At 39.8% G+C, this 268,482-nt stretch overlaps 6 protein-coding genes and 1 long non-coding RNA gene across 13 annotated transcripts; 4 read left to right on the top strand and 3 right to left on the bottom strand.

Annotated features, from left to right (window-relative positions):
- Positions 1-11,893: 11,893 nt before the first annotated feature.
- On the top strand, positions 11,894-30,589 carry LOC129444358 (von Willebrand factor A domain-containing protein 7). Of its 2 annotated transcripts, XM_055204982.2 has the most exons (17): positions 11,894-12,130; positions 13,390-13,489; positions 15,258-15,490; positions 16,345-16,623; positions 19,898-19,991; positions 20,131-20,259; positions 20,334-20,520; positions 22,847-23,016; positions 23,172-23,284; positions 26,228-26,344; positions 26,434-26,643; positions 27,186-27,318; positions 28,666-28,818; positions 28,997-29,083; positions 29,223-29,488; positions 29,640-29,933; positions 30,097-30,589. In XM_055204982.2, the coding sequence occupies exons 3-17, from the start codon at positions 15,296-15,298 to the stop codon at positions 30,514-30,516; spliced, it is 2,847 nt and encodes a 948-aa protein (XP_055060957.2). In that variant the 5' UTR covers positions 11,894-12,130; positions 13,390-13,489; positions 15,258-15,295; the 3' UTR covers positions 30,517-30,589. The 2 variants fall into 2 exon arrangements, with proteins under 2 accessions (XP_055060957.2, XP_073718597.1); XM_073862496.1 differs by lacking the exons at positions 11,894-12,130; positions 13,390-13,489; positions 15,258-15,490; positions 16,345-16,623 and adding an exon at positions 16,639-16,768 and having other exon boundaries at positions 19,792-19,991.
- Positions 30,590-34,629: 4,040 nt separating this feature from the next.
- maml3 (mastermind-like transcriptional coactivator 3) lies at positions 34,630-148,760 on the bottom strand. Its single transcript, XM_055204981.2, has 5 exons — positions 147,729-148,760; positions 83,179-84,750; positions 40,933-41,205; positions 38,033-38,108; positions 34,630-37,818 (listed from the first exon to the last, which is right to left on the bottom strand). The coding sequence occupies exons 1-5, from the start codon at positions 148,113-148,115 to the stop codon at positions 36,833-36,835; spliced, it is 3,294 nt and encodes a 1,097-aa protein (XP_055060956.2). The 5' UTR covers positions 148,116-148,760; the 3' UTR covers positions 34,630-36,832.
- Positions 148,761-181,776: 33,016 nt separating this feature from the next.
- On the top strand, positions 181,777-189,382 carry scoca (short coiled-coil protein a). Of its 6 annotated transcripts, none has more exons than XM_073862465.1 (4): positions 181,777-182,012; positions 186,351-186,425; positions 186,510-186,584; positions 186,783-189,382. In XM_073862465.1, exons 1-4 carry the CDS (start codon positions 181,949-181,951, stop codon positions 186,923-186,925), a joined length of 357 nt encoding a protein of 118 aa, XP_073718566.1. In that variant the 5' UTR covers positions 181,777-181,948; the 3' UTR covers positions 186,926-189,382. The 6 variants fall into 6 exon arrangements, with proteins under 6 accessions (XP_073718566.1, XP_055060950.2, XP_073718567.1 ...); XM_055204975.2 differs by having other exon boundaries at positions 181,778-182,012; positions 186,351-186,422; positions 186,504-186,584; XM_073862466.1 differs by lacking the exon at positions 181,777-182,012 and adding an exon at positions 185,520-185,682.
- A 39-nt stretch (positions 189,383-189,421) lies between these two features.
- On the bottom strand, positions 189,422-199,476 carry clgn (calmegin). Its single transcript, XM_055204973.2, has 15 exons — positions 199,314-199,476; positions 198,576-198,752; positions 198,377-198,450; positions 197,610-197,668; positions 197,320-197,461; positions 197,114-197,195; positions 196,622-196,814; positions 196,092-196,281; positions 194,490-194,603; positions 192,749-192,905; positions 192,329-192,544; positions 192,119-192,235; positions 191,013-191,160; positions 190,813-190,931; positions 189,422-190,363 (listed from the first exon to the last, which is right to left on the bottom strand). Exons 2-15 carry the CDS (start codon positions 198,750-198,752, stop codon positions 190,283-190,285), a joined length of 1,869 nt encoding a protein of 622 aa, XP_055060948.2. The 5' UTR covers positions 199,314-199,476; the 3' UTR covers positions 189,422-190,282.
- Positions 199,477-200,536: 1,060 nt separating this feature from the next.
- naa15b (N-alpha-acetyltransferase 15, NatA auxiliary subunit b) lies at positions 200,537-224,143 on the top strand. Its single transcript, XM_073862464.1, has 20 exons — positions 200,537-200,813; positions 202,819-202,903; positions 205,514-205,618; positions 206,033-206,190; positions 206,495-206,629; positions 212,946-213,099; positions 213,664-213,783; positions 213,875-213,970; positions 214,171-214,277; positions 215,895-215,967; positions 216,106-216,275; positions 216,630-216,788; positions 216,889-217,011; positions 217,131-217,349; positions 217,457-217,645; positions 220,034-220,142; positions 220,245-220,343; positions 220,481-220,624; positions 220,716-220,813; positions 223,156-224,143. Exons 1-20 carry the CDS (start codon positions 200,760-200,762, stop codon positions 223,354-223,356), a joined length of 2,598 nt encoding a protein of 865 aa, XP_073718565.1. The 5' UTR covers positions 200,537-200,759; the 3' UTR covers positions 223,357-224,143.
- Positions 224,144-224,447: 304 nt separating this feature from the next.
- On the top strand, positions 224,448-228,513 carry rab33bb (RAB33B, member RAS oncogene family b). Its single transcript, XM_055204972.2, has 2 exons — positions 224,448-224,840; positions 228,003-228,513. The coding sequence occupies exons 1-2, from the start codon at positions 224,628-224,630 to the stop codon at positions 228,477-228,479; spliced, it is 690 nt and encodes a 229-aa protein (XP_055060947.1). The 5' UTR covers positions 224,448-224,627; the 3' UTR covers positions 228,480-228,513.
- LOC129444354 (uncharacterized) lies at positions 228,277-235,146 on the bottom strand. The gene is made up of 3 exons (XR_012367368.1): positions 235,119-235,146; positions 231,867-232,056; positions 228,277-228,393 (listed from the first exon to the last, which is right to left on the bottom strand). It is a non-coding gene; the product is annotated as an uncharacterized lncRNA (long non-coding RNA).
- Between the last annotated feature and the right edge of the window lie 33,336 nt (positions 235,147-268,482).

The raw sequence follows: 268,482 nt of genomic DNA, 5'->3' as shown, positions 1-268,482 counted from the left end.
ATACATATATCTGTTCATGCAGGTTAATGGTATTTTACATACTGTACATTATTGTTGTTCCGCTATGCCCTGCCTTTCTAAAAACACGTTGATTACTAAAAAGCTCATTGTTCTGACAAGCGTGTTGTGCTCCAGCAATCCAGTGCGTTGGCCGAATACCTCAAGCGTGCGAAGATCGGTTCCAAACAGGAGATTGTGAAGGTTTGGAGGACAAATGAACCCAAGAGCAGACGGTGTCGGGGAAAAAACAGAAAACACTTTTATTTTTACAAAAACGAAAACCCACGAGGGGGTACACAACATTAAGACATGAAACTGACAGATAACTCTACAACTTGACTGGGTAACTAGACTCTGAATAACGTCGACCACGAGAACACGACACAACACAATGATCCTGCACAGAACGTCTCGGTTACGGATGTAACCCTCGTTCCCTGAAGGAGGGAATGGAGACGTCACGTCGTGACCGACGAATTGGGAACTCGCTTAGAGAGACCAATCTGCTTCGTATACTACTAAAACGCCAATGAACTTGGCATTGAGATATTTGCATAATGCTGGCGCCGCCCCGCCAGGTGCGTATATAAGGAGCACGTGCAAATAGGGAAATCAGCTTCTGTTCGCTGAGAAAGCCGGAAGGTGACCGGCCTAAACAGCAGGTGGCAGCACCTGTGGCGACGGGACGTGACGTCTCCGTTCCCTCTTTCAGGGAACGAGGGTTACATCCGTAACCGAGACGTTCCCTTTCAGTCGGTCACTACGACGTCACGTCGTGACCGACGAATTGGGAATCCCTACCAAAACGCCACTAGGGGCTGACCTCTTCCAGTGTCTGCAAAAAACTCTCCAAATCCCCCTTAAGGGAATGGAGAAATAAGGCAGAAGGCCGGGCACTAGATGTTCCTTTAACCCCACAGTAGTGCCAGCGTCTGGGAAGCGCCCTACCAGAGCGGGATAGGAACGCTGCGGAAGCCACCGCCCCTTTTAAGGGCTAATGGTGGGCGAAAGTCAACCGTAGTTGAGGAAAATGACAGCCGTGGCTGTGTAAGCAAAGCAGTGCTCTGCTAAGGGAAACGTGGGCTAGTAGGATTAACCCCACGGAATAATACTCACAAAGGAACCCGTTGGGACGCAATGTGGGGCCCAAGCCAAACACGTAGGTTCGTAAGAATACAGCTAGTGAAAGGCTGACAGCCAATGCTCCGCAACAAAGGCTGTCAAGGCAGTGGAGAGAGCAAATCAAACCATTACGCATTTTTGCTTTGTTAGCCTTCCATACTGAAACTCAATTTGGAGCCTCAGTCGGAGGCTGCAAGCCGACTTGCGAGTCTGCTCTCCGTGCCCTCCCTGGTGAGGAAAGAACACGAGAGGATACAGGCTCGATACGAACATTGTAAAATCTAATGAACGTATTAGGTGTCGCCCAACCAGCAGCTCTACAGATGTCTGTCAGCGAGGAACCACGAGCTAATGCCCAAGATGAGGCAACACTCCGTGTGGAATGCGCTCTCAAATTAAAGGGGCAAGGAATGCCCTGCAAATTGTAAGCTAGGGCGATAGTATCAACTATCCAATGAGACATCATCTGCTTAGTGACAGCTTTCCTTTTCTGCTGGCCACCATAACAAGGCTTTGCGTGCGGACCACGTAGAATCGCAGAGCGCGTACGGGGCACAACAAAGCCTCGGTTGGGTTTGCCTGCTCCAAAGGCAACGCTTGCAAGCTCACCACCTTATCTCTGAAGGGAGTGGTGGGAACTTTGGGCACGTAGCCTGGTCTGGGTCTCAATGTTACACTCGAGACAGCAGGGCCAAACTAAAAGCACGAATCGTCAACAGAGAATGCATGTAAATCCCCTACTCTCTTCATGGAGGCCAATGCTAGCAGGGTCAGAGTTTTCATTGATAAAAAACTTCAGACTCGCAGACTGCAAAGGCTAAAATATGAGACCAGAAGGCTTCAGCACCATGGACAGGTCTCAGGAGTAAAGAGGGAGGGCCCGAGGGGTTTAGCCTGCGAGCGCCTCTTTAAATGTAATAATTAAATCATGCTGGCCAACTGATCTGCCGTAGATAAGTGAGTGATGAGCAGAAATAGCGGCGATATCAACTTTAATGGCGGAGGGACAGCCTACCATCTAACCTATGTTAAAGATATAAAGCATAATGTTAAAGGGCATTCTCTGGGGTCCTCGCGTTGCGAAGAACACCGGGTGACGAAAAGGTTTCATTAAGCGCGTAAGCCCGTCTTGTGGACGATGCTCGAACCGCGTCGATGGTGTTAGATACCCTTGCGATAAATCACCTAAACCTTGCACGCGCTCAACGACCATACATGGAGATCCACAGGTCGGGGCGCGAGTGCCAAATGTGCCCCTTCCTTGAGAAAGAAAGTCCTTCCTCAGGGGAATCCGCCAGGGAGGGCTGTCGCGAGGAGCATTAACTATGAAACCAATTCTTGGTCGTCCAGTACGGACGATTAATAAAAGGTTCTCCTCGTCCTGCCTGACTTTGCACAGAGTCTGCGCAATAAAGCTCACTGGAAGAAATGCGTATTTACGCACCCCCCGCGGCCAGCTGTGTGCCAACGCATCCACGCCGAGGCTGCCCTCGGTTAGTGAATAAAATAGGCGACAGTGGGTATCGTCCGGCGACGCAAACAGATCTATTTACGCACAACCGAACTTCTTCCAAATTGGCCGGACCGTCTGGGGGTGGAGTCGCCATTCGCCGGGGGCGCAGCTCGGGAAGCGCGTCTGCCGCTGTATTGAGCGATCCCGGAATGTAAATGGCACGAAGGGACCTCAGATGCTTCTGACTCCAAAGGAGGAGATGACGAGCGAGAAGCGACAGGTGACGAGAGCGCAAAACCGCCTTAACGGTAAATAACGCAACAGTCGCAATGTTATCGGTGTCTACTAATACATCCTTCCCTCGCATCTCCATAGCGGAGCGTACAAGTCCCAGATATACAGCGCACCGCTCGCGGCAGTTGGGGTGCTATGCACACCCCAGAGACTGCAAGCCCGTCATAGGTGGCTGATCATCCCGTGCTTAGGGCATCGCATGCTACAGAATTCCAGGAGACCCCTCAGAGGCATATCTTGCTATCAGAAATGCTGGGTCTACTACGGGGAAATTTAAATGACACGCAGGTGTAGTGTTTACACAATGTATGCCGGTGCGCCACGCTCTCCTCGAGACTCGATCGTAAAGCCAACGCTGAAGCGGTCTCATATGACGCAGCTCGAGCAGTGTCACAGCTGCAGCATGCTGTCATATGTCCAGGAGCTTCTGAAATTGTTTCAGAGGGACCGCCTACTTCCCTCGAATTAAACCGAGGCAAGTCAGAACTGACTGGTTGCGCGCTCTTGTAAAACACGCCAATTAGTCGATCGAGTTTAATTCCATACTGAGAAAAAGGATCCTCTGCACGGGGCAAAGTTGCTCTTTCCCAGTCGACCTGATGACTTAAACGAGCGAGATGCCGAAGCATTAACTCTATGTGTTCGCGCACGTCTGCCAAGAACGGGCTATTATAAGTCAACATAAATAAAAGCAGAACGCGAACAACGCTCTCTCTCTGATATTTTACTGCCGTGACTAGCACTTTCATGGAGACACGGAGAGAGAGCCACAGCTCGAATGGTGTACTTAATATTAATATGCCCACCCCACGACGCAGAGCGAAAAAACGGTCTAAGGCGAGGGGAGATGGACACATACAGTACACGTCTACAGGTTTAAGGCTGCAAACCGATCTGAATATTGAAATACGAGCCTCGGCGTTATCATCCAAAAAAGACCACCTTTGTAGAGCCGGTGCGTAAATCAAATCGATCGTAACCCACCGCGTATCTTGGGTACTATGAGATAAAGGCTGGAAAAACCCTATCATCATATCATCATCTCGGGAAGAGGGACCGGCTCGATACATCCTTCGCCAGCAGGATATCGACTTATGCACGCAGTACATGTGCATCGGACACTTTCACTATAGTGAAACGAAAGCCCGAGAATTTTGGGGTTGTGCCGGTAATTGTATTTCGTAACCGAGGCGGATCGTGCGTAAAACCCAACGAAAGGGCTGGGAACTGAAGCCAAGCACCCAGGCACCGTACGAGGAGAATTAACGACACTACCGAAGTACCCGCGGTGGGGCAGCGAAGCGAGACAGGTGAGACTGCCGGTGCGTCTGCTTTGACAGCATAAGCATCTACAGTATGTGTGTGAGACACTGACCTGAGCCCGCTGAAGGTGACGGTCGTCTGGTCTCCTCTGCGGAGAGCACAGACTCCGATGAGGGTGCTGGTGGTCCGGTCTCCTCAGTGGAGGGCTCGGACTCCTCAGAACACCCGCTGGCGATAGAGGAGAGGTAGGGTGAGCTGGTGTGTGCCCGCTCACGGCTCTCTCGATCCTCTGGAGACCTGGAGAGGGAAGAGGAATGCACTCTATGTGTGGTTAAGTGGGTACCGGCTAAACAGCCGGTGGAACACATGCAAACCAAGAATTTTCCACCCGACCCTCTATCGGGGGAAGGAGCGAATCACCGTCTCCTGAAGAGTGATCCTCTGCCAATCCGGGTCGCCCGCTTACTGGCCACTTAAACTCCCGATTTCACGGGAAGCGGCTAAGCGGGCGGAGCGAGCTGCTGACGACCGGTTCCCCCGCGCTGCCGAGATGGGGTCCGAGGAGGGGAACGGAGGTGGTCGCCGCAGGACGCCGACGGCGAGAGGCCGACTGAGGAGCCGGCGTGGTGGTTTTTACCAAGGGCAGCTCTCCTTCGCCGGGGCATGACCTAAGAGATCGCCTCAGTCTGCGCAGCGGAGCTGTACGACTCCACGGCCTCGCCGAAGAGGCCGGTCTGTGAGACAGGAGCATTCAAGAAGTTGTTCTTGCCTGCGTCCGTCAGCCAGACACAGCCAAAGGTGGCGATCTTGAACCACTGTGGTGGACATCGCACGAGTGAAGGTCGCGGCCTCCCTCGTAAATCCTTGGTGAAGCTGTAGCAACGTTATTGCGTGCAGGGCTGAAGCCGCCTCTCCGCATGCCTGACGGACAGCGCCCGTAACCGGACGACTGTCTACAAACACGGAGGGAAGGGTTGGGTGGTCCCTCCAGGAACGCAGCTGCATCGCAATCCCCGCTCCACTGAAGGGGTCCCTGCCCTTAGCGGCTCCATTGGTGAGGGAGGTGAGGGGTGAAAGCTGAAGCTGAACGGCCGGATGGCCGCAAATCACGTCAGCTCTTCGTGCCGTCGGGAAGAAAGGCACAGGAGAAGAGGACCGAGAGGTCCGAGCAGCTCCGAAATACCAATCACGTGGGCGGTACGGTTCGGGCGGAGAGGGGTTAACCTCTCCAACTCTACCGTTTCCGCCGCTCGAGCGGGCACGGCCGCCATCTCCGGAATGACTCCACTTCGGTGGAAAATTGGACACCCCTCTGATGCTGCAGAAGTGAACGGGACCAGAAGGAGGTCCAATGGATTCGGCAGAAATCGTAGAACACGACTCTGCAGTCTCCACCGGAGCCTCAACCGGCTGAGGATGAAAGGCCGGTAGGTGGAGGACGCATCCTCCGTCCTACTCAGCGTAGTGATGCGAAGAGCGTCCTGCGAGCGCTTGACAGCCGCACCATGGCGGTGTCAGCACTGCAAAGGCGCGGACAGCATTCCCGTAGAAACGTCAGTCGTCTCCGCAATCCAAGAGGGTTATGCTCTCACAGAGAGAACAAAAACTCTCCACGAACGCAGCCTCAGAGTGCTTGATGCCCAAGCATGAAGACAGCGCTCGTGACCGTAACTGGAACCCTTATACCTCTCACATCCAAGATCGCACGGACGAAAAGCAATCCTGAAAAGAACGCTGATCTCCGAATATACGAGAGAGTGGCTGTCTTTAAAAAGACACAGAGCTCTCACGTATCACTCTTTAGGGAAATCACTCTTTTGGTGCTCAGCTGATGATGCGCACAGGGAAAGGCAACGCACACACTAAACTCAAAACAAAAAATATGCAGAGCAGTGGAATACTGCGAGCGTCCGCTGTTTTAGTACTGCTTGTCAATCAACTTCAGCAACCGTTCCCAGAAGAGCAGATAGTAGCTTCTCAGTCAGATAAAGCCGGCTTTCGAAGCGAAAAAGCTGATTTCCCTATTTGCACGTGCTCCTTATATACGCACCTGGCGGGGCGGCGCCAGCATTATGCAAATATCTCAATGCCAAGTTCATTGGCGTTTTAGTAGTATACGAAGCAGATTGGTCTCTCTAAGCGAGTTCCCAATTCGTCGATCACGACGTGACGTCGTAGTGACCGACTGAAAGGGAACTAAAGATACACTGACATTAAATAGAATGAACCAAGCAAGATAACGAGCGGGGAACAGGTGATGGGAATAAGTAATAATTAACAATAAGCAGGAGGACGAGGGGGCGGAGACAAATGACAAGACACCGGAGGCAAATGCCAAACACAAAGACAAGGCATGAACCTCCACACAAGGCCAGGGGCCTGTTCTTCGTACTTCGCTTAATACATCCGAGATCAAATGAGACATCTGAGATGTTTAGATCTCACTAATTATGATCTCGCTTATCTGGTTCTTTGAACACCACTGCTGTTGATGATTATTATGGCAGGATTGAATTATGCGCGTTCGTGCACTGCAAGAAAAGGCAATACATATCGATAGTAGAAACACTGATCAGCAACGCTGTGATTGGCCAGTTGTTACAATGGCCAAGAACACGCCCTTTTTTTAACCCCTGCAGTCTGAGAGCTATTGATGAAAGGTTGTGAAATTTTATTATGACACTGAATTTAAAAACCCAGTTAAAGCTACTTTTGTACATAAATCACCATAAATAATGTAAAATTTTCTGTAAAAATATAATCTTGATATCTTTACTATGCTTGTCAAAGATTGAAATTAATGATTGTAATTAAAATTTGATGCTCCTAAAGTACTTTAAATCTCTTTTAAAAACAGTTAAATGCTGTTTTATCTGTTTGAAACAGCAACATAAAAAGCAGAATAAAAACAAGTGGTGGTCCTCCATCTTCATGTGATGTGTTGGCAGGAGTGATGTCTCTAAACTGGCTGATTGTACAGATCATCTCTGGAGGCAGTTGCTCTTTCTTAAACCCAAAGCCAATGCAACAATTTCATTTCTGATAAATAAAATTCGAATTGTAGTTTATTATACGATTGTGTTTTCCTCTCTTTTGTGCAGTTGTAGATAATACACCAACACTTTTAGCAGTTCCCAAGAATGTGGTAAATAAAGTATGATGTGCAGTAAGGGAATGGTAATGTTATTCTACATTAAAAGATTATAAAATGCAACCGTTTCTGATAGCAATGCACATGACAGTAAAGAAATCCTCTCAGATGAAAGTCCTTTAGAGAAACTATATGCAAGTGGTTAAATAAGTTTACTTCAATTGCATTATTCTTAACTTATTTCTGACTATATTAGCAGTATTCCACGTTAACTGAAAGTCCTGCATCTGCTGAGTCTGCACAGAAAAGTGTAGTTAAGAAGATAAAGATATGTGAAAATATGTGCAAAAAACTTATTTGGTTATTTTGGTCATTTTTGTCACAGAACAGGGACAGGGGGTAACATATTTGTAGACAACGTTTTAAATATAGAACAGATAGAAATTACTAAACGAAAACCCTTTCATGCATGACATTGTAAGCTACTTGACAATCTAAAGACAAAACTAAAATAGGAGATTAGTTTATTCAAATGAAAATGATTTCACACTGAGTAATAGTCTTTATTGTACATAACATTTATTAGTTCTGGGTATGATTGATTGCTGTTTTTATTAAGGAAAATTCAAACAAATTTAAAATGAATGTGATCAGCATGTTTGTCTTCTCATTCGTTTAAGAATAATAATCAAACACCTGTTATACAAAAACAAGTCGCACAAGTACAGAAAAAATATATTTGTTATGTTATATATTTTTTAAATTACATCGCTAAAAGATTTAATTAATCTATCCTTTTTTATTACGTGTTGAATTTGAAAGCTCTATATATTAATCATGCATCTTACGCAGATATAATGGAGAATATGCGACTGGGTCAGACTTTCCGTATCACATCCACTTAAAAAGGTACAAACTAATCTTCTTTATGTCACAAGCCGGGGGTGGCCACTAATGTAACTAGGCCACGCCCCTGTTAACTTCCACCTCGAGGAGGTCCCCAAAGCCAACCCAATGACCAGACAACACAAGTGCAGATAAGTATAAAAAAATAATCTTTTATTTAATTTAATTAAAATGGCTTTAAGAAGGGGCAGGGAAAGGGGAAAGTTTAAAACTAAATTTCTCGCTCTGTTCTCCAGGTGGATCGTGGTCCAGAGCAATGGGAAAGGGGAGGGGCGTGTACCTCAGGCTTCCTCAGCCTGGCTCGTAGTTCCCGTGGCGCCCTCCTCTTCTTCCTGGAGGCAAAACAGAAAGAAAGTGAGTGTTGGGACAGCGGGACGTGGGCGTGTGCGGACCGTACTCCTAATCACGGGTATAGCTCTCTTCCTGCACAGGGGCTGGTCAACGCACAGCGGGGTGGTGTCACACAGCTGAGGGTCTCTCTCTCTCACCTCTCCAGCAGACACAACACGCGATAACTATGGTAGGTACGATCTCTCTTTCTCTCCTTTCTTCACAGGCTGCTGACGGGGACACACAGAATAGTTCACAGTTCAGAAGATGACGGCGGGGGTCTGGCAAATAATATACACACACACAGCAGAGACAGGACACTGCACCACTTCAAGTGAAAAGTTCCACACAATATAGACTCACCACACCACACTATAAGTGAACACTGGGGAACCCCGTCTTCTCCTTCTTCCCCGGAATTCGGTATGGCGTTGTTCAATGCGACTCGGTCAACGTTAGTGAAGGCTATAGTCACCCGAGCTGGCTTTCCTCCGGCACTCCCACCACACTGCTCCGTGGTAGGGCCGTCTTTCTTCCCACTAAACAGTTTGTCATACAACAGGTTAACAGCCAATATCGAAAGGTAGTTGTTTATACTCACTAGCACCGTTGGCAGTCTTTTCTCTCCCACCAGTACACATCCACAGCCGCAGACGAGTTAGCGTGTACACACGCAGCACAATGTTCATACCAATAAGGTCAGTAACTCGTGTTTCCTTCAAAATGGTTTGTTGCTCACTCTAATGCCGATCTCTCTCTCTATTTCGTTACAGGTTTCCAGCAATATGCTTTTCCCTCGTCCCAATACAGCCACGCCAGCACAGCCTGAAGAGAATACACAATGCATCAGCAGCACAAACACACGACAGCAAAAGCCCCAACAATCGACCCCTAACTGTGTTTTCAAATGTCTCTTTATACTCCCCGGATCCGTTGTCTCCTCCAATCAGCAACCGCTGTGGTAAATCAGCCGCACCTATGGCGGATTTGCTGATTTCGCGCTTGCGGGGTTTACCGGAAGTTCCGGTGTTCTTGATCTTCCGTCTAAACAGAAACACTTCCGGGCGGAACAAAACTCTCCAACTTTCAGTTCCGCCCCTAACAATCGTCACCCTGTGACATTTACATGAAATAAGCCTGCTCCCGAGCAGGTTTGAGCTTACGGACCTGTTGCTATGACAGCAAGTTTAGAATGAGCTTCGAAGAACCAAATAATCCAAGATCATGCCAAATCATCAACAATCAAATCCAGCTAACTGAGTTAGCAACGTACGAAGAACGGGCCCCAGGGACTGCCAGAACTCTGCCACCATGACAAAATACAAATATAACAAGACTTCAAGGCAGAGTCCTGACAGTAGCCCTCCCTCAAAGGACGCCAAAAAGGGAACACACAAGACAAGAGAACATGACATAATTAACATGACAAGACTAGAACACATCAGACTAAAACTTAACAAGAGGTGCCAAAAACAAGATGAAACAAAACTAAATCAAACACACATAAGTCCACAAGATACTAAAACAGGACAGTCCACGGGGGTTTGGGGCGAGGACGCAGCTGGGACTGCGCGGGCTGAATCGACCGCGCGGGATGCGCGGGACGGGTCGGCGGCACGGGCTCTGTCGGCAGCTCCGGCAGTGGCTGCGCGGAATGCGCGGGCTCCGGCTCTGGCTGCGCGGGCTCCGGCTCTGGCTGCGCGGACTGTGCGGGCTCCGGCTCTGGCTGCGCGGACTGCGCGGGCTCCGGCTCTGGCTGCGCGGACTGCGCGGGCTCCGGCCTGGCAATGGCTCTCCAAAGCGCACTGAGGAATACTGCGCGTTTGCCCTCCGTCAACCAGCAAGAAGCTGGACGAACTGCAGTGGGCTGCAGGACCTTGACTGGAGGCGACATGACGGACCCCGACACCGTCGCTGGGTTCAGTGTTGGCAGGATCATTCTGTGAAGGTTTGGAGGACAAATGAACCCAAGAGCAGACGGTGTCGGGGAAAAAACTGAAAAAACTTTTATTTTTACAAAAACAAAAACCCACGAGGGGGTACACAACATTAAGACATGAAACTGACAGATTACTCTACAACTTGACTGGGTAACTAGACTCTGAATGACGTGGAACACGAGAACACGACACAATACAATGATCCTGCACAGAACTAAAGATACACTGACATTAAATAGAATGAACCAAACAAGATAACGAGCGGGGAACAGGTGATGGGAATAAGTAATAATTAACAATAAGCAGGAGGACGAGGGGGTGGAGACAAATGACAAGACACCGGAGGCACATGCCAAACACAAAAACAAGGCATGAACCTCCACTCAAGGCCAGGGACTGCCAGAACTCTGCCACCATGACAAAATACAAATATAACAAGACTTCAAGGCAGAGTCTTGACAGGAGATAGTATCGTCTTTACCACCTTATTAATACAAGCTCGAATCCGATCCAAAAAAAATGCAGATGACCAAGCTAATCGATCAACTTTGCCAGCGTGGCTTGAGCAGAAAGTAACAGATTGGTAAGGTAAGGATAGTAAAACATTTACATCATGTCTGCATTTGTGATTGTAAAACGACAAACAACAAGCATTACCCCTCGTTCAGACAGCCAGCGACGTTATCGCTGTGTGTCGCTTGTCTCTTTCAATGAGGCGTTTCTAAATCTGCTTGTCATAAACAAATGAGTACCTTCCACGCCAGTAAGATGAGAGAAGGATGACGTAAACTCCACTGCTTTGTTCTCATTGGTAGTCGCTCCCAAAAGTCGCTCGACATTTGCATAAAGTTAAACTTTTCTTAACTTTCTCGCGTCGCTGGACACGCCCATACGGTCGCCAACGGTCACTTTCGCTTGTGTCGCCGGAAGTCGCCCGGTTTCCATTGAAATGAATGAGATCGCGTCGCTCTGCTACTGCTTGTCGTTGGATGTCTGAATGTGGCGTTAAGCAAAATTATTACCAAAACAGCCACCTGATAACAGAGAAGACCGCTATTTTGGATAGTTTTAACGAACATTTCATCAGGTTCCTTATTTGTCTCAACTACCTTCCTGCTCTTTGTCTAATCTGCTCACTGCATCCTTAACTGATACTCCATGTAATTTAACACAAAAATTTGATTTCATTCAGTTTTCGATGTTCATAAAGCTCTTACCCAGTTGGATTAAATAAACATGCAGGGCCTGATGAGCTGAAACCTTTTTATCAAAGGTACAGTAGGTTCCTGTACCATGTACTGTAGCACTGTTTACAACTTTTACCTTTGTCAAAACATCAATGTCACTACACCTATGCAGCTCAACATCCACTTCGGGATGGTTTCAAAAACACCTGAACAAATATTCCTTGGGGGTCATGCATCGTCACTCATTTGTAAAGGAATGCGGCTGCGGGTTACTGTATTTAACATTGTTAAAGGTCACAAGGCTTGCACAGTGAGTTTTTTAATCATACCACTGGACAGTAATGGTTTCATTGGTTGTAGCGGCTGTGTTTATTTCTGTTGGAGACCCTCTTTGAACCTCCCCAGGCAACATCATTCAAACCACTCCTTTCTGCTGGCTCCTTTACTCAAAGAGAAATCACTCAGATGGCCATACCATACTCCACAAGACACAGAAGTGTGCCGTGAAATAGCCACTGCTCAGGGACAAGAATTTACACTGGCTGTAAGGACAAATTTAACTTTGATTTATTAGAGTAAACATGATGGGTATGACCAGATTTAGATAACAGACATTTCTTTTGTCGGTAAAACGTGTATTGGTTCAGTTAATTAACTTCAGTTAATGCATTAGCTGAGCTAACCATAAGCTATGTTTTTACAGCATTTTTGAATGTTTTAAAAAATGTTGGTGTAAATGTTGAAATTAACATGACCTTAGATTAATAATTGCTGTTTTGTCCATTGTCAGTTTATGTTAATTAAACTACTTAACGTATCTGCAGTAACCTCGGTTCTCTGAGAGATGGGAATGAGACATTGCGTCAGTAGTTGACTTTATGGGAAGTCCTCTTCCTTCTAGGAAATCGCTTTCCTACACTCTCAGAAAAAAGGTACAAAAGTTATACCTAGAAATTAAGAAATTAAAGCCCCCCTCCCCGTTATGCCATCCTGGCGCTGGGCCTGCTTGGAAGGCAAGACTCTGTATTTGAAGGCTGCAGACTCTTAAGTCGACAAAGCAAACTGAAATGAGATGGTCCATCCTATGGGGGGAGATGCGCCACTTGCTGTTCCCGCCCATCGAGAAATATGACACATTGATGTGGATTAAACTGTGAATGTCTTTTATATATTTTTCATTTTAGTGAAATTACAGAATGTCAAATAGTAAAAAGAGTACAATATTTTGTATTTAGTCTGTAAATTGTAAAAAAGGTATTACACTTCTATTGCTTTTCTAGGTATTACAGCACAATTCTTAACACCTGTTCTCAGACTTCATTAAGTTTTAAACCCTGGTATATGTTTATTATATTTACTGTATGTATTCATAATCTGTTCAACTGTACAAACTGTTCTCTCATTTAAGTAGACATCTCTGGTTTTATATGTGTTGATTGATGACGTACGTTTTTCTTCAAATGAAGATATAAGAAAATATGAAACATTTGGTATTTATATTACACAGCTGTTTTTTAGAGGTGCCAATATTTTTAGGCTATACTATTGCTTTAAAGATTGTAAAACTTTGATTGCTTTAAAAATATTAATTACTGACAAGCTGCAAGTTCTACACTGGATTTATTAAATGTAATTCATTGGACAGCAACTTTATTTCATATATTATAAATATTGACTCAACTCAATGTTCCATAATAGTGTAATGTGGTTAATAAGGAAAATGACACAATTTCCTGACTCCTCTCAGTCAATCACATGTACTTTTGTAATGTTGACAGTCCTTTTTAACCTGTCCAAAAACAGGATTTGTGACATTCATCGCATGTGAGGAGTTGTTTAAATACTATCTAGAAGCAGATACTGCGGTCAGGTTAGGAATTCTACAAACAACATCTAGTGGAAGGTAATGTAATCATTTCTGTCTGATAGATGGATTTATGTGATTGTTACATTCATGATGTACATATTGTTCACATATCATTTTTGGCATATTTGGCCATATAAAGTTTAAACCGTGAAAAAATAATAATACTGTATTAGCAAGCAGTCTGCCTCTTAGCCAAAAGATTGCTGTAATTCTTCTTATTGCATAAGCCCTTAATGTACATTCTACTGTATTGTACTTACAATATTTATTTGTAAAATTTTGTTAAACAATGATTTCCAAATGAAGGTACAGTACAATAATAATGGTGCTAAACAACAGTTAGTAGAAACAAAATATTTATTGTATTTTTGTAGGGTAAATTGAACCCATATATATATATATATATATATATATATATATATATATATATATATATATATATATATATATATATATATAAATATATATATATATATATATATATATATATATATATATATATATATATATATATATATATATACACTTATAAACTTTTAGGTGACTATAAACAGTATACAAATGCACATACAGTACATAGTACATGGTTGTGGTTTTGTAACACCAAGAATATAAATTCCTAAAGTTGTGTAAGATTGTTCTTTTTACTCTAGGTTATGATTTAAGGTGGCTAAAATGTTGTTGGTCCAGTTTTGTTATTGGTTCAGAGTGATTTGACAAAGGCTACATAGAAGACCTTTGTAGTTAAAAGAGTTAGGGTGTGTGCGAAGGGTGTTGTTTCATATATGTTTAATCTGGAAAATGTGTAAACCTCAGATGAATATGAATCATTAGTTAAACTAAACAGCTCCAACAGAGGGGGATTTTGACTCACAGTAAAACATAAGGTCAATAAAACCCAGTTTGAAGTCAAGTTCGGCTGCTTTAGGGATATATACATACTTTATGCTATGTACACACCAAACGCGCGGCACTGCTGCTACCCAGTCTCACAAAGCTTTGTGATATAGTCATGTATTTTTTTTGATTCGCATTTTTTCGTGATCGTAAAATGAATTCCTGTTTTCGTGTGGTTGTCGGGTATTGGTTGCTCGACTGCTTTTTCCTGTTTTTGAACCATTGTCGCTTCGGTTTAGGGTTAGATTTGGTGCTTGCATTAGAATGTCACTTTATATATTGGTATACTATTTTTTCGGATTAATTTTTTTATATGTCGCCTGGCGTTAGGGTAAGAGTTGGTTTTGGTTAGGGATGTCATTTTATGTAAATCTAACCCTAAACCGAAGCGACAATGGTAAGAAAATAGGACAAAACATTTGAGTAACCAATACGTGATAATCACACGAAAACAGGAATTCGTTATACGATCACGAAAAAATGCAAAAATTTGTGATAATAGCACGAAAAAAGAATTTAAAAAATATGTGACTATATGGCAGGATTTCGTGAGACTGGGCTGGGCATCGCGTTACTTGCTCTAGATTACTTGCGGGATTTAACTTCGTATCATGCAAATTTTTTTCGCTCGAGTTGAATATTTTCGCAAATCCCTGAGGTGAATAGCGTGTGTTTTCACGGCATCGCCCCACGCGAGGACGCGTCTGATCGCGTCTTTGCCTTGACTTTGTATGTAATCTACTCGCGCAAATCGTTGTAATCGCATCTGGTGTGAACCCACAGTTAGACCATTGTATTTGTGCTTTTTTTAAGTTAACCTTGTTTATTCAACTGTTAATAAAACATTTTTGCAATTGAAACAAATGTTGTTCTTCAAATAAAATAAAATAAATGTTGTTTTTTATAGTGTGAAATTGCAGGTAGGACCAGAAATTGTCGACAGTCATGGTTTCTTTAATTGTAGTGGGTGTAATTCTGTTCTGGGGGGCTTTTCCACTCCCCTGGACAACAGCCTTCACACCCCTCTCATCTACGGGCTCTCTCACCCATCGAGAAATCACTCAAATGGCCATTCTTCGCAAGACTGCAGAAGTATGCCGTGACATAGCCATTGCTGACGGACAACACTTCACACTGGTTGTAAGGACAAATTGAACTTATAATATAACTTTACAAGAATACATATATTTTGTGTGGTGAGACCTAACAAAATAAAACATTTTTGTTATTTTGTATTAAAGGAAAAGACCACTGTTTTTCAATATTTAAAAATGTTCTTACCTCATCTTAGACAAATTAATACATCCCTATTTCTTTTCAATGTGTGCACTTAATCTTTGTACAGCGCGTCGTGAATGTGTTAGCATTTAGCCTAGCCCCATTCATTCCTTAGGATCAAAACAGGGATAAATTTAGAAGCCACCAAACACTTCCATGTTTTCCCTATTTAAAGACCATTACATGAGTAGTTACACGAGTATGGTGGCACACAATTTTGCAGTTTGCAGCACTTTGACCTCGGCACCAGTAACATCCATCACTCCAGACATCATCACTCGAAGTGCCGCAAACCAAGTGCTCTTCCGCCATACAATATAGTTCTCATTTTTTACTCACTTAAAAAAATTCCCACGTTTTATTTTGTGCCACCATACTTACTCATGTAACTGATCATGTGGCGGGCTTTGAGTGGGGAGAATATGAAAGTGTTTGGTGGCTTCTTGATTCGTCCCTGTTTGGATCCTAAGGAATGAATGGGGCTAGGCTTAATGCTAACACATTCACAACGCGCTGTACAAAGATTGAGTGTACGCATTGAAAAAAGATATGTATGTATTAATTTGTCTAAGTTGAGGTAAATCCATAGTAAAATATTGAAAATGGTGGTGCTTTCCTTTAACCAAACACTGTATAAGTGGGGTGGCAAATTATACAGAATTTTAAGAAGTGACACACAAAAGGTGTCACATTTACATTTTGTTTCTCACCTCCAGATAGACAACAGACTGACTGTATCTGCTGTCCGAAAAGCTTGTTCATCCTCTGTCCTGTCTGAACTAAGGTTTTATGGAGCTATTTTGGGAATTTATTTAAGCAATGCCGCCATAGATGCAGTGTTCGTGCTGAGTGCAAAGCATCATGTAGATAATGAGGCTTTCAGAGAGGGGCGGAGCCTCATCACTCAGGGCGTGGCTTCAGTTAAATTCAGCATGCAGCAGGGCAGCTATATCTCTGCCCGGGTCACACTGGGGGGTGTATGTCACACTCTACAGGTATGTAATAATAGGGTGACTTTGAAAATATAACTGTATGTATACATTTTTATTTTTATTTTAAGTTGTTTATTTTCAGTTCTGTTTTATTAACACAACTGTGTAGATTAACTTATCATTCAGGACAAGTTAAAGACCTTCCCTGGTGAAAAACAAATATACTTTATTGTATTTCAAGTATATTTAACTTTGCAATAGTACATTACAAATATACTTACAAAGTAATGTACTTTCTTTAAACATATTTAAAGTATGCTTACAACATATTTGCGCGTATTTTTTACAATTAAACTTTTAACATACTTCAAAATAATTATACTTTAGTATATTTTCTAAAAGTATACTTTAGAAAAATATACTTAAATTTAAAGTTTTGTGCAATTTTTAAAGTATACTAAATTTAAACTTATTTTAAAATGTATTTTAGGTATACTTTATCGGTATGCTTAAAGTTATCATTATAATAATGCACTGACAGTATACTTCTAAAATACATTATTTAGTATTCTTTAGAAACAGTATATTTTAAGCACATTTTGAAAGTATATGGGGTGTACAAATGTAAATTATTTTATGGAGAAATAACGTGGGCTTAAAATTACGAGAGAGCATGTTCTGTTACATTTTATATTGTAGATGTATACATTTGTAATATACTATTAACATAATAAGGTACACTTTAACTTCACTATAATCAAGCATTGGATAAACCAATGAACTGTGTTTTACCACAAAATAACCATGGTTTTGCTAATAATAATCAATACACCAAAAAAAAAACATGGTTACTAAACTTTTACCACAAAAAAAAACATTCATTTTCGTAAGGGGAATATGTGTTTGTTTTTTTGTAGTTTTTGAGTCAATTGCATACCGCTTTTAGCTGTACACATTAATTAACTTAAACAGTTTTTGTAAATGCATTTCAGAGAAAAGTGAATTCTGAGATTTGAATAATGCATCTGACGTGTGGGATGACGTCACGACGCACGTATTTTGATTTTAACCAGTCGTTCAAGACAGACGGATTCAGTCCCAAGGTACGTTAAAATATCTTAAAATTAATATATTTGATTATCGTTTGACCATTCTGAAGTTTATCAGTAGACTATCATATTTCGAATGCGAAATGTTGTCAATAACGCGGTGTCTAACTCGCTATTAGTGATAAGCTGCTGTGTAGCTTAGCTTAGCTTATAGCTAATGTTTAAGGTTTGAAAGATAGCACTGTTAGCCAGTTATATCGAATTAGTACACCCGATTGTTTTGTTAAATATATGTATTGGTGTGTATGTATATGTTAATGAAAAAAGGTAGCGTCAGAACATCTGTTTTTTAATGTAGCGTGAAAGTTAACCATTTGTTGACTGTTTAGAGGTTGTAAGGCTTTTACCTAACTGTATTTAGTATTAATGATGCTGCATTCTTTCCTCAGAAGCTAAAGTTTTTCAAAGACATTTGTAGGGAGGACTTTGCAGCTAATGGTAAGTCATTTTAAACTCTTAAGATATAATAATTCATTCGTAGTAGTAAATCAAGCTTCAGTTTAGATAACGTTATATACATATTGAGGCGGTTTCCCGGACAGGGATTAGACTAGTCCTAGACTAAAATAAATGTAAGAGCTGTCCAAACTGAAAACAACTTGCACTGACATATCTTAAAATACACCAGTGTCCTTTGTTTTGCCTCAAAATGCACACAGGTAATGTTTTTATTAAGGCATGTTTTTTTAAACTAGTTATATTTCTTAATTAAACTAAGGCCTAGTCCTGTTTTAAACTAATCCCTTTACAGGAAACCACCCAATTGTCTGCTTGTTGCATTTTCTTTCTGACAAGTTTTACATTTAAATTTAATACAATAAAATCTTTCTTTAGGAGCTGAAGTATTTTATGTAAGGAGGATTTTGCAGCCCATATAGGCAAGTCATTATAATGAAAACTCTTAGGGGTGGTTTCCCGGACAGGGATTAGCTTTATCCAGGACTAGACCTTAGTTTAATTAGGATAGTTTTAACAAACATGCCTTACTAAAAACATTACTTATGTGCATTACGATGTAAAACAAAGGGAACTGATGTATTTTAAGATATGTCAGAGCAAGTTGTTTTCAGTTTGGACAGCTCTTACATTTATTTTAGTCTAGGACTAGTCTAATTCCTGTCTGGGAAACCGCCCCTTAATATATATGATGACATTTTAGTCAAGCTCTAGTTTAGGTAAAAATATATCTGCTATACAATCTCTGCCAGTAAACTATAGATTTAATACGGTAAGTCTTAAATAAATGTAATGTTTTATAATTAAACACTTTTTAATTGAGCTTATTGTCTATTTTCAGATTTCCTAAGGCTGAACCAAAATCTGCCAGACTAAAGTTAACTTGGGAGAGAAAGACGTTGTAAACTTAATCGTCTTGACATTCTTCAATGAGTAATTGTTCAATTTTTAGGCAAATACTGTACACTTTGAATGCTGTGAATAAAACTATATTTTAAATATATTTAAAATGAATTGTTTTTGACTGTTTTAATCAGCTTTTATTTATTTGGAAAAAATTATTTTGGTTATGTTACCAGCAAGTAATCTATTCCCAAAATAGCACTCTTTAAGTTAACTAATTATTAACGCACTTGAAGTATACTCATTACTAATCTAGCTGCAGGTATGTAAAAGTATACAAAATGTAATGTACTTGGCATATTCATTTTTCACCAGGGCAGTTTTTAGAATTTTGGATTGGCCAAAAATATATAGAATGTATGCAAACAGTCTATTTAAGGTATACTGATTGTATGTTTGCAAGACACTCATAATACATTTGTAATGTACTCCTAACATAAATAAAACACACTCTAAATTCACTTATCAAGCATGAATTTAGCACAAAAACAGTCATGTACTTAAATTGTACTAAATACACTTAAAGTTGTTCCACTTTAGCACACAAAAGTACACTAAATACACTTAAAGTTGTACTTTGTTACAATTAATATACAACTAAAATATATTAAGTACAAAATTAATTGTTCCAAAATAGCACTCTTTAAATACACTAACCAATAGCACACTTTAAGTATACTGGTCATTAGTGTGACTGCAAGTATACTTAAGTATATCAAAATTAAATATATTTAGCATACTATTTTTTCACCAGGGTTCCCAGATAAAAAGGCTGATTCGATTTTAAATATCCTATACTTTTTTACCAAGTGGACACTCCGTTGTTGGATCCTATGCGCCATTGTGAATATGTATGTGTTTGTGTGCAGGATTTCTATAGCCACAGTAACTGGGTGGAAATGGGAAACACTGTTCCTTTAAGCAACCTAACCAGACCCGATTTACCTCTCAACAACCTTGCAGGTATTGTGAAACAAGCATTCATTTAAATTCCTCAGTGAACTATAACAAACATTTTTAATTTATATGTTTACAGAACTTAGTTTGCCAGTGTGAATTCTGTGTAAACTCTTACACTGGTTTCTTATATCTACATGTCCAGGTCCTGATACACAGACATGCAGAAACTGCATTGGGCAAAACTGTAGTGAAAACATTCTCCCCGAAATATTGCTCCAGAAAAAACTAACCTCAGGATATTTCAGCCTTTTCTCTTCCGCAAAACCTGCAGGTATTAAAACTGTCATAGCATGCACAACACTCATCTTTAACGTTATACATTGATTGATCTCAACTTCTTCTCAGGCAAGTGCAGTCATGGGGGTAGTTCTGACAGGACGAGTACGAGAGAACCTGTTGGGGGTATCAATAAAGATCAGATAAGCTCAAGTCATGGTTCCTATCACTACCGTGCTGCTGATCTGGCGATAAACGCTACCATGGAACTGTTGGAGGACATCAGACTGGCTGCAGGCAACCAGGCCTTTCTTGGGTATGAGAACACAGATATTTTACATAAAGATTTAGAAAGATATTGGCTTTAATCCTCTTTGGAATTCATTAAATAGTGAAATAGAATGGTATAAAGTATATTTCAAGATGTTGAAAATACCATTGAAAGTTTTTGTTTAAAGGAAAACACCACCGTTTTTCTATATTTTACTTATGTCCTTACCTCAACTTAGGTGAATGAATACATATTTTTCCAATGCGTGCACTTTTAATCTTTGTACAGCGCTTTGTAAATGTGTTAGCATTTAGCCTAGCCCTATTCATTCCTATTGCTCCAAACAAAAGTTTTATTTTGTGCCACCATACTTACTCGTGTAACTACTCATTTAAGAGTCTTTAAATAGGAAAACATGGAAGTGTTTGGTGGCTTCTGGATTCATCCCTGTTTGGGGCCGTGGGAATGAATGGGGCTAGGCTAAATGCTATGTTTATTTCTTTCTTTGTTCAGTCGAAAATAAATTACGTTTTTGAGAAAATCATTCCAGGATTTTTCTCCATATAGACCTTTTGCGTGTTTGCAAAACAGAGATGACTTTTTTTGTGGGCGGAGCCCAACTGGTGGCAGAAAGTGACAGCTCTGCAATAATGGTGTAAAGTGATTTAGCGTTAAACTGTGATTTTTATGGATCCAGTGTTCTGTAGAAGTCTGTTTCCCCTATATTTCCCTTAAGTGTAATGTTTCTTATAATGTTTTCACCAAGTTACGTTTATTTAAAAAAAAAAAAAAGTTTAAATGGCTTGGCTAGTAATATGTGCATGTATGTAATGTGTATGGATTGTTCTTTATTGGTAAATTCTTCCTTATATTTATAGCCTACGTGTTTGTTCTAAAACGATTATGTTTACATATAATGAATTTGTATAGGCCTGTTTATATATTATTAACACTTTACATCGTGTGTGCTATGTTTATATATTTATTAGTAAACATCATAATTTAGAACAAACAGGAAGAAGACATAGGCTAAGATAGAAGGTAAAAAGAAGTAATAGAAAACAAAAAAAAATGAAAACTTTAATAAATGGTAATATTACTGATATTATGAACTCATTCAAATCTTTAATCTTTCTAAATAAATTATAAACGTAACGTAATAAACGCTATAAGAGACACATAGAGGGGACAGACTTCGAACTGAAGTCTTCTCTAATTCTTCTCTAATTATTTTCTATTCTAATTATTAAAAGATTTACAATTGATTTCATCATTCCAGTCTGTCCGGTTGAGGGCTTATTGCAACCATAAACACATACATTTATCTTCAAATGGTGTCTTCGACGACGGTATACTATAAAAATGAAGGTAATCTATTTTGGCATTCCTATTCTGACACTCAACAGCACAACAAGCCATTTTCTAGTGAGTTATATTGTTTGTTTCACTCGTGTCTAATTCATTTCCACTGTTTTTCTGCCACCACATTGCGCGCGTGATGTAACTGTTACGTCGACTCGCAAAAGGTTTATAGCGGACTTTAGTGGACCTCAACAGTTTACAGTTTCAATGCAGCTTCAAAGGGCTATAAACAATCCTAACCGAGGCTTAAGGGTCTTATCTAGGGAAACGATCTGCATTTTAGCAAAAAAGTTAAAAGTACTTTTTAACCACAACTTCTCGTCTTGCCCTAGCCTTGTGATGCGCAACATATGCAAAACTACCGCTACAGTGTTTACAAGTGTGGAGAAGGAGGACCGTTCCAACGTTGTTGTATTGTGGAATGATTCTTATTAATGTCTTTGTGTCAGTTTATTGTTTAAAATGGTCCGCAAGTGTGCGTTTCACATATGTAATGTGTGACCTTTCAACGTGATTACGTTATATGTAAGGTCGTGCTGACGCGTCACATGACTAGTGCAAGACGAGAAGTTGTGGTTTAAAAGTACTTTTTTCTGGTGAAAATGACGATCGTTTCGCTAGATAAGATCCTTGTGCCTCTGTTGGGATGGTTTGGAGCCCTTTGGAGCTGCGTTGAAGCTGCAAACCGTTGAGGTCCACTAAAGTCCACTATATGGAGAAAAGTCCTGGAATGTTTTCCTTAAAGGAGTTAGTTTCTTTTCGACTGAACAAAGGGGTGAGTAAATTATCAAGATTTTTTATGAAAGTGGAATAATCCTTTAACCTGGACAGTGGAATGATAGCTATTGCTTACTGGGCACCATTTTGTGTCTAGGCCATTTGGTTAAAAAGCTGCTGTACCATACACACCCAGCCAAGATTCTAAGAATACTAAAAACTATTTTTTCCCCTAATGTCCTGAATGAAATTAGGGGCTATCAACTATTTCTTGTCTATCTGTCCATGTCAGATTAATGGGTCTCAGTCGGACCTCATTGCTGGCTTTTGTGATTGACACCACAGGCAGTATGTCTAATGACATCGAAGTGGCCAAGAGAGCGTCCTTCAATATCATAGACAGCAGGAGAGGAACACCAGATGAACCTTCAGAATATATTCTAGTCCCATTTCATGACCCAGGTAGACCTTTTGTTCTTTTAGTCCTTTATATTTCTGGGTCTTTACTGTATATTTATGTGTGCTCGTGCGTGTGTGTGTGTGTGTGTGTGTGTGTGTGTGTGTGTGTGTGTGTGTGTGTGTGTGTGTGTGTGTGTGTGTGTGTGTGTCTTGTACAGGTTTTGGACCTCTCATAAGGACTGAGAGTGCTGATATTTTCAAAAAGCGAATCGGGTCTCTTTCAGCATCTAGTGGGGGTGACTTCCCAGAGATGTGCTTCTCAGGACTGCTGGTATGTGTTTGACAGTGTTAATGCTTTACCTAATTTGTTTTTATCAAACCTAAACCCATACCAAAACCCAACCCTAACTCAAGCCTACAATTAGAGGGAAATGATGCGTGAAACACACAACCTGATCTCACAAATTTCTGTGGTATAGTCATAGAATATTTTGCTCATTTATTCGTGTCATTGTCCGAACCACAGACATTCTTTTTCCGTGTCAGTTTCACGTGTTGGTTACTCAATTGTTTTTCCTATTTTTAAATCATTATCGCTTGGGTTTGGGGTTAGATTTTTAAACAAAATTGTCGCCTGACGTAAGGTTAGAGTTGGATTTGGGTTAGGATGTCATTTTATGTAACAGAAAGTCATTCTAACCCCAAACCCAAGCAACAATGGTAAGAAAATAGGAAAAACAATTAAATAACCAATACGTGAAACTGACACAGAAAAGAAAGTCTGTGGTACGGACACGGAAAAATGTGGTGATCTGTGACAATGACACGGATAAATGAGCAAAATATTCTGTGACTATAACAAGGAAATTTGTGAGATTAGGCTGGAAAAACAATGGTCTAGAAACAGCTAATCCAGGTTGTAAGCTTAAACTTGAAACAAACTGTAAACTGTTTTCTGAAATCTGATTGGTTGATGATGTCTCATGATGTCTCAGGGTCAACATAATGGGAAATGATGTCCCAGGGTCAACAATCAACCACTTGGCAAAACCAGGAGAGCCTAGTGGCTCTGTGTAGGATATAGTTATGTGTAATTGTAAGCTAAATGTTTTTTACACGTATTCAGCACTACTGGGGCCTCATTTATAAAGCGTTTTTACGCACAGACTTGATCTTAGACCGTGCGTACGCTCAAATCCACTCAAACGCTCAGATTTATAAAACTTGTCTTTGACGTGGAAAAGTACTTACCTCCACGTCAGGTTCCGACTTGACGTACGCACGTTTCCTTGTGGCAATATTGCAGTATTGCAGGTAGGCATATTCGAAACTTTTTGTTTTGTACCTTTTGTGGTCAACATACAGAAACATTTTTTCATTTGTTTTGGAGTTGTCCTTATTCAAAAAAATAAAAATAAAAAATGGTTAGATTTGCCCTCTTTTGTTAGAATTCATATATTTCATATATTTTGCTTAAGACTTTGTTTGGAAAATATTTAATTAGTTTTTTTCTCTTATGATATCTTATTACATAAGAAATATTATTTGATTAATGTGTCACTTTTGTTTGCAACGTTTATTATAAATAAATGTAAATATGGTGATTATAAACCATTATTCCGTATTTTTTTATTAGAAGTTAGCAATAAGCTACCTAAAATCTATTAATAATCTGATAAACAAGAAAGCTGCTAAATGTATTGATGTATGTCAGCATTTCCATGTTTTTATTTAATTATTTTTCTCTTTCATCCCATGGCTAATGTAAAAAAAGGGTTGAATATGTTTGATAAAAAATAAATAAATATTCGAAACTTTTACAGCGTCAACATCATCTGTATAAGAGCTTAGACCGGGCACAAAAAAACATAACCGAAGCTTCTGCACGTTGTGTCCGAGCCCGGCCCGACCGACACATTACCGACAATGTTTTAATAGTGCGCCGTGACGTTCTCAACTACAATTAAGAGTTGTTTGAATTACAGAAATCTGTTTAGAATTATCTTAATGAACTAATGCAACAAGGACGAAGCGTGTAAACTGCGCTGTTTGTTTATTCGGAATAGAAACATAAAAACATGCAACAATGATGCACACAGAAAATGAACAAGAATGAACTGTGGAGAAGGCCTACTAGGCTGCTCCAAAATAATTTAACCAGGTTTTAGAATATATTTTAAAACAAAATATATTGGCCTATTTTGATATTTTAAAATGTAGGCCTATTCTAATGCAAAAAGATGGCGCCCAAGCTATATGTTCAGGAAACGATTTTGTAGTTCGTCATCTTTTCAAAAAATATTTAAAAATATACCAAAATTGTTTCGCGGTGTTTAACGCACACGTAAATGTTACAGAACATGTGCTTTATTGAATAAAAGTAAAACCGATCGAATTTAATGATTAAAACGTCGTGAAAGGAACTAAATTGTGAAACCTCAATGTATCAATAAGGGACATGCGACATTTAAGAGTGATGGGTATTTCAAAAATTTATATAAATTATTCCCATGCATCGATTTTAATGTTAAACATCTGTAAATCCAGATAAATCCATATGGAATATATTCCGACAGTTTAAGATACGATCTTTGAATTTTAAAGTCGAAAATATCTTATTTTAACACCGCCGCGCAGGAGGCATGGCAAACTGAAACAAAACTTTAAAGACACAAATATTACGTTTAGCCTACGTGTAAAACTATATTTAAATGAAACCCGTGAATTGAAAGATCCACTAATAATCGCCTTAACTTGAGTGATGTCAATAAAGTTTCCATGTTAGAATTTAGAAATATTAAAAACTTAAGCAAACCACAACAAATATGTTTTCTTACCACTCGCCATTGTAGCAGTCAGAGAATTTGGCCTTTGAAATTTAATATTTATATGCTAATGAATTAAATTAGGGGCGTTTACAAGGCGGAGCTCTAAGAGCATTTAGCTGCGAACAATTTCAAGATCATTTGTTATAAACCGCACATCTGGAAAAAGGGGCGTACAAACGTTTTTTGTGTGTACGCTCCTTTTCTCTGAATCAGACATACGATCATTTCAGAAATGGTCTTAGATTAAATGTAGGATAGTTCCCACGCCGCACTTTTATAAATGAGGCCCCTGGACTTCATGAAACAATCTACTCACACTACTAACTAAAGTAATCTCTTCACCAAAGTTTAGAAGACATTAATATGCATCTCTCAGCTGGCTATTGCACCAAACTATTTGACAGTGTTATAATGCTAAAACTTCCTGTGTATTTTTTGGATCTTAGTTGGCACTTGCAGGAGCTCCTCCATCTTCAGACATTTTTGTTTTCACTGATGCTTCAGCAAAGGACTCAGAACTACAGGGCACAATTGAGGCCATGATTGAAAGCACCAGATCAAGAGTGAGTGCCTGCTGAACAACCAATAACACTTTGTCCATGTTCCACAGCTGGAAATGTTGTAATTACTCTGATCTCTCCTTATCAACCAGGTCACTTTCATGTTGACTAACCGCTTCTCATCCCGTAGAAAAAGGGGCGTCCTGGAATCTCAGCGTACTTTATCAAGAGCAATGTCTCAGCCAGAAGTACAGCTGTACAGAGACCTGGCCCATGTTTCTGGTGGACAGGCCATAGAGGTCACTAAGAGTACACTGTCTCTGGCCACTACAGTCATTACAGATGCATCTACCTCAGCCATGGTATGTTCTTACAATGACTAACAGGAATGCTTCACTAAAAAAATATTTAAAATAATTTTGTATCCCCATCAAACCCGCACTCTAGACCCATACATTTTTGGTATGTATGAAAAGCATTACTTAGCAATTTTTTCTTGTAAACACAACAAATAATTGAGAGTTTTATTCATTATTCGACAACTGCCAGGGCTAGGGGTTAAAAGTGATAAGTTGCAGCTACACTGTAAAAAATTATTGCTTCAACTTAAAAAAACACTAAGCTACCTGGTTTAAATTGATTTCACTTAAAGATATTAGTTAACTAAAAAAAATTATGTCAACCAATATTTTTAAGTTGAATTGACCATTTTTTAAGTTGAACCAATTTTTTTATACAGCTATACAGTTAAAAAATAGAGTTTCACTCTCATTAATTCCACCTTCATTTGCACATGAATCTGGCGCTCACCCGGCCATATCTTGTGAATTTTTTTAGATTAAATATAAGCCCTTTTTGGTGTGAAGAATTGCAGCATATTGAACAATTGATGTGTTTCATAAAGGCGACAGTTCTTCAGGTGATGAGAAGCCCGGCCAAGGCAGAAAACTTTTCTTTTGTGCTGGATTCATCTCTGTCCAATGTGACTTTGTACATCACTGGGGTTTCACCAGTTTTTACTCTCTACAGTCCCACAGGTGAGGCGAGATGAAGAGAATGTTCAGCCCCATAATTTTAAAGGACAAGTTCGGTATTTTACACTTAAAGCCCTGTTTTCAGATTGTTTATGATGAAATAGAACGGTTTTGGCTGAAATTTGGACATATGATGCTGGTCCGAGAATGTTCAGTTCTCGGTTCTCTACAATGGCTGCATTGGTGCACTGGAACAATCCTTCCTAAAATGCATTAAACTTTTGTTTACAAAGACGTGAAACTCACCGAGTGGTCAGTGGTGTTCACTGATATGCTCACACAAAAATCGTTGCAAAAGATGCTTTCCAACAGGCTTTATCGTAGTTTTTGTCCAACTCCATTGACTTGTATTAGATGTGCTGTGAGGTACTGTATAACTCCGCGCCGGGAACGTTGTTTGTATTCCTGCAATTGGCAAAGGTGGATTATCGCCACCAACTGGGCTGGAGTGTCTATTCAACGGAAAAATGTACGGGTGTGAGGCGTTTGGAAAAATAGGTCCACAAGTTTACAACGAATGCTAAAACACCTGTTGGAAAGCATCTTTTGCAGTGATTTTTGTGTGAGCACTTGGTTAGTTTCACGTCTTTGTAAACGAAAGTTTAATGCATTTTTGGAAGGATTGTTCCAGTGCACCTTTGCAGCCATTGTAAAGGTGGGGGTGCTACAACAGAAACCGAAAATTCTCGGGCCACGATCATATGTCCAAATTTCAGTCAAAACCGAAAACAGGCCTTTAACTGTAAAATACCGAAATTGTCCTTTAACTGTTTACACCTCTGTTTACACCGGTCAGTGTTTAACTGGATTAAACACTGACCGGTGAGGTAGAAAATTCAGAAATGTCAGTAAAACACAAACAAATAATATTATATTAAAATGCTGTCACATTACATGTATCTTCTTATATGGAACTCAAAATATTCCAAAACTCAAATCCATTCATCATTAAAATAATCCACATGACTCCAGTGGATTAATATATGTCTACAGTACTACAGTGAACTGATGTGTTTGTGAGAGAAAACAATATTTTGAGCTTATTTAGCAATCGAAAAGTTGCATATCAATGTAAAAAACAGGTCAACACTATCTCAAAAAATGAAATTTGAACTTCAACTGTATTATATAGGGAAAATTTGTATTATTTAGATAGTTTCTAAAAACTCTGCTTGTCACATAAACATTCTATTGACTTTAAATGGCTTGTGAAGTGCCATCTCGTATTCCCAAAGTATCAGGAAAGGCTGCAATGTTTGTTTAAAGTATGATTTGGGTAAAAGCATATCAAATAACTCACATTGCAGACAGTTGTTGTCAAAATTGATCTGAGTTTCATCTGTTATTCAGGTGTGTCACAGTCTGGTTCAGAGACAGATGGCCCTCTGGGTAGCATCCAGACAGTGGGAAATCTGTGGAGAGTAAAACTCAACTCTGATATTCCTACTGGGGATTGGAGCATTAGCATTAATGCTACAAGCTACTACAGCATAAAAGTCATTGGTAAGAGAGTATGCCATTGACTCACTATTGTCATTGTGTCATGCTGATTATTTGTTTCTTAAAACAAATAGTACTGCACAATGTGTGCATAAACCCAATTTTGAAGAAGGCTGCAAAAAAAAAGGTTGTCTGTTGCAACAGTAACTAAATGTGTTAGTGTTTGTGTCTTTTAATTTAGGTCAGAGTTCTGTGGACTTTCTTTTTCACTTTCTGGAGCAGTCTGAGCGAGGTGACCTTACACCCAAAGACAACCGTCCTCTCACTGGTACACTATTGTGTTTCTTGATCATTATTAGCCACATGTAAAGCAAATTAATGATATTTTTTATGTTTTAATATCATCAATGTGGACACTAGATAAAGACATAAATAAACAAAGAGGGTGTTGTGTTTCTTGTAATTAGGTGAGAATTCCACTTTGTTTCTGTCTGTGACCGGAGAAGACTCAGTGACATTGACCGACGTGTTTCTAGCCGAAGTTTCGGGATCAGACACTGTTAATGGTACCATCACAGCAGTGGGTGGGTTGACCTTTCTGGTTCACTTACAAAGAATCCCAGAGGGTGCATTTGTGGTCCAAATGAAAGGACTGTTGAGTAACTCATCCTCACCTGGCCGATTCCAGAGGCAGTCACCCACCCAATTAAGAGGCTCAATAGTTGCCATAAAGGTAAACTCGAAATATAACTTGCAGATTTTTCATCTGAGCTCTTCAAATGTACTTTTAAATTAGAGATTATGTCTAGTATTGAATAGCCAAACCCTCTTTAAAACTGTATGAGATACAAAATACTTCCATATTTTTAATATCCCTTTTTCAGGCTCAATCAATTGGCATTGTAGAACCTGGAAACCCTTTCAGTCTGAGTTTTACACTGGCAACTAATGCAGCAGGGGGCAACTACACTATCCAAGCCAGGACTGACCGCAACTTCAACGTATCTGTCCCCGGGTCCTTAAGCCTTGAGGAAGGGGGCAGCGCTCAGGGGACCCTAACACTGATCGCCCCCTCTGACACAGAATCAGGCTCTGATGTCACACTCACTATTACGGCAGTAGGTCCAGGGTCCACTGACTCGAATTACGTGACACTGAGACTGGCTGTTATGGCTAAGGTACTTGTAATATCAGTAATAAACAGCATTAATAACCAAACTTTAACTTAAACATTTTCTCTAATTTGATCATTAACCTGAATTATTAGAGACCAAGCACCATGATGCCATGAGCCTCTTGGAATTGTGCCGTTTATTATTTTCTTGTTATTTTTGTGTCCAGGTAACTGATTTCACGAGACCTGTGTGTCAGGTAGTGCGCATTAAAGCTGACTGCCCTGTGGAGTGCAGCAGTGCATCATGGGAACTCTCTGCCTATTTGACGGATGGTAATGGTACAGGCATAGCCAGAGTGTTCATAAACATCGGTAACGGCTCTCTCAGTACAAGTCAGGTGATGAGTGAGAACGGCACCAATGTGACCGTAGCTTTCTACAATGCTTCCTGCTGTTCTCCGGAGGTGCAGGTAGTGGCTGTGGATAAAGTGGGAAACGTGGGGACATGTTTCACTTCTATAAAAAGTATATTTGCAAATAACACAATAGAAATACCTAACACGGACACCATATTTAGCAGATGCTACTTTGTGTCATATTCTATGTATCTGTTGCTTTGCAACTTAATTGTTTACTTTGTGTGGTAAAAGGAAACTAATATTGCATTTTTTTTTTAAGATGATACTAACATACTATACTACACTGCAAAAAAATGACTTTCTTAGTATTTTTGTCTTGTTTTCAGTAGAAATATCTAAAAATTCCTAAATCAAGATGTATTTTCTTGATGAGCAAAATGACCTTAGAAAATAATACTAGTTTTTAGACAAAAAATATACAATTTAAGTGAATTTGTGCTTAAAACAGGCACAAATAACTGCCAATGGGGTGAGAAATTTTTACTTGAATTAAGTGTTTAAGAAAAAAGAAATCTTATTTCACAATTTTTTTCTCACCCCATTGGCAGATAATTTTGCTTGTTTTGGGGACAGTTTCACTTGAATTGTATGTTGTTTGTCTTGAGGCTAGACTTATTTGCTTGGGTCATTTTGCTCATCAAGAAAAAGCATCTTGATTTAAGAATTTTTAGATATTTCTGCTGAAAACAAGACAGGGGTGCTGGGTGAGAGGGTCATTTTTTGCAGTGTAGATTTCGCTATCGCTGAAAAAACGTGACTCCAAAGCAGTAAGACTTTCACCTATATTACACTTTCCCTTTAAAAATCACACCTTACACCTGCTATACAAATATTTAATGTAAAAACAGCCGATTCTTTTCATTGGTTTCACCGAATTAAACTATGTACCTATGTAAAACATCAGAGGAACTGATACAGGTATTAATACACATCATGGTCATGCATTGTTTAATTTGTTATTCATTAAATAACTGTGTAAATTCATAACTCCTAAAGTTTTCCACATTGTTGATAAGCATTCTCACATTCTCAGTTTGTGTGTATTGACTCTTGATTTAGTTTTGCTATATAATTTAGAAAACTATTATTGAAAATAATATGCAATGTTGTAAGCTCTGCCAATGAAATAAAACATCTCCCTAAACAGGTTGTGTCTTTAAAGAATGCTGAAACTAACTCTTTACCATAAGAGTTCTTTGTTAATCATTTGTAAAGATTAATGAGTAATAACTCTTTACAAATGCATTATAAATCATTGATAGGCAGTCATACTGCATGAAAAAAAATGGTGACTCATGTAATAGCCGCAAAACTATGATGAACAACATAAAATATTAAGAACACAAATCTGTAAGACAATTTTTGATATTCTTATGATAAAAGATTTAGCACCCACACCTACTATGAGGGACTGTGCAGTGATTTATCATTGAAGAGGTCATGGTGCTTTATTGTGAATACCAATACCATAACTCTCCCTTTTATTAATGCCGAGTAATACAAAGAACTCACTCAGGTCCTCAAAAGAAAAGTGTTTGGGTATATTATGAATTATGTATTTATGCATTTTTTGGTATGGGAATGTTTGGAAAATCTCATATTTGTGTAAGACCCTTGCTGCCATCTAGTGGTCACTACAGGAAAGTTGAGCAAAGTTTTTCATTGACTGATTTTAATTCCTCCCTAAAAAAGTGCACAAAATACACTTTATTTACTTAAAGTACACTCAGAAAATGTAGTAATTTCACACACTGATTTTGCATTTTATATACTTAATAATTAGTCTGTAGTACCTAAGAGTAACTTAAATGGGCGGTTTCCCAGACAGGGTTTATATTAATCCTGGGGCCTCATTTATAAAGTGCACTGTCAAAAATAAAGGTACAAAGCTGTCACTGGGGCAGTACCCTTTAAAAAAGGTCCTAATATGTACCATTTAGGTACAAATATGTACCTTTAAAGGTACATATTAGCCATTCTTGCTGCTGGAAATTGGGTTTACACATTGCAAGCGCTCTTTTATATGTCTATGACATTAATTAGGCATCATTAAAGGCGGAGATCTGAAACTGCTCAGCTGCGCACAAGTTCAAGATCATTTGCGATTTATACATTTGAAAGAAAAGGGTAAGTTCGGTTTATGAATCACACATACGCATTTTTGATAAATGATTGTATCAATTGTAGGATGGTTTCTACAAAGGATTTTATAAATGAGGCCCCCAGGACTAGGCCTTAAATATTAGGGGGTGGTTTCCTGGACAGGGATTAGACTAGCACTGACATATCTTAAAATACATCAGTGCCCTTTGTTTTGCTTCAAAATGCGCACAAGTAATGTTTTAAGGCATGTTTGTTAAAACTAGTTATTTTCCTAATACATTTCCTAAGGCCTGGTCCTGGCTTAAGGTAAGTTATTACAAACAAACCTTAAAAACCTTAAAACCCTGGTGTGCCTCTTGAGACAAAACAATGGCACTGATATGTGTTAAAGGGGTCATATTATGAGATTTTTTAAGATGTTAAATAAATCTCTGGTGTCCCCAGAGTGCTTATGTGAAGTTTTATCTCAAAATACTCCACAGATAATAAATTACAGCATGTTAAAATTGCCACTTTGTAGGTCTGAGCAATAGTGTGCCGTTTTTGGGCGTGTCATTTAAAATGCAAATGAGCTGATGAAATGCAAACACTGATCACAGTGATGGTGGTTTGTTGTAATTGGAACTCAATTGTGCTGTCAATTCCTTCCTTTCTCCTTCTTTCTCTCTGCACTAAATGGCAGTGTTGTGGTTGGATAGTGCAGATTAAGGGGGCGGTATTATTTTAATTCGCCTTGCTACCTACCACACAAAACAGGCGAATTCTAAACGACCTAATTTTTCACATGCTTGCAGTAAATACCAAAACTAAGTTACTGGGTTGATCTTTTTCACATTTTCTAGGTTGATAGAAGCACTGGGGACCCAATTATAGCACTTAAACATGGAAAAAGTCAGATTTTCACGCTATGACCCCTTTAAGATATGTCAGTACAAGATGCGTTTAAATTAAGGAAGCTCAAACATGCATTTTAGTCTGGGACTAGGATAAACCCTGTCCCGGAAACCACCCAAATAACAGTGTACTCTATTGTGCTATTTTGAGACACCATTTATTTCAATACACTAAAAATCTGTTTAAGTGTTACTGGTATTTAGTATATGTTTTCTCAAGTGCACTAAGGTACTACTAAAGCAGAACTATACTATGAATTAGTATGTGTGTAGTATTATTTAGCACAAAATAACAATGTTACTTGCTGTTTTTAAGTATATTTAGTATAATTATTTATAGGTTGAACTGTTGGGTACGAATTTGCAGGAAACTAACAACCATCTGAAACTTAAATGACAAGCGAAAAATAAAAGTATTTAAAGGATTTTTTAACATTTACATTACAAGGCACATTGCTTACTTCATCCTGAGGACTATCCAAAAATAATGCATATTTATAGATTTATGATTAGATAAATGTACAGCTTGATTGGATCTTATGTGAACTCAGATTATTTGTGTATTTGCTCAATTACTGTTTATTTTGAGCAAAAAATAAGGACTGCATTTCTGATTTGAACTACTGTATCTATGAACCTTACATGGATGTGAATTGTAAGAACATCAACTAATAACTGAAGCATGTCTATACTTATTACTATTCACTTATTATTAAAATGTGTATAGATTGCTTGTGCTTAGACCTGTACTAAATAAAACATGATCTCACGAAAAGTCGTGTTATAGTCAATAAACATTTTTATTAATTTATTTGTGTCCGTGGCACGGAATTCAGCTTTTGTCTTTTTCGTGTCACCTGCATGAATTTCTATAGTTTTTCGTGTCGGTGGCACGACTTTCTTTTTCGTGTCATTTTATGTATTGTTTTCTCTTTTTTTATCATTCTTGCCTGGGGTCGGGGTTAGGATGTCAAAAAATGTAACAGAAAGTGATAATAACCCCATCCCCAAGCAACAATGGTAAGAAAATAGGAAAAAAGTAATGAGAAAACAATACATAACATGAAACGGAAAAAAAAGTCGTGCAATGGACACGAAAAACTATTTATAGAAATTTGTGCGAGTGAAACGAAAAAGACACGAAAAAGCTGAATTTCGTGTCATGGACACAAATAAATTAATAAAATTTTGCATGACTATAACACAACTTTCCGTGAGATCAGTTTGAAATAAAAACAAAGATGGTGCAGAGGCTTGTTTTAATATATGATCAGTGAGAACCATTATTTAATGATCAATCTCTTTAATGTATTTTTTCTGAAAAACAAATTCTTTGTAACTCTGGCATTACCATTTACATAATTCTGTACATGGAAAAAGAAAAAAGCACTGCTTTAGATACAGAGTAAAATCTTCAAACTAGAAAAAAACCTTCAAAATAAAAATAAGAGGAGGTTTACATTACAAATTAGTAGTAAGACATTGTCTGAAGTGCAATGGTATAGCTCAGATGAGTTTAAAAGTGGAAAAAAGATGAAATAAAAATACTTCTCTATCTTCGACAAACAGCAATATCTTTACAGCGAGTAGAGACGTATCCTCTGATGTATTTAAAATTGTAAAAACATATTTACAAATAACTGTATCTGATATATACCTTTTTCCATCACATATATGTCAGCACCAGTACGAAAGAAAAAGGAGAAAAAGATCGATGACTTCAACATAAAGCAAACATGTTCTTAAACTTGGTCCCAGATTGTTGATATTTGGTGAGCCAGCAGGGCCTCACCTCCTCCCTTTGCAATCCTCTTGACAGAGCAACAACATAACATTATTGTAAAAAACACTATTGGTGAATTTATCCCATTAAGACAAAAAAATGAAACCGTTTTGTGTCACGAACAAAGAAAAATGTAACCAGGGGCAAAAGTCAGTCACAATGTTACATTCCTGTTACATTCCCAAGAGCGCTGAAACTATCAGACTAGACTTTAAATAGAGTTTGATTACAGAGACACCATAACTATGACATCATACAGCAACACAAAACAGGAGAAAAACTGATATTCATATTTAGGTGGCATTTAGACAGACAAACAAAGTCAGTCAAACTAGCTGAGAACTTCATCAGGTCAAAACTTGGAAATCACTCAACACTTTAAATGTTTTAAACAATAAATGCAATTTGGTGAACATGCCTGACATGGTTTGTACATAAAAATAAAAGCTTTCAAATATACGGAGAACCAGACGCTAACATGTAAAAATAAAGCAAACTGTATGATCAAATTTTGAGAGAAAAAAAATGATAGTGAATGTTATCTGGACAATAAACTGCTTAATGTGGTTGTCTCTTTTCGGTTTCAGGATTTGTAATAGCACGTATCGGAGTGTCACCGTCTTGAAGGAGCTTAAAGTGGCACAATAACTGAAAAGAAAGGAATTTTCTGTGTTCTAGAAAGCAACTAATAAATATTTGTTTGGTGAAATGAAAGGATAAAAGTGGTATGACCCATCAGCAGAAAGTCTTTTTTCCCCTTAGTCTTTTAAAACATATTTCTAACCAGTGTTCACAGGTCATTACGTTTTTATAGCAATAAACAAGAATGTTGCGAAGCATTTAAAGGTCCTAAATGATGTTTCAGACACTAAATTTGTCCCAGATTATTTGACAACCTTTGCATTTGTCTGTGGGGTGTTACATTAGACTGCAATCTATCCAATATTGTCATAGTTGTATTTCTTTCTAGCTGCCATTGTGACTAAAGAAACATCCCTGTCTCACAGTTTTACAGAGGGGAGAGAGAAGTTTGTAGCTGCCAAATTTCTTTGAGTAATATTCACACAGACAAACACACACACATGCACGCACGCACGCACACACCGGTCGCATAGCAACAGCAGAGCATCCATCTCACATGCAAACAGAGCAAACAGTCTGATGTGTTTGCTGTGATGCTCATAGTGCAAACACACACACGCACGCACACACACACATCAGGCATTCAATACAGAGCAAATGTAGAGGATCACAACACATCAAGAGAAAGATGAGAAACAATATGTAATACAGACGGATGAGGGGACGTGTGAATTGGTTGGTTTGGAAACAAGGGATTGGTAGTTGACAGGCCCACCTGAAATTTTCCACATATACTTCATGAACGAGTAAAGGTTAAGATAGATGAACTAAAAACCGTACAAAGTTTGTCTATAAAATCTTCCCAAGTATCATTTTGCAAGTTTCAGTGCCTCTTGCCCTTCGTACAGTGTCAAGGACATAGCCCAAAACAAAAGTTGACAAAATCATGTGTGGAACGGCTAAAATGTGTATTTGTTTAAAAGTAAAATAAATGAACTACAACACAGAAGACTGGATTCTTACTCGAAAAGCGACCACCCAAACAGAGAGGAGTTGGTTTAAATATTGTGACAGCACACACATGTAATACACAACATGTAATATATTGTTTAGAATTGTCGACCAATTAAAAAAAAGGAAAAAAATCACATTTTAAATTGTTCTACTAAAAAAAATATTTAGGCTATTGGTTGGGGAAAAACTCTTCCATCCAACCTTCCGTTGTGTCCAAATCTGTCCCATCTGATAAGCCGAACGAAACTCCTCCCCCAGCCCCTGATTGGCTGCCGTAACCGTATGCCAGGTCCTGATTAGACGTCCTTTGGTAGCCCTGAGGCTGACCGCCCGGCATGTACGGCCCTCCCCCACCCGACGACCCCGGCATGCCCTGGGCCGAGCCCTGTCCGAAAGCAGCCATGTTAGGCACGCCCTGGTTCATGCCTGCCATCACCATACCCCTCGGCTGATTGGTCCTTGGCTGCCCTGCCATGTGTGGCATCATGGGCCCGCCCATTGCTGCTGGATTTAAAGATCGTGGGTCCACCATAGTCTGCCCACCCATTGTTTGCGCGAAATGCTGCTTGGCCATCCTAGGAGGCTGCCCGCCTTGCATGGCGTACGCGGGATTACTGTTAAACGCCACCATGTCGTTTGAAGTCCTGCCACCCATGGCCTGCATATTTTGCTGCTGCTGTTGCGGCGGCCATGACTGGCCACCACCTCCCATCATGCTTTGCAGTCTCTGAACCTGGGCAGCTTTGGCCATCGGCTGCCCGCCAGGGGCAACGCTGCCGGGTTTCATTTGCTGGGGGTTCATGAGCATGCCCTGCCCGTAAACACCTCCCGGCCCTCCGCCGACCATCCCCTGTCCGGCGCCGCCCGCTTGTCTCTGTGCCATCGCCATGCCGGCCTGGTTGGGATGGTGTTGCTGTTGCTGCTGGAGCATTTGGCCCATGGCCGGGTTCATACCCTGGTACATGCCTGATTGTGCACCCGTCTGGCCTCCGTACGCCATGCTTATGTCTCCTTGCGAAGGCATGGCGGCAGAATTTTGTACGGGCGTCATTTGCAGGATCCCTGGGTTCTGTTGCTGCTGCTGTTGCTGCATGAGTCGACTGTTCCGAATGTTCTGTAGCGTCTGGTTCCTCGCCACCATATCTTGGGAGGTACCTAAAATAAAATCAAACAAGGTTACATCTACACATAAATTAGATCTTATGACATCATCATCAAGTTAACCATCCGCTGCAGGTTTGTACAGTACCTGTATAACACCCTAAGCTCTATTGCAACATGAAGTAAAATGGTCATTACATCATATCTAGTGGAAATGTGTTGTTTAGTTAAAACTAGTTGGGTGGGGATGTGAGTGTGTGTGTCTTGCCTTGAAACTGCTGGAGTGGGTATGGATTCCTCTGCACCTGACTCATCTGTCTCGGGAGATGCTGCTGTTGTTGTAACTGGAAAAAGAAGGAAAGCCAAGCAGAAAACAACAGATCAATATCAGCATTTCTTATCAGCAATAATAACACCTGAAGAGAAAGCACAGATTTTTGTAGATTTTTTGGTTCACAAATTATTATTCATAATGTCATTTAAAGCCACATACACACGGAATGTTTTTTTTTTTTGCATTCTTTTCATTTTGCTTGTCAGACTGTATAATACAATTTTGCTAAGGCACAATCGTGGCATGCTGTGCATAGGCAGAGGTTGCGGGGTGGGGGGGCAGTCCCCCCTTTGGCTAAAGGGTTTTTTATAACTTCAACAACATAGTAATTTAGGTTCTTTTAAATTTTTAAATGTTACTTTGTAAGATGTTTTGTAAAAAAAAGTTAATCTGGTAATAATATTTGTATTTATCAAAATGTTGCACTTGGTATAGCCGCTTTGTTCCAGCCGCCCAATCACAATGGAGGAGACAAACAGTACATTGACCAATCTGGACTTTCTTCTACAACCTAAAAAACATAAGGCAATGTAGCGTGTGGGGCATTGATTTAACAACTTATCTGCAAAATCTGATACTTATAAGCAGTGTTCGAATTATGTCAACGATTATGGGGGTCCCCTAGCTAAGCCCCCCTCTGACATTATAGGGTCGCCAGGATTTCCCAAAATAAGATGTGATCCTGGATTTAAAAAAAAATCCATGTCCTGGATTAACGTTTAATCAAAGAAACCCCAAATTACCCTCAACTCAAACCCTGACCATTTTTACCCCTCAAATTTGTGTAAATAATAGTTTAGGATTTTTGTAAAAGCCCCTAACCCAATCCTAAATTTAACAATCTGTCAATTCCTCCAGAAAACAGTGTGAGGCGCACTTGAGAGTTTACATTTATTTCAGACAGAAATCTTTTTAATTAGTGTATTGTGAAATTTTGTGGCAGCGCAGAATGAGTATTTTATTTTGAATAAAAACAGGGAACCCCCCAAAACTATATTTTTGTGCTTTATATGGGGTCCCTCAATGCTTATAGGAGGTCCGGGACCCCCCAACCACCCTCAATTCAAACACTGCATATAAGACAGTACTTCCACAAAGTTTTTTAAACTATAAACCAAAGCACATAAGTGCTTCCAAAGCGCCCTCAAGTGGTTATTTGTAGAACAACACCTGGCATGTTCAACATTCAGTGGAGTTTATCCATCGTCAAAATTTTTTATAAATTAATGACCTAATGTAGTGTTTACTGCATATGAGTTTTCAGTTTCTTAATGCCTAACTGTATAGGCATTAAACTGTGTTGTGTTTTAGAAGTAAAGAAAATGTCCTAAAGTCAACTAACATGTTTTGTTTTCTTCCAGGGTAGGCCTATATAGTGGGGAGGTTTTCTTAACTTTAATATAATTGTTGTTTATAAACTGTAATTCATTATGATTTAGGATGCTTCAATATTTGATCACGTTTATAATAAAAAAATTAGTTTTTAAATATAGTGGGAGTAAGTTCACTGAATAAAGTATTAATTGTATTAATAAAAAAATTTAAATATAGTGGAAGTAATTTCACTGATTAAAGTATTAATATTATTGAATAAAGATAATTAAATATAGTGGGAGTAATTTCAATGATTAAAGTATTAATATTATTATTAATACAAAATAAATATAGTGGGATTAAAGTATTAATATTATTAACTATATATATATATATATATATAGTGGGAGTAATTTCACTGATTAAGTATTAACATTATTAATAAAAAAATTAATATAGTCGGAGTAATTTCACTGATTAAAGTATTAATAATAATAATAATAATATATTATAATATATAATAATATATATATATAGGGGGAGTTATTTTACTGTTTAAAGTATTAATATTATTAATAAAAACATACAAATGACTGTCCTCATTCTTTACTTTTAACTGTGTATTACAGTTAAAACAAAAATGAAATCGATTATTACCTAAGAAAAGGCAATATTTCTAATTGAATTTTTTTATTATTCCTACACATTTTTACATTAATTTTTGACCATTATTTAGACCAAAATTCTATTCTGCATTTTGTTTGTTTCTCTCTTCTTTTAATAACAATAAGTGCTCATACAAGATGATTTACATTTTAAAAAAAATAATGCAGAATCTTTAAGTTTATCTTAAAGTGGACTTTTTCATCTTATATATTATCCTTACTGCTTATCAAAAAAGCTACTTTAACCAGATGTACCACACACGCGTCCTGAAAAGTGAACCCAAAACATTTTGTTCGCCCCCTGGTGGCTGGCTGCAGTATATGTCGGTCATTAACCTATAGAGATGTGAGCTTAACTTAAAAAATCAAAATACACTTCAAATATTTTTTCCCCAACAATGGTTTCTGATATTTAATGATTTCTTATTATGTTGATGTACGTTTGAATGATTTATTTTCTAATAAATTTGTTTTTAGTTTGTTATAAGATGCTATTAAAAATGGAGTGACGACTTGATTTGTGGTCTGTGATTGAGTCAAACAAGAAAATGGGCGGGGCCTTGATACCGCGACTCCACCTCATAGTCCACTCTGGCACCAAACGACGCAATCGGCGCAAGATTTTAACAGCCATATTGTGGCTTTATTTTTTTATACAGTGACAGTTTATGGAGATGCCTCATCCATCGTTTTACAGTCTATGGTAATGGTTACAACCAGTTAGTTAATGTCTATCATTGCAACACTGCAAAATCTGTCACTGAAAATCTTACTCACCGCAGACTGCCTCACCTGTTGATTTCACATATGCAAAAGAAAGTCAATCACTGTCGTGTGGTGTAAATGATCCTTCACCTGTTCTGCCAGCATGTGCTGCTGCTGCTGTTGTTGTCTCTGTTCTCTCATCAGCTGGGCTTTTTGCTGCTCCATGAGATGCAATTGGACTCTCTTCTCCTGCTCCAAAGCCATCATCTGCTTCATCATGGCCGCCTGCTGTTGCTGCTGTGGATTGCCCAGATAACCGCCAGGCCCTGCGCTGTTAGGCCCCGCTGAGGCAACGCCCCCTGGTGCTCCATGAGGTGGCTGAACTCCACCCGCCTGCCGCGGCATCCCGACCACACCTTGATCCTTAAAAGCACAATAAAGGAAACGCTCTAAGACAAGTTCTGTACATCTGCCATTTCTTATCAATGAACAAATGATTTCAATCTCTTGAACAATTCAGTCATTACATTATTGACAAAACTATAATTACACAATATGTTTCTAATTATGTACTTGTAGCCTGTAATGAGAGATTATTCAGGGTGCACCGACACTTGATCTTAAGCCAATAGGGACCAGCTTCATTGATACTAAATTACAGTATCTACTACAGCAGTAATAACAATGCTGAAACATCAATACCGTGAATTCAAGGCACTTGATCCAGACTGCAGACAAAAACATACGTTTCTTTTAAACGAATAATACAGAGACCAATACAAGACCAAGACCAGATGGTGTCGACTAGAGACCAAGACTAAAGACAGTTGAGATTTTACATTGTACATTCAAGCTACTGTATAGATTTTTAGCATTGTGTGTAGCGTTGTAGTACTTGAGACCAGTCTTGGTCTCGAGACCGGTCTCAATACCATTTTTTGATGATCTTGGTCTCATCACAGCATCAACTGTCTTTGGCCCAGGATTTTATTTCAAGATCGGACAAGACCACAACTGCAGGAATTACACTAAATTACACCAATCTCAACACTATTTTTTGATGCTCTGTGTCATGTCTCAGTCTCTCAACTCTCTTTGGTCTAGTCTTGGTCTCGACACCATCTGGTCTTGGTCTTGTATCTGTCTCGGTGGTAGGGTTAGACTAGTACTTCAAATTACTTGAACTACACTAGAAACCAAACCAAGACTCTGATTTAGACCAAAGACTTGGATTTCAAGACCAAGGGACACCAAAATAGACTCTTTCACAAACTTTGTAACCGGTAAAGATAACTTTGGGCATGTCCAGAGAGATCAATTGATTTGAACCACCTTTTGGCACAAATTACAAACACGCAGGCGCCACGGGAGACTGTCGGGAAAAATCTAGACCAAACCGGTCAATAAGCAAAAATCTGTCTGTGCACAGCTGCATGTCTCCAGTTAACAAGTCATGCCGATCTGTGGCGCACAGCACGTACGTCTATCTGTGCAGCACAGAGGGTCCAAAAGGGGGCAGTGTTGATCTGTTTTCCCTCATCTTAGGCTCTTTTTCTCCCTCGCTCTGTCTTTCTCAGAAGTCATCTATCTCTATTTCTTCCACCTCTGTGCTCATGTCTCCATTCCATTCTCTCAGTTGTTCCCTCTTTCCTGCACATTTCCCTTCACCTCCTCTCGTCGTCTTCTCTTTCAATCTCGCTGCTTTACTTACTCTTTCTCATTACGACCCCCCCACCCCCTTTAGCTCTCTCTGCAGATGGCTTAATCATGTACGGTGTAAGAGATGTATCTCCTTTTCCTGCCGGATAATGCGTGCGAGCCAAAGACTCCTCAGCCGTGCGGAGAGACAGAGATGAGGGGTGAGAGAAAAGGACTCGGATGACAGAAAAAAAACATTAAAGAGAGAGAGGCAGAGAAAAAACAGGAAACAGGGAGAGAGAGAGAGCAGGTAGCCAGGCAACAGTGGCTGTAATGTTGAGCAGATGGTGCTCATAGGAGCCATGATGGACGACAGCGGGCAGCAGCCGAGAGAGCGAGAGAGAAAGAAAGAGAGAGAGATTGAGTCTCTCTCTTTTATCCTCTCTTGCTCCTTTTCATCTTCATCTTTTCTCTTCATTTACATTTCTCGTGTAAACCGCTCTTGATTCTACCATTGTTCGTTGGCATCTTCCTCCTAAACTACACCAGATCATTGAATCCAGCAAGATAAATGGAAATACTGAGTATTTGGTGGAAGATCAAATAATAAAAAATACTCTGGTCTGTTTCTAATTCATTGCAGCGACAAAAAATATAAATTTTTGCCATCATCAGCCAGTCCCTACACAATCTGGGTTGTTTAAAACCCATGGTTGGGTAAAATATAGACTCAGCAGCCAAATTAACCTGGAAAATGTTCTGACCATACCATGGTTTAAAACAACCCAGCATGTCTTTTCAGATTTACTGCAGCTTTGTTGGAACACTCAAACAGTGCCACAGAGTCATTTTCAGCAAAATCAACATGCCACTGACAGCCTTGCAGTAGCCAGTGCACATGAGCACATTTAATACTAAAACAATTACACGCTGCACCTCTAATCGTTTAGTTATTTGAGAGCATGAAGTGAGTGGATTTACTAAAGCCAACAAACATAGAAACATGCAAGATTATCCTACAGTGACTGACTTTTAAAGTTCAGCATCTGTAGAATCTTCACTTATTATCAAAGAGTCAGGGGTCTAAAATAAATAAACTAGCGTGCACAGAACATAATAAGTAGGATTTAATTCATTGATCTAAAACATACACAAATGCACATTGATTTCAAGTACCGAGCCTTAGCCAGATCAGACTCTAATCTGAAGGGCATGCTCACAACATCCCCTTTAATAACACGACACATGCCGAAATCAAGCACTTATGGACAGTCATGTGTGTGGTTGGTGGTACAGGGCTATAGTGACTGAACAATATTACGCACTGCCTGAAAATAGTCCCCTTACAGTAACTTTCAATAGCAGGGGACTATTTTCGAGCAGCGCGTAATATCATTGCTCCTCCTGCAGCCATGTTACGGCAGCAAAGTCCTTGATTATTACGCCAGAATAAGAGTATAGTTCCTAGCCATATCTGCATAGAAAATCGCAACTTTTAATTTTCCGTCTGTCCAAGTACACTATGTGACTACAGAAGAGTCAAATTTTAAATAGGAAAAATATCGAAACTCTTTGGTTATTTTTTTAGCGCGACGCTAATGGTCTAATCAGATTCAATAGATTATGCTAAGCTATGCTAAAAGTGGTACCGCCAGACCCGGATATCAGCTGAATGGATTCCAAAATGGTAAAAAAATCTAATGTTTAACTCTAGAGGAGCTGGAAAATGGGTATATTTGTGTCCAAGTTGGATAACAAATGGATTCATGTAGCTTCAGAAACAGTGCTGTTCATTTGCAGGTTGGAATTTCAAAACAATTTATGAACTGCTCTTAATTAACTGGTCCACTAATATTGTTGTTTTTAATGGCCCATGTCGATATTGATATCTAGAGAGCAGGGTGGCAGATGGCCAATATAATGACAATATACTGTATATGCAAAAATATTTGGCAGATTTTGGAACCAAAACTTGGCAGAATGTCCACTGTTAATCTACTTGCTGGGCACAGTTAACAGCTAATATCAGCTAATAACAGATCATTTTCAAAACGGCCCGGCCGATATATCAGTGCATCACATTAGCTCCTATTGTTAACATGATGAGGATTCTTAAAAAAGTCTCCATAAAATATTAAATGGAATTAGTTTTAGCCCATAAGGTCAACCTATATGCTACTGTCCTCCTAAATATTTAGGCATTTGGCAAACCAAACGTAAAAGTTCAAAATAAACAATTTGCAGATGAATTTCCAGTGTTTCTAATTTGGAAAAAACACACTAAAAATACTAATGACTCAACCTGCACAACATTTATTTGTCCAATCACAATGTTCCGACCCCACATATCACAAAACCTTTTTAAGATGTAAAATAAATCTTTGGTGTCCCCAGACTGTGAAGTTCTAGCTCAAAATACCATATAGATAATTTATTATAGCATGTTTTTATAGCATTATCCTCTTCTGACATCACAAGGGGAGCCAAATTTCAATTACCTATTTTTTCACATGCTTGCAGAGTATTGCTTGCTTGCTCTTTTTAAAAGTTAGAGTTTCATGATATGTCCCCTTTAAATAGTGCCTGGCTGCAACTGAGAGAAAACCAGCAAATGCACACACATGAAATGTGCAATAAAAAGATAATATTGGCTATATTTAAAAAGATAAAAGAGAAGATGCATGTCTAGTTTCACCCTAACATAATCAAAAATGCAGTCTTTAAGTGATTTTGCAGGGTCCTAAATGTCTCAGATCATGGCAGCGTAGGCATTGATGTAACTGCTCTTTAACAGCATGAATGTTTAAACCGACTGATAAATGGAAAAACACTACCGGAAAAATATGGAGAGGGCGCTGTCTGTCACAACTACCAGGACCTGCTGCCCCATTTATCAGATTATTTGGTAGCATATCAATCACGCCAAATCTACTGAGAGCGTTCACATAAACAAATGAGAGCCCAGCAGGCAGAGACGCAGCGATGGAAGAGAGGCAAATGAACCTGGAGGCCAAACCAAAAAAATCTACATTCCAAATTTACCACAATCATTTAACGCCTTTACAGACAATGAAAATGTGTTATGTTTTTTGATGTCTAACTCTTTCTTACACTTACAAAGAAATCACTGTTTTAAACAAAGAAACCCTAAAATATGTGTTTCTTTAAGCATGTCAAGGTCTTCATAACACACCTGTTACAAGACAGTACTGGCAGTCATCTTGCACCCAACTGTAGCCCCCACCCCCCTTTTCCTACTCTTCCGCCTCCCTCCTGTTTTCCGCAAACTCTCCACCTTTCTCAATCTCAAACCCTCTGCCCTCCCTTCCTCCCCGTGTCGCGTTATCTCTCCTGGCTTCTATATTTCTCCTCTCCCTCCCTCTATTTCTCTCTGCACATAAGCCATTAGTGGTGGCCGTAAAGCCATATTTCTGTCTACAGCTCAATTACACACGCGCACACACGCGCACGCATGCACAGGTTCAGCACCAGTTCATCAAGCATTACGGATAGAAATCCATCCGCAGCCGCGCGCACTGATTTTTCTTTACATTAATACTTAATAAACTTGGCAGTAAACTGATTGAAACATCTCAACGTATAATGACTGTTAACCCACAGACTCCAGTTCACGTCATTTCAACATCCACGGTCACACGGTAGAGGTTGCACTGAAATCAATCGCGCTATGCTTGGCAACAAAGGGCGGAAGATTCCCGTCCACAAACTGCATCCCAGTTTAGATCTATGATATTAGATTTGTAATGGACCTCTCATCCAGTCAAGTTCTAAAACGGAATGCTTGATGTATGATTGGAATTACGTGAAAGTGAAACCTAGGGAAAATAAAGTGAAGCGCTCTGCAGACACCTGAGATGGTCTGAATTCAATTTTAGCATTGGCATTCGGGCCAAAACTCGAGCGTAAATCTGAGAATGGAAATGCACCTGCTTTGGCTTCTCACACGCATCGGATGCACCGAACCCGCAAGAGTGCGGTGCGAATCATTTGCATAAGTTAAGCACTGACCAGACGACCTGTCGGATGTTCATTCAGCATGTACATTCAATCAGATCCGTCATATTAAGCAACAGGAAACCGGCTCTTTAGGACAAACGTGCGCTAACACGCAACAGATCAAGAGTCTGAATGAGGCTACCAGCTTCCTTTGTTTGGACAAGCCCGTAGCCGTGAAATTGTTCATTGTTCACTGGCTGCGCCTCAGACTTCTAGAAATAAAGCACACAGAGACAGCCAAACAGACACGGGGCTCAATTAAACACATATTCTCTCTATGTGGATGTGCAGGTAAAGTAGGAAAAGTGATGAAATCTGATGTAAGGATAAGAAAGGAAAGATAACAGAAGCGCAGAGGCAGTTGTCTCCCTTGCACTCTCCCTTCACCATTAAAACTCACTCTGATGCCGCTGCAGCTCTCCCGGTTTTCCTTCGTGAGTATATAATACAGCATTTAGACCCATAAGATAACAGATTCACTTCTGCTTTTTTACAAAAAAAGTCAAGGAATGCTGCGAATGCGAGCTCGAATGCTAATGATTTTCCCAGAAAACCCACAATAAAATCGCGACTGAATGTCACAACAGGTGCTTGTGCGTGTCTGTTTCAAAATCTTCCCTCATTCTTTCGCTCCTCTTATCTAGTCTTTGTTTCATGCAGCTGTGCCTTGTTGAAAGCGATCATGACTAATTATTCAAGGCTCAACAGAAGCAGAAATTAAGATGAACTTTATTATCCGAGCAGGCGAGAGAGAGGGAGCGCGAGCGAGCTAAGGTGTGCGAGTGAGAGCGAGAGAGGAGCAGAGGGAAATGTTTAAAGCTGTGTTTGATTGGTGAAGGGTTTTTGAGAGCGCCTGTGACAGATTAATTGTCATCTTTTACGGTCTTGCTTCCTGAGATGAGGGAGCCAATCATGGCGCCTCTCTCAAGAGAAAAGATGAAACGACCAATCACGACCTCAGATCTCCTTTATTTACCGTCCAACGTTCCAACACAGAGAGACAAACACAGGCTAAATTGAGTGTTTGTGTCTGTATGTGTGTAATGAGGAATGTAAAGTGTGCCAATACAACATATAAACTGCTTACCTAGACAGTAATTCAAGGCATTACATGTATGCTCCTAATGTGAAAGATGTTTCAAGGCGTAGGGAGCTACTTTTATTTCCATTTTAGTATACTTTGTTATGGCCAAATTGTAAAGTAGCATTGGACATATTCTTTGCAGAGAGGGCAATCCCATAATCCCTCAGTGGCTATACAGTATCCCTATACAGAATCGCATACTTTGACAGGAGGTATTGAATTAGTACGTAAGCATCGACCGTTAAAACAGTAGGTACTATATATAGTATGAACATGGATAGTAAAAATGTATTTGGACGTACTAAATCCGCCATATTGATACATCACGTTGTCATATTAACAGGTAAAGGGCTCATTATAGCTGTGCATGGATCCTATGGCATAGGTTAGGCGACGGTTTTCGTATATATACTTCTGCGCCGTTGTCCACGTCGACATGCAAACACACATCCAGACCGCTGGTAGGCAGTATCCACGTGTGTAACCGGGTGATTCTCGTGAAATTAAGACTTATGAGGGGTCATGAAACATTTTGATAAAAACGTAAAATGCTATCAAATAAGAAGTATAGAGTTACAAACCTATCGTTATATACTATTTTGCACATGATTTCAAATGACATCATACAAACCAATTTTGTTGTTTTTTCCACATTTAACGGAAATTTTTCACTACCGCAACATGTCCATGACTGGATTTGGGTTCTTTGATATGGAAATATTTATAATTAAAAAATCTAAAACAGTAAAGAAACATGTGGTATTGGTGATCATTGGTAAATAAAGAGACAATAATAAGGAATATAAATGTGCTCAAGAAAAATGTTCTCATCCTCTAATTTTCAATCATTGTTTAAGCCCTCAAGAAACTAAGATTTAAAAATTGTTGAATGGACATTATTGACGGTGACACTCAAAATGGTTACCAGGTAAGCAGTTCTTATTTTTTCTCTCCAGATAAAAGTTGCAATTTTGTTTGTCATAGTACAGACAACTTTTAAATTCTCATTACCGAAACATGAGTTTGTAAATGCATATATTTAATGTAATGTTGCGGTAATGATAATTTTTGATAATCTAAAAAATGTAAATAATTATATAGGAAAATGTTTAAATCCTCTAAAAATAATGGTTATAGTAAGTTCAGACCGTAATCTTATATGTACAAAAAAAATGTGGCTTCAAGGGCTTTTTAAAAATTCTGATGCTGAACACCTTCTAAATCTGGATTTCGTGAAAATCACCCAACCACAGTAGCAGCGCGGGCGTCAATGGAGAAGCAGCTTGGCAAGTATAACCCACAAACGAAGAAGAAACAGCAGCTTGTTGTGTATGATTTGAGAATACCAGCAGTGATGGAAGTAAATAATCAACGACTAATGTCGCAAACAAAAATACTCATGACCTTTTTTTACCTGACAGGAGGGGTCTAGTGGACTAATCACAGCACTTGTGGTCTGCGTAGAACTGACACATCATAAAAAATTTGGCGAGGTGCTCGTCAGGCTACGCAGAGCTATGCTCAAGGCTAAGGATATCCGCTGGCATAGACCTTACGCACGACTATAACACGGGATTAAGTCGTTTAACCGCCAATTTAACCACAGTTTTTTATATTATGACATTCTACTTAGTTGGATAGCTCCTCTCCTGGGGGCTCTGGGGATTGTAAAGTATCCATCGAATGAACACTTCCGGATCTTGCTGAAAGTAGTAGGTCGTGTAGTAGCCTGGTACTTTTTGCCTACTGTTTTATGTACTATACTGCTTCCCTTACTAACTAGTATTTGCCTACTATATAGTACGGAAGTATAAGGTTTCGGACTTGGCTAGGAGTGCACCGATATATCGGCTGATGATGCTTGCTATGCTTCTCAATGAATTACAGTTAAATGCAGCTACATCCAAAAGCCAGGGGGCGCTCTTGTGCAGAAACTCAATGTGCGGTGCAGACGAGTAACTATACACACGCAGCTATGACACGCAGGAAATGGCTTAAGGATATATTTGAAGAGTTTCGTTGCAAAACGTTTTTTTTTGCTTTTTCAGAAATTTGTTTTGATTTAAACCTTCATAACTTAAAAAATACAGCCAAGTAGCACCATAAAACAATGATAATATGATAACGTAATTTATATTGCTTTTCTATAAACCTTTTCAGGGATTTTCATGATAATAAAAAATATGTATAATGATTACGTTTGACGAGTGTTGCTTTTTCAAATGCATGTTATAAACGAGTCAAACTAACAGTAATTTCAGATCGATGAGGACTTACTGATCAAAAGCCATAGTACATGAAAAAGCTGTGAATATTATCGGCTGTGCGATTAAGAATAGTTATTGGCCACGTATTATTAGTGTATATCGGCATTTATTCGTGCACCCCTAGACTTGCCGTGTTTATCTTGTTGGTTATAATCCAAGTATTTGAATGTTTATGTATTGCTAGCTTAGCACAAATTCCATTGGAATCAGCTGGGAGATATTTAGTTTGCTCCAGAAAACCTCAAGATGCCACTAATCATTCAAACTTTGGGAAATACAGTTATTAACAATTGATAAGTGTACCTTAGTTTCAAATGCATGCTACCCTACGTGTACAATCGTATAGCATACGATTCATGATCTAGCTAGGGGGGTTGACGCATGAAACAGAGGGTTGACGCCTATGCACATTGCACAGATTATTCGTACAAGGACACAAATGAAAAATCAAGGTGGTTGCATGCCCTGCTGATGACGAAATCCATGCAGAGCATCCTACGCACATGCTAGTGTATTCATAATGCCTGAAAGGTAGCTAGGTAGTTCACTTGGTTTCGTAACAAAGCCATATTGTTTATAAATGCCTTCAGAATATGACAGTACTTTACATGTATGTGTGTGTTCGTGTGCGAGTGTGTTAGTGCATCTTTAGTGTTCAGTTTCACAACCTCCCTCTCCCAAGCACTTTTTCTCCTGAGCAGCAATTACCAGGGCCTTGATTTATGTGTCCAGTCAAAAACGGCCTCCTCCCCCCTCTCTTTTTCTCTCAGTACTTTTATCAGCAAGTCACTCTCAACAGCACCACAGCCACCCCTGAGACAGACCTCATCAGATAACACACACACACACACCCGGTAAAATCTTTAAGAAAAAGCCTTGTCCTCTCGGGACAGGATGCAATCATTTAGATATCCAAGAGTGCAGAATCTGCGCGTGCACGTACGTGTGTGAGCACGTACGCTGCTGCTTGTATGTTAATGCGGAGGGCACCACACACACGTGCATGCACGCTCTCTCTATCTGTTCGCATGTTCTGTCTATAGTGAGGGATGGGGTGGGGGAGGGACTGAAGAATGCACAGCCTCGGGGGACTTCCGATCCTAGAGAGAGAGGGAGGGTGAGAGAGAGAAAGAGAGAGGTGGGGAAAAAGAGGGAGGTAAACAATCCGGCACACTTAGAAAGCGCAGAGGGGAAATAGAAAAGATGGGAAACTGTGTTTAAGAACACACAACGCAACCCAACACAGCCTCAAATGAGCTGTTCGTGGGTGATACACACTTGTTCAACAAGAAGTGGGAAAGATGCGGTGTCTTTTTTACACAACGTGACAGTGTTGAGTGTTGACGGCTGGGAGTGTCATTGTGGGCAATGAGAGGGAATTACCAGACATGAAGCAAACTAATTACTGGCTGATTCACTAATTACCTACAGTGAACGAGACAGACAGAGAGTTGCTAAGTGAGCATCTCCCCTCCTGTCATGAAATAATAGGTGGGAAAAAAGAACAACGGCTTGACATAGTGTGCTTTATGTAAGGGATTATGTATAGGCAGCCGGTTGTTATCACAGAAATATGCCCAGACGGTGTGGTCAGGACCCAGCGCGAAGCTGTGGGGTTTGATTTGCGATAACAACCAGCTGCCCGTTAGTGCTGTGTTCAAAATATCGATACGGCGATACATCGTCATGAACACTTGATGATGTGCGCATTGATATAGCATCTTCCGTATCGATTCTGACGCACTTTTGAATGTAGCATGACAGATTGCAGTTGATGTGACCCACGGAGAACAATGAGTGAAATTTAAGGGGAATACTTTCGTGCGTGCATGCATTTCACAAACATGTGCTTTCTTTCTTTATTCGCCGATATGTTACCTTAAACTGCGGCAAAGGGCTAGTCACGAAGTAACGTTGTCCAAAAAAAGACTGCACTTTCTTTAAAGGGATGGTTCAAAGGTATTTCATGCATTCTGATTTATTAACACAGTTATAGAGTTGTTTCCTCATGCTAAACGTAGGCAAAGTGTCAAAAAAGCAGTTGGGCGTGTTACAGAGTATTTCTGTGCCGAATGCACTTCGCCAGGGTTCGTACAAGTTTCGGAAAGTTTTTTCGATTACAGGTCCAACTGACGTTTCAGGGATTTCTACACGTATCACTTCTTTTTCTGGGCACTTCCCCTGGAAAACCCCACCCACCCGTCAATCAGCGGGAGACGCTAGAACTTATCACATCACGTGACAGCTTTAATTTCAAAACTCAACAATGGCACAAGAGAAGTGTGTTTTTGGATGTAAGGAGAAGAAAGCCAGCCCTATGGAAACAATGGATATAGTTTATTATCCAGGGTAGCAGCGGAGTTTTGCGTGTGTGTTTGTTTAACGCTGGATTTCATTGAAAAGTCCCAACCGGGTCATGAGTTACATGAGGTGAGTAAGACTTCTGTCTTATGTTGTAAATAGGCGCGTGCATATTATATAAATGACACAAACATGTAGTGAATCATAAGTTAAACAGTGTTGTATAGTGTTGCATGACTCCACCCGCGGTAGTAACTCCTCCTTCTTCATTTTTTCGTACGTTATTGGAAAGATTCGGTAAAGCTCATCTTTCTTTTTTAAATCTGATTAAACCAAAGATTCTTCTGAGATATAAAGGATGAAATCTATAGGTACTCCAGATTAACATCAGAAATGCAGAAATGGCGTACGTATGCGAGCTTTAATAATACACATTTGGGCGGAAAGACGACAAAGAGCAGCAGGTGTGAAACGTGTGTCTAGGTTAAAAGAGATAAGGTAGTTCAAACTATAGCGGTCACATCAATAATCTGATTTCAACAACATGTTTATTTATAGACCGTTTCATTGGACGTACGTGCGGTGACGCGACTACGCGTCTGGTCGGAACTTTACTTCCGGCTTCTGTTTGTTTAATGGTCTGACTTCGCCTGGTTAAAACCAGACCATTCTCAGTAGTAAATGAGTTATGTTCTGGCAAAGCTTCATAGACAAATAATTTCCAAAGGGGCGTCACCAACGGATGTCTCTCAAATGCCTGTGTCCAATTGGATAGACCACAGTGACATAGGAGATGACGTATGCAGAGCTGTAACAGACTTGTGCCGAATCCAGTCGGTAAGACAGCGATAACATCTTTTATAGCTATGAAGACTTCGAGTGTTGTTCTTTGCTCGGGTTTTAACGAAAAAATTTAAATCGCTTAAAACAGACGTGATAGCGAATTTGAACGAGTGATGTGTCATGGTGGCATCCATCTTTTTAATGTACAAAATCTGTTTCATCGTCACTGCGCTGTTGTCATCGTGTAAGGACCACCACAACGTTTCTGATTGGTGCCGCGATTTCTTGGCATTAGAAATGGGCTTGAATGACCTCTTTGCCAGACTACTCTCAGAGCAAATCTAAACTTGCCGAAAGTTGTCTGGGTTTTCCCAGGCTAGGTCTGACTAGTTGCTAAACTGAACTCTTGAACAAATGGCTCGTCGAAAATAACACATTTTGGGTTCCTAAGTAATCAACGTATTGTTTATTTGCTTGTTATATAAATAAACTACTTTATAAGTACTTTTGTTGTTATTTATTCTTAACTAAGTTTACTAAAGTTACGCATTTTCCACGAAAGCCGCTTGTTTATGTTGTTACTGCTGAAACTGTCTATATATATATTTATAAATATAGAAGAATTATATGAAATAAGCACAGTAAGGCACTATCTTTATAAAACTACTTTGAAAGAACTTGAAATGGGTTAAGTAGTGTAGCTCTGTGTAGAGAAGTTCCCCAAAATAATAAATGAATGGCAAAAACACACATTTTACAACACTGGTTATTCAATGTACGACAGATAAAATGTTACTAAATTCTAAACAAAAACGTAATTCAAAATTCTTCTGCATCGTCATACGCATCACATCCTGGGATATGTATCATATCGGGACACTGTTGGCGATACACAGCCCTACTGCACTTACATTATCCCGCTTATTACACGACTATTTACCTCATAAGTAAGGTAAGAAACATTAAATATTGATTTAAAATATTGTATTTGCTCATTTTTAACGAATGCAAACCTTCCATGAGGAAACCCCGTTTACTTTCGGTCATGAACATGCTATTTGGTTGAATCATTTGTAAATATAATGTTATTAAAAAGACATCTCTATTTAATTTCTGTGTAATATTAAACTGTACCTGTCAAAATGATTTGCAGCATCCGGGTTACTGTGTGTTATCAGTTTTGAGCGATTGTAATCTGGGAATAACAAACCTGGAAATGTCACGACTGGCCAATCAGAATCGAGCATTCCAACGAGCCATGTAATGAGAAATGAACATGTCACTTTTTTACTTTGCTGTACAAACCTGCTGAAACACTAAAAATACTTGAACACAATGGAAAAATAAACGTTATATTTTGCGACATCAGGATTTACACCTGTGGACCCTGCTAGGATTGCTTGCTGTACTTTTGGGCAGGCCAACAGAGCTCAGGAAAAACATCTGTTATTCAACACATCCTCTTATTTGCATGTTTATTAAATATTTTGACATTCAATTTCATTTCATTTAATTATGCGTTCAGCTATCTATAAGAGCGTAGTACTCTCAAGCTCAACAGTTTGGATAAGCCATGTTAGGCTAAATCTATTCCTCCCCAAAGGCTAGATCACACTAATCTGACGGATGCCAACAAACAATGCTTTCCTTGGTTATACTGAACAAGGATCAATGTGAATTATGCTCAAAAACTCCATCTGGTTCTAGGTTACTAGGGGTTACCAGGTTGTGATGCGCTAAGATGTTACCATGGCAATGACTGGTTCCACTGAAAAGGATTATCGAGGGTCCTAACGGCGCGTCTGCAATCCCGACAGCCACCACACCCAAAGGTGATATTGTGGATCCTGAGAGGGTCATGTCTATATTGATTTCCTTTCTAACGGCTAAGGAGCAAGAAGCACTGCAGGAGAGAGAGACAGACGGAAAGAGAGAGACAAGAAAGAGAAAGAATATGACAGCGGCAGAGATGTCGGAGGGAGTGGTAATTACTTAGATAAAGAGGCAGAGCAAAGGGAGAACGAAACAGAATGTGTGTGTGTGTGAGAGAGGGAGAAAGCGAGTGAGAGAAAGAAAGAAAGAAAGAGAGAGAGGAATGCTGACACTAGCGGAGAGGCAAAGATCGAGATTGAGGAGAGAAAGACAGCGGCTCATTTGCAGTCTGTCTTGGTGGAGAGGGTCATGAGCTTTTGCACACGCTCAAGAGCGTGCCTGTCTGCATTAGCTAGCACAACGCGTAGCGAAGGGGGCTAACGCTAGATCTCGCACACGCTCCGCAATGGAGGGATGAAAGGCACAGGTTAAGACCCTTAAATATCACTGGGATTTAGGAGTAACAGAGAGACAAAGAAAGAGTGAGTAAAAGAGAGAGGGGATTGGGGGTACAAAAAAAGGTGGTGTGAGTTTAGCAGCACAAGCAAGCATATTATTTTCACTACAGTAAATACAGTGCAACCCACACACACACAGTCACAATCAAATACACACATTATGCCACCTGCAGTGAAATGAAGCTTTTAGTGCGAGTTGTACACTGACTCAGACTTTTTCAGTTAGCTAATGATCATGAAAAAGACCCACTGCTTCCAATAAACACTTGCATGTGTGTTAGCCAATTTGCGCACCCGCCTGAGGAGTCTAAACCTCTTCATTTTGAATCGTCACTTTCTCCCGGCGATGTGAGCTGAGGTGGGTGGGAGTTTAGAGAGCTCACCATTTACTGGATGGCAACTTTTTCTACTGAATAAAGTCAAAGTTTCGCACTTATAAAAGGGTCACATTACATGTGATACGTTTAAGACTTCACGCTGAATAGAATAAGAAATGATAAATGATGCTGCTGTATGTAACATGAGAATAAGGTTGCCACCAGATTTTTGCTCTCTAAAAGCTGAAAAGCTGTACGAGTTTGGTTCAAACTCAGGTTAATGCATGTTTCAAGTCTGAACTTGTCAAGCCAAAGAAAAACTCATGTGATGGTGGGTGTACTCGCTAATGAAATATCCAGCTTAAGCTGGTAGCTCTGTTTTGAAACACTGGTGCAAGGTGATTCACAGCTGGTTGACAAGTCAACATGTTCAAAAAATAAGCTTAGTTAAGCACCTTAAGCTTGTATGACCAGTTAATGGTTTGTTTTCTTCTGGCTCAAAATGGTCTGCCACCTAATTATTGTTAGCTAGAAATTTGTTTCAAAACAATGCTACTGTAGTCTCACGCAGCTAAACCTTCAAACTGACACAGGAGGTTTGAACTCCATTGCAGCATTCATTGGTCATGGACCGTCTGAATAATATGCAAAGCACCAATCACAGTTTAGCTTGTTCAGCATCATGTTTGGAGTCGATGTCTCTACATCTTTCAGAAAACCCGTACACTTAAAATTCCTTGTTGCACTTTAATGTATAAGTTTAAAGAGCACCTATTGTCCGATTCACGTTTTTTATTTTCCTTTGATGTGTAAGTGTGTATTAGTACATGTTAACGATATGCAAAAGGTACAAACCCCAAAGTAAACTATGACGTGAGTAATCATCCAATGTCAATCTCTTTTCTTGGATTACAACAAACACACGGATTGTAGGCAACAGTTTACTTTCTGGGATTGGTGATGTAGACAAGACCAACATTATCAAAGTTAACTCCTGTTAGCATTACATTGTGAGCGAATCTTTCAAACATGGTAAGGAGCGTCACATTTCCGGCTGACGTCAGAGGTATTCAGACCAATCACAATGTTCAGATTAGCTGGCCAATCAGTGACACAGCGCTTTTCACATCTGTGCGTTTCAGGAAGAGAGTAAAATCTGGAGCTACAAAAACGTACGGTGTGTGGAAAAAATGTGTTTTTTTAAGCATAAACCATGCAAACACATTGCATTATACTAAATACACAAAATAAAAATGTTTAGCAATAAAATAGGTGCTCTTTAAACAAGTTGAATAAATGGGTAATTTCAACTTTGACTAGTTAGAAGTTGCTATAAATAATAAAAATAAAGTTTTAATAACTTAAGCCCATTCAACTTTATTTATTTAATTTATGCCAACTTCTCACTATAGTAAAGAAAGTTAAAAATGACTTCATTCAAGTTATTTACACGTAAGAATTTAAGTGCAACATGGACTTTTTTACAGTGTAGGACTCAACCATCCAGATGACAACATCCAAACTCCTGAAGTGTTTTTAGTTTATGTGTCTTACCCATCAGACGTTCGGTCAATGGTTCATCTGAGGCCGAGACTAAAAAGCTAACCAGCTTACATTGGCAAATCTACTATTTACTACAATCAGGTAAACTAAAAACAGAGAACGAAAGCAGGTAACAAGCTAAATGTAATTAGTAAAAGCTGATAGATACACACAAACATACAAAGTGGTCTATATCATGAATTCCTACAGTAGGTGAGTCTGAAGACATGGCTATTTTTGTCCCATCTGAAAAAAGAGAGAAAAGAAACGGAAAAGGAGGAACGGAAACAAGACTCTAAATATAGCCCAATGCGACATTCCAGGAGAGAATAATACTCTTTCCTGCAGTTTGACCACAGATTGAAAGAGCAGAGAGAGAAAGAAAGAGAGAATTTGCTAAATTAGCTTTCAAAAGTTGTGGCCTTAGAAATCTCGAAGAAAAAAAACATTTTTGGCTGTATTGGTAACTTTATGCATTTTAAGTAACTTCGTTTCTCATCACATCAACAATGTGCATTGAGAAAGGCAAAATATTTTACTCATGAGCCAACAAAGCATTACTGCCAAATGAAAAACAATAATCGTACTATTTACAAGCCTGACAGCTTAAAGAAACATGAGAATAAAGAAAACTAAACAATGACACTAAGGAAAACCAGCTTAATGCCTATTCACAACCATGCCCGTTACAAACAAGACAGATTGCCTATTATTGAGGCAATCTAGCATTGTCACTTTTGGCCAATTTTTGGTATACGTTTCTTTTTATTAGTTTTAAAGAGACACTCCACTTTGTTATAAATATGCTCATTTTCCAGCTCCCCTAGAGTTGAACATTTGATTTTAACCATTTTGGAATCCATTCAATTCAGCTGATCTCTGGGTCTGGTGCTGCCACTTTTAGCATAGCTTAGCACAATCCATTGAATCTGATTAGACCATTAGCATCGCACTCAAAAATAACCAAAGAGTTTAGATGTTTTTCCTACTTGACTCTTCTGTAGTTACATCATGTACTAAGACAGACGGAAAATTAAAAGTTGTGATTTTCTAGGCAGATATGGCAAGGAACTATACTCTCATTCTGGCGTAATAATCAAGGACTTGCTGCCGTAACATGGCTGCAGGAGACGCAATGATATTACGCAGTGCCCAAAAATACTCCCCTGCTATTGAAAGTTATCAAGGGGACTACTTTCAGGCGCTGTGTAATATCATTGCACCTGCTGCAGCCATGGTACGCCAGTAAAGTCCTTGATTAATACGCCAGAACGAGAGTATAGTTCCTAGTCATATGGGCCTACAAATGGTCTGAGGACTGGTGATGTTAGCCCCAAATTAAGTTTAAGAAGTTTTTTTTATCTCTTTGATATAGTATCAGAACATTTCTGTGATATTCATTAGTGCAACATTAATTTATGCTGTATAGCCTCAGGTTATATGCACCTCAATAGGTAGTTTACTTACAGCTGGTACAGAGCAAACAGCCCACCATTTAACTTGAGAGAAATGGAAGGGGGGGGGGGCAAGATAAAGGAAGAGCTTTTCTGCCAGTTCAGCAGGAACTGTTTGTGCTATTCCAATCCAAGGGTGACATGTGGAGGGGGGGCAGACATAATCAAATGCTCAAGAGCAGAAAAGCACAGAGAGATGAGATGAAGATCGGCCATTCAAACCAATCACACCCTGTGACTGACGAACAAATCCATCTAGCTTAATGGCAGACATCAGGAAGAAAGACAGGAAGTGATGCGCAGAACATGGGAGAGAAAGAGAGAGGGGGAGAGAGAGAGAGAGAGAGAGAAGGATGAGAACACAGGTCAGCAGGAAAACAGAAGGTCTGCTGACTCGTCAGGTTTAGCACAACCCCCCCTTCTTCATTAGGACCGAATGTACTGCACTTTCCGAACAAGAAAAAGAACAGAAGACTCTCATTCTGTTCCAATCAAAGCAAGAGATTTGTAATTACTGGTGTAAACATTATAATTTGATGTTTGTAAAAAAACATTTCAATGTATTCTGTCATTAAAGTAGAGAGTCCTCAACTACATCGGTGACTGACTTGGATGGCAAGGTTAGACGTTTCAAAGCTGTAAAAGAACAGACATGAATATCTAAATTAGTTACACACAAAGAATAACAGCTCCTTCCATGTTTTGACAGATTTATTTCCATTTATACTGGATGACATCTTATAAAATAAAGCCTCAATTGTCAACTAGAATTAAGTGGTTGTCTACAAATCGGAAGGTTGGTGGTTCAATCCCTGGCTCCACCTGACCAAGTGCCGAGGTGTCCTTGAGCAAGACACCTAACCCCAGCTGCTCCCGACGAGCTGGATGGCGCCATGCATGGCTGACACCGCCGTCAGTGTATGAATGAGTGAGTGAATGTGAGGCAAATTGTAAAGTGCTTTGGATGACCATTGGTCTATGAAAAGTCCATTTACCCTTTACCATATCTGTGCTAACAACTTGCTTTGTCTTACTTCTATCTGAGAAGGTGTACCTGAAAATTCATCCCTTTTAATAATCTGAACAACAGCTATACAAAGACTGACTGTCGTCTTTGGCTGTTGGATTACGTTCAACACACTCATTTGTACACGTTTCTATGATCTGCTTTTGCCTGAGTGATGTTTGTGTTTGTGAGTGGGGTTATGTGTGGGACCTAAAAAAAAAACGCTATTTTTTTTACTGTAAAGTTGGATTAACTTAATTTACTTCAATTGGTAACACAGAAAATTTTGTTTTGTCAACTTAAAATTTTCCCTTTAAGGGAAAACATTTCAGTTAAATAAAGTAATTTTTTTAGGTGTTACCAATTGAAGAAATTTTTAAGTTAAGCGTTTACAGTGAAAACACTTATTTGGCAAACATCCAATCAAAACAAGACTTCCTTAGGACTGATTGGTCAACCAGTCAGCTACTGCCCTGAACCATTTTAAAAATAGGTAGGCCTAGTATTGCACATTCCTAGTATAAAGCCCCCAGTATCTAAAATAAACACTTGATGAACAATATAATTAACACAATACTGGTTAAGCTGTAGAAACAACAATTTGCCACTTGCTGATGTTAGCGATATGAGCTATTTAAATAAAAATACTGTATACTACAAAAGAGAAAAAACCTTTCAGGATTCATCCAGGATTCCTACATACTTTACCGTTTAAGAAATACATATCAGCACATAAAAAAATCTTTAGGCTACATTATATGAAAAATCAACACAACAAAATGTGTTTTGATGTAGTTCCACATAGAATATTAAGAGATTCACTCATCTTGCGCGTTTGCCACTATTTTACAGATACAGGTGTAAAGTAAAATTACAAATAATCCCCCTTTCATAGACAAAATCACTGCAAATAAATGTTCCCATTTCAGCTGGTGTCCTGTATATGTTCTCTGTAAAGCCCGAAGTCAGTTTTTTACGTGTACGTGAACGTATGCGCATGGTCGAATGCACAGCCTTCGCAAAGCATAGTTTATTTGACTCACACACACGTGTACAAAGACATTTGACACATGCGCATTGCAACAAAATGCAATGCATCTCCTGTAGGGATGTGCATTGATGCATCGCTCCCATTAAAAAGACCGGTCTAAAATCGATTCTGAATCAAAAGGCTCCGATTCAGTGTTTCATGCACAGCTTGTGCGTGTACTATGGCTCCGTGATCAGTAGGAAGTCCTTATTCAAAATCACTACGAGTTTGACTCGTTTAACGTGCATTTAAAGGAATAGTCTACCCTTTTGCCATATTAAACTATGTTATTACCTCAACCTAGACGAATTAATACATACCTATCTTTTTTCAATGCGTGCACTGTACAGTGCGTTGTGAATGTGTTAGCATTTAGCCTAGCCCCATTCATTCCTATGGTACCAAAAAACGTTTTATTTTGTGGCACCATACTTACTGGTATAACTCCTCATGTAACAGTCTTTAAATAGGGAAAACACGGAAGTGTTTGGTGGCTTCCCTATTTGGTACCATAGGAATGATTGGGTCTAGGCTAAATGCTAACACATTCACGACGCGCTGTACAGTGCACGCATTGAAAAAAGATAGATATGTATTAATTTGTTTAAGTTGAGGTAATAACAGTTTAATATGGCCAAAGGGTAGACTGTTCCTTTAAAAAAGCAACACTCGTCAAACACAATCATTTAAAATATTCTCTATTATCATGAAAATACCTGAAACAATCTGAAGAACAGCGATATAAATATGCCTCTAGATATTTCCTGGAATAATGTTTGTAATGATACTTCTTCTGTGGCACAAATACGGTTTCTGCACGAAAGCGCCCTCTGGCTTTTGAATGTGGCGGCATTTCACCATAATTCATTCAAATTCATTCATTGAGAAAACGCGCATTTGCCCGATTAATTGTCACAACCCTAATCTCCTGGGTCACATACTACATTCTCACACATGGCATGAGTGACATACGCATACAAAGTATGCGCAGTTACAAAAATCTGGCGATGCGCGCACAGTGCGTGCATACTATTCTAATGACAAAATTTGCATCACACACAATGTCTGCAGAACCTAGTGTATGCATAAAAACCTATACTATATATATAACTAACTATACTTCTAGCTTAAAGGGGCCACGGCATGAAAATCTGACTTTTTTCATGTTTAAGTGCTATAATTGGGTCCCCAGTGCTCCTATCAACATAGAAAATGTGAAAAAGATCAACCTAGTAACTTAGTTTTGGTAAACCATTCTGTACAAGCACATACAAAAATAGGTCGTTGAAATTTGGCTCTCCTTATGATGTCATAAGGAGCTCTTATTAGAATAATACCACCCCTTGATCTGCACTAACAAGACCACCATCATTGTGATCAGTGTTTGCACTTCATCAGCTCATTTGCATTTTAAAGGACACCCAAAACGGCACATTATTGCACACACATACAAAGTCTCAATTTTAACATGTTATAATAAATTATCTATATGTTATTTTGAGCTAAAACTTCACATATTTGCTCTGGGGACACCAAAGATTTATTTGACTTAAAGTCTTGTGCCATGGCCCCTTTAACTGCCAGCGAAATTGAAGTCTGTGTGAAGTTTAGCAACAGAATATGAAACTTTTGATGGGTGGGTCTGGTATTACCCCAAGATCATCAGAACAACACAGGAATTTAATGACCCAGATCTGTTAATGAGGACCACAATTACAATAAATATTCTAAGCCAAAAGGCTTAAAGATGGTGCAATAAAAAACAAGCAACAAAACACAACAGAAATTTCGAAGAAAACAGTGAAGGAGAGAGAGAAACAAAGAGATTGAGTCTTTCTTTACTGCGAGATTAGGGACTGACGTAACATTATCACACAGTTGATAGAAGCGAAAGCTGGAAAGACAAACCATTAGGGAGGACGAGAAGGAGTAAGGGAGGGAAAAGAGAGGGGGAAGAATGTAAGACTGGAACAAAACAGACCTTTAACCACCACACACTGAAAAAAGAGTGAGAACTGGCACAAAGAAGGAATGATAAACAACTGATAAAGTATTGTGATGCTAGGGGAAAGTAAACAAGTGAGAGAAGTAGAGGCTGAAAAAAATTATTATGTAGAGAAAAGACTAAAAGTTTACATGCTAAAAAAGTTCCTAAAAGAATCTTTGATATGCTCTGTGGTTCCAAAAAGAACCTTTAAGAACCTTTTTGCTGCCCAAAAGTCTCTCTGATGTGGAAACTACATCTATGACATCACATTCTAGCACCTACACTTTCAAAAGTTGTAAAGAGTAGAGGATAAAAGTTTTTTAATGCAATGGAGAGGCTGAAAGTATACAAGAAGCGAATGAAAGAAGCTAAAAGTTTACAAGAAGAGCACAGGTTGAAGGTTCACAAAGAAAGAGGCTAAAGTTTACAATCGAAGCAGAGTTGCAGACCTTAAAACATTTTCCCTAATGGATGTTCGCTCCTCAGCATAAACAAGACATCAGATGGTTTGAGAGGATGCCAGGCATTCCTGAGGTAGAGCCAACACAAGGAATGAGTTTTGAGGGAGGATTGAGTCTCAAGCTTCACACCTCCTTCTCACTGCTGGAATGCAACTCCTTAACCTCTTGCGTACATTCAGAGGGGAAAAAACAAGAGAAACCCATAGAAGGAATGATTATCTACTTGAGTCTGTGGTATGGGACGCACCATGCCCAGCTTGGTTTGATAAGATCAGGTCAAAACTCATCATGCATGTGAAAAAGTCACAGGGTTCAAGTGGCTTAGGTGAAGATGCCTTTCACATCAAATATGGAGATGACTGATTTGGGTTGTGGTGAAAAATTGGAGATATGTAGAGGGTTTTGAGACAATAACAGCAGCTCTTTGTGAACTGGATACTAAAAAATAACAGGTGCCAAACATCTGTATGCAAACTGCATTTAAAACATGTAATAGCTGAAGTGAATTATTTATGCATCACTACCGTATCAAAAAAAGGCATCCATATAGGTTTCCTGAACACTTCCATGCCTGCTATTGCATGACAGTACTGCACCAAACTCAGGCCACTGGTTAAGCAATGGTTGGGATACTCAAAAAACAGCAATGTTTTGAAAGCATCACGTTTATACATTGAGGAATTTTCCTTACAAATGACTAGGTTAACTCTGCATCTTAAACTAGAATGGGACAAAAAATTTAAAAGTTGATAAAAATGAAACATTTAGCTTGAAATAACACTTCAAGTTAGCGTTATACATTACAGAAGGTCTAGGTTACCTCACTCCTCATCTCTCTCTTTATATGCCTGTGGGATATTTTGAGGAGTGCTGAGAACCGCTCAATGCCACTGGGTCAAGGTCTCCACTTGAGTTTATCCTAAGCCAAGTGGAGTAGATAAGGCCTTGAATCTCATATAAAATGGGTCAAAATAATTTGTTTGGGACTGTTAAGGCTTAACTTATTTTTTTATAAAAATTTTTTTTTTATTAATTCTACATAGCTAAAATGACCACAATGGAAAGTAGGATTACATGATTGCAAAATGATGCCATTTAATCAGCTCACAAGAAACCATCATGCCTCAGCTATTGTGTTTCTATTTTTCAGGTCTAAAGCCGTCTGATGTCTTCATAACCAACCTTAACCCTAATGGTGTCAATGAAGCAATACCGTCTCCTTTCCTTTCATCCACTCTGATTTATGACAAGAGCATCCAAGATTGCCTTTTACAGCCCTGACAATGCAAGGTCTCGCCTCACAAAGACCCGTGCAAACACACACCTTCATGCATTCTTCCTCACCAAGGTTAAAGCGAACAAAAACAAATAAATGATCGCATCACAACCGACGTCTCTTCCAAGCCCGGACTATAAAATAACAGGTGACGCTATTGAGGCTCTGGAGGTGAAGGTGTTTAAGGCTGAAACAAATGAAACGGTGGAGGAAGGCGGCCAGGACCTCAATCACGCGCCACAGCCTCGGCCAGCGGCAGGTAGGTTCGCTAACAGCGGTAGCAAATTCCCTTCCCCCTGACAGTGAAACTGAAGCTGGTCGCACCGGTGATAAATGGCCCTCTTCGCAGCAGGGGCGTCCTCACGGGAACGCCGGGTTTTTGTCTTTTGACTCCTCCCAGGGTCCGCAGGCCATAACGTTCCCAAATGAGATCCGGTTTAGAATTTCTGCATGCCGCCTATTTCGGAATTGTTTCCCGCCGCAGCGGGCACGAAGACGGCATTTTTCATGGCAAGCTGCAAACCCCGAAAGAGTGATTGAGAAAAATGGGGGGTTAAAAATGGTGTCTTGTTAAAATGGTGAGGATAGGAAAATCAGCACTGACAGAACATGACAGGTGACATATGAGCAGCGAAAAATAAATAAAAGAACCTCGAGAGAACAGGCTAAAATGGGCATTCAACATTCTTACTATAAATCTGACTTTGAATAGGTCAGCAAAATACAATATAGTACTTACAGCACAGAACTTGCATCACATCAAGGTCAAATGCTCAGGAATACTTGATTCTGATTGGTCTATTCTATCTATTACTAAACTGTATAATTGGCATTTTTTCTATTGCTTTGCTAGTTTCATATAACTGTGTGGTCAAACAAATAAATGTCAAAAATCTATACAATGGTCAAGAAATGGTCCCTCAGCAGTCACTGGGGTGATACCCTTTTGAAAAGTACACATTTGCACCTGTTAGTACCCCAAAGGTGCTCAATGGTACCAAAAAGTGCATATTAGTACATATTGCTACCGAATTTATAAATATCCGTCCATAAATGGTACACATTACTTAGGACCTTTTTAAAGGGTACCTGCCCCAGTGACAGCTTGGGACCATTATTTTTAACCATTATTTTCTATTTATTTATTATTCTTATTCCTTTAATATTATATATCGCACGCTTATATCATGAGCATTATAAACAAACTCTAAAGTATTTTGGGACAAATACATTTTTGTGTTCTAAGGACATTTTTGTTCATTTTGTACAGCAAGCATTTTTGGAACATAACATCAAATGTTTAGGTTATCTCTTAAGCCCAATCCTATTTCTACCCCTTACCCCTAAACTTTCCCCTACCTCTCCATTTAACAGGTCCACGTGAAGTGCTAGGAATGTCTTAATTCTCTTTTAGTTGGAGGGGTAGGGGAAGAGCCAGATAGTCCTTCAAACTAATATTTTTCGGGACCTCACTTTAAACGAAGGGGTAAGAAATTTTCCAACGTGGCTGCTCATGCGAGTACAAGTATTTTTTCGCATTATTAAGGATTTTAAATTACAAAAAAGTCATGTAATTTAAATAAACGTTTGCAAAAAATTGCTAGTTTGCTAACATACCGCGTAAAATGTAATACAGTAGCAAGTGGACATGCCACCCAAAGCACTGGGAGTTTTACCCGGTTTGCCACCTCCGGACTGCAATCACATCTTTTGGCAAAAACATCCAGGGCCTCTTTTTAGGCGTTAACCAACTAAACTTATGACAGCAGCATGATAAACATTAAATCATCTTTGGCGTAGGACATGTGATGACGTATGACGGTGTAGTGGTGTCCCATTTCTTAGGGGAATACTTTTGAACCCTTCCGCTTTCCACTCTGTTTCAAAAGGGAAAGGGTAGTAGGCGTAGGGGTATAAAATAGAATTGTGTTTGGGTCTTGTTGTCTAAAAATCTGGGATCTGCAGCAAAACCAGTGTACAATCTAAAATAAACTAGGTTGAAAACACCTACTGAACACAATTAAGATTCACAACAAGAGGCTTTTTACCATTGGCTCTCTGTTGCATTCAGCACATCTCTCTCTAGGACGTGTGCCTTCACTTCGGTGTGCTTCGTATCCATCCCCTGACGGTCTTGATTTAGCCCTCCCACCAGTTTGCAAGGACACACACATGCACAAATACACACATCACAGTTCATAGGTAGAGCTTAGCGGCGTGGAGGGACAATTTCAAGCCTAGTCACTCCGCAGTGACCCCAAACCAGAGACTGCCACTGGATTAGACATTTGCTCACTCACTTTCTCTCTTTCTCTCTCTAATACACACGTTTTACAATCTGTAGCACTGTTCATCTCTTATTTTCTCACTTACTCTGTAATTCTTTTTAGATCTCTTCCCAACACTGTGCTTTTCTTTCTCTCTTTAGAGAAGATACTGCTTGAATACTGCTCACAAAACAGCAGCCTGAAGCTAAAGTATTACTGTTCATTTCTTACATTACTTAAATTAAGTACTAAATTGAGATATATATATATATATATATATATAATTATTTATTTTTTACAATAAAAATCATACAAGATTCATGGCTGTTGTTTCGTTTGGAGTTTACATCCCGAAAACTAGATAGCTGAATCTCTGATTTTAAACAGTGACAGGAAGTACTAGCACAGGGAAGCTCCACAATTATTTTTGTCAAGGTTTGCATGTGGTGGTGTGTTATAATGACAGCTTTCCTAAAATGATATCCTATTATATTCCTAAAATAGGAAATATCCCATTATATCGCCTCAGGTTACAGTACCGCAATGTATTGACATGCTGCCGATACATAGCCCTAATTCACACCAACCAAACAGAATAGTCTAGCAATATTGATTAGCTTTAATTTAGCATATGTAATATTATTCAATAGTAAAAAAATATTTTCTTTATTTTTGCAGCAGTGAAAGTTATTTTTTGCCATTTACTACAGAAATTAGCTTGCATAATGTGAACATTCTGTGAAAATATAACCTTGATATATTTAATACTGAATGAGTAAGGTCATATCAAAGATTGAAATTAATGTGACACATTCATAATCAGGCAATTATGTAATAAACACAACCAAGGCCAGTACCGAATAGGTTGTGTATGCGAATGGTCCTATAGGGTGTATGTGAATTCATCACATTGTTCAAACTTAAGGAACAGTAAACACTGCGTAACTATACTTTAAAGGAGGGCAGACTCCAGACCTGGATTTTTTCTGCAATTTCCCCCTTCATCTTTTATTATTTCCCTCCCTCTTACCCTTCATTCTAGTGTGTAACAAACCCATACGGAGCATGTCCAGCATCTTGACTTTCCCCCAGCGTGCGACTTACTCGTTGCACAACAGCGCCGTCCCATCTTTTCCATTCAGTCTCTAGCCTCACTTTCTTCACCTCTCTGTGTTATCGTTCCCCTTTGGAAACTATCTTTCTCCCCTTTGCCTCTCTTATCGGTCTGCTCCAGCCAACCACACACACAGGCAAACAAAGAGCTCCGTCGGCCCTGGGAAGAAGTGTCGAGAGGGGGCAGCGTAGCCAGGGGCTGGGTTGCTGGAGGGGTAGGGGGAATTGGGAAGTGGGGGGGTAGCAATTGTTATAATGGGTTAAAGAGGCAGATGTACCTAATTACGGATATTGAGAAAGTGGCTCTGGAAGACGGTGGACAGACAGAGGTATATATAGAGAGAAAAAATAAAGTAAATTGCTATGATTTCCTTGTTTATGAGTGCTGTTAAAACGATAGCACTCACCGGTTTTTGATAGACGGCTATCAGATCTGGTATTTGGTGACACTGAATGCAATGTATAGTGCAACATAATTCGGTTCTTAATTCATAATAGTGACAATATCAATGTTTTACACTGTCTAAATTTGTGTTTTTTACAGGATGTCTAATTTGTATGAATTCAATGTGAATTGTACAAAAACAGTAATGAAACCCCACCACTAAGTCCCAGGTCATTGAGGCGAAATCAGACGACACTAAAATATACAAATTCATATGAATTAGCCACCTTGAAACATAGTTACGGATTGCTTTTATAATGATGCAAGTTTAATGGGGGGCTTTAAAGCTATTACATGCATTCTGACTTATTAGCACTTTTTACGAGTTGGATTTCTTATACAGAAGTTACAATCTTGCTTTATTTCTTTTATGGGCAATTTAAGTGCAGAAAGTACAGTGGAAGTCCTTATATGGGCAAATTAACCGGAATAGCACAAGCACCCACCAACCAAGAACCAACAGAAAAATCAACGTCATCATAGAAGTGTGTTGTTGTTTGTAGTGATGAGGATGAGACCGCCTATGTCGAGTCCGAGTCAAGACAAAGTCTTTGAAGGGTCGAGACCGAGTCAGTTGGTTTTAATTGGGAATTGTTTAAAGGAGCAGTCTTAATATCTTAATATGGACTATGCTTTTACCATCATTAAAAAATCCCTACGACATGCATAATTTTCTGCCTATTTATCTAGAGATAAATAAACGGCTCTGATGGCAGTATCTTTGCATTGCACCATGGGATGTCATTTTCAAATAATGCTCGTCAACATTGCATTTTATTATTATTGTTATGTGTTGTGTGTTTTTTATATGAACATAAAAATGCATTGGTCTCGAGGACTGGGTCTGAAATTACGAGTCCTTCTCCTCATACTGTGGTCTGAGACCGAGTCAAGAAGAGTCTTTGAAGGAACAAGTCCGAGACGAGTCTGAGAAAGCAGAAATCGGTCTCGAGACCGGACTCGAGTACTACATCACTAGTTGTTTGTGAGGAAAATTTAAGCTTGATCTGTTTCCCAAAACACCCATCCTTATGGAAACAATGAATACAGTTTATCACGGGTAGCAGTTGAGTTGTGCGTGTGTTTTTTTTATAACGCTGAATTTTGTTTAAATTGGGCGGTCGCAACCAGGTCATGAGTCACAGACGTTAAGTAAAACTGCATCAAATGTCTGTTCTTTGTTGGCAAAAATTTGCTACAGAAAAAAAGCATCTCCCACAAACACCCATTCTGTGCAATGTACTGTACCTGCAATATCCTCTTCTCCATCCCACTCCTCTCATCTACCTCTGTTTCAATGGAAACGGGCAGAAACGATCCATTACCACTAATGAATTGATTCAATTGGGCATAATAGAGTCATTTATCTATCAAAGAAAAAACAATTCGTGTTGAGAGAAAGAACAGTAAGGGGGGTGGGAAGAAAAAGTGAAATGTGGCCGGTGGGAGGGTGAGCTTGAGGATGGCGCTCATCTTTGGTAACTAGGGCAGGGTGCTGAAGCTTTACCATAACGTGCCATGATGTCGAGCGGCGCATACACACGCAATATGTGAATGACTCAATTCTGCCTCGAAGCAGCAGGGTCTGTGATAGGCAGGGAAGAGCGTTTCACGGGAGAGAGCAGGGACCAAATTGAAAGTTAGTGTGCAAAGTGAATTATCTTTGGCTTTGTTGAGCTCCACTGGCTAGGAGGTGAGAGGGTGTGTGTGCGTGCAGGTTAAAGACAGGAGATTTGGGAGAAAAATATTATGGGACTGCAAAGCCTTGCACACATATATACATAATAATATACATAGGAATTCAACCCATAAAATATGGACAAACCCAATCGTTGGTGTTAAATTAACCTAGAAAATATCTATGTGTGACCGACAAGGAGCCCAGCATTTTGGATAAAACTTCCATTAGGGCAAACCTAAATGCTTTAATCGAACCAAAACTGTGAAAAATTATCTTCTCAACCTGCTAGAAAACAGACAGACGCTCTGTAATGTACCTACATAAAACAATAAGATCCAAACGCCCACACCTGCTGGAGCTGAAAGCTCACGCTGTGTATATAACCTCATGCTGTCAGTCGAACCCTTTGCCTCCATTACGTCTCACTGGTTTATACAAACACAGTGCAGCCAACAGATAAAGCCCCGAACTCCACATCGTCGGCCTGAGGAATTCTTATCACTGCCTGGGGGACAATGGATCTCCCCTGATAGGTGACTGCTGCAGTGCCTGATAGGAAAGCTGGCTTCCATCAAACTGTCCATAAACGTGATAAAACGCACTAACAATAGTGACGCCAGCACTGTTCGTCTCACGTAACCCATGGTAACGAGAGAGAACGGGTGGCGGGACAAACAAATGTGGGTCTGAGAAACTAGTTGGCCCCACTTTATGTGTTTATCATTAATTTCTTCGATATGGAAACACATCAAGACCGCAGAACATAACAAAGAGAAGGTTTTTAGAGAAGAAGAGTACAAGATGTACTCCTGAAGAGCGCCAGACATTCGTGTAGGAGTACAAAGGTATTTGTTTCATGTTTAAACAGCGAGCGAAAGGGCTGGTGGATTCGACGAGAAATAAATAGTGTGGTCGCCGCTGAATTCCCAGTGTCCATGGATGAGAGAGCTGAAAGCCACTCCTCCATAATAACACACACAGCTCTCTCTCTCTCTTTCTCTTTCTCACGAAGAGTCCACAGGCAGTGGAGAGTGGGTGGCCAAAACAGTGTGCACTGTTCTTCAGGTTGCAAACAAAAAGAAAGCAAGATACAAAAAACAAAGGAAAAGGCATATACTAGAGGCCAGTAGAGGACACTCATATAGTCTCATTCCGTATCCTGCTGGGAAAAATACGGATATATTACCAAATCTCGATTTTCCGCCCAGCCCCAAATTTAAGAAGGTTTTCAAACAGGTGTATCATATAAAACTACTAGCACAGTAAATCGCAGTTTTATGTAATTGGATTTTTAACTAAAAACCTTATAGATTTTATGTTACCATATAGTTCATCCTTTATGTAAAGGTGCTTTGAAACAATGCCACATTATAAAAAAGAACTATATAGATAAATTTGACTTGACTAGTTATATAGATACAGCCTTAAAGGGATAGTTCACCCAAAAATGAAAATTCTGTCATCATTTACTTTCTCTCATGTTGTTACAAACCTGCATACAGTTTTTTTGTTCTGATGAAAACAAAGGGAGATATTTTGAGAAATGTTTGTAACCAAACAATTCATGGACCTGAACCCCATTCACTTCTATAGTAGGAAAACAGAATACAATGGAAGTGAATGGGGTCCACAAACGGTTTGGTTACAAACATTTCTCAAAATATCTTCCTTTGTGTTAAAGGTGCAGTGTGTAATTTTAGCGGCATCTAGTGGTGAGGTTGCGAATTACAACCAACATCTCAGTCCACTGCTCACCCCTCGCTTTTGAAACGCATAGAGAAGCTACGGTAGCTGCCACCGGACAAACATGTCATCGTCGGAGACAACTTAGTAAAACAAATTGTCCGTTAAGGGCTTCTGTAGAAAAATTGTGACTTCCATGTAAGGGGACCCTCTGTCTACGTAGATAAAAGGTCTCGTTCTAAGGTAATAAACACATAACGGTTCATTATGAAAGGTCTTTATACACCCCTGATAATATAGTTTTGTATATTATCTTGCATTTTTGTCAAGAGATCCTTCTAAAAATTACACACTGCACCTTTAAATAAAACAAAGAAATTTATGCAGATTTGTAACAATATGAGAGTCACTAAATGTTGACTCAATTTTCATTTTTGGGTGAACTATCCCTTTAATTTGGAGCATTTCCCAATGTCACAACCAGCCATGGTTTTTCCCATGGACACAATTATCTTATTAGATAAACTTGCTCATCCCCTTTTAGTAGCTAAGAACACTAGCACATACAGACTTTAAACAACTGTCCATCAAAACACACAGACATGTTTATGTGCGCACAGACAGTTAATCTTAAACAAACTAACTTTAAGCATCATTGAGTTTTGGTGTTGACAGATTTTATCTATGTACTCTCCCGCTACGCTGCTGATAGAGTTCGCCGTTTTAAATCACAGATGTACATAAATGTCACATCATGCACATGCTTTGCTCTCGACACTGGAATATTCCCGATCTGTCTGTCAACAAGGGTAACCCAGACTTTGTCTGAAACCAAAAGTCTGCCGCCCTGCAGCCCAGCCAGTCAATGACTTCACAGGCAACGATTTTTGTATGAAGGCACCACTTAAGGAAATTTCAGACTTTAAAAGGCACCATAGTGTCACGTCTAACAATTCAGAACAAAATCAATAAAGGTTTGGACAAAACGAAGCAAGAAATGAATAGCAAATTTGACAACTATTTTTAACAGCTCCTTCAGACATCTTCATTTTCCAACCAAACACCAAACCACACCCACAGGATTTGTGGGATATCATGGACACAGTGAAGAATCCAAACTGACCAAATAAAAGCACTTTTGTAGACAATACTCTATGCAGAAACTAAAGTTGGATATGCCTTGATGCTTTTTTACCTTTATATACAGAGATGGCAGTTTTCTAGTTACACACAGAGCCATAATAAGAAGCAAAGCAGCAAATTAACTAAATCTCTAAATAAAGCAGATGTGGAAAGGTGAAATAAAGTGCTAAAACACAGTTTACTCTAAATGGTTCGTTGACAAACAATAGGCACATTTTGTTTTATTTCAAAGCAAAAATATTTATAAATGTTTATAGTTTTTACCACTTTTAATCAAGCATATTTGCGTGTGGTGTGACATGATTATTTTAAAAGCACAAATGTGACCTTGAACCACAAAACCAGTCAAAGGGTCAATTATTTGAAATTGAGATTTATGTATTTGTTAGGATATGACAATATTTGGCTGAGATACAGCTATTTGAAATTCTGAAATCTGAGGGTGCAAAAAATCTAAATATTGAGAAAATCATATTTAAAGTTGTCCAAATGAACCGCATCCACTTACAAAATAGTTTTGATATATTTATGTTAGGAAATGTACAAAACATCTTTATTGAACATGATTTTTATGACTTTTTGGGACTTTAGCCCATTCACCGTATCCCCCAGAGTTAGACAAGTCCACACACATCCCCTCATCCCCATGCATGCCGTAACCCCGTCCGAAGCACCCACGCTACCCTAGCCTAGCACAAAGACCGGAAGCAATGGCTCCAGCTAGCATACTGCTCACAATAGGTGACAAAATAATGCCAACATTTTCCTATTTATACATTGTGATTTGTATAGTCACAGCGTGTACAAATAACAAGGTCATAAGAGACACAACCATCTTTTTTATCCGTATACATACTGGGAACTGTATTCTTAGAAGGCAAAGCACTGTTACTTGGGCAGAGTGATTTGCTAGCAGCACCTGAGAAGCCCCTTGGTGAGGAGCAGAGAGTTTGTGCAAGTGTTGCGCTAATCACTCCGCCCAAGTAGCAGTGCTTCGCCTTCTGAGAATATAGTTCCTGTATACGGTTAAAATATGGCTGTGTCTCATATGACCTTGTTATTTGTACACACTGTGACTAAACAAATCACACATATAAATAGGAAATGTTGGCGTTATTTTGTCACTTATTGGGAGCAGTATGCTGGAGCCATTTACTTCCAGTCTTCATGCTAAGCTAGGCTAGCGGTGGGTTCGTCAGACAGAGGTTCAGCAAGCATGTAGATGAAATGGGTATGTATGGACTTATCTAACTCTGGGGGATACGTTAAATAAACTAAAGTCCTAAAAAGTCAGGGCGTTCCTTTAATAACCTAATTTTTGGCATAAAAAAAATATAATTTTGAACCATACTATGTTTTGTGCATTCTCCATGCACTTTATTCATATAGGATCTATTAAAGGATTAATCCATTTTTTTTATTCAGATAATTTACTCACCACCATGTCATCCAAAATGTTGATGTCTTTCTTTGTACAGTTGAGAAGAAATTATGTTTTTTTTTTAGGAAAACATTCCAGGATTTTTCTCATTTTAATGGACTTTAATGGACCCCAACACTTAACAGTTTTAATGCAGTTTAAAATTGCAGTTTTAAAGGACTTTAAACGATCCCAAACGAAGCATAAGGGTCTTATCTAGCGAAACAATTGTCATTTTTGGCAAGAAAAATTAAAAATACGCACTTTTAAACCACAACTTCTCTGGTCTTCCTCTGGTCCTGTGATGCGCCAGCGCGACCCTACGTAATTGTGTAATGACGTCGAAAGGTCACGTGTAACATATATAAAACGCACATTTGCGGACCATTTTAAACAATAAACTGACACAAAGACATTAATAAGTATCATTCGGCAAAAAACAACGTCGGAAAGGTCCTCTTTCCCTACACTTGTAAACACTGGGGCGTAGTTTCGCATGCCTATGCATCGCAATGGACTAATCCTTTAATATAGGATCATAAAACTGAATGCATAAGATATACGAAAAATAGTCAAAAGTAGGGATATGGAAACTTATATGAAACCGATATGGAAACTTTGGCCGATATCGATAACTCTTCATATTTGGGGGGTGATAACCTATATATAACCTATATATACATCTTGTCTTTGCGCTAGACTAGCATACTTTTCTCAAGCCCGCAACACGTGTCATCTTCGTGCTATGTCACAAAAAGCACCAATCAAAACTCCACATGGCCAGCAATGAGCAAGTGAAGTGGTTCAACAACCAAAATAATCCATTTATCGGCTTTCATTTATCGGCCTAATTTTGCTATCAGACGATAACCGATAATATTAAAAATAAGCCGTTATCGGCCAATAACGATATGTCGGCCGATATATCGTGCATCCCTAGTAAAAAGTATTGTTAAAATTACTGCATTTATGAATGTATTTCTTAACTGCATCTATGGCTATATTCACTGTGAGAACCGGTTAATGTAGACAAGTCGATCTAAACACAAACTGATCTAGATGCAAGGGTAGCGAAAGAGACTCGAACCCGAGGCCTTCTTGGTGTGAGGCAACAGTTCTACCCACTGAGCCACTGTGCACAGATGAAAAATAGCAACACACAGTGGTTCCTGGCTGCAAAATTCCACTGCAATCTTCCTCTCTAATCCAATATTTCAAATCACCTCTGAAAAACCGAATCAGCTTTGCACACTTATATTATAAGTGCAATTAATAGTATGTATACAATGACGTCAAACACAAGCGAAACTCTCTGTGTTGAGTTTCTGAATGAGTGTTTACATTCATGGCAAATGCCCTCTCTAGTGTGTTTCTGAAGCGTGTGCGTTCGATCAGGTAGAGTAGAGCACCATAGCTCTCAGTCTCTCTGCAATGTGGATCAGGTAGCAGGGTTGCTTGGATTATGCTCTTTTAAGAAGGGATTAACCATGTTTCAGCGTTCAAGGCAAATTGCTCTGAGAAGGCATCTCTGGCTACAAAAAAGTTAAATTCTGCGCCTAATCCTTTTCAAAGCTCCTTAACTCATTCTCTCTTCCCTTCCCTTCTCACTCTCCCGACCTGTCAGCGAGCGTTTCCAGAGCTGCCGCCTTTTTAAGACAATTCGCCCACCCTCCATCCGACTTTCTTTCGGGATGTGACGGCTTGGAGTCTCTTTTGGAAAGATAAGACAGCTCGCGTCGGCGCGGGTGACGCGTCGCTATTACACTAAATTTAAAATAATAACACGGCCGCTCGACTGGCAGATGTATAATGTCACAATGCTTTTTCCGACATGGAGGGAGAGGAAGCTGACACAACATTCTGACAAAAGTTCGCTTTTAATGCTTTGCTATTAAAATGAAGTGTCACTGCAGGGCAAAGAATGTGTCTGCCGTACCGCCGTTCGCTTTAGTTCAAGGTGTGAAACGGTGAAGGTCTTTCAGGAGAGAGCGGAGCAGCTTGTGTTGATACTGCGTGTGCGCGATTCGGGTGTCATATCTATGACTTTGCCATATGGAAAGAGGCAGCTGTCGTTCTTTTTTCGTGTATGTGGGGGTGTGCGACCCAGGTGTTCCTCGCTCTTTATCTTCCTGTTTCTCTCCTTAGGATTTACTGCTTGTTACCTCGCACATCCAAAGGAATGAGGATAGGGATTGAGGTCTTTGACATGAGCAGTTTGCATGTGTGCCTAAAACAATTTACATTTACGCATTTAGCATATGATTTTATCCAAGGTATACATTTTATCAGAATGTGTTCTCTAGGTTTGAACTCACGACCTTTATTGGAAACACGATGGAGCTATAAAGGAAGACTTAAACATATATATGTTATATACATGTATACATAAGTAAGTGATCTTTGTTTGTTTTAAAGGGCCACACCTGCTTTATTTACACAACTATTGCATTTGAAGGGTATGCAATATAGAATAAAATAGGCTTTTGGGTGTCTATATGTTTTGGGATGGGGTTCAAAGGCATAGCCACAAACTACTAACACGCAAAAAGACAAACACACATGTGCAAGCTCATGCGCATGCTACTCCCACCTTTCCCATCTCGAAACATTGCCATCGATTTCGGAAGTAAAGCGCTATGAGCCATGGTATCTATGGCAACACAGTGGCTGAGGCAGCCAAAGTCTCTCTCTCTCTCACTGGTGAGGTATCCTCACTGGAGGAGGTGAGATGTGAGCTATGGAAGGAGAGAGAGAGGAAAATCATTCTTATTCTGTGCTACAGGCCATCGTTGGCTTCATAGCAGACTGGCAGCGTCGGCATCCTGGTCCCTGCATACTAAACAGAGCTCCGTCGTCCATGCGTGCACGGATACACACGCTCGTGCGACGTGAATGCCATTTTTATTTCCAGGCAATTGCACGCCCCACATTCGTACAGTGAGAACACGCAACACACCAGTGTCCACATGAGACCAGGTATGTCTCAGCAGGCACTATCCACAAGGCAAGCAGACATCCACTGCAGCCCGCTCTTTTCCTGGGCACCATATGCCCCGACACACACACACATACGCACGCACACCTCCTCCTGGCCTATGCACTTACCGCCCCCCATCCTCTTCCCATCTCTCCTGCTCTCTCTCACTCTCTCTCTGTTTCCATGATACATGTGGTCTCTCCATCTGTTAGTGTAAGCGTGTGGACAAAGAGAAGAGTGCAGCAAGACCGGTCGCACCATTGGATGATACACCGCACAGTGCGCACCTGCAGCTTAAGACTCAATGCTATCCATGTTATTACAGGCTAGCACACTAACTTAATATATAACGGTCCAGTTGGGAAATGAATAAGGAACATATTTCTTAATAGCTTCTTGATACCTATGTGTGATATTTCTAATGACTCATACAGTTCAATTGAACGTAATCATGGCAAGCCAAAAAGCCAGCCATGCCAACAAAAGCTATCAGTTAAACTTGACACGTATCTGTTTCGGATTTCAACACAAACCACTATAGATTTTGAAATCTTAATGTTTTAAAATCTTTGGTGTGCTGTTTTTTAGGACACTATCATTTTTAACATGAACAAACTCGATAGCGTTAGTCACTTTACTCTCTACACTGACACTGTTTCTCTAAGCTCAGTCACGGCTGTGTCAATAAAGTTCAGCGTAGAGATGTTGACTAGAGCCCTCCTGTGAATATGCAATGGATAAACATACATCATTACGGGACGCCAAGTGGAGAAAATATTGTTACAACTGGGAATTGTGTGTGTATTTACAAACTCCCTATACAACTACTCGCTACAACGATACACCGATCACTGTATCTACCGTCTTTCCTTGTTGACACACACAAGCGCACACAAATGCCTTTGTTTAGGCGGCACAGTCGGTCGGTGGTGGTTTTGTCTGGTGTCTCGGTGTTGTCAAGGATACAACGAGTGCGGTGTGCTTCAGCCCCCACCTCTCCCCTCCTGTCTTCACTCCTGCAGGATCTGAGAGCAGTTCGCCTCTCAATCCCTGATCTCTCGGTGTGTGTGTGTGTGTGTGTGTGTGTATCTGATGGGGATAGGGGGAGTTTGAAGGAAAGCAATACCTCTCTTTTCTGTGAATAAAGAGAGGTGGGGGAAGGGGCAGTCTGTGAGCAGTGGGGTGGTCTTTTTCTGTGTTTGAGGTTAATTTCACAAAACCTGGCACTTCCGTTGCACATTAAAGAATACAGGGATTATAATACTGGGAAAACTGGAGGTATGTATCAGCATATGGCTGCCATTATAATCCTATAAGGCAAGAGATAAGAAAGATGTATATTATCATAATGCCATGGGTCTACATCATAATGCCAAATCATAACCACACACTGATGCCTTCTCAGACTAGTACCCAACTTATACATATACATAGGGTACGTAACCGCAAGTGCCAAAATCTGGTGCCTAATGGCGCTTTTTCATTGCATAGTACCCCATGGTTTGGTTTAGGTCGGGTCGGGTCAGCTTACTTTTGGGGGCTTTTCCACTGGGTGGAGTACGTAGTACCCGATATCTTTTTAGTACCAAGTGACCCGAGCTGATACCGAAACGTGACGTGAAAACATTGTAGATCACTGATTGGTCTGAGAGAATCGTCACTACCAGCGTCACCACTATAATGTAAAAGATTAGCTTTACCTTTATGCTAGCTTGCGCTGTATCGAGTAAACCTGTTGTCATCTGTGCTTTGCAATAAGTTCCCAAACTCCCTTTTAGTGATGAAAAACATCCACAGGTTGTGAATCAGGAACACCATAACAGTTTTTTTCCAGACTTGCAGTTTGTGGCGGCACATTCGACTGACGCCATGGGTGTTTGTAGTACAGAAACTGTCATGTGAGACAAAGGTAGTGATAAACGCGATGTGCAAACATCTATTTGTGGTGATCAATTTTAATTTTGAGGTGGACTGAGAAATAAATTAATGTATGGGAATGTAAAACGACGCTCTCACTTGTATGATGTCACAGTAGTAGACAGAGCAAATATAACGACACGCCTATAATCCCTCCCACTCCGAAGTGTTATTAAACTCGATGGAAAAGCTAGCCAAGCTAGCCAAGCCAAAGTGAGGTGAGCCGACCCGACACAAACCAAACCGTGGGATACAATGCAATGGAAAAGCGCCATAAGTAGTTTGTTGCACCTATCGTGCAACAAACATGATACTTGTTGGTAAGTACTATTATTTTTGTGAATCTTCCAGTGTATCTTCCACAAGAGCAGTGGCTCTCAAACTGGGAATCAGGCAACCCCCTTGGTTGAGACGGTGCCAAAGGGGCCAGATAGAACGGGTGAAACAAATCCTTGTAGGAGGGACCTACATATCTAAGTAAAATCTCTAATGGGAGTGAGCACTTCTCATTAGGTATGATAAACGAAAAACTTTAAAAACGGTGTCCAATGTTGTCCGGACACAACAAACGGCAAAGGCAAGATAGCATGTCTGTTCTGCACCTGCACCTTTAAGTACCAGCAGGTGACAGTAGTTGGTATTCAATACTCAAAATGGAAAACCGAAAGAGCTAGTGGCTGCTGGGATACAAAACATAAATCAATGTTCCCTTACCAGAAAATTCAGAAAAATCAGACGCAAACCTTCCCAACCGCCGACCGTCGGCTTGGTGTGTACCTACATTAGTGTTAAGCTGCACATCAACACTAAAGAAATAGTTCACTCGCCTTTGAAAATTTTCTTAGAATTTACTCAACCTTATGGCATAACAGATGATGACTTCCTTACTTTAGTTGAACATGAACAAATTATTTTATATTAAAATGTTGTCATCTTAATCTAATGTAATGTTATCTTCTTTAAAAGAATCCAAAATGTTGAAGGGTGCACTCACACTATCCAAACCCCCAAAGCCTGATTCATTTGACTAGTGTGATCACTCTGTACCGGTTTGGTAAATCGCACCCTGGCCGGCTTGCAGAGGTGTGCTTAAGCGCGGTTCACTTGGGCTTCGCAACAATTCACAAAATTCGCAGTTAATAATATTCAAAGTTATCGCCATATTTGATAGAAGCATGCTGATTGGATTGTTTACATGGATATACAACATATTCATCTGTATATAAGCCCAAGCGTATTTCACCAAGAAGCTCTGCAAAATCGCAAAATCATGAATCGTGAAATACAGCTCTGTGTAGTAAATGCCGCTCCATTTGAAAGCAGGTGATGGCGATTTACTGATGAGATGCGCACGAGAATCGTAGGCGATTTATCGACCACCCCTAGGGTGCGCTGATGGATGAATGTGCGTTTTGGAGCTTCGCCATGTTGAGCCCCCATAGGAGGCTGGCTAACATGATGCTTTTAAATACAGAATTATTTGTTTGTGTTCAACCTAAGAAACAAAGTCATATACATCTAGGATTGCATGTGCAGATGAGTAGATTAACAAAATGTTCATATATGATGTGTGAAATACTACTTTACTATCTGAAGCCCATCCCTAAAATCCATTAGTTCGCACACTTGCTCGGCAATGACATTAGCACTAAGCACTCATACGCACACAAACACAGCCCACCACACCGTTCCCCCTCCCTGTGATCGCTCGCAAATAAATTACAGCCGTCACAGAGATATGCAAAATGGCATGGAGTGACAATCAAAGCCTGACTAACAAGCTTTTAAGGACCGTGCTAAAGTTTCATAATCACACTAATAAGATTATGCAAACTTGCCCATTCTGCCACCTGCGTATGAAGAAAAAGAAAGAAAACAGTAGATAGGCACTGATCTATGACTGTGTGTTCATGGAGGCCATTGTGAGAAAGCTTTTACTGAATGTCTTTACCTTCATAAGCAACCATAAATATCACTAATTGCAATTCCACCCCCATTGCAAGACTTGACAGCATCCACCACTCTTTAATCAATAACCAGGCGGCTATTGTCTACCTGAAACATCCAATAGGATGCTGACTTCAAAGTGGATCATCCAATCAAAACTTGCCATCGCTCAACTCCAAATGAGGGTCTACACACCTACAGTATCAAAAGAGACAATTACGAAAATGTTATGTCGCATATAATTTCACACACAATATAGCGAAAACTACAAAATAGTTTGCATACAAAAACGTTACAACTATTTTGCTTAATTTGATTTTAAATACATTTGCACGGGTTACTTATTGATTTTCACCACAAATAACTACATGATGAACCTTGTGGACAAGAGAAACATTTTGTGAAAAGCTAAATTGGCTGTACTTTATTTACGTAGCCTCTGAGCTAAGTTATCACCAGAGGCTAGCTTTTGGTTTGTCAACACAAATCTTCCTGCTAGCTCATTGCGGTCTTAATATCCGTTTAACGGCATTTGGCTCTAAAACCCAAACATGTTGTAAGCATGCAATGTAACGGTTCTCATATGCAGACCTCAGGCTAAACAAAAACTAGGATTAGCAATGAAGACACCGGTTGGGTTGGTCTTATGTGGATAAGGAAACATGAATTACCACACGTCTGGTTTAATCACATCTCCTACATTTAAAGCTATAGAAGCAACATTTTTATCAGTAAAAATATATCGAGCATTGATGAAATTGGCGAGTGAATTGCATATGAAAAACAGCTACAGCAACATTCATAGGCTAGCATGTCATTTAAACAGAGGAATATAGCAGGACTGCAGTATTTTAACATCGATAAGGTGGTTAAAGGAGGCGGCGAAATCACGAATGAGCCGAAATTCCATCCACCCTATTTTATAAACCTTTTCTTTCATGAATCTCCTGTTACACATTTTCCATTATTCATACCATCTTTTACTTAACGCTCTATCTTCATTTTGGTTTCCCTTTATTCTCCTCCTTTCTGTCTACCTCACTCGGCTTCTCTGCTGCATTTTCCTCAGGCTGAAAAAGAACCAGCCGTCATAAATCTGCCCCTTTATTGCTTCTGAGAAGAGAAAACGAGGAAAAGGGGGCAGGGAGGGGGAACACAAGCGATGCAGGGAGGGAAAAAAATACAAGAAAAAGGGGTGGAGGAATATCTAATCTCAGAGTCTTGCTACAGAACCCAATGAACAGATGGATAAAATGAAAGGAGGAGAGAGAGGGTGTCTGGGAGGGGCTGAGGATGTCACCATTAATGAGAATAATTTACAGTTCAGAAGCTAACAGACTCAAGACCTCTCGATAACAGAGACCATCACAATCACCCATCCAATAACAAAGGCAGACTAACACTCTTTGCGATGTGAAAGTCAAATTTTGACACAAATGGAACTGTGTTAAATAACAATGTTCATGCATCAGATAGCATTGAAAGCCATTGGTTTTAACCATTATTAGCAACTAGCTGTGCTATATGAGTGAACCGTCATAGTAAATTCAAAACCCTGTCATCCTTAAAACCGATGAGACGAGGTATCCTTATTTCCATAAGAAATATGTAAATTTTTGGCGGCCACATGGACATTGGAAAATGGCGCGTAGGCATAATATATTAGAGAGTGTCGATTTCCAATTCCAGAAGATCTAGATGTTGCTCAGGGCAACGGCCACCATCACTGTCCCACTGCACAACGCGAACATAAAATCTAGAATTACAGCTACAACTCTTAGCATGTCTCAGGACAAACCACCCAATGTGTTATCTTGCCTCAGTCCTTCTGGATCTAAATTTTTAAAGGTAAAAACAAAATGAAACACACAATCTGAAATGTTTGGTTTCTGAAGCGGCCATCAGGTTTTGTCTGCAAAGATTTTATGTCGGTGACATGGATCCAGTGAGACTGACACCGCCTTCAAAAGGGCAGAAACAGGTTAAACTACATTTGCCATCAATAACCCAAAACCAAAAGAAACTTGGTAAGTGCCTTGACATTATGAGATTTAATTGTGCTTGTACTCACAGCATCACAAAAATCAATACTAACACAGACATATAGTAACACACTAACCATTGTTGGCATAGCATACTGTGTATTAACTAGCAAACTGTAAATTTCATGAACATTAATGCTTAACCACCCAATTCAATTTTCCAGCCCTGGTGCACTAAATAATCCATCAATATACTGACGAAACTTCATAGGTTGCACTAATTCTTTGCTCGATGCAATACCGCAAAAATAAGGTGCAAGCATCTTACCTGTACATGTTGCTGCATAGAGCCATATTGCAAGCCTTGACTCAGCACTTTTTGCTTAAGAATCATCATCCTCTTCTGTTCTTCACTTAGATGGCTTGTCTGGCTGGGCATTGGACCAGGAGCTTGTGGCGGCCCACCCCCCTGCCCTGCGGCGCCCTGCATGTAGGGCATCATTGGGTTTTTGGCTTGATTGGCCATGGGCGGTGTCATCCGCTGACTCATGTGGTCCACTCCACTGAAGTGAGTCAGCGGCTTGGTGTTGCTATAAGAGAGCTGCTTATTGAGGTTGTTTTGGGCAACCATGTTATTAGGTTGCTGCTGTTGTTGTTGCTGGTTAAGCATATTTATGTGGTTCTGTGGGAGGTAGTTGTTCATGCTTGGCGTTTTTGGCCCCATTGTGTTGCCAGTGTTAAAAGCCTGCGGATACATCATGGGGCTATTTGGTTTATCTGGGTTAAAGGGTCCACTGTATGGGCTTGTTGGTGCTCCTGCAGGTGACCAGTTGGCTGCCTGGGACTGCTGTTGGTGCTTCTGTTGAATCAATTTGGCACGTTGTTGCTGTTGAGCAGCCATTTGCTTCAGCTGCTCGGCAGGTGAAAGTTCAGAGGTGGGTGGGACTGGTACACCTCCACCTGTGCCCCCTCCACCATTAGCGCCTGCTGTTACCGGAGTTGATCCCACAGGGCCAACACCAGGACCTGCATTCATCATAAATCCATTCCCAGGCCTTGAGGTCTGGGTCTGAGCTTGGGTGGGCGTTTGTGGAGAACGAGCCACACAGTTAAGGGGTGATCCCGACGGCATTCCAACTGCTGGTGACTGCTGCAAGGGTTGCTGGGGCGGTGTGCCACTGGCGGCAGTTGCGAATTGGGGACCAGATGATGACGGTCGCACCTGAGGTGACCCCATGGGTATCTGTCCACTCTGTGGTTGCGGTGTACTGCTGGGAGCTACAGGGTTAGGTGCTGGGTCTTGTGTATTCTGCGTTTGTTCCGTTGGGGCCCGTGTGAAGTCGCTCACCTCCTTCTTCTCCTCAAAGTCCTCATTAAAGAGGTCGTGCATGTCATCCTCTGGAACCGTATTAGCAAGCTCATCAATCAACTCCTGCCATTCCTGGTCATTCAGATTAATGTCAGAAAATAGCTTTTGATTTGAAAGTGAAGTGTCTGAGGATTCAATTCCACCACCATCGTCCAAAGGCTCCTGTTTCATGTCCTTCAATAGGCTAAAGCCATCATCCAAATCCAATGAACCGTTTAGTTTAATATCTGGCATTCCACCATTCTTGCCTAAATCCTCAGGTCGACCAGTAATGTGATTCGTGCCAGCAGTGCCATTGCCAGTTCCGTTGTTTGAGGAGGCACTATTGTTGCCCGAGGGCAAGGTGGGCTTAATGTCCATTTGATGAAGTGGGGAAATGGGTGGGAGACTACCAAGTGAGTCCATTCCAGTGCATCCTTCCTTACGGAGTCTTTTTGTGGTGGGGGAGTAGCTCCCATCACTGAGGCCATTTTGGTCACCATTTAATGGAGACCGGGCACTCTCCAATTTCCTCTTCACTGTCTCCTGAAGCTAAAAGAGAATGTAAAAGAGAAAGAATTACAGTTAGGTTCATTTTTTAAGATTATATGAGAACCTATAAGGAACAACACATTTTTTCTTGCAATGGTACCTACATATAAAGGTACCTACATTTTTCACATATCATAAGAGTTTTTTCATGTAGCTCACAAAAATCTTCATAGTTTATATATTTTTGCTATGAAAACACTTGACTTCACAACAACAAACACGAAAAAAAGACATTTCTTACAGAGATCTCCTTGTTAAATATTTTTCTGATTCCAAGTATTTTATATCAGATCATTCAGGTATTCACTTGATGTCACTGAGGGCAAGTATTTTGATCTACACAAACTGCCTACACTTCCACAATTCCAATGTTGGTTTTCCTTAACATGTGCAGGTGCTTGGGTTTAACCAGGGGTCTCATGAGAGGCGCTTACAGGCTAATTTGAAACAGAAGCATGGTGCCTAAAAGGAGGTCCCTTTTAACATACCACTCTGTAAAGCCAATCTCAACAGCTATATGCAGGCCAACCCAAGTCTAATTCCATTGTTAAGATGGATCAAGATGGTTGACCATTCCAACCATGCAAACCAACTCATCGATTGGTGAGGTTGGCTAATAGGTTGTAATAAATTTTGGCAACACATTATTTAAGAAACACATCTGGGTTTGGTGGAACTAAACTAAATCAATCCAACAGGTTTCCTTGAAGCAGACTAACAAACTGGTCAATTTTACGATCTATTACATCTATATCAAAACAAAGGCATTTGAATAACTACACACTAAACATAGATAATGACATCTGGCATCACAAACACTATCGCTTCACTGAGAATAACTAATACAGAACTAAAAAATGTAAGTTAACACCTCATCATCCGAGGATGAGCGAGGAAAAGAGCGAACATGGAGATGAGGGAATTAGTTGCGAAAGGAACTGACAGTTGACAAAGTTTCATTGTTCACACATGGGTACACTTTCATCCCACAATGCTCTCCCGCATAATTTGTCCCAGCTATTAGGATGTGTATATGCATGCTCATTAGAAGCTTTCCAGACACTAACACACATGTACATGACAACATAGGTTGGGGATGGTGTACAAGGCAAGCCTTAAAAAACAATATCCAATATTTTATACAACAATACACATTAGTACAATAAATCACAAATAAGCATGAGGGTAACTAATTGCAATGAATTAGAAATGTGTATTTCTAGAAATACTTTGTTGTTATGCCACTTTGCACACAATGCCCATCTTGCAGCTATCGCAGGGCAGCGTGGCGTAGAATAAAGAAGAGTAGATATTGATGCGGAAAGAGTGATAGATGCCTTCTCAGAGGTGAGGATTGAAAATAAGGTGAAAAGCTTTTCTCATCATCGCCCCTCATCTTTCCATTTGTGCTAATGACTCTCTCAGTGAACACATTTAACGGTGTGTTAATTACAGAGGTGAAGTGTGTGCCAGTTACTTTATGTGTGCGTGTGTTGAACGCAGAACGTGGATCAGGCGAAGAATATTAGTGACAAACATTCCCCATGATACCCAACAGCAGGATCCCACCCACCATCTTTGCTTATCCCAGTGGACCTCGGAGTGTGCATGTGTAAGAAATCTCACTCCAGCGAAACGTGCCAAATGAGATTCTGAAAACAACAAGATTCATGGTACTTTCTCCTAGCTCTCATCTGAAGCAATAGATCTACTGCCCCTCCCTCCCTCTCTTTGCATTCCATCTCTTGCTCGCTCTCTCGCTCGACATGAACAGCAAGATCACGATGGCAAACAAGAAAGGCAAATGTTAGCTGGCTAGCTTTATGCAAAAGAAGGAGATAAGCACGATAAAGCGGATTGCACACAAAACTCCTTTTTAGTTGACATCCATCTTTTTGAGTTTTACACCACCAGTCTGTTCTTTACAAACAGGTTAGATGTGCTGAATAAAAGTGGTGCAATTTTAAATATTTGTGCTTGACTGTCTCGGTTTTCATTGTTACACCTCTGCCATGTGCAACAGCTTTGGGGGTTGCCAAGGCAACTGATGTCACGATTCTTGTCAATATTCGTGCCGTTCATCATGCTATAAAGATGATTAGGCTGACTGTCACTCACGCATGGAAAAAAAAGAGAGAGAGATAAGTGTAGAAAGAGAGAGAGATGGAGAGACAACAATGGGGCTGAGACAAAACACTTATTCCGTGTTCTTCTGAGAGCAGTATTTTAAGGAATCATAGATGCGCTGCCGACGCAAAGGCTGTTTAACTTAATCAGTTACAAAGTTTTTGCCTGCCAAATGTTGGACGGCTTTTGTGAATAAATAGAAAGGTCGCATCTAAGGGGCTGTTTACATCTAGTATTAAGATGTGATTCGATCGACGAAAACACAAGTGGACAACGCTAAAGACAGGTGTAAACAGTGTCCAAAACATTTTGAGCTAGTCTACTTTCGACCACATTTCAGAGGTAGTCGAAAACACTTTCGACCAGATTGCTTTTGGGCACACTCACACTATTCATACCGAACTGCGCCAGAGCGCATTTGACCTCCAATGCCCAGTTTGTTTGACTAGTGTTATCTCTGGTCAATGGCACCCTGGACTGGTTGCAGAGATGGGCTCGGGCGCATTACAGACATTGACCACGTTAACATGCACCCTCATAACGTGATTACAATAGAATTTCGGTAATATTGCGATTAGACTTAAACTCATGTAAATACAATACGTTAATAAAAATAATTTGCTCATAATCGCAGCAAGTATAATCATATTAAAACAGGTGGCATACACCATTTATAAATTGCAGTATGCAGCCATGTAAACAACATAACTGCATCTATACCACACTAACTGGAGCATGCACACGTTTTTGTCATGCACCTTAAGCACGAATTCATTTTAAACTTGACATAAGGAAGTTTTTCCCTGAACTCTGTCAACACGGCTTGCTGTCAGCACTCTGTCTTTATTCAGAAACAGCTCAAATAACGCGACAGCAGCTTATAAAACCGTTTCAAGCAGTGTCATAATATTTCTGTCTTCATCACATCACTGAATTATGAAATACGTCCATTAGAATGTGTTTTTCATTTAACGAAAGTAAATTAAAACAGGGGATAGTAATGCAAGTTCATAATTTGTGCTCGGCATTGGGCTATGGGTGAATAATAAGCACAATTATTAGCGAATAATCAGAAAATAAAACCTGCATGTAAACAGGAGTGAAGAGGTTAGCTCATGTCATGTAAACAAATTACTGCGCTCAAGTCCTTACTCTATAAGGGTGTCACAATTTCGATTTTAAATTGAAATCAATCGAAATTAACGAACAAGATCCGTTTAAGTTTCACAACAACTTATTTCAGTTGCTTAAGAGTTATAAAAACAGCATTTAAACATGACTTATATAGTCTAACAATCTTGCCTGATGGCAATATAAGCACGATTTTAAGGTGCAAAGTACTGACAGGAATGTTCATCTGACAGGAAGTTTCATTTTATCAGGTATGTGCGTGTACCATATTTTTCCAGTGGCAGCACAACTAACATGGCAGGGCATCTCCGGGTTCAAGGTCAGATATTATATTTCATAAAAGTGTAGTCTAAAAATGGCATAGCAACCTGTTCTAAAAAATGAAGTAAAAATCGAGAATCGAATCGAATCAAATCGTGACCTTAGAATCGAAAATGTAATTGAATCGAGGATTTGGAGAATCGTGACACCCCTAATAAGAACGTATTTGTCATTTGACGCAAGTAAATAAAAACAGTGGACAGTATATGGGAGTTCATCATTTGTGCATTGGGCTGTGTGTGAAATTGAATAATACGCAAAATTATTAGCGAATAATTAGAAAATAAAACCTGCATGTAAACAGGATTGAAGTGGTTAGTTCCTGTCATGTAAACATCATGTAAACAAATTATTGTGATTAAGTCCTTACTCTGATTACTGAAAATAATTGCATTATTGGGGTACATGTAAACAGTTAATGTGAGCGCAAATCGCGCCAGAGTACGGTTTAAAGGGAAACCAGGCAAGTCTCCGTAATATTTCTCTACGAGCTCCCCCTAGTGTCTGAAAGTAAATGCTTTCAAACACACTGTCGTAAAAACAAACTGTTGTCCCTCCCCCCTCGGAACCAAGTTTATCAACTTATTCCCAATCCAGTTATGTTTCCCTTCCGTCAAGGGTTTTCGATGCTTCTTCCCCGGCTCTGCCATTTGCAACAATCGCTAGCCGTGTTTAGCTCGCCTGCCTCTGTGTTGTTTGCTGTAAAGTGATACTGCTTCTCGCGATATCTGAGACTTTGCGAGACTGAAGGACACCGGGTCGGATACAGCGAAGTTGCAAGTGGGGTATTCTTCCTACAGATGGTAGGGGCAGGCGAGAGAGACTTCATTCATCCGGTAATGACTCATTTAACCATATACCGACTTACAAAGATGATTTATTAACATAAAAATGCTGCCTTGTTTCCCTTTAAAAAGGCAAGACGTTAATTGCGTGACAGTCTTTAAACATCTTTCGTAAAAACCTGTGCACAACACAGTTATGTGAACATCTAAGCAGCATAGGGAATAGATCAACTAAGCAATATGATGATGCTTGTGTGTCATTGCATCCCAAACGACTCAAAATAGAAGTCACAAACATACTGCATGATGAAAGCGGGCACGGATCGATATAAGTACAGTGGGAGAGAGGGGACAATCACGCTTGGGCACAGTTGCCTATTGCGAGTGTGCCATTATTCGCCATAGATATGTACACTAGATGTCGTCTTGGCTACGGCAGTTTATTGGACCGAATGTGTCAAATAGAGCCCCCATCTTGAAACAGGGGAACCATGCATCACCGTCATTGTAGGTAATGGTGTAACGGAAATAAAACACATGAATCGTCATAAACGCAATTTTCTTGGTTTTCTTTTGGTTCGTTTTAAACAGACATGTTTTTAGCATTGAGTGCTAGTAGGCCTAACATCCATACGCAGCACAAAAGTCCGGCATCGTCCATGATTTCGAAGTACAGGCGGAGATAGCAGTTTTACCTAGATACTCCCTATGACAAGACCCCTGTTCCAAGATGGCGGCGGTTTTGACGCATGCTTAGAACCCCAAGGCGACATCTAGTGTATATATATCTATGCTTAGTCACAAGCTCTTTTAAATCATTTTCATTGGTCACATATTTACAAACCCCGCAGAAAAGACCGAAATAGTGACAAATAGCAGAAAACTAAAAACCTGACATCAATATTATGTTGCATACTCTTAGTTAGATCAAATGCTAAGCAGCAAATGCTAAAGCAGTTATCTTGCATGGATGTGGGTCCAGCAGGCAGCTACCTGTGCAGGCTGAAGTTACCACTATAGGTTTGAAACAAAGCCTTATTGTCCTCTGAATGCCTCATAAATTCGTCAATGCACATTCCCTCTGCTCCTTATAGAGTGGTGGCACATGATTGATATCAATAACGATCATGTTCCTGAAAAGACTCCGCATGCTAAGCGAGTCCTAATTAGATATGTTTAGCACCAACCCCCTCGCGCAGACATCTTTACCGACGTCTGGGTCGGGCATGTCCGCGGTACAAACCCCGTGTAAACCGCAGGCAGACAGACAGACAGGTTAGCTTGCAGCATTCGCCGTAATAGGATAAGAAAAGCGAAAAACCTCCCCCAGCCTTAACTAGCATGGGTTAAGAAAATACACAGCAGATATATAGAAAAAGCGAGGGAGAGGAACGAGAGAGAAAGTGTATGTGTGTGTGTGTGTGTAGAGGGGGAGGCTGATGTTTGTTTTTCTCCATTTCACTGCCTATTAAAGTGCTCAGTAGCTCACACAAACACACTCCCTCTCTCCTGCTCTCTTCACAGTCACCATGTGGGAGAGCACACGGATAAAGAGAGGGAGAGAAATACAAGAGGGAGGGAGGGAAAGACAGAAGAGCTCTTCAGACAGACGGTAATGCTTTCATGTGACTGGAGAGAGAGAGAGAGAGAGAGAGAGAGAGAGAGAGAGAGAGCTCACATTGGGGGGGAGAAAACCACCAAGGTGCAGTTGTTATAGCAACCTCCTGATCCTAAAGCCCCTCCCCCCTGGGCTCCTGGGCTGAGTGCAGTGGACACTTCTGCCAATAATCTCTCTCTCTCTCTAGCCGTCTCCCTCCCTAATGCTTTCTTTCCTCTTGTTCTTCAGTACGGACGCTGTACTTTTCCCTCATCTTTATTCTCATTTTTCTTTATCTTTAAACACCGTTTTATCAGTATTTGCATACTGATCAATCTCCTCCTCTATTTACATCAAATTAAAAAATATATGTAAGGTGGTCAAGTGTCCATAAAAGCATTTAAAAAATATTTTGTGAACGAAGTAAATATGTTGAATAATTGTTTAGATGTATGCATCTGGCAGGTGCTTTTATACAAAGTGCATTCAATCTATACATTTATTAATATGTGTGTACCCTGGGATCGAACTCACAATCTTTGCATACATCGTTATACCAACTGTACACCTAATTATCATTATTTAGCATACATGTAATTTTCAAGCAGCCACTATGTTCCTCATATATCACTGCTAAAACAGGCCATACAAAAACCCATAAGAAGAGTTAACAAGGAAGATTGATTGTTAAATGTTCAGTTCAGAGAGATCTCCATTAAATCTGCTATTAACTGAAAGTTGTTCAGGTACAAAGTAAAGATACCTGCAATCAAACAACAACAGGACCTCAAAACCTAAGCTTCAGGCTCAAGTAAGGCTCGTGTGGAGAATGTGTTGGAGGCTAAACCAAATAAGTGCTCGTATGTCTTTAATCCACATCATTAAACTGAGCTCTTGAATAAGTATAGTACAATAAAGGCAGACTGACCTTTGACATACAACAGATAACACAGCTAAACACACACACTTACACACACATACACTCCACAGTAAATTCCAAGTCCGATATGTGGGTTGTGGATAAGTGTGTTCTTCATCTAAACCCCTAAGACTGTGTAATAACGGATCAAATGTGAAAAAGGGTGAAAATAAAACCAATGACAGTCACCTCAGGTATGAGATATAACAACAAATGTCTAATGCGGCTTTCACATAGGAAGCGGTGTGCGCTGCATTCGCCGCTGGGTTCAGCGCAGCCAAGCGATTTGTGCTCTGCTGGCCAGACTAAAGTAAGCGGGGTTTTCAATAAATGACTAAGTGTTTATATTTGGGTTAAATAGTGGATGAGGAATACAGAGACTGCTGTTGCCCCTCTCCATTTCACGTAACTGTAAGCTGCTTACCTACAACAAAATACTTGACTTAAAACACACCTGACATGCCAACTTGAATTGCTACGTGTTTCCATGACACGGCTTTCCTTCCGATGTCTCTATTTTGAACTTTGACCGCGGCGTGAGGGTAAGCTGCACTCGCACTTTGCTCGACGCAACAAACCGCCCTTGGTCGGCGCAATCCATTGAAATTAATAGGTTTCATAGCGCAGCGCAACGCGTCCTATGTGAAAGCTGCATAATGCTGCGTACACACCAAATGCAGAGCATTGCTTTACTCGCTCTAGATTACTCGCGGGATTTAACTTCATGTCATGCGAATTTTTCGCTCAAGTTGAATATTTTCAACTTGGACGAAGACGTGTTTGAGGCGAATAGCGCGTGTTTTCGTGCCAAACGCGACGGTCATATGTCGTCATTCACATCGCCCCACGCGAGGACGCATCTGATCGCGTCTTTTCACTGATTTTGTATGTAATCTACACCCGCAAATTGTTGAACTTGCGTCTGGTGTGAACCCACAGTTAGGCATGTGCCAGGTCTTTGTAATGTTTTAGCGATCTATACATTGAGGGACAATTTTTGAGGTGTTGTGGTTGAGGTTTTTTAAAATGAGGTGCATTTTTAAATAAAAATTATGTCATCATTTACTCGTCCTCATGTTGTTCTAAACCTGTATGAATTTCTTTTTTCTGATGAACACAAAAGAAGATATTTTAAGAAATGATGGTAAACACACAGAAGTAAGTGACCATAGACTTCCATAGTAGGAAAGAAAATATTTTGGAAGTATTGTGATAAATGACTAAGAAAATATTTTGCTAAATGATGGTAAGCACACAGTTGACGGTACCCATTAAATTCCATCATATTTTTTTATTCCTACTATGGAAGTCTATGGTCACTGACTGCTGTGTGTTTACCATCATTTCTCGAAATTATCTTCTTTTGTGTTCATCAGAAAAAATAAATTCATACAGGTTTAGAACAACATGGGGATGACCAAATGATGACAGGGTTTTCATATTAAAGTGAACTGTCCCTTTAACCCCTCTCTCTTCCCTCATAAGTTCCTCTCTGTGGGATCCAGAGGTTTATAAATAACTCTCAGCCTAGTACACTTGTTTGTGGTGCAAGTGTTAGGATGGAAGAAGTGCACACCGGCTAACGCTAATAAGATAAGATATTAATAAGGACGAAGAAAGAGTGAAAGAATACAGAAGGGGAGGACAGTAGAAAGAGGCAGCAGAAGAAAAGAGGGTGGAGAACGAGGGGGCACGGAGAGTCAGTGTATGAGGCTTCCGCTCGTTGAGCAACACCGCCTCCTCCTAAACGCTGCTAAATACTTGCTCGCTCGCGCTCTCCCTCCCTCCCTCGCCGTTAATGGCAGCCTGTTTAAACACGGGCTGAGTGAATGTGTGTGTGTGTGCACTGTAGCGCCTGGGTGCATGTTAAACACAGTCCCTGAAATCCTACTCCAATCCAATAAAGCCTTCAGCAGCCCTGCCAGCAGAGACAATTACTGCACCTCACTCAGAGTGAAACAGAGAGAGAGAGACCTAAGACATACACAGAGAGAGAGAGAGAGAGAGAGAGAGAGAGAGCAGGAAGCATGGAGAAGGAAAGAGGAAACACAAAAGAGCAGTGAACTCTCATCACAATAACAAACTACTCATAATCATCTGTACATTAGTCACATCATTTCGATAAGGGCTCAACAATAAGGATTTTGTTTGGAGCTTGGATTTTCACTTGCCCCACCAATATTTTTACAAACCCACCCCGAAAAAATTAAGGGCTGTCAAACTCCCCCTAATAACGAAACAACAACAACCACCAACAGTATACTGCTCAACACACAATTAAATAAGTCAATGTATTCGTATATCAAGCCAGGCATCAAAATTAACAATGATGTAAACAGTCAATATAAAAGACTAAGAAATATATACATAGTCGTGAGTGTTTTACTTCTCATTATTTCTGTTGGATTAATTTTAATAACATAATAGCAGCAGTTTATTAGGCTGCACCTACACTGCAAGTCCTAATGAAATAACAATTAATCTGTCAAAACATCATCTACTGTATGTAACCCAGCTAGACAATGCTAACATGGTGACTAATCTAAAAGAGCAGATTTCACAAGAACAATGTCCAACCACTTGTTTAAGTTTACAAGGCATGAATGGGTGATTCTCACGAAACCATTGAAACACCACGGCACTAATGATTTTTGCTTTAAAATGTGTAATATAGTAACATTAAAAAGCATCAGAATTAACACAATACTGTGTTCTACCTTGCACAATGTGTGATTTCAACATAAGAATATATAATTGGAAATGTTATCTCATTTTCTGCTGAAATTCTCATTACCGCAATGTGTCAGGCTGTGTTTGAACATGCGTTATGTTGTAATTTCATCAAATTAACACAAAAATATTAAGAAAAAAAATAAATGGATGTTTTGCTAGACTACTTTAGATGACAGAAAAAATATTTACTGAATATTCATGTATAATAATAATGAAGAAAAATTAGGAAAATGATGTGTCCATGCCTGATGTTCTCATCCTCCGCAACACTTTTTGAGAACAGTTTAAGCACACATACAGAATTTTAATAAAGTTTGATTTTGAGTGACCAAGCACATGGACCAATTACTTCAAGATGGCTACCAGGTAAGATAATTTTTTTACAGTTAATTTGAAATATTGTCTTGTCAGAATGCTTACACGACATTTTGATTCTCATTACCGCAACAGATGCTTATTAAATGTTAATTTAATTAATAGAAGCATAATACTTTGATTTTAAATGCATGTGCAGAATTTTCAAATTATGTTCTTTCAGGTTTGTCATGTCATTTTGAAAATATGTCAGTGTTGATGTTTTCTGACTGTTGCGGTAATGAGATTTTTTAGGACTAATTTTTTAAATTATGTTACAAAAAGTGTTAAATGATAAGTAAAAGTTTTTAAATTAATGTTCCCATTTACTCCAGATTTTGTTTTTCAATGTCTGGTGGGAAAAAAGTAAATTTAAGCACTTTTTACATTTTCATGCTTGACATTTTTAAAACCAAGTTTTCGTGAGAATCACCCGAATACACAGGTTCATGTTATGCATGACATTTCGAGTTGTACAGTTATCACTCTTTATTACACGGCTCGTTGGAATGCTTGGTTCTGATTGGCCAGTCCTGACATTTTTAAATAATGTATTTTATGACATTATGATTATGATTAAACCAAATAGTGTGTTCTTGACATTTAAACGTCCTGTCTTATCTAGACTCTTTTCCCTCCATTGACAAGTTAACTCGTCAATCTAAAAAAAACGCTTTCCTGCAAATTACAAGTTTTTCCGGCAATCCGTAATTCCGTTATTATTCACTAGGTGGTGCTCTTACCCAACCCAGAAGTATTCCCTTAGGGCAGTGTTACTCATTGCACGGCTCACAGTGAATAATATGGTGATATGATCATGCAGGCATACGCTTTTTCTGTCTTTTCTTCTTTGGACACTAACTTTAAAAAACCAAACACATATCAAGATGCACGTCGATAAGCGTGTTTAATCGTATACTGCGCTTGTTATGCTTTCGAATTGCTCTCACGGAAGAGTAATGTCACTCGCCAATTGTTCTGTGCATCGGCACATGAAATTAACAGAAAGGTGGCCCCCTAGTGGTTCGGGGGGCACTGTATACACATATTATGCTTACCATTAAAATCCTGTTTTTGTCAGTAAGAGAAATCAACTTGTCTCAGTTACATATTTGATTGTTAAATGATAAAGAATGATTCGCCCTCGTATTTATTGCATTGTAACTGATTGACCGATTGATAAGCAGACATGCTATTTATGATTAGATGTAACTTTTGATACGTTTCAGTAAAGGCGGCTCTCTTATTGACTCTGACCTATCAGTGTGGCTCTCATGAAAAAATAGTGAAGACCACTGCCTTCAGGGCAAACAGTTTGTGTATGTTTTGATGATTGCTCTGAATCTGAAGTTTGATATATTGTATGTTTATATATTTAAAGAAGAACATTTTCTGAAAGGCATTAAACTTTTGTGAAAATCATAAAAAAAAATTTAATCGCTGGCGGGAAAGAGTTAAAACCGAAATTAAACCTTTTTTCTGGTGGAAGGTCTGCATTTGTTAAAAAATAAAAAATAAATATTTAAATGTTCCTTACCTTACTTATGAGGTAACGCCTCTTATGCTTATTAACCATGTAATAAGCGGGATAATGCCTATTATCCCTTACGAAATATGAGTCAGTTTGTGCAGAATGTTTTGAAGGCAATTACACAGACAGTCACAGACACACAAACCACAGTCAGGTTTTAAAGATTATGGACAATTAAAGGCTATTAGACATTAGTCAGGGTAGATGCCATATTTCATTTGACATTAATGGAAATTAGGCTGTGAGGGACAGACATTAGACATTGTGACCCTGATTATAGACTATTCACTACAAGAAACAAGAGTGCATGAATTGGAATAGAAAACTGAACAAAGTATAGTTTTACTCCAGTACTACAGGTGGCGCTAGAGGAACAAAATGAGCATATTTAGTGTATATTCAGTGAGACCAGTGGCTGCATTGCTGTCCATTAACAGCAATGTAGAAAATATGAATATGAGTTTTCTCTGAGAAAGTAATTGAGTTCGAATTCAAATCTGACATTTTCACACCTTAAAAAATAAATACCTCACATTATGTCAATTAGGTTTACACTAGGGCTGTGACGATTAATCGTGTTTCCCATTGAAAAATATCTGTCTGAAATCGATTCTGAATCGCAAGGCTGTTTTGATCAGAAGGAAGTCTTATCATCCTAAAATCATCCGAGTCGTTAATAACTTGCATTTAAAAAGCAACACTTGTTAAAAAATAATATAAATTATTCTTCATTATTATTAAAACAACTGAAACAATTTGGACAGAGATATAAATATCCTTATAGACATTTCCTGGATTAGTACCATTATTTGTAATGGTACTTCTTCTATGGCACAAATAGAGTTTCTGCACAAGAGCGCCCTCTGGCTTTGGATGTACCAGCATTTCCCCATAATTCATTAAAATTAATTCATTGAGAAAACACGCAATTGCGCAATTAATCGTCCCAGCACTAGTTTAAACACTGCAGGGCTCGAAATTGTGACTATTTTGTCTACAAAATTTAATCTTTAAAATATATTTGGGAGCATTTGTGCGACTATGTGCCTATTTTGTTGTGGTGCGACTTGATTTAGATTGCGATGCTGCGTGCTGCTGTCCCAGGTACAGTGTTCTCTCCAACGTTCCATAACCAATCAAATTTCACCATTAAGTTCTTGCGTTTAATGAAGACCGCAGATTGGCTAATATGAGCGTCAGTCATTCCTTGTTGCCGTGCTACGTTGGTACTTGAAGCGCGAAAATGTGAAAAGACGAACCGCGAGCATGACGAGAACGAGCCGATTACATCCAATGTTAATACTGTAATTACTGACGACGATCCGGATTCAAATGCGACTCCACCACCGGAAAATAAGACTTGACGTTAAACCTTTCGGAGAGAGTGGCTTAAAGATTTCGAGTGTCTCCGCTATGAAAATGGTACGATAACTTGTTGTGTTTACTGTAAATCCTGTAAAACGGCGTTGGTGGCGGAATCAAAACATTTTAAGTGCCAGACCTTGCTTAAACATGGCGAAAGTGCAAAAAACACAAGAAGAGTCGTGACAAATGTTTTCATTATTGATGGAGACACTGACCTGTCTGTCAAAGAGTGTTTGATAGTGTACGTGCGCATGCGCTGGTGAATGGACATCTGACCAGGCATCCAACAAACATCTTTGTGGTCCATGTTGATGTGGAACACGACAATGCTGATGGTATGTTTTTTTCAAAACATTGCCTATTTAGTAGTAACAGCATCCTGGTAATGCATTTATCAATGCCAATATATATTAACCTTCTACCGGTATATTAAGGTCACTTTTGTAATGTCACAATTAATCAGTGTTTTAGGTGTTTGCTAGATTTTCTATTGTAATCTTAATCATGTTACCTGTAATTGTTAAATTATTATTGCTGCTGTATTATTTCAACAGCATTTGGGTATTAATTTAGGAATCTATGCAGTAAAAAAAAAAATAATAATAATAAAATTTTAAAATTTTAAATGCTGGCCATAGGATGTGTAAAGCCCGGTAGTGGTGTTTTATTTTTAATAAATCAAATCAATTAACAAAAACATTGTAGTTGTGGTGCTTTTTAATTTTTGGATGGATGTGCCTAAATTTTTGCTGGTGCTCCTAACTCTTTAAAGTTGGGAGCACCAGTGCTACCAAATAAAAAAGTTAATTTTGAGCCCTGCCTGCCTCCGAAACTTTCGTCCATTATAAAAAATGTGAATCCATTTCAAATTTTGCTTTCGAGTGAAAATCCAGAATGACGCCTGACAAGTTGATCCACTTCGTCTCGCAGCACAAAGCACTGTATGACAAACAAAATGCGAAATACAAAGAGGCGAAATATAAAGAGAGATGAATGCGAAATAGCTTGTAAAACAGGATGGTAGGTACTGATTTCAAAACAAAGAGTGTACGAAAAATTTATACTGTGTGCAGTTAGCTAAACAATAGCATGTTGCTAATCTCATTCATCCATTCGTGCTTAATACTGGTAATGTTACCTAGACTCCATTTATTGTTTTGCACATTTTTACTCAACTGAATAATGAATATGCATCAGACACAACTGGATGTTTTTAGGATGATGAATACACTAAAGATGGGTTGTTAAAGTTAATTAAACCAGTTAGAGAGGCGTTTTTATTGGTTTTGTGGGTTTAACAACTCAATTCCTAAATATAAAGAATAAACTACTGACTCAACACGTCATGTTAGATCTATGACAAGCCTCTACAGAAACTTAGGGAATGTGTGATTGGGTCTAAATGGCTTGTGTGTTTTATCACAGCTGTATGCTAATAGTGCGCTACTGTCTAATGTGTAATTAGCATCAATGCTACAGGTTAAACTCCTCATATTGAGAAGGGCAACAGACACCCCACAATGGCTCTTTAGTTTTCAATCGCCCCTCTCACGTCATTTACCGACGGTGGCAGGAAATGAGAACTAGCTCACTTTACGGAGTTCTTATCTTTTTGACGACTTTATAACTCGCACGTCACCTCTCTCTCTTTTCTATCCAATTACCCGTTATCTGTTTATGCAAAGTATTTCTGTTTATATCTTTTCATCCACTTTCCCCATCCCTCCCAATCTCTCTCCAAATGCTCTTTTTTTTGTCTGTCTTTCTCTATTTTTAGTTTTCCACAGCTTCCTGTTCCTGGAGCCGTAACACAGCGAGGGACGGGGGAGAGAGAGAAAATGTGGACGGGCGGAGGAAGAAAGTATAAGTGAGGAGAGGAGGGGCATGTGCCTGCTGTCCTCAGTCCTTTGTAAATCAAGCCGGCCATTTGCCTGTCCTTTTCCTCTCGCAACCACCTCTGTATCTCTGTCCACCTCTGCCTCAAGATCAGATCAACCTCAAAGCTGGAGAAAAGTCATAAAACGGAGAGGCGGGTGAGAGAGGGAGTGAGCATAGAGAATGAAAAGAGCGCTGGAAGAGGAATGGAGGGTAAAAAAACAGAGTATAAGCCAACTTGGTTGCCATAAAGATACCTTACATGAAGAGAGAGGATAAATGGCTTATAAATTTGAAAGCTGAGCTCTAACACACAATGTCTTTTGGTTATCAAGTCCAAAGGATTATTCACACCAAAAGTGAAGTATAAGCAGCTGAATGAGCCTATTTACACCCAATCTGAATGAAAACCAGATTCACTTCTGTTCAATAGGTGGTGCTGATTTATAAAAAAAGTTAGTCCTGTAAAACACGAAGTGCAAACCTTGGGCTTGGTGCCTTGAATGTGAGCACTAACCGTGTTAACCTGCATTTGCCTTATTTTGCATAACCGTTTCATTATGTTCTGTGTGATTTTTTTAGAGACCTAATGCACGTTCCTGGTTTTATTTTGAACTATTTATTGGTGCATGTTACATAAAGAACTTAATTTACCTCTGAAATGACTTTTTCATTTGAGCTTACGTCACCATGCCATCTTATTTATATAGGATAAATTTATGCAAAAAAACAATAAATCACCAAAAAATGACTTAAGCTGGAGTTTCACAGGCATGGTCAAATATTCATGCCTAAACTGGACAGCGAATTAAAACATGTGTTTTACCACTCTATATATTTTTTTCTTATTTAAAACTGCAGCTTAATCATGCCAGCTTATTTGTGGGTGGTATCTAGGTTTACCCCCTCAGGGTACCATAGGGTAGATTTGAATTGGTGCCATTTAGGCCAGGGGCAAAGGAGGAGAAAATAAAGCGAGAGACGAGAAAGAAAAGAGGATGTCCCTCTTCAGCTCACTGGCCAGATGGTCTGGTCACCACGGCTGCGTTGTTCCCGCCAGGAGGTGCTTTGATATGGTACGTGCGCGTCTGTTTGCATGTATACAATGCCCTTCTGTGTTATACATGTAGTTGCTTTATGTTTCCAAAAACATCCCTGTTTTTACATGGCGAAATAATTTGTTAGAGAGTATATACACATATACATATTAATGTAACTTACTAACTCAATATCCAGTTTCAAACGCATGAGTTATGGCGCTTTTCCATTGCATAGTACCCCACGATTTGTTTTGGGTCGGGTCAGCTGACTTTGGGGGCTTTTCCACTGGGTGCAGTACGTAGTATCCAATACTTTTTTTTTGTACCGCCTGGGTTAAGGTTCCAAGCGAGCCGAGCTGATACTAAAACCTGACATGAAAACACGGTAGATCGCTGATTGGTCCGAGAGATTCGTCACTACCAGCGTCAACATCACTATAATGTAAAAGATTAGCTTTACCTTCATGCTAGCTTGCGCTGTCTCGATTAAACCCGTTGTCATCTGTGCTTTGCTGCAAGTTCTCAAACTCTCTTTTAACAATAAAAAACGTCCACAGGTTGAGAATCAGGAACACAATAACAGTTTTTTCCAGACTTGCAGTTTGTGGCAGCACATTTGCGTCACACATGTCCGCAAATATGCCTTAAATGCAACTTAAACGAGGCTCAGCGGAGTGAATCCACTGACGCCACAGGTGCTTGTGCAGAAACTGTCATGTGAGACAGGTAGTGATAAATGCGATATGCAAACATCTATTTGTGGTGGTCAATTTTCATTTTCTGGCGGACTGAGAAATAAATAAATGTATGGGAATGTACAATGACGCTCTCACTTGTATGATGTCACAGTAGTAGGCAGCGCAAATATAACGACACGCCTATAATCCCTCCCACTGCAAAATGATACTAAACTTGATGGAAAAGCTAACCAAGCCAAATTGATGTGAGCTGACCCGACCTGACCCAAACCAAACAGTAGGGTACTATGCAATGGAAAAGCACCATTAAATGTGTTGTTCATACAAAAATAAAAAAATAAAAATTTCAATTTTTTTTTCATTTTATGACTTTCAAACCCGTATAAACTAGTTTGGACTGATGAACAAGTCCAATTAAGTTTGTAACCAAACCGTTCATGGACTCTATTCACTTTCATAGAAGGAAAAAAGAATACTGAATGGGGCTCATGCACAGTTTGGTTACAAACATTCCTAAAAATATCTTCCTGTGTTCATCAGAACAAATAAATTGATATAGCTTTGTAACAACATGACAGTGAGTATTTTCATTTTTGGGTAAACTACCCCTTTAATGGTTTACACGGCTATAAGGCTAGAGCGGTTCTTGATTTATTCACCATTTATTTACTGCTTCAATTATTTGTCAAATACTAAAACAACTTTCAGGGATCCGGAACTGCTAAGTGGAACAGGAACCAAAATCAGACCCAGAGTCATTAAATCACTTGCGTTTCCCATCCCTAGAGGACCTATTATACGGTCATACTCGCACATAGCCAAAAAAACAGCTGAAAACCAGGCAAAGCAAAGCAAAAACCACACACTATGGATAAGAGCTTGTTTTTCCAGATGCTTTCATAAGACAAAAACTAATATAGACTTGGTAAGTGACCACACCTAACATACTTTTTAAAACACAAACAATGGACACCCATCGTTTTTTGCAGATTTAATGATGAGCAAGGCACCTGCTGATTTCAAATAGGTACGTGTTTGTTCAGTATTGCGTCTGAAGTGTGTGTATTTGTGTCTGAATAAGTGGATGAGAGTGCGCACCTGTGCGTGATTCAGACTGAGTGTTGTGTGCAGCAGTCTGTCTTGCCTAACAGGCTCACCGGCAGCGCTTGGCTGAGTACAGCTGAGCCAATCGGGCATCAGAAACCGAGAAAAAGATGCAGGGAGGAAAAAAACGCCGCATGGAGAGATGCAGATACTTTGGTGCCATCAAGCATCACTGACATATTTTTCACTCTAGCTACTTTTTCTTTTAAACGTTCCACTTTTTCGTGCTTCTTTTTACACAGAGCTGCCTTTTTCTTTAGGGGTGGCAGGAGTTTGATTGGAGGAGAGACAGAGTGGCTACCATGGAAACAAAGCACATCACCGATATGAGCATCCCTGATGGCACACAGGCGAGGCAATAACTGCGTCCCACCGGCCTCACTTTGAGTGAGTTTGCCAGTACGTGCCCGTGTGCTGTGGTATGAGCAACAGAGGATGTGCCGTGTTATTCGGTATTCCTCGAACAAAGGTTTTCGAGAGAGCAAGACTGCAAAAGTGTGTGTGTGTTTGAGGAGACACTGAGCTGTGTGTAATTGGCCCCAGTGTAGGTTTTTGGCAGAGGGCAATTTAAATATTATTGAGCGAGTAAGTATACTCTAATGAGGAGCCAGAGGAAGAGAAAAAGGAAGAATAGGCCGTAGGAGAAATATGGGAAAACAGCTCCCGACCTCATGAGCTCTTGGAAGGACCTGGAAAGCTGCAACAGCCTGCACGGCACTTATATTCAAAATGACGGTTCCTTTGTTTGAAAAATACAACTTAATTTTACCACAAATACATGGAGAGATTATGTCCATTTAAAAAAAACATTTGTTCGACTGTATCGTCCAATCCTGTGCGTCTACAATTCATTTTTCATTTCCTGCCAAGCTGAAGTCAGACTTAGTTTTTCTTTCTCGGAGAATCTCTTGGCATGTGTTAATGCACATGTGGATGGTACGGTAACCATTTTCCTGTTCAGTGGTGCGGATAAACATGCAGGGTGCTCGCACACAAACTAAAATCTATGCCCATGGATTGTAGATTTAAAGTGGGAGCTGTCCTCTTTCCTGGCCTACTGCATGCATGCATGCAACTACACGTTTAAAAAAACAATTAGATTGTTATGCCACTGTAAAAGGAAGCACTGCACACATTTTTTGCCAAGAAAAAACAGATTACCTGCTGATATCGAACCAGTAACAAGTACTGACAGAGGTGGCAGGTGTACAGTTTTGAAGAAAACAAGATCAACAAAATGCGGACTGATGTAGAACCTTTAACATGTATTTAGAGATACTCTATTTATACTTTTGTTAAAAAAGTGGGAAATAAGTGGGAATTCAATTTTAAAAGCTTCTGACATGTAAACACACACTCAACACCTTAAATAATTACTCTGAAGTAGTCTCTTTAAGGTCAGCCAAAAGTCAAAAAAAATCATAATAGGTGTAATTCAAATATAACCACTGTGACAAGAAAATATACAGCTCTTACTTTAATCACATACCTGTCAAGACAGCATGCATATGAAATAAATCCTGGAACAGGACATTCGCAACGCTCTACCACTGAGCTACAAATGAACATGCATTTATCGATTGTGCCCGAGCATGCTCTCATCCTTAGGATGCGATTGTTTTGAAGAAAACAGGAAGTAAAGCACTCTCTGAACACTGGAGCCCATCGTAATGCTAAGTTTGTTGCTTCTATTTTGAGTCACGGCCCTCTCTCCATGGCCATCATACTGCTTAGTCGATCCACCACTTGGGCCGCACCAGCAAACGGCACCAGCAAAGCCAAGGTTATTATGGGTTTAACTCCCAGTCCATGCATATACTAAAAGTATAAATCCTGAATGCACTGTAAGTCGCAGTGGATAAAAACGTCTGCCAAAGTCATAATAGTGTAAATGGAATCAAAACAGCCATTAAAGTTTTGCCTTGATTACACGAGACTGTTAAAACCTGTCTATTATGAGACACTGCCAGTTACTTTACGTCTAATACTAAAGTGTGTAATTTCAAAATTAAAAGTGTGAAAAATAATGGCTATGCCATTGGTAGAGCCAAGTGGCTACAAATTTTAGGGGAATCAACCAACTACTTTACTTACTTTAGTTTTTTCTGCATTCAAGTTTAGGGGTAAGGGGGGAAAAAAAAATCACAAATTACCGTTAAAAAATATATTTCAGATACAAAGATATGTAAAAACCAAACTATGCATCATTATGGAGCTCCTCGTACACTTTTAGAAAAAAGTGTCACTGTGAGGTACCTTTAAAAAAAGTCTCAAAAAGTATTTTGAGTTACCATTATGCACTTTTTTGGTCTTTTTGAAAAGGTACCGCCCCCCGACAACTTTTGTCATTTTTTTCTAAGAGTGTATACAGTGATCAAATGTTGTTCTTTTGTCACATAGAGAACTTTTTTGTCTCACTCTCTAATAAAATTCACATTAGGGCACGTGTCTGTAACCAGCATTCTGCACAACTATGGTCTCCCAGTACAGGTGACATTAAAAGTTAAGCAACACATAGGAAAAAATATATGATATTATATATAAATCATAACAAAAACTCTATTACTATTACTGTAAATAGTAGTAGTATCCCAACTAGCTAATAAACTATTACACAAATTTAATATACAATAGATTAAATTAAAAATACAATATCAAAACTGTATTACATAACACAAATTAAATTTTTGGAATTATGCAGGAACGAAAAAGCAAAATTTTATCGTTATTTATTTTAGCATCTTCCAAGTAACCACCCTTGCCAAGAATTTGTAAGAATGTACTCTCAAAATTTTAACAAGCAACTTTTCAAGGTATTGAAAAAATATTTTAAAAAATAAAATAAAAAATATATTGAAGGAGCTTCAGCTATATTTTGGACTTTTATTGGCGTTTTTTTTTTCTTTATTGCTTAGTCCTAGTAACCCCTTTCAAAGACACTGTTTAAACACAATTTTTTTCTAATAACAAAAATGAATGTTTACACAATTATATATTTGTCCAAAAATAATTTAAAACATTAAAGCATATCCTTCAAATTAAAATATCATGACATACATTTTAGTAAATTCAATGAACTGACAAAAAGTGAAAATATTACATCCTGTTGAATCTTTAACGGATCGGATAATTTTTCGAATCAGCAAAAAAAGTATGGGAAAAATCTAATTACAAATCAAAAAATTACAAACATTTATAAAAAAGAATAAAGTTGCACATTAAGTAAGTTCTAAAATCATTAGGTACCGAAAACAAATGAATAATAACACTGCATTTATTGTATTAATTTAATGTAATTATTATTTTTTAAAGCTTCAGAAGTGATTTTGTCTTGGGTTGTTTGATTAACATTAATGACACAGACTTAAGTAGGTCAAATGAGGTTACTGTCTCTTTAAGACCAAATATGCACAGACTGCATATCTCTCCGTGTGTGCACTACTCAGTGCCCTTAAACGTGTGCACACACACAGACAGAAGGCGAATTACAAACAGATAATTGAGATAATTGCATTTTTGTAAAGGACTTTAGTTAAAGACCAGATTCAGAGTTCTTACTGTTTGACTTAAGGGGTTGCTTCCAAGTTTTATAAGTTGGAAAAGAGCGCCACCTGGTGGATAATAGCTGAAATATGGATTGATGGAAAAACTCGTCATTGGCAGGGAAGCGTTTTCACTTAATAGACGAGTTGGCGAAGAAAAAGTTAATAGCTCTTGACAGCATCGATGTGTAAAAATAACATGAACTTTCAGCTGTATCTAAAAAGTGATCGAATTAAATAAGTAAGGGAAAGCAGAGGAAATAAAGGGCACATACTGATGACTCATCTATGTGTTATATGTGTGTGTCAGACAGATAAAAGGATGGAGCTGTATCCCAGACAGCCTTCTCTGTTTGTTGGACCAATTAGGGATCGCTAAAAGAAGTTAATCTAATCACAGAGGCGGTCCCAGCTGCTGTTTACACACACACACACACAGAGAGAGAGCGAGAGAAGAGGAGAAGAAGAGCACCCTACTTTCATGAATGAATGCTGGGTGTTCAAAATGCCTTTATTTGTTCACTTAGATTCGGTTCATTCACATATTCATTGTTTCTGTCACACGAGTGCCTTGATCCAGATGCTACGTAATTTGCATAACTCTTGACAAGTTTGCTGCTTAGCATGTCAGCGTGTGAACTTTCACCTTAAAAAGATTACAAAGGTTACAGTCTTTCTTGTGCAACCTTCGATATGCTGAAGTGATGCAAAAAGTGGCACAAAATGCTAAGCTGAAACTAAACATTATAGAAGTTATTTACACTATATGCAGTCATTTATAAAAGTAAGGTTTAGTAAATCACACCAATGGTGTGAATTGGATTTCAGAATCCCTGCCACATCTTACAGCTATACTCATCTTTAGCACAGAGTGGCTTTATTGAAAAAACAACAACTTTTTTTAATGACAGCAGAAACATAAATCCATTTACACATGACACTTTTAAATGAGCCCAAGAAAGTCAAACAGAAAACATTAACAATAATATTTAGTTGGTATTTAACTAATGCCAAGTAAAAAAAATGGAAAAAGATATGAGTTTCTGACACCCAGCAATATAATTGAATGTTTTTGAGAAAGTCACCTTGACTAAGTGGACCTTAGGGAAGAAAGCTGAATATGTTGAAATAGTGATGCATGAAAAAATGCACTTATGATAAAAAATATATACATAAATTTAAGACAAATTTTAGTAGAAACATCAGCCATGTGGAGAGTTTATTCTAACAATCTTCTAATGTCACATTTGAATGATATTTCTGGTCTCTACGATCTGAACGAAGCGTGCAACCTAACTTGCCACGGCATGCAAAACCTCCTCTGTTTCACGCCTTTTCTCTTAGGACAAAACACAGGTGGTCTTTTAGTAAATGACAATGGCACACGCACATTATCGCGCAAACACGCGCACTCGAGGAAGCTGTGCGAGAAAAAGCGCAATAGCTAACAGCACCACTATTCATCAACTGTGCCACAAATAGAACAAAGTAATTAGACTGCAGTTGAATTAGAGAGATTGTAAGAAGTGAGTCTGTGTGGGTGTGTGGAGATACAACTGAGCAATGAGGGCTAAACACTGTTAAAATCCAAAGGGCAAAATACATATTTTTTTAAATATTGAGAAGATGAGACGAGACAAGAGGAAATGAGAGATTTCTTTTCATCTGTCAGGAGTTTCTATGTTTCTATGTCAGCATGATGCTATTGATCTGCACTCCTGCGAGTGCATGTTTGTGTTCGACTCAAATAGACCCCGGTCTGTAATCTGCAGAAATCACAGTTATCACTGCGTTGATGACTGTGTTTAAAGGTCAAAGGCGTGCATTCCCACCCACACAAACACAACCTGAAGCCTTTTGTAACAAATCCAAATGTTATTGGCAGCCACCTATCGGCCGATTAATCGGCTTATGCACGGTTCCGTTTTAGACGATCTAAATCGATTAACAACTAACAGAAGGGGTCATTTCCAGCTAATATCAGTTCTAAAATGTACCAAAAGCACGAGGATAATGCACACTTTTTGACTTTCCTTTTAAAGTGCCTGTATTATGCTATTAGAAAGGTTAATATGTGCTTTTGAGAGTACGTAAAAAACAGGTTAAAGGAAAACACCACCATTTTTCAATATTTTACTATGTTCTTACCTCAACTTATATGAATTAATACACACCTATCTTTATTCAATGCATGCACTTAATCTTTGTAGAGAGCGTTGTGAATGTGTTAGCATTTAGCCTATCCCCATTCATTCCTTAGGATCCAAATAGGGATGAATTTAGAAGCCACCAAACACTTCCATGTTTTCACTATTTAAAGACTGTTACATGAGTAGTAATACGAGAAAGTATGGTGGCACAAAACAATTGTGGCGATTTTTTTTAACGGATTAAAAATGAGAACTATATTGTTTGGCGGAAGAGCGCTCAGCGTGCAGTACTTCGAACTCGGGCGCAGTAATATTGACGGAAGTTTGAGCAAGAGGGGGAGTAGTCAGAACTGATGTTATTGCGCCACGTTTTATATTGTGCCACCACACTTACTGGTGTAACTACTCATGTACCAGTCTTTAAATAGGGAAAACATGGAAGTGTTTGGCTTCTAAATTTATTCGTGTTTGGATCCTAAGGAATAAATGGGGATAAGCTAAATGCTAACACATTCACGACTCGCTGTACAAAGATTAAGTGCATGAATTGAATAAAGATAGGTATGAATTCATTAGTCTAAGTTGTGGTAAAAAACAAAGTAAAATATTGAAAAACTGGTGTTTTCATTTCACATGCATGCAAGGTCGAAAAACTCTTTTGTTGTTTTATAATACACATTTAATCTCTCAGATTCATCTTGCCAAACCCATCCTTTGCGTGACGCTACTCTGCTCTGATTGTGTTAACAGTGTATGGTGCTCACATCTTTCTCATGCTAATATAATATTAATATTTTTCTCTTACTTTTCTCTTCTATATTAATCCACACATTTGTAGACAAAGGCAGGCCAATTGCAAATTAGCACAACTATAAACGTGAGTTAGCCGCTTAGCTTGAGGCCGAGTTAGCTTGTTAGCTTGAGTGCGCATAACACAACGTACAAAACTACATATTTAGCACGTTCAACACAACCTAAAAAGCAACAATTATTAATGTACAGTTTGTGATTCACACTAACCCATCCTATATGGTCCCATCCTATCATTGCTTCCTGTGGTATGATAGATTAGGGTGGCCATATGTGCCAATGTCCTGTAAATATAGCTGTGCGGACATTTGCACGCGCAAGGCGGATGCTGAAAAAAAAATACCGTATACTGTACGCTACCTATTTTGTCTGCTGTGTTACGGCTTTGACAAACCCTGTTTGCACGTCCAACATTACACACAAGGAAAATGTTTCATAGGGCTCTACTAATAAATGAATAACTTGCCTCATCTTACCCCACTCCTTCAAGTCTAACTGACACTGTGATTGTAAACCAAGAGCGCGTGCCACATCCAGAAGTGCTTGCGCAACATTATGCACAGACACAGTGCGTAAACATTATCGATCACTTATTGAACTGTCGTTACAGTTTTATCTGGGAAATTTATATCGGCAAAATTATCGTTGTCGAATTATCGTCCAGCACTATTTTAGGTTCTATAAAAAAAAGCTAAGAATGAAACTACAATGATTGTATGTCTTAAGAAAAATAAATAATTTTATAATGTATTTAACTGAAATGTGAGAACCTCGATGACGTATGCGGTGGACCAATGCGACTTCTGGAGGATGCACCCGAAAATGGCACGTATGGCTACTCTATCATAGATTAAAGTATTTATTGTTTCACAATCTCCTCCCTTGGAGGTGAAAATGTACAGCATTTGCTTTCACAGCACAGAGAAAGAGCACAGTGGCGACTACGTAAAATGCATTGCAAGGTGTGACGTTGCAACTTTACAGAATTTGAACTCTGGACGACTCGTTTCAGCGTCTCTGAAACTACTCTTTCTTTTGAAAAGCCAATAACTTGACTTAGAATTCTCTTTCAGCTTTACGGCAATTTTGGCTATAGCATAATACGTGCTCTTTAAATATTATGCAAAATAAGTGTCCATTAAAATGATACAATTTAGCGCACCTTAACAGTGGCCCTTATCTGTTAAATGTACAGTAGGGATATTTGTGTAAAGGGGGGAATTTTAATGCATGCATGTTTCAGTGTGATTTAAGAATTTTTCTTAGTTTCCTTTCTTAAAATTTTCCAAAATTGTAAACTACACTACACTCAGACCAACCAAACAGACCCAAATAAGCTCTCAAGAGTTCAGAAAAGCCTCTCCAGATCTTTTTGAAGGACATAAAAAGTCTGGACGAGCAGTAAAAACAAAACACTGGAGGGAGTTCCTCACAGACAGATACAGAAGAACATCCTCATCTGCGCCAGTGAGTTCTGATGCTCTCCACAAAAGCTAGTACACCTGAGCACTGAGAAAGGGGGAGGGGGAAAGATAAAGAGAAAAATAATGATTTTTTCCTCCCTCTCTCTCTCTCACCCTCACTCTTTTTTTAAGCAATGCAAATTGTTGCTGTGGAGTTGGAGCACCTGGCTCACCCAAGCTCGGCTTTCCCATGTCCGATAATGACAAATAGAGCCCCACGGGCTCCGATCAACCCATCAAAATGTCCGAAAAATAAATCCATCTCATTTACCGAATACAAAAAACTCAATTCCAGGGGTACATACGCGCGCACACACACACCTCTGGTCTGAACGAATGACTGTGACTGTACTCAGGTGGTTGCCCGCCCCCGTTTACCCACAATGCTAAGCGGTGCAGTGGCTCTGAAGTCACATTTGGTTGGGTAGAGGAGTAATGGCAGGCTTCAGCAAATGTATTACGATGGCAAATGACAACATTAACATATAAATGACTTCCTACCAAACACATCTGCTAATGTGTGGTTAGTGCCAGCAACACACGCACACACATACACAAAATATGACTTTTCATGCCTCTCGTACAAATGTGACTAACTCACAGCATGGACAAGGGCGTGTGGGCTTGGACACATTTGCCGGTCTTGTTTACCAATGGAGCCTGTGGGTGTTGTGTGCGTGTGAGCACTGGCTCGCTACAATGGTTGTCCAATGTCACAATCATCATGTCGCTTAAACACGCCCAGCCACACACACACCGAGTGTGTCAGGAGAGAGACTGGTTTGGACAGGAAACAGCATGTCCAGATTGCCCCCTGAGACAGGAAAAGGATTGGGTGTCGTGTCTGTTTCTGTGCCTGACGCTCAATGACGCCAAAGAAAGAAGCATTGCTGTAGCGTTAAAGGGACAGTTCACCCAAAATATTTAAATTTATTCATTTAACTTGTGTCATTTCCAAAACCATATGATGTTTCTTACGTGGAACACAAATGAAGAAGATTAGCTGATGTGGACATTTAATACGATGTGGATAGTGACCAACAGCTGCCGTTATTCATTGATTTGTAACTGACTGTGACCTGCCAAATTTAAATGTGTGCAATTCGCACAAATTACATTTAATAGCTGCCAACGTCGCAAGCACTGTTTGCTGTCATTTTTAGCGTTTGACAGAACCTGGTCACCATTGTACAGCAGTGTTAAAGCTCTACCTAGCATCTCCATTTATATTCACAGTGACATGGGGGTTAGTAAATGACAGATGTTTCATTTCGGGTGAACTGTTTATTTTATACGAAACAAACACAAAATCATATAAAGTATAATATGAGGCAGTTCATCGGCCAACAGCAGCAGCTTCCAGTACACTGCAATATTTCAGACAGGAAAGAAACGCTTTAAGAGGGAACCAGTCTGAAATGAAAAAGAGCGTGAAGGCAACAAAAGGCGAGAAGCTGTTGCCTGAAGCCTGTCCTCTTTCCCCTTTCCTTCAGCTTTCGGTGTCTGCACCCTCGCTTTTCCTCTTTTTTCCCCAATCTTTCCTTTAGAGAGCCTCCGGGCATCGAGCCCGCCACACGTCACACAGCCCGGCCGCACAGAGCGAAGCTGTATGTGTGTGTGTGTATGTGTGGGCTTTGTTCCAGAGCTGTAAGGACTGTTTACTCACTTGCGCACTCAACCCTGAGTCCTCTCTCTCTTTCTCTCTCTCCCTCTCTCTCTCTCTCTCTCTCCACAGACACACGGTATGACTACCACCCATTTCCTGTCAGCCAATCAGCTTCCTCCCCAAAGCTCCTAAACTATCTCCCCGTTTCGCTCTCACCTCACCAACCCATCTGTCTTTCTGCGCGCTGTTGCATGCGATCTCTCCATCTTCCTATGTGCCCTTTTTTATCGCTTATTCATGAGCTCTATTGCTCTCTCTCTCTCTCTCTCTCTCTCAGTATGTGTAAAACACACTCTTGCGACCGGTGTCGTAGACGTAACCATGGCGACACCTTTGAGTGACACGGCGTAATTGGCACGCGACTTCGTCGGAGGGCCGGTTCTCTTTAAGGGGGTGGGCATTACAGTCGGGACTCTTAAAGGGACAGTTATTATAATCGCTGATCGTAACTGTCCCTCAGCAGGAACAAAGAGGTCGTCTGAAGAGCAGAGGAGAAGGGGATTTTTAAGTCGAGGAGGGCTCTGGAAACGTTCGCATCAATTATGGATGACAAAAGGGCATCCTCTTCTTTCCATTGATTAGCGCGAATGATCATTCTCTCATTTGCAAACGGTTTCATGTAATTAGCACACAGGCAACGGTGATTAATGTGATGGGTTCAAACAATAAATGATCTTGCGGAAGCGCTTGTGTGTTTATGATAGTGGTAGGGGGGTCATAAAGGGGGGGAAGCGTGTCAGACGGATCCGATTGCAGTGTGAGGTCTTACAATATTTACCACAACTGTGACACTCAAACACACACTTGAGAGACGTGTGTTCACACGGAGACAAAGAAAGTAATCTGACAAACTGCTGAAAAACGTACACTGGTGAATCTTGTGATTCGTATTTGAGTCATATTTCATCCCCAAATGACCTTTTTTCAGTATTTTTTATAGTGTGATATCCAAATATCCTCCAAATAAGTGCAATGAGTCAAAGGTTTTCGTGATTACTTTTCATATTTTAATCGAACATTAACATAACGAACAAAAATGATTTGAAACATCTGTTATTTAATATTACTCTGCAATCTTTTGGATTGCCATGAAAATGTAATAATTGAAATTAAGCTCTTTAAAGGAAAACAGCATTGTTTTTCAATATTTTACTATGTTTTTACCTCAACTTAGACAAATTACTATATAGATATTTTTTCAATGCACGCACTTAATCTTTGTACAGAGCGTCGGGAATGTGTTAGCATTTAGCCTAGCCTCATTCATTCCTTAGGATCCAAACAGATTTTGAAGCCACCAAACATATCCATGTTTTACTACTTAAAGACTGTTATGCAGCGTTTACACCAACCGCGTTTGAGTCTACTGCGCATAGTTTGCCGCTTGAACAGTTTGAATGCATTCGCGCGTCTAGAACGTGAAAAAAGCAAGCATTTGACGCGCGTCAGAGGCAAAATCCAATTATTGTGGGAGGGGCAAGTGTTATGCGTTGTCTGTTTGCAAGATTTATTGAGAGAGTTACTGTTTTGTATTTGGTCACCTTACTATAGGGGGGAAATAAACGGCATGGGTCGATAAACGTCACGTGACTCAAAAGTGAAATGTGTATTTACAACTGACCTGGTTGCCCAATGTCCTCATTGACACTCTTTCAAGCAAGGTCCTTTTTATTCCTGTCTCTATAAAAATACAGTAAGAACTTGTGTCGTATAGCTCCAGGTGACTGCTCACGGACAATATCAAGCGTTCCTCCATGTTGAATGAGTGAATCCGGGCGGGGTTGCCGCCACAGCAGCAAGCAGGCTCCTGATTGGTTAACGCAGCGCGAAAATCCTCCAAAGTTCAAAATTTTCAACTCTGGCTTCAGCCGCAAATTTGCGTCAAATGCAAAATGCACAAAAAACACCATTCGTGCGTACCGCCCCAGACGCTCAATTCACGCCATTCACGCAAACTAGACGCGCCATCGAGGCGGAATTGCGTCTACTGCGCCAAACACCTCATCCGCGCCGCGAGACCTCCAGACACGCGTCAATGCGTATTCACATTGACTTAACATTGAAAACACTCGCGCTTGACGCCTCTCCCGCGGTTGGTGTAAACGCAGCATTACACGATTGGTCACACGAGTAAGTATGGTGGCACAAAATGAAATGTGACCATTTTTTAAGCAGACCAATTCACAGCGTGTGGGGGGCATGCACACATTGATGCATATAGTCTTATATATAAAGCATACATATATTTTGAAATATTAAAATGTAATACGTGCGTTTATAAGCACCAGTGTGTGCTTATTACAATATCAAGCAATGCTTAGGTTACTTAGCAACGGTTACTAAGCAATATCAGACGCTCTGGAGCACCCAAAAAGCAGCGCGTCACGTTTTCCACATGGTTTTAGACGCGAAATGTGGAGCAAATGTGAAGCAATTGAGCATATGTGCTTGGCCATTTCGGTTGGTGCTCGAGCAAGCCTTGGAACACCCACAGACTATAAACTATACAAAGTATATAGTTATTTGCCACGTACGTCGTGTACACGCACGTACGACCCTTTGCATTGCATCAAAACGCAATGTATCTCCTGGGCATGCGTGACCAACACGTACAATGTACGAAAAGGGTTTCAAAAATCCCATGAAGGACCCTCGTGTACACGTAAAAAATGGACTACACTTGAGCCTTTAAGCAGGATATTAAATATAATTTGCTCTTGTATAACACAGTGGTACGGCTTTGCATAAGCAACCAAAAACTCATAGGTTTGATTTCAGGGAACACACAAAGTGATCAAAAACTGTATACTTTGTAATGGATAAATGCGTTGTCAAATGTAAATTATTTATTTATTTTACATATTTCTTTAATTGAAATCCTGTGAAACATCTTCATTTAGAATAATCGTACAATTAATAAGAGAACTGGATGTTCGTGTTCCTCAAACCATCTCTATCTCCAGCTCTTTATCTCTTTTTATCTAGCACTCGCTCTTCCAGCTCATATCCTGCGTGACAATTTCTCCTCAAACACACTCCCATCCATCCTTTTCATGCTCTCTCTTTCTCACTCTGAAGTGTAATGGTGATGGGGGCTGGTAGGTCTTGACTGGGGGGTAGGGACACGCACATCTGTTTCTGGTTCATCGTCACACTACTGTGATAGATGGTCAATTTGATGCATTAACGCTTATGAGAACACGCAAGACCGTTTGCATACTCGTTCGGGTTCAGAAGTCTTTCACCTGTGTATTTACAGCAGAGCACGGGGCGAGCATGTGTGTTAAGTCGATTGTTCCACTGTGGCGCGATGACAGGCTACAGCCCATCTGGCTTTAGGCTCTTAAAGCGCCCATCACCAGAGATGTTTCAGCCTTTCACAAACACTCTCACACACGCACAGAGTGCTGCATTTTTCCTGGCTGCCTTCCGCAGCCAATCAGATGCTTAGGTGACTCTTCAACTTCCTGGTCTCCACAGGCTCGCTTAAAGTGACAGCCAACGTTTTCTTGCCATCATAACACACATCAAAAACTGACACGTGTGATTCGGACACAACCGTATTATGTTCCTAGAGAAATTAAAACTGACTAGATGTTTAAAAAAGGTAGGGATTTACACATTTGCATACAAACACATGTGCACTGTCTGTCGTGCCAGGAACAAGAACAGAGAAACTCTCTTCCTCTCTCTCTCTCTCTCACTCCATATCTTTCTCTGCTCCGTTTGGCATTTGAGAAGCTGCCCGAGGGCGTTCGGCAACCACGTCACCAGAAACAGGGCATCGTCGACACAAACACTACAAGCTGCCAATTAGGGCAGCCGTCTGCACGACAGACACCAGACTCAGCCAATGAGAGCATCCGGTTAGTAAGCAAAGGAGGGAGCTAGTGTGATGACAAGTAGCTGTGTCAATGAGCGGTGAGCCATTGGGGGGGGGGCTAATTATCATGACAGGGAGGGACATAACACGCAAACACACTCCATGACCCCTACCGCTGTTGAGCGCGAACACCTCCCAGCCACACTTCTCAAACAAAACACCGAGCGTGTAGACGGCTAAGGGTTACCACGTGCACACACAGCACGGTGAAGGCCTCGTCTTGTAGCCCACCCCCCAAAAACACTGCTGTTCCCTGGGGGTCCGTTGACTTCCTCGAACTCCCTGTCATTCATGTGTCCTTTGTCTTCGATAAAAGGACAGTAACACATAGAGAGGCATAAAGAAAGAGAATTGTATCACAGAATATGAGGGGAAAGAGAGAGTGTATAGGAGAGAGAGATGGAGAGTGAGAAAGAGTGAGAGAGATTCAGTGAGTACTGGATGAAACAAGTTCAGGGCAGTTCTTCTGCCAGTTCTTCCTCCACACACATTCCTGTGGCTGCATGGGGCGCGTGTGTGCGTGAGGCAAGACAGAAAGATCCGAACAAAGTAAGGCCAAAAAACACTTTCTGTGCAAGTGCATAAACTACAAGAATGCTTAGCACGTGGCCCTGTTGTGCATTTATCGCGCAATTCTGCGTTGTTGATGCAGTGTTGAACTTTGGTACTCAAGGGGGATAGATTTTTGTTTAAATGTCTGTTAAGTAGCTGGTTATAAATATATGGACGTGAGGCACTCAGGCCAGTGTCCGTAATAGCAGCCTTTACATTAAACTAATATTGCAATGCGGAAAACTGTGTTAATGTTAGAAACATTCACTTTCATGTATTCACAACATAGCCTACTGTAAAAAAGTTGTTTTAACTTAAAGTAAATTACCTGGTTGCCTTTAAATTGAAAGTAAATTCAACTACGCAAAAAATCCCAGGGCTATTGCGCCTTACAGTCGGGCTACCAAAATGCATCTCCGCCCTGCCTGTCGGGCTATCTTGACCTATAGAAGGATAAAATATATTTAAATGCTTTTGCATTCACTCAAAATATGGTTGGGTGAAAATGGTGTATGTAGGCATTTGTGTTTGAACCCTTCCTCGCATTTACTGTACAAGCAGTACTGATTTGTCATTGACAATCTGGATCTAATGCGCAAAATTTCCTCCAACGTCGTCCTGTCAGTCATTACTATCCTAGCTTAAAGGTGCAGTGGGTAAATTTTAGAAGGATATTTTAACAGCAATGCAATATAATATACATAACTATATTATCAGTGGTGTATAGACAGTTTCAGCGGTAACAACATTAACACGCGGCTTCCGTGGTCATCACGTAACTTCCGGTAAACTCTGCGAAGAATAAATACCAACAAAGTCCTTTTAAAAGTAGTTTATTTATATAACAAGCAAAATAAATAACGTAGATTACATAGGAACCAAAACATTTGTTATTTTCAAAGAGGTATTTGTTTAAGAGTTCCGTTTTAGCAACTAGTCAAACCATTAAAAAAAAACAGAAAGCGGAAGTAAAGTTCGGACCAGACGCTTATTGCGTCACCGCAAGTGCGCCCGATGAAACGGTCTATAAAGACCTTACAAAATGAACTGTATTGTTTTTATTACCTAAGAATAAGCTGTTATTATCAACATACACTGCGGGTCCCCTTACATGGAAGTCGCCATTTTGAGCCATCATATTTCTACAGTAGGCCTAAATGGACCTAATTTCTCACTACATTGTCTCAGAAGATGACATGTTTGTCCTGTGTTGGCTACCGTAGCTTCTCTATGTGCTTCGGAAGAGAGGGGTGCAATTCATAACCTTACCACTAGATGCCGATAAAATTTACACACTGCACCTTTAAAAAAATGAAATCTCTCGCAGCAAGCTTAAAAGTGATAAGGATGCGCCGAATGTTCGGCAACCGAACTTATTTGGCAGAATGGCAAAAACCTAATTTCCGGTAGGGCTGTAACAATTAATCGTGCAAATGCGCGTTTTCTGAATGAATGAATTACGGTGAAATCCGGGCACATCCAAAAGCCAGAGGGCGCTCTCGTACAGAAACTTCTTACTGACCAAAATGCCATAGTACACACACAAGCTGCGCATAAAACACAAAATCGCATCCTTGCGATTCAGAATCAATTTCAGACAGTTCTTTTTAATGGGACACGCAATTTATTTTCCGGTGTTCGGCCGAACAAGTGAAAAGGCTGAATAAATTTTACTGAACAATGAGGTCTTTAATGAAGTGATCGAATGCAACCAGCGGAGAGTGAGAAACGTGCAAATGCAGCAAACATGTTAGTAAAAGCATTTTAAAGTGTCAGAGAAAGACGCGAAAACATACAGCACTACAAGTTTAATTTATCATTTAAAATTAAGACATACTGAACACCATGCAGCGTTTGAGAAAGACACGGCTACGGCAATCCTGGGTATTGTTTGCTACATGCACATGCATGGAGAACGAGAGGACTTTAGCTCTTCATCTCACATCATAAAATGACGAAGAGCATCAGCAGGATGTAATAAAAACTTCTTAAAACCAGTAAAGTCCTACAATGACAAACACGGTTATATTAAACGAGAAATAAAATGTTTTTTAATAATATTTTGTTAGACCGCATTTTTTTCCTCTGTCATCTCCTATCAATCTTATGATAGTGTTCACTATGACATTTTGGCTAATTTCAAAACTAAAACAACACAAATATCTAACACTTGTAATCCCCTGCATACTAGACACTTTCCATTACTACGGTCATTGAGGGAAAACATACTGTACTGGTTAAAAAAACATGACTGCAAACTCCCGATTCCAAAGTCATCAGCTTTGTTAAAAGGTAAGCCAAAATAAGCCCTGATGAATTTCACAAACATCTAAAATGTTCTCCTCCAGAAAATGTGTGAAGAAGGTGCCAAGTAGTGTACTTGATATAGCAACAACCAGCAATTTCAACTCATCAGCACAAATTTGTGGGAACGCCTGATGTGTGATTTTGCTTCATTTAACTCAGCCCTCTTGGAATCAAGTTATTTTCAGAGAAGAGAAGCTTAAGAGAATCTGAAATGCTCAGACAGGTAGATCATCAAATATCTATGCATTCCAGGAACTGAACTTTAGAGCCTGAGAATACATTACACGCCCATAAACAAGGAACACCCAAAACATACACAACATCTAGTCAAAACAAGGTTAAAGAACGTTCAGTCGCTTGCTTTTGTGTTATTCCTTCTGCTAAACCTGCACATTTGCTGACATGATTTTGGGATTATCCCAGTTATGGATTTTAGTTTTTTATCACCCACTGCACACTTTCCCACCGAAAATTAACAGCAAAAGTCAAAAAGTCAACATAAGTTTTGTAATGTCACCTCTCGATTTAGCATTTGGAACATCTGAAATTGTGGCAAAACTTTCCTCACCCTGGAGGTTGGAATTTTTTTAATAGATTTAAAGGAATATTCAATTTTCTTAAAAGAAAAATCAAGATAATTTACTCACCACCATGTCATCCAAAATGTTGATGTCTTTCTTTGTTCAGTCGAGAAGAAATTATGTTTTTTGAGGAAAACATTGCAGGATTTTTCTCATTGTAATGGACTTTAATAGAGCCCAACATTTAATACTTAACACTTAACAGTTTTTTTCAACTGAGTTTCAAAGGACTATAAACGATCCCAAACGAGGCATAAGGGTCTTATCTAGTGAAACGATTGTCATTTTTGACAAGAAAAATAAAAAATATACACTTTTAAACCACAACTTCTCGTCTAGATCCGGTCTTCTTGTTAAAAATGACAATCATTTCGCTAGATAAGACCCTTATGCCTCATTTGGGATCGTTTATAGTCCTTTGAAACTCCGTTGAAAAAACTGTTAAGTGTTGAGTTAAGTATTAAATGTTGGGCTCTATTAAAGTCCATTAAAATGAGAAAAATCCTGCAATGTTTTCCTCAAAAAACATAATTTCTTCTCGACTGAACAAAGAAAGACATCAACATTTTGGATGACATGGTGGTGAGTAAATTATCTGGATTTTTCTTTTAAGAAAATGGAATATTCCTTTAATAGGCTTTTAATAGGTAAATATTGTCTGATCGGCGCCTGACTGACATGGCTATAAACTGGCATACTAGCCATCAAAAAACTTACAAAAACATTTTTTTCCCATTTGCACATCAAGTGGCATCTGTTTAGCATTTGGAATGTCTCAAAAGCTTTTTCCACACATTGTGCCATTTCCAAAAGATTTGTACATGTTCCTGATTCAGACAATTCCAAAATATTAAATTAAATGCAATAGCATGATTTGCCACTCATCATGCAATTCGGTTAGACTGTTCATTGTATAGAGTGGGTGTATTGAAATCCATTGCATGTCACAGTTATCCTGTCCATTTCCAAATAGCAATCCAAGCAACTTTATAAAACACCCAAGCAACTTTATAAAACACCCAGGAGTGGAAAGCACCCAGAAAATCACAGATCTCGTTACATGACAGCCCTTAACCTTGCACAAACACAAGATAAATGTCGCACCTTAAACACACAGCCAGAAAAATACTCACAAAGAGACCCGAGTAAAGATGAGAAGTGATACCGGTGTGTTCATGATGACAAAAGGATTACAGTTATCATCATGCCAAACTCTGAACGTTCATGCATAAGAAGTGCCTTTGAATTCTTCAGACTCAAGTACAAATCTGTCACTTACACAAACTGAAGCAGACACCAAGATAAAAGGGTGCTTAGAAATCATGATTTACAATTTTCAAACAGAAATACTGTACTGTTAACCCCTAAAAGACCCACTGTATGTAAACTGCAACACTTCCAGTACCTGCAATTTAGTAACTGTTTTTTACTACACTGAAGTATAACTTTTATATAAATACTGTAAATGAAGAAAAACATATAAAAGTATATAAATAAAAAGTATTTATATCAATGGCCAGTATTTTACTAAAACCACATGCAAAAAGGATAAAAGCTCAAACTTGCAAAGAAGAAAATGTAAAAACAATGCTTTGTTTAGAAAGAAAGCCCCTGGTTTTTTAATCTGCAAGATCAGCACATATTTCTCTATAACATTTTCAACTATTTATAATAGTAAAAAAATCCATCCAAGCTCTAACTAAAAAAAAAGTTAAATTTCTAATTCAATTTAAACTTTCCGAGGCTGATAATAAACCAGAGACATAGTTCAAGTTTTAACAACACTAGCTGGGCTACACATGCGTGAAGGGCCAAGCCTCGCAAAATGCATAATTTTGAATAATATTTATGATATATAATATATATCATATATAGATCCAATATAATCTCAGCGCCCTGACAATTGCCTAGGATAAACTAATTCAGATCAGTGTAAACTAAACGGGTATTACAGGGTTCCCACACCTTAGTTAACTTCAAATTCAGGGACCTTTCAAGGACTACCAGGTCCAATACCCTCAAATTCAAGGACTAAATGTGGGGACACATTTCAAGTGAGAGCAAGGTTACATCGTTTTACCTTTTAAAGTACATTGTTACAGTTCCCTTTAGAGGGAACTTGCGCTGCGTCACTGCGGTGACACTTTAGGGACACCTCCAGCTGTAAGTGTGTCTTAATGTGTATATCAAATTCAACCAATGGTGAGGCTTTACGACAAAGACAGGGTGACGCAGGAGCCAGGAAGTATATCATCTGAAATATTGCCAAAGACGGCGTTACAGGGACGCAGGAAGTATGGCCAGGGAGACGCAGCGTCTCGTTCCCTTTTCAGGGAACAACAGTTACATACGTAACCTGAGAGGTTTCATGTGTCACACACAACTATGTAAAAAAGATATGAATCGACATTCACATACAGAAGATATAAGCACTTAAAGCAAACAGTTTTGCATGTGTGCTTAAAAAGTCCAGAATTTTTATGATATTATCCTACACTACACAGGAAATAATATGGATTTTTTTTAGAAAACTTCTTGCATAAAATAGATTCAAGCACTTTCAATGACCTGTATGTATATTTTCAAAAACTTCCCAGAGCCTTTCTCCCAGATTCACAAACTTTCAAGGATTTAAAGGACCCGTGGGAACCCTGTATTATTACCAAAGGGAATGGTGTACAGATTCATCACTGAGTGTCACTTACTCTATCACGCACATTACATGAAATTTAAAAATCTACGTTCAAATACATATATAAAACCACAATGACTCTTACCTTTAACCACAATGCAGCAGAACAGGAGAGGGGCCGAAAAAACATGCAAAAAAAGAAAAAAGAAGAGAAAGTTAGTATGCAGTAAATTATATTCACTCTTACACAAACAAGTTTATGGACTTGTAAAATAATGTAAAAAAAAATCTCTATAACACATTACTGGTACTGTACATTTATGTGTGTTTGCTATGTAAACTACTTTCTAATAAAAATACTTAAAGTTGTGTTTGCTAAAATCCAGGCACATTGATATGTAGATCCAGATTCTGTGATCGTATCTTCTAATCCTTTCTTGGCTCCTAAACTCGAGTTTTTGTTAACGTCAGGTGTCTTTTGCATGCATTACTGATTCAGAATAAAAAACACACAGATTGCATTTAATGTTTTTTTTACTGTAAGAATAAAATATCCTTACTTAGGAGCAACAACCTTATACTACAGCATAGCACTGATAAGGAGGTATAAAAGTAAATGTTAAGCAGCACCCACATACACTTTAGGTAAAACATTTACTGCACGGCAAACACAGACATAGAGCCCATCCACATAGAGACGCGTTTAGCTGTATACTAAAAAATTGGTATTGTATCTGCATTTCGTCCACACGGAGTCTGACACAGCTATTTCTTATAACAAGCCTAACATTTGATCATCCTGCCAAATATTTCCAGAAAATAAAAAAAAATAACTATAGTACTAATGGGATGCCCCAAACTGATAAAATGCACAATAACGAGACATTAGACACATTTGAATAATTTTTCATAAATCAACCAATCAGTGAGATCAGTTGAGACCTCCATTCAGACCCCTTTCTTTTTATCCAAAAGCAGCCCGACAGAGCAACTCCATATAAGCAATTTTCATGTGAAGTTTAAGTTATTTTATATAGCAAAATATAGTAAATGTATGCTGTATACATTATATGAAGCCCTTCATGCTCCCAGCATTAAGCAAGCATGCTATTCTAAGCTGTGTTTACTTCACAGATGTGTCCCTTATACACCAGTATGTAGTTTCTTCCTCATGGTGAAGGTGTGGACCACGATGTCAAAGTCCCTTTACATCAAGTCAGTTCACTCTGTGTCAGCAACAGTCTCTGTACTGCCTGCCTACTCCAGCTATTGGCTGTTGTCTAAAAGCATACAACTTCAATATACTAGAATAGAGAGAAAAATATTCCCAAACTGTTTATTTATTATTAAGGTAGGAAAACATTTGTAAATTTCAAAATCTGCAAATCATCCCATATTGGAATCTTATATATAAAAATGCACGTCAAATACACATCATGGTTTGCCCAAACTTTTTGCATGCACATACAGTAGGTCCAAAATATTTTTCGAAATACAACAAAACCAAGTACTATGACTTTACAATAAATTTTCCTTTAAGTATGCCTTCCCCTTCCCCTTTTCCTGTTTCTGTTTTTTTTTTAAACCATGCAATCCTAAATTTTACACTTTTTATCCAAAGCTACTTGCAGTGAATTTAAGCTATAAATTGATCAGTATATGAGTACCATGGGATTCCATGTCCTTTGCGCTAAAGTAACTCACTGAAGAAATTCACATTTACACTTTAAGGGGTAAAAAGTCTCCAAAAATCACAAAAAGTGCTTGGCTTTAAGTTGAGGAGATGAGCAATGAAGCAGATCTATCAGCTTGAAATTACATAAACTCAGACCTCATGTGTATGCATGCGTGTCAGACAGAGAGATGTGATGCATCAGTGCGCAAGAGTTAAGACTGCATACAGTACGAGTACAAGTGTGGGGGCTTTACAGCGGTGGACCAGTGTTTCAGGCACATGCCATGTAATCGTCTTACTGTCTGTGAGTGAGAGCTCACTGTCGTCATTATATAACTGCTAATCCACATACAAAGACAAAACAGCAACAGTCAAGCAATGCCACGCTCGGACCTCTCACAATCATATGGTGCATGGGTGTGCAAAAATGTGAACATTGTTTTAAGAAACTGTACAGAGAAATCAGCAGTCAACTATTACACATAAATACAAATAGACCTTCAGCTATGAAATAAGCTCATAAATGCTTTACTGCTTTAGCAGATGATTCCTAAACATGGTTGCCATCACAAAGCAGTATGAATGAAGATGGATGTTTAAAATGTGCCAAAGGCTAGAATAAAAATTAAACCCAATTATTTTATAATAATTGAACTTTATTGGAATTGACAGTGAAAACATAGATATGTGCAGATGATGCACACTAACAAACGTTAGCGTGTTAGCTTAGCTGGATCTGTGTTAAGTGCTCATGGTTTAGTCTGTGAAAGTCTACCTGAAAATATTTACAATGTCTCTGCATTGTAAGAGCAGACAGTTTCACAGGTGGTTTACCATAAAACCACATACATACTGAAACACATAATTCAACATCTGGAAGGAAAATACTAAAGTAGCGCATCTCACATTGTGGCTTGCGGCCCAAAATCGGCAGCTTTGAGTGGGACACGACCAGCAGGTAAAACCAATGGTAAATGCTAAATAACAAGTGAGCATTTTAAAGGGACACTCCACTTTTTTTTGAAAACATGCTCATTTTACAGCTCCCCTAGAGTTAAACATTTGATTTTTATCGTTTTGGAATCTATTCAGCTGATCTCCAGGTCTGGCGGTACCACTTTTAGCATAGCTTAGCATAATCCATTGAATCCGATTAGACCATTAGCATCGCGCGCAAAAATAACCAAAGAGTTTCAATATTTTTCCCCATTTAAAACTTGACTCTTCTGTAGTTACATTGTGCACTAAGACAGACGGAAAATTAAAAGTTGCGATTTTCTACGCAGATATGGCTAGGAACTATACTCTCATTCTGGCGTAATAATCAAGGACTTTGCTGTCGTACCATGGCTGCAGCAGGCGTAGTGATATTGCGCAGTGCCTGAAAATAGTCCCATGCTATTGAAAGATACCAAGGGGGCTACTTTCAGGCGCTGTGTAGTATCATTGCGCCTGCTGCAGCCATGGTACGACGGCAGGGTCCTTGATTATTACGCCAGAGTGAGAGTATAGTTCCTAGCCATATCTGCGTAGAAAATCGCAACTTTTAATTTTCCGTCTGTCTTAGTGCACAATGTAACTACAGAAGAGTCAAGTTTTAAATGGGGAAAAATATTGAAACTCTTTGGTTATTTTTGAGCGCGATGCTAATGGTCTAATCAGATTCAATGGATTATGTTAAAAGTGCTAGCGCCAGACCCGGAGATCAGCTGAATGGATTCCAAAACAGTAAAAATCAAATATTTAACTCTAGGGGAGCTGGAAAAGAGCATCTTTAAAAAAAAAATGGAGTGTCACTTTAAAATATAAAACACACTAAGCAAAATGGTTAAACAACTAAACGGGAAAATATGCCCACAAAGAAGTTAATTTCTTATATCTTGATGTCCTTCAGACAGCCTCTTTATATAAGGGTGTATTATAAGGGTTATGTGTGTCAGTATATCTGGCTGTCTGTTAACTTAACGTCTGCATTTTGTTCAGTTACTCATATACTCAAGTTTTGATGATCCTTTGCTAATGCCTATTAATGTAAAGAAGAGCTTTCTGTGTTTAAAAGCATTTAAATCCAAGCACCACTTAAGACCGAATCCCTAAGAGAACCATGAACTCAACTAGCGAGTGCTCAAAACATCATTCCTGTTAAATAGCTCGCCGTTGTTCAGAAAGACGACAAAGTTGGCGTTTTGAAAAATCTTTCACCTTATTTCAATGGACTGAGGTAATAACAGTGGCCTGTGTTTTTCAGGTGCCGGAAAAGAGGGCAAGCTGACAGTAACATTGACTAAAGGATTTGTGGATTTAGTCTGAAGGAGAATTCTGGTCGATTCAATCTTAGTTCCTTGTTTCTTTTAAGATTTTTTGCTTTACTGCTCCCTAAGTGTATCGGCACACGCATGACATACGAAACAAACAAACATGTTTATTTTACCAAGCACCATCTCACCTTGCCACTTGAAATTAGTGAATAGGAGGAGATGTGGTTGGGTAAACAGAAGTTCTTTATCTAAGTTTTGTCAATTACCTTTGAGTAATCTTAAATTACAAGCAACACCTACCAAAGAAAGCACTAGGATTTCCTAGAAAAGCAAAACACTAAAACAAGCTCCTTCAAAAAACAATGTGCCTACATTCAAAATGCACTTAGGTGATAAAAAGATAGTTCTGATTGGATGAGCCGCTATTGAAGGCCCTGTAATGTACACCTATATATCCATGTTTAAGTATTGCCAATGGATTGGCTAATTAACAATATTACTCTGAATGCATGAAATATTAATAATTACAGTAGACCTTCATTCATTCATTAAAAATTTGCATCCTTTATTATACTTCCATTGCCATCCCAACAATGATGCAAGCCTAACAAGACCCCTGAATTATTGTAATGCATCTTCTCATAAATCAATACTTTAAGTTTCCACTAGTGGTCAGATTTACAACACTTTAACTATAGTAAAATATCAAAACATACAAGCACCTCACAGGGAAAACATAGCCTTCTTTCTTTGCTGAGAGGTTAGTCTTATAAAAATACTAAAATGTTAAACCCTTCTGCAATTTCTCCTACCCCATTAGCTTTCTGGCTCACCTTGCAGTCTAAATCACACATTTGGCTGGTTTAAATGTTAGAACACATTTAGGGTTCACACAAAGTATGTAAATACTGCTGGAGACAGCAATTTAACACAAGCGCTTGACCACAGCTCAAGAGCAATACAAGCTGCACACAGGGCTATGTTTTCACTGGAGCCACTTCCTGTCGCGTTGCTCAGTTTCCGGTACAGAGTTACAGTAAGAGGTGGTCGTAAAACTAATAGAGAGCGTAATGATGTTTTTAACACTGAATGTGGAAAAAAAACTGTTTAAAACATCTAAATATCTAGGGTTTCTGTAGCTCAGGTTTTGATAAAAGCACTCACCAAATGCATGAAAGTTTTATAGAAGCCCTCACTATCAAACATCGATCAGAAGTGTTACATCATAAGCCGAGATGTGTTCTGGGTCATTCTCACGAAACCACTTAAATATGATGGCAGTAAAGATTTTAATGATAAAACATATAATTTGATAACAAAAAAATGATCATAACAAACATAATTGTGTTCTCTACGCATCTTTTAACATGGGTATAAATTATGTTTGTATTTTATCGCTTTATCTGCTGAAAATCTCATTACTGCACCACTATGTGCATTATATGTTTTAATTTAAACAGCGTTAAATGGAAAAAGAAAATAATAATTGAATGTTCTACTAGATTCTTAAATGAAAAAATTGAAAAAATTATTTACAGAATATTTATATATAATACAAATAAAGAAATAGTGGAAAAAAATAAGTGTTCATGACTTTTGATCTTATCCACCTCCATAAACATTTTTAAGGACTGTTTACACAAACACAGATATTTACATTAAGTTACATTAAGTACATTAAGATTTTGTTTGAAGAAACACACTGTCAGTACCTTTGAAATGTCTGCCAGGTTAACAGATTACTTTATATTTTTCTAGTGAAAAAATGTATATTCTTGTCACGCTGTGTACGACTTTTTGATTCTCATTATCGAATCAATACAGGTAGTTATCCACATTTTAAAAAAGTTACATGTACTATTTTCTATTAAAATATACTTTATTAATGGCTCATTACGTATGATTAATAAAAAAAACATTTAATTTTACAGAAAAATGCTATGGTGTTGATAGTTTCAAATGGTTACGGTAATGACATTTTAAAGATCTTTTTTAAAGAAATTTTGTTAAATTGTTAGTAAAAGGTTAGAAACGAATGCCTTTAAACATATCAGACATTGTTTTTAGGGGTGTATAACGATTAATCGTGACTAATCGTTTGCAAAATAAAAAGTTTTTGGTTACATCATATATGTGGGTGTTACGTGTATAATAATTATGTATAAATAAATACACACGAATGTAGATATTTAAGTGTTTACATGTGTATATACATTTTTATATTTATATAATTATAATATATATAATATTTAATCTATAATATTAAAACAAAATCATAAAATTATACATGCATGTGTGTGTATTTATATACTGTATACATAATTACTATACACAGTTCACACATATATGATGTAAACAAAAACTTTTTATTTTGCAAACGATTAGTCACGATTAATCGTTATGCAGCCCTAATTGTTTTAATGAATAAACAATAATGTTTGACATCTTGAAATCAAGATTTAATGAGTATCAACATCCTATACTCAAAATCAGCAAAATGTAACAGATTGCAGGTGTCTCAAAAGTTGAACTTTTTTAAACTTCTGAACACAACACCCACAGCATGAGAAAAAATGCCTGAAGTCAAAACTTGTTTAATTCAACCTACTATTTTAAGTTTTGACTTGTGATAAGTTGACATAACTTATAAAAACTAGTTGAAATTCTTTAACTTAATTTGTTAAGTTGAAGTAACATAAAAATGTATGTTGATTTCATATTAGTTTAAAAAATACAAGATGATGAGAGGTAGTTGTCAAAAACGGCCATCTGCACACATAAACCAACTATGTACAAATAAAAACTTTCTTCGCAAATTAAAGCAGTACTTTTTTAAAATTAATAAAATAGTTGGTTGTTGGAAAGCTACCTGTCAAAATTAACAGTCAAAGGGAACAATTTAATAAAAAAAAGTTCTTACGTAATTACTCCCTCTCTCTTTCACACACACTTCTGAGCTATGAGTAATGAGGAATTACAGGAATATCAGCATGCTGAAATCTTGACTGTTGCAATTGCATTCTCTTCTCATGATATCGTATGCCTAAGCTCATATTCACAAAACAGCTCCCAATCAATATTGCAACCGATCAGCCGTGCGAACCCTGAGTAAACATTGCGACATCACACTTACTAAACACACAGGCCTTTAACAAGGATACGAGTATGAGGCATAGATTTTTAAAAATAAATAAATAAATAAAAGAGAAAGACGATATTTAACCACACCTAACCTTTTCTTTTTCTTGAAATTAAGTAACGTTTTGTTAGACAGCGTCACATTACGACACTCGGCCGACTTGACCTAATAAAGAAAAGGAAAGCTATAGAAAACTTCAAAGTACTGTACCTCCCGGTTCAGTCGACACATTTCTTACGCATTGTTTATAGTCTCAAAGTTCACATGAAATGTCAAAAGCAGTATTTAAAACAACATATAACAATAATAATAAGCATAATTTAGAGACTTATATATTTAGACTTTTAGAAAATTTGCACACAGGACTTTTACACAAAATTCACTAGAGACTAGCATAATACATATTACATTATTCTTACGCATATTATAACACAAACATATTATAAAGCACTGACATTCATCAAAAAGTTAATGTCTGTTTCTTATACTTTTCAAATTACCCACGTAAACTATAATACACAAATCCTCCTGACTATAACAAGTAAACAATTAATAGATCAAAAGTTTTTTGTAAACGTAAAAAATTAACAAAAATACAGTGCAAATTCAGGTCTCTAAAAATCTATCTTTTCTATTCTAGCTAACTCATTCTGCCCGCTGTTCCCGTCTCCTTCAGGATGGCCCGCCTTTATTACATTGGTGAGCTGAGGATGTATTTTTAGACTCATGTTTGCAGATTAGCCAAGTATTTTTAGACCGTGTTATCCAATAGCACACCCCCTCCCACACACACGTCACAGGGGCTCAGCTTACTACTGCCCAACCCAAACTAACCATTTCAGAAAGAGAGAGGGAGAGAGAGCGAGAGAGACCCAGACAGAACAAGACAGGCAAGGCAAAAGGTCAATGTTAAGTTTACAGTAAATGAAACGCGTAGATAAGAGAACATTTCAAAAACATACCAGCTTAAAAAGAGAAACCTTTATATTTACAACATACTTATAAAAAGCAATGATATCAGAAAAATGGATTTAATAGGCTAAGGTGGTTTGCTGGCCTGAGCTGGTTTACGTGCTTCAGCTTGGCCAAACAGGTCTTCGACAGGTCTAACTGGTCAGCCAGGTCTCACGTTTGCCAAAAATTCCTTCTGTAACCAGCAAAACTAACCATTATGTCCAGCTTGGCTGTGACAGAAAAACAGCTTACCACCCAATTCTGTTTTAGTTAGTTGCTTCATTTATAAGATTTTATAATTACTGCTATCTACACATCAAACAATCAGTTTGTGTAGCTCAAGGTATTGCATTGCGGTAGCACCGCAAAAGTTTCTGGTACTTCAGGAGCACACATACTGATAACATGTGACCGAATGCACCATAAGTCACGTTTGGATGAAACAGCACTTCCTTTCCTTACGTTACATGTTGACAGCCTAAGCCCTACAGTGGACACTTGCTTTATAATGGTGAGTGAGAGATTCAGAAAGGCCTAGCAAACTGGCGAACGGGCTGTCTTTCTCTCTCTCTGTTTTTCAAGTGGACATTACGTAATTTTCTCTCTGAAATGAGCACAGTGTAGTCTTCTCACACAAACACACACTGACAGATCCAAGATGACAGGCAGGCTGTTCCCGGCTGTCTGCATCACTGTCACCATGACAACTTCCAGAGATAGAGAGAGAAAAGGCTAACAGTGCTTACCTGATAGACCAAAAACAGGATGCGAGACCTAAAGCATGAGCAATGGGTTCCATTACCAGTCGAGAGAAGCTTTTATGGAGACCAACGTAAACAAACAAACCCGAGAAGAGCCTGCGAGCACTGACAACCCATGTAAAATACAATACCAACCGTGTTAAAGTGGCCATACTACTTAGCAAGAGGAATTTAGGCTAATATGGAACATTTTTATGGATTGAATGAAATCCAATGTGTGACACAATACCAGTTTATTAGGTAAAGGTAAAGTGTTTAAATTTTTTTGATGCAAGAATATTTGTCCCGTCCCAACTGAATATACAGACTTCATTATAAATAAGCCATTTGATTTCTCTGAAAAATGTAAATGCTGTGGTAAAATCAGAACATCGTTTTGTTTGAGTATCCAAGCTAGACAAGGCTCAGCCAAAGGCACGAGTCTGAGGCGGGTCTATTTAACCAATGGATGGGAGCATTTGGAAAAGCTGTTTAAATAGAGCATCACCCCTAAGGCGATCCCTAAAATTTAGAAAAAAGCATAACATGGTACACTAAAATACGCTTCAGAATGCTGAATGCACCATTTTTGTGAGGAAAAAGCTTAAATTTACATTATGTCTGCCAATCTTTAACATGTTAAAGAGCACCTATTTCATTGGTAAAAACAACGTTATTTTGTGTATTTGGTATAATACAATGTGTTCACGTGGTTTATGGTTAAAAAACACATTATTTTCCACATACCGTACATTTTTGTCCCTGATTGGCCAGCTAATTTGTACATTGTGATTGGTCTGATTACCTCTGACGCTTCTTACCATGTTTAAAAGATTCGCTCACAATGCAATGCTAACAGGAGTTAACTTACAGGCTGTAAGTCCGAAGCAGGAGGAATTATGATAATGTCGGTGTTGTCTACATCACCAATCCCAGAAAGTAAACTGTTGCCTATGATCCATGTGTTTGTTGTAGACCAAGAAAAGAGATTTACGTTGGAGACGATAACTCGTGTCATCATTTACTTTGGGGTATATACCTTTTGCATATCGTTAACATGTACTAATCGGACAATAGGTGCTATAATCAGTCAGTTTTATTAGGTTTCTACAACTAAAAAAATATTTGTTTTATATAAATAGGTCATAGGCAAATTAGCAGCATTCAGTAAATTGCACAACCACTTGATCTAAAGGGAAATTTTGTATGACTTGTGTACAAAAACAATGATCAAATTTTTACAAATATAAGAAAAACACAGGAATAAAGCTCAATCCCTTAAGCACAGCTTATACTTCCACGTAGGACCTACCCCAAACCTACGCATTTCCTGATGCATACCTCTTCAAAAATGTAACAACGCATTCGTTTTACGTGGACCGCAAGCACTGTGACTGGTCTGCTAGCACCCCCCAGTCAGGTCAAAATACACATTTCCGCTTTCGACTATAAAAACAAAGATGGACCTCCATCACTGCTGGCGCTTCTCCAACAAATGTACACAACTAACTCCTTTGGCTTTTGCCTTGATACTGGAACATTGCCTACTACTAGTACCGTTTTTTTTTCGGACTATAAGCCGAGTATAGTCAGGTGCACCTTGTAAGTCAGTATGAATTAATTTTGACATTTATGAGGCAAGAGAGACCATTATGGTCTACAGCCGCGAGAGTCCGCTATATGCTGCTCCAGTATTTATGCAATCCAGTGGATTCAGTGACGTTGAATGACGAGTCCGCAAACTTGATGCTCGGTGGCTTGTTCGGTAGATTTATCCTCTTCAGCTTTCCAGGTATGTTCTGTATGCTATTGTTTATCGTGTTAATAACTGGTAATGTTACGATTATGTACGAACATCTATTCAGCCTGCTGTTCTGTCTGCTATTTTTTAGTTGAATAACTTGCCTCTCCAGATGAAATGCAGGTTCTTCAGCGCAGATTTTGTGAAATTATTTTATAAATAAATGCTACGTAAAGTCCACTGCGACTTATATATGTTATTTCATCTGACTGACGCATTTTTGAATGATGCGGTTTATAGTCCAAAAAATTTGGTAATCTGCATTTGTAATTGCACATTGACAAGAACAACAAAACAGAAGTTTAAATGAAAACTAAGGCATTACCTAAAGCTTAGGTCTGACACAAAAGTATAAATCATGCTTTACCCCACCACTGAACCAAACATCACATGGGGCGCAAGCAGATCAGACTAAAGCGTACAAATCAGACTACACATATCTATATGTATTAGCCATTTCGTAAAAATTACGAATTGCTATTATGTTGACACACAATGGCAAGTCAGGGCCATTATATGATATATCATTTTGGGTCAATAAAACAGACAACGAGGTTGCCATATCCTCATGACAAATATTGAAACTGCACACTGCAGTTTTTAAAATAATCACAAAGTTATATTATATTTCATATATGTGGATTTATCTAGCACTTACTGTATCTAGAAATGAAACCAAAAAAAGAGTGAAATACACTAATGCTAAGAGACGATTCACCCACATTATCTTTGAACACCGAGCATGTGTGTGTGTATACATGACTGTCATGCGTGTAAGTGTATGTGACTCAGCTGTATCCTGGCAACGCAGTGAAAGAGGGAGGAGTGTATAGTACTCTGTCTCTCCCTCTCTCTCTCTCTCTGGTTCTCTCTAAGGGAGCGTCTGATCTGAAATATGCATGAGTGCGAGTGGCAGAGAGCGCAGTTTCACTTTCTGTGTGCTTGGAAAGCAGCTCCGTTCTCTAAAGAGCAAACGTGCAGCAGCGCCTTGCAGCGAACGCAGCGTAACACGCACATTTGAGAGTAAATTCCTCACAGAAAGACAACACAGCCCATGGGACACTAACTACAGTTTGCTATCGAAGTGAAAAGTTTAAGTTTTTGTTCTCATGTGGTTGTCGTTTTAGTAATAAAATGCTGATTAGTAAAAAAAACTGTTTACATGCAAAATCGCAAACCACAACTCAACAGCACAAGCACATAAACACAGATCTTCTCATCTTAGCAATCTTTGAATTTGCTATCTGGATATTTTTGGAATGGTCTTCCTTAACCAGGAAGTTCTAAAACTGACACAGAAAGACACTTGACTGTGTTTCTATCAAGCACAAGCGCACAGGTTTTTTTGCATCTTATCAAGTTTTTAATATTGGACTAAGGTCAAGTTGAGCGCATTGCACTGTGAAGACATCCAGGCAGCGTTGTATTTTGTATATTTTGGCGAATGTGATAGGTCATCCTCCAAGTAATCCATATAAATCGGAAATTCCTGAAATTGTAGGTGTACATATTTAATATTCTATATAAACATGGATTTAGTGAAGGTCGAATTTCACATCACCATAATAATCTCATTGTCTCCCAATCTTAAAGAAACAGAAGTGAGAATTATTTTATGCTAGACACGGTGGAGAGGTCAAAACTGGTGTACACTGACTGCAAAAGACCTAATTTAGAAACATTCGAAATAAAACAGCCAATATTACACAACCTGTGACCAAACACAAACTAACTTGGCAACCGTAAACAACCTAAAGTAAAACTGATCATACAACAAAGCATAAAGCATAGCTTGCAATGTATTAGTTCTTGCACTTTTCCTAAACCTCAGATTTGACTTTTACGATGTCGGCAAAAGCGTCTTACAGAGAAAAAAACTAAAAGGAAAGGATCTGGTCAATATTCATCAAAATTTCATGGTAAAATAACGCGCATGCACACACGTGCATCCATGATTATTAGATAATTAAGCCCAGACAGCAAAGAGCAGGCAATCCACAGTCCATTAGGTTTCTGGATAAAAAAACGTAATGCACGCATTTGCCTACCTACAACAAGGAATTTAATGGCACATGTTGATCTGAAGTCCGCTTGCATGCCTCAGATTGTATGTTAATAACTTATAATGGTGTTGTTTTAAGTTTTGTCATCTACTTAATGAACAGAGGCACCGATGTATCCATGATGCCCAAATGAAATTTCATTATATAGCATTCATTGTCAGGCACTTTATCCAAAGCAGCTTACAATGCATCCAAGCTATGCATTTTCCCAACACGTGCGATCCCTGGAAATAGAACCCACAACTTTTGCATTGCTAGTGCAATCTAGCTACCAATTCATCTACATGGAAACTTTAACACCATCCATTAACAAGTCGTCCTACTGCACACTGCATGCAAACACATGAAAAATAATCATTGTAGATAGAACCTGTGTGCAAATTATTGGTACAGACAGATTGTCTTTGATTCGGGGTGAAGGTCTCTAAAATGAGGAAGAGGCCCAAGAGGAAGGAAACAAGTTAAGAAACAAAAGTGTTTAAAACAGAACATATACATAACAACATGTTCACTCATTATATCAACATGACGTATAACCAATAAACGGGTAAATAAAAGCCTCCTGTAAAATGTTTCTTCTTAGTGTCAGACCTGCTATTAAAAATGATACTTTCTCCTCACCACTACAGCTAAATTTATAAAATATCCTCTTAAAATGTTACATCACATCAGACGACACGAATTTTAAGTAAAGTCTTTGTATCCAGCACGTAAGAGCTTGTTTATCTGGTTTAGGCAGTAGTGAGATGCTGAGACTAAGCTTGTTTTGTGCACATCTCCTGTAGCAAATAATCCTGTCAGTGCAAAGGTTCATTTTGAGATGGCTGATGCTGCTACGCTCATTCTACACACAGTCTTTACTGTATTAAAGGGCAAACAGCTCGTACAGTAACCTGCTGTTCACTACCGCCGTTGGTCTATTCTGTTTTGACATGTGTCAAAGTGATTTATGGTTTATTTAGAGGACACATGATGACAGTTTTTAGTCAGTTCTGTGTTCATACGCCATCATAACCTGAAACATCCTCTTACAGTACGAATGTGGTTTCTGTTGTGATTATGGCTGTGCGATACAGCTAACAAAACTTGATCTGTGGCTGTCTTTTTTATAATATTTATATATTTGCAGACAAACCGGGTCACAAGAGTTTGTGACTAGTAGTCATGGATAAGGTGCGACGTGTATTGACCAGGTGGCTTTTCACCTTGTTGTGCATGTGTGGATTAGCATGTGGTTAGTTTACATGCAAAATCCAGAAAAGTGCATATGCTTTTTGTTGGTGTTTATATTAATCGTTTAATAAGATTACATATTGCAACTTTTGCAGAACAGAGCATGACATTAATGAGCCGTTCAATCGATTTTAAAAATAAGCACTCCTGTATTGCCATTATCTCGCCTAAAGAAGCTTGCTAGCCTGTTCTCCTGTTTTGGTAATGGTTGCTTTTTATGAAGGAGGTGATGTGAGAAAGTCTCTTAGGGTGCAGACTGCAGACATTGTATAAAACCTATATCAAGTAGCCGCAAAGAGAAAATCAATGGAAAACAGCCTTAGGTGGTTCCTGGTCTTAGCCGGTCACCAGGTTGATGTCGACTGCTCAGACTTGTCCATTAAATAATTTTTAGAAGATGTAGTCAGACTGGGGAAGCATCTTAAACCAGTTAAAGTCTCTCTGTAGCTGATAACTTTGAGCATCACAATAGCATATGTAAAAGTTGTTCCTGTGACACTAATTTCTAATGAGGGAATTAATGTAATTCCCTCATTAAATATATGCAGATATATGAATATGCAAATTAGTATCCGCCTCTACTCAACCGCACAGCTTGGACCATATATATGAATATGCAAATTGGTCCCCCGCCTCCATCCTTTTGTACAAATAAATAGATGCTAATCTCAGTAGTTTCATACACATAACTGCCAAGTCCGGATTTACAATGCATACGTAAACTGCGCGTTTGCAGCACTAGCGTTGATGTTAGCGCGATAGGCTATGTGAGTTCAGCATATGCGAGTTCAAATGCGATGATGTAATTGGATACGTGTGTGTGACGTAGCAAACCAAGGCGATTTCAAACCGTGGAAATGAAATGTCTTTGGAAAACTGAAATATTATGGATAAAATACTTGGCAATTTGCACATAATTTGACTTAAAGCATATTAAAAACAACACACAGGCATGTAAACAACAATAAAAACTTGACTTTCACCACAGTGGGACCACCATACCACATCAGCTCTGCCAGGTTTAAAATAAATCAAGCAAGCTGTCGATTGGTATGAATGATTAACCCCTTTGGGCAATTGAGTGTCACCTCAGCTGCCACTGTCACAAAACTTTTGACGCAAAACATTTCTGTGTTTTTGCCCGCCAGTTTTAAAACAAAGCATCTGCCATGGCTCTGGATCATCTTCCAATGCTTTCAACACAAATGCATAGTAAAAGATCATGATTTAGACAACAATATCTGGCCACTCATCCAATGAGTCCCGATGAGTGTTTAGCCCGAATCAAGCGTCATAAACAATGAAGGGCTATTTGTATGGCTTAACTATGAACGTGTTGTGTCTGTGCACTGGTTTCTGTGTGACTCAAGGCTAAAGCTGTGGGAAACCTTGGCATGGAAGATATGCATTTGTGTGTGTTTGATGACACTCATCTATATTTAACTGTCTCTCTCATACGGTACGAAAGAAAGGCTAAGGAACAGACTGACTTCCAGGCATCTCTCTCATCAATAATGAAGCAGTTTGCAGTTGGTCTTCAAACAGACACGTACACCAACTAAAGGCTGCTCCACAGGTTATTTGGATATATTCCCTTTAAAAGATCAACCACTGGTTAACTTGGAATTAGCTACAAGTGCAAGATATCACTCTCTCTAGGCTTTTCACAATGTGTTAAACCTTGGGTTATCTTCGTTCTAAACCCGGCTTTTAACCCCGGGTTAAGGAATGTTTCACACTTGTATTTTAGAAGTGGGGTTATCCCTGAAATTAAATGCTATGACTTGATGCTTAACAACAGACAGCCAATCAGAATCTGAAGAGCATGTACCTCATATTACAAACTATGTGTTCCGAAACTCATTTCACCATTTGAGGGAAACATAAAATATACTGTCAAGGGTGATGAAAGTCTCCTCAATTGCGGTAAAAAGAACATACAAAGAGCTTTTAGATTTGCGTGCAGACTGGTCTTGTCACTAGCTGGGTTTCTATCAGGGGTGCACCGATATATTAGCCGATGATGCTTGGTATGCTTCTTAATGAATTACGGTGAAATGCTGCTACATCCAAAAGCCAGAGGGCGCTCTCGTGCAGAAACTCAAACGAGGAACCATAGCCGAGGAACCAGACGAGGAACCATACACACGCATCTATGACACGCAGCTCCAGTAAATGGCTTAAGGATATATTTATATTGCTGTTCTTCAAACCTTTTCAGGTATTTTCATGATAATAAAGAATATTTATAATGATCATGTTTGACGAGTGTTGCTTTTTCAAATGCATGTTATAAACGAGTTCAACTAACAGTGATCGATAAGGATTTACTGATCAAAAGACGTAGTACATGAAATAGCTGTGAATAATATCGTCTGTGCAATTCAGAATAGTTATTGGACACGTATATTTAGTGTATATCTGCATTTATCGGTGAACCCCTAGTTTCCATCATCCCGATTTTATGCCCATTTTGATGTAACGCATAAGAAACGAGTGATGGAAACGCCAAATTTCAGGGGGGGGATCTTAATTTGCAAAAACGTTTTTACGCTTTCTTGAGGGGTTTTTTGAATTAACGCAAATAATGGAAGATGGAAACGCATTTTGCGAATAAATTCTGACATGGCGAACATTAAAGGCGGAGTCCACGATATCTGAAAAACGCTTTGGAAAAGGGATTCGGGCCAACTACCAAAACACACTTGTAGCCAATCAGCAGTAAGGGGCATGTCTACCAAACGACATCATTGCCTGGGTTGCGTATATGTTGGGGGTGGGTCTATTAACAGAAGGTCCAGATTCTATTGGGGTAGGGGACGTGTTTGCTTAGGTTATGTGTTTACCCTGCCTTTAAAGCAACACTAAATAGGTTTTGCTCTTTGCTCCCCCTACAGGTTAGAAGCGGAATTGTCCATTACCAATACTGCAGCATAGCTAGCTCTGATTGGATTGTAGGTCTGCCGTAAAGCAAGTTTTTGTAGTTTTCACTCAATCTACAGGACCGCGACCCGATGGTTGGAAACTTCTTTAGTGCGGTTTTGGCCAATAGAGGGCTGCAAAGCAAATGTGAAAGTGCCGTTCACCCTGTTTCAAATGGATGAACGACGGAAACTTTTTTGGAAACGTTATTTTAATGTAAAAAACTCTTTGGTGTTGCTTTAAACCCACGGGACTGATCGTCTAGCTGACCTTGTCTTTACCATATATCGGGCTAAACGCCATCGCAGTGCCTTTGCTGCTAGTGCCTGCATCCAAAATTTGCATTTTTTCTTCTGTGCACAGCATTCAGTTTGGCAACTGCAAGCTGCACTGCTAGTAAATATAGAACTTGCCCAATCATAACTAAATGCAGTCCTGTCTCCATTTTCTAAGCATGCCTTGTTTTATTTACTGTTGGTTACCAATACTACAGTACCGTTATGCTCAAGCAACTTGATGAAATTGCACCTAATTCGCATTTGTTTGTTTTTCTTTTTAAAGAGACCCATTTTATTGCTAAAAAAACAACGTTATTTTGTGTATTTGGTATAACACAATGTGTTCATGTGATTTATGGCTAAATAAACACATTATTTTCCACATACCGTACATTTTTGTAGCTCCAGATTTTTATCTCTTCCTGAAATGCACATATTTGAAAAGTTGTGTCCCTGATTGGCCAGCTAATCTGTACATTGTGATTAGTCTGAATACCTCTGACATCAGCCAGAAACATGACACTCCTTACCATGCAAGATTTGTTTGCTAACAGAAGTTAATTTACAGGCTGTGAGTCCGAAGCGGGAGGAAGTATGATAATGTCAGTCTTGTCTACATCACCAATCCCAGGAAGTAAACTGTTGAATACAATCCGTGTGTTTTTTGTAGTCCAAGAAAAGAGATTTACGTTGGAGACGATAACTCACGTCATCGTTTACTTTGGGGTATGTACTAGGGATGGGCATTCGATTAAAATTTTTTAGTCGATTGTTGGGAGAATTAACGATCGACTATCGATTAATCATTAATATTTTTATAATAAAAAATAATAATTTAACTTTTATAATTCAAAAATGTTGAATACAAAAATACAGCGTGTTTTCCTTGAATATGCGGTGCTCTAAAGCAGTGGAACCTGCAGCTGGGACCAAAAAATAATTTGTTCCAAAAATCATGACCTCTTCATGATTATTCTTTTGAAATCAAAACGGAAGGTCACAGATAACGGAGTTTGGTGTCAAATATTCCACCATGGTGGTAAAATGTTGAATTGCTGCCACACAGTGAAATCCATTTAATTGCTTCAAGACACACGCTACATTAGGCAACGCAACCTGCATTAGATAAAAAAGTATGAGATTAATCAATAACAAATTAACCTCATCGACTAAATTCTTAACGATCAATTATCGATCGTCGATTAATCATGCCCATCCCTAGTATGTACCTTTTGCATATCGTTAACATGTAATACACACTCACACACCAAAGGAAATGTAAAATCGTGAATCGGATATTTGGTGCCCTTTAAACGAATTTTGAAAAGATTCGCTTCATGTTGGGATGGAAACCCAGCTACTAATGCGGAAACGCAAGACAAGCACCCATAAAGCGTTAGTGCACTATTTTAATCCAGTCAGTCTGACACAACAGTTGACACCACAAATATGTGAATCAGAACATTAATCCAGGGTTTTGGAATGCACGGTGTAAAACATCAGATTATGAATACCCAGTCCCAGAGCTATCATTTAAAGCCTTGTTGGCTAAGTAAGAACAGTGTGAAACAGATAACTTAGGATTCTGTTAACCCGGGGTTTAGTATAACCCAACACTATCTCATGGCAATTCTTATCACATTTTACGAGGTGGCTAATTCATATTAATTTGTACAACCACATTTGTACAATTTGCTTTTGCCCCCGTGACGTTAGGGTTATGGGTGGGGTTTCATTATTGTTTTTTATGATAACCATAGGTTTTTGTACGATTCACCTACACGAATTAGCCAACTCATAAAAAAAACTTACGAATTCTAGTGAGATCAGGTTGGAATAATCCGTGGTTAACCATTTGAAGTCTGAAAAGCCCTTTTGTCAAGTAAAGGCATTATAATGTCTCTATACATTGTGTGTATCTGAATGCATGACTAGCAGTTCTAGCCTCAACATCACACAACCTTATATAGGAGAACGCTCAACAAAATGGCATTCAAATGAGCTCAGAAAATATGATGTGTCATCAATCCTCAAACATTCAGAATGAAAGATGGTCACGAGATGATCCAGAGACATGCTGTGAAAATACTCAAGTGAGCCATGAATCACGTGTTTTTCCAGAACAAGCCATATAGGAAGAAAAAGCCTGCACTGTTTCTGGATCAGTCATTGCATCTAAACAACCCAGATGAGCGATGAGCGACATGATGATATCAAGAGAGCTCATCATACTAAACCCTGAAAAACAAGCCCTTTATATATGCCCTGACCCGACTTCCTGTTTCAGTAGGATTTACCCAAACACATAAAGCCACTTCAATAGAATAAAACCATCAAAAAAACACCTCATACACATTTTAAATTCGAATGATGGGCTGTGAGCAGAAATAGATCTCCTCTGACTTTTCAGGGTGCTTAGACTTTCTGTTCTCTCTAGGAAAGCGGTGGGTTTCCTGACACCTAACCTTCGCGTGAGCGAGTATTTGGACATATGCGACAACTCCCACTGTGTAGTATGTGTCTAAAGAAATAAAAAATACTTGGAGCGATATTGATTTACTTGTGTGGACTGTGTTCTGGAGTGTTGACATACACCTTGTTCTACATTCCAGTGGAACATGTGTACATGGATAACAGCATGTTAACAGTGGGAGAACACCACTCCAGATGGTAAAGCACTACACATATGTATTTGGAATTCATTCAGAATAAACACAACAGAGGATGATGAAATGTATTATGAAATGTAAATTGTGTAATTTAAGACCTTGAGGCCATACATATTTTGTCTTTGAATGAAGAGCTTTACATTCTGACACAAATAAGGTGTGAGGATTCCACTAACATTACTTTTCTCTCTGTTGCTATTGAGCAACAAGTATTGAGTTTAGTAACAAATTTAAGGTCCTGTTAGTAATTTCTCAAACGCACAAAATGACTCGAAGTGATCGTGTTCCTGACTGGCGTAACAAGCATTGTCCCGCCCCTGCCCTAAGCTGCCAGAGAAACAGGTGTAATTACTCAGAACACACAAGGTGTGTCCCAAATCACAGTTATGCATTACTCTATGTAATTTTCTAGCATAAATAGTCCAAGTAGAATGTTTACATTGAAAAATGCGTTTACATGCACAGAATAAGCAGATAACTAAATTCTGCTTATTACAGAAACCTGTTTTTATGCATTTACATGCAAATCAAAAAAACCGGCTATGCAGAAAACTGCGTTAACAAGGGATTTGGAGATTTGTCAGGTTTCTCGAAGGCAGTAACGTCACCGCCTATAGTACATATAATCGTTAAAAAGGCATGTAACATGAACTGCACAAGTTAAGAGCAGACTTTTGTACGGCCTCGTGCCTCTGGCCTAATCACAGCCGTGATGATTTAGAGCTATATCACACGACTCCGAGAGCGATATTGCTTTTATACAACAGTTCGACAGCACACGTTTGAAAAACGAAAACTAGAAAACAACAACGGAGTAATTTTAAAAGCCTCTTTGTTTGAGAACTACTTCTTCCGCCACGGATTTGAGGGCGGCCAGAATGACAGGTAACACTTTCGGCTGCTTTGAATCTCATATTAACTCAATGGACGGAAAAGCCGTTACTTTATATTACAATTTCTTGGTCACAAAGTGTAGTTTTAAGATTAGTTCAGTCGAGAATATATATGTATTATATTTAAATGTACAGTCGATTAGTAAAGATAGCGCCTGTTTGAACGTTTGCTTAGTGAGATTCGGTACGTATGAGAACCAAAGCATGAGCGGACGTCAGTGTTCACTCGCCCCGCTGACAACCGCCCTCTCTGGGCTACATCTCTGACAGGGATTCACTGGCTCTCATGTTGGCCTGATGATCAAAAATTAGATCAAATCACCAGTATTTGGTGTCATGATAAAACTATTACTTGTTTTCTTATTCATATTTAGTGTCTTTTGTGTTGTTATTGTTTTGGCGCGAGGTGAAAGTTAATAAAACTATACTTGTTTAATGTTACTATTGGTTTACCATTTCATCTTAACGCGATACGAGCACTCGGTTATTATTAGACTTCGTTCTTGTCAGTACTATATAAAACTGTTTTTTATAAGTGTCAGAGAGATGTTTTTGCATGCTGCTTATAAATATACCAATGGCGATATCTCATAACATGTTTTCATAGTCACGTCGCGATTAAATAAATGATCATGTCCACATTTAAAAGCTGCGGTGCTTACCTGCAGTTCCACGGTGTTTTCGCATTCTGATAAGAGATATAGCTGTAGAAAAAAATGAGTGTTTACATTCCTCTTTCCAAGCGTTCATCGTCCACACGATGTGACACGACATTACTCCCATTAACTTTAACGTAACATCCAAGAGCGCTGATCTTTGACGGAATAATAACTTCCAATTGGGGATTCACAGACTGATTTATGAGCTAGTGAACTAATGAGACACACGGAGAGTGTTTAAAAACAGGGCGTCTGTGTTTTTACATTCAGAGATGAGCCTGTTTAGGACCTCCATTCACTAGGTGGCGGAATGATACGAAAGGTGAAGTGGTTACTGTGCCGTTATCAGTACAATATCGCACAGCTCTTAGCCAATCAGATTCGAGAACCAGAAAGAACTGTTGTATAAGACTAAATATGGACTATATTCTGTGCTGTAATGATGCTTTACGATTACTTATATCTGGTGATTATAAAAATGTAAAATAAAGCAGAATGCTATTGTTTTATATTAAACTATCAATGCCTTCATGCCATGGAATAGTTACTTTATTCTCTGTGTGTAATTTCTGTCCTATTCGCATTAGCAAAAAGAATAAGTGCTAAAGCTAAATGTTTTCAAATAGATGTCCAAACACTATAAATATGTCTCTAAATATAGTAGAATAATAATCATGGACTGCAAAGTTTTTAGTTATCCTACATTCTTGGCGTAAACAACTTCTGCCAGCTAATAAATGACTACAAATGGCTGCAGCGTTTTTAACTACTTTAACCGCCAACAGCAAGACACCTCGCACTCGTCGTAGTTTTGCTACCAGTGTTGAAGACTTCCTCACAAACACATCATAAAGGCCAGAAAGAAGTTACACAGTGGTAACTGTGCTCTTGGAGTGTCTGACGTCACAAACCTCGTGCAACCCTGCCAACTCAGGAGTTAAATTTAGATTGTGGGCACTCGTCCCAAACACTGCAAAACAATGTGATACCACAAGCACTGCTTTAGCTGGAGCACACACATACAGATTCTGGACCTGTCCTAAGAATTGATAAAATGTGCAAACACATGAACTTACACACTCAAGGAAAAATACAGTCAAGTTTCAAGAACTGCAGCCTGGTCCAGATTCCAGAAGTAAATTTTTGTTGAGAAAAAAAAACTTTCAGAGAGAGATTTGGAGTCTCTGTATGATGTAGTTACATCCTGTGATTAGTTCTGCTTTCTGATTTAGCCAACAAACCAATTTACACTAGTAGGGATATGCGAGACGAGACGAGTCAACTAAACAGTTCACTTGCTACAAGTCAACAATGAAAATACTCAAATACATGAAACAAAAAAGTAGCTAAATGATTTTAAGTTCAAATGACTGTCATTTAATGTAACATAAATCCTTTTTAAAATAACACATTTAAATTAAATGTTTAAAAAATAACTTTAAAAAGTGCATATAAAAGGAAATATTTTTATTCAACCTCAGACCTTTTATCCACGTCAGTCGAGGCAGGCTAAGCAATGACCTAATTTAAGATAAGGGACATTGTAATTTAGCTAACATAAAAAACTCTTCAGGTTTTTTACATCATGTCAATAAGGCAAATTCCAGCAAATCAGCACTGGCCTGTAAGTGTCAGCATATACACAAAGGAAACAAATACCCATCGTGTCAATTCACCTTAATTCACTGCGACTGTAAACTAAGCTTATCTTAAAGAACACAGCAAAAGACGTGCTACAAGTTAGTTCCTGTTGAAGAAGGCCTCCAAAAACTGATGGACTTCATCGAGCCTGAATGCAAAGTAAAGGGCACAAAATTATCACATCAAGGTTGAAGCTTGCAGATAAGAACATGCCTAAATGTTAGGTAATCACAATGCAGGACAAGGACACCAAGGGGCGGTTTCCCAGACAGGGCTTAGGCCTAGTCCTAGATTAACTTAAATGTTAGTGCTGTCTTGATTGAAAACAACTTGCTCTGACATATCTTAAAATATATCAGTGCGCGTTTTGAGTCTCAAGATGCACACAAGTAGTTTTTATTTATAAATTATGCTTTTTAAAATGACTTAAATATCCTAATTTAACTAAGGCCAAGACATGGCTTAAGCTAACATTTAAACAACAGCAAGCAAGCACACATCCTATGGTTATATCTGGTATTAAGATCATCCAAATATAAGGTGAGACATATCACCATTTACACCAGGTGGTATCAAGTCTCATATGCATCTAATTTGAACACTTGTGGTCAGATTTTAGGGGGAAGACCTGTGATTTTCACAACTACATAGTACATTTACGTCGTACCTCTTTTTGTAAAAGGTTCACTAGTTTCTTCTAGATGCAATTTAAGCACAAACTTCAGCTTATTTCTGTGTAGTGGTTTTACATTAGAGAAGCAATTCTCAAATAATTGAAAGATGCAGCTTTTTAAGAAAAAAAGAGCATCAACATGCTGTGTTTTACCATGCTCACCACAGTAAACACAGTAAAACAGACATTCAGAGAGGTTTCGTCTCTTAATTCCAGTAAAGCTCCAATGCATTAAGCAATGAATGAAGTCAATGAATGAATGTGATACTTTAGTGGTGAGCAACATACCTGTTATTATGCAGAATCCACAAAATTATTTCTGCAGTATTGTGGAATTAAGCTAGGGGACAGTGTTTTCTGGAATCTGATTCTGTGTACTCGATTCACACAATTGTTTTAATCTTTTAAGTATTTTTGAGTTTCTTCAAGTTTATCCTAACCAGCCCTTTTCAGGTTCAAGACAACCTGGATTTCAATATTTTACAGATTTATAAAAGACAAATTGCTGTCTGGTCACCTGGGATTTTAGTATGCAGATAGAGGTTAGGATCGTGATTTTTTTGGTACTTTTAAAGCACAGTGTGAGTGAAAATTTGTATTTTTGTGGTTTGCTGAGGCATCTGATAGAGCGCTTGGAGCCGGAAGCGGTACCGTGTGACGTCAGACTTAACATGCGGATTGGCTGTGATTGATGATGTCATGTCACACAGCATTTTCACAATCAGTGGGAACAGAAAGATTGGTTGCTGCATTGTAGCTGGTTAAATGCAAGGTGTTATACTGTTTTTTTTAAACTGTACTGCTTTGACCCGCAGTCACACATTTCTGCTAAACCGCTGACTATACAGAAACATATTTTTAATATCTTGGCCACACACCAAAAGCTGCAACCATTCATTCTACAGATATCTATCAACATACAAAACATGACATGAGCCCAAAGGTAAAATCTATAAATCACGTACGTGTGCTGCCTGTTAATTGTTATTTAGGGCAGTCCTGCTGGAGAATGCTGCTGGCTGTTAAATCAAATGTACACTTGAAGTCATCACAGGCACGTGATATTGGCGGCAAAATACTACTCGCGCATATAAAGCTATAAAATGCTGTCTATGTAGGCCGCTCAGTAGGTTAAGACGGCTTATTGTGTGAGGTCTGAACCCAAGAGCACATTTAAGACCCTAACTCGACTTGATACAGCCACCTAGCTGCAGCACAGTGTTTGGTGTGTGGAGAAAAGAAAAGCGAGGCGCGGGGGCTGCGGTCTCTTTAAATCGCATCGTATACGAAGCGTTTGTTGCCTATATAACGGCTAGCAGTACTGTCTACATCGCACAAAGGGGGGTATACGGCACCGGCCATTAACGCTTTCAGACCTACCTATGTCACCCTTAGAAATTTGAGTCACTTAGCATTTCAAAGAGGATTTCACCGCCCTGACACAAAAGGCAATGCCAACATAACGACAAGATGCTCTGCACAGCAAATGCTTGAATAAGAGTGTCTCGGCGATCATCTGAACATCCACCGAGTGGCAAACGGTTTAATGTGGGACTGAGTCTTAAAATGCTTATGGTAATAATGTGGTGCAATTGATTCCTACGATTCCCCAACATTGCCTTCCTTCCTTTATGGTTAAATGACGTCCTTAAGTCTCGTGCACTGACTGTGCATGTATATTCCACTCATTCTAAAATAACAGACTGCTTATGATGACTTTAAACAGCGCGCCTGTAAGAGGAGAAACTGAAAGTAGTTTGTGGTGAACGATTTAAAGCAGTGTTACAGTGTTAAATCATGCAATATTAACACGTAAACGAGCTTCAATTTTTAGTACACACACTACCTAAACACTCTTGAACTACAAGTTGTAAAGGAGGAGGAGATGAAATGACATCACCAACTGTCTTGCAACTTTACTGAGACTGAACTGCAAAATAACTAACCTACAAAGTTACACTGAATTGTCTAAAAGCTTTAGTTTAGATACAGGACCTGTAAAAGTGGGCAAAATTGCGCTGGACGCGGGATTAAAGTTGTCATACATGTTCCTGAGTTCTCAGTTCCGACATGCCATTTCCGAAAGTGTGAAACCACAGACGCCGTGTGAAAGTTTTGCATTGCAACCCAAATAAAAAGCAACATGTTCATTCAAAACAACGTAGGCACTCGTAGCGATACTCCAAAAAGAAAAGTAATGTGAAGTGAACTCACCGCGATCAAAGTGTTGTTCCTCTGCTCGGTGGTGGCGATTGAGTCGGGGTCTTGTTGCTTGTTTTGCTGTTTGCTGTTGCTGGATTTCTTGGCCCGCTGCTCTAAACTCCGCTGGTACAGACTCACCGTCTCCCGGCGCTCCAGTTCAAGCTGCTCGGCGTGCGCTTGCTGGTATCGGCTCTCGCAGCTGACGTGGTGCCTCCGGCAGCCCTCGATCCGCTGCCGAAGCCGCTCCACCACCGTGCTGTGCTTCGGTATACCGACGTTGGCGCCGCCGGTGCCGCTATTTGTCGCATTAATGCCAGAGTTTAAGTTCACGTTACTGTTATTAATGCAAATGCCGCCGCCGGTCGGTACGGCAGCGGGGCTGGCAAAATCCCCCATCATCTGTGCTTGAATACACAGGAATTGGGAAGAACTTTGTCAAGCCCCCTGACTCTCTCTCCCCTCTCCCAATCGGGGCAAAAGTCCGCTTCGCCAGGGAGACAGATACAGTGAAATTGGGAGCTTTCAAAGGAGTGTAAATACTCGGTGGTGGCTTCCCTCCTGTGGGAGGATCACCGTGTCAACCATTCAATATTGTTTTAACACAGCCGTTTACGAGACAACAGTGCGGGGCCGCGGAGGAGCGAGAGAGGCGACCGGGTCACTGTTACTCTCTCGCCTCTACTGGAGCTCCATCAAACATCCGGATGTTACGCGCAACCATCAGCCCGTCGGTTTATTGTGTTGTCCTTTTGAAAAAAGTTTTGCCGTGTGCCGCGAACACGCTCCGGAGTTGTTTCGTGAACTTGCATTTCATCTGTTTGGTCAGCGAAACCCTCCCCAAACGCGAACGAGGTGTGCGGTTTCTTAAAGTCCCGAACGCTGGAGAGGAAATCCTACAGTCGCCAATGTGTACAGCAGCTGCCACCATCACAATAATCAAGCGCTCCCCTCCTCCATGCTAGCGGAGTGATATCAGGACAACAGCCGAGCGAAGAGCAGCCACCAGGCTACGAGCAGCACGTCAGCTCCGCGGAAAACAAGGCGCGGAGCTCACGTATCTGGATCTGGAGTCATTATTGACTTTAGAGGAGGTGGATTATACAGCAGTGTACTTACCGGCGGTTTGGGGTACTGCATCTGATATTCAGCTCATGAGAGTAAAGAGCACTCAACACTGAACTGTGGAAAAAGCTTATTTATCACGATTATTGTGCTATTTTGAACGGATAATTGCAGACTTCCTGTTGCAAACGTAACAAAGGTAAATGACTGCTCTACTTGAGATTTTAAATAATGGAAAAGTTCGTTGTTTAAAAATGAACACTGAAATTTTGTTGCTTTTAGGTTATTTATGTTTTCCCTTTCCAAAACTATATAAAATATAAATAAAATATAAAATATAGTTTTAAGAAGCTAAAACAACAAGTGTGGCCTAAACAAATAAATAGGTTTACCTCTAATAGGGATACCAGTTGCCTCAGCCTTTTTGACTGCAAGGCCCCCAACATCCACAACAATATTTAAAGAGCCACACTCATAATTTCTACCCAAGAAATATAAATATTTTTTTACAGCTTGTCATAACTAGAAAGATATATTTGTTATAAAAAATAACCAAACACTAATATATTATTTTGGTTTTAAGTTGTTTGGGGTTATTTTATTTGTTGCTTTGTCTTGTTTTAAATAAGTTTAAAGGTGCAAAGTGTAATTTTTAGAAGGATCTCTTGACAGAAATACAAAATAATATACTAAACTATATTATCAGAGGTGTATAAAGACCTTTTTATAATGAACAGTTATGTTTTTATTATCTTAAAATGAGACTTTTATCTACATACACAGAGGGTCCCCTTACGTGGAAGTCGCCATTTTGTGCTGCCATGTTTTTACAGAAGCCCTTAATGGACAACTTTTTTTACCAAGTTGTCTCCGTCAATTACATGTTTTTCCGGTGGCGGCTACCGTAGCTTCTCAATGCTTTTCAAAAGCGAGGGGTGAGCAGTGGACTGAGCCGTTGGTTGTAATTCACAACCTCACCACTGGATGCCGCTAAAATGTACACACTGCACCTTTAAGTCATAGAAGCACTACTTTTTCTTTCACTCTTGTGAATTTCACAGTTAGATGAAAAGTCTGTGGTCCCTAATCTGTGGAGAACTCTTATCATACATGATGCATTATGTAGGCCTATGTATTATTCTCTGCATTCACACATCTTCAACAGTGACTCAGGAAAATAACAGGATCAGGTGAGGCTCTGAAGTATTGGCTCAAGTCAGTAAATGATGATAAGGAGGTTGGCCGGTTTTGTAGGTGTGTGTGGATGTGTGTGAGTAATTGTGAAAAACTGCTGCTGCCCAGTCTGGTTTGCTGAGTGTGGCAAAAATGACTTGCCAACACATACATTCTTTCTCTCTCTCTCTCTCTCTCTCTCTCTCTCTCTCTCTCTCTCTCTCTCTCTCTCTCTCTCTCTCTCTCTCTCTCTTTCTCTGATGTACACATAGCATGGCTAAAGTTTGTGAACAACCTATATCTTGCTGGGACTGTTCTGGACTTGTTTCCCTGGGCCATGAAGATCAGCGTTGCGCAATCTTATTTTTATTGTGGTTGTCCTTGATAGAAATATAAGGATTAATAGGCTACTTATTTGTCATAGGTTTTAAAACAGTGCCTTAGGCAATACATGAGAACAATGACTCAAGGTTGTTTCTAAACATAGTCCAGTGATGCCTGATTCATGATATGTGGGACTCAAGTGTTTTATAACCTTTAGCAAATAAAGATGACATGGATTTGACATTTGAGGATTTCACTGCCATAGGCTACCCTCTAAGACTAAGTGCATTCTAGAAACTTTAGGCAAAGCATAGTAAACAGTTGCAAAATCACTAAAGATGGAACTAAAAAGTTTGCAAATAATGAAAGTCTTAAAAATGAAGAAACTGATCCACACATAAGGGGGCGCTGTGATCCATCATCCAAGTTTAAATGTGATCTACAGTCGTTTTTTGTGCCATTGTTCATCATTGTTTATTATTATGACGAAGGTATAACATAATTGTTGTCATCAGGAGGGTCCACGGATCTTTGTTTTCTTGTTGTTTGTTCTAAACTTTGTTTGCAATGGTGGATCCGCTACTTTTCTTCGTCTATCCTAATTTTTTTTGTAAATGTCGCCAATCAGTGCTGCCCTGAGGGCCTGGTAGAGTAATGATTTAAATACGAAATCATTTGTAATTTGTAAATGTTGACCACGGCCATCCGCGCGTTGAGTATACTTTGACGTTATACTGGGCGATCTTAAGGACTGGGTATACTTTATTCGCGTCCGACTCGCGTGTGCAAGCTTTCGCACGGCCTTCAGAGGCCCTGTTCCAAATGACACACTCCGGACATGTGGACTTCCTCAACACTTTGATGACATTATGTAGTGCAGACCTTAGGGAACCTTGAGGTGAGTCCACGAGGGCGTACCAATGGCCAAATGGCACACTCCGGACTTGTAATCCTCCTCAGAGTCCACACTTTGATGACATCATGTTGTGCAGACTTTTGCTTTTTCGCAAGGACTTCTGGATTGGTAAAGTGCGCAAAGCCTGCTGCACTGCGGGCTTCACCAAAGATCGCATCAAGGGGGCAAAGGGGGCGCTGATGAGCACACTTCGAAGCGTGAAAATGACAGATGGGACACCCTACAGACTAGTAGGCTAAGCGCGTCCACGCAATTTAAGGCCACGAGACCGAAAGTCCACATGAAGTGCGCCATTTGGGACAGAGCCAGAGTCGTATTTTGGGACAGACTCGAGCGATACGCTGGAAGTAGGAAGAGAAGTTGCAATCAGTGTGAACTTCTTCCGTAGTCTGATTGGTCTGATTGATATTTCGCAAGGACTTCTGGGTTGGTAAAATGTGTGAAGCCTGCAGCAGTCAAGGGTGCAAAGGGGGCACTGATTAGCACACTTTGGAGTATAAAAATGACAGATGGGAAACCTTACAGATTTGTAGACTAAGCAAGCATGCGCATGCGATGTGGATGTTGCATGTACACGGATAGCTCTAGTTTACCTTCGGCTTAATCCGAGGTGGTTTCACATTCATGCAAACTGCGCCACAGTTCCATTGCAGCCAAGCTCAGACCACCTCCTTAAGGTATAGTCTCGGCTTTGGTGCCTCGGTACGCTCCCAGCTCCAGACATCATACAACTGCACTTAGAGCACTTTGCTAAAAAACCGTCCTGCATTTAGCGGATTCTGCCAACAACACAGTATTTCTTAATGACCTGAGGCTGGGATTAGGCAGATTGGAAGTGAATATATTTGATGAACATTTAATACATGCCAAGAGCATTTGGTCAATATCCTTATCTAATTTTGGATGTGGCATTTAGTGTATTTTGCATCTGAGCTCCTCATCTAGTAAAAACACACTAGATGAGAAAACTAGTGTCAAATACTGTAGATTACCAAGTATTGGTTCTCACCAACGTGTTTGTCTTTTACTCAAACACAAACAAAACAACTTCTTAATAGTGTTGCTGTCACAAAAAGCAAACAAAATCTGTACGGGCTTCGCAGCAGACCTCTTCCCGACAGTCAAAGCAACATTGTAAGTGCAGACTAAGAGAACTGGAGTCTTTAGGGTGCCATTTATTGGGACCAGGTTTTAAGTGTTTGTGCTGAATTTGTTTTCTTTTTTTGCTTGTTCAAAATTTTAAAAGTTTTCTCACACAAATGTATCATTTCGCTTCAGAAGAAATATATTAACCCACCAGAGTCATATAAACCTTGTGTGGCATAAGGGCGAGTAAATTATGAGAGAATTTTTTATTCGGATGAACTATTACTCAAACAGAGGGGCTAGTAGAAAGATATGGTCCGTGTTTGCTATGATGGTGAGATGTTTTGAGACATTGTAAATATTTAATCCAGTCACCCATCTATTAGAGTGCTGATAAACAAAAACAATGGAGGTGATTGACTAACACAAGGGTTTGAAAGCGAACATTCAAACATTGTGCACTTTCCCTCTGCCTCCATGTTTACAGGGATAATAACATGTGTTATTGTAGAATTACATACTATTTTAAATGTGTTTATGTGTTGGAGAGGAATAACCAGGTTGTATCAATGCGTGTCTATGGATATTTCCACTTATGCATTTGGCAGACCCTTCAATGCAACTTACACACACTACTCAAACCACATGATGCTTGCATGGCGCCCTACCGTTTGATCTACAGGAATGCTGTATGTCTATACGAATACATGAATAGTGAGTAGGACGTGTGTGTGCTTTTCGCAGGCAGCATCGCACTGGATACATGACTTTCTGTGTGTAGTAACTGACTTTTGTGAGCGTGTGTCCATGTGTGTGTTAGGAACGAGAGGGATCTCTGACTCATTCCCTTGGCATTCGAAAAAAAGGATCCGATCTCTCGAGAAGAGGAAATAATGAGAGATTTTAGAACAAGAGGTTGGAGGACAAGTAAAGAAAAAGATATAAACGCAGAGAAGAAGACAGAAGCGAGGAATTATAGGAAAAGAGCAGAGAAGCCGTGACAGGTGAACTGGCAGCGTGTAGCTTGTAGTGGATCAGTAAAAACCCTCCCAGTCACGTATTGAACATGCACACGCTTAACATAGAGAGGGAGGGAGGTGTGTGGGTGTCCTCATTTCTGCACTGTCATGACTGCACGCTTTGTGACTTCTGATACCAATAGGAAAATCCTTTCGCAGCCTAAATGAAGGTCTGGACATCGGCACACTTTCCAGAGTCCTAAAACTGTAAAAACTAATGGTATTTTATGATAAAGAGGTACTTTTGTCTATGTTCTGGCCACACAACGCAATAGTTTTTAGTAACCAGTGTCATGGTAGATGTTTGCAATTTTACCCTCCAGAGATGATTCGTTTATACTGTATGTGTCCTCAAGATTTTTGCTACAACCAAAACACGTGCAGGTTTTTTTTAGCTATACAACCAAAGCATGTCTACAGTGAAAACAACATGTGTTGGACATGTACCGTCTGACCTGTTGTGTAAATGACCATTATTCTTCTCAAGGACCCTGGCTGGAGATCAATAGCAGAACAGCAGACTGCAGCAGACATTGGGCCCGGCTGAATGAAGAGCACAAACGCTTGGCCTGGTTTGAGCTCTTAACCACACTCTTGTTTACGGCCTTTCTTTTGGATTTTATAGGGAACCAAAACAGAAAGTGCTGCATGATCAATTTTCCAAAAGTCAGAGTTTTCTTTAAATGTGTTTCTTTAAGTGTAGCTTTTAAAAGGATCTCTTGAAAGAAATGCAATATAATATACATAACTCTATTATCAGTGGTGTATAAAGACCGTACATAACGAACTGTATTGTTTTAATTACCTAAGAATGAGCCGTTTTTATCTTCGTACTACACCGCAGGTCTTCTTACACGGAAGTTGCCGTCATGTTTCTACAGTAGCCCTAAACAGACAAACTGTTCTACAGAGCGTGTTAGTCGTCCCTAGTTGTCTCAGGGTGCATCCCATTTGAAGTCTGGATCCTTCGAAGGACGTGGACTTGCAGTAAAAGCAAATTGAAATGGACAAGTCTTGTGTCAGCGGGACACAACAGCAGAGACGTTTCAGACTTTTAAAAATAAATATGGAGATAGATGTTTTTTCATTTTATTGTAGAGAATATGTTGATGCAAATTAAACTACCCAACAGTATATGAAATTTAACAACCTTAGAAATACACAAATAAAAACAACAACTATAAGAGCAATAATATTAATCCACAACATTAGACACCAGGCTATAATAGTAAAACAGTAACAAGGACCTTACATTTGCTAAATATACACTTTTATTTAACTACAGTTATGAATGTTTACTTTAAAGGAACACCCCCAGGTTTTGGGAATTTAGCTTATTCATCGTATCCCCCAGAGTTAGATAAGTCCATACATACCTTTCTCATCTCCGTGCGTGCTGTAACTCTGTCTGACGCAGCCCCCACTAGCTTAGCTTAGCACAAAGTCTGGAAGTGAATGGCTCCAGCTAGCAAACTGCTCCCAATAAGTGACAAAATAACGCGAACATTTTCCTATTTATGTGTTGTGATTTGTATAGTCACATCGTGTACAAATAACAGGGTCATATGAGACACAGCAATCTTTTAACAGTATACATACTGGGAACTATATTCTCAGAAGACGAAGCACTGCTACATGGGCGGAGTGATTTGCAAAACTCTGACCGAACTCTCTGCTCCTCACCAGGGGCTTCTCGGGTGCTGTGAGCAAATCACAACACATAAATAGGAAAATATTTGCGTTATTTTGTCACTTATTGGGAGCAGTTTACTAGCTGGAGCCATTCACTTCCAGACTTTGTGCTAAGCTAAGCTAGCGGGGGCTGCGTCAGACAGAGTTACAGCACGCACAGAGATGAGAAAGGTATGTATGGACTAATCTAACTCTGGGGGATACGGTGAATAAGCTAAATTCCCAAAATCTGGGCGTGTTCCTTTAAAATACCCAGACCTCTCAGGCATTGAATCTTGGGATAGCCAAGGCTGTGAAGGATCCATCTGATTTCACAGGAAACAAAGGACGCATTTTAAGGACACATCTGAAGGCTTTTAAATGTGGCCTCCGAATTGGGACCTTCTTCACGGCGTAGTGACATCATTGCCCTTTGCCCATACAGCAAAAAAAAAAATCAAATACAATTAGAAATATATTTCAAATATACAAAAAATGGCCAAAAAAATTTGTTGAAATATATTTTGAAATATGATAACAAAAATGTATTTTTAACCAATATATTTTTGGCCATTTTATATATATATATATATATATATATATATATATATATATATATATATATATATATATATATATATATATATATATATATATATTTTTTAAACAACTATATGTACGTTTCATTGGAAGAAAAACTTTGTTTATGTTGCAAACCTGTTTAAAAAGGTTAAAATTAAATATATTTTCAACTATAAAAATACTTTATGAACTTTTATATTATATTAATTTTTTCCTGTATGATTGTAAAAGTAAAAATGTATTTGTTGCCCCTAAAATGAATTTTGAAATATGTGTTGATATATGAAGGATAAAACTAAATACATTTTCAAATGCTAAAATAGATTTCATTACTCTTCACTTTCTACAAGATGTATTTAGCTATTTTAAAATATTTTTGGCCTCAAACGAAAGCATTAAATTACACATTAAATTAATTACAATGTTGTTACAAGGCTACAAACAAAGTTGTGAATGGTGAGTTAGCGTTATATGCTAGTTAATGCTATATGCTGGTGTTTAGGTGGAAGTTCTACTATTGACAGGTAGAAGGTTACAGGTTGTTGCAGGTCCATACTGAAAAACACAAACTTACCACTCAGAAACGTCCATTTCCAAAACAAAATCTGAATTTTCGTCTAATACAGGCTTGCTTTGAGAGCTACTGATACGAGCCGTGCTGTGAAACAGCCAATCAGAGCACAGCTATTATTATTCATGACCCTAGGGTTCTAAATGGACATGTAAAACTGTTTCTAGATCATTTTTGCACTTAACTCTTTCCCTGCCATTGACAATTAAGAGAAACCGCTTCCCTGCCAATGACGAGTTTTTCCGGCAATCCATTTTTCCGCTATTACCCACCAGGTGGTGTATGTTTATATATTTAAAGAAGAAAATTTTCTGGAAGGCCATACACTTTTGTAAAAACCATTAAACAATTTTGTGCTGGCAACTGTTTTTAAATATTTTTTTTTTTAATAAAGTTACATACCTTCTATGCATTCAAGCATTTAATGGACTTCCTGAGTTATTTTACAGTTGTCATCTACAGCAGGAAAAGGACGTACAGCAGAAATGACAACAGCGTAACAAAAACACCTCACATGAGACTGATTCCTTCTTCATCCGTTGAGAGTATTTGCCATGGTGTGATTATATTGGAAAGGCAAGCCTTCCTCGAAACGCTCAAACAGAGATATTCCCTTTTCCCAAATGAACAGATTTATGCATCTTTTTGTCATCTTGACAAAAGAACTCGGGCATGGTTGTGCTAATCATACTAATTAAAGAAAATGAGATGCATGGAACCGTTCCCATGATTCCACTGTCCATATGCAAATTTAATTGGCATACAGTATGCTGTGAACTCCTACATGGTTTAAATATGTTTTATCTATGACAGAATGGCCAAAACAAGAGCTTCCCAGAGTACAAAAAAATCTAGCAGGTGGAGATGTGTAACAAGTAGCCTTCTATGTAAGTAATAACTTAATATGAGCTAATGAAGACCTATATGAAATTACAAAGTTTGACAACTTTGTTGTCTTCTATGTGCTGTAGCTACGTCTGCAATCACAGTAATGGCTGTCAAACCACTAATAACACTTTGGTTTGGTCTGGTGCAGTCGGCGTTGTTATGTAGCAACCAGGTGTTGTGTGCACACCGAGTGCTTGCAAAGATGTAATTGCTCTGTCTTTGTGTGTCTCAGTTGATGGCATTAGATGTAGACCTATACGTAGTCAAAACAAGTGGAAGATCATGACCTCACTGTTGATTTGTTTGGTCAGGCCTAAATTAGTAGGGTTTTTCTTTTTTCTTCTTTTTTGACTAGTCATGCTGATATGCATACTTTATTTTTACAAATTGAAACTACATTTGGGCCATTCATATGTTTATTATTTATATATGCTTATAATATAAAATATGTGTGCAAGTATATGAACCCCTAGGAATGAACTGGTTTTCTACTGTGATTTGCCATAAAATGTAATCTGATCCTCATCTAAGTCACAACAATAGACAAACACAATGTATATAAGCTGACAACACACAAATAATTAATAGTTTCTTGTGTCATTTTCTTAAAACAACCATTAAACATTCACAGTGCTGGAGGAAAATGTGTGAACCCATAGAATAATTACTTTAACGAGTTTAATATTTAATTTTACTTTAATTTGTGTCAGAAGCTGACAAAATGGAGTCCAATTAATAAAATGAGTTCAAAGGTGTGGTTTAGTGCAACTTTGATTGATTAAAAGACACTTAAACTTTTTAAGATTGCTATTCTTAAGAGGCAGCTCTTATGAACCATGCCTCTCTAAGATATCCGATCAACAGTATACACTCCATAAGGCTTAAAAGGGATACAAAACAATCTCAAAATGTTTAGACATACATCAGTCGACAGCTAGACAAATTGTCTATAAATTGAGACAGTTTAATACTGTAGCTACCCTTCCTGTAAGTGGGCGCACAGCCAAGATGACTCCTAATGCTGCGTTTACACCAGCCACGGTAGAGGCGTGAAGCGCGAGTGATTTCAATGTTAAGTCAATGTGAAGACACATTGGAGGTCTCGCGGCATGGATGGCGCGTTTGGCGCGCCACGGAAGACGCGATTCCGCCTCATAAGCACGTCTAGTTTGCACGAATGGCGCGAATTGAGAGCCTGGCACGGTACGCGCAGTACGCTTTTTGTGCATTTTGCGTTTGACGCGAATTTGCGTCTGACACTCGGGTTGAAAATTTAAACTTTGGCGAAATTTCGCGCCACGTTAACCAATCAGGAGCCTGCTTGCTGCTGTGGTGGCAGCCCGCCCGGAGTCACTCATTCAACCTTGAAGGAACGCTTGATATTGTCCGTAAGCAGTCACCCAGAGCTATACGACACAAGTTCTTATTTCTATAGAGACTTGGAAGAGCGTCAGTGAGGACATCGGGCAACCTGGTAGGTTGTAATACACATTTCACTTTTGAGTCACGTGACGTTTATCGACCCACGCCGTTTATTTTCCCCCTATAGTAAGGTTACCTAATACAAACCGGTAACTCTCTCAATAAATGCACAATCAACATCAGTTATCTTGCAAACAGACCACCGCATACACTTGCCCCTCCCACAAGAAGCAGATTTTGCCTGTGACGCACGTTAAATTCTTGCTTTTTCCGCGCGTCTACTTCGCTCTAGACGCGTGAATGCATTCAAACTGTTCAAGCGGCAAACTAGGCGCGGTAGGGGCGATTTTGACGCCTGAAACGCGGTTGGTGTAAACGCAGTGTAAGACACAGTGTAGAACACTCAATGAAGTAAAGAAGAACCCACAGGTAACAGCTAAAGGCTTGAAGACATCATTGGAACTGGCACACATCTGTGTTCATGAGTCTACCATACGTAAGTCTTTGAACAGGCACAGTGTCTGTGGCAAAACACTACAGAAGAACCTGCTGCTCTCCCGAAAACATTGCTGTCAGCCTGAAGTTTGCAAAAGAACACATTGGATAACCCCAATGCTACTGGAAAAATATTTTATTGACTGATGAACAAAAGTTGAATTGTTCGAGAAAAAAACTATGGCGCAAAAAGGGCACAGCTGATGAGGATCAGATCATATTTTATGGCAAATCACTGTAGAAAACCAGTTTATTTCTAGGGGTTCTTGCCTCTGTACATGCATGTGTGTGTAATTATATATATACAAAATAATTACACACAGTACACACACATACACTCACCTAAAGGATTATTAGAAACACTTGTTCAATTTCTCATTAATGCAATTATCTAATCAACCAATTACGTTACAAGGGTGTGGTCCTGGTCAAGACAATCTCCTGAATCCAAATTGAATGTCAGAGTGGGAAAGAAAATTGATTTAAGCAATTTTTAGCGTGACATGGTTGTTGGTGCCAGACAGGCCGGTCTGAGTATTTCCCAATCTGCTCAGTTACTGGGATTTTCACGCACAACCATTTCTAAGGTTTACAAAGAATGGTGTGAAAAGGGAAAAACATCCAGTATATGGCAGTCCTGTGGGCGAAAATGCCTTGTTGATGCTAGAGGTCAGAGGAGAATGGGCCGACTGATTCAAGCTGATAGAAGAGCAACTTTGACTGAAATAACCACTCGTTACAACCGAGGTATGCAGCAAAGCCTTGTGAAGCCACAACACGCACAACCTTGAGGCGGATGGGCTACAACAGCAGAAGACCCCACCGTGTACCACTCATCTCTACTACAAATAGGAAAACAAGGCTACATTTGCACAAGCTCACAAAAATTGGACAGCTGAGAGAACAGGAGCTTCGTGCCCTGGATGTGCATCCCACAAATCTCCATCAACTGCAAGATGCCTTTTTATCAATATGGGTCAACATTTCTAAAGAATGCTTTTAGCACCTTGTTGAATCAATGCCACGTAGAATTAAGGCAGTTCTGAAGGCGAAAGGGGGTCAAACACAGTATTAGTATGGTGTTCCTAATAATCCTTTAGGTGAGTGTATATTGTGCAAAAACTAACTTTTATTTTGTACGCAATTAATCGCGATTCATCTTTTGATAGCCCTAATTTTTATAGTAAAATATAAGGCCAATTTCATGTAATAGTATATATATATATATATATATATATATATATATATATATATGCTGTCATAAATGTCCCAAAAAGCATAAAATGTCCCTTTCAAAAAGTACACATACCTTAAAAGTTCATATTAGTACCTCAAATGTAAGTACTGGTACCAAATATATACATATCTGTACCAAAATGGTACATATTATGACCTTTTTAAAGAGTACTGCATCAGTGACAGCTAGAGACTATTTTTTCACCATTTTTAACAGTGTATGATACACTTTGGAGTCCTCTTATTTGTTTCAAGCTACATGGACACAAATCTTCATTTAAAATTACTAAATAATACTACACAAAAAAATCGAATAATACACACAAATGCGATTTCTGAAAAATCATATTTGTGTCTCTAAAATGTTGCCAATCCAATGTATACTATAATAATCCTATGAAAACATTGTAGAGCTTGGATGTGTTCAGACACTTCAGTATATATTTTAAGCAATGTATGACCTGAAGATCATTACCAAAAGAAAACACAGTTGACAGTTTTGTCCCATTTAAATCTATAAAGGTTTATATTAACAAGACAAATTTAATTGCAACAGTGTGACAAAAAAAGGCTAAAAAAGAGACTCTAGTACAGTACACTGTAAAAAAAATTGCTGTAATTATGCAGCTGGTTGTCAGAAGATAAAGACTGAAAATGTTTCATGTTCATTTAACTTTAAACAAACTGTTGCAAGCAAATAACATAAATGTAAAATCTACGGTAAGTTACTGGCAGCTAGTTGCCAGTAATACCCATTAATACTGTAATTTCTACAGAAGTTTTTTACAGTGTAGCATCTGTAAAAAATGGAATGGAGTCAATGGCAGGTGAGCTGGAATCATGTGTGTGTATGTGTATATGCCACAGGTCAGCATTACAGATAAAATTCAATCAAATTATTTGGTTACTAAAAAAACTCACTAAAACCCATAATCAAAATCTAGAGGAAAAATGCAATTAAACCCCCAACACATTGTCACGTGTGTACTTCAACCAACTGGGATCTGTTAAATATTTTAAAGGCAATTCCATTAGTAAAATGAATTGCACAGTAAGAGTGACTCCTATAAGACACAGGGACACACATCCATTCATGTACTCACAATATATTCATGCATAATCTATGTGTAAAGTTATATGTCCTATTTACAATCAGAAAACACACACTGTACTGTAAACACACTAATGGGAGACTGTGTCAAGATTACTCAATGGTGATGAGCAGTGAAAACCGTGGTGCTTAGTTGATCATTTGAGGACATGAAAAGCTGCAGTCAGGACACAAACACACAGCTTGGATTAAACTTTCCCCTTAAAGTCTAGATATGCTCAGTGTAAGTGAAGATCATTGCAAACACAATTTAATTCCAACACTTTATTCATCGCCATGGGCAATTCACAAGATCACATGGAGTAGCAAAAAATACACATAAGTAGTCAATAAATAAATGTTTGTGTGCAACAATGTGCAAGTGAAATAGAAAGTCACAGAGTAATACACAAATGAGTCTGGGATGTTTGGAGATTTAGCATTCGCACCACTTTAGGAACAAAAGTTGCCTTTCTCCTTTGTGTTCTACACACTGGGCAGCGAAAACACCATTCAATTGCTCACAAGAAGTCTATATTGTTAAAAACCATTGGGTTGCACTTTATTTTACAGTACGTGTACTTACCTTGTACATATATGGTAAATAAGTTGTACTTACTGACAAATGTGTGGTACTTATTTTTAGGTATCTACATGGTAATTAATTGGTATTATTACTGTACTTACCAGTAGTACATACTTGGTAGTTATTATGTAACTCTAGGTAAGTACTGGGTAATAACATATACCTACTTAGTGTAGGTATACTGTAACTAACGAGAAACATTACTGTACTTACAAATAAATGTACAATATAAGTATTTAGTATTTACAGGCAAGTTAGGGTAAATGACAGGTATTATAACTAATATCAAACACTACTGTACTTACAAATTGTATATACACAATAAGTGTGTGGTACCTGTATGCCAGTGTAAGTTAATGAACGGCACATATGGTGTATGTATACTGTAACTAACGAGAAACACTAGTGTACTTACAATTTGTATATACACAATAAGTGTGTGGTACCTGCAGGCAAGTGTAAGTTATATTTATACCATAAGTATATGATAACTAAGAACAAACATTACTGATGTGCCATTTTGGTACTCAGACTCAGTATCTTTGTCCTTTAAACCAAGTTTTAAATAACCGTAGGCATTAACTACTGGGTACATTCACTAGTACATCCATGGTAACTGCATGGAAACAGGACTGCAAAATAAAGTGTTGCTTTTTAAACAGTTATTATATAGGCCCTAACACCTAAAATATAGCATCATATACATGTCACTGTGAAGCAAACCCAACCATTGACTATCATACACATACATTCACTAGTACACACTTATTGTGTATATACAATTTGTATGTACAGAAGTGTTTGATATTAGTTATCATATATGTACACTATAAATGTCTGTCATTTACCCTAACTTGCCTGTAAATACTAAATACTTAAATTCTACATTTATTTGTAAGTACAGTAATGTTTCTCGTTAGTTACAGAATACCTACACTATAAGTATGTATCTGTTATTCCCCTCCAGATTTCTTTTGTTTTTGCATATTTGTGTAACACTTTGTTTCAGATAACCAAACAAATTTAAATATTAGTCAAAAGATAACACAAGTAAACACAACATGCAGTTTTTAAATGAAGGTTTTTATTATAAAGGGGAAACAAAATCCAAAACTACATGGCCTTGTGTGAAAAAGTGTTTGCTCCCTAAACCTCATAACTGGTCGGGTCACACTTAGCAGCAACAACTGCAATCAAGCGTTTGTGATAACTTGCAATGAGTTTGTTACAGCACTGTGGAGGAATTTTGGCCTACTCATCTTTGCAGAATTGTTGTAATTCGGCCACATTGTAGGGTTTTTATTTACTATTTTTTAATGGTCATGTCATGCCACATCATCTCAATAGGATTCAAGTCAGGAGTTTCACTAGGCCACTCCAAAGTCTTCATTTTGTTTTTCTTCAGCCATTCAGCGGTGGACTTGCTGGTGTGTTTTGGATCATTGTCCTACTACAGAACCCAAGTTCGTTTCAGCTTGAGGTCACGAACAGATGGCCGGACATTGTCCTTCAGGATTTTTTGGTAGACAGCAGAATTCGTGGTTCTATTTATCACAGCAAGTCTTCCAGGTCTTGAAGAAGCAAAACACCCCCAGACCGTCCCACTACCACACGCATATTTTACTGTTGGTATGATGTTCTTTTTCTGAAATGCTGTGTTACTTTTACGCCAGACGTAATGGGACACACGCCTTCCAAAAAGTTCAACTTTTGTCTCATCAGTCCACATAGTATTTTCCCATAGTCTTGGAAATCATCAAGATGTTTTCTGGCAAAACTGAGACACTTTGAGCGGTAGAAAAGTGGTAGAAATGGCTTTTCCAGACTGATAGATCCTATTTAAGTGATTTCTTGATTGTGAACACGTGTGGAAGTAACGAGTGGCAACCTTCCGATCTCTCTGATGAAGCCAATACGGAAGTGATTTAAACTGCAATTCATCGACTAGAGGCAGGCTCCAAAAGGGAGTCAATTCCCATAGACCTCCATGTTTAAAATCTTTAGAGCAGAAAAAATATGTTTACAGCCTGGTACAAAAATTGTTTTTGGTCTATATAGCTAATTTTGCCCCGTATGACAACTGCGAGGGGGGAACATTTTTTGTAACTCATCCTTTTAAATTATATTAAGCCTTAAAGTTCTGCATAATTAAGGGCGTGGCAACTTGAGTGACAGTTGAACAGCCACTGCTGTCACTGGAGTCAAGCTAGGCAGGTGTAGTTTCAGCAACCAGCCACCTCAGCTTCAATAACATAAGAAATCTGGAGGGGTCAAAAAAAATTCACACCACTGTATGTGTATCGTGTATCTATGCTCTGCAAAAAAATGACTTTCTTACTTAGTATTTTTCTCTTGTTTTCAGTAGAAATATCAAAAATTCTTAAATCAAGATGTATTTTCCTTATGAGCAAAATGACTTTAAATTAAAGGAACAGTATGTAAGAAATCTATATCAATTAATCTTAACTCTTTCACCGCCAGCGTTTTTAAAAAAAGTTGCCAGCCAGCGCCAGCGTTTTTCATGATTTTCACAAAAGTTTAATGCCTTCCAGTAAATGTTCTTCTTCAAATATATAAACATACAATATACCAAATGAAAGAACAGACCCTCTGCTTTCAAACAAACAAAAAAACCGTTTCATCCTACCTTTAGTAGTTCTTTTGTAATCAGCTTTTGAATATGGGTAGGTTTCTGCAAAAACACCACATTTTGAGCAAAAAGCAGAGATAATTCAATTTTTGTGACTGACTTTTCATAGAGATCCCATTCAGAGCGATCTTTTAAACAGACACGGACATGCAGCTGCGTGCCATAGGGCAATACTTCCGGGTTTAAAAAGTTGCGGAAGGGCGCCACCTAGTGGATAATAGCGGTATTGCGGAAAGACGGAAATACTCGTCATTGGCGGGGAAGCGTTTTCTCTTGATTGACGAGATATCCCGTCAATGGCGGGGAAAGAGTTAAAATGGCTCTTATATGTCACTAGACATTAAGAAATCATTTTCATTTCAAATACTTATATCACTGACAACAGTAATCTGGACAGGATATTGTCATTTAAAAAGTGGAGTTGCAGCCCTCAACTGATGTTTATGTTGTCATGTTGTGTATTGGCCACCAGTTGTGTGATTGCAGTACCAGGTTTAGCCACAAGTTTTGTGATTGCAATACCACTTTTGGCCACAATCCTACATACTGTTTCTTTAAAGCTCCACTGTGTAGGATCTAATTCCATCTAGCGGTGAAATTCTATATGACAACCAACTGAATATTACTTTCTAGCCCCCCCCCCCCATTCGAACGCGTTTTAACTAGTACGGTGGCCCTGTCATGCCAAGGTTAACATGGCTTCCAGTAGCTACAAAGCAAAAGCAATGAAAAAAATGAACGATTTGCAATGTCCTTTGCCTGTGATCCATCAAAGCACACAGATTTATGTTAAACATGGAAAAAGTCTGATTGTCATGATATGTCCGCTTAAAATCACATACAAAAAGCAACCATAAACGTAGCTTAGACACTCCTTTTTCATCAATGCAAGGAAAAATATCCCAGGGGCGTTTAAACTTGGTATTAAGATGTGTTTTCGTCGATCGGATCACAAGTGGACGAGTGAGACACATCACGTTTACACTTGGTGTTTAAATCCGTCTCTTTTTGTCCATTTTCAACCGCTTCTCTCCAGATAACTGAGGGGATGGTCTGTGGACGAGTCCCTCTCCTGTCATTTAATCATGAGCGGGAGTAATGACGGGTTTAAATGGACGAGAACTAATATTATGTCAGAGTCCAATGCTTATGTTTTAAGTAAACGTTACATGTCCATGTATATGTAAGAGCTTTCTCTGATATTGGTGAAATATGATCGCTCAACTTTCACACGCTTGTAAAATGAAACGAAAGACTCGCAGATCAGCAGTGTTTTATCAATGAAAGGCTAAAAATAGGGCTGTCACCATGTGCTAGAGGTCAGAAAATATGAAAAACATTTATCTCAGTACCTCAGAATACATAAATGGGCGGAGAGACGGCGTGTGGCTGTTTGAACACATTAAACCACATGCGTGTTTACACTAACAAGTGTTATGCATAACCATGCTATAGTTAGCCAAGCAACTATAAAACTTCAAGTTTACAACATAGACTGTATATATGTAAATAAATATGCTGAATTACCTGTGGAGAAGAAAGTAGGCAACTTCGGTGTCCCTTGAGCCCCATCTTGGAAAACTAACATTACTCCAATATTGACTTTGATCTTGTTGTTTTTCCTGTCGCGTTGTCGTTTTAAATCCCCGTTTCGCTTCCTTGGCGACGTGTTTTAATGTCCTCGAAAATAGGTCTTCAACAGGCTTTCAAATCTGCCTCAAATCAAAGCATTAGATCGCGGGATCATCACGGTGTGCAGCTGTTGTTGAATCCGAACGATTCAGTCTACACAGGTCGCATATGCGGGCTGCATACGTCATCAAGCCTGGTTCATTTAAATTAACTGAGCATTACATTCGCAAGTCATAAGCTTATTACATCAATTTAATTGTCTACTTTATAATTGTTAATATTCTGAAATAAGACTGTCTTGATGACGTATACCGCCTACACATGCAACCTCGGGAGGCTTCAGCTAGCGGCCAGCATGAGTGTAGTCTGAAAGCGCGAAAGGCGGAGCTTGAATTTCAGGAAGGTCCCTCTTCGGCAAATGTATTTCAAAGATGGAGGCACAACATGGATTCAACAGTCGAGTGACTCGACCGTATGTATTTTAAATAGCAGATTCTACACTTACGAGAATACTTTGATTAGTGGGTGAAAGTAATTACACATGAATGAGCACATACTTTTGAAAGAAAACATGGGTTTTTGCTAAGAATTAACTCAAAAAAGTACACAGTGTAGCTTTAAGTTTAGTTTTTAGACAAAAAAAACACACATAAAAAATGTAAGTGAATTTGTGCTTAAAACAAGAAAAAATATCTGCCAATGGGATGAGAAAAAATCTTGAAATCTTTTTCTCAAGCACTTAATTCAAGAATAATTTTCTCACCCTATTGGCAGATATTTTTGTACTTACATTTTGTGTTTTTTTCTAAAAACTAGACTAATTTTCTTAAGTCATTTTGCTCATCAAGAAAATACATCTTGATTTAAGAATTTTTAGATATTTTTTACTAAAAACAAGACAAAGATACTAAGTAGGAAAGTTTTTTGCAGTGTAAGAAAACAGAACCACCATCATTAACATAATTGCAATCTTTCCTTTATTTTTCCCTTCTTTTTTATGTTTTTATAGTCTTACAGGCTCTGCCACATCAAGAGAGTGGTCGTCAAGAAATCGACAGAAATTAAAATGAACTGGAGGTTAGAAGAATGATTTAGACTGCTGTTGTGAACTGATATGTGTTAGAGTCAAACATAAAGGGCAGTGAGTTTAGCTATGGAATGTAAAACTACAGGTTGCAGATTAGGGTATAAGGTAAACTTTCAAGAAGGTTATTTAAAGTGTTAACCAAAGCTGCTTTGACTGATTAGTGGACGGGTTGGTAAGATACAGTTAAACTGCTCTCATAGATCCTCCTTATAAAAGAAAGAGAATGAAATTTATATGTGCTGAAAGCTCAAGAATGACCATAATATAAAGACCAACAGGACACGAAAAGTCTATGAATATATGAAACAATGGGCATTAATTTAGTAAAGACAATGTGGCTTCTTAAAGGGATAGTTCACCCAAAAATGAAAATTCTGTCATAATTTATTCACCCTCATGTTGTTGCAAACCTGCATAAATTTCTTTGTTCTGATGAACACAAAGGAAGATATTTTGAGAAATGTTTGCAACCAAATCATTTGTAGACCCCATTTACTTCCATTGTATTCTCTTTTCCTACTATGGAAGCGAATGGGATTTACGAACGGTTTGGTTACAAACATCTGAAAGAGATCTGAAAAGCTATTTGTTAGCATTCCCATTCACTCTAATAGTCATAGCTTTGCTGGTCATCCAGTTATACACGCAGGTTTTTTTAGCATTCACCTGAGCCGTAAATGGCATGTGACTAATCATTCTTGAGATGCTAATGTGCTGAGTCTAAAGACAGATGACTATCCAATGTCCTGGCCACAGATAAGGAGAATGCATGTTTTATTTGTCAAAAATACGCAAATACTTTTAAATGGCCAACCATGGAGAATTCAGGTTGTAGGTTTTGTAAAGAAAGATGAAGACATCAGATCTGAAGAGAATGGCATTGGCAGTCCACACAACGGCAGCTTCTTCCTGTAGTGTCGCTGCAATAATGTCGCACAATTCTTCTCCTCTCCAAAGCAACCTCTCCCAAAATCTCTCTCTTACACATTGATGTGTCATATCCTCATCAAAAACACATTTAAACTACACACAGATACATCCGGATATAAGGTAAAAAGCCATACACTGTATATTTCATTCAACTTATTTCAAAACATTTCATTGAGTGTTACTGTCACGGTAGGAAATCCTCTGTTTCCTCCGTGTCATGTGTGTGTGTGTTTGTTTGTTCACTCACCTCTGCCATGTGCTCGTTTGATTAAGTGTTGTCACCTGTGTATGATTGCCTCGCTCCAGCTGGTCCTCATTACCCATCTGCTACATATACTCACTCAGTTCTCTTCCTGTTGTCAGATCCTCATTTCATGTTCCAGCAGTACCACTTGGATTATCGTCTCTCGTCTTCGTGTGCATTGGATCAGTGTTCGTGTTTGTCGTCTCCGTGTGAGTGTTGGGTCCGTTCCTGGTTTCGTCCATTGGCCATTATCACACTTACCACCGACTTCACGTTTCATCACTCTTCAGCCACCGTAGACCTTCGATCACCATCGCCAACATCCTGGACTCTGTCACATGTTCTGTTGTTTCTCTGTTCTTTCCATCATTTACAATAAATCTGTGTTGATCGCCTGCGCTTGCTTCCTCCACTTTATTGTGTCGTTACAGTAGGATCTGACCATCATGGAAGCAGCAGGCGATCGCTCCCCATCTCATCTGGAGGAATTTTTACAACGCACTGTGGGTCGTATGGATCATCAAGAGAAAGCGATAGATGAGATGGGTCGACCTTTCCAAGCGATGGTGACGAAGGTTTCCGAGCTCGCTCTCCAGGCTCAACAACATCATCCATCGCCGCCCACTGCGCCCCCCACGCCACCCACACCGCCGATCACCACTGGGGATTCTCCCCAGTCCGAGCCACGCCTCCCCATTCCTGAGAAGTATGCGGGTGAGCCTAAATTTTGTCGATCATTTCTTTCACATTGTTCTCTGCACTTCGCCTTGCAGCCCCGTACGTTCACCACCGAGGAGATGAAGGTGGCGTTCGTTCTCTCCCTTCTCACGGGGAGGGCTGCCCTCTGGGGGACGGCGGTGTGGGAGAACCAAGATCGCTGCTGTGCTTCGTTCCACACCCTTTCGGAGGAGATGAGACGGGTCTTCGACCGCTCCGTCGCCGGGAGAGAGGCGGCCAGACTTCTAGCGGACCTACGGCAGGAGGATAGGTCCGTTTCAGATTATTCCATCGAGTTCCGCACCCTGGCGGCGGAGTGTAAGTGGAACGAAGAGGCGCAGTGGGATCATTTCCTGCATGGGTTGGCTGACCGCATCCAACAGGAGATTCGAGCCATGGAACTTCCTTCCTCACTCAACGGTTTAATAGATCTCACTATCCGGATTGACAACCGGCTAGATCAAGCAGCCAGACGGAGGGGGAGGACCACTCGCACCACCAGTCCAGAGGTTCAGCATCGGCGGCCAGAGGTTGCGGTCAGCCCACCTGGAGATCTGGAACCCATGCAGGTGGGGCGAGCTCGGCTCTCCCGGGAGGAGAGGATCAGGCGGAGATCCCTTGGACTGTGTTTATACTGTGGCAGCTCGCAACATCACATCCAGCGCTGCCCAGTAAAAGATCAAGCCCGATAGTAAATCTGAGGCTACTATCAGGTGGGATCTCTGCCAGGAAGACCTCATCAACATCGACACTCCTTCCGGTGAGACTACGGTGCTCCACACATACACTGGATCAGCACGCTTTGGTGGATTCTGGGGCCGAGGGGAGTTTCATGGATTTCAACTTCGCATGTAAGATCAACATTCCTCTCACCTCCCTCAAACACCCCATTGCACCTTTTGCACTTGATGGACACAAGCTTCCAGTCATCACTCAGACCACCGTTCCTGTTTCACTCATCACATCTGGTAATCATACGGAGAACATTTCATTCCTCATCACAGACTCACCTCAGAGTCCCATTGTTCTCGGTCACACTTGGCTCCATCAACACAACCCCAGGATTGATTGGCGTCTCGGATCTGTGGTTAGCTGGAGCGAGGAGTGTCATTTGTCTTGTCTTTTGTCTGCTGGTGTTAATGTTTCTGAGTCTGTGTTTCAGGGGGAAGCAGTGGATATGACTAACGTGCCCGCGGAGTACCACGACCTGAAGGAGGTGTTCAGTAAGTCGCGGGCTGATTCTCTTCCTCCTCATCGTCCCTATGACTGTGCGATAGAGTTATTGCCAGGTACCTCTCCGCCTAAGGGCAAGTTATATTCCTTGTCTATTCCAGAGACGGCGGCCATGGAGAAATATATATCCAGTTCTCTAGCAACGGGGTTCATTCGCCCTTCCTCTTCTCCAGCGGGGGCGGGGTTCTTTTTTGTGGGAAAGAAGGACGAATCCTTGCGACCTTGTATTGATTACCGAGGGCTGAACAACATAACGGTAAAGAATACTTATCCTTTGCCGCTTATGTCTTCAGCTTTTGAGAGGTTGCAGGGAGCGGCCGTTTTCACTAAATTGGACTTACGTAACGCTTATCATTTGGTCCGCATCAGGGAGGGGGACGAATGGAAGACTGCGTTTAACACCCCTCGTGGCCATTTTGAGTACTGCGTGATGCCTTTCGGGCTATCTAACTCGCCGGCAGTCTTCCAAGCACTCGTTAATGACGTGTTGCGAGACATGGTCGATCAGTTCATATATGTTTACCTGGATGACATATTGATTTTTTCTTCGTCTCTCCAGGAACACGTGCAACACGTACGACGAGTGCTTCTGCGGTTGCTAGAGAATGGATTGTTTGTCAAGGCGGAGAAATGCGTTTTTCATGCACAGTCTGTTTCTTTTCTAGGACACATCATTTCGACTGAGGGTGTTCGCATGGATCCTGAGAAGGTTAAGGCTGTGGTAGATTGGCCATCCCCAGAGTCTCGCAAGGCCCTGCAGAGATTTCTGGGGTTCGCCAATTTTTATCGGCGTTTCATTCGCAATTTCAGCCAGCTAGCCGCACCTCTGACCGCTTTGACCTCCCCTAGTTTGACGTTCAGGTGGTCAGACGCAGCTGAGGCTGCGTTTGCCAAACTGAAAAGCTGCTTTGTTTCAGCTCCAATTCTTGTCACCCCTGATCGCTCACGTCAATTCATAGTGGAGGTCGAAGCGTCAGAGGTGGGGGTAGGAGCAGTGTTATCCCAGCGCGCATCCTCAGACGGAAAGGTTCATCCTTGCGCGTATTATTCTCATTGTTTATCCCCTGCGGAGGTTAACTATGACATTGGCAATCGGGAGTTGTTGGCTGTCAAATTGGCACTGGAGGAATGGCGTCACTGGCTTGAAGGGTCGGGTGTACCTTTCATTGTATGGACGGACCATAAGAATCTCGAATACATTAGAACTGCTAAAAGACTTAACTCCAGGCAGGCTCGGTGGGCATTGTTTTTCGGTCGTTTCGATTTTACACTTTCTTGCCGGCCGGGTTCCAAAAACATCAAACCCGATGCTTTATCCCGTCTTTTTGAGCGTTCCGATCGTACTGCTACTCCCGAGCCCATTTTACCGGAGACCATCATTATCTCTGCGCTCAGATGGGAGGTCGAATCGAAGGTTTTGACTGCCTTAGAAGGGGTAACGCCCCCGGCTCGTTGCCCACCGAACCGTTTATTTGTGCCGGAGGGGTTACGGTCAGACGTTCTCCAGTGGGGTCATTGTTCCAGTGTTGCTTGTCACCCAGGGGTTAGTAGAACTAAATTTCTAGTCAAGCAACGATTTTGGTGACCTGGTATGGCTCGTGATGTCCACGATTTCGTCTTGGCTTGCTCGGTTTGTGCTGTTGGTAAGACTTCCAATCGACCTCCAGATGGGTTACTCTTACCGCTGTCTGTCCCTTCGAGACCCTGGTCCCACATTTCGCTAGATTTCATTACCGCCCTCCCACCCTCTAAGGGTAATACGGTGATTTTAACCGTAGTGGACCGGTTCTCGAAGGCGGCTCATTTCATTCCCTTGCCCAAATTGCCATCAGCCAAGGAAACAGCGGTAACTGTCATTGACCACGTCTTCCGTATACATGGCCTTCCGACAGACGTGGTTTCTGACAGGGGTCCCCAATTTGTGTCCAAATTTTGGCGAGAATTTTGTAAATCGTTAGGGGCGACTGTTAGTCTTTCATCCGGGTTCCATCCCCAGAGCAATGGTCAAACCGAGCGAGCCAATCAGGATGTCGAAAGGGCATTGCGGTGTTTGGTTTCCAACAATCCTTCGTCCTGGTGTCAACAACTCTCAATTGTGGAGTACGCACACAATTCTCTGCCGGTGTCATCTACGGGCATGTCTCCATTTAAGTGTAGTTTAGGGTACCAACCACCTAATTTTGTCAGTACTGAATCCGAGGTGTCGGTCCCCTCCGCAAACGCACTAGTCCAGAGGTGTCACCGCACCTGGACCAGAGCTCGTAGAGCTCTGCTCCAGGCAAGGTCGCGCACCAAGGCTAAGGCCGATCGCCACCGGTCGAAGCCTCCCCGATACGTCGTTGGTCAAAGAGTGTGGCTTTCAACCCAGAACATTCCGATGCGTTCCGTTTCGAATAAGCTTGCTCCCAAATTTATTGGCCCGTTTTCTGTTACCAAAATCATTAATCCGGTAACAGTGCGTCTTAGCCTTCCACTGGCGTACAGGAGGGTTCATCCCGTCTTTCATGTGTCCAAAATTAAACCGGTGATTTTTTTCCCGTCTTAATCCGCCTGCCCCGGTTCCCCCACCGCCTCGTATCGTTAATGGGGAGACCACATATTCGGTTAATCGTATTCTGGACTCTAGACGGAGGGCGGAGGGGACGCGGTTTTCAGTACTTGGTGGATTGGGAAGGTTACGGTCCGGAGGAGAGAAGGTGGGTTCCTGCTCGGGACATACTGGATCACCGCCTTATTGATGATTACAATCTTCAGGTAAAGCAGGCTGGGAACGCCAAGGGGCGTTCCTAGGGGAGGGGGTACTGTCACGGTAGGAAATCCTCTGTTTCCTCCGTGTCATGTGTGTGTGTGTGTTTGTTTGTTCACTCACCTCTGCCATGTGCTCGTTTGATTAAGTGTTGTCACCTGTGTATGATTGCCTCGCTCCAGCTGGTCCTCATTACCCATCTGCTACATATACTCACTCAGTTCTCTTCCTGTTGTCAAATCCTCATTTCATGTTCCAGCAGTACCACTTGGATTATCGTCTCTCGTCTTCGTGTGCATTGGATCAGTGTTCGTGTTTGTCGTCTCCGTGTGAGTGTTGGGTCTGTTCCTGGTTTCGTCCATTGGCCATTGTCACACTCACCACCGACTTCACGTTTCATCACTCTTCAGCCACCGTAGACCTTCGATCACCATCGCCAACATCCTGGACTCTGTCACATGTTCTGTTGTTTCTCTGTCTTTACCATCATTTACAATAAATCTGTATTGATCGCCTGCGCTTGCTTCCTCCACTTTATTGTGTCGTTACAGTTACTGGACACAAATCTTGTTTTTGATAAATGTGTAATCTTGAGATTGTTGAGTCTCGGTATTGTTTGTTTATAGTTCCTACTCAACCTCTGTATTTAATTAATTCACACACCATATGTCTCAATCAGCAACCTGTAGATTCACTGACCATGAATCATATCGTCTACACTCTTAGTAGAACCATTTTGGCTGTTTGGTTCCATAATGAACCTTAAACACTTGAAAAACTTTCTGTTTAACTTTAAACTAAATGATTCTTTTGACTGAACGTTTTTTTGGGAACCAAAAAATGTTTGTTGCTATAGTGTCGCTGTGAATAACCTTTTGTAGCTCTATTTTTAAGAGTGAATGGATGTTTGGGTACTGGTAAGGACCCAAGCTCACTACCCAGTGGTGCACTTATTTTTGGCAAAATGATTAGACCCAAAATGCAGAACCAAAAGTTAGATCCCCTTTTGTCTTCCTTTTCTCATACACAATAAATGACAATAAGAGTCATTTGTAGATATTTTAGACAGATGTACTGTATACAGTAGCAGCCTATTTATGGATTGAATTTTTTGTCTGTTAAATATCTTGAGGGACTTTATGCATTACACAGAAGAGAAATCATTTAGAAGATATTTTGTGTGTATTGAGGTCAAGTCTGCTGCATTACTTTGTGGCGCAAGCAGATTGAACCTCTGCTGGATGTCACGCCTCAAAGCACCAGGTCCAGTTCCATCTCCTGGTTTGGCTGGCCAAAATGTGTGCACAGGGGCACCTTTACCTCCTGGTGTACCCTATGCTCTGGATGTCCTGTGGCGCCTACAATAACTTCACTGTGCGCTTCGAGCATACTGATCTCACGGAAAGTCATGTCACTCGCACAAATGTCCGTGCAGCACAACTTTCTTTTTCGTGTCATTTTATGTATTGTTATCTCATAGTTTTTTCCTAATTTTTTACCATTGTCAAGCGACAATCATTTAAAAATTAGGGGGAAAAATGAGAAAACAATACACAAAATGACACAAAAAACAATTTATAGAAATTTGTGCAAGTGACACGAAAAGACATTCGGGCTCAAGGCAAGAAAAAAGCTGAATTTTGTGCCAATTAATCAAAATTTTTGTGCCTATAACACGCCTTTCCGTGAGATCATGTTGGTTTCGAGAAGGAGGGGTGAGCTGTGTATTGAGCTGTTGGTTACAATTGACAGTTTTGCCACTAGATGCCACTAAAAGTCCCACATCCCACCTTTACAGCAGACTGCATGACACATGGACATATTAAAGGGGTCATATTATGAGATTTTTTTTATGATGTAAAATAAGTCTTTGGCGTCCCCAGAGTACATATGTGAAGTTTTAGCTCAAAATACCCCACAGATAATTTATTATAACATGTTAAAATTGCCACTTAGGTGCAAGCAAAAATATGCCAGTGTGGGCGTGTCTTTTAAAATGCAAATGAGCTGATGAAATGCAACCACTAATCACCATAATGGTGGCTTGTTGAAATTGAAATTTAATTGTGCTGTCAATTATTCTCTCTTTCTCTCTCTCTCTCTCTCTGTCTCTGCACTAAATGGCAGTGCCGTGGTTCGATAGTGCAGATTAAGGGGCGGTATTATTCTAATCAGACTTGCTACCTACCAGTGGTGGCCGGTGACTTCTTTTTTTGAGGATGCTTGATGCGAAGTTCGTCACAGCATGTATGTAGCCCGTCATGTGTGTGATCCGTAATTTCAAAATATGTGTTCTGCGCGTCGAGTGATCCTAGGTGCATCACGTGTATTGTCAAAATAAGTGCCTGCTGCAGACACATCTAAAGGGTTTATGATAAAAGAGACGCTCGCGTTTGCCAGATACTCGCATAATCTCATGCGTAATCAGAGTTTACTGTTAAGGGAGTGTCTTGCGTGTATTTTGTGAACTCTTTTATCATAAATGGTTTTGACGCGTGTGCAGCAGGCACTTATTTTGACAAAACACGTGATGCACATGGTTCACATGAAGCAACAACAAACACATATTTTGAAAACGTAAGCAACACACATGACACTCTGAACACTGAAACTAATTGTTCACATGCTTGCAGAGAATGGTTTACCAAAACTAGTTACTTTGTTGATCTTGTTTTACGTTTTCTAGGTTGATAGAAGCACTGGGGACCCAATTTTAGCACTTAAACATGAAAAAAGTCAGATTTTCATGATATGTCATATCATACAAATTAGGTCCCTAATATCACATATCGTTGTCTATGCCAAAAACTGTTCCCATTAGGAATACTAATACTAATTAGTAATACTTTATTGAGCAAATCCTTTAGCTATCTATTGCCTCTGTTAATTTAAGTTAAAATAAAGTGAAATAATTTTTTATTAAATTTTTTCTTTAATTCTTGTGGAGATGATAAATGGGAAAAACATACTGAAAGTGACCCAGCAGCTAGAAAAGTTAGAAATTCCCCTTTTCCTAAAAACTTTCTTAAAATGCTTTCATCATGCATGATATGTAGCAGTAGGCTACTGGTCCCAGAACAGCAGCCCCATATGTATGGTCTTAAAATGTACCATTTAGGTACAGATTTGTACACATTTGGTACCAATGTACCTCTAAGGTATACCAATATGAAGTCTTCACGTGCAGTGGTGTATTTGTTCGAAAGGGTGCTGCCCCAGCCCCGTGACAGATAGGGACTATTTTTTTATGACAGTGCATTTATATGCTGCAAAAAAGTCCAATTTTATTCAAGATGTCCCTTTAAGTTTGTGATTCATTTGCAATCCTACAAACAGTCATTGGTTGTTTTTCTCAAATAAACGAACCCACACTAAAAGAGCCAACAGTTTTAAAATCGCATTATATGTGGCTGTACAGGGATAGATCCCACTGCAGCGCATGCTTGGTAAAATGCTTAATTACTGATCTTGCAGTGTTCAAAAAATAGCATTAATTCTCATTGCTCTGCTGGTGTTCCTAAACCCAAAGCTGATCTGGGATCTGTATTGGGTTGGTTGTTGCTGGTTGTTATGCACGGTGCAGATGGGTTGAGCCTCCTTTACAAGCATCAAGAGAGCCACTGCCAACCGTGGGCATCTGTTAACTCTGCGGTCTGAAATGAGAGAGAGAGCGAGAAAAGAGAGTGAACGAGAAATTGCCTATACATCTCCATTAGTGTTTATACTTCAATCTGCACCACTGTCACTTATTGTGCCATTTTCTATATGTCAAACTCTTCTCGTATGTCAATACATCATCTCACTCCTTCCATGTTTTTGCTTTTACTGTGTTAATGTCAACCTGCAGAATACCATCCCATGAATTCCTTCTTTCTTCTTGGTTAGACATTTGTGCTTCTGCTTTTTATCTAATAAAAGACTAAATCTAGATTGCACGACTTACTCTAGGCTTTCATTAGCTTTAAACTTGTGTTAACAGCGTTTCTCTAGCGTGTAATCACCTTGTAAATGCTTAAGCATCCACGGATTTATACGTTTGAGGCCATTCTGTTGAAAACCCTGCACTGTTGTTAAACTCATAGATCTCGGCTATAAAAAGATGTCATTATTTGAAAAGCACAAGCTTGGATAATCTTTGAACATTTGTTGGAATGGTGACTTGCTCACTTAACATGAATATTATTAAAGGTTCAGTCTAGAGCTTAACTACAGTTTAGTAAAATATAATCCAGTCAGTGCTTCTCACACTGGAGGGGATGAGATGGTGCCAGGTGGCTCCCAGTTTTATGACGTTTTAAAAATACATTCATTTAAATTCTGTGCAGATACACCTCAGAAAAACAAGGCTACTATCCTACAGCACTACATTGTATAATTTTTTTAAAATTCAAATTTTAAGTTTGAGATTGTTTTGTCATGAATTGGGAAGTGAAAACGTTGAAAAGTTTGGAATAAAGTGTGGTCTATGGTCTTTTGTGGTTTTAGAGGAATCAAAAACGTCCTGGTAATTGTATGTTATGTTAATATTTATTAACACACAATAATCAACTTAGTTAATATGCTGCCATCTAGCAGTGATCTATTTGTACATCTATTGTGTCAAGCATTATATTTATATTTCATTAGCACTCCATAAGAACAACACTGTTCAAAACAGTCAACATGCTGTACTTTATGACAGTTTTTACCCACAAGAGGGCACGTCACACAACCTTGCTTTTTAATTTGATTTTTAAAAGATAATGTATAACAACTTAATGCACTTAATCCATACCAAGAATACACATTTTATTAATTATGTTTTATTTAAATTAATTAATATTATCATATATCATATACACTACTGTGCAAAAGTCTTAGGCCACCATTACCAGCTTTGTTGTTTTAGCAAAGTTTTAATGTCCATCCATATTTATTTTTCACTCTAGTACAAATAGAAAATACAAGAAATATGTACACAAAATTAAAAACAACATTTTCAGAACTAAATGTCTTCTTCAGACATCAGTCAGTATTTAGTGTGACCTCTCTTGGCACGAAACACATCTTGAGCTTTTTTGAGGAGACTGAAGTCTTAAAGACATTCGATTAGAATTAGAAATTAGGATTTAATTTTATTTAGGTTTTAGATATCCTGCAACTGCCTGCTATTACTCAAGTGGAAGGGGAGTTTACCCTAAATACTTGACACTTCAGCTTATACTTTTATATTGTTTTTAATACTATTTACTGTATTTTCTGGTTGTATTTTAATAAAGAGGCTGAGAAATAATTATATATGATCACTATACAATTGCAAAAACAACAAATCTAATGGTAGCATGGTGGCCTAAGACTGTTGCACAGTACTGTATATATTATAATATAATTAATATATTTATTTCTATTCATATTAATGCATAATTAATTTATAAATTTGATAATAACAGTAAATAATATATTTAATAATAATAATAAAATATAATTATGAATAATTTTAAAGTATTTAAAAGTGCACAAGTGTGAAAGATGCTTTGTCATGCTGTTACATTATAAACAGTGTTGCATGTGCATGTGAACTGTTTGCAACAGCTGTCTGTGTTTAACTGACCTATAAGGCCTTGCATGGTCTGGCGCCACATTATCTGTCACAACTTTTACTGTCTATGCTGCAAGTTGAGATCTATGCTCCTCTTATACTGGTCTTTAAATCCAGTGTTATGGTTACTGCATTACAAGTAACGTGCAATACGTAATATTATTACTTTTCTGAAGTAACGAGTAAAGTAATGCATTACTTTATAAATGTATACGTTAATATTTGAGTTACTTTTTTAAAAAAAGTAATACAAGTTACTTTTCAGTTTACTTAATTTGATTGAAAAAAATAATGTACTGAATTAAACTGAACGTAGTCACGTAGAATTACGCACTTTATGCATGCGAACAGTTTGAGTCAGAAACGGAGGTTGCAAGCCAAAGCTTGACATTTTTGCGATAAAAATATGCAATTTCTGAATACAGAACTTCTCAGTCATAAAAAAACAACTTCAAGGCCTGAAAGAGATGAAGTCTCAGCCAAGTAGGAAAAAGTAACACAAAAGTTACTTAAAAGTAACGTAAGCATTAATTTCCATGAAAAGTAACTAAGTAACGCAATTAGTTACTTTTTTGGGTAACTTAATATTGTAATGCAAAGTAACTTTCCCCAACACTGTTCAAATCTGCTCTTAAAGGAATATTCAATTTTCTTAAAAGAAAAATCCAGATAATTTACTCACCACCATGTCATCCAAAATGTTGATGTCTTTCTTTGTTTAGTCGAGATGAAATTATGTTTTTTGAGGAAAACATTGCAGGATTTTTCTCATTTTAATGGACTTTAATAGACACCAACAATAGGGCTTGGGCGTCGTGACGTCATTACTTGTCGCGGCGGCCATGTTGGTTGCCTCCTTTACTGCTGCGCTCCATGCTGCGCTCTGTTTATAGACATACTTTCTCTCAATTGTGTGTCTTAATTTAATTAATTTGTCGTTATTTTTTCAACCATGGTAAACCGTTGCTGTATTAATAATATTGTAACACATTAAAATTAATTTTAATTAAAAATGACAGATTACATAATACTTCATTATTTTTTATTCAATATCGGAAACCAAACATTAACCTCAACCCCTCAGTAATGTGTATACATGACATATAAATGACATTTATATATACGACAGTGAAGTATAACATCTGAATATTAATTTATATAGCTTAAGTCAACGTTGAACATAAGGAAAATGTCCCGGTTTACTCGCCCAAAATACGGGAAAATTTCAACATTCATCTTTCTGTTGCTATCCCTCTGCTGACAGCAAAAACTGCTGCATTAACTAAGCTACTTGTGAAGCTAGTAAGGTGTAAGGTGACTTTGCTTACAGATTGGCGTGAAATCGTGCTTTCACAACAACCACGCTGTTATCTTAAAAGGCTCTTTATTAACTCTTTTTTCATATGGATCCTAACCGTTAATAGTTCCGATTTTGTCCACATACCGGTCCCTGCTTCCCTGTTTAACGTATCCCAGTAAATTCCACTTCCTTTTCCGGATTTTAACATCTTTTTTCTTTCTTTTAATTCTCCCAACTCCGCCGCTTCTCCTCGTTCAACTTGCTGTATGTTTACATTCGCGAGGCCACCAACATGGCCGCGACGTCCCAGAATGCAACGCGGCGCCCAAGCCCTATTAATACTTAATTCAACACTTAACAGGTTTTTTCAACGGAGTTTTAAAGGACTATAAACAATCCCAAACGAGACATAAGGGTCTTATCTAGCAATAAAAATAACAAATATCCACTTTTAAAGCACAACTTCTCGTTTAGATCCGGTCGTCATGCGCTAGCGTGACCCGACGCAATACGTCATCACGTCAAGAGGTCACAGAGGACGAACGCGAAACTCCGCCCCAGTGTTTACAAATGTGGTGAAAGAGGACCGTTCCTACATGTTGTATGTAAACTGATACTAATTAATGTCTTTGTGTCACTTTTGTGTCAGTTTATTGTTTACAATGGTCCACCAATTAATGTCTTTGTGTCAGTTTATTGTTTACAATGGTCCGCAAATGTGCGTTTTATATATGTAACACGTGACCACCCTACGTCACTACACATTTACGTTAGGTCGCGCTGGACCGGACCTAAACGAAAAGTTGTGCTTTAAAAGTGTATATTTGTTATTTTTTTGTTAAAAATGACAATCGTTTTGCTAGATAAGACCCTTATGCCTCGTTTGAGATCGTTTATAGTCCTTTGAAACTCCGTTGAAAAAAACTGTTAAGTGTTAAGTATTAATTTTTGGTGTCTATTAAAGTCCATTAAAATGAGAAAAATCCTGCAATGTTTTCCTCAAAAAACATAATTTCATCTCGACTGAACAAAGAAAGACATCAACATTTTGGATGACATTGTGGTGAGTAAATTATCTGGATTTTTCTTTTAAGAAAATTGAATATTCCTTTAACCCCATTTTTCAAAATCGCTTCTTGGTGATTCTTCTGAATTTTTTATGTATGATTTTTCCTTAACTTTTTACATTTATGCATTTGGCAAACACTTTAATCCAAAGGGACTTAGAGTGTCTTATGTGTGTGTTTCCTGGGTTCGAACCCATGACCTTTCGCACTGCTAATGCAATGCTTTACCACTGATACAATTTTTTCTATTTAATATGAAACATTTTCTTGATCATGTTACTTATTGTTTCTTTATTAGTATTATTTTATTCTTGTAAAGCGTTTTGAAGGTGTTATACAAAATAAAGTTATGAAGTTAAAGTTTAAAAATATGCCTGCCTACGGCAACTTATTATGTCTTCAGCCTAAACCGAAACAGAAGAACGAGAGTAACTTCACTGATATAATGAAAGCATCAGAGAGAGTCATTTCAGTAGCTTGTAGTAAATAGGGCCTTTTAACAATCCTGATCAAAGTGCAAACCAATTAGAGCCGTGTAGTTAAAGCACTGCCATGTGGTTCTGTTTGTGCCCATCAGACACTTCCTTTAGTTAATGTGTCACACACTAGCACAGATGAAATGAGGCAGATAGGTTGGGTGTGCGTGTGGTTCTCTCTGTAATCTGAGAAAGAGAACAAGTGAACTTTGGATCTCACAGCAGGCGTCGCCCTAGGTCTCGTGGCTTTGTTACCTGAGTTGCCACACAGGTCTGGTTGGTAACCGTGGTGATAGTGAATAATTGAGAAGGTACGGCCAGACAAACAGCGAGAGCTGCTAAAGAGAGAGAAATAAACGTGAAAAGAATCTTTTTAAAGACATTTAACTAAATAATTCAGTCTATTAAACTTTTACTACTAATAGGATACACTACCACACACTGCTCGGCAATGGAGGGAGACGTGGATGAAGATGACGATACTTTTACTAACATCTCACTAGCTGATGATTCAGGTAGGACTTCTGCACATCGTGTCCTAAAAGCTGAACTGAAACCAGTTCGTTTTGTCGTCTTTAGGGAACCGGTGCAAGGAAGGAACTAACCTTGTGTCACCAGTGCAGGAAAACTTGTACTTACCTCAAAACATGCAGGTGCATTAAAAATGGTACACGTGATTTCATTTTGTTTTATGTGATGTTAAAGCATATTCCAATAACAGAACTGTCTCAATTTTCGGTGATGGTGGGCTATGCAGTTTTCTAGTCACAATACAAGAATGAATGAAGCAGCACTGTTGTGTGGAAATGTGTCAGAAACCTCATGTGCCATTGGGGGCAGTGAGTGTTTACTGTATGCTTGTGTATAGAGATGGTCTCACACATAGACGTATACATTTGAAAGTACTGTCAGAGCAGAGCAGGAAGCAGAGCAAAGGCTGCATATTTCAGATGACTCATGTCTATTCTGGACATGAGTAATATTTAAACACTTAAACATCCTAAATCATGCCAGTGAAGAGAGGAGGTCTTATCTAAAAGCTGTTTTATGTGGACCATCCTAACATGGTGTAGTGGTACAGGCCTATACTACTGTAACAATTTATTATTGTGCATGGCTCAAAAATAATGACAAAATGTATGTATTTTTGTTACACTGGTGTAAAAAAGTATTGTCCCCCTTTATGTTTTTTTTTTTTTTGCCAGTTTGTCGCACTTTAATGTATCCGATCATGAAACAAATGTAAATATTAGTCAAAGATAACACAACATGCAGTTTTCAAATGAAGTTTTTTTTAAAAGGGAAAACAAAATCCTGGTTGGGCCAGCCTTAGTAGCAACAACTGCATTCAAGCATTTGTGATAACTTGTTATGAGTCTGTTACAGTGCTGTTACATACCCTCCTCATCTTTGTAGAATTGTTGTAATTCAGCCACGTAAGAGGGTTTTCGAGCATAAACTGTCTTTTTAAGGTCATGCCACAGCATCTCAATAGGACTGAGGTCAGGACTTTGACTAAGCCACTCCAAAGTTTTTATTTTGTTTTTCTTCAGCCATTCAGAGGTGGATTTGCTGGTGTGTTTTGGATCATTGTCCTGCTGCAGAACACAGATTTGCTTTAGCTTGAGGTCAAGAACAGATGGCCAGACATTGACCTTTAGGAGGTCTTGGTAGACAGCAGAATTCATGGTTTATCACAGCAAGTCTTCCAGGTCCGGAAGCAGCAAAACAGCTCCATACCATCACACTACCACCACCATATTGTACTGTTGGTATGATGGTCTTTTTCTGAAATTCTGTGTTACTTTTATGCCAGACGTATTTGGTCACACACCTTCCAAAAGTATTGCATTTTCCCAGAACGCTTGGGGATCATCTATTTTTTTTTTCGTTGCAAAAATTAGATGAGCCTTTATGTTTAACAGGAGGTTGAATTGACTTGCAAAACCAAGCTGTTTTAACTTCATGCTGCAATTTTTTTTACAGTGTAGGTTACGCTATATGCACAGCAGTGGCAGCTCGTGACTGCTTATCCGAGGGGCGCAAATTCAAAATATGTGTTCGGAGTGTCATGTGTGTTTACAAAATATGTGTTTGTTGCATCAACTGAACCATGTGCATCACGTGTTTTGTCAAAATAAGTGCCCGCTGCAGCTTCGTCAAAACCGTTTATGATAAAAGAGACGCTCACGTTCACAAAATACACGCAAGACACTCCCTTAACAGTAAACTCTAATTACGCATGAGATTATGTGAGTATCTGGCAAACGCAAGCGTCTCTTTTGTCATAAACCCTTTGGACGCGTCTGCAGCGGGCACTTGTTTTGATAGGACACGTGATGCACATAGGTTCACTTGACGTGCAGAACACATATTTTGAAATTAAGAACCACACGGGCTACATACATTTTGTGACAAACTTTGCATCGAGCATCCTCGAAAAAAGAAGTCACTGGCCACCACTGGTGCACAGTGAATCATCTTAAAGGTAGGGTATCACATTTTGAAAAATGCTAACGGTAGCCTACTAGCAATGAAATCACGATCCCACCCTCCATTTAAATCGCCATCCAAAGTCACGCCTCTTTCAAAACACTTGAACACGCACAGATCAGACTGTCACATCTCATGTCTCAACTGGTTTACATCAGAATTAGTTAAAGCACACTTTCAGTTGTGTAAACGTAGTAACTATATCGTTACTAATCGCTAATCTGTAAACAAACACAAATTTCATAAGCAACGCAATGTTTTATCAAAGTAGAATATCTGAATCCATCCAAATACAAACATATCTCATACCTACCTTACCAAAATAAACAGTGCAACGACCCTTTCAGACCCTTTTCCTCCTGCAGTTGTTTGCATCTCGTGGTAAAGCAGTAAAGTTACCGATGTTCATTTGTGTTTTCACTATTTGCTGATCCAGGCAGTTTTTGCTGTTGTTGTTATAAAACATGTCTTTCGTTTTGTGGCTCCTGTGCAGGTTGTCATCAATTCAGCAGGAAAGTTTGCCATTCTTCCTCTGTTTACAGACGGGAAGTGAGCGCACGTAAACGCGCCAATGACGTATGGTGTCTGTGTGAACAGGCTGCGTGGTGGCATATAAATTACGCATACGGATGAGGGACAAAAAAGGCAACGTCCGTTCGGACCGAGATCTATGATTGATTGAACATTTTTTTCGTCCTATGGCTTTCACAGATGGCATACATTTCTACAAATACATTTAAACAACTTAACATAGTGATTGCTATCAGGATGTGAGGAGACTTTTAACCAGCGTAACTAAAAATGTTTCTGGATCAAATGAGATACCCTGCCTTTAACAGTGACAGACTGGTTGTGCTGGATTAGCTCACTATCAAGCTACTATGGCAAGCATTTTTGACATTTAATCATTTACATTTACTAGTATCTATTTTTGTTACTAGTAACTATTTAAAAGATACTAGTATTTATTCATTAGATACTAGCACTTATTCCAATAATGACTAAAATTTAATTATACTTTACTAGTTAAAAAAAAATCAAAACAAGTAGTATCAAATTTTGGGGTACTAGTATCTAATTGTATAGTTACTAGTAGCATTACTAGTAACACTAGTAAGAACTAGAAACTAAAAAATAGAGAGGCTATAGTATATGTAAATGATTAAATGTCACAAATGCTTGCCATAAAGTTACAGTACTCTGTTTCAGTAGTATGTGGTGTGTGCATAGTACCAAACATACAAAAATGCATCAAGTACTATTCAATATTTTAATCTAGCCAATTGTATAGTCTCCTTAACTCATTATTTGATTAGAGTGACATGAATAATATATTTATCATAAGATTGTAGTTAAAAACAGCAATGATAAAATAAGCAGACTTTGGCAATAAGGTGGTGTAGCAATTTAGCAGATCAATGTTTGCAGAGTGGTCTTTGTTTAACACTATTCTAGAAAAAAGCAGCACGTAGTCTTTCATTGAGAACAACGCCTCAAATTACATTGAGCTTTGTCTCCCTCTGTCGGCGGCTGTCGGCAGTGCGTGTAATTGTATGGGTGGATGACTGTGTGTGTAAAAGAGAGACAGATAAGTGATGAGGTAACGGATTGTCCGTCTATCCGAAAGGATTGCATCGGATGTCTGATTGTTTTGGTCATCTTTAATAACAAAGAAGTGTAATCCTAAATCAGGTAAGAATGTGTGACTGAATCAGTCTAACAGTTAATAGTGTGCATTTAGCTTTTCACTGTCTCGTGCGATATGTTTAAAGCTTGTTTGAGGACAGTAAAATTGGATTAACACTGTTATTCGGGTTATTTGGTGTACGTCTTTTACTATCTAGTAGTATCAAATGTGATTTTTGTTATCAATGCATTTAATAGATGCTACTTAAGCTCGCGGCCTGGAATGCGCGAGTTTCTAACGTTAACAGTTACACGGCACGAGTTAAAACAACAACAACAAAAAACAGAGATAATGTTAATGTTCAAGATTTGAAATCGTTATTTTAAACAATGTCATGTAAATGATAGTGATTTTAGCAATATGTGAAGGATTATCCAGTAGAGGCGACGCTTTGTGTGAATGTGTTAGCCAGTTGCTAACTTAGCAAAACAGTTATTTGTGATCGCCTTAAAAAAAAAAAAAAATAGTGATCGCCAATTTTGTGAACGTAACTGGTGGATGAAAATTATTGTTTTGTTTATGGTACTGAAGTATTAGACTTTTACAATTCACCACGGTAACTTACTTAAAATTATATCGTGCCATTTAGTAGTTGTTTTAAATAAACACACTATGTGTGTGTATCTTACATTTTGTATTGGTCTAGTAACATTTGAAAACATCTCTTACACAGCTGAAGGCGTACCAAGAGTCCTGCTTTTGAGACCGGAGGACCAATACAGAACCATGAACTGTGAAATTGATGATAGGCCCATTTATTTGCTATAATGTTTTGGATGTTGGATTGCTTTTGCACTATTACAGGTGTGTTTGTGTATCATTTAAGGAGATATGGAGAATCAGGTTGAGCAGGAGGAGAAGACGAGGCTCATTAACCAAGTGCTGGAGCTTCAGCACACTCTTGAGGGTATAAATCCTTTGTTTTGGAGAAATATAAACTTTCATATATTTTATCCTTCTGACATTTTGTGATGCTGTTTTGTAACACAATACACTTCGTGTGTCTGTTTGTCCTCAACATCACATCATCCACTCAGGCACTCCTCTAATGGCTGCCTGGAAAAGCTAAGTGATGCACACTAATGCATTCTGTCTTTCTCATTAGATCTTTCTGCGCGCGTGGATGCGGTGAAAGAAGAGAACCTTAAGCTTAAATCTGAGAACCAGGTTCTTGGGCAGTACATCGAGAACCTCATGTCTGCCTCCAGCGTGTTTCAGACCACCGACACCAAAGGCAAACGGAAATAAGCGACGGTGTGGATCACGTTTGTGTAGTTCATCATCCGCATCATTCAACATTCAACCGAAACGCCAATACATAAGCCGCTGTTTTATTTATTTTGTTCATTTACAATATACTGATGCATCTGTTAGCATGGTATGGTTATTACTTGAATGGACTAAACTGCTGTCTGTCCTTTAAAGGTGTGTGTGGGGGGGTATCTTTCGATATTTTCATGGTTTCAGTGTTGTAAATATGTTTTGATATCACTATAGTAAGAATTACTTCAGTTACATTTTTCATTTATATGTTTAGAGATAAAGAGATTGACCAGAAGGCGAAACAAAACGTAGCATTAGGCCAACATATGCTCGATCATTTCCTATTTACCAAAATCCTAATAATTTCATCATATAACTGCGCAAAGCACGAAAGCTCATCAGTTAAAATAAGATAGGAATCAAAAGTAAGCATAAAGAATCGCAGTATTATCTTATTTTCTCATATTCATGTAATATTGTATGACCAGGACTACGTTGATTTCCATCCTTTAACAACTTGCACTAATACAAATAAGTTGTAGTAGAATGCAAAATGCATTTTGTGAAAAATTAAGTTCAGAACTTAATAACTAGTTTGAATAACATTTTCAGACACAATAGCTAATTAATATTAGTTATTAATACGCCAATATTTTCCAGCTTTAATATTCACATCTGTTGGCTTGGATGTAAATAACAATGTGCACTGTAAAATAAAAAGTTAAAACTTACATTTAAAGGTACAATTAATTTGAACTTTCTTGGCTAGTAAAGAATTCCTGTAAATTAGAAAGTTAAATTAGCTTAAGTTATTTCAATGTAATTTTTATAATTTATAGCAACTCCTCACTTGTCAAGGAAGTTGAAATTAATTTCAAATTGACTGAACTTAAATTTTTCAAAAAATATTTTTTATAGATGTGGACAGTAAAGCACACATCTGATGTGTATAATGATGTGCACATACTAGGGATGCATAACGATTAATCGCGATTAATCTATAGCAGAATAAAAGTTTTTGTTTACATCATGTGTGTGAACTGTGCATAATAATTATGTATATATAAATATGCACACATGCATGTGTAATTTTAAGAAAGAATATATATTTGAAGAGTTTCGTTGCAAAACGAGATAACCACCGTTTTTTTAATTGTTCAGAAATCTCGTTTTTTGGTTGTGCATTCCAATTAGTTTCAATGCAACTGCAGTTGGTTTGTTTTGATTTAACTTCATAACTTAAAAAATACAGCTAAGTAGCATCATAAAACAAAATAATAGCATGATAACATAATAATAAACATGTTTTGACAAATATGTTAAAAAATGGATTTATCTCATTTTGCAACGAAACTCTTCATTTATATATGATATAAATTCTATATATATTTATCTATACAAAGTTATTATAAACAGTTCAAACACATATATGATGTAAACAAAAACTTTTGTTGTGCTATAGATTAATCGCGATTAATCGATATGCATCCTAGCACATACATGTTCCTTTGAAAGTGCATGACATCCCATTACTTCTCAATGCATGGTTGTAAAAAAAAGCCTAGGATAGATATCTGAATGTCAGTAACCTAAACCACTCTAACTCAGCCCATTTGTCAATCCTTTGTTATATTTTAAGAGGGCCCTGCCCCACCAAATTAGATTTACTTTCTTTGATACTTGGATGTATTGCAGATTTTCTGACTAGTGCACAGACATAACTGCCATCTTTGCTGTGGGATCGATAGACTAAAATGGCTTGTGTGTTAAACTCCAGCATTGTGTTGGAGTGGACACTATTCATGTTTGAATCCTAGAGATGAAATGGTGGAAGAAATAGACTGTCAGGCTTTTAACGTTTGCAGCGAGGTTGACTGAGTGATATTGATCTGTCTGATCGGGAAGCTATGGAGGCCCATTTCTGTCACATAACAATAAAAATAATAATAAAGCTTTGGTAACTTAGCATTTAATTCAGATTGATAAATCCATGATTTTAACTGACCCAAAGTTAGTGATTTCAGATGTTTTATCTTAAAATAAACCTTTTAATCTTGTAATTTTTCTAAATCATTTAGGATTTTTATCTCATATCTTTTAACTTTCATAGTGTTATATTTTATTATTTTGTATTGAGATTTACCTTCTTTTCGGAAATGGGCCTAAGGAAGCAGTCTGCTGGTTAAGTGACATTTATGAACACAGATGCTCTTTGCTCAGATTTTGCAGATGTGAATCTGTCAGTATGAATATAAGAAACACAAAATGATTTGGCACAGATACTGGCTACCACCACACTACATCATTATTATTCTGTTTATTGTTATGAATGTTTATTTATGTTTGCAAGCACCTGATGCAAGTATACTGCCTGTTATGAAAGTGTACATTTTTATTTTGTTACAATTACGCCTTTAATAAAATAATTTGCCTTTGCACAAACGGGTGTTTCTTGTTAAGTCATGGCAACGAACCACTCAATTTATAGTAAATATTTATTTCCAAGAGCAATGAACAGTTTGCAAACATGTAAACGAAACGCTGTCTTTGTAAGGCTGAACACATGACCTGGAAAAGCAGAAAAAACTAAACTGTTCTTCATTTGAAGAACAACCATGTCTGCTTTCAGGCCTCCTGAAGTAATTCCATACTAATGGTCAATCTGATGTCAAAACAGTAATTAGTTTGAGTTGTCAGCATGTCTTTGAATACCTGGTATCAGGTTTAACTGTGCGTAGCGACTTTGTTTAATGTCAAAACAGCAATACTGACCTAGATGTCTTGTGAAAACAGCCCCTGATCTTACAGAGCTCCTCTCCACAGCCTGCCAACGGTGGCAGTGACTACAAGATTAAAAAGTCGATTCAATTGCATCATTTTCAAATGACATACAAACAATAAATATGACCAGTGTGCTTTCATCAAGTTAAAAGGCTCATAACTTAGAACTCACAAATACTTTTGTAATAACTTAAAAGAACTAAAACATAGATGCGAACATAAACTAGTTAATCTTTTTAAAATACCATTGAATATTTTCCTTCGCAAATCTCGGATCTCATTACTTGTAGGCCCTGGCCCGAAACTACTCCTTAAATTTTAATCTAAAAAGGCAAAAATAAAAGAAATGGAAAACCTCAGAGATAAAACTCGACAGGAACCAAGCGGAAGACTGAAGTAAGTGAGGAGAGGTGACATCGGATGAATGACGACCTCTTTAGCGAAATGGCTAGGATTGCCGTTTTCTGCATGCTGAAGGGCGTAAAGCCGAAAGCATGCAGCAAAAAGAGGCAGAGGAACAAGAGAAAGGAGGAAAACGTGGAAGATAGGGAGGAGGGCTCTTCAATCCTTTCGTACTCTTCTCTTTCTGACAACTTTATCTTCCTTTCCTGTGATCTGATTTCCCTCATCAGCGTCCTTCATCTGCAAAAACACAAAGTTGTCATCTACAATTATGATTTTGAAACAATAGTAAGGTAGGATAGAAAAGAGTCTCATGCATCATCTCATAAGAAGATACAAAAGGAGTGTACACACAAAATTTGTTCACATCCTCTTTCTAATGTTGATGAATTAAAAAATTAAGGAAGTATGTGACTGTAGATTTTAAATACTAGTCAACATCTGAAGGGGATCAAAAACGTTCAAATGTTGTCTTGTTTAGTACAACACACGTCCCTACTATATCTATTTGATGACTTTTCGCACAACTTCTTCAGTATACCTATTTTTTACCCTTTGTAAGAGTTTCCTTTCAAGTCCTGGAAGTCTAATTACATTAATATAAAAGTCATGGAGTAGTAAGGACAGTGTGGTAGTACTGGAGTCTAAATATATGACAGCCTATTTGACAGTTGTTTTAACCCGCTTACTTCGTCCTCTGAGGGTGAGTCGTTTGGCTCCCTGACCTCTTCCTCCTCCTCCTCTTCTTCATCTTCTTCCGTATCTCCTCCATTATCATCATTCTCCATCCCATCTCCATTCTCATCCACTGGGGAAATTAAAGAGTATCAAATGAGGAAAATCATTAGTAAATTTAATATCAATTGTAAAACAATACAATTTTACAAACCGGCAGCTTCATTTGCTTCCTCTGCTGTTGCTTCCTCTTCATCATTTCCTTTCTCCTCCTCTTCCTCCCCCTCTTCTTCTTCTGCTACGTCCTCTGGTTCTGCTTTGGGTTGGTCAGTTTTCTTGTATGCATAGTCGTCCTCGGACTTCTACAACATACAAACAAGTGTGAGATACTCAAACGGAGTTGGCCAAGTCCACTTGAACAAGACAACAGGGTGGGTAGCTGGTTAATCCCAAACACGCTAATATCAATTCATCTTACATGATAAACCAGATTAAACAAAGGTTTAATAACTTAAGGTCTTGAGGAAATGTGAAGTTTGATCTCAAATAGGACCTGGCGTGTCTGCATTTATTTAAATAAATAAAAATTACATTTGCTGAAGGTGCCCAACTATGCAAAACTATCACAAAACTCATCTGTAAGTCACTTTAAATATAAAGCATCCGCTAAATGAACAAATGGAACATGTAAACATTATGTAAATGTGTTCAAGTTTACTACAAGTGGTACCTAAATTCATTTTTAAAATAAATTTTCGCACATTTAAGTTCATATTCATGGTGTCTTAAAGCACAGATAAGTACACTTAGATGTTCTTAAAGGCGGGGTGCATGATAAAAAAAAAAAACTTTGGAAAAGGCAGTCGGGCCGACTACCAAAACACACTTGTAGCCATCAGCAGTAAGGGGTATGTCTACTAACCAACATCATTGCCTGGGTTGCGTATGTGTGGGGCGGGTCTATCAAAAGAAGGTCCAGATTCTATTGGTGTAGGGGCGTGTTTGTTTAGGTGATTTCAAATGTTAACATTGGCTTTCAGAGATCATGCACCCCACCGTTAAGATTATCATAAGAAGTACTAAAGAAGAATTTTTTGTATTTTTAAGTACAAAATTAGTAAGTGCAAATAGAGCACTTTAAGTACATTATGGAATTGTACTTATTGGGAAAGGACGGCACAGATGAATGTGCTTTACACTAAAAATCTGTATGATTCTAGTAAAAACAAAAAAAAACTATTTAGTCTATATTTCAGGCCTGCCATGTCAAATGTCTCCTTTGAGATCCAGCATATGCATTCATCTGTGATCAGCCCTTACCTTTGGCCAGCAGAAAAGCACAGCGAGTCCAAAAGGCAGACCGACAGTAAGAATGTAAATCACCCACAGCCAGGGCCTTTCCTCGGCAGCCAGCGCCAATTGACTCAACACTCCAGGCTAAGACGAAGAGAAAAAGTATACTAACCACATCAAAGGCTATAATGCAGAGAGCAGAAATGCAACAGAACTCTGTGCAAGACGGAGACAAACCTCATTGGCGCTGGCAACTAGCTTTTTGAGTCCCCAGCTGTCTGCAGCCCAGCGGTCTGCCACTTCCTTCTCAGCAGTTATGATGAAATTATCAAAGTAAATGTCGGAGGTCATAGACCAAAGCTCCAGACCCACAGCTCTGAATGAATCCATTCGAAACGGGTGAAGATCCTCGAAGTAGTCAGGATTTTGGATCTTCCGTGGACTCCATGCTCCCTGTATACAATTGCCGTAGCATAAGAGAGAAACAAGATCTGTGGTCATACTCTGGGAGTATGCTAGCATGATGCTATACAAGCTGAGCTATAGGAAAACTAGATAGTAGAGGGACAGCATATGCGTGACATTTCTTTGTACTAAATAAAATACAAATGAAAAAAGGTGTCTTAATAACATATGTATGACTCCCAATGCCAGTACCTGGTAGTTGGGGTTGTCTATGAGAGGTGCTTTCCATTTGCCCTTATACTGAGGGTTATTGATCATGGGGGTTTTCCATTCACCACAGCCAGGAGCAGTTGTACAGGCTGGGTTTGGCACCTGAGCAGCCTCCCATTCTCCATCCATTTCCTCATCCCTGAGTTGTAGGACAAGAACATTAATGAAAAGGCGCTGCAGAAATAATTAATACATAATAAATGACAGCATAGTGTTTTATATAGTGTATTAAGTATTAGAGACGACTGTCTGACAATTGAATCAATAGTACTGCATCAGTAGTAGTCTTTTTTTTTGGTAGTGGAGACTAGCTAGGGTTTTTTAGACATATGTCCTATAAAAATAACATACTGGCCTTACTTCAGGGGTCTTCAACCCTGTTTGTGGAGAGCTTCTGTCCTGTAGAGTTTATTGTAACATGGCTCTATATATTTAGTATATAAGTCAGTCTGTCCAGGAGATTCTATTAATCTTGTGCAGACTAGACCCAGGGTTTAGCTACAACAGTGGTTACCATCTACAACCATTTAACTTTAGTGTTATTCATTCACTGTAGGTTCTTTTACTACTGGTTGCTCCATAATAAATTGGCTTAACTTAATGTGTCCTGTCCGATTAGCCACTACACTCACTGCAGAATTTTTTTTTGAATCAGGCATGTAGTCAATAACATTGGTGCCCCCCAAAGCCGTGTACTGGGTCCGATTTCTAAACTCTCTAATATGTACAAGAGACTAGACTGCCTTATAAATGTATATTACGCAGTGCCCGAAAACAGTCCCCTGTTATTGAAAGTTACCAAGGGGACTATTTTCGGGCAGTGTGTAATATCATTGCACCTGCTGCAGCCATTTTACAGCCAGAATGAGAGTACAGTCCCTAGCCATATCTGCCTAGAAAATAGCAACTTTTAATTTTCCGTTGGTCTTAGTACACAATGTAACTACAGAAGAGTTAAGTTTTAAATAAGAAAAATATCAAAACTCTTTGATTATTTTTTAACGCGATGCTAATGGTCTAATCAGATTCAAGGGATTGTGCTAAGCTATGCTAAAAGTGGTACCGCTAGACTTGGACATCAGCTGAATGTATTTCAAAATGGTAAAATTGACTGTTTAACTCTCGGGGAGCTGGAAAATGAGTGTCCCTTTAATATTTACAGTTGAAAATAAACTGCAATATAAGTCTTAGGTGTGCTCAAAATGTGTCTGTACAAAATACCCCACATATCATTTATTATAGCATGCCCAAAATGCCCCTATTTGGGTTAGAGCAAACACACGCTGTTTCGTGTGTGTACCTTTAAATGCAAATGAGCCACTACTCCCCACTCCCTTACCAAAAGAGACAGTGAGCGCTTTCAGTTAGAACAGATGTGATTCCTGTGAATATAGTCTGAGACATTAGTATCTCACTATTGAGATATGGCGGACAGCGTACAACTCGCTGAGGATGAAAACTATGGAAATGCAGAACTCTCAGTCAGTGGCCGTGGGCGGGCTTTATCAGTGTGACATCACATTCACAGGAGAATAAAAATGGGGATTAAAAAAGGAGTGCATGGATTTTTTTCATTGTAGGGTGGTTGTGTTCACACACTGCCAAGACACATTTATGTCCAAAAAAGTGAATTTTGCATAATAGAAGCCCTTTAACACAAATAATAAAGCTCCTCAAGGAACACTTACACAAAACACTGGAAAGACAAAAACGTTGTTCTTACCAGTCATCAGGTTTTTCTGCAGTGGGGTCAGAGACAAACTCTGGTTCATCGTCCAGCCACCCATCAGGCTTCACTGCATCAGGATCAGGTATCTTAGCTGGGGCATCTTCATCCCTAGATAGATTCATAAAGAAAGAAAGAAGGGCATACAAGGTCACTCAAACTAATACTAACATGCTAACAATACTACATGGTCATGCATTAAATTCAAACTGCTGCCCCTTATACTTTTAAAACACTACAGTACTACTGTCATTTTCTGTAAACCTTCTTTTTTAAGGAAGCCTTTAAACGTGTTGAAATAAATTATATTTGAAAATGTGGACACCCCGCAAAGCATTTATCTGCAGGAATTAAGTAATTGTAAAATTCAGTAACCCCTAAACACTTGTTAGCAATAAACCCTTATAAGTCCCTTGGGGTCAAAATTACCCCAAAGCCACTTTTCTTTAGTTTAAAAAAAATGGTTCCCCCTTCATCTCAGTGGACTAAGATTTTGTTACTTTTCTAGATTATCTGTCAATATTCATATAAAAACTGGGCTTGATTCAGTCGTTCTGAAGATGTGTAAAAAATTTTTTACAAAAGAGGCCATTGGGGGTCAAAATGACACCAACTGAAAATGAATGGGAAATGCAAAAAAATCCTTTTTTAATTTGTAAAAAAATCAATACATCCAGAATAATTCTGAAAATTTCAACACAAAAAAGAAGGCCTGGTACTACAGCACAAATGCAATATAGAAAACACATGCTCAGTCACACCACACGCACACGCGAACACCCACACACACACACACACACACACACACACACACAGGTATGACTGCCACAGGGAGCATTTTTATAGAATTTGGCAAAAAAGAGCCACAAATGCAGAACAAAGACGTAAAGTGGTGGGCTATAAATGATCACACAGGTGCGTGCACACACACACACACACACACACACACACACACACACACACACACACACACACACACACACACACACACACACACACACACACACACACACACACACACACACACACACACACACACAAAGATTTTAATGTCCTTTCTAATGTTTATATATACATAAATTCACAAAATCTATCACTAAAGTAGTGAGGTGAGCAGTTGGCCACATCCAGTGAAATGAATGGGTCTCTATGGACCTCTGCTGATCAAAATGATTTTATTTCCATGTATTTCCATGTATTTTATGTTTTTTTAACCAGCAGATGGCCGAATTTAAAACATAATATCTAGATCAATATCTAAAAACAATTTAAATCAAATTTAGATCATAATGTATGTGAATTTTTCATAAAAATTTGAAATTTTTTCTGCAAGCTAATGGTGTAGATTAGGAATTTGGTGGTAAACAGGTTCAAAAGAACTTCATATTCTCCCAAAACACAGCATATTTTGACCCACATGGAGCTCTAATGTAAACAGGAAAATCAGGTCTTATGAGGGTTAATGAACCAGTGCAGGTAGTTTTCACAACAATGTAGCCTACTGTATCCCAAAACAACTTCTGGTACACAAACATTTGCTGGAAAATAAATGTAAGCTATTGCAAGTAGATAAAACCCTTAATACTATTATATTCTCACCAGTCTTCAGGTTTGACTGCTTCTGGGTCAGGGATTTTGGCTCTCTCATCCCAGTCCTCTGGCTTTGAGTCTTTAGGATCATCAATTTCTTTAGGGGGGTTCACAGGTGGGACGACATCTGTTAACAGGCTTCCCCTGCTAACGCTGGACTGATCAATGAAGATCTCATAGCTGTTGTCAGGATTTAAAACTGAGAAGAGAACAATTGTCAATAATATTAATAATTATCTGTTGAATAATTTATTGTTTATATCTAATGCACTGATAAACATTAACTTATAAATTATTGTCAGCCCTCCATTATAACAATAATTTTCAATTTGAACACTGTAAATAAATAAATACATTTCCGAGCCTGTGTGTTCAAATACAAGCAAATTTATTAAATTTTAGCAATTAATTTCATCTTAAGTTACCATGAAATAATATTTGAATAACCGGTATTGGAAGAGAACACTTGAATGTGAGGCATTTTGCTTTATCTATTTTAACAGGCTTCTCATTAAATAAAAACTATAGAGACAATATACCAAGAGTGTAGAGGTGAGTCTTTTTATCGGTGTAGAACTTCTTCAGATCAACGTCGGGTCGTTTGGCATGCTTTTCTTCTTTATCTCCATTAAGGGGGTTTTTATGTCTGAAGATAAAGTGCAGCTTGTAGTCCTCTCCACATTTATCCGGCCCAAACATGATGCTGTATGGGGTCCGGTCATGAAACTGCTCCTGTGAATCAAAATGACAAAGGTCATTCATTTATTTACATCCATTTACATTAACCAAGTAAACAAAACTGTCTGCACACTGAAAACATGCAAAGAGACCAAAGAGGTCTATCTAAAAATTTTATATCTGCAAGGTGAACAAAGTGAAAAAAAGTGCAAAGTGTATTTTATATTAGAAACAGATATTTACCATTTTGCAATTAATTTTATAAAACTTCTCTCAATGTCAACACTAGGACATGTTTTTTTTCTTTTGTTACCAACTATACCATGAAGCAGTCAATCATTCAACACCCTTACCAGATCGAGGTCCTTTGAGTCTGACAGAAGCTTGATGTAAGCCCCTCCACAGTCAATGCCATCTTGAAAATTGACCTCATACCTGCATAGACCAGGTTTTGTTATAATACAAAAGCTTTATAATTTAAGTGTCAAGGCATCACACTAATGCAATTTGCCAGTGTGATGTCCGATTGCCGTTTAACCTGTAAAACACGACCACTTACTGAACGATGAGGGGCTTGTCCTTAAAAACAAAGGGTCGGTTAAGCAAAGCAGCAATAGCGTGGTGTTTGGCACGAGACTTCAGCACCAAGCCCAAATCACCAGGCACCTTGTTTTCCTTTAGGGGCTCAACCTCCCATTTACCTTTAGTAAACAAATGAAATAATTACACAAATTTGTGGTTATTAAGCAGAAGGGGTTATAAGGTGGGGCTTAACAAATCTACGCACATATATAAACAGCACATATATAAATAGCACAACCAGCATGTAGGTCATGCTTTAAAACTAACCATCATATTTTGCAATATCTTCGTCAGCATCTTCCTTCATTGTTTTAGACTGCTGCCAGCTGCAAAAAAAAAACAATTATACACCATGAAAACCAAACAAATGACACACACTGCATCCGGGTAGCAAAATGCATGTAAAATGTGACTACTACTCTATTAAGTCCGTAGTCGTTTTTTTCTGTTTGTGAATGTATGTGCACGGTCGAAAGCACAGCCTTGCAAAGCACAGTTGCATAGTTTATTAAAAAATATTGGCAGTTACAAAAATCCGGTAGTGCGCGTACAGTGTGCACGTTATCCTGATGACAAAATTTGTACCCGGACCCTCCGTACTGTATGCGGACCCTCGCGTATGCGTAAAAACGGGACTATACTTCCAGCTTTTAAGTGATCAATTGACAACATAGTGACAAAACATGCTCTGTAGAGCAGCTTGTCTGAAGTGTATGTAGATCGAAATGGCTCAAGTTAATACAAACATAACAGTTCATTATACACCACTGATCACCATCACAACTATACAGTTATGTACATTACATTGTATTTTTGTAAACAGATCCTCTTAAAATTTAAACACTCATCCTTTAAATATCAAGTTATATGTTGTGCACATAAAATTCATCATCATTAAATTGTAAAATGCATGGTATATAAATTATATTGGTGACACACTGATTTGTAATTATTGGTATTATACATCATTTATAACATAGGGGTGGTGCTTAAGAAAAAAAATGATCAATAACAGTTAGCGTGGCTTCACAAACCTGCTTAAAGAACCTTCATCAAACGTTTCGGCAAAAAACACATCTCCTGTCGGCACTGGGGTCTTGTATGTTACCTGTGGATATCAAAATGCCTAGTGAATATTTACAAATTGCACACATTAAGCGTGAAAAGCAAATAAATGTAAGCTCTTCTCATAGGTAAATGCTTATGTTAAATTAATAATAAATGTTGTTTAACCTGGAAAGAAATATTGACATCTGCTTCCAGGTTCTCACTACCCCCTGTCTCCATGTCCACATCACCATCCTCCACTTGAGCATCATCTTCATCCTCCAGATCCTCCTCCTCCTGGGCCCAGGTTACCATGGAGATGGATAGTAACAAAAGACACGCCCAGCCCCAACGTAACTTCATCTACAAATAAACATGCAAAAAATGTAATATTGTTTTATTAACTTAAGCCTAAAAACTGGAAAGCCTCTTTATTTTTTAACTGCAAGTGCTTTCTTTACTGGGAAGGACCATCTGATCCCATGTCATTTTACCCACGCTATCGATCGACACATCTGCGACCAAAAGCAACATTTATATGTAACGTTTCGGTATATTACAGTAACGTTAGGTCTTTATGTTTGTTGTAAGCATTTATCGATGAAAAGATCGAGCATGACGAACACATTAGCCCCCTGACCTGTCAAGTAACGTTAACGTTAAACAGAAACGAAAGGCAGGTGGTCTTTGAAATGTTTTTTTTTAACAAAATAACTTTCAACTATACAATATTCTGGTCCTAATAAAAAACGTAAACTTATATTCACTTAATGGAAACAATTTTGTGAGCCACAATAACAGTAACGTTAACTGACTAGCTGCAGTACCGTTAGCTGGATGATGACGGTGATGAAGATGATGTGCCAGTCTGCGTGCTCAACAGTTATAGTGTTGGGCAGCAAACTGCTTGTCTTATTCGCTTACCTTTTCCTGGTAAATAAATATCTGCAATGTCCGGTCAGAGGTAGGTTAAACGGATGGGTTTGTCATTCAGCTTTTCGGCGCCAAGAGACAGCTATGAATGAGAGAGATAGCGGGTGTTATCTGAGCGCCGCTCACAACCAACCGCCCCTTAGTAATGAAAAATACTTCCGCGTCACCTATCAAAATAAAAGCCCCACCAGTTTTTAATAGATTCAAGATTCATAATTTTCATAAAATTCTAAAAGCTTTTTTGACATAGTTAAATGAATCTTTACAGTTCCAAAAATAGAAACATGAATTAAACATATTTACAAACAAATACACGCAGTTATAAATAAAAAATAGGTCAAAATATACTATTCTTGCACTGTGGGCTTAAACAAAACCAGCGAGGTCAGCATAACATAAAACCCAATTTCACATAATATTTCAAAATAAAAGTGGGTAATGTAGTCAAAGTTGTTTGTAAGTTAATTCATTTATTCGATAATACTCGTTAAATGTGATATGAATTGGTATTATGGCAAAATAAAAGTGGCGAGCAGCAAATACTGATTTGTCATTTCTCTTCATTCAGTTCAGGAAAGTTTACCAGACAGTTGTGCGTAGGGAAAAAATGCACGCAGATGATGTGGATAAATAACATATGCATTAAAAAATTTATTTTCGGTATATTCATTCTGAATTACAGTTACATTAGCCTTTCACAGCTCGCTCAGTGTGATATACACAATTCTGCAAGAGCTATCAAAATAAAGGCCCCATTAATTTACACAGTAGTACATGTTGCGAAGCATTAACTGCCCTTCCTTTTTGATATGTATCTAAATGTATTGATGTATTTCATGCCCACTGAGGTCATGCCGCCCATGATGCCGTTCAAAGTAACTCTTTCATCGCCTGTCAAAATAAAAGTCCCCGTTTATTTGTATGACTGCTATATTCCACTGCCGTAGATTAAATTCACAAAGTAAATCGAAACGTCTAATATAAGCATATCTTCCAAAATATTGAGGTCTCTTGGTAATATTAGAAAACTGAGTGTTAAACCCATATTTATAAATCAAATTAACATTTTACATCACCTTTCTCTGGCCTTTAAGATAGGATCTACGAATTTATTTGCCAAAATTACGACTTTTTTTATTAACTTGAAGGCAATAAAGTGCAAACACAACGCATTTATAATTTGACACATAAATGATGCGCCTCCTGCTGTCCTGCTAGCAGCGGAGCGGCTTGACCCGGAGGAGAAGCGTCGCATCGGCCATTTTGGGCTCAAAGGGGGCTTTTCTGTCACCACGTGAGGGCTGGGTTAGTGAGTCCGAAACCGACACTTTAATCGAGTGGAGCGAGGACTCAGAAAACAAGGGGGTAATATTGGGCTAGACGCTGCCACACACACCCGCATTTGTTTCACATGTGTTGATATAAAGAGTGTAAAGGATGCCGACAGTCACTCTGCCACCCAAAGAAAACGCTCTTTTCAAAAGGATCCTGGTGAGTACAAATGTTTCAGTGCAACAACAACATTCATCTTGCAAATAAAGTCTGCCGGCTGCTGTCATGAAGGTGATATACACGTTAGGTTGATTCTGGTGCCCATCCAGTCTTGTAAATGCATGCGAAACTCGATCAAGAGCCCCTTTCTGTCAAATGGAGGCTAGGTTTTAGCCTGCTAGCTGCTAGCTGTCAGTGTGCTAATGTAGCTTATCATGAAGAGACAGTGCTGTATGATGAAGACTCATAGTGAGTGGAGAAAACTGAATGAGATTTGTAGTTTTTGGTTATTTTATTTTAAATAACAATAGTGGTAATATTGCCAAACTGCTATGAGGCTTATAGTAGCACTTTAAGTGTCTCAAGTCAGTCTCTTGGCCTGTTCAGCCAATACTCTTTTTGAAATATTAGACTGCTAAATAACATTTCTTTAGTTTGCAAAGCAAGTGTTTTTATATTTATGTTGTTTATGTTAGTTTAAATATGAGTTGTTAAGTTGGTGTTTGGTTTAACATGTTGACTGTATTCCTGTTGTTTCCAATTCAAGACCATTCTGAAGTTGAGATGCTTAACTTAGTTTAACACTTGTTTATACACATGTAATTCACTGTAAGAACATAAAATCTGTACACTTTACTTGTACATGATGGATTTCATTGCAGATCGTATTAATGGTTTGTCACTGAGGCCTTTTAGCAATGAGCTGGAATTTATTAAGTGCTCATGAAGCTGCTGATTGGCAACTTTGTCAGTGTTAGATTATAATTTGGTTATTTCAGTCACTTAACATGAAGTTTCTTCCTGCACATTAGATATTTTTTGGATGTGTGAATATATTTGGGATTGACTTGGGAGGCCTAAATTGCTTGTGAAGCCTGTAGGAAGCAGGTGACACTGACAGCATACTGGGCCTACATGCATAGGCAAGCTCAACCAGTACTTGGCCTTTATATTCAGTAGTCTGTTGTTGGAGGGTTTACATGGATTTTGGGATACTCAGTTTTGTCTTGAAGATTTGTCAAGCAATAGAAAAGAGTGATTTTAATTTTTAAGTTGTAAACTTGATGTGATAAGCTGCACATGCACCATCCACTCTACGTATGAGCCATTGAACTGTGAAATTTAGATGCTGGTAAATTGTTTAGAAGTTCAGATTTTTAAAGAGTTAACTTTTTTATTTCTCTCGCTAGCAAAACTTCAGAATTGTCACACAGAAGTGCTATATGCTGTGAGTTTTTTTTATATGATATCTTTTCTATTTGGCAAACCTTGTTGATATTGTGTTAGATTGATTTTATTGTACATTAAAAATATCATAGTTATTATGATTCACATTATCATTATAAATCTCCTGACTGCAAGCCCTCTCGAATGTTGGAGCCCTGATCAAGCTGCTTTTTACTGCTAGAGAAGGTTGCGCTACCATTGTGTCTTTCGTTGGTAAGTGTTAAAGATGTTAGCTGTTCGCTCTGTGACGGCTAAGAAACAGATTTCGTGATCAGATTTTAATCACCTCACGTCAATTATCAACATCAATCAGTTAATCTGATCGGTACTTTGGCGTTTGAATTGTGGATCCGCCGGCAGAAGTTGAAAATTTCTTAAGTTTTCAATTTGCAACGCATTCTTTAAACAACAACCTTAAAGCCCCATCACAACAATAACAATAATAGTTTAGAATCAGAAAATTATAGGACGCATTGATTGATCCAAAATGAGTGAGTAGTGTTAAAATAGGAAAATCTGATTCAAGTTTGTGGACAGAATGAGGTGATGTCAGTGTTCTTACCACCCGCTGCCTAAACAGAGGGCTGTGTAATACAGAGAACAACAGAAGCTCAATTCTTCTCCAAATAGAAGTACTCAGAGTAAATTACCATCATTTACAGTCTTTCCAAAGGACAAACAAGTCTCTCTCTCTTTCTCTCTCTCTCTCTCCCTCTCTCTCTCTCTCTCTCTCTCGTTTTTTTTATTAACTGCTCTCTTTCACATTTTATATTTTCAGCGATGTTATGAACACAAGCAGTACAGAAATGGGCTGAAATTTTGCAAACAGATTCTCTCAAATCCCAAGTTCTCAGAACATGGAGGTGAGTGTTTGTGCATATTCCATGTACTGCATATACTGCATAGTGATTAATGGGTTTCCTAATAAACATTGCTAATATCTAAAAATGACCAATATTGAGAATACATTGACACAAAATTTCCAAATTTGCATGCACATTCAATGTCATTCAAGATATCGAAACCAAAATGAACACGTTAGTGTCAAAATCAAATATGGAGGCATGCAATAACTTCAAATGTAATTTACCACAAGACATGCAAGAACCAGAGAGTTTTGCTTTGAAGAACCATATCCCTTAAACTGCATGCAAACAGCCTGATGCTTTGCTTTGCTTTGCATTGGATTGTATTCATAAATGTTCTTGCTTTCAAACTCCTGATAAAAAAAGAGCAGGGATTTGTTTACTTGCCCATTCCGTTATAGGTTTGGTTAATATTAAAGAGCCAGTAAGATGACAATTTTAAGCATCCTATCACTGTTTATACGTCCCGGACAACAGGTTTAAATGCATGCAAGGTCAAAAAACTCTGTAATTTTCTCAAAATATAAATTTAAAATTACCCCATTTCTCAGAGATCCCCAAACGATTCGTGTGAAGCGTTCAACGACTCAAGTCTGCCTAAACCCCACCTTTCAGTAGCCTACTCTGCTCTGATTGGTCAACTGACAGAGTGTCTTTGCACAGATCACAGATCAGTCGCACAGACCAACAATAGTGCAACATGTATTGACCTCATGCTAACATGATTTACTGAGAAGACATTGTCAACATCAATACACATCATTCATCATTAATCCAGGCCATAACAACGACGATTGAAACTAACATTTTACACTCATTTAAGCATTTATGTAAACTAACCGGGTCATAGCAAAACCGTAAGTGAGCAGGCGTTAGCCGTTTGCTAACGTGACTCTCTGACAGTATATTAAGAGTTTAAACACACGACATCATTCGTCATTAATCCAAGCAATACAAACGACGATCGAAACAAACAATTTTCCACTCATTTAAGCATTTATGTAAACTAACCGTGTCATAGCAAAACCCGTTATTGAGCATGAGTTACGTTAACCGCTTGCTATCGTGACTCTGACAGCATATAGAGTTTAATCAACGATATCATTCATGATTAATTTAAGCAATAAAAACGACTATAGACATTTTACACTCATTTAAGCACTTATGTAGCCTGGGTGCCAGCCCATCTTAGCCCCGCCCACAAGATTTTGTAAACGGGAAGATGGGTCTGGGGTTTCTGCGTTGAGGAGCTACTATTTTAGGACAAATGCTGGTCGAACCAATCAAATTGTCAGGGCGGGCTTTATACGATGATGGACAGATAATCAACAGTAACGTAATGAACCACGTCACCAAAGAACGCGTGTGTTGAATGGCTGCCGCTGTAGAGTTCAGATGTGTGGATTCTGACATTGAGTCTGTACTAAAAGATATCGACAGAGCATTGATTTTAAAAGAGGAACAGAGAAACGCGAGCAGGGCATTTGTTGATGTCCTATTCGGCAAAAGTTGGTCGCAACTGAAATGGCTAACGCCGTGGATGAAGTTCACCTAACGTACAAATGGTAAGAGATAGTCTTACTCTATGACTTAGTAAATACTTCATGTTGTGATATAAACGAAATGTTGTAAACATAATAGGTGTTGATGTACATTCGCTAACTCGGTATAATCACAATGTTAGTGTCATTGTAGCGAATAACTACCAGTTCGGTCAGGCTGCAAAGACGTAATTTCAACATACGTTACACACTCGGTTGCTCTGATTGGTCGTAGGTCTATCCAATTGAGTGCAGAGGCATTTTTCGGTTGAGACACGCCTCATAATTATAGCTCAATGGAGCGGTATCAGATTCAAATTCTGACTAGAATTGAGTATGGCAACGTCAGGCTAGCACTTATGTAAAATAACCAGGTCATAGCAAAACCGAAAGTGCAGCATGCGTTAACCGCTTGCTAACGTGACTCTCTGACAACGACATCATTCATCATTAATCCAAGCAATAAAAATGATGATAGACATTTTAAACTAATTTAAGCAAGTATGTAGCTATAATCACACTTACAGGTTGTGGTTAGAAGACGCATGTTGTTCCAAATAAAGTGGGTACTGAACCATCTTTCATTGCCAAACGTCTAAATCCCTCCGTTAAAAATTAATTTTAACCACTGATTCTTCACAGCCAGACACGTTTAGTATATCCCTCCTTGAAAAAGTCTCCTTTGGTAGTGAAAACAACACAATCTGAAAACACAGCATGATATGATGTTTACACACACTAACTAGCTGTGGGCGGGTCATAGTTTTCGTTTCTCCCGCGGGCAAGGCTGTAGGCGGAGATTAGCATCTCGTGTGACGTGGATGCGTTCATGTGACGTGGCAAATATCAGGAAGAAGACTCATTCCCTATAGCGACTCGTTTCAGCGATTCAGAGTCGACTCCCTGCTATAGAAGCCAATAACTTTATTAATCGTGCACTTTTTGGTTCAACTACTTTACATGTTGTTTACATTGATGGACAGCTACATGACACACTGCAATAAAGGTTAGTTTCGATTTTGGATCTGTGTGGCTTTTTAAGGGTAACATTTGTGGTCTTTTGCAGAAACCCTGGCGATGAAAGGGCTGACCCTAAACTGCCTGGGGAAGAAAGAGGAAGCATATGAACTTGTCCGCCGGGGTCTCAGAAATGACCTGAAGAGCCATGTCTGTATCCTTCGTGCTATAATAATGTGCATTACGGTTATGCATTACCCAGTGCTGTTCACAAGACGATAGTGATCCATGTGTTGGAACAGTTGGAATTACTCTGTGTGCTTGTGTTTATAGCAAATGTGTTTTACACTTCAATTTGTTCTCTGTATGGTTTCTGCTGGCGCTTCTGATGGGGTGATGCCCCCTAGCCAAGATTTCTTTCCGCTCTGAATGTGATCTGTAGTGACGCCACCAAATGTTTTTGTCAACTGTGTTGCTGCCAATCCAATGTTTCATATTCAAGAGTTTCGTCTGTCTGTGTGTGTCTTTCTTGGGTTTTTGTGATGTTAATTTTGTTGGTCACTACAGATTGTTAGTCTGTTAAAGACTGTTGTTACTATGATTTTTTTCCTTAACGTGATGTTTTCAGGCTGGCATGTGTACGGTTTGCTCCAGAGGTCTGACAAGAAGTATGACGAGGCTATAAAGTGCTACAGGAACGCACTGAAATGGGACAAAGACAACTTGCAGATCCTGAGAGACCTTTCCCTGCTGCAGATCCAGATGAGAGACCTGGAGGGTTACCGGGTTAGTCTGTCTCGCTTTGGATTTTACTGAATTTAATGGAGGTGCTTTGCTTTGGTTGCAGTGTTTAACAAAGAATGAACACAACCTTTGTCATGTTTTCAGTATTTCATATTTGAATTATTTAATTACAACCTGAAGAGCCTTACAAAATTGTTGGTTTGTTCTTGAATTGACTTTGCACAATTGTCTTATAGTACTTTGTTTACATTTATATATTTGAGATCTTAAGATTCTGTTCTCCCTTCAACAAAAACGAATCCCTAAGTTTAATAACTGGTTATATGTGAATGTGTTTTTCTAATAGGAGACCCGGTATCAGCTACTACAGTTGCGGCCGGCCCAGCGAGCGTCATGGATTGGTTACGCCATCGCGTATCACCTCTTGGAGGACTATGAGATGGCCGCCAAGATCATTGAGGAGTTTAGAAAAACACAACAGGTAAAGTTTGATGTGGCAGATGCGACATACTTGTCAAATTTATGTACCGGCACAGCAGCAGGTTCAAAAGAAAATAATTATTAAGGATGATAGCGATATTGACATCTAACGATACTGATAGATATTGAGAAACGGTCACTGTCAGCATGAAGTTAAGTTTCTGGCTAAATCTTTTCCAGTGCAGTGTGCATGCATTATATTTAGTCTTTTACTGCATGTGCTTTTTTGTTTGGGCTTCCAATAATTTTCATCTTAGACGCGTTGTGAGTGTCTGTTGATCAGTGTTAGAAGTGTCTCAGCATATTAAACCCTCACTCAGAGTTTATCTTTGCATGTTCTTGCTCAAGAATAACAGTTGCTATATAATTTCTATTATAAAGAATTGGACAAATATAAAAGATTTAAATGAACTTAAACGTTGTTTGGTTAAAATTAAGCGCCTAAAGTTTAGATTCTGAAGTGAAAGGAACAGAAGCGGGTCCGTTAGCACCCCCTGCAGGCATTTGTTATAGTACATATACATGCTGCTTTTTATTACAAATGCTACATTTTGATACTTTGTTTGAACAAATTATTATTGCATCGTCATTATTATGTAATTTTAAGGGTTATTGCTAAATTGGGTCTATTTTTATTATCAAAAATATCAAAATACTTCATGATCAATTAGCAAAATAATTGTTAGGGACAGTCCTAGATTAGTTAAAACATTTCAAAATAATGTGATTTCAGTTTCCCAATCATTTATTTTATCGTTGAGGATTTCTTAAAGGTAAAAATCTCGTCTCGTTCTCATAAACCCAATCTCGTGTCTCGTCTCGTATTAAGTGTCTTGTCACACCCCTAATCGGGACTTTTGCAGCCGATAACGAGTACCGATTTCTTGTCGTCATGATCGGCCAATACCAAATTCTGTACTCCCGCGTGTTAGACTGGGTGTGATGGACAAACATGTAAAATAATCCACTAATGACAAATAAATTTGTGTAATTAATAAGCGCAAGTGGATACACCATGGAGCTCTCTCGCTCTCTCTCTTCTACTGTGATGAATTCTCCCATTTTTGTGCTCATGCAGCAGCAGTCTCTCGAGGCGTGCCCAAGGTGCTGCGTCGCCAAATAAAGAAAGTTCTTCTCTTACATAATGCTAATAGTTGTAAAGTTTTCTGAACTTTAAGCAAGCTAAGACAAAATTCTTTGCATATTCATACCTGTTTATTTTACATATTGCCTAATTTTATTGTACTGTATTAGTGCTGGGCGATAATTCGATAACGATAATTTCCCCGATAAAGCGATAACGGCAGTTTGTTAAGTGATCGATAATGTTTAGGCATTGAGACTGTGCGTAATGTTGCGCAAGCACTTCCAGATGCGCTCTTGGTTTACAATCACAGTGTCAGTTAGACTTGAAGTAGTGGAGTAAGATGAGGCAAGTTATTCATTTATTAGTAGAGCCCTATGATCTTCACGATGCTTATAACGCGGACAGAATCACAGAATCCAAATGTGTGTAAACATTTTCCTTTTGTGTAATGTTGGACGCGCAAACAGGGTTCATCAAAGCCTGAACACACAGACAAAATATGTACAGTATACTAGTTAGAGCCCGACCGATTTATCGTTTTGCCGATTTTATCGGCCGATATGAGCATGTCGCAGATATATCTGTATCGGCGTATAAGCCGCAGATATGCGCCGATATGAACGTTTGTTACAGAACACATTAAATGCATTTGAAAGATGTAAGTACTTGTTTGTCCAGCAGAGTGCGCCCTACTGGTTGCTAATGGCGACCCAGGTAACTCACTGAAGTGACACCATCCAATCCCCCACCCCCTTCACTTCAGTCAGTCTCTCAGTTCAGGTGGCATGGAAGCAGTCACGCAGTGTCTTCTTCACAACATTGTTACACCTGGTATTAAGACGCGCTTTGGTCGATTGGATTATAAATGGACAAGAGAGACACATTCCCGTTTACATTTGGTGTTTTTAATCCGTCTCTTTGTCGACTTGCGAGTTAAAACGCAAGCGGGAGAAATGACGCGAGACGGAGAAATGACACGTTTAAACTACGCGCAACTGTGCACTTATATATCACTATATGATATTACTGCTGCTTGTGTTGTTAGTTAACATGCTAATTTCAGAGCAATTGATTCAATAAGCTCGCGCAACTCTACACCCTTGCTAAATAAAAGAGGCGGAGCGAAGACGCTTTAGTTTTATACAAGTCTAAAGTTTGCACGGAACCCTGAGGTTTGTGTTATAAAAACGTTGTGCACAACATTAAACATAGCGTTCATTAGTATGTGCTCCGTCAAGCATTGTCTTCGTAACGGTGAGTGGCTAACAAATTTGTGAAGTACACAACTTACTGTAAAGCTAATAATCAATGACTTCATAAGTTTCTCTTTATAACGTTATTCTTGTCAAAACTGCAAATGATGCAAGTTTTATGTATTTTGTTCTCTTTGTGTTTTCAAGTTATTTATAATAAGTCAAGTTTACTGTTAAGTGCACTGATATCCGACTCATTTTGGATAATAAAGTTTATTGTTAACTTCTTGCCTATAGTACATATCTTTGTCACATCAATATAAGTGTTGGATCACCACATTTGTGAGTGATCATTGCATTTAATTGTATTTATTCATAAACAGTATATTATGTTGAAGTATATAGTGTATTCTATGTACAGTACTGTAGTATAATATACTGCAGTATATGTGTACTGAATTATAATATACACAAAGATATCGGCCGATATATCGTTATCGGTCTTTTTTACTCCCTAATATCTGTATCGGCATCGGCCCAGAAAAACGCATATCGGTCGGGCTCTAATACTAGTGTTGTAGTTCTCAAGACCACTTTTTAAAGCTCTTGGTCTTGTCTTGGAATCGACCGCATTTTTACTCGGTCTCGTCTCGGTCTCAGACAAAAAGGACTCTGAATTTTATTTCAAGACCGGTCTAGACCACAAGTGATGGGACATCACACATTTATTTTTTATCATTAATTTTATGCAGTTTATTCAGGTTTGGCATATGATGCTGGCATTGTTTAAGTTTCTTTCAGTGACAAATTGTCTAATTTTATTACTAAAAACACCTGCATTGTGTTAAAGGTGCAGTGTGTAAATTTTAGTGGCATCTAGTGGTGAGGTTGCGAATTGCAGCCAACAGCTCAGTCCACTGCTCACCTCTTGCATTTGAAACACATAGAGAAGCTACGGTAGCCGCTACCAGACAAACATGTCATCGTCAGAGACAACTTTGTAAAAAAGTTTTTCCGTTAAGGGCTTCTGTAGAAACATGGCTGCACAAAATGGCGGCTTCCATGTAAGGGGACCCTCTGTGTATGTAGATAAAACATCTCATTCTAAGGCAATAAACACATAATGGTTCATTATGAAAGGTCTTTATACACCTCTGATAATTTAGTTTTGTATATTATTTTGCATTTCTGTCAAGAGATCCTTCTAAAAATTACAAGTTGATTTCAGCTTTTTAGTGTTTGTTCACTTTTATTTGCTTATAGACAAAGATAAATTCCCACATATCTGCAATGCCCTTGAATATTTTATCAACTTCTCTTATGGCATACACGCGCGCGCACACACACACACGCACACGCGCACACACAAGAAGTGCCTAATCATTTGCATATTCCACATTTTATCATAAGTGTTTTAATGCAGTGACTTGCACTGGTCTTGGTCTTGACTTGGTCTCCGCCTGTCTTGGTCTTGTTTCGGTCTCAACCTGTCTTGGTCTCGGTTTAGGTGGTCTTGACTACAACACTACAGTATACTGTACTTTCTTTCAGCGTCCGCCTTACGTGCGGACACGTCCGTAGAGCTTTAAAAGTATATTTACAGGACATTCACAAATTCAGGAAACTGCGGCTGCATTCAGGAGCCCTATGATAACAAAAGTAAACAGAAAGATTGGTTCATGAGATCAGCAAATTTTGAGAGTACCGATCGAGTCATTTAATGTGATGATCGACCGATGCTGATCGATCGGAGCATCCCTAGATATATTGGTGCATGCCTAATAATTTATTCATTAACCAGAAATTAGGTCCAAAATTCCCACATCCACAATATAATAGATATCATCTGCCACCGAATGATGGCTTGTGGTGCCATTCTTAAAAAGGGAAAAAATCTGCCGGTTGCGACAAGATCTGCTGACGTCTTTAAGAATTGGCTAAAAAACCATTTCTTTCTCTTTTCTATTTTTCTGTCTTTTTCTTTTCTGTCATTAAACAAAAACCTAACCCTTGGCTTAGTATACTGTGTTAGACTAGATGCGACTAGTTCTAGTGCACTTGCGGTTCTTGTGTTGCTTTAATTGCTTCTATTGATACCTCATTTGTAAGTCACTTTGGACAAAATCATCTGCAAAATGTAAATGATAGTAGACAAATTCTCCTGTGACGAATTCTCCCTAGGGATGCTCACATTGACCGTTTAACCGTTAACCGAAGGTAAGTATTTATGACCGATTAACATTATCAGTTAAAATTAAAAATATTTGTTAATACATGGTGCGTGTCGTCATGAGCCGACAGACATTTTGCCACTTTTCTATCTTTAATTTGTGAATGTCCTGTAAATGACACAAATGATTGCTGCCCTGACGGTCTGATAAAGTAATCATTTGTATGAGAAATCATTTGTATGCGTGTTTGGAAGCTGAACGGAGACGCGCGCGTGTCCGCGCAAGATGACGCGCTCCGTCTCGCGCACATCCGGACAGACGTTCGCTGATGGCCTCTGACCCTAACCATAAACATCTAGCTCTTTTTGCACAAACGGAGAAAGACGACGCAAAACCAAAACTTTCTGAAAAGCGTCCTGTTTTAGAAATGACCAGTGTGGTAGATTAAACGGAGACAATCTGCCCTTTGGATATTAATCCACTGGACCGATCGTGTGCTTTTTAATAAGATAATGTTGCGTGAATATCTGATAATGTATGAATCCTGGTTCTGTTGTTGATCTGTCTCTGCTGTTTGCACGTTCAAATTAAATGTTTTGTTTTTACTAGTTCACAGACAACCGTCGACTCAACTGTATTTTTACTAAATGACAATTTCATATTAAAATCTTATAAGTTAACGGTTAATGTTCGGTTTAGAAGCTACGGTTGTCGGTCGGGAAAATTAACTGATATGAGCATCCCTAATTCTCCCATTTTTATATTATTAAACATATCTTTCGCAAGACTTGCAACACTTATTTAAAATGTTTTTGTTATGGCTAATAGAAAAATAGTAGTAGGCTATTTGTTTGTAACTGTACACACTTGTAAGTTTTCAGTAGGGATGACTTTCCTTATGTGACTCTGGACCATGTAAGTCGCATGGGTATATTTGTAGAAAAAGCAAAAAATACATTGCATGTGTCAAAATTATATTTTTTCTTTAAAGGCGGAGTCCACGATGTTTGAAAAACGCGTTGGAAAAGGAGACGGGCCGACTACCAAAACACACTTATAGCCAATCAAATCAAATGTCGGGTTGCGTATGTGTGGGGCGGGTCTATCAACAGAAGGTCCAGATTCTATTGGGGTAGGGGCGTGTTTGTTTAGGTGATTTCAAATATCAACATTGGCTTTCAAACATCATGGACTCCGCGTTTAATGCCAAGAATCATTAGTATATGATGTAAAGATCAAGTTCCATAAAGAGATTTTTTTTAAATAAAAATAAATATAAATATATCAAAACTTTATTTTTGTGTGTGGACGCTGCAAAATCATAATCAAAATTGGTCAGAAACTCCCATAGAAACTTTGCTTTGCTACCCGTTACTTGCGGATTTCCTATTCAAGTTTGGTTTATGTAAAAGCTCATTTCAATGGAAATCTTATTTATTTAGCTTTCAGATGATGTATAAATCTCAATTTCAAAATATTGACCATAACGATTGGTTTCTTTTGTACAATAAACTATTTTTGTAGTGTTTTGCTTACCACTTGGGTGGTAAAGTTTGGGTCTTGAAGCCGAACCAGTGTGGTGAAGTATTTGTGGAGTGGGAGGGAGAAACTAGAGCAATTGTTAATGAGGTATTGTAAGGACATCATAATGCCACTGCAGGTTAACAGGCAACACAATGGCACACATGGTTCTTGTGGAGTCCAAGATAAGACTCTCACTTCCCCTCATTGGTTTCTTGCACAACCGGAAGCAAAATGTTGGCAGCTTTTAATTGTTCGTAACTGTTTTGAAGGGATTGGGGGTGTTTATCTCCAAGGAAACCTGTTTTTTTACGTGTTTATATATGTTTTGTGTGTTTTCTTTAGACATCTCCTGATAAGGTGGATTATGAGTACAGCGAGCTGTTACTCTATCAGAATCAGGTCTTAAGGGAGGCAGGGCTCTTAAGGGAAGCGCTGGAGCATCTCACCACATATGAGAAACAGATCTGTGATAAACTGGCCGTGGAGGAGACCAAAGGTACATAAAAACACTGTATCACTGTTATTCCAATTTTTTGACTTGGTCTGCTTCGAGGGCAGCGTTTGTGTATGCATGCAGCTCCAGGAAACACAGCCTTTATAGGCAGCGTAACGGAAATCGGAAACAGAGAGTGCCTTTGTGATAAGTTATCAAATATTTATAAACTACAATATTAATTTTTTGCTAGAAATGCAATCAAAAGGTGTAAAAAGTGAAAAAATAACATTATTTACACTAAAACTATGCTCCAGCCACTTTCTTGGACGCCATTTCATTTTTTTCGAACTCGATCAGGCCGACCAATCACATTCCTAGTAAAGTGCACGCATAGAATTGTGGGACATCGAATGGAGTGAAGCATACATCTATGCTGCCTTCAAAAATTTACCTGATGAAGTAAAGCAAACGTTGGATTCGGACATGCCTTGATGTCATCCTACCTCGAAATGCTCCGAATGTCTCGAAGGCAGCGTTTTAAAGCTTTTAGACACAGCCTTTATTTTTGTGTTGCTCTGTGACGAATTGTTTTTTTTTATCTCTTTTGATGTTGTGGGTGAATAGGTGAGCTGTTTTTGAATCTGGAGCGGTTCGAGGATGCAGCAGATGTGTACAAACGACTGCAGGAGAGAAATCCAGAGAACTGGTCTTATTACCACGGCCTGGAGAAAGCCTTCAACCCCGGTACTCAACATCACAAACTAAGATCTCAGCATAACCGTTATCACAGTATACAAATCAGTAACATCGTTTAACAAATTCTTGTGCATTTCAGCAAGCGTTGAAGAGAAGTTGAAGATCTATGAAGAAGCCTGGGAGAAATACCCAAAAGGCCTCGTACCTCGCAGACTTCCGCTCAACTTCCTTTCTGGTGTGGAACACTTCCTCTTATTTACATATTTATATAAGCGTATACACGCAGTGTGCGTGAGGTAAATTTCATATTTAGGGTATTTTTTTAACTGCTCTAGTGAACACTTTAAATCTGAACAATACTTTTGTCTTAAGTCTATGCGATGATGTACCCAGTCCTGCTTATATGTCATGTTGAGGTGTAGTTTTTTTTTTCAGGTGAGCTGTTTCGGGATTGTCTGGATAAATATTTAAGAATTAATTTTAGTAAAGGCTGTCCTCCAGTCTTCACTACACTCCGATCTCTCTACCAAGACAAAGAAAAGGTAAGAACACACTATGTTTCTGAAGTTGAAATCAGAGCAGTTAAAACACAAAATTTCTGTGCTGGGGATTATTGGGGCGGGGCTAAAATAGTAGCTCGGTGACGCACTGGACCCACTGAGCACGGCTCCGCTCCTAACAGAATCGCATATATATATATATATATATATATATCGATATATATATTTAGGGTTATAGAGGTATATGAAAGTTGAGAGAGAAGGCAGCTTTCCTGCGAGTGGGTGTGGTTTAAGTGCTGACAGCGGACAAGCCCCCCAGCATTTGAAAGCAGAGAATCCTGCCTGTTTTTCCAAGATTTTGATTACTTATTTTACTTTATTTTATTTATTTTTATTTTATTAAATTTGAATGTTTTTATCCTTTAAATTTGGCTGGGTGGTTAATTACACATTTTCTGTAGTGTGACATACTGAGAACACATTTAATATCAGAGTTTACACGGACTTTAAGTGATAATTTCTCCATTTAAATGCAAATGAGTTGATCTCTGCACTAAATGGCAGTGCCGTGGTTGGATAGTGCAGATTACGGGGTGGTATTATCTAGTGCTGTGTTCAAAATATCGATACGACGATACATAGTCATGGACGCCTGACGATGCGCGCATCGATACAGCACCTTCTGTATCGATTCGGATGCACTTTTGAAAGTAACGTGACGAATCGCTGTTGATACGTGATCCATATGGAAAGGACGCAGAGAGTACGTAGAGTTAAAGGTAGTGGGGTATACTTTCACTTTGCGTGTCTGTCTCTCTCTCTCTCTCTCTTACATGCGTATTTAAAATCAATGAGTTCAGTATGAAAGCGCAGATATCTTAGCCTATACTACTGCAAAGGGCTTTATTAGACACTCTCTTATAAAACAGCATAACGCATAAGAGAAGAAACACGACAAAGATTTGCAAGTGAAAAGTGTACGTCTAGAGAAGAGATACAGAGCTATTTCAAACTATAGCTGTCACATTAATAATCTGATTTCTATTAAATAGTATTAACTCGGACTGCATGTTTATAGATATATTCATAGATATAGAATAATTAAATGAGAGACAAATATAATGCCTAGAGTAGGCTAAGACACTATCTTTGTAAAACTGCTTTTAAAAAAACTTTTTTAACTAGTATTTCTATGAGTTACCGCAAAAGCTAATAAATGAATGGCAAAAACACAACTGTTACAACACTGCTTATTCAATGTACAATAAACAGATAATTATAATAATAATAATGTTACTAAATTCTGAACAAAAATATAATTCAAAATAGTCTTGTATCGTGATGCGCATCGTATCGGGACCCTTGTATCGGGATGCGTATCGTATCGGGAAATTGTTGGCGATACACAGCCCTAGTATTATCCCCCTCTGACAACACAAGGGGAACCAGATTTCAATGACCTATTTATTCACATGCTTGCAGAGAATGGTTTACCAAAACTAGGTTTACCAAGTTACTAGGTTGATAAAAGCAATGGGGAGCCAATTATAGCACTTGCATAAACATGGAAGAATTCATGATATCGTGATATGTCCCCTTCATAAACTGTATGGCATCTGTTTGTGTTCAGATGTGTTTAACTGTTCCTTTCATTTGTAGGTGTCAATAATTGAAGAATTGGTTGTTGGTTTTGAAACTTCTTTGCGGAGCTGCCGAATGTTCAGCCCGAATGGTATGTGTGTTTTTTTTTCCGTTCCATATATTCCAATACACCTTACTAACATTAATTTAGTTGCTTTGTTATTCATTGGTTTGTACTGGCTGGGGACAAGAGCAGCATCTGATTGGTTCTTTTGATGGTTAAATGTAGATGATGGCAAAGAGGAGCCGCCGACTACGTTACTTTGGGTCCAGTACTTCCTGGCTCAGCATTACGATCAGATTGGTCAGCACACCATGGCTCTCGAATACATCAACGCTGGTATTGAGAGCACACCTACTCTGATAGAGCTTTTCCTGGTTAAAGCCAAGATTTACAAGGTAATGCACAAAAGAAATTGAACCATAAAAGAACCAAAAGCGAACTGTGCTCAGACCACCTCTGCTCTGATCACTTTTGGGTCTTTTTGGGGAATCTGAGATCACTTGCTTTGTTCACATATACACACTGAACTGCTCCGAGAGTGTTTAAACCGCTCAAACAAACTAGGTGTGAAGTGGGGCATGCATGTAAATATATTTCTCAAAAGACAGGGAATGATCATACAGATAACTTTGTCTGTATACACTGTAGTTTATTGTCCTGGAAACTGCACACAGTTCAAGCAACATCCCAACCTGTTTGTATGACCTTTAACCTCTCATGTTATGTCTCGCTTTCTGTTTCTCCCTCAGCATGCTGGAAACATCCGGGAAGCAGCTCGCTGGATGGATGAAGCTCAGGCCCTGGACACAGCGGACCGATTCATTAACTCCAAATGCGCCAAATACCTGCTTAAAGCGGGCCTGATCAAAGAAGCTGAAGAAATGTGTGCCAAGTTCACGAGGGAAGGATCATGCATTCGAGTTCACAACCATGCTTTGGCTGATTGTGCCATAGTTTTGTGGGTGTATTTGCATGTGTAACTCATCTGTTGCTGTTTTTCAGGAAGGAGCGTCTGCCGTAGAGAATTTAAATGAGATGCAGTGTATGTGGTTTCAGACTGAATGTGCTTTGGCATATAAATCTATGAAGAAATATGGAGAAGCACTCAAAAAATGCCATGAGATTGAGAGAGTAAGTCAGTCTTTGTTTTTCAAAAAAAGATGCCAGCCATTGAACAAACAATATGTGCTATCTATCTGATATGACCTTCTCATCTGTTTGTTTGACTCTTTCATACAATTTCCTCACAGCACTTTGTAGAGATAACAGACGACCAGTTTGACTTCCATACGTACTGCATGCGGAAGATGACGCTGCGCTCCTACGTGGACCTGCTGAAGCTAGAGGACGTGTTACGTATGCACCCATTCTACTTTAAAGCATCACACACCGCCATCCAAATCTACCTCAACCTTCACGACAACCCCCTAACCGATGATAGCAAAGAGCTGCAGACTGAAACTGGGAATACTACATATATGTGCAAAGTTTTAACGCACAATGTTGTATTGTTTGTTTAGCAAATACAGCATGACTGATGTTTCTATATTAAAGTGAGCTTTGTCAAACTGGGAATCTCACGGACAAAGAGCTGAAGAAGTTAAGGAACAAGCAGCGGAGAGCGCAGAAGAAAGCACAGCTAGAGGAAGAGAAAAAGAACGCAGAGAAGGAGAAACAGTTAAAGAACCAAAAGAAGAAAAAAGAGGATGATGACGAAGAGATCGGAGGACCTAAGGAAGAACTCATACCGGAGAAACTGGCCAGGGTGTGTTTTGGATAAGTGATCATAAAATGAGCAATCAAAATGTTCTTTAAAAGGATAGTTCACTCCAAAACGAAAATTATCGCAAATCACGTACCCCTGTGTCATTCTAAACCACCAAGTGCTCCAATTGTCTTCATAACACATTTTTAGATATTTTTGATTAAAACAGGGAGGCTTTTGTCTGTTCCATTGACTTGAGTTACATTCACAATCCGTTTCCCAGAAAAGAATGAGAGACATGGGCAAAGAGGTCCATGTTCCATCAGTAGTTCAATAATAATATTATGAAGCGACGAGAACACTTTTGTGCGCAAAGAAAACAAAACGAACTATTTTTTCAGCAATTTCTTCCCCTCCATGGTTGTTCGAAGTGCGTTCATGACTAAACTACGGTGCATACTGCTGACATAGTTGCCAATGTTTTTTTCGCTTTAAAGCAACACTATGTAGTTTCCATGTAAAAATGACGTACAGCTCCCCCATGTGGTTGAAAACAGCAACAGTGCCTGGTATCAGACACTCTTCTGCAGGCAGGGGGAGGGGCGGGGCTGTGTGATCTACCCTCCACCGCCACTTTCAGAGTGTTCTTGTAGCAGCTAGGAGGGTGCTCAGGTTGCAGCAACAGTACAATTTGTCAAGTTAAAAGTTGTTCTATCACTGAAATAAGTTTAGAGACATTATTTAAAGGTAAAAAAAACTACATAGTGTTGCTTTAAAAATAACATTATGCAAACGTAAACAATACTTAAACAGCCCGTATAAATGCGCAAATTACTTCGTAAAAAACTATGTCAGCAGGTGACGTCAGCAGCATGCACCTTAAGCCCGGGAATACAGTGCAGGATTTTTGCCCTCCTATAAGATCATTACCTTATCCCACTGTGCGGCGTGGATCGATTAAACTCTGGTATGAAAGCAAACACACTGTGCGGTGATCATGCCGAATTTCTGACACTGTCAGAAAACTATCGTAGGCTATCTTTGGACGCAAGACTGGGAAAACGGCCATCTTTGAACCTCTCTCATTGTACGACATAGGACCACCGATGAAGAGCCACGATCAAAGAAATCGCAACGATTGTTTTACGATGGCAATCTTTTGTCTGGGACAGCCAAAAATGCAGTGTATCCGGGGCTTTAGTCTAGTCTTGAATGCGCTCTGAATAATATATATATATATGACCTTGAACCACAAAACCAAGGGTCATAAGGGTAAATGAAGTCTAATTAAAACTGAATAAATACGTTTTATGTATGGTTTGTTAGGATAGGACGATATTTGGCCATGATACAACTATTTGTGGCAAAAAAAATCAAAATAGTGAGAAAATCAAAAAAATTTGTCTAAATGAAGTCCTTAGCAACACATTACTAATATTTTTTAAATACTTTTTTACATTTGTAGGAACTTTACAAAATATCTTCATGGAACATGATCTTTTCTTAAAATCCTAATGACTTTTGGCATTAAACAAATCTATAATTTTGACCCATAAAATTCTTTTTGGCTATAGCTACCAATATACCCATGCTACTTGTGGCTGGTTTTGTCGTTTAGGTTCACATATATATTGGAAACATGCTCTTTTTTTTAATGATAGTAACAACTTTGCTCATTTTAAAGGGACAGTTCGCCCAAAAATGTAAATTCTTTTTACAAACCTTGTTACAAACCTGTATAAATTTCTTTGTTCTGACGAACACAAAGGTAGATATTTTGAGAAATATTTTTCATGATTTTTACAAAAGTTTAAGCCCTTTCAAAAAATGTTCTTAAAATATATAAACATAAAATATTTCAAATGAAAGAACGAATCATCTGCTTAAAAAATAGTTTCATCTACCTTCATTAGTTATCTTTTTATCACCCCTTAAATATGGGTAGGTTTCTTCAAAAACACCAAATTTTGAACAAAAATCTGAGATAATTCCATTTTTGTGAAGGACTTTTGATAAAGATCAGATTCAGAGCGATACTCAAAACTTACACGGACATACAGCTGTTTGCCCTAGGGCAGGGTTCCCCAAATCTTACCCTGGAGGGCCAGAGCACTACAGAGTTTAGGTCCAACCCTAATCAAACTTGCCCATTTGTGATTTTCTAGTGATCATGAAGACCTTCGCTGTGACCGAAACTACCCACTTTTATATACTATATAGGATGGAAGTAGGTGGTTTTGGTCCCAGCACTTGATTAGCTTGCTCAGGATAGCGGATAGCCGGAAATGCTCGTCATTGGCAGGGAAGCGTTTTTTCGTAATTTACGTCAATGGGGTGGAAAGAGTTAAAGTTCCTGAAGTTTTCACAATATAGTGAAAACTTTGAGAATGTGTTGATGTGGAACTTGTATCTGATAAACAAAATTGTACTTTTACTTTTTATTTCCAGGTGGAAAACCCATTAGATGAAGCTGTAAAGTTTCTGACACCCTTGAAAAACCTGGTAAAGAACAAAATAGACACACACCTTCTGGCCTTTGAGATCTACTTTAGGAAAGGTATACTTATTTCATCTCTGAAACCCAAGTACATCTCCATTTGCCTATATATTATTTCTATACTAGTTAATAACTTTTGTTCTATTAATAATTGTTTCACAGAAAAGTATCTATTAATGTTGCAATCGGTAAAGAGGGCCTACGCCATAGACCCAGACCATCCCTGGCTTCACCAGTGTTTAGTGCGCTTCTTCAAAGGAGGTGAGCAAATCGTGTGCCTCAAGGTCTTTGGTCTACTTTGCTTTACTTTTTCCATCAGGATGTTTGCTACTTTAGTGTTGTGTACACAAGCAGTGTTCTCTCTATTTATGTTTTCCTGTGTATCGATTGGTTTACAGTATCAGAAAGTAAAGACTTAGCAGATTCAGTGAGCATGGTGCTGAGGCAGGAAATCTCCAGGCTGTTTGGGGACAGTAATGCCAAGAGCTTCAATCAGACCTTCCTCACCAAGCACTCCAATTCCATCCCTCACCGAGTAGCGGGTACAAACGCATACACGCACAGTTTTATCAATAAAACCACAATCGTTTCTTTCCGGATTGCGTTTTCACCTCTGTTTTCATTTTCTTACAGCTGCCAAAATGATGTTCTACTTGGACCCTTCAACACAGAAGAAAGCTGTTGAACTGGCTATAGCACTTGATGAATCCCTGAACAACAGAAGTGTTCAGGTATACAATACACTCAATAACTTTTGAAGGATATGTTTGGATGGTAAATGCATATAGAATTACATTATTTTGTTGAGTAGTTCAAAAAACAAACAAAAAATCAAGGAAGGGAGTTACTTTGTACACATTAGCTCTTCCTTTGTTTTTGGGAAAGTCTGTATGAGGCTGTTTACACTTGGCATTAACATGCGTTTTCATCGATCGGATCATGGACGACGTTAAAGGAATAGTCTTAACCTTTTGCCATATTGAACTATGTTGTTGCCTCAACCTGGATGAATTAATACATACCTGTCTTTTTCGATGCGTGCACTGTGCGGCGCGTTGTGAATGTGTTAGCGTTTGGCCTAGCCCCATTCATTCCTATGGTACCAAAAAAAGTTTTATTTTGTGGCACCATACTTACTGGTATAACTCCTCATGTAACAGTCTTTAAATAGGAAAAACACGGAAGTGTTTGGTGGCTTCCCTGTTTGGTACCATAGGAATGAATGGGTCTAGGCTAAATGCTAGCACATTCACGACGCGCTGTAAGTGCACGCATTGAAAAAAGATAGATATGTATTAATTCGTCTAAGTTGAGGTAATAACATACTTTAATATGGCAAAAGGGTAGACTATTCCTTTAATGGCAGGTGTAAACAGTGTTCAAAACGTTTTGAGCTCGTCCACTTTCAACCACTTTCAACCACATTCAGAGGTAGTCGAAACCCCTTTCGATCGGATTGCTTTTGTAGTGTAAACGCACATGCGGTTGAATGTATTCGAACAGCCACACGCGACCGCCTTCTCTCCGCCCATTTATCTAATCTGAGGTACTAAACACAATGTGTTACGTCTTTTCTGACTTCTGGCGCGAACACACGATGAACAGCGCTATTTTTTTAGCCTTTCATTGATAAAACTAAAGCGACTGATCCCTGCGTTGTTTGATTTTGCAAGCGTGTGAAAGTTGCGAGATCCTATTTCATTAATTGCACCGAAAATTCTGAGAAAGCTCTAACATACACATGTACAAAACACTGTGCAGCATGTTTACTTACAACACAAGCAGTGGACTCTGACATAATATTAGTTTGCGTCCATATAAACTCGCCATTACTGCCGCTCGCATTTAAATGACAGCGGAGAGACTCGCCCACCGTCTCGACAGACCACCCACTCAAATTATTCAGGACCGAAGCATTCGAAAATAGACAAAAGAGATGGATTTAAATACCAGGTGTAAACGTGATGTGTCTCCCAAGTGTAAACAGCCCCTATCATACGGTGGCCGACAGGGGTCAGTGCAGTGCAATGAAAGAAAACTAACGTGTGTTACAAGTATCATATGTTGTCAAACTGATAAAGATGTTTTCTTGATTTGCTGGCATTTTTTTGTATTTGCATGGGTTTTCTCTTGGTGCAGTGACCCTTGTCGGCCACCGTAGTGTCATTTATTTCAGCTGTTTGTATATCATGACTGTCTTGAAACTAAAGCTCCGATTAATCGTTAAAAGATTGTGATCTCGATTCCACCCCCAAACAATAGAAAGAAACAGAAACTGAAGAGAATGAGTGAGGCAGAACAATGCGCAGGTACGTCCGACACAAACCTTGAAGTTGTTTTAGTACCAAAAAGAGGTTCTTATTCTGGATCTTATCACTTCCGAAAGGGTTTTTAGCACAGGGGAAACATTGGCTGCGTCCAAATAACCACACTTGCTGTCTTTGCACTTGACTACTTCCATTACGTTTTCCTGTATGTGGCCCAAGTGTTCTAGTGGGTGTGAAGATTAAGCGTGCATGTAGATTTATTCACGTTTCTGTCTTGCGATTGGTTGCCGCCGAACCATGTCATAGCTCATTACCATAAAGTAATGCCAATCCATGTTGCAGCAATTTGCACCAAAACATATTTGTTTTTTTATTTAGGCTACTTAAAATGTATATTTAAAAAAAATCTTTAAACAAAATGAATACATATTCCTCCAATTAACATTAACTGAATTTAAAGATTATCTTCACTTATCTGAAACTTTTAGAAGCTTAATTCTTCGCACCTATAAAAACTAATGTTCAGGGGTTGTACATCTTTAAAATTTCTTGAGAATCGTGATCTTTATTTTAAGCAAAAGAATCGTGATTCTTATTTTATATATAATCGTGCAGCTCTACTCGAAACTTAACTTTCAGTAATTTGGCCGCATAAGCATTGAGCTCATCTTCTGCTTAGATCTGATCAACTTTTATCTTTGAAAGTGCACACAGTGCAAAAACAGATCTGCTTATAGTTTTAAAAACATTTAGATATGTACTCCCGTGTCATGTTCAAGCAAATCAACCACACTTTATTCTTGCAGATCTGTACAGAGGTCTTGGAAAGCCTGCGCGATGGCAGCCTCGAAGATGCTAAGGAAACTGCCGAGTCATACCGGGCGGAGTGTCATAAGATCTTCCCCTACACCCTGGCCTTCATGCCCCCAGGCTACGAGGAACACATGAAGATTGCCGTCAATGGAGACGTCTCCACGGAAACCGAAGAGCTGGCCAATGATATGTGAACATCTGAAGCGTCTGACAAACTGAACATGGAGGAGAAGGTGGAATGGGAAGCAGTGCGGCTTCGCTACTGTCAAACACCCGAGATGGTTGCCTCTGACTGACTGACTTGCGATTCTGCGAGGAACGTCCTGCAATCTTCTACACCTCCCAAGATTGCAGTTAGGACTGAAAGACAATGATGTGTTTGAAGTGGAGGATGACGAAGAGGGGTGTGTGTACGCGTGCGTGTGTGTGTTGGGGGGTGGGTGACAAGAATAAAATGCCCATTTTACTTTTTTAACCTTGCTGATGACTACTCTCTAACTGAAAACTAGTCAAACAAACATGCATCCCATTTTGAAATACAGTTTGTCTGAATGCAATGGCGAGAGCAAATCCTATAGTCAGCAAACCAAGCAAGAGATTGTGCACTCAAACCTGCCTTTCCCGTTTTAAAGAGTAATTTATATGAAAAATAAAAGTTTAAAGGACAACGTGGCTTGTTGTGGAAAAGGCACTGAATCGTATGAACTGGGGGGTGAACAGGAAGTGATGTCATGACTAGGCATGTGTTGTTGCATTTTGTTAAAGAGATGTCGGGTACAAACTGACTAAAGCGGTTGTATGCCACTACAATACTAAATCGTGATCAAGAGCCTATGAAATTGACCTGACACTTTTTTTTATTCTCATCACTGTTTCAACTTACCTCATTTTCTTTCTCTCTCCCTCTGATGCAATTGGCTTAGAGTGTTCAACAGTTTGTATGATAGTTTTTGTAATAAAAACAAACTCGATGAGAGCACACATTTGGCACCAGTGCATGTCCCTTTATAATCTTTTACTAACATTTGGCAGAGAAGTAGCTGTAAGATTTTGCATTCACATATTTAAATATATTTTAAATGGAAACTATTTTTCTCCAAGGTAAAGGATATGAAATTACTGTGGGCTGATTTTGGGTTAAGTCAAAGCTTGTTGTCCGACTTCCCCCTTTAAAGCCTTTCTTGCATTAGATTTCATATAAATGTATGCATTTATATTAGTAAATTGTGTACTGTATTGCAAAACGTAAATGTGTCTATGAACTACCTGTTTAATATCTTATGAGGGGAAATGAATCCATAAACTTGCAGTTGCACGTTTCGCTGTCATAACGGAAGTTGTGGTCGTCATCAGTAACTCATATCCATGTGAAGAGTTGCTCACTGGTTTGCTCAACTTTGGCGTCTGAATAACATCAACTTCACATTAGTTTTTATATTTTTCACCACTGGATCAGTAGCGTCAGATGGAGTCGTTCCTGGAGAGCTCCAGCTCATATGACGGTAACCACGCGCCCTGCGCACGCACCTGTAAGATCATCATGATCGGAGACGCGGGTGTCGGGAAAACCTGTCTCACCCACCGCTTCTGTACCGGACACTTTCCCAGCAGAACCGAGGCCACGATCGGACTCGACTTCCGCGAGAAACTTCTTGAGATCGAAGGCGAGAGAATCAGAGTAAGACAACTTTGTAGCGTTGTGTGATTTTTCAACTTGAATTGTAAAGCTGGTCTATTTGGATGCAGCAGCGCCCTGCAGATAAATTACAACAGAAAATTGTAATTTGTAAAATTGTAATGAAAGTTTATGTTGTATTGGTTTTAATATACGCTATATAATGATCTCTGCTTATGGGTTTTGGTGTGATGTTACTACTGGCGGATGACAAACCAAACACAAAGTCTGAGGCACACTTTTTTATTAATCTTACATGTGTTATGGGTATTTTACTTGCAGTAATAATAGTAGACATTTCAGTGTTTACGTGCCAGGGGAAGTACTCGTGAATTCCGTGGAGGAAGAAGAGCGGCACGCGGGATTTCACACGTGTGCTGATGTGATTTAAATTGAGGAATTGGAATCTACATTGAAAAACAGAAGCGCTCTTAAACCACGACCATCAAACAACAAATTAAAAAAATAGACCTTATCTAATTTAATGTTGTCTATTATCCAGCAATACACGCTTTGAGTTTTGGGGCCAGGGACCCCTTACAGGGAAAATCTCTTAAAGACCCCTCCCCTAATAATAGCCTAATTATGCTGTGCGCACCACAATTTGTGATCTTAGAAACATGTTTTTGTTTATCATTAAATTGGTCTAATGTTACTACCACATATGTGGTTTCAACCAGAATGTTGTTTTGTTCAAATTGCATTTGACCCAGCAACAATCTTAAAGTCTTGTAAAACATCAACAGCAGGACAGTTTCCCAAACATGCCTTATCCTAGACTAAAATGTATGCTGTATTAAATGTATGCTGATCTTTACATCAGTGCTATTGTTTTGACTTAAAGGAAAACACCACAGTTTTTCAATATTTTACTATGTTCTTCTTACCTCAACTTAGACAATTAATACATCCCTATCTTTATTCAGTGCATGTTCCTAATCTTTGTACAGCCCGTCATGAACTTGTTAGCATTTAGCCTAGCCCCATTCATTCCTTAGGATCCAAACAGGGATGAATTTAGAAGCCACCAAACACTTCCATGTTTTTCCTATTTAAAGACTTTTACATGAATAAGTATGCAATTTGCAAAATTTTTTTAAGCGAATAAAAAATGAGAAATATATTGCATGGCGGAAGAGCACTTATGGCGCTTTTCCATTGCATAGTACCCGATGGTTTGGGTTAGCTTTTCCATTGAGTTTAGTAGCACTTTGGAGTGGGAGGGATATTTGGCGTGTCGTTATATTTGTGCTGCTTACTGCTGTGACATCATACAAATGAGAGCGTCATTGTACATTCCCATACATTCATTTATTTCTCAGTCTGCCAAAAATGTAAAATTGACACCACAAATAGATGTTTGCACATTGCGTTTATCACTACCTCTGTCTCACATGACAGTTTCTGTACAAACACCCGCGGCATCAGTTGACGCGCTCCGCTGAGCCTCATTTAAGTTGCATTTAAACATAAATGCGGACATGCGCGTCACAAACTGCAAGTCTGGAAAAAAATTGTTATGTTGTTCTTGATTCTCAACCTGTGGATGTTTTTCCATCACTAAAAGGGAGTTTGGGAACTTACAGCAGAGCACAGATGACAACACGTTTGCTCGAGACAGCGCAAGCTAGCACTAAGTTAAAGCTAATCTTTAACATTATAGCGATTACGCTGGTAGTGACGATGATCTACAGTGTTTTTGAGTCACGTTTTTGTATCAGCCCGGGTCGATTGGAACCCCAACCGAGGTGGTACTAAAAAAAAGTATCAGGCACTACGTACTTCACCCAGTGGAAAAGCCCCCAAAAGTAAGCTGACCCAAACCACGGGGTACTATGCAATGGAAAAGCTCCATTAGTTTGCAGCACTTCAACCTCGGGCGCAGTAATATATAGATGGAAGTTTGAGGAATAGGGGGTTAGTCAGGAGTGGTGATGTTACTGCGCATTGAGGTTTAAGTGCTGCAAACGAAGTGCTCTTCCGCCATACAATGTTATTCTCATTTATTTTGTGCCACCATACTTACTCGTGTAACTGACTACTCATGTCTTTAAATAGGAAAAACATGGAAGTGTTTGGTGGCTTCCAAATTCATCCCTGTTTAGATCCTAAGGAATGAATGGGGCTAGGCTAAATGCTTACACATTCACGACGCGCTGTACAAAGATTAAGTGCATGCATTGAAAAAAGATAGGTATGTATTAATTCGCCTTAAGTTGAGGTAAGATTTTAGGTTTAGATTAACCCAGGACTAGGCCTTAGTTATTTTAGGACATTTAAGTAGTTTTACAAACAGATCTTACAAAAAACAATACTGGTGTGCATATTGAGACAAAACATTTGCACTGATATATGTTAAGATATGTTTTGGCCAAGACATTTATAAATTACCGGTAAGGCAGCATGCGTTCTAGAATAAACCCTCTCTGTGACACCGCCACTAAATGTTTTAACTTCCATCACCTTTCTTAATAAAATCAAATTGGTTCAGGGATCATGGTTCGTTACAAGTTCAATAAAAAAAGAATAAGGAACAAATACCAAATACTAAGTGATCTTTTCATTTATTTTTAAAAAGCAGTAGTGCAAATTATAGTTCGGCATATAGCACACCTCTGAGACACAATATACAGCCTCACTGTATTAAAGGGGTAGTTCACCCAAAAATTAATATTCTGTCATTATTTACTCAACATCATGTTGTTACAAACCTGTATAAATTTCTTTGTTCTGATGAACACAACGAAATATATTTTGAGTAATGTTTGTAAACAAACTGATCAGAAGCCCCATTGACTTCCATAGTATTAATATCTATCCTACTATGGATGTCAGTGGGGCTTCTGATTGGTTTGGTTACAAATGTTCCTCAAAAATCTTTGTGTTCATCAGAAGAAAGAAATGTTTGTTTGTCTCTTTAAGCATTAACAAAACACTCGTGCGTAGGCCATTTTCTTGCAGAGCTTGTAAAAATAAAAGACTCTATTGAATAAAATATAGATCATTTGATAGTTAAAATAATGATTTTGAATAAAATTTCTAACAAGTCAATAAATCCATATTTGTCAACCATTTATTTTTTAGAGGATGCCCAATTACCTTTTTATTTAAATCCCCTTCAGGCCAATGTACATATAACTCTATGGTTAATCTTTCTATCTCCAGGTGCAACTGTGGGACACGGCTGGTCAGGAGCGTTTTCGCAAATGCATGGTGCAGCACTACTATCGCAATGTACATGGAATCGTCTTTGTCTTTGATGTCACTAACCCTTCTAGTTTTTGCAATCTGCCATCATGGATGGATGAGTGTCGCCAACACTGTCTTGGTCTCGATGTACCCCGTGCTCTTGTTTGCAATAAGGCCGACCTGGCTTCATCCACAACCTCTGTTTTAATTGAACAGGCTCGTCACTTAGCTGAAGTCCACAGAATGTCTTTTTTCCTTACTTCAGCTAAAGGTCACAGAGGAGAAAATTTGGACAGCATCTTCATGACCTTGGCACAGAAGTCGAAGGGACACAGAGGACAGGGTGGGAATGGATACATGTTGGTGTCTGGCAGAGCAGAGGCAGAGAGCTTCAAAATTTCAGCGAGATGCAAAACAAAGGAAGATGCAAGGAAATGGGACTGCTCTTGCTAATAGAAAGATGTATTTAAGAGTGGTTTGCATTAGTGATGCACCGATGTATCGGCCGCCGATATTTATTGGTTGATTTTTGAGAAATTTGAAACCATCGACATATCGGCAATAGCACGAGAAAGGCCGATACCGATTGTTTATTAATTAACTGCATAAAGAAAGGTGTAAAAAATGAGTTAATGTTGTTAATAAAATAAATGGTGAATAGCAAAAACCACCTTTGAAGGTTGTCATGCTGTCTTATCATATTTGTTTTAGCATAATTTGTGCCTCTCTTATTATGTTGGTCAGTTGAATGTTAATTAGATCCAATCCATGTTCAGTAAAAATAATTTGATGCAGAAATAAACTAGCTAAAAGACCAACTGTATAGTATTGTATACAAATGTTTAAAATCGGTATCGGCATCGGTGTCGGCCAGAAGTTGTCTGTTTAAATCGGTATCGGCCCAAAAAAATCCTATCGGTGCATCCCTAGTTTGCATATTTTAATGTGTTAACTTGGTAAAAATCAATCATGTCCCATAAGAATGACAGGTCATTGGTCATATCTTAAGCTGATGGCATGAAGGGTGTTTTGCATATCAGCATGTTGAGATTGAAATCTCTAACATCTGATTCTAGGCTCAGAAACATAGGGAAGAATGTATGGTTTAAAGTAGGAATATACTGCCATATTGTTCATGTGATATTGCTATCGATATTGAAAAATAATTAAACTTTTAGGAAGTCTGTCAAGGAGTCAAAATTAAGCATAGCCTTTTTTGCCAGAATAATGGGTTGTAAATTTAGGTCAGTTCCTCTAATGTATGTAACTATATAAAATATGGGGCTTTCTGGAGTCTTAAATTAGAGATGTAACAATAGCCAGTTTAATGGTTAACCACGATAAAGCGTCATTTTTTTATTAACGTTTAACTGTGTCACGTCTCGAAAACCCCTGGCCAGTATCAACCAGCTTAAGCAACAACATGAGTCGCTGCTTCCACGTGTTTGTGATGACCGTGCTTTTGACTGAATTTAAAACAAAAAAAAATCACATTTAAGGAAGTCTAGTTTTACTGACACATGTTTACTTACATTTTCTTTAGACAGATCAATCTTTTCTACTAATTTCCCATTTAAATTATGTGATCTGATAAGTTTAAAGCTCCTTTCTACTTTATTTGTTTCTTCCACGATTGCTGTGAGCGCAGGTGTCGTGCAGCTCTCTCCTGGGTCATAAAGTACCACCAGATTTTTTACAACATACAGATGACTTGCTGATTTGTCCTGTGTTTATATGAAAATCTGATTTATTCACTTTTGTTTTATCTGAACTATATGAAATTTATCTCATGAACCCAAATGTGCCATATTTAATGTAAATATTATTTATTTGATGTTTACGCAAACAAAACTTGCATGTAAAATCAATTTAAAATTTTGTTTGCATCAGTATTTTTATATATATATTTTTACATTTTTAGAAATTGTTCATAAAACCATTATATATATATATTGATAACCGTGGTGACTTTGGTCACTATAACCGTGATGTAAAAATGTTTATACGGTTTCATCTCTACACTAGATTAATTGGCTTCTTTTTGAACCTGGAGAGCGAAGATGTCCACAACCTGTTTTATTAAACTATCTACAGGACAGTTTTTTCTCACTTAAAACCTTTGTGTCATTGATATCTGAATTGTATTTCCTATATTTGCTTTAACTATATTTGTATTTTCTTTTTTGTTAGTTTCTTGTAAATTGTACCTGCCTGAAACTAACTAAAAACTAACCAACCAACCCATTTTAACATCCCTCAGTATGTAAAACTCGATAAACATACAAATCTGGGCTCAGTGTTTGTGTTTAAAATTTTTCCTGTCCTCAACTTCTTGTTGAAAAATACATTTGCTTAATTTTCATCATGATTACATTAATTATTACTTGTTCCAGTTAAAAAAAAGGATTAACGAGAAATTTAGTCTGAATCATGTCTAAATTCACATTAAAAATGTTAATGTTAAAGGAACAGTATGTAGGATTGTGGCCAAAACTGGTATTGCAATCACAAAACTTGTGGCTAAAACTGGTACTGCAATTACACAACTGGTGGCCAATACACAAAATGATAACATAAACATCAGTTGAGGGCTGCAACTCCACTTTTTAAATGACAATATCCTGGCCGGACCACTGCTGTCAGTGATATAAGTATTTGTAATGATAATGATTTCTTAATTTCTAGTGACTTATCAGGGCCATTTTATGATTAATTGATATAAATTCCTTACACACTGTTCCTTTAAATAATATTTAAAGTTGACTTTTAAACATGACATGAATGATATTAGAACTAGTGGCGGCAAGTGACTTCTCTTCGGAGGGGCGCGAATTAAAAATATGTGTTTAAAGTGTTATGTCTCTTGCTCGCCATGTCATAATATGTGTTTGTTGCATCATGTGGACCATGTGCATCATGCGTCATGTCAAAATACGTGCCTGCTGCACATGCATTGAAAGGGTTTATGATAAAAAAAGAAATTCGGTCTTAATCATGTCTAAATCACGTTAAAATTTAAAATAATATTTAAAGTTAAACATGAGATGAATGGTATTAGAACCAGTGGCGGCCAGTGACTTCTCTTCAGAGAGACGTGAATTTAAAATATGTTTTCGGAGTGTCATGTTTGTTGCTCGTCATGTCAAAATACATGCCTGCACACACGCATCCAAAGGGTTTATGATAAAAGAGACGCTCACATTCACAAAATACACGCAAGACACTAACTTAACACTAAACTCTGATAACATATGAGATTAAGACAGTATCTGGCAAGCGTCTCTTTTATCATAAACCCCTTCGAACTGTCTGCAGCAGGCACGTATTTTGACATGACAAGTGATGCACGTAAGTTTACATGACGCATTGAACACATATTTTGACATGACAAGGCACACAAATGATGGGTCCTCGATAAAGAAGTCACCAGCTGCCACTGATTCCTGACACAGCTTCAGTTCGGTAGGTGGTGCTTTCTAAAAAAAGTATTGCGGTCCTAGTTAAGAAGTATTTGAGTGGAATAGATCCTAAAACTGTAAGTCATTAGTATTTGGTGAGAATACTGTTTTGGTTGTAATTTTAGAACTGCGGTCGTGAAACTGCAGCCGCCAGTTTAGTTGATGGTGCTGTTAGTAAAAAGTAGGATCCTAGAATTGCTGTCCTAAATTGTTTTTAAATGTATTTGTTTGGAGTAATGTGAACGAGCAAATATGTGAAACATCTACCATTAGATACACAATTTTGTTTCAGGAATGTTGCTAGAACATTACATTTTGGTTCCCTGAACAGTAAGGTCTATTTTTGTTTGGAAATAGAACATTCCCACAACTAGGACGTTACCTGAAGATGGTAGATGATGACATGTGCTGAGGACATCTGGCTCCAATGAGATGGACCATGAGAGATTGTAGGAGAGATTGGATAAGAACTCCAGCTTTCTTCTGGTTAATGTACACACTGTAGTGCTCTAACATAGCAATGCTGGCTTATCATGCCAAAAGTAAAATCAGCCTTTAGTCAGCTGCTCCACCTGCATGGCAAACATGAGAAAATTATAGCTGCATCTGAAATCGCATACTGTGACAGTAGGTACTGAATTAGATGAAGTAACTACTCATCGACTGTTAAAAGCATATGTTCTATATAGAATAAATATGAATAGTATGAATTCGGACATACTACATTGGCCATGTTGAAATATCACGTGACATGTCATCATGTCATCAAGTTAGTCGTAGTCTCGCGTAGCCAGACCTTCAATACTGAAGGTCTGGTGTTTTTCGCTGCTTTTTCTGGACAAAGCCCGCCCACGAGCTGTGTGAACGAAATGTCAAACAACCAATCACAGTTTGTTTCATCTAGCGTCACGTTTCGGACTCCCCACAATAACGAGCCGGCTGGCAACAAGTCAGTTATTGAAATAACCAGCCGCAACCAAATAGTATCTAAATAAACAACATTACTCACCATAGGACAACATTGAGCACTTCATCAACAGCCACACCAGTGAGACGATCCTGTTAAACGTCTGTTTGAAGCATATCTCTCCACTTTTTAACACATACAAGCAATTCAGGAGAACCAAACTTTTAAACTCCACTAATTGCCTTAAAGAAAACTCTTGGACGTCTTTTAGAGAGTCGATGCCGCGAACTTTGCATATTTTTGAGACTCCAATGTTTAGCTGATCATGATAACTGCTCATTATTATCCACGTGAACACGACTGATTCTCTACCTCAATGGAACGTCAGAGCTTTGTTTTCCAGGGACCGAAACTAATCGCGACACTCGCGTCTCCTGGAAATCCGTTTTTTTCCAACCAATCAAAGACGACTTTAACATTCTCACAGGGTTTCCAGAAAAGTGTACGAAAAACATCAGACGTTCAGCCAGCAGTTTGTGGGCGTGACGTCTGAGGCTGAGACTAAGTTAGTCGTAACTGGAATGACGTTAAACTACCGCAATTTAACCACAAGGGATGGCTGTTTAATGTATGCATTTGCATTTGAATAGAGCTGCATTATCGCTTTTGGACACTTTTTTATAAAACAACGCTCCTACATCTTCTTCTTCATTGGATAACTTCTCTACTGGAGGCTCATGGGATAGTAAAGTGTTTTGCGTATGTGTTTGTTTAATGCTGGATTTTATTGAAAAGTCCCAACTGGGTCATGGGTTGCATGCGATAAGTAAGACTTCTGTGTTATGTTGGAAATAGGCCCGAAAGTGCATATTATATAAACAACACGAACATGTAGTGAATCATAAGTTATCTGGTCGGTGTTGCATAAAGTGTTGACTCGGACTCGCTCCTCCCGCAGCGAGTAACTCCTCCTTACAAATTTTTTTGTACGTTATTGAAAACAATCGATAAAGCTAATCTGTCTTTTTAAATCTGATAAAACTAAAGACTCTTTGGAGATATGAAGGATGTAATACTACTCTTTATACCACGGGTCTGTTGAATGCTTTATTCTGAATGGTTGAAAAATGTTCCGTGGGTGTTGATTATTTGTCAATAACCGCACACCTAACCTTTAAAATGTGTTAAAAATAGGCACCAGAGCAATATTTTTGGTTACCGTGGTATAAGCGGAATAATTGACTATGGTCCTTTGAATTATTCAAAAATAATGCACACGCGTGGTGTAATTACACTCCCTTTCGCTGTATAACCACTTTGGGTGTGCATTATTTTCTTATAATTCAATGGCCTGTCGTCAATTATTCCTTACATAGGTACTCCAGATTAACATCAGATATGCAGAAACAGCGTGTGTTATTGATGCTTTACCTCACATTAACAGATACATATTTTAATTTAAAAAATGTATTAGTAAATGATGAGATTAATATGAACTAAGATTAATAAATACCATTGTATTGTTCATTGTTAGTTCATGTTAGCCAATGCATTAAGTAAGGAATAATGTATAGGAGGCCAGTTGTTATTGCAGACGTGAATAACAAAAACAAAAAGTGAAACTTGCTGGCTGTACATTATCCCACTTATTACATGGTTATTTAAGGTAAGGAACATTAAATATTGATTTAAAATATTTTCTGATTTAAGTTAAGATGTTCAAATGTCACAAACACTATTTAGTTAATCATTTGTAACTATAATGTAATATATGTTATTAAAATACATTTATATTTCATTTTTGTGTAATAATACACTACCTGTCAAAATGATTTGCAGCATCCAGGTAACCTTGTGTTATTAGTTTTGAGCGGTTGTTATCTGAGAATAGCAAACCTGTAAATGTCACAACTGGCCAATCAGAATCAAGCATTCCAACAAGCCATTTAATAAATGTTAACAAATACAACCTTATTGTAAAGTGTTACCATTTTTAATCAATGACTGGAGAAAATGTATTTATATGATTTTATCTGACTATGTAAGGTCACACACTGTCCAGGACTGCGAATGCTGTTTAAAAACGTTAATGGTCGGAACCAGGCTCGCTGACTCGTACACGCTCACTTAATGGATGGACGATGTAACAGGACTACCTCCAGTGAAGTGGCCTGACATCAACACTTTAGTTATAGAGAAAATAAGGGGCATAAATCATTTAATGTCTAAAATAATGTGCTGAATGGGCAGGTACCTCATAGTGTTGGCTGGAAATGCGAGGATTTTTAAAGATCATTTTTGTCCAGTCTGCTTGTTTTATTGCTTTTCATCACAACTGTCATTGTTTTGTTTTGTTTATTTTTTTTGCCTGGCAGTGGCAGCAGGTATGTAATACAATTACAGATTGGCTCCTGTCCTAACACAACAAGATGATATTTGCGTTCCTTGTGTAGCCGACTCAATGCTGTTTTGTATTGGCCACCTTCAGTTGTTCTTGTGTTTTGCCCTTCAGCTAGCACCGCAATGTAATCATGACGTTGGCACTATCTGACAAAAAAAAACTTAGTGACACACAACATAGTTAGAAAGAGCTCTGAAAACACAACACCACAATTGAACTGCACTTTATCTGTGAAGCTCTGTTGTGTTTTATTTAATACTGCAATCAGATAAATGGTAAAATGTCAAATTCATTCATAGATTATACTTTGTTACACCAAAAAATACCTTTATCATGTTTCATGTGTTAAGCATATGTGACAGAGCCAAAAAGGTGACTCTGTCAGTGACTACGCCACTCCAATTTACATGGGTAGGAGATCCCACAAAAAGGGCTTCCTGCACAGTTATCCAAATAAATGAATACACTCAGGCCAATATTGCATTAAATCAATTAATTTATTAGATGGTTTTTCTCTTTTTGACTTAATCGTACTCAGGACTTAAACCATCATACGTGCACAGCAGTTATTTCTAGTGAGGGGTTAGCCACTTCACAATACACTTCAAAAAAAAGGAAAAATAAAGATAAACCAAAGTGCAAAACAAAAGGAACCCACACAATACACACCACACTGGTAAACTTAATAGCGAGTAACCCCCCTCTAATGGTCATAAATAGTACGCGACCTGGTGTAATACTGTCCTACTGATGTTAGGAGCACTGTAAGTCATTAAGGAGACAACATAATCATGGGCCGATAGAAAATAAATCAAACAAACTAAAAATAAATAATCAGCTTCAAATCCAAACAAACTACACAAAGAAATAAAGGTAGGGAAAACAGTGATCAACAGGACCACCAGCACATAGCACTCTACAAAAAAAAAAGACAATATATGGAATTAAATACACAAATCACACATCAATCCATGATTACACTGCACCATTACATGATTCCAAATAAAGGCATTAATCCAATCGCTAAATAACACAATACAGTACATCTTAAACCCATCTAAAAGCATTAATTTATTATAATCATTAAAATCCCAATATTACATGAATCAGTTAAACAAACATACCATTTTACAGTTTCTTTTACTGCATACCAGACCCAACAGAGAGTTGCTGCAGCCTCACGTTTAATACAATACAATGCGGCACATAGGTCTTTCGGTGTTCCCCCTGCACCATCAGTATTAACTGGTGACAATATCTAAAATGCACACACATAGAACAGACTAGGACAAGAAAGGAACACAATTACACAAAACCAGTCTTATTCAGAGTATAAAAGATCTTATTTAATAACATACACTCACATGCAGTGTGCTGCACAAATCCTTTACGTTCACCGTTATCGACCAGTATGGGTAACCGCAACGTTCGCGTCACATATATAAAATTAACTGAACAAAGGAAAAGGATCGTTACACCCAAATCCCGTTCTAAATAAACCACTTAAATGCCATCAGTCAGCTCATTTTAATAAATAAACTCACATGTAGCATCCAATACCAGCCTGACAGCATTTACAAGTAGAGTGTAGTAACTAAATGCAGAGTTTGGACAGCAACACTCAGAACATACTAGTAACAAAGAAATAAATAAATCAATAAATACATCAAACTCCCTTAAATACCTTCATTAAAAAGAAGACCTACCAACACTTTGTCCTTCCAGCAACGAGCAACCACATGCACGCCAAACAATTGAACAGCGCGCTGTATCCACCGGAAGTGGCGTATATAAAGGCAAAACTACCCAGCCGCGGATGACGCAATGAGGAAAAATAGCTCAACGGCACCCCCTACTGACCCTACTACATACACCCCTGGCTTAATGATCACCGTCCCGGTGAATACTCAACCTATATCACTACTGCCAAGGTCTAAAGGGGGTGAGCAGAGAACTAACTTCTCCTATCCTAGGGGTAACATTCGGGGTCACAGCTTGGGGCAGACGAAAAGGATTTGGGTGCTGGCCTGCTGTACTACGTGTAGAACGTCTAACGGGGTCAGACATTTCTGACTCCTTAATTAGCTGGTCTACAGGGTGATCTAATGGGTCATCCTCAGTACTAAAATCAGACTCCTGTTCTGTTGTAATACCTTCAGGTTGTACTACCATGGGCACAACTGCACTTTCTGTAGGGATACCATCTTCTCGCATCCCTAGTAAATCAACCACTACTCCCGGACACTCGACCTGAGGGCTAGGACCTGAGTTTTCACTTCGCGTCCCCGTTCTAGTATGAACCACCGCGACTTGAGGTTGGCTTTCCAAATCAGAGTCCTCAGAATTCTGTTCACTCCCGGGACCCAAAGAGGTAGTCGAGTTACTTCTAGCAGCTAAACCGGCCTGATTCGTACTATGTGGTAACGGTTTAAGCTCCATGCGATGCATAACTTTAATAGGGCCCTCTGTTCCCCATGGCCTTATTTTGTACAATGTCCCTACCTCATCACTACAAGTCACTATCTCATACATAGTAGAACTCCAAACATCTTGGATCTTGTGACGACCCTGAAAGTGATTCCTACAATATACTACAGTGCCAGGAGGTAAAATAGATACTGACTGAGGACCCGCAGCCCTACGACGGTCGGCTACTGCCTCTAATTGCTCTTTGGCACTGGCATAAATAGAGGTCAGGTACTCTTGGTGCTGAGTAACCCAATCTAACGGGGTACGCTCCACGGTTTCATCACTACTGCCTAACAACTGGTCAACAGGCAATTTGGGCTTCTGCCCAAACATTAACTCGTAGGGTGAGTGTTGTGTCGATTGATGTACTGTAGTATTATAAGCAAAAAGGAGCTGAGGAAGCAATTGTGGCCACTTTCGCTTTTGTTCGGGGGGCAACGTGCGAAGTAGGTCATGCAAGGTCCTATTGAATCTTTCACATTGGCCATTCCCCTCAGGGTGGTACGGAGTAGTCCTACTTTTAGCAATACCATATAACTCACACAGCCGCCTTAACAACTCTCCCTCAAAACTGCGCCCCTGATCAGAATGAATCCTTCTTGGTACCCCATAGACATAAAACCATTTCTCAGTCAAAATCTTAGCTACTGTATTTGCCTTCTGGTCGGGGGTGGGGTAGGCTTGTGTAAATTTAGAAAAAACATCTGTTACTACCAAGACATTTTCCTGTCCATTACTTGCCTTTTCCAACACAGTAAAATCAATGGCAATTATCTCCAAAGGCCTATTAGCTAATAGACCCCCTGCAAAAGTTCTTACCTTAGGCTGTGAGGCCTTAGCCACCATACAACGCTCGCATTCTGTACACCATTTTTTTACATCTCGCCACATGTTAGGCCAATAACACCTTTGGCGAATAAGATCTGTAGTACGCTCTACCCCCTGATGACCGTGATTATTATGGAGGCTCGTGAGCACTTCTACTTGAATCACTTACGGTAACAGCAGCTGCCATACCAAATCCCTAGACGGCGGCATCTGAACAGTCCTGTACAAAACCCCTTCCACCTCTCGTATCCTAGACCACTGCTTCACCAACTGCTGAACATTACTTGGTACCCTTCTCAACTCAGCAGCCGCTGGGTACTGCCCATTTTCCCAAAAATGTAGAAAGGCTTTGATACAGGGATCAGTTACCTGCAATGCCCTCAGATCAGCCTTACTACGGATAGGGACAGCATCTACCGTTAGCAAGTCCACCACTTGTGGCTCAAACCCAAGCGGCCTCTCCTGCATAAACATTAGCTCGGGGACCGTAACCCCAGATACATTAGTAACAACCTGATCTGCGGAGTATGATGGAAGCCTTGAGAGTGCGTCTGCATTACGGTTTGCAGTACCGGGGCGATACTTGATCTCATAATTAAACAAAGCAAGTTGAGAAACCCACCGCTGTTCGACTGCCCCCAATTTTGCAGACCCAAGATAACGCAGTGGGTTGTTGTCTGTATAGACTGTCACTGTATTACCAAGAAGATATTCTCTAAATTTTTCTGTCATTGCCCATTTAAGGGCCAACAACTCCAACTTCATTGCACTATAGTTAGTCATATTCCTCTCACTTGGTCGCAACCCCCGACTAGCAAATGCAATAGGCCTTCGTACTCCCCCTTGTTCTTGCGACAATACTGCACCCAAACCGGAATGGCTTGCATCTGTCTCTAGAATAAATGGCAGAGTAAAGTCAGCATACCCTAAAACAGGGGCCTGAATGAGGCGTTCCTTCAGCTCCACAAATGATTTCTCACATATATCATCCCAGTGCTGCGCAAAAGGACCCTGCTTACTAACTGCGGCCTGCTTCCGGTTGCCATGTAAGGCACCTACCAGTCGGTGTAGAGGGGCCGCCAACTGCGCGAACCCCTCCACAAACCGACGGTAGTAAGACGCGAATCCCAGAAACGACCGCAGATCTTTGACTGAGCTAGGTCTACTCCATTCAGCCACTGCCCGAATCTTCTCGGGGTCTGTTGCAACCCCGGCCGCTGATATCACATGGCCAAGATACCCAACTTCCTTTTGGAAGAAATTACACTTCTTTACTTTTACCTTCAAATTATGAGTCCGAAGCCGACTCAACACCATATCCAACCTCTCAAGATGTTGTTCAAAAGTACTGGAGAAAATAACAATGTCATCCAGGTATAGCAAAAGGGCATGGAGGCTCTGATCACCAAAAATACGCTCCATAAGCCGCTGAAAAGTACTCGGTGCATTGCACAACCCAAAGGGCATCCGATTAAATTCAAATAGCCCAAAGGGAGTGCAGAATGCAGTCTTTTCCCTATCCTGTGGAGCCACTGAAACCTGGTTGTACCCACTAGCTAAATCCAATGTACTAAACCACCTAGCCCCACTGAGTGCGTCCAAAGTCTCCTCTATTCGGGGCAAGGGAAAAGCATCCTTGTGTGTTTTTGCATTAAGTTGGCGGTAGTCTACACACAACCGAATAGATCCATCTTTCTTCTGGACCACCACAATAGGTGAGGCATACGGACTACAGCTAGGCTTTGCTACATCACGGTCCACTAACTCTCGAATATGACTCTTAACCAGATCATATTGAGAGGGAGGAAGGCGGCGATATCGTTGGCGCACAGGTACATTATCCACTAGTGGAATAGTATGCTGAAGCAAATCTGTACAACCCAAATCTCCATCACTATAACTAAATACATTGGAATAGTTCTCCAGTAATGCTTGGGCTTGTTGGTTTTCTTGAAAAGTCAACTCAGGCCAGGTACACTGAGAGAAATCACATGTAGAAGTACTCTCTACCTCAACCGCCCGAATAAGTGCTACTGCTTCTACATCCTCATTGTGCACCTGAAACTGCACTGATGTTGTCAAAGCGGGTGACTGGACAACATGCAATTCTCCAAGTATAGTCTTTGGCCCAAGCCAGCGATCTTGACTACCCACATTAATAACTGGTACCCTCACTACCCCACTGACTACTGTTAAGCAAGCAGAGGGGACCAAAAGGTCCCCCGGCAACCGGCCCTCCACAAATGACACTGGTTCCAAATAACAGCTATTATAAGTAATCCCCAACCCTGGATTACAAGTTGCTGGGACCAATTTCATAGCCCCTGCTGGAACACGTACAGCTGGACCTTTCTGCACTCTAGCCAAACCTACATGCCCAGTTTCTAACGAGCGTTCCCACAATTGACACTCTGAAAAAGCCTTCTGCCATACCTTCCCTTCCGATTGTATAGGGGGTGACCTAAAAAGCATATCTCCATGCTGTAAAAAGAGTTCATGGTAACAACTACTAATTATGTTCATCCCCAAGAGACCAGGGACCTTCTCTCTCCTTGCTTGAATGGCCGGGTCAACAGAATCTTTCACAACTAAGACGCCCATCTTAGGCAACGTCTTGCCTAGTATATCTATATCTGCCTCTAAATACCCCAGATAAGGAATATCGAGACCATTAGCTGCTTTAAGCTTAAGCCACTGACAAGATTGTAGCCGAGACGGAAGGCATGGCTGTAAATACTGTTCGAAAAATGTTTGGGTGACCGTAGTGACCATTGATCCCGTGTCTAGCAAACATGTGAGGGTCACCCCACCAATTTTAATCTGCACTATTGGACACCTGCCTAAAAGTTGATGCTCATTAGCAGAGGGAATGCCCAAAGGTTCCCCACCCGACACATGGGCAGTGCTGTCGGGGGGCACTAGTTTTCCGACGGCTGTGTGGTCGGTCTTGAGCTTACAGTTACCCTTGGTATTGCTCCAAGTTCGACTTTGCAAAATCTTGCAATGTGGCCAGGTTGGTTACAACGCAAGCATATAGGTCTACCATCTTGATGGTAACGATACTGAGAACCACGAGTCTCGACCCTAGGGGTTGGAGGCATTTGTGACAAAAGAGGTCCAGCTTGGGGAACAGAGGACTCCAAACGCTTCAAAATAGCATCCAACTGTGCCTGTTGTTTACGAAGACTTTCTTTGACTTCAGTCAACTCGTCTGTGGGCTTACTAAAAACAGCATTAGAGTGAGCTGCTAGTTCTGTAACATTAGTAATACTAAAGGACTGAGCACGAGGTCGCTGCATACATGGGTTCTCACCTTCCTCCACCCAACGCAATGCTTCCTGGCGAGCCTCTAAAAAACTCAGAGTGGGATCAAGTCTAACTTGACGTCTTAATTCGCGACGGAGCATACCATCTTTCACGAATTCTATGAACTGATCTCGTAAAACAATATCAGGGTTAGCAAAGCATGTGGGGTCTTTGCGCTGAATCACATCCATAAATGACATAAGAGCGTGAGAATACTCCCTTAAGGACTCACCTTCAAGTTGTCGTCGCTGGAAGAACTGTTTCTGAAGACTAATATAACACTGGGAACACCCATAAACACTGATAAGTATATTAAATATTTTCTCAGGGTCATCTCTCTCAGAAACTGGGCGAAACCTAACCTCTGTCCTAGCCTCCCCATCTAATAAATCAAAAATGGCCAAAACCTGTTCAGAACGTAACATTGGACGCATAGACAGATGGCGTCGGGCCTCCTCAACCCAATCCTCTACTGTCAAGGAGTCCTGGGACAATCTTCCAGAAAATCTAGGGCACTTGCGTTCACGTGGAACATAAACATAACGCTCTATTGCTCCTGCAGGACTTGCTACAGCAGCACCTACTGCACTATCACTAGCAGGAGGGAGATTTTGTTCTCTAGGGAGAAGGCCTGCAGGCTCAGGGGGCACACTCTGGCTTACCTCTGCTTTGAGCTTTGCATTCTCTACCTGGAGCTGTTGTACCATCTCAGTAAGCGCCCTAAGCTGAGCTGCCATATCCTCGTCTGCCATACTACTACTACAAGAGAGAAAGAAAAGACAAAAAAACTAACAAAAAACACAAACACCAAACAAAAAAAACAAAAAAAAAATGCAAAACAGTCGTCTTCAGGCTTGACCACGATGATTCATGACAGGAATCGATGACCACTGTTTTCCCACCTTATACATATACACAAAAAAACACAAAAAATACGGCCCAGACTAAATTTATTACTGTCTTTATAGCAATACGGCCTTTAAGATAATCCTGCCGACACTACGCCAAATGTGACAGAGCCAAAAAGGTGACTCTGTCAGTGACTACGCCACTCCAATTTACATGGGTAGGAGATCCCACAAAAAGGGCTTCCTGCACAGTTATCCAAATAAATGAATACACTCAGGCCAATATTGCATTAAATCAATTAATTTATTAGATGGTTTTTCTCTTTTTGACTTAATCGTACTCAGGACTTAAACCATCATACGTGCACAGCAGTTATTTCTAGTGAGGGGTTAGCCACTTCACAATACACTTCAAAAAAAAGGAAAAATAAAGATAAACCAAAGTGCAAAACAAAAGGAACCCACACAATACACACCACACTGGTAAACTTAGTAGCGAGTAACCCCCCTCTAATGGTCATAAATAGTACGCGACCTGGTGTAATACTGTCCTACTGATGTTAGGAGCACTGTAAGTCATTAAGGAGACAACATAATCATGGGCCGATAGAAAATAAATCAAACAAACTGAAAATAAATAATCAGCTTCAAATCCAAACAAACTACACAAAGAAATAAAGGTAGGGAAAACAGTGATCAACAGGACCACCAGCACATAGCACTCTACAAAAAAAAAAGACAATATATGGAATTAAATACACAAATCACACATCAATCCATGATTACACTGCACCATTACATGATTCCAAATAAAGGCATTAATCCAATCGCTAAATAACACAATACAGTACATCTTAAACTCATCTAAAAGCATTAATTTATTATAATCATTAAAATCCCAATATTACATGAATCAGTTAAACAAACATACCATTTTACAGTTTCTTTTACTGCATACCAGACCCAACAGAGAGTTGCTGCAGCCTCACGTTTAATACAATACAATGCGGCACATAGGTCTTTCGGTGTTCCCCCTGCACCATCAGTATTAACTGGTGACAATATCTAAAATGCACACACATAGAACAGACTAGGACAAGAAAGGAACACAATTACACAAAACCAGTCTTATTCTGAGTATAAAAGATCTTATTTAATAACATACACTCACATGCAGTGTGCTGCACAAATCCTTTACGTTCACCGTTATCGACCAGTATGGGTAACCGCAACGTTCGCGTCACATATATAAAATTAACTGAACAAAGGAAAAGGATCGTTACACCCAAATCCCGTTCTAAATAAACCACTTAAATGCCATCAGTCAGCTCATTTTAATAAATAAACTCACATGTAGCATCCAATACCAGCCTGACAGCATTTACAATAAGGTGACCAGACGTCCCCGTTTTCCGGGGACAGTCCCGTTTTTTGGTGTTCTGTCCCCGACTGAAGCTGTCCCCGGAAATGTCCCCGTTTTACAGCATGTCCAAAACAACCCGCAAATACACTGAAAAACCCGATCAACATAGCGTTTGTAGTACCAGACCGGATCATGTAAGGATTATTTTCACCAGCAGAGGGGGCTGCGAGCTACTGATTACTTGCGCACGCCACTGATTTAGCGATGAAGAATTTACTACGAGACACACGAGAAAGCATCATTATCATCAAGCAAGTTATCATAAGATATAAAACAGTTAAAGTTATGGGGGCTTAAGGTACTAACTACTCATGTTAAATTAAAATAATAAACCAATGAAGTGTTACGGAGCATTTTGTTTTGTGTAGGCTAAATATGTTTACATTTGGCATTATTCCTTCTGTTCTTCACGTTTACAATGTTATGAAATCAGCTGAAGTAGTACCTTAGAAGTAATTTTGATGAGGTATGTCTCTTGTGTAAAAACGGGAAAAATAGATTTTTAGGCTACAGAAATTGTTCAATTAATTGAATTAGAGACACTGCAAAAATTACTTTCTTATCAGTATTCTTCTCTTGTTTTCAGTATAAAAAATTCAAAAAAATTCTTAGATGCATTTTCTTGATGGGCAAAATGACCTAAGAATATAAGTCTAATTTTTAGACCAAAATATCAAATTTGTGCTTAAAAAAAGCAAAAAATGTACTTAATTCAAGAAAAATATTTTTGCATGTTTTAAGCACAAATTCACTTAAATGTATTTATTTGTCTTAAAGCTAGATTTTTCTCAGGGGATTTTGCTTATCAAGAAAATTTATCTTGATTTAACATTTTTTAGATATTTGTACTGAAAATAAGACAAAAGTACTATTAAGTAAGAAGAAAGTCATTTTTTGCAGTGAACCCACAACAATAAAAAGAATAATACTTAAAATTTTGTCCCCATTTTTTAATTCATAGATAACAACAAATGAGATTTTAATGATATTTTCACCATTTAAAGGCGGAGTCCATGATGTTTGAAAGCCAATGTTGATATTTGAAATCACCTAAACAAACACGCCCCTACCCCAATAGAATCTGGACCTTCTGTTGATAGACCCACCCCACACATACGTGGCATTTGATTTGATTGGCTATAAGTGTGTTTTGGTAGTCGGCCCGTCTCCTTTTCCAACGCGTTTTTCAAACATCGTGGACTCCGCCTTTAACTAGGAAATGTCCCCGGTTTTCATTTTAAAAATCTGGTCACCTTAATTTACAAGTAGAGTGTAGTAACTAAATGCAGAGTTTGGACAGCAACACTCAGAACATACTAGTAACAAAGAAATAAATAAATCAATAAATACATCAAACTCCCTTAAATACCTTCATTAAAAAGAAGACCTACCAACACTTTGTCCTTCCAGCAACGAGCAACCACATGCACGCCAAACAATTGAACAGCGCGCTGTATCCACCGGAAGTGGCGTATATAAAGGCAAAACTACCCAGCCGCGGATGACGCAATGAGGAAAAATAGCTCAACGGCACCCCCTACTGACCCTACTACACATAAAAGAAGATGAAGAAGTATGTGGTTATCCAGGCTGTTTTTCAACTCTGTACTTCGTAGATGAAGACATCTGTAAATCCAAAGATTCAACAAGAATCAAAGTACAGTTAACAACACAACAGAGGATGACTGAAAGTAGACAAATATGCAGATTGTAATAAAATAGTAAAACAGTAGAACAAACTTTCACACTGAGGACAACAGGCTACCGGTGATTTAAAGCAGCTGACAGACAGATCATACACACAAAGTTCACAGTTTTAAGTTTAATTCATGTGCTGGGTAGAATAAACCATATACTACTAGTCATTCACATGTCAATAGACAGTTTTATTAACAGACTTAACAGTTTGCTTTGCACTGCAGCATGTTATGTCATGTAATGGAAATTATAGGCTTTGATAACTTTTAATAAACATAATAACTCAATGTACATGTATGTAGAAATATTATTAAATGTAGACAGTAAAAATGTAGTACAAAATGTTAAAGTAAATGTTATGTTTTTAATGTCACGCACACGCAGGCGCGCACGCGCGCGCGCGCACACACACACACACACACACACACCATATTGGCTATACATGATATTATCAGAACATTTTGAGAGAACATCTTTTTGACATTTGACTGTGGCCAATTTGACATTTGACAACGTTACCATATCAGACGCTGGAGATGTTTTGGCGTGTGACACGCTTGGGTCTTTTTGTCGGTCGTTCCGTCGATGATCTGTGTAAAGTCCATCATGGCTTACAGTAAAATCGCACCTACATAATTTATAATTTGCCATATACATACTTCCGCTGATTTTGCAAAGTCATGGGGTTTTGTATCACATTTTGTGAACTACTGCCACATAAAACCTCCCGCCATCAGCTCGCCGCCGGTTCTCGAGAACCCCTGGTGGTCCGTGGGAAAATTGCAGGGGTTTTATGAGTAAATTAAAAAGTTGTAGATAAATAGTTTTAACATAAATCTAAATAAAACACTTAATAACAAACATATTTTACTTGTTTAATCTGCATGTCATGTGACCACAACACAATCTTAATATAATTACAATTGAGAACTAAAGATAAAATCAGTAAGGTTAGCTGGGTTTCCATTAAAACGTGAAGCCTTTATTTTTTCAAAATTCGCAAAAAAAAAAAAAAAAAAACGAATTAGGTGCGTTTCCATCAAGTTGTCTGAGCGAATGACGGTGGCATTGGTAACCTAGCAACCAACAGTAAACAAAACAAAGACAGGACTGCAGTCATCATTTCACGATGGCGAAAGTTATGAATTTATCACGATGGGGAAAGTTATGAATTTATTATTAGCCGTGCAGCTTGTAATTGCCAAACTGAATGCTGTGCACAGAAGAAGGAATGCAGCTTTTTTGATCAAGGCACTAGCAGCCAGCAAGGCGTCGACGTCGAGGCTCGAGCCCCACATGGTAAAGACAACTCCAGCTGAAACAGCTAGACGGTCAGTCCCGGGGGTTTAATGTTCTCTGTCAGAATTAATTCGGCAAATGCGTTTTCATCTCCCTTTTTCGCATTTACTCTTTCTCGCTTAAATCAAAAACCACCTCAAGCGAGCGTAAAAACTTTTTTTTGTGAATTAAGTGATTTTTAACCGAAATTTGACGTTTTTGATTATACTTCAACGTAGGCATAACACATGAAGGAATTCGTAAGACCAAAAATATTGTGTATATTTATTCAAAGAAATCAAACGGTATACAGTCGAAATTTTACCGTCCCATACGCAACCCTACTGAAAAATCCAGCTAAGACCAGCATAAGCTTGTGAGCTGGTTTTAGCTGTTCTCCCAGTTTGGTTTTAGCTGGTTTTGCTGGTGTAACAAGCTGGTCTAGCTGTGTTTTGGTCACTTTTTAAGCTGGTCTAGCTGGACTGGTCAGGCTAGAAGACCAGCTGGCCCACCAGCACGACCAGCTTTGTCAGGCTGAGAGGACCAGCATAAACCATAAATTAAGCAGTCGGTCGGCCGGCTGCATGCTGGCGGCATCTCGCAACAAATGGGAGTGACGTATTTGGCGACAAAAGTTTCATCCCCGCCAGCGGGACGCACCTATAGCCGACAGCTTGGGGCTGGCGGCATAAAGAAGCCATGCGGATATTTTTTTGCTATCTGGGTAGTGCCACCTTAAACCAGCTAAAACCAGCTACCAGCTTATGCTGGTCTTAGCTGGATTTTTCAGTAGGGAATACAAATGACATAATGGATTTTAGAATGTAAAACGTCATAATGGACTTTATAATGTAAAACGCACATAGAACGCCCGCGCTCTCATGCTATATAAAGTGCCACTTTCACTGTGATGGGTTATTTTATGGTAAGGAGAAAAATAGTTAGGTGGCTAAGCCACCAATCCAGCTCAAAGCGTTTTCTCGACCGCGCCGCACAGCATCTAATCTCTATCACTTGAGAGAGGAGACGACAGTTGTCCAAGTTCGTTGCATTACAGGTGAGTTTCATTACATTATCTCTGTTGTTGATCCGCTGAATTATATTGTGGTAGTTTATTTTTTTAATGATTTGTTCTCGGTCTTCTAAACGTGGTAACAATACAAAATCCACACTTAGAATTACAATGCTTCTCTAATTAAATTAATGTACCCGATCATATAAATATATAATATAAATAACACAAAATTTGCTGTTGTTGGCACACGGACAAACAAACCCTTAACAAAAAATGTAGACAGGTGTAATGGAGGCTGCTAAAGCCAAGGCAGTTCAAAATTGCAAACATGGATTCAAAGCTCCAGCAAGCCAGCAGGTAAATCGTCTAGAATATTTAGCAGTTTATCACACTTTAATTATTGTTTTTAAGTAGATTTATCTTAATAACATTATAATCAATTGTCTTAGTAAATGCTAGTCATCTATAACACATTATAAACACATTTTATTAAAACCATATGAATAGCCTACCACCCCCCTCTAGTGCCAATTTTTGGTTTGGTTTACTGCCCTTCAAAATGTCTGTACAAGGCCATAAAGCTTAAAGGGTCAAATAATGCTTTGAAATAATATGTTAAATTGTTCTTTATTATCTACATAGAAGGTTTGTGGCTTTATTAGGTGCAAAAATTATCCAGAAACGTTTTAACATGTCCATAGGATTTAGAATACAATGGTCTATTATTACCTTATTTAAAAAGTTCAGGCTACACTGACTGAGGTAAAGGCAAAGAGCTGTAACCTTTCTTAATTAATAGTCAAGAAATGCATTTATTTACAATATTTATAAATTCAATCAATATGTGTAGGTAGTATTTTTATGTAGTTATATCAACAATGTTTTTTAACAAATAAAATCCACTGATATAGGAAGATTTGTATGGCCAGCTGTTTGTATGTGCCTTAATAACATGTTTTACAATGCCTCCAACAACTTTAAAGGGATAGTTTACCCAAAAATGAAAATTCTGTCATAATTTTCTAATCCTCATGTTGTTCTAAACCTGTAAATTTATTTTTTCTTATGAACACAAAGGAAGATATTTTGATAAATGATGGTAAGCACACAGTTGACAATTGAATTCCATCAAATTCGTTTTTTTCTACTATGTAAGCCAGTAATTACAATCAGCTGTGTGCTTACCATCATTTATCAAAATATATTCTTTTTTGTTCATCAGAAAAAAAATCTATACAGGTTTAGAACAACATAAGGATGAGAAAATTAAGACAGAATTTTCATTTTTGGGTGAACTATCCCTTTAAAGCTTTAAAACACATCACACTTTGTAGTATGTAAGCTTATAATATTTGTGCATGTTTATAATGTACAGTTGACTGTGTGCTGTGAATTTATCTTGTGCTCAGCCACCAATCCAGCTCAAAGTGTTTTGTTTGCCGCTCCGCTAAAGGTCCACTGATTCTGATAATCAACTTTATGTTTTCTCGACCACTCCGCACAGCATCTCTTTCACTGGAGATAGGAGACGACAGTTGCCCAAGTTTGTTGCATTAACAGGTGAGTTTCATTACATTATCTCTGTTGTTGATCCGTTGAATTAGTATTGTGGTAGTTTGTTTTTGTAATGATTTGCTCTCGTTCTTCTAAACGTGTTAAAAAAAATCTTAGCTAACAATAAAAAAATTCACACTTCGAATTACAATGCTTGTCTAATTAAATTAATGTACCCGATCATATAAATATGTAATATAAATAACACCAAATTTGCTGTTGTTGTCACACGAACAAACAAACCCTTAACAAAAATGTAGACAGGGGTAATGGAGGCTGCTAAAGCCAAGGCAGTTCAAAATTGCAAACATGGATTCAAAGCTCCAGCAAGCCAGCAGGTAAATCGTCTAGAATATTTAGCAGTTTATCACACTTTAATTATTGTTTTTAAGTAGATTTATCTAAATAACATTATAACTTCTCTTATTTAATGCTTGTCATCTATAACACATTATAAACACATTTTATTAAAACCATATGAATAGTAGCCTACCACCCCCCCCTCTAGTGCCAATTTTTAGTTTGTTTCACTGCCCTTTAAAATGTCTGTGCACGGCCATTTATAAAGCTTAAAGGGTCAAATAATGCTTTGAAATAATATGTTAAATTGTTCTTTGATATCTACATAGAAGGTTTGTGGTTTTATTAAGTGCAAAAATTATCCAGAAACGTTTTAACATGACCATTTACAACCCTAGGATTTAGAATGCAATGGTCTATTATTACCTTATTTAAAAGTTCAGGCTACACTGTAGTATATAAGCTTATAATGTTTGTGCATGTGTATAATGTACAGTTGAGTGTGTGCTATTAATATATCTTGTGCCTGTTTGATAAATATACAAAGAACAATATTTAAATTTCTCATAAGGCACAAAGAGCAGTGATTTTTCTTAATTAAAATGTTTTTTTTTAACAAATAAAATCCACTTTCATACCGACTCAAACACGAGTTTTGAGCAGTGTAGAGTAGCGCTTGTTGTTTGTAATTTCTATGATCACAAATGCAGACATGGTTTTATGGTTTTGTATCCTTACAGATCTGTTATGTTCTGATCAAGTCGCGCCGACAAAGTTGATTGATCAGCTTGGACATCTGCATTTTCTGGATCTGATTCAGGCACGTATTGATAAGGTAGTTAACACAATTTTGTCTGCTTTTACCAGTTGACACATTGACTTGACAAAGTCGCGTTGACACGTCGACGCTGACTTGACAAAGTCGCGTTGTCACGTCCACGCTGACTTGACAAAGTCGCGTCGACACGTCGACGCTGACTTGATAAAGTCGCGTTGACGCTGACTTGACAAAGTCGCGTTGATGATGACTTGACAAAGTCTCGTTGACACACTGACGCTGACTTGACAAAGTCGCGTTGACGCTGACTTGACAAAGATGCGTTGACCCATTGAGGCTGACTTGACAAAGTCGCGTTGACGCTGACTTGACAAAGTCGCACTGACCCGTTGACGCTGACTTGACAAAGTCTCGTTGACGCTGACTTGACAAAGTCTCATTGACACGTCGACGCTGACTTGACAAAGTCGCATTGACCCGTTGACGCTGACTTGACAAAGTCGCGTTGATGATGACTTGACAAAGTCTCGTTGACACATTGACACTGACTTGACGCAGTCGCGTTGATGCTGACTTGACAAAGTCGCGTTGACCGATCGATGCTGACTTGAAAAAATTGCGTTGACCCGTCGACGCTGACTTGACAAAGTCGCGTTGACCAGTCGAGGCTGACTTGACAACGTCGCGTTGATCAGTCGACGCTGACTTGACAAAGTCGCATTGACACGTCGACGATGACTTGACAAAGTCGCGATGATGCTGACTTGACAAAGTCGCGTTAACCAGTCGACGCTGACTTGACAAAGTCGCGTTGACACTGACTTGACAAAGTCGCGTTGACCCGTCGACGCTGACTTGACAAAGTCGCATTGACCAGTCGACACTGACTTGAGAAAGTCGCGTTGAATTTTTTCTTAATTAAAATGTTTTTTTTTTAACAAATAAAATCCACTTTCATACCGACTCAAACACGAGTTTTGAGCAGTGTAGAGTAGCGCTTGTTGTTTGTAATTTCTATGATCACAAATGCAGACATGGTTTTATGGTTTTGTATCCTTACAGATCTGTTATGTTCTGATCAAGTCGCGCCGACAAAGTTGATTGATCAGCTTGGACATCTGCATTTTCTGGATCTGATTCAGGCACGTATTGATAAGGTAGTTAACACAATTTTGTCTGCTTTTACCAGTTGACACATTGACTTGACAAAGTCGCGTTGACACGTCGACGCTGACTTGACAAAGTCGCGTTGTCACGTCCACGCTGACTTGACAAAGTCGCGTCGACACGTCGACGCTGACTTGATAAAGTCGCGTTGACGCTGACTTGACAAAGTCGCGTTGATGATGACTTGACAAAGTCTCGTTGACACACTGACGCTGACTTGACAAAGTCGCGTTGACGCTGACTTGACAAAGATGCGTTGACCCATTGAGGCTGACTTGACAAAGTCGCGTTGACGCTGACTTGACAAAGTCGCACTGACCCGTTGACGCTGACTTGACAAAGTCTCGTTGACGCTGACTTGACAAAGTCTCATTGACACGTCGACGCTGACTTGACAAAGTCGCATTGACCCGTTGACGCTGACTTGACAAAGTCGCGTTGATGATGACTTGACAAAGTCTCGTTGACACATTGACACTGACTTGACGCAGTCGCGTTGATGCTGACTTGACAAAGTCGCGTTGACCGATCGATGCTGACTTGAAAAAATTGCGTTGACCCGTCGACGCTGACTTGACAAAGTCGCGTTGACCAGTCGAGGCTGACTTGACAACGTCGCGTTGATCAGTCGACGCTGACTTGACAAAGTCGCATTGACACGTCGACGATGACTTGACAAAGTCGCGATGATGCTGACTTGACAAAGTCGCGTTAACCAGTCGACGCTGACTTGACAAAGTCGCGTTGACACTGACTTGACAAAGTCGCGTTGACCCATCGACGCTGACTTGACAAAGTCGCGTTGACCAGTCGACACTGACTTGAGAAAGTCGCGTTGACCAGTCGACACTGACTTGAGAAAGTCGCGTTGACACGTCGACGCTGACTTGACAAAGTCGCGATGACACTGACTTGACAAAGTCGCGTTGATGCTGACTTGACAAAGTCGCGTTGACACGTCGATGCTGACTTGACAAAGTCGCGTTGACCAGTCGACACTGACTTGACAAAGTCGCGTTGACACGTCGACGCTGACTTGACAAAGTCGCGTTGACACTGACTTGACAAATTCGCGTTGATGCTGACTTGACAAAGTCGCGTTGACCCGTCGACGCTGACTTGACAAAGTCGCGTTGACCAGTCGACAACTGACTTGAGAAAGTCGCGTTGACACGTCGACGCTGATTTGACAAAGTCGCGATGACACTGACTTGACAAAGTCGCGTTGATGCTGACTTGACAAAGTCGCGTTGACACGTCAACGCTGACTTGACAAAGTCGTGTTGACACGTCGACGCTGACTTGACAAAGTCGCGATGACACTGACTTGACAAAGTTGCGTTGATGCTGACTTGACAAAGTCGCGTTGACAAAGACGCTTGACAAATGCTGACTTGACAAAGTCGCGATGACGCGTTGATGGTGACTTGACAAAGTCGCGATGACACTGACTTGACAAAGTCGCGTTGATGCTGACTTGACAAAGTCGCGTTGACCCGTCGACGCTGACTTGACAAAGTCGCGCTGACGCGTTGATGCTGACTTGACAAAGTCGCGATGACACTGACTTGACAAAGTCGCGTTGATGCTGACTTGACAAAGTCGCGTTGACCCGTCGACGCTGACTTGACAAAGTCGCGTTGACCAGTCGACACTGACTTGAGAAAGTCGCGTTGACACGTCGACGCTATCTTGACAAAGTCGCGATGACACTGACTTGACAAAGTCGCGTTGATGCTGACTTGACAAAGTCGCGTTGACATGTCGACGCTGACTTGACAAAGTCGCGTTGACCAGTCGACACTGACTTGAGAAAGTCGCGTTGACACGTCGACGCTGACTTGACAAAGTCGCGTTGACACTGACTTGACAAATTCGCGTTGATGCTGACTTGACAAAGTCGCGTTGACCCGTCGATGCTGACTTGACAAAGTCGCGTTGACCAGTCGACACTGACTTGAGAAAGTCGTGTTGACACGTCGACGCTGACTTGACAAAGTCGCGATGACACTGACTTGACAAAGTCGCGTTGATGCTGACTTGACAAAGTCGCGTTGACACGTCGACGCTGACTTGACAAAGTCGCGTTGACACGTCGACGCTGACTTGACAAAGTCGCGATGACACTGACTTGACAAAGTCGCGTTGATGCTGACTTGACAAAGTCGCGTTGACACGTTGATGCTGACTTGACAAAGTCGCGTTGACACGTCGACGCTGACTTGACAAAGTCGCGATGACACTGACTTGACAAAGTCGCGTTGATGCTGACTTGACAAAGTCGCGTTGACCCGTCGACGATGACTTGACAAAGTCGCGCTGACGCGTTGATGGTGACTTGACAAAGTCGCGATGACACTGACTTGACAAAGTCGCGTTGATGCTGACTTGACAAAGTCGCGTTGACCCGTCGACGCTGACTTGACAAAGTCGCGCTGACGCGTTGATGCTGACTTGACAAAGTCGCGATGACACTGACTTGACAAAGTCGCGTTGATGCTGACTTGACAAAGTCGCGTTGACCCATCGACGCTGACTTGACAAAGTCGCGCTGACGCGTTGATGCTGACTTGACAAAGTCGCGATGACACTGACTTGACAAAGTCGCGTTGATGCTGACTTGACAAAGTCGCGTTGACCCGTCGACGCTGACTTGACAAAGTCGCGCTGACGCGTTGATGCTGACTTGACAAAGTCGCGATGACACTGACTTGACAAATTCGCGTTGATGCTGACTTGACAAAGTCGCGTTGACCCGTCGACGCTGACTTGACAAAGTCGCGTTGACCAATCGACACTGACTTGAGAAAGTCGCGTTGACACGTCGACGCTGACTTGACAAAGTCGCGATGACACTGACTTGACAAAGTCGCGTTGATGCTGACTTGACAAAGTCGCGTTGACACGTCGACGATGACTTGACAAAGTCGCGTTGACCAGTCGACACTGACTTGAGAAAGTCGCGTTGACACGTCGACGCTGACTTGACAAAGTCGCGTTGACACTGACTTGACAAATTCGCGTTGATGCTGACTTGACAAAGTCGCGTTGACCCGTCGACGCTGACTTGACAAAGTCGCGTTGACCAGTCGACACTGACTTGAGAAAGTCGCGTTGACACGTCGACGCTGACTTGACAAAGTCGCGATGACACTGACTTGACAAAGTCGCGTTGATGCTGACTTGACAAAGTCGCGTTGACACGTCGACGCTGACTTGACAAAGTCGCGTTGACACGTCGACGCTGACTTGACAAAGTCGCGATGACACTGACTTGACAAAGTTGCGTTGATGCTGACTTGACAAAGTCGCGTTGACAAAGACGCTTGACAAATGCTGACTTGACAAAGTCGTGATGACACTGACTTGACAAAGTCGCGTTGATGCTGACTTGACAAAGTCGCGTTGACCCGTCGACGATGACTTGACAAAGTCGCGCTGACGCGTTGATGGTGACTTGACAAAGTCGCGATGACACTGACTTGACAAAGTCGCGTTGATGCTGACTTGACAAAGTCGCGTTGACCCGTCGACGCTGACTTGACAAAGTCGCGCTGATGAGTTGATGCTGACTTGACAAAGTCGCGATGACACTGACTTGACAAAGTCGCGTTGATGCTGACTTGACAAAGTCGCGTTGACCCGTCGACGCTGACTTGACAAAGTCGCGCTGACGCGTTGATGCTGACTTGACAAAGTCGCGATGACACTGACTTGACAAAGTCGCGTTGATGCTGACTTGACAAAGTCGCGTTGACCCGTCGACGCTGACTTGACACAGTCGCGTTGACCAGTCGAGGCTGACTTGACAAAGTCGCGTTGACCAGTCGAAGCTGACTTGAAAAAGTCGTGTTGACCTGTCGACGCTGACTTGACAAAGTCGCGATGACACTGACTTGACAAAGTCGCGTTGATGCTGACTTGACAAAGTCGCGTTGACTCGTCGACGCTGACTTGACAAAGTCGCGCTGACGCATTGATGCTGACTTGACAAAGTCGCGATGACACTGACTTGACAAAGTCGCGTTGATGCTGACTTGACAAAGTCGCGTTGACCCGTCGACGCTGACTTGACAAAGTCGCGTTGACCAGTCGACGTTGACCAGACAAAGTCGCGTTGACACGTCGACGCTGACTTGACACAGTCGCGTTGACCAGTCGAGGCTGACTTGACAAAGTCGCGTTGACCAGTCGAAGCTGACTTGAAAAAGTCGTGTTGACCTGTCGACGCTGACTTGACAAAGTCGTGTTGACCGATCGATGCTGACTTGACAAAGTCGCGTTGATGCTGACTTGACAAAGTCGCGATGACACTGACTTGACAAAGTCACGTTGATGCTGACTTGACAAAGTTGTGTTGACCGATCGATGCTGACTTGACAAAGTCGCGTTGACACGTCGACGTTGACTTGACAAAGTCGCGTTGATGCTGCCTTGACAAAGTCGCGATGACACTGACTTGACAAAGTCGCGTTGACCCGTGGACGCTGACTTGACAAAGTCGTGTTGACCAGTCGACGCTGACCTGACAAAGTCGTGTTGACACGTCGACGCTGACTTGACAAAGTCGCGTTGACCAGTTGACGCTGACTTGACAAAGTCGTGTTGATGCTGACTTGACAAAGTCGCGTTGACCCGTCGAGGCTGACTTGACAAAGTCGCGTTGACCAGTCGACGCTGACTTGAAAAAGTCGCGTTGACGCTGACTTGACAAAGTGGCGTTGACGGTGACTTGACAAGTCGGATTACCCCGTCAATGCTGACTTGACAAAGTCGTGTTGACCGATCGATGCTGATTTGACAAAGTTGCGTTGACACGTCGACGCTGATTTGACAAAGTCGCGTTGACACGTCGACGATGACTTGACAAAGTCGCGTTGACACGTCGACGATGCCTTGACAAAGCCGCGTTGACACGTCGACGATGACTTGACAATGTCACGTTGACCCATCGACGCTGACTTGACAAAGTCGCGTTGATGATGACTTGACAAAGTCTCGTTGACACGTTGACGCTGACTTAACAAAGTCTCGTTGACACATTGACGCTGACTTGACAAATTCGCGTTGATGCTTACTTGACAAAGTCGCGTTGACCCGCCGACACTGACTTGACAAAGTCGCGTTGACACGTCGACGCTGACTTGACAAAGTCGCGTTGTCACGTCCACGCTGACTTGACAAAGTCGCGTTGACGCTGACTTGACAAAGTCGCGTTGACGCTGACTTGACCCGCCGACACTGACTTGACAAAGTCGCGTTGTCACGTCCACGCTGACTTGACAAAGTCGCGTTGATGCTGACTTGACAAAGTCGCGTTGACACGTCGACGCTGACTTGACAAAGTCGCGTTGACACGTCGACGCTGACTTGACAAAGTCGCGATGACACTGACTTGACAAAGTCGCGTTGATGCTGACTTGACAAAGTCGCGTTGACACGTTGATGCTGACTTGACAAAGTCGCGTTGACACGTCGACGCTGACTTGACAAAGTCGCGATGACACTGACTTGACAAAGTCGCGTTGATGCTGACTTGACAAAGTCGCGTTGACCCGTCGACGATGACTTGACAAAGTCGCGCTGACGCGTTGATGGTGACTTGACAAAGTCGCGATGACACTGACTTGACAAAGTCGCGTTGATGCTGACTTGACAAAGTCGCGTTGACCCGTCGACGCTGACTTGACAAAGTCGCGCTGACGCGTTGATGCTGACTTGACAAAGTCGCGATGACACTGACTTGACAAAGTCGCGTTGATGCTGACTTGACAAAGTCGCGTTGACCCATCGACGCTGACTTGACAAAGTCGCGCTGACGCGTTGATGCTGACTTGACAAAGTCGCGATGACACTGACTTGACAAAGTCGCGTTGATGCTGACTTGACAAAGTCGCGTTGACCCGTCGACGCTGACTTGACAAAGTCGCGCTGACGCGTTGATGCTGACTTGACAAAGTCGCGATGACACTGACTTGACAAATTCGCGTTGATGCTGACTTGACAAAGTCGCGTTGACCCGTCGACGCTGACTTGACAAAGTCGCGTTGACCAATCGACACTGACTTGAGAAAGTCGCGTTGACACGTCGACGCTGACTTGACAAAGTCGCGATGACACTGACTTGACAAAGTCGCGTTGATGCTGACTTGACAAAGTCGCGTTGACACGTCGACGATGACTTGACAAAGTCGCGTTGACCAGTCGACACTGACTTGAGAAAGTCGCGTTGACACGTCGACGCTGACTTGACAAAGTCGCGTTGACACTGACTTGACAAATTCGCGTTGATGCTGACTTGACAAAGTCGCGTTGACCCGTCGACGCTGACTTGACAAAGTCGCGTTGACCAGTCGACACTGACTTGAGAAAGTCGCGTTGACACGTCGACGCTGACTTGACAAAGTCGCGATGACACTGACTTGACAAAGTCGCGTTGATGCTGACTTGACAAAGTCGCGTTGACACGTCGACGCTGACTTGACAAAGTCGCGTTGACACGTCGACGCTGACTTGACAAAGTCGCGATGACACTGACTTGACAAAGTTGCGTTGATGCTGACTTGACAAAGTCGCGTTGACAAAGACGCTTGACAAATGCTGACTTGACAAAGTCGTGATGACACTGACTTGACAAAGTCGCGTTGATGCTGACTTGACAAAGTCGCGTTGACCCGTCGACGATGACTTGACAAAGTCGCGCTGACGCGTTGATGGTGACTTGACAAAGTCGCGATGACACTGACTTGACAAAGTCGCGTTGATGCTGACTTGACAAAGTCGCGTTGACCCGTCGACGCTGACTTGACAAAGTCGCGCTGATGAGTTGATGCTGACTTGACAAAGTCGCGATGACACTGACTTGACAAAGTCGCGTTGATGCTGACTTGACAAAGTCGCGTTGACCCGTCGACGCTGACTTGACAAAGTCGCGCTGACGCGTTGATGCTGACTTGACAAAGTCGCGATGACACTGACTTGACAAAGTCGCGTTGATGCTGACTTGACAAAGTCGCGTTGACCCGTCGACGCTGACTTGACAAAGTCGCGTTGACCAGTCGAGGCTGACTTGACAAAGTCGCGTTGACCAGTCGAAGCTGAATTGAACAAGTCGTGTTGACCTGTCGACGCTGACTTGACAAAGTCGCGATGACACTGACTTGACAAAGTCGCGTTGATGCTGACTTGACAAAGTCGCGTTGACTCGTCGACGCTGACTTGACAAAGTCGCGCTGACGCATTGATGCTGACTTGACAAAGTCGCGATGACACTGACTTGACAAAGTCGCGTCGATGCTGACTTGACAAAGTCGCGTTGACCCGTCGACGCTGACTTGACAAAGTCGCGTTGACCAGTCGACGTTGACCAGACAAAGTCGCGTTGACACGTCGACGCTGACTTGACACAGTCGCGTTGACCAGTCGAGGCTGACTTGACAAAGTCGCGTTGACCAGTCGAAGCTGACTTGAAAAAGTCGTGTTGACCTGTCGACGCTGACTTGACAAAGTCGTGTTGACCGATCGATGCTGACTTGACAAAGTCGCGTTGATGCTGACTTGACAAAGTCGCGATGACACTGACTTGACAAAGTCACGTTGATGCTGACTTGACAAAGTTGTGTTGACCGATCGATGCTGACTTGACAAAGTCGCGTTGACACGTCGACGTTGACTTGACAAAGTCGCGTTGATGCTGCCTTGACAAAGTCGCGATGACACTGACTTGACAAAGTCGCGTTGACCCGTGGACGCTGACTTGACAAAGTCGTGTTGACCAGTCGACGCTGACCTGACAAAGTCGTGTTGACACGTCGACGCTGACTTGACAAAGTCGCGTTGACCAGTTGACGCTGACTTGACAAAGTCGTGTTGATGCTGACTTGACAAAGTCGCGTTGACCCGTCGAGGCTGACTTGACAAAGTCGCGTTGACCAGTCGACGCTGACTTGAAAAAGTCGCGTTGACGCTGACTTGACAAAGTGGCGTTGACGGTGACTTGACAAGTCGGATTACCCCGTCAATGCTGACTTGACAAAGTCGTGTTGACCGATCGATGCTGATTTGACAAAGTTGCGTTGACACGTCGACGCTGATTTGACAAAGTCGCGTTGACACGTCGACGATGACTTGACAAAGTCGCGTTGACACGTCGACGATGCCTTGACAAAGCCGCGTTGACACGTCGACGATGACTTGACAATGTCACGTTGACCCATCGACGCTGACTTGACAAAGTCGCGTTGATGATGACTTGACAAAGTCTCGTTGACACGTTGACGCTGACTTAACAAAGTCTCGTTGACACATTGACGCTGACTTGACAAATTCGCGTTGATGCTTACTTGACAAAGTCGCGTTGACCCGCCGACACTGACTTGACAAAGTCGCGTTGACACGTCGACGCTGACTTGACAAAGTCGCGTTGTCACGTCCACGCTGACTTGACAAAGTCGCGTTGACGCTGACTTGACAAAGTCGCGTTGACGCTGACTTGACCCGCCGACACTGACTTGACAAAGTCGCGTTGACACGTCGACGCTGACTTGACAAAGTCGCGTTGTCACGTCCACGCTGACTTGACAAAGTCGCGTTGACGCTGACTTGACAAAGTCGCGTTGACGCTGACTTGACAAAGTCGCGTTGACGCTGACTTGACAAAGTCGCGTTGACGCTGACTTGACAAAGTCACGTTGATGATGACTTGACAAAGTCTCGTTGACACATTGACACTGACTTGACAAAGTCACGTTGATGCTGACTTGACAAAGTCGCGTTGACACGTCGACGCTGACTTGACAAAGTCGCGTTGACCGATCAATGCTGACTTGAAAAAATTGCGTTGACCCGTCAACGCTGACTTGACAAAGTCGCGTTGACACGTCGACGCTGACCTGACAAAGTCGCGTTGACCCGTCGAGGCTGACTTGACAAAGTCGCGTTGACCAGTCGACGCTGACTTGAAAAAGGCGCGTTGACGCTGACTTGACAAAGTGGCGTTGACGGTGACTTGACAAGTCGGATTACCCCGTCAACGCTGACTTGACAAAGTCGTGTTGACCGATCGATGCTGATTTGACAATGTCACGTTGACCCATCGACGCTGACTTGACAAAGTCGCGTTGATGATGACTTGACAAAGTCTCGTTGACACGTTGACGCTGACTTAACAAAGTCTCGTTGACACATTGACGCTGACTTGACAAATTCACGTTGATGCTTACTTGACAAAGTCGCGTTGACCCGCCGACACTGACTTGACAAAGTCGCGTTGACACGTCGACGCTGACTTGACAAAGTCGCGTTGTCACGTCCACGCTGACTTGACAAAGTCGCGTTGACGCTGACTTGACAAAGTCGCGTTGACGCTGACTTGACAAAGTCGCGTTGATGATGACTTGACAAAGTCTCGTTGACACATTGACACTGACTTGACAAAGTCGCGTTGATGCTGACTTGACAAAGTCGCGTTGACACGTCGACGCTGACTTGACAAAGTCGCGTTGACCGATCAATGCTGACTTGAAAAAATTGCGTTGACCCGTCGACGCTGACTTGACAAAGTCACGTTGACACGTCGACGCTGACTTGACAAAGTCGCGTTGACCAGTCGAGGCTGACTTGACAAAGTCACGTTGATCAGTCGACGCTGACTTGACAAAGTCGCATTGACACGTCGACGATGACTTGACAAAGTCACATTGACACGTCGACGATGACTTGACAAAGTCGCATTGACGCTGACTTGACAAAGTCGCGTTGACCAGTCGAGCCTAACTTGACAAAGTCGCGTTGACACGTCGATGCTGACTTGACAAAGTCGCGTTGACACTGACTTGACAAATTCGCTTTGATGCTGACTTGACAAAGTCGGGTTGACCCGTCGACGCTGACTTGACAATGTCGCGTTTAGACGTCGATGCTGACTTGACACAGTCGCGTTGACCAGTCGAGGCTGACTTGACAAAGTCGCGCTGACCAGTCGACGCTGACTTGAAAAAGTCGCGTTGACGCTGACTTGACAAAGTGGCGTTGACGGTGACTTGACAAGTCGCATTGACCCTTCAACGCTGACTTGACAAAGTCGTGTTGACCGATCGATGCTGATTTGACAAAGTTGCGTTGACACGTCAACGCTGACTTGACAAAGTCGCGGTGACACGTCGACGATGACTTGACAAAGTCGCGTTGACACGTCGACGATGACTTGACAAAGCCGAGTTGACACGTCGACGATGACTTGACAAAGTCGCGTTGACTCATCGACGCTGACTTGACAAAGTCGCGTTGATGATGACTTGACAAAATCTCGTTGACACGTTGACGCTGACTTAACAAAGTCTCGTTGACACATTGACGCTGACTTGACAAATTCGCGTTGATGCTTACTTGACAAAGTCGCGTTGACCCGTCGACACTGACTTGACAAAGTCGCGTTGACACGTTGACGCTGACTTGACAAAGTCGCGTTGTCACGTCCACGCTGACGCTGACTTGACAAAGTCAGCGTTGATGCTGACTTGACAAAGTCGCGATGACACTGACTTCACAAAGTCGCGTTGATGCTGACTTGACAAAGTCGCGTTGACCCGTGGACGCTGACTTGACAAAGTCGTGTTGACCAGTCGACGCTGACCTGACAAAGTCGCGTTGACACGTCGACGCTGACTTGACACAGTCGCGTTGACACGTCGACGCTGACTTGACACAGTCGCGTTGACCAGTCGAGGCTGACTTGACAAAGTCGCGTTGTCCAGTCGACCCTGACTTGACAAAGTCGCGTTGATGCTGACTTGACAAAGTCGCGTTGACCCGTCAACGCTGACTTGACAAAGTCGCGTTGACCGATCGATGTGGACTTGACAAAGTCGCGTTGACACGTCCACGCTGACTTGACAAAGTCGCGTTGACACGTCGATGTTGACTTGACAAAGTCGCGTTGACGGGTTGATGCTGACTTGACAAAGTCGCAATGACACTGACTTGACAAAGTCGCTTTGACCCGTCGACGCTGACCTGACGAAGTCGCATTGACATGTCGACGCTGACTTGACACAGTCGCGTTGACCAGTCGAGGCTGACTTGACAAAGTCGCGTTGACCAGTCGACGCTGACTTGAAAAAGTCGCATTGACGCTGACTTGACAAAGTGGCGTTGACGGTGACTTGACAAGTCGCATTGACCCGTCAACGCTGACTTGACAAAGTCGTGTTGACCGATCGATGCTGATTTGACAAAGTTGCGTTGACACGTCGACGCTGACTTGACAAAGTCGCGTTGACACGTGGACGATGACTTGACAAAGTCGCGTTGACACGTCGACGATGACTTGACAAAGCCGCGTTGACACGTCGACGATGACTTGACAAAGTCGCGTTGACCCGTCGACGATGACTTGACAAAGCCGCGTTGACACGTCGACGATGACTCGACAAAGTCTCGTTGACACGTTGACGCTGACTTAACAAAGTCTCGTTGACACATTGACGCTGACTTGACAAATTCGCGTTGATGCTTACTTGACAAAGTCGCGTTGACCCGCCGACACTGACTTGACAAAGTCGCGTTGACACGTCGACGCTGACTTGACAAGTCGCGTTGACGCTGACTTGACAAAGTCGCGTTGACGCTGACTTGACAAAGTCGCGTTGACGCTGACTTGACAAAGTCGCATTGACGCTGACTTGACAAAGTCGCGTTGACGATGACTTGACAAAGTCTCGTTGACACATTGACGCTGACTTGACAAAGTCGCGTTGATGCTGACTTGACAAAGTCGCGTTGACACGTCGACGCTGACTTGACAAAGTCGCGTTGACCGATCGATGCTGACTTGAAAAAATTGCGTTGACCCGTCGACGCTGACTTGACAAAGTCACGTTGGCATGTCGACGCTGACTTGACAAAGTCACGTTGACCAGTCGAGGCTGACTTGACAAAGTCGCGTTGATCAGTCGACGCTGACTTGACAAAGTCGCATTGACACGTCGACGATGACTTGACAAAGTCGCATTGACGCTGACTTGACAAAGTCGCGTTGACCAGTCGAGCCTAACTTGACAAAGTCGCGTTGACAAGTCGATGCTGACTTGACAAAGTCGTGTTGACACTGACTTGACAAATTCGCGTTGATGTTGACTTGACAAAGTCGGGTTGACCCGTCGACGCTGACTTGACAATGTCGCGTTTAGACGTCGATGCTGACTTGACACAGTCGCGTTGACCAGACGAGGCTGACTTGACAAAGTCGCGCTGACCAGTCGACGCTGACTTGAAAAAGTCGTGTTGACGCTGACTTGACAAAGTGGCGTTGACGGTGACTTGACAAGTCGCATTGACCCGTCAACGCTGACTTGACAAAGTCGTGTTGACCGATCGATGCTGATTTGACAAAGTTGCGTTGACACGTCGACGCTGACTTGACAAAGTCGCGGTGACACGTCGACGATGACTTGACAAAGTCGCGTTGACACGTCGACGATGACTTGACAAAGCCGAGTTGACACGTCGACGATCACTTGACAAAGTTGCGTTGACTCATCGACGCTGACTTGACAAAGTCGCGTTGATGATGACTTAACAAAGTCTCGTTGACACATTGACGCTGATTTGACAAATTCGCGTTGATGCTTACTTGACAAAGTCGCGTTGACCCGTCGACACTGACTTGACAAAGTCGCGTTGACACGTTGACGCTGATTTGACAAAGTCGCATTGTCACGTCCACGCTGACGCTGACTTGACAAAGTCAGCGTTGATGCTGACTTGACAAAGTCGCGATGACACTGACTTGACAAAGTCGCGTTGATGCTGACTTGACAAAGTCGCGTTGACCCGTGGACGCTGACTTGACAAAGTCGTGTTGACCAGTCGACGCTGACCTGACAAAGTCGCGTTGACACGTCGACGCTGACTTGACACAGTCGCGTTGACCAGTCGAGGCTGACTTGACAAAGTCGCGTTGACCAGTCGACGCTGACTTGACAAAGTCGCGTTGATGCTGACTTGACAAAGTCGCGTTGACCCGTCAACGCTGACTTGACAAAGTCGCGTTGACCGATCGATGTGGACTTGACAAAGTCGCGTTGACACGTCCACGCTGACTTGACAAAGTCGCGTTGACACGTCGATGCTGACTTGACAAAGTCGCGTTGACGCGTTGATGCTGACTTGACAAAGTCGCAATGACACTGACTTGACAAAGTTGCGTTGATGCTGACTTGACGAAGTCGCTTTGACCCGTCGACGCTGACCTGACGAAGTCGCATTGACACGTCGACGCTGACTTGACACAGTCGCATTGACCAGTCAAGGCTGACTTGACAAAGTCGCGTTGACCAGTCGACGCTGACTTGAAAAAGTCGCGTTGACGCTGACTTGACAAAGTGGCGTTGATGGTGACTTGACAAGTCGCATTGACCCGTCAACGCTGACTTGACAAAGTCGTGTTGACCGATCGATGCTGATTTGACAAAGTTGCGTTGACACGTCGACGCTGACTTGACAAAGTCACGTTGACATGTCGACGATGACTTGACAAAGTCGTGTTGACACGTCGACGATGACTTGACAAAGCCGCGTTGACACGTCGACGATGACTTGACAAAGCCGCGTTGACACGTCGACGATGACTTGACAAAGTCGCGTTGACCCATCGATGCTGACTTGACAAAGTCGCGTTGATGATGACTTGACAAAGTCTCGTTGACACGTTGACGCTGACTTAACAAAGTCTCGTTGACACATTGACGCTGACTTGACAAATTCGCGTTGATGCTTACTTGACAAAGTCGCGTTGACCCTCCGACACTGACTTGACAAAGTCGCGTTGACACGTCGACGCTGACTTGACAAAGTCGCGTTGTCACGTCCACGCTGACTTGACAAAGTCGCGTTGACGCTGACTTGACAAAGTCGCGTTGACGCTGACTTGACAAAGTCGCGTTGACGCTGACTTGACAAGTCGCGTTGTCACGTCCACGCTGACTTGACAAAGTCGCGTTGACGCTGACTTGACAAAGTCGCGTTGACGCTGACTTGACAAAGTCGCGTTGACGCTGACTTGACAAAGTCGCATTGACGCTGACTTGACAAAGTCGCGTTGACGATGACTTGACAAAGTCTCGTTGACACATTGACGCTGACTTGACAAAGTCGCGTTGATGCTGACTTGACAAAGTCGCGTTGACACGTCGACGCTGACTTGACAAAGTCGCGTTGACCGATCGATGCTGACTTGAAAAAATTGCGTTGACCCGTCGACGCTGACTTGACAAAGTCACGTTGACATGTCGACGCTGACTTGACAAAGTCACGTTGACCAGTCGAGGCTGACTTGACAAAGTCGCGTTGATCAGTCGACGCTGACTTGACAAAGTCGCATTGACACGTCGACGATGACTTGACAAAGTCGCATTGACGCTGACTTGACAAAGTCGCGTTGACCAGTCGAGCCTAACTTGACAAAGTCGCGTTGACAAGTCGATGCTGACTTGACAAAGTCGCGTTGACACTGACTTGACAAATTCGCGTTGATGTTGACTTGACAAAGTCGGGTTGACCCGTCGACGCTGACTTGACAATGTCGCGTTTAGACGTCGATGCTGACTTGACACAGTCGCGTTGACCAGACGAGGCTGACTTGACAAAGTCGCGCTGACCAGTCGACGCTGACTTGAAAAAGTCGTGTTGACGCTGACTTGACAAAGTGGCGTTGACGGTGACTTGACAAGTCGCATTGACCCGTCAACGCTGACTTGACAAAGTCGTGTTGACCGATCGATGCTGATTTGACAAAGTTGCGTTGACACGTCGACGCTGACTTGACAAAGTCGCGGTGACACGTCGACGATGACTTGACAAAGTCGCGTTGACACGTCGACGATGACTTGACAAAGCCGAGTTGACACGTCGACGATCACTTGACAAAGTTGCGTTGACTCATCGACGCTGACTTGACAAAGTCGCGTTGATGATGACTTAACAAAGTCTCGTTGACACATTGACGCTGATTTGACAAATTCGCGTTGATGCTTACTTGACAAAGTCGCGTTGACCCGTCGACACTGACTTGACAAAGTCGCGTTGACACGTTGACGCTGACTTGACAAAGTCGCATTGTCACGTCCACGCTGACTTGACAAAGTCGCGTTGATGCTGACTTGACAAAGTCGCGTTGACCCGTCAACGCTGACTTGACAAAGTCGCGTTGACCGATCGATGTGGACTTGACAAAGTCGCGTTGACACGTCCACGCTGACTTGACAAAGTCGCGTTGACACGTCGATGCTGACTTGACAAAGTCGCGTTGACGCGTTGATGCTGACTTGACAAAGTCGCAATGACACTGACTTGACAAAGTTGCGTTGATGCTGACTTGACAAAGTCGCTTTGACCCGTCGACGCTGACCTGACGAAGTCGCATTGACACGTCGACGCTGACTTGACACAGTCGCGTTGACCAGTCAAGGCTGACTTGACAAAGTCGCGTTGACCAGTCGACGCTGACTTGAAAAAGTCGCGTTGACGCTGACTTGACAAAGTGGCGTTGATGGTGACTTGACAAGTCGCATTGACCCGTCAACGCTGACTTGACAAAGTCGTGTTGACCGATCGATGCTGATTTGACAAAGTTGCGTTGACACGTCGACGCTGACTTGACAAAGTCGCGTTGACATGTCGACGATGACTTGACAAAGTCGCGTTGACACGTCGACGATGACTTGACAAAGCCGCGTTGACACGTCGACGATGACTTGACAAAGCCGCGTTGACACGTCGACGATGACTTGACAAAGTCGCGTTGACCCATCGATGCTGACTTGACAAAGTCGCGTTGATGCTGACTTGACAAAGTCGCGTTGACCCGTCAACGCTGACTTGACAAAGTCGCGTTGTCACGTCGACGATGACTTGACAAAGTCGCGTTGACCGATCGATGCTGACTTGCCAAAGTCACGTTGACACGTCGATGCTGACTTGACAAAGTCGCGTTGACCAGTCGAGGCTGACTTGACAAAGTCGCGTTGACCAGTCGACGCTGACTTTACAAAGTCGCGTTGACCGACTGATGCTGACTTGACAAAGTCACGTTGGCACGTTGACGCTGACTTGACAAAGTCGCGTTGATGCTGACTTGACAAGTCGCGTTGACACTGACTTGACAAAGTCACGTTGATGCTGACTTGACAAAGTCGCGTTGACCCGTCGACGCTGACTTGACTAAGTCACGTCGATGCTGACTTGACAAAGTCGCGTTGACCGATCGATGCTGACTTGACAAAGTCGCATAGACACGTCGACGCTGACTTGACAAAGTTGCGTTGACACTGACTTGACAAAGTCGCGCTGATGTTGACTTGACAAAGTCGCGTTGACCCGTCGACGCTGACTTGACAAAGTCGCGTTCACACGTCGACGCTGACTTGACAAAGTCGCGTTGACACGTCGATGCTGACTTGACAAAGTCGCGTTGACACGTCGACGATGACTTGACAAAGTCGCGTTGACCAGTCGAGCCTGACTTGAAAAAATTGCATTGACTCGTCGACGCTGACTTGACAAAGTCGCGTTGACACGTCAACGCTGACTTGACAAAGTCGCGTTGACCAGTCGAGGCTGACTTGACAATGTCGCGTTGACCAGACGAGGCTGACTTGACAAAGTCGCGTTGATCACTCGACGCTGACTTAACAAAGTCGCATTGACACGTCGACGATGACTTGACAAAGTCGCATTGACGCTGACTTGACAAAGTCGCGTTGACCCGTCGACGCTGACTTTACAAAGTCGCATTGACACGTTAATGCTGACTTGACGAAATCGCGTTGATCGATCGATGCTGACTTGACAAAGTCATGTTGACACGTTGACGCTGACTTGACAAGTCGCATTGACACTGACTTGACAAAGTCGTGTTGATGCTGACTTGACAAAGTCGCGTTGACCGATCGATGCTGACTTGACAAAGTCGCGTTGACCGATCGATGTTGACTTGACAAAGTCGCATTGACACGTTGACGCTGACTTG

This window comes from Misgurnus anguillicaudatus, chromosome 3, assembly GCF_027580225.2.
Source record: "Misgurnus anguillicaudatus chromosome 3, ASM2758022v2, whole genome shotgun sequence".
NCBI classification, from domain to species: domain Eukaryota; kingdom Metazoa; phylum Chordata; class Actinopteri; order Cypriniformes; family Cobitidae; genus Misgurnus; species Misgurnus anguillicaudatus.
This window is presented reverse-complemented; position numbering and strand designations above follow the sequence as displayed.

What these genes read in the sequence shown, in the direction of transcription:
- LOC129444358 (XM_055204982.2), top strand. Translation starts at nt 15,296, where the DNA reads ATGGTTTCTTTAATTGTAGTGGGTGTAATTCTGTTCTGGGGGGCTTTT. An exon ending in TGTGCTTCTCAGGACTGCTG is followed by an intron (nt 23,285 to 26,227) that starts GTATGTGTTTGA and finishes TTTGGATCTTAG; the next exon opens with TTGGCACTTGCAGGAGCTCC. An exon ending in AGACAACCGTCCTCTCACTG is followed by an intron (nt 29,084 to 29,222) that starts GTACACTATTGT and finishes TCTTGTAATTAG; the next exon opens with GTGAGAATTCCACTTTGTTT.
- maml3 (XM_055204981.2), bottom strand. Translation starts at nt 148,115, where the DNA reads ATGATGGGGGATTTTGCCAGCCCCGCTGCCGTACCGACCGGCGGCGGC. An exon ending in CTATGCAGCAACATGTACAG is followed by an intron (nt 41,206 to 83,178) that starts GTAAGATGCTTG and finishes TGTGCTTTTAAG; the next exon opens with GATCAAGGTGTGGTCGGGAT. An exon ending in AGCACATGCTGGCAGAACAG is followed by an intron (nt 38,109 to 40,932) that starts GTGAAGGATCAT and finishes TTCTTTTTCCAG; the next exon opens with TTACAACAACAGCAGCATCT.
- scoca (XM_055204975.2), top strand. Translation starts at nt 181,949, where the DNA reads ATGGAGGGAGACGTGGATGAAGATGACGATACTTTTACTAACATCTCA. An exon ending in CATGAACTGTGAAATTGATG is followed by an intron (nt 186,423 to 186,503) that starts ATAGGCCCATTT and finishes GTATCATTTAAG; the next exon opens with GAGATATGGAGAATCAGGTT. An exon ending in GCTTCAGCACACTCTTGAGG is followed by an intron (nt 186,585 to 186,782) that starts GTATAAATCCTT and finishes CTTTCTCATTAG; the next exon opens with ATCTTTCTGCGCGCGTGGAT.
- clgn (XM_055204973.2), bottom strand. Translation starts at nt 198,752, where the DNA reads ATGAAGTTACGTTGGGGCTGGGCGTGTCTTTTGTTACTATCCATCTCC. An exon ending in GATGAAGGTTCTTTAAGCAG is followed by an intron (nt 197,669 to 198,376) that starts GTTTGTGAAGCC and finishes TTTTTTTTGCAG; the next exon opens with CTGGCAGCAGTCTAAAACAA. An exon ending in GGAAGCAAATGAAGCTGCCG is followed by an intron (nt 190,932 to 191,012) that starts GTTTGTAAAATT and finishes TAATTTCCCCAG; the next exon opens with TGGATGAGAATGGAGATGGG.
- naa15b (XM_073862464.1), top strand. Translation starts at nt 200,760, where the DNA reads ATGCCGACAGTCACTCTGCCACCCAAAGAAAACGCTCTTTTCAAAAGG. An exon ending in TCTACCAAGACAAAGAAAAG is followed by an intron (nt 214,278 to 215,894) that starts GTAAGAACACAC and finishes TTTCATTTGTAG; the next exon opens with GTGTCAATAATTGAAGAATT. An exon ending in CCGAATGTTCAGCCCGAATG is followed by an intron (nt 215,968 to 216,105) that starts GTATGTGTGTTT and finishes GGTTAAATGTAG; the next exon opens with ATGATGGCAAAGAGGAGCCG.
- rab33bb (XM_055204972.2), top strand. Translation starts at nt 224,628, where the DNA reads ATGGAGTCGTTCCTGGAGAGCTCCAGCTCATATGACGGTAACCACGCG. An exon ending in TCGAAGGCGAGAGAATCAGA is followed by an intron (nt 224,841 to 228,002) that starts GTAAGACAACTT and finishes TTCTATCTCCAG; the next exon opens with GTGCAACTGTGGGACACGGC.